This window comes from Rhizophagus irregularis, chromosome 31 (genome assembly GCF_026210795.1).
Source record: "Rhizophagus irregularis chromosome 31, complete sequence".
NCBI lineage: Eukaryota > Fungi > Glomeromycota > Glomeromycetes > Glomerales > Glomeraceae > Rhizophagus > Rhizophagus irregularis.
Window position 1 is genome coordinate 1,865,949 of NC_089459.1, and position 267,908 is coordinate 2,133,856.

The window sequence follows — 267,908 nt, forward strand, 5'->3', positions numbered from 1 at the left end:
AAATTTACTTGTAATTCAATGTAATACACATAATTATAAAAAATTAATAACTTCACAAATTAAGGTTGCAGGCGAAACTCCATAGTAAACGCAAAACTTGACAAAACTATATTAAAATATTAATAAAAATTTGGCGAAACTTGACTATAAAAATCATATGAAATGACAAAACTATAATAAATTCTTATAAAAAAATTGACGAAACTGAAGTTTAGACGTTTTGCCAAATTCAAAAACCAGTTTAACCTGCAACCTTACCACAAATATTAACTGTGCCTTCATTAAAATAAATATTCAAGTAGATTTTAAGCTGCTGAACAATTTTCAATTAATAAAAAAAGTCGATTTACTTTGGCTAAAGTGCTCAAAATACGCTCTGAAGTAATAAAATTGAAAAAATAAAATTCGTAAATATGTACTATTGTGAAAATTGTGAATAACTCATCAAGTGTTAACTATACCTTCGTAAAAATTAATATTTAAGTAGATTTTGACATGCTAAACAACTTTCAATTAATATAAGAAGTTGGTTTACTTTGGATAAAGTGCTCAAAATACGCTCTGAAGTGACAAAATGAAAAAAATAAAATTCGTGAATGAGTACTGTTATGAAAATTGTGAATAACTCATCAAGTATTAACTGTACCTTCGTGAAAATTAATATTCAAGTAGATTTTAATCTGCCAAACAACTTACAATTAATATAAGAAGTTGATTTACTTTGGCTAAAGATCTTAAAATATGCTCTGAAGGTAAAAAAATTTGTAACTTAATACTACTGTATTATATAAAAAATGTAAATAATTCCAAAAATATTAACTGTACTTTTATGATCTTAACAGTTTTAAACTTACTGAACTACTTTTAATTAAAAGAATAAGATTTACTTCAGCCAAAATGCTCAAACCATACTTTGAAATATATGTAAAAAAAATATAATATTTGTTTATATTTTAAATTATGAGTTATTTAATTTAAATGTATTTATATTTAAGAAAAAAAATATTTTAATTCTATTTTATAAAGTATTTATTGCCATTTTTAAAATGGTTGAAATTTGATAATTTATATGAGGTGATGATAAAAACACACAAAAAAACTACACAAAAAATTATATCAAAAAACACACTCAAAAAAACACATGTAATGTGTATTATGTAATACGAGATCACAAAATCTTGAGTTTTTTTTTGCGCTAAAAGCCTTTAAAAGGTTGGAATTGACAGGCCGTATTGATATTAGCTCTATTACTCGCTCTATCTCAGCTCAAATATCAATCGGATCTGAGAAATTCTCAACATGGATATTTGGATTTAACTGATCTATAGCTTCTTTGATAATTTTATAACACCCTTCCAGCTTAAGATTTTTTAAATTAATTGACATTTATTTTTTATTTATTTTTATATAAAATTTAAAAACTATGCATAAAATGAATAATCCAAGTTAATAAAGAATTTGAATATGTTGTTTAGATTAAATTTTAATTATATTTACCCACACTAACTATAGTTTATTATACCAAATTTCACTTATTAAATAACGTTTAAGATAAAAAAGATTAATCAATTAAATAAATTTTATTAAAACAAAATCCCATAATATGACATAACAATAAATAATAAACAAACTTTGTAGCAACTTATTAAAAATATTTCTCCCTTTTCTTTCTATTCCAAAGCTATAAATATAAGATTTTAATTATTAATTAGTTAATAAGTTTTTAAGTAAAAAAATTATATAGATAGAGTATTTCCACATAAATATGTAAAGTAGTGCCATAAAATACCATTTTACTGCTTTCCAAAAGGACTGAGAATACTTTGGTTAATTTAGTTGTAGTGTGATTCTAGTGTAGTGTCTTTTTTATTCACTGTGATCTAAGTGTGATTCTAGTGTGATTCAAGTGTGATTCAAGTAAGATCTTGAAGTTAAAGAGTAAAAATACCAGTCTATTTTTGACTAAACCTTACAAACTCATAGTATACACACGTGTTTATTGAAATATTTAAAAAAAATATAGTAGAACTATAAAAAATTTAAACTTTAAATATAAAGAACGAAAATTTTTTTTCGTATATAAAATTTTTTTGTGTTACATGATCGACATCGATTTCAACCATTTTGAAAACCGCAATAAAAAGTATTTTAGTAAAGTTTTTGAGGCAAAAAATAATTATAACTGAAATAAAAAAAAAATCTAAGTTAATAAATAAATGTTAAACCATGATACATAATCATATGTTATATATTAAAATCAGAAATTTTATATTAAAATCGAAAAATCCTATTACAAATAACCAAAAATCGGCAATTTCATGTTAAAAATCAGAAATATTATATTAAAATCAGAAATATTTATTAAAATCAGAAATATTATATTAAAATTGCCAAAAAATCAGACAGCCATATTAAAAAGGGCAAAAATCCGACTTTTATTTATTTGACCTGTGTATATCTGTAGAAAATACATTATAAACGTATGAATTTTAATATACTTTAGAATAATATGTATACCATATCCTTCATTTACAATATTTTTGCGAACTGTATACAAAATACTGATATACAGTAGAAATGATATACGTTATAGACATATGAATTTAATATACTGTATCACACAGTATGTTTATCGTATACTTTATTGTATTTTTTACTAAACACATTTTGTGAACAGTATACATTATACTGATATGCCATATGTAAAAATGCGAACTGTATCAAAAATACGTATATATAGTGTAAAAACCGTATACATATTTTTTATAGGGCTTGAGTGAATAACCATCTAATACTCTCTTTTATAATCATTTATTAGCTATACATCACCATTATAGTTATTAGCATCCCTAGTGGTTTTTGAATTTAAGGAGTGAGTAACTACTAACCACCAGGATAAGAAGAACTAAGGAATATGCAAGGTTACCAGTTGAAATTTAACCTACCTGCTACCTTTCAAATTACCAACCAGCATCTTAGACAAACTGGGAATTGAACCCAGATACCTTACACCCAAACATCAGCTATATATTACCCATTAACAACTTCGATCTAACCATGTTCTTGTGGAATGGTAACTACTGAGGTCTTAGGGACTATCATCTATAGGAGAACTTTTTAGTATCATGCAATTCCCAAGAGAATATCCATCTCATTTTAAATAATCCCTACAGCCAAGGTATATGATGGTACTATATTGACCCTAAGAGTGATCTTAGCTACAGATTTGCATGGTTTTACCCAGCTAAGCCTACCAATCCTTCAGGCTTCTTCAGGTATAGCTACCAACTTATAATAAAGCTTTTTAGCAAATTTAACAAATTTTCAAATTATTATAAAACCATTTTTTTTTGTTTAATTGGCAAATTAAATATAATTTTAATTAGTATAAGTTATATTTTTAAAATTTTGTAAATTGAATATATTCTTATAATATTTTTGGCAAATTGGTACTTTTTTTATAAAATTTTTCTTGCTATTCATCTTTGAAACATCATCAGTGGTAACATCATTACCAAAATTAGGATTGAGTTCCGGGCAGAATTAAAAGTGTGATGAAATTCTGTTCCCGATCAGTGATGTGCATTGGAAGCTTCCAATAACTTTTTATTGGAATTGGAAGTCTTGGAATTGGAAGAATTGAGAGATTCCGATATTCCAATAATTTTCAACACTATATACGTATATTGGCATTGGAAGACTCGGAATTGGAAGAATTGGAAGAATTGGAATATTCCAATATTCCAATAATTTTCAACACATATTAGTTTTTATACATACTAGAATTAGAAGAATTAGAATATTCCAGTAGCTTCCAATCTTCCAATGCACATCACTGCTGGTGATGATCACACTATTCACTTACGAGTGAGATTCTACCATTTTAAATTTAAAAAGTGAATGAACATTCACAGAATTACAACCATTGTTTTTTTATGAAGTTTGGTTTTTTTTGGTATCTGATAATTGAAATCTTTATGGTTTACCGTTGGCCACTGCATATAGTACCCAGGGTCTTATTCAAGAACTCGATATTTTAAATTGAATAGTACCCGCGGGTACTTCGTTAGGAGCCGGGTACTATATTTGGAATTTTGGATATAAATTATATGAAAAGTAATAAATTATTAGAGGTTATACCTAGAGGTGCAGCCTTAATGACGTGACGTAACTCTTAGTTAAGCACGTCATAGACGTATGTTGGACGTAACTCTAAAAAATAAAAATTTTATATGAAAAAAAGTGATGTGGCGTAATATTGGTTAAGTCATGTCATAGACGTATATAGGACGTAACCCTAGGGAGAGCATAAGGCTGCACTCTTAGTTATACCCCGGGTATTATTCAAGAACTAGGTAGCATGAGTGGTGAATAATACCCGGGTCTTTAATCATGGGGGGTAGATACTATTTTTGAGGTTACCGGACTGGGATGCTAAGAGAGGGTAAGTTTCGTAACGAAATACTATATGCAGTGGCCAATGGTATTAGTCCAATTTAGAGAGTTTAAAGTTAGATTAATCTACATTATTTTTTGTTAAACTAAGCTGCAATTATTCTGTAATTAGAATTTTTATAAAAATTGAAGGTATTAATTATTTCATTTTGATTAGTTAATTAGTTGCCAATCCAAGAATAATACGGTCATTATAAATGAAATTTATTAATTTAACATTTTTACACGTAATTACACAAACAATAAGATTGTGAAATTTCTTACTAAATACAATATCATTATACTAAATATACGGGTGTCAGATTGCATTATTTATTAAATTACGAAAACCAATTGATATGTTTTAAAAATGATTTCATATATGCAGGAATTATTTTGAAAAAAAGAAAGGATTATATTGATTATATTGGTACGATTAATCAAGATTTTACAGTATTTGACGTTCTTACCTACAATAAAATGTAAAGTATGCTATAAACCTCATCATTATTATTTTTATCAAAAAGTAATAAAAATTTGATTAGTGTATTAATATACTAGTGACGTGAAATAATACTCAAATAAATATGATTCGTTTAAAATTCTAAGCAGTCAACTTGTGACACGATAAAAAAAACCGTTTTTTCTTTGAAAGTCAAATCATTAATCCTTAACTTTGTTACAACAATTAAACTTTTAATACTCGGCACATCTTGACGCCATGAACAACAAACAATACTTTTAGTTTGTGTTAATCCATAATACTTTGCACATCTTAGTACTTTGCACATCTTAATACTTGGCACATCTTAATACTTGGCGCATCTTAATACTTTGCACATCTTTGACGCCATGAACAACAAACAATAGTTTAACTTACCTTTTATATGAATTGACGTATTATCTTTTATAGGCCAATACCAATCAAAGGTTATCAGCTGGGATTAAAAAAAGATTTTCTGTAATATGCAATAAATTTCATGGTTCGCAAATACCAAATTTTGATTTGCCGTAGATCACTAATTGTTTTTTTTTTTTCAGTGTTATGATATAATTATGTGTGTAATTTAATTATTTATTTTTTAAAAAAACGTATGTGCCTTTTAATAATAAAGTTGATCCGATCCGTAAACAATTTATCATTGGTGATCACAGTCACACCTATCCCAAGTTCCCGAGTTTTGATGCTGAGTAACACTTAATAACGTGACTCAAATACTTAAAAGTTTTTTCTTTCTAAACTGCAAAGATAATATTATTTGTTTTTTTTTTTATGTAACTTGATATTCTTTTAATTTACGAACCAGTATTTTCAAGAATATTTTAATAAGCAAATTAATTTAACGCGTCTCTTAATATTTAAATTCAATGAATTTAATAATGAACCAATCATTTTTATGGTTAGATAAGTGACACAATAAAATCTGGAAACCATTTGTAGATCATTTATAATTGATAAGATGTCAAGTTTAAATGAATGAATGAATGAATGAATGACCTGGGGTACCCAAATATTTTTTTTTTTTTTCGGACGTAAATAAAATTATAATTATATTTTAATTAAGGGAGCACAAAAAAATATATATGTATAATATAATATATTTAATCAATCAATAATAACTGATTATAATTTAAAAAAAAAATTAATATTATTTTATGTACACACTTATTCTGGAAATATTGTTAATGTATAAATTCGTGTTTAAATAATTGAAAAAATGTCATTTTCTTTGACAGATCACACATGGCACAAATTTTGGTTGATATCATTATAATTCATTAATACATTGCACGACATTTGTTTAATCCTATTAAATAATATTTTTTTTAGAAAAGCGCCAATTAATTGTTTATGTATGGTTGGTTCCCCCAAATGTTGATATTAAACAAATAAGGTGGTAAATATAAGGGGAAAAAGTTTAAATGTATCAAAATCAAAATAAAATCAAAATAAATAAAAGAAAATTTTTTTTTTTCTTTTTAAAAAGAAAAAATAATGCGATTAGTAAGGACTTTGTGCAGATCGAATTCTCTTTTTAAAAAATTTACAGTATTAAATATACAACAAATTATTATTAGTGTAATAAATAAATAAATTCGGATATTTACAGAAATTCAACAAACCGAAAGTTTTAGGTATATACTATAATGCTATAATGTGGGATGATGATGATGTAATCCAAATGTGGGGATTTTTGATGTATGCAATCCGTAAGCAAACTATCATCATAACGCATAATATTTTTTTAAGATTCAGAAGACTTAGAATTGTGACAAGAAAGAAATATTATTGTACTTCTATACTAAAATTTAATGGGTTCATATTGGATTTTCATATTACCGTATCTTGCGCAATATCTAAACACGTTTATTTTATCTTTACCGATTTTGTTATGTCCGATTTTTTTATTATGAAATATCAAACAAAAAAAATTTTTTTTTTTTTTTTTTTTTTAAAAAAAATATAGTATAGTGCTTTCCTTAATCGCATATATATAAAGAATGCAACCTATCAAAGTTTTTTTTTTTTTTTAGTATATATTTTCTTAATCGCATATACATAACTTGACAAAGTTTTTTTTTTTTTTTTTTTTTTTTTGAATGGTGAATTTGTAACAATGAAATCTATTGTAATCTATTGTGCGTAAGTAAATGCATTATGACTAAATGCCTATTTTTATACGACTAATGGTAAAATGGTAAAGTTTTTTTTTCCTGTGATTACAAATTTTATTAAAATCTTTTTAAAACCGTGTTTTCTTTTAAGATGATTAAAATGGAAATTTATCTGATATTCAAAATGATTGGTGAAATAACATTATTTTATTAGGCATATGTAATATAAACTTTTTAAAGAATTGTTAAAAGAGGTTGATGAAAAAAAAAAAAAAAAAAATTTTTTCATCCAACCATAAATCTAGGTTAATTAATTTAACTAAAAAAGATATTCTGATCGAACTATTATTACATCATATAACATTTTACCCATTGTTTTTCCGCGTTTAAGATTCCTTCCAATAATAAAAAGTATTTAAAGTTTTTTTTTTCTTTGACACGTGCTTTAAAAAAAAATTTGACGGAGAATCCAATCTTATAATTTTTTTTTTTTTATTATTTATTTATTTATTTATTTATTTTTTTTTATTTTTTTTTTTTTTGCGATTTAAAAAACAATTGTATAAATTCGGAATATTTTATTGCGGGGTAAAGTAATACACGCAAAATTTTATCTGCAAAGTTTGGTTCGTTTAAAAAAAAGAAAAATGAGATTTTGTTAAAACAATTGTCTATTGTTTAAAAAAAAAATTTACGGGATTTATTATTTATGGTATAAATGCGTGTATGTGGCTTTTTTTTTTAATTAGTCAATTAGTCATTAGTCATTATTTATTATTTTATTATTATTTTTTATTAATTTTTTTTTTTTTTGATCTTTCAAAGTTTTACATAAGAAATTAATTTTATAAGGATAAAAACATTTTCAATTACATATTCGGTAAATACTTTCAAAGAAAATGGATTGAAAAAAAAGGGATTAAAAAAAAAAAGTACAAGTAATTAAAAAAAAAAGAATGATAATTTTTTTTTCTTAATTCCGATGATCTTTTTAGCCAACATTATTAATAGGTCAAAATCTCTTAAAAAATTTTTTGTTTAAAAAAACTTAGTTTTCAAATAATAACGCTTTGACCAACAACTTTTTTATATAAGATTAAGATTTTTGTAATCTTTTGTTTGTATGATGAAACATCTATATTTTTTTTTTGTAGAACAAATAATACAAAATAATAATGTGAGAAAAAAAAATAAGAATTTTTTAAAAAAGTTAATCTTTTTTTTTTTTGTGTGTGAAAAATTATCTCCGTTCATCAAAAAAAATCAAAAAAAAAAAAAATTTCAAAAAAAAATGGGTGAGTTACTAATTTTTTTGTCCTTTTTTCAATAATAATCTAGAAACTTAGAAACTTGATAAAGTTACTTGATAAAATTTTTTTTATAAAATTTTTTTTTTTTTTGTAAATAAAAAATCTTTTTTGAGAAAAAAATCTTTGAAAAAATATATAAATATATTAATGTTAAATTATTGACTTAGGCAGCAGCTTGGATATTAGTTATTTGTATTAAAACGGTGGCAACACGTTTTATACGGTTTACATTATTTTTTCCCCAAATTCCCAAATTCGGTGTTAAATCGCGATCTAACGCGTAATTTTTTTTTTTTTTAAACTCTCACTTTTTACACTTAATAAAATTAAATTCACATGTTAACGTACAAAACTTGATTAATTTGACGCACACACAAAAAAAGGTCGATTAAAAATGAATTTTATTAAAATAGTAAAATAAACCGATATAAAAAATAATAATAATAAGAAAGAAAAAGGAAATAAAATAAAATAATAATAAAAAAAGAAAAAAAGAAAAATGAAACATAACATAAATATATAAGAGTTTTTTTCGAAGAAAAAAAAAAATAAGTTCAATATCGATAAAAAAAAATTACGAAGTTAATCTGTTAATAACAAATCTGTTAATAACAGATGAAAAAGTGCAACGAAAACGTAGAAGAAGTAAATTTAAATAAATTAAAAGAAGAATTTAGAGATTTTTTTTTTTTTTTGCTATCTTAATTATATAGTGTATATATCTTTTGTTATAATAAATCTTAGGGGATTTAAAAAAAAAAATTGGTGGCTTTTTTTTGTATATCTTTTTAAAATTAAGTCTTAAAGTACCTTCCAAAGTTCTGATCTTATCCGATCTTAAAAAAAAAATAAGAGAAGAGAAATTTATATTTGCTGCATAAAAAATTAAAAAATCTTAATTTTTTTTTTTAAAAAAAAAAAAGAGAGAAAAAAAAAGAGATAAGAGAAATTAAAATAAAAATAAAAATAAAAAAATAAAAATAATAATGGAAATTAAAATCGAATTATATATATATGTATATATATATATATAAAAAAAAAAAAAAAAGAATGTAATAGTTGGTAAAGGTTCGCAGAAAATGAATTGGCTAATTAAAGTTTTTTGTAAAAAACGTTAATTAAAGTTTTTTGTAAAAAACGTTAATTAAAGTTTTTGTCCAAAACCGGAAAAAACGTTAATCCGAGAGTCATACTTTTCACATTCCTCGATCAGGTAAAGAAGGTCATCTTCCCGTGCATCAATTGATGCAATAAAAGATTTTATTATATCCACCGTAAATTCCCCCACGGTGCTTCCTTTACCCAGGGGTATAGCAACATTTTTTTGGGTTACATTGACAAAACCCTGTTCTGTCAATAATTTTTCTATGTGATCGTTTCCCACGCGGATACCGGTCAATCTTTCTAACAAAGGACTTGAATTATAATCTGAGTCCCAAAATTCTATGTATCCGCCTTTTTTAGTCACTCTAAAGACCTCTGAGAGCAAAAATAAAATTGGGTCCAAGGTTGATAAGGATCGAAGGTGCATCATGTCAAGCCGTACCATATCAAAGAAATTATCTTGATATGGCAGTCCTTTTAAATAATCTCCTTGGCCGAAAAAGCAGTTTCTTGGGTATACCAAGTCTGGCGCACTTGATTCAAGGTCTATACCAAAGAACTGGGTATTTGGAAAATCCCTATAATGTGAAAAAAATGAATAATATTTGTTAAAAAATGTTTGTGCTTTAAAAAAGGAAAAAACCAAAATTTATAAATAATGTACTTACGTTGCCATCTCCATCATCCAATATCCAGATGAATAACTAATAAAATTTTGGAAATGATCGAGCGAAAGAATTAGTAAAATAATAATTTATATATAATTATATATTAATTACATCATTCAATTACTTACGCAATTTCTAAAACTCTTTCCATGGATTTATCAACGGGACAGGAGAAGTTACCGTTTAAAATACTTTTACGTACATAATGCTATAATAAAAAAAAGATGGTTAGGTGATTTAAATCATTATTGTACTAATAAAAAATTTATTACATTTTGAACTAAATACTTACATATAATAAATCTCGATCGACCTAAAATTATTCGAGGAAAAAAAAAATAAATAAAATAAAATGAGCCGAAAATGAAAATAAATTATTTCGAAAACTTTATTATATGTTTATACAAAAAAACAAAAAAAAAAAAAAAGAAAGAAAGAAAGAAATATTTCAAATGACTGTTTATATTTACATACATCATTGGCGGTTGGTAGGTATTCACCACTTTGAGCACGATTGCCTAACCAATCTTGTGATAAAGTTGCTCTAGTCATTATTTTTTTTTTTATTGTGTAAGGAGGGAAAGATAAAAGCGAGAGAATGAAACACTTTTTAGGAATGTTTTTTTTTTAAAAAAAAAAAAACTATTTTCGAAAGGTAAATTTAAAAAGGAGGGAGGATTAAAATGGAAAAGTGATCTCGAAAAGAGTATGTCGAGAAGTCGAGAAGGAGGAGGAAAAAACTTGAATAAAAAAAAAATTAAGGACTGGTTAAAAGTTCAGAATCTCGTCTCGTCATTTATTTATATAAATTTTTTTTTTTTTTTTTTTCGTTATTAGATGTTTATTTATATAAATTGTGTGTATAAATAAATACTCTAAAATAATAATATAAAGTATATAATATAATAATATAATTATTTACTGTACTTATTTTGCTAATTGTTGTGTAACCTTTACCCCCACATACACACATAGAAAAAATTTTTATAATGCATTTATTTACAATAGTAAAAAAAAAAAGTGATATCATGTGTGACACAAGGACAAGCACACATGGAAGGAAGCTTATTGTTTTTTATATATTATTATTATATTTCTAAGATATCGCGGTTTTTAAACCGCGATAATTATATGCCAACATTTGATAGGTTCTTCAAAAGTTGGGAAAAAAAAATTCCCAATGAAAGTAATTTTGTCATTCAATGAACTTTTGGTGAAATAGGTTTACTTTTTTTATTTTTAATTTTTTTTTTTTTTATTTATTTTATTTCTATAGTTTATTATATTTTTATTTTTATTTTTATTTTTTTTTTAAACATTCTAATTATCGGCAAATTATTTATATGTAAGATTGGAGACTTTGAACAATTACTTTAAAGGACTTCATTCAAATCTAATTACAAATAGGACTTAAAAAAAAAAATTTGTTCATATGTTGTGCAACTTTGAAATTGTTGTATAATTATTTATCACGGAAAGTTACTTAAAGGAAAAAAATTTCGTTACGCTTCTGAGAATTATTTTCTGACTTGAGTCATTTCCGAACAGATTGTCAGTTCAATTATGGTGATTGTTTATAATTATAGAGAATCGAATTTGGTAAGGAAAATGTTACAAAATTAGTAAATATTTTTAAGAATGTAAGATGTTTCATTTTATGCCCTGCGTCATTATTTTTCGCTTTAAATGCTTTAAGCGCTTTAAAGCGTGTCAAAGTATTTCAAAAACGTTCATTGTTAGAGCCCCCAATTCATAATATATAAATGATAATATCATTCATGTAATGTAATAACGCATTAACTCCCATTAACTCCCACATAAAAAAATGGGATATGTTATGTGATGCATCCATCATCAACATATATATATATATATATATATTATATATATAACGGGGCTGAAATATGTGAAATGTATCATAATGCGAGATATTTGAAAAAGAAAAAAGTCCGAAGGATTGGATGATGATTTATATTTACATATTTACATAATAATTTTATAACGTGTTATATTGTGTTATATATTTTTTTTTAAAGAGAGAATTCATGGTATGTGATCTATGTTGGTCAAGGCAATTATTTATTATGCTGTTTATCACTAACTGTAAATCAATATTTTCGAGATATATAATATTTAGGTTTTTTTTTTTCTAATATATGTATGCAATTACCTAATTTTTTTTTTAATAATAATAATAATAAATAACATGAACATATTTATTTATTCATTTAGATGACCGGATTAATATCCTGTTTATGTGTACTTATAGTACTTACTTACTATAAGTATATCATCACAATTATCACATTTAAATTATAAATTACTTTTAGATATTCGGTAGTTTTTATAAATGCTAAAGCCCAATTCAAACTTTTTTACTCTTGGCGTTATATATTACTAAAAAAAAAAAATATTTTTGCCAAGAAAGGAATTGTATATCAAACAAAAAGAAAATTTTTAACTCCTATATTTTTTTTTTCCTTCTATTTTAACCCCTTAACTATAATTTTTTTTTTTTTTTTTTTTCGAAATTACTATTATTATTAAGAATGATAATCCATTTCTCTCTAAAGATTCGGCCAACTTCCTTTTTTTTTTTAATCGGCCGGTTAATTATTTTCAGTACTTTATACAAATAAGGGTTTTTTGAAAGTATAATAAACCTATTAATAATAAAACCATTTTTAACTCATAAATAAGCAGTATATCATTCTTTACTAGTTAAATTTTATTTTATTTTTTTCTAAGCCTTTAATGGATTATAAAAAGAACTTTTTTTTTTATTATTAGAATGAAAAAAAATTCAATGAAGGAAGGATAAAAATTGAATTCGAAAAAATATTTCAAAAATTTCCATATTATTTAATAATAAATAATAATAAATAATAATAATAATATAATACGGGTTATTGGTAAGAAATATAAAAAAAAAAAAAAAAAAATTTTTTTTTTTAAAAAAAATTATCATCATTAAAGAAAAAAGAAAAAAGAAAAAGAAATTAAAATCATAAACGCCCCTTTCCCCTTTTTTGTACAAATTTATTAAACGTATTTTTTACGTATTTTTTTTATTTATTTGGTAGTTTCAATAAATTCAGAGAGTTGGAATTTTTTTTTTGTCTTATGTAACACAAATGCAGGGATCATACATTATAACTCCCCCAACCTTAAAATATTTTATTATTAACTAATCCAAGTTTTTTTCTTTATTTTAAAAAAAAAAAATTACCCACATGATCTCAATTTGATTGGTCCTCTTTTTTAAAATGTTATCATACGATAAATATTGGTCACATTTTATTATGTAATTTTTTTTTTATTGTACTTTTGTATTTTAGTATCGAAAAGTATGAAAATACCGAAAAAAAAAGGTGACAAAAAAAAGTATCACATTAATTAAAGTAATATTTGTATTGGTTTATCCATTCTACCTACAAATCGCACATTTATTAAAATTCCGTAAGTTACATGTAGATTAAAAAAGGGAGGTTTATTATTATATATTATTTATTATATTTAACTCAAAGATTTACCGAGAATTATAATAATAAAATTATATAATCAAGATTAAATAATTAAATATTAATGATATGATCTTATAATCTAAAATTAATTAAGAGAAAACCCGAAACCGAAGTACTTACTTCATGAGATGATTAACTTTGAAAGTTAATAATAAAAGATATTTACTACTACAGTTGGTATAATTACTACCACAGTTGGTATTATTACAACTACAGTTGGACTACTATAGTAAATATTATTATAACTTCTATAGTAGGAACTGCTATTACAACTAAAGCAGTATTACTACAACTAAAACAGTATTACTTCAACTAAAACAGTATTACTTCAACTAGAACAGTATTACTACAATTACTACAGTATCTAACAATATTACTACAATTATTACAATTATTACAATTACTATAATTATTACAATTACTACAATTATTACAATTACTATAATTACTACAATTACTATAATTACTATGTACTTACTACTATACTCCGTTATTTACTACAATATTACTATTATTACAATTTACTACTGTTACTACTATTACTACTATTGATTATATAATAAAGAACAATGGAATATTAATGATATCATAGAGGACCAATTTCGGTTTCATATTATATCCTTTAATGAAATTATTTCTTTATATTTTCATATATGGACTTTCATTTTTTCATTTAATGACCGCATGTACTAACTTGAATTGTATACTTTGAAAATTTTATTGGTTTAAAAAAAAATTATAAATTCTTTAAAAGAGAGAACAATGAAAAATTATAATTCAAAACAAATCGTACCAACCATTTTATTCAAATGTAACACAATAATAATTTATTAAAATTATTATAGGGTCACTTGGTATAAACAAATTTTAAACAAATCAAGTTTCAAATGATCAAATGTTTTTATTTGTTAATGATTGGATATAAGTTTTTTCTTTTGGAAGTTTTTATTTTTTGTACTTTTTGTAATTTTGTTTCATTCTAATTACCTGGTAATCTAGTTAAAACTTTGTAAAACCCGTTGTAACAAGTTCAAAATCAATATTGCATAATCTTTTATTACGATTACGATTTTAATAATTAGGTACATATTATTATTATTATTATTATTAATAAATAGTTTTGAAATTTTCCCATAAATATTAAACAATATAATTATGTCAATTTTCAGGGTTGAAATAATTTAGGCGTTCTTGGCTTATTTGGCTAATGTTTGTCATACTTCAATACTTTCATACTTTTTTTTACAAAAAGAAAAAATTTTTTTTTTTTTTCTTTAATGACTCATGAGAGGCTAAAGGGAAGAACATGATACATACATTCAATCAAATCAAAGAATATTCATTAAGTAATAACCTAAAATAATAATATTTTATAAGCAGCTATCGGCAGGGATATTAAAAAGTAAAAAAATGTGATTATTACATAAAAAAAAGAGATAAGATAAAAATAATAGATAATCTATTTGATGACTTGTATATATAATATATATATAATATATTTAATATAATACCGGTATTTACATATATCACCGGCTTACCTTAAAATAAAAAATGTACAATATATCACCGCCCAGTATATAATATTTGTACATTATTATTATTTTTTTCATTATTCATTATTCCTACTAAATAAAGTATTTTTGCGTGAACGGGATTTAAAATTAGTAAACTTACATGTTCGGGATTATATGCGTTTCGGCTTAGATTTAAATTTGTATTAAAAATTTTTTTAAATTAGTAAGATATTTATTAATTTGGTTCGGCCCTAACTTATTATGTTAGAAGGCAGTGTTATACCTGTTAGCCCATAGGAGATCATCCTCCGGTTTAAAAAAGAATACATATTTATGTTCATACATTTAATGGTCAACTTTTTTGTAAAACATTTATTTCAATTAATGTATGACAATTTCGCTTACAAACTGCATGATCCTTGCATATAAATTTTTTTTTTCAAAATACATCATATCATATGTCATTTTTAACACGTTTGCTTTATGTTATTAAGTATTTCTTCGCGTGATTGATCTACTTAAAAGGCCAAGATTTGATTTAACTGATTTCCCCAAACCTGTCAAATGTCAAAAAAATTTTTTTTATACCCTGGGCTTACTAATTGCATGTTAATAATGAAATTTCCCTATGATTTCAACTTTTCTTCTATTTCTATAAAAGATGTTTTATTAAAAAATAAAAATTTTTTTTTTTTGTAATACACGGGGAAATAATTGAGCTGTCAAAAAAAAAATAATTTTTTTTTTTTTTTTTTTTTTTTTGATAATCTAATTTGTAATTCACTATACGTAAGTTGTTGTTTAAGCATGTGTTTGGTTTTAAAGTTTCAATTAGGTAAAGAAACTCGGCTACAATGAATAAACATATTTTTTAAAGTTCTTACCTAAATTTACAATTTTAAATCCGCAGTCAAATCAGATGATTTTTTAAAATAAAGCAATTTTTTTTTCCCATGATATCATTCTTTTTCACATGTTTGTTTGTTTACCACCTTATGATCAAACCAAAAGGAATTTTAAAAATGGATTTTTTTTTTTTTTAATATAAACCAATTAAGATGTCAGTTTCCTATCAAGTAAATATTTCAAATAATTTATTAATTTTCCTGAATTGGAAAAATAACTGAATATGGTGAATATGTTTAAGGAGTGATTAATAATATATATATTTTTTTTACTCAATTAAACCTCCGGTTGTTTTACTTTTATGGTCAGAGTCCTGGTCCAGGTCCTTGTCTGGTATTTATTATCCCATCGGTTTTATTGTATACACTGATGGATTTTTTAGTAAATTATTCCATCGGTATAAAAAAATGTATAAAAGAAGTATATAATCCATCGGTGTATACAGTACGTCATACAACTGTTATTCTAATAAATACACTCCCTCCAAAGCATCGGTGAATATTTCAGATACCAATGGAATAACAAGTATTTGCTCTTGTTAAATCGCCGGTTGTCTTGGCAAGCAATTTGGTTTTAATTTATGAAACAAGGTGAAAAAAATATTTGTAATTGATTTGTCAGTTACATCAGCTGCATCTCTTATTGAACTATTTCCATTTACAAATTTTAAATGATAACCTCTTATAATGTTAATAATAAAGTTTTGATAGTTACATCTATTTCCCATTTGCAAATTTAAATGGTAACTTCCTAGAAATGTTTAGTAATAACCCAAAAATATGAAATTTAGAGTTCAGGGTTTTTGTTGGATTTGTCAGCAATTCAACAACCTTTCACATGATGTCCTTAAATATTTTTTAAATATTTTGAAAATATTTTAGATAAGTCACATGACTCGCATCTTTACAAATTGTATACTTTTTTTTGCCAAGACTTCAAAAATAGCAAGGACAAACCAAACATAGGTTTGTAGATCGAACTGTTAGGGTAACATTTATTAATTTATTGACCCAGACTTCTTTGAATCAATTTGGTGCGACGTAATGACAATAAATGTTTTGCTTGGTGAAAACTAACCGGTTTACGATATTACTTGCGGAATCACGCAACTTTTGCCGTATCGCAGCTACCGTAAACTCAAGGCTGGAAGTTCCGAAGAAAGCAAAAATGTAGTAATATACATTTCATCAAATTTATCTGATAGTTTCTTTCAAGTTATTTAAGTTATTAAGGTTTATACTCATATTATTGAAAAAGGTCTGGACCAAATTCTTCCAAATATTATCATGCACAATGTGCAAGATAAGATTTCTCCTGAGTCCACGCAACGTTTATCGTATCGCAGCTACCGTAACTCAACTTCTTCAACTTAGTAATATACATTTTATCAAATTTATCTTAAAACCGATGATAGTTTCTTTCAATGTTATTTAAGTTATTAAGGTTTATACTCATATTATTGAAAAAGTTCTGGACCAAATTCTTCCAAATATTATTATGCACAAATGTGCAAGATAAGATTTCTCCTGAGTCCACGCAACGTTTGTCGTATCGCAGCTACCGTAACTCAACTTCTTCAACTTAGTAATATATATTTATCAAATTTATCTTAAAACCGATGATAGTTTCTTATAAGTTTGTTCAGAATACGATCTAAGTGCATTTATATTTCCATTTTCTGCTGCTTTTTGATAATTTTGGATCAAGTATAGATGCAAGAAAGAAAGGAGTATTCCCATGAAGAGAAGCACTAAAAGTTAGCAGGAGACAACAAACCCACTTTAATCACACTTTATAATTATACTTGCCGCCCAAACCTAAATTTTCAAAATGCAAACCCCCAAAGTCAAAAACTGGAAAAAACTCCGGCCATAATCTCAAACTCTGGACAAACATGTCAACATGTCAACATGTCAAACCTGGACAAATCTGGGCAAATCCCAAACCAACTTTTAAATTTTTATAATTTTAATAAAATTTATAGTAAAATTATCATATAAACAATTATTTAAGCAATTACAGATAACAATCCTACTTCGGCAAACTAATCCGGAGGTTATCTAATAAATTCCTGATGACTATTACTACAAGTTATACATAATTAGTCAAATCACAACCAACAAATTCCTGATGAGGTACGTTATTACAAGTTGTTCATAATTGTCAAAGTCACAACCCGGAGGTTATCTATAAATTCTTGATGGTGCACATTATTACAATTTGTCAAAGTCACGAAGTCACAACTCGGAGGTTATCTACAAATTCCCTGATGATGCACATTATTACAAGTTATCCATAATTAGTCAAAGTCACAACCCGGAGGTTCCGGAGGTTATCTACAAATTCCTGATGGTGCACGTTATTATAAGTCGTCCATAATTGTCAAAGTCACAACTCTGAGGTTATCTCAAAGTCACAACTCCTCGTATTAACCATTATCGTACAGCACTGCACACAATATCCTCCTGCAAAAGTATCCCCTTAGGTAGACAATTTGATATTTGGATTTTGATCAAAATTACTACCCGAGAGAACGTTACTCCTTATAAAAAATTTTTTAGAAATTGATCACATGTCTGAGTTTTTCTGGGGTAAAATTAGAAAATGATCATTCATCCAGAAAATTTTTTATAGGGACTTCTTACTAAATCCAATATATTTCTTTGTATTTGTAGTACACTTCAAAAAGCTGTATAACATCATAAGTGGTTTAATCTGCTTCTGTTGTTTTTATCAGTTTTATCAGTTTTATCAGTTACTGTGATGCTAGGACTCACTACACCCGACCCGGCGAATCTACAGTTCTCCTTTTATTGACAGTTTACTGATTCATATACATCACAATCAATTTATTTGTGCCAAATTACTAAATTATTGATCCCTAAAAATATATACAACTTCAGCAATACTTTATTGATGGTACAATGGAACATTACATTGGATTCTACAAAAAGATTCAATATTTGTGAATCTACGAAACGAAACACCAACATTACTGTATGTTCTAAATTATCAATTCTTGTAAAGATAATTTTTGTCAAATTTTTAGGTTATCGATGTATGAGTCAGTATATACATGTTGGCGAAATAATTTTTTAATTTCGGACCAATTTCGGCTTTGTAACTCCAAAGTGTACGAGTGTACGAGAGTGGCCAACTGAAACTTGGCAGAAATTTTTGCCAGAACCCAGAGAATATAGAGAAATTCTCAGATAATTTCGGTCTTATTGGCAACAATTTAATTTACCTTCGTCTCTTATAGATAATGGTAATACAAAATAATTCAGGGGTGTGTCCGAAATATACACAAACCTGTTGCCAATAAGATCGAAATTAATTTCAGATGATTACGTTTACACACTGTGGGGTTATGCAAATTGGTCCGAAATTAAAAAAATTATTTCGGCAACATGTACAACATGTATATATGTATCTTTTAAAAAACATTGTTCATTTGTTCATCAAACCTTGGTTTCATATATATAATGTTTATTTTATTTGATTTATTAGATTAATTATTGCAGGTATCAGGAAAAAGTTGTATCTGGGTAATTAAATCTTCTTTATATAAGCCATGAATAAGTCTTAGTCGTATTGATTACGTAAAGTAAATAAGCCATTAATTAAGAATTTTAACTTGCTAAATTATACTTTTAAACCGTAAAATGCAAAACATAATATTAGAAAATTTACATTTTCAATTGGGCTAATAAAATTGCATCAACTATTAATGTAAAATCTAAATAATGAAATTTATATGGTTACTCATCATAATAAAAAAGTAGTTTTGGTAGTACATCATAATCAAATTAATTAAAAAAAAAAAGTCACCCCTATACATACTTTGGTTAAGTTCAGATAATTCATTATGAAAATTTTCAAGTCCATTATAAATTTCTTGAAGACCAAGTTGAATATCTTGAATTTCAGTCTGAATATCTTGAAAAAAATCATTATGTTGAGGATTAAAAACTTGATCAATCCTTTGAATAGTTTGTTGAATATTTTGTTGAATAGTTCTAATATCATTTTGAATACTTTGAATACCATCTTGAATATCATTTTGAATAGCATGATAATCAACTTGAATATTTGGATTAAATGAAATATTATGAATGGTTTCTTGAATAGGTTGAAGATTAGATTTGGCAGTTAAAATCTTTTCCTTAATAGTTATGAGTATCTCTCGAAGTTCCGTAACTTCTCGTGCAACAAAGTTGGTAAGTCGTACCTATAGAAATAAAAAAAAGTCTTGAAATGTTTATTTTTACTTATTGAAATATTTATTTAATATTTTATTTTTAATTGTTATATTTTACCATTTTAGTTAATTTTTGAAATGAGAGAGAAAAAAAAAATAATTTTTTTGTTTATGAAAAAAAATTACGTCAAAAATTTAAGTAAGCTACGTCAACATCATTTAATATATTAAAATGATCGAGTTAAAAAAAAAAAAGTATATTGCGCCACTTTTTTAATGAAACCGCAGGTCCGCAGTACAAGTGACATTTTTGAAGAATAAGTATGATATGAACCTCTGTTGTATATATTATATGGGACTAAACATTATTAAATTATAGTTAATATGGTATTAAAATTTTATACATGTAGTTGATAATTCATATCATTGCTGGAAATCACTGCTGGAAATCACTGCTGGAAGTCGCTGCTGGAAGTCGTTTCTGGAAGGTGTTAATCAACTATCAAGTAAAAATTTTAAGTTCAAAAATTGGAAAATTTTTCATCACGTGATAATTGGATTGGTGAGACTGTCAGACTGTGAAGAGGTACAGTTAATAACCTATACCCGAAAGTATATCCCACCAAATATTTTACAAACTTAATATAAAATATAAAATATAATACAATATTCTTTTATAAAATGTTTCAATTATCATTGAACAATCTAATTAATTTCTATAATTCATTATTGTTTATAGGATGCCAAGAAAGATATTCGTAGCATTATTTAGAAATCCCTTGCATGTAAATAAAGTAAGTACTTTGAAAATCTGTGAATCAAATCTTTAGGTGATTATTATATTTTTTTTTTTTGTGTGATTTGTACGTATTGTCATACACTCATACTACTCTACTTCATTTAAATCATATATTTACCAGCACGTCTTACAGAATTTTGACATTTTTCTGACACCCTTTTTTAGTGACAGCGCCTCCTTCATTACACGAATAATTATTAATAGCGCGTTCAATAAATGTGAGTACGAAACCATGTATCCAAATATTTATTTCTCATTCACATGAGTACGGAAAGCTATTCCGTCCGTTCTTCCAATTTTCTCTTCTATACAGCATTAACAGATGCAGGCAAATTTCACGAGCCTTTATGCTATGCACCGTCACAAATATAGATGTCACATGATGGAATATAACAATAAAAAAAAGGTCCAGGCACCAAATTTTCATGAGGATATGCGTTTTAATAAGATCATGTGTTTGCACAACAGCTTGATCATTGTTTTTTAACGATCCAAAAATGTTAATATATATGTTATTTAACAAAAGAAAATGGTTTTTTTTAGTATGTAAATATTTATAAAATAACGCATGACTTATTAAAGGAACCCAATAATGGTAAGTATTGACACTGTGTCAAAAAAAAAAATCCACCAATTAAAATAAGAATCATTATTTAACTAACGAAAAATGAAACACGAGAGAATGGTATGACCCATTTGTTTATTCTCGTCTATTGAAACGAATGAAACGAATACTTAGTTTAACTAAAATAATACTAAGAGATTTAAATGCTGTAACACGGTAAGAAGGTTCTTTTTTAAAGACGGAAGGGCCATAAAAGGAAACATTGCTAATAAACTTTGAAATTTTAAAGGGTAAGTTACATGAAGAATAACGCGTATAAGTTTAATGTATACGTATAATGTATAATATATACGTATATAATATATACGTATAATATATAATATACGTATAAATATACGTATAATACTGTATAATGTATTTTAGAATGTGTTCTTATGACCTTTCTTGTAAACCTGTACAATTTTCCATAAATTGATATAAAAGAATCCAATAAGGAGAATCATTTAAAAACTTGAAAAAAAAACTTATATAAAAAGCATAAAACCTGAAAAAAAAAGTATTTTTTTTTTAAAAAAAATCGGTAAAATCGGTACGTAGCGCAGTAAGTAAAAATGCACGTCGAATTCGTCGAAACTATTATGGTTACGTAATCATTTTTTTTTTTACGCAACGAATGCAACGAATAATTGGATGTGATGATTAATTTTATTAATATGTTTCACGTTCTATATATTTTTATTTGTTTATATGATTGCTTGCATTAATTAATTATCTGTTATTCATTCAATTAATTCAATTAATTCATTTTAATTAAACCCTTCATTTATTATGACAAGCGAGAAGAATAGTAAAATCTTTCATTTTGTTCAAATAAAAAAAAAAAGAATTATGCATTTAATATGACTCGTTAAAATACTTTCATTGTAACATAATATTTACCAGGGATCGCCGTTACAACCCGTATATCCGTATTTCTAAATTAATAGAGATTTACCTTCCACAAACGGGGGATTTAGGAATCTTTGGATACATAACTACCCCAACATTAAAACCGGATTATTGAATTCCATGATTTCATTTTTTAATATCAGCAAAAACGACAATTAAATGATGGGCTAAAAATATAAATATTTTTTTCGGGAAACTTTTATTCTAATTAGTAAATTTTTTAATTTTTTTAATGTCAATCAGAAAGATTCTTATTGTCTAAAATTCTTTTTATGGAGTAATTAAAGTTAATTAATATTAATATTATGACTTCCATCTCATTTACATATATCTAAATTTAGGTTTCATTTGGAAATTTTTGTAAACAAACTTACAGCCCCTTAATTTTTCGTAACATCAAATATTGATCGTCCAAAATCTGATTGCGTAGATTACGTAGAATAACTGTATAAAAATGACTTTTGTATTTTTTTAAAATGAATTATTATGCTACATTATAAAAAGAACATCAGGCCTCGGAATATTTGAACGAATTTTTTTTTTAATTTTATTTCTTGTTAAAAGAGTAGTTTTCTCTCTCTCTCTCTCTCAATTTTTTATTTTCTTCTAGTATAATAAACATTTTTTTTTAATAAATTTAATAAATTTTATGAAATTTTGAAAAAAAAATTCATTAGAACAAATATTAAATAATTATTTATAATAAAAAAAAATGAATCTTAACTACTTAAATATATCTATTTTTTTTTATAATATAACTTTTTACTCTTATTTTCTCGATTTACTTTGATTTACTTTGATTTACATTGCAACCAAAAAAAAGTCACATGTAAGTAGTTTTACATTTTTTTGTCTTGTAAATGGTCTAAAGGTAGACGAAGGGTTTAATTATGGGTGTCACGGATTACATAATATGCTCGAATATATATTCGTCATGGACGCGTCAGAATTCACTCAACGGTATGCGATTCATGCAATTCAAAAAGTTTAAAAATTTCCCACACGTATTATCAGGAAAAAAAAATAGAAAGAAAGAAAAAATAATAATAATAATAATATGTTGACTGCCGAACTCCGCGCCTGCTATCCCGCTATCGGAAATATTAGAACAAAAAAAAAATGCGATTACACAAACATTTAATTAGAAAGATCATTTAAAAAATTTTTGATAATACAAAAAAGGGATGTTTTTGAAAGTAATATTGTACGATAAAAAAAAGTTATTCTTTATTCGGTAATTTTAATGGGTTCTTTTTTCTTTTTTTTTTGTAATAGTAATATAGTAGTCGCATATACGGTGTTATCTCATCCAATTAATAAAACCAAATTATATCCATTTTTAAAGAACAAAAATAAAAATTCTTGTTTGAATACTGGTTTAATATTATGATTATGTGATGTTTATTTACGTGACCTTTTTCTTTGTTTAAAATTTTTATTTATTTATTATTATTACTACGTATTTTATTTTATTATTTTTATCTTATTTTATTATTATATTATATTATATTATTTTATTTTATTTTATTTTATTTATTTATTTATTTATTTTATTTTATTTTTTATTTTCGCAGCAAATGTGACCTATTTGACCTATTCCGAAAGTGTTATGACATGAAAAATTATGCGAGGTCTCGCGCCACGAGGCTTATATACCGAATAGATTGTAAGTAGATCCTTTTTATTTTTTGATTCCCCATTAAAATTACTTTTTAACCATTATTTTAAAATAATTAGTAACCATTCCGTTAAATCAAAAAAAAAAAAAAAAAAGATTAGTTCCAAAAATGAATGGGCACGTGCCACGATTTTCAAGTATAAAATATGGGCAGTTAATGCTATCCTAGGTCTTCTACTTTCACTATTCTCTTTAACACACAATATTGATATATAAACATATTTTAAAAAATCAATTAAAAAACAAAAAGAAAATGCCGAAAAGAATTAATAATCAAGAAAACAAAAATCATAAATTTTTGCCGTACTTAGTTAAAGACTTCAATTGTGACGGTCAATATATTATTATCACTTTTTATTTATCTGAGGGAAGTTTCGTCGTACTTTCTGATTTCGTGTTTCCAACCGTGGAGCAAGTACTAAAACAATGCAAAAAAAGTGCAAAGCGTGCACCAAACTCGTTCATAATTTTCCGGATGTTTTTTAATCAGTCCGTTAAATACGTTCCTCCTTCCAATGTGGGCAGAGTTAGTCAGATTGCCAAGTCAGTTTGGGCAGTAGTATCAGAAGATTTAAAAAAAGCTTTCATTTTATTAGAAGGAAAAGTTAAAGATTGTTTAAGAAAAACTCGAGCTCCCTCATTTATAATGCATCATGGCAATGATCGTAATCGTAAAATTAGACGATTTTCTACTTCTTCTTTTTCATCACATGAATTAAATGAACCATTGAATAAGAATACTCCTTCATTGGATTTTAATGATATTACCCCAACTTCAGAACTTCCAGAAAGCTACACCTATAACTATGAGCCTCCAACATTTCCTCCTTTCATGCCTTTCATGGAGAATTTTCAAGAATTTGAGGTTCCTGCTGAAAGTAGTAAAGATCCAAATTCTTTACAATTTACATTACCTGAACAATATTTACTTGGATTTACCACATCTAACTGGAACCCTCCGGGAATATACTTTGAAAATTTAGAATTATTGAATCTATTTGTAAATGATACGAATACTACAATTAATTATGACGATTCCACAATGACGAATGAACCTTTTTTATATGAAAGAGAAACGACAGATACAGGAACATTTATGAGAAATGATCAAATTGATCAAATTGGTCAAATTGGTCAAACTCATGTAGAAATTTCGTCGGATGATACATTTGATTTTACTGAGTTTTGTTCGTTACTTGATTATGAAGAAATATGTAATTTGGATTTTGGTTATTGTAACCGCCAATTCTAACTAACATTTGAAAAAACCATCTTTTTTTTATTATTTACATATTTTTACATATTTAATATTTCGAAATTTTTAATCTATTTAATCTATTTATCTATTTTAAATATGCTTATACAAATGTATATTCATTTAATATATAGTCTTACATTTCTAGAATCTCAATTTTAGAGAATTTTAGAAAGAATTTGATAATTTTTTTTTTTTTTGAGAAATTTTACTATTTTTATTTTTTTTATTTTTTATTTTTTATTTTTTTATTTTATTTTTTTGTTTTTTTGTTTTTTTTTTGTTTTTTTATTTTTTTTTTTATTTTTTTATTTTATTTTTTATTTTTTTATTGTTCTTAATATTCCTTATGTTTTCTAGATATTCGATTATTTAATGTGTGAAACCCATCGAAATATTTATTGGTTGGAAATTTTGCACGGAAATTTAATTTTAAATTGTCCTTATTGTCCTTTCGGAAATTTTTTTTTTTTTTCAATGTAAACGCGACTTTTTTTGCGTGCTGATTTTTTTTAAAAAACATTCAATAAAGAATAAATGAATAATTTTTTACCAAAAAAAAGGAGAATAATTAGAATAATTTATTACAAATCAAAATAATTACACATACACAAATTTATTATTATTAAGAAAAGGAACAACGAAAAAAATTATTATTTTTTTTGTGAAATCCGTTCTTTGAATAAATTCCAGAAAGAAAATTCTTAAAATTCTTTTTTTTTTTCAAAAAAAAAAAAATTTCTATAGAATTCTTTTTATACAACAATAATAAAAAAAAAACTTAAAAAAAAAAAAAAGAATCATCTTAAGTAAGACAATAGATAATAATTATTTACTATAATGATTATTTATGATTATTACTTTCCTTTTTCTTTTTTTTTATTTTATTTTTATTTTTTCCTAATTGTTTCAGATATTATTTAAAATCTTATTCGTTCTAACAAATTTCTATTAAGAGTAATACATTTTTTTTTAAAGTTTTCGATTATGCTTGATTTTCAAAAAGAAAAATAAAGATCTTTTTTTACATAAGGTAATTAACTATATTTGATTGTTAACGTCAACTGAAAGGAATTTAAATTCCGTATTATTTGAAAATTTTTTTTTTTAAGGAAAAATAGAATAATAAAATAGAATAATAAATATATATGACATACTACATAACTAAGCATTATGCATCACCTGACTAATTGTCGCATATAATAGATATATTTTAAGTATTTTTTTGTGACAATTAATCTTTCTTCATAAAAAATTTTATTATTTTTTGAGACAAAGAAAAAAAAAAATTTTTTTTTATATTAAGGTAAACCATAAATTCCTTAAACAAAAAATTCCACAAAGGAAAGAATTTGAAAGAAAAAAATCACGAGAACCGAAAAGTCAGTCATGGTTATGATGAAAATGTTTAAGTGCATGTTACACAAACCAACAATAACAAATAGATGTTTTTCCGTAAAAAAATTTTACCAAGGTATTAAGAGGGTTCACATGCTAATCATACCCTCTTGATTTTTATTCATGTAAAAAAATTTTGTACTTGTGATCCATTTGTTTATTCAGTTGACCAAATCGTTCAATAATGCGCTTAGCTTAAATCTAGATATTTCACACGAATGATACACGCATGTCAAGTGACAAAAAAGACGTTGAATGAATGAACCAAAAAAATTAATAGATAACGTAACGTATATTATTATTTTCTCAACATACCATGCAGCCATGCAGCCATTTCTCTTACTATTCTCAGTTTATCCGAGCATATCAAATTGATAAGCGTATATAAAATTTGACTCATATATGAATATATAAAATATAATAGATTCATTATTCATATATACTGTATATTCATTTAACCATATTATTGAAACCCATGACCTTTTCATTTCAGCCTTAACAAAAATTTTCATCCAATAAAAATCGATTAATCACTGATATTTGAACTAATAAAGGTATGTACCCGATTACTCATGTGTCAGCTTATTAAGAATTATTATCTAAAGATTCCATGCGTTTAACGAAAAAAGTGTTAGGTATCATTTTTATAGAACTAAAAAAGGAAATCATTAAAGGGTAATTTAAGTCATTTTTGTTTCTTCTATCAACCCCCAAATTCAGCATTTTGCATCGTTTCACAAACTCAAGTGTGAAAACCTAAATAACCGATCATTGAAACCTTTCTTTAATAAATTTTCATTATCACACACAAGTATTTTGATGTGATATTAAAATGATATCTCTTTTACTTTCAAATCATAAATATATTAAATTAACAAATATGGATTATGTATGAAAACGCGGGAAAAAGATCAAATCTATCAAATTCCTTGTTTTAATGAAAATGAAAGTCATTCCGGGGTTTCAAAAATTATATAAATATAGTAAAAAACACAATGTGAATAAAAAAAATCTGTTTAATTAAAATGTTATATATATTAGATATTAGTTAACATTTGTTAAATTTCAAATATTAAGAATTTTCATTAAATTTCAAGCACAAGTATAAAAAAATTTTAAGGGGGCAAAAATGCCGTCTTACGTAATATTAGTCATCAAATATTATTCTTAGATGATGTTCAGGTGGTAAAACGAAAAAAAAACAATCATACCATGATATAATTTCATAAATGAAAATTAATCAACAAAAGTTTTGAAAATCCAAATCGTACAGTAACTTTAAAAAAAAAAAAATTTTTTTTAAAAAAATTGATTGACTGTACATTTAATTAATTTCTCGTAAATCTAGTTAAACCCCAAAACTTTGTCTTATTCAATTAAAAATTTTGCGCCGACATATTTGTTTTTTGTCCCTGCATAACACCAAAATCAGCTGATTTCATATAAACATTGAAATAAAGAATAAAATTTCCACGTATCTGCGCACGTTTATTTTTAAAGTTGCTTCTTTCAAAAAAAAGAAAAAAGTAAGAATAAAAAAAAAAACAAATAAATAAATAAAATTAAATGAAAATGAAATGAATTATAAATAAATAAATAAAAACTTAAAATCTTTATAAAAAAAAGTATAAAATATATATACTGTATATATATATATATATGTTCCTCCCTGCTTCATCTACGGAGCCTCGAATTTAGCTGAAAAAAGTAATATGTCAATGAGGGCCACTAAAAATTTAATTCCAGATGTATAACATGTATAACATATGGCTTATTACAGTTATTGTTCTCCCATTGTAGGCCCTTTGGCTTTATTCCGAGTATTTATCTATTCGTTTCACAATTTTTTATTACAAAGACGCGATTAGTAAATAATTACAATGAAATTGAATACAATAACACAATAAGATACTCGAATTCCAAGTTTCATTTAATTGGTCTGAAAAATATTCCCCAAATTCTGAGATGGTTGAGTCATCATTATTGAGATAAGATTTGGTACAATATATTCGGAAATTGATTATAATTAGTCCCCATCCTTATATTAATATTATTTGTAACATCCCGGATTTAACAATTCCGATTAAAAATTTAACTTTTCTGGAACTTATAATAAAAAATAAAAAAAAAAAAAAAGGCTTACAATTTATATAACGATTGGTAAAAATGAAAATTAAATGAAAATTCCGTTAAATAACCAAATTTTTTTCAATATTTCATTTCTTTATATTGGGAAGAATAAGGATGAGAGTGAGAAAAAAAAATAGATGATGTAAATCATATCTTATCCATATTAAGAAGTTCAAATAAACATCTTGGATTGTTATTACAATGATTTTGATTCTGGAGATCACAAATATTCATTTACTAATAAATTGGGACCAATTTTTTACAAGTATTAAAAATGACTCCGTCGTTTTATTAAAAGATAATGATTTAAGTGGGATAAAATTTTCATTGTGAAGCTTTCCCTATTTAGTCGTTCGTCAAAGAAAAATGTACTAATAATAATGGTTATTTATTCCTTAAAAAAGTATTTAAGATTAAGTTAAATAGCACTTAATAACAAAGAGCGCAGTCCGAAAGAATTATACGAAAAAAAAAATTTCGTGTAAAAAAATTTTCAATGATGATCAGCAAATCTTTAATTTAATTGGCTCAATCTTCGACGCCAGTTTTATTCTTTCATCTTGAATGACACAGAAAAAAATTCTTACCAAAAAAAAAAAAAGAAAAAAGTTCTTGAATGAATTTTTTTCTCGTGCAAATAAAATTTTGTCATTTGCGTAACTTAAATATTACGCGATGAAATTGTATGGGCTTTACCTTTTTTAAATGACAAAACCACTTTGTACTTAACCTTTTTAAATCATAAAGACTGTACACTTTTCCCTTTTTAAATAATAAAGACATCGTTCATTTCCTTTTTACTTTCTTTTGAATATCACAATAGTGTTAGTACAAATCAAACGCGTAGTTTCTCACCTGAAATAATTGATTATCTACGATTTTTTGAGTAAATAAAGTAAAATGATAAAAATTTCATTAACGTATTTTACTTTCACATACGCTTCATTTTTTTTTAAAAAAAATTAAGTCATAAAATTATATAATTGCATAAAAGTACAAATTATGTGTGTAAGATCAAAATACGATTTAATTATAATATACTATTTATACTATTGGTTTGCTTTTTTTTTTCAAATTATAATACGCCAAATGACTCTTTACATTCTTTCATATTCCTCGTTTATTAAAAATGTCGCAATTAGAACTCCGATTAAAATATTTTTACGAAAATCAAATTTATGTTACAATTATAGTTGTCTTATAAAGAATGAACTCGTTTATTATATGAGTTCAATTAATTATAAAAAGAAGTAAAAATCTCTCGAGTTTTTGCACATCGAGAAATATAATTAAAATGACTAGTAAACCATATTCTAGATCAAATAATGGTGTAAGACTTCCACTTGCTTATTTATATCTCCAAAACGATGTTTATTATTTTTATCTTGAGGGCCATCCAAATCATGTTACTTTCATTATCCCGACGAAATTTCAAGTCCTAGAGTCATGTAAACCAACTTCAAAAAAACCTCCGACTATTTATATCATTTTTCGTAATCCTGTTCAAAAATGTTTGAGGCAATTAAGCCTCAAATTTGAACGAAAAGACGTATCTAAAATTTCATCAGATCTCTGGCGAAGAATTGATTCCAATTTAAGAACAAGATTTGAAAACCTTTATCATCAAACTATCGAAGAATGGCGTAAAGGAAGACTCATATTTGAGTTTTTCAATCCTTTGATTGCTGAAGCTGAATCATGTATGTACCAATTTATCAAACATTAATAGTCTTTTTCTAATTATCTAATTATTATTTTTATAATAATAGCCGCAGAACACGAACAAAACAATTCTGATTCCCCAGACCCCAATTCCCCGGATTCAGTTTCAAGCTCTGTCGAATTTGAAAACAAATTATCATATCGTGAGAATCAAGTCGTTATCGGTGAATTGTTTGGATGGGGTTACGTCCCTCTTATCTCGGGTTATAATAAATATTTGGAAAGTCCTTAATGTCATTTGCAAACATACAAAACAAACACACTCCTTTTTTATTTCCTAATTTTCTTTTCTGTAAAAAATGCATATACACACATTTATTATTTGATTTATTTATTTTATTTTATTTTATTTTTTTTTTAAAAAAAAAAATTCGTTGAGATAGCTGCTATTATCGGTTTTTATTTATCACGCAAAAATATTATTATTTCGAAGGTACCATTTTTCTTTTTTTATTTTCGTAGTAATTTGTTTTTTTAAAAACAATCGAACCCCGTTTTTTATTTAAAAAATATTTATTTATCGAGTAAAACTATACAGTATATGTAAAAACTTAAGATTTTTTAACATAAGGCATAAGAATAATTAAGTATGGAATGAAATTAAATAATAAAGAATAAACTTTTTCGAATAATTATAAATAAATGTTATTGGGTAAAGGGTTAAATTATCGGTCGAAGGTCGATATCCAATGTGTAATATAAATTGGTCACTGCGGTGACCTATAATAGGAATTAATGCTGCTAAAATGCCAACATTATTAATTCGCATATTCCTAATCGCCATTTCTTTTCGAGAATCTGTGGTACTAGTACGATCACGTTCAGAACTTGCGAGGATTGATGATTCACCCCTAGTAAAAATTGCAGTTAGTTAGTTAATAAATATTTCTGCAATTTTAATCTTTTACTAAATTAATAAAAAATTACATTATTTATAATAAATTGAAAAGGAATTTTCATAAAAGAGTGTAAGTGGATAATAAAATATTTTGTTTAGTAAAACATTCGTTTTTTAATAATGTTTTTCTTATATTATCATAATTGAAAAATATTTTTAACTTATGGCTTAAACTTTTTAAATTGTTAAATTTAATCATATCTTATGTGCTTAAAATATTTTTTTTTAAAGCTGAAAACTTTATGTTCTTTTATATTTGAATTTCATGTTAATCTCTTTGATTGATGCTATTACTACGTTCTTAAAGTATCTAAAAATAATTTTAAAAGATAGAAAACAATTTCTGTGAAAAAAAATAAAAAACAAATTCACAAAAATTATTATCGCGGAATAACTTTTTAATTATACGTATTATATCCGTATTTTAATCGTAAGAAATGTTACATAATAAACAATGCCAAGCAATATATATATATATTTCCAAGAATTTTAAATTTCGAAAATTAATAAAATGGTGATTCATTTTGTCAATAAATTTTCTAATAATTTGTTCTCAATCGATTTTAAGATTTTAATTACCTGATTAATTTATACGAGATCCGGTTTTTTTTTTGACCATATTTGAGTTATCTGATGAAAATTGAAAAATTTAAGTATTCATTTTATTAATCTTTACTTATTTGTTTATAAATAATTACTAAACGTTACATTGAAATTTCACTTATAGATAGATAAATATTAATAAATCACCTCACCATATGCAAATAAACCTTTCTTTTTTATCCATTCCGTATGGCTAATACATAAAACCGTATACTGTATGTACCGTATGAATGCTATATACGAAAATACTGTATGCGTGAATTCGAAGTTTTCCCATCATTAAATATTTATTGTATGCTTTCAAAATAAAAAATACTTTTTGTGCGATGCAGCATCATTCTCCATTATTTACAAGAGACATTCCGTCTTGTTGAATTTTTTCGTAATTGATACATAATAATTTTTCATTAAACTATCTGGACCAATCAAAATTGTTCACAACTGACTGTATGTACAGTAAATCAGGCCACTTAATCCGGCATGAATGTATCAGGTTATCAGCATCAGTTATTAGATATAGGAATGTTTTTTAATCTTTTAACAATATTTAACATGGAATTATTTCGAACCCAATTTTTCATTAGTAATTTTTTTTATTAAACAATTAAATTATTAAATTTTATACTTCGTTGTCTTAATTAATTTCTATCAAAATTTTTATTGGACAGCTATTTTTAACCTTTTGCATTACTATTATTTCTATTTTGATAAAATTAATATATATATATATATATATAATGTACAAAAAAGAAATCTACTTATTTTTAATGATCAAATAAATCGAATTTTCTAAAGAACTTATTATAGTATTATAAAAAAACTTCTTTGTTTTAATTACTGTATTTGTTTTAATTATTTCGGAGTTTTCCTCTTTGATTTTTTCTTTTTTTTCGTATTACACCGACAGTACATAAATATTTACATTTAAATTTTTTATGATTGTAATGGTTTTTTTTTTCTTTCATGCTTATAATAATTAATAGGCGTTCTTTTTTTTTGTGCTATGCACACAATTATATTATAGGTCACTCGTTTATCGTTGATGGTTACAAAATTAAACACCGCATAAAATAAAATAATACCATTTTTTTTTCGATTGTACTTTTTACAACAACGAAAGTTTGTTGTTAGCTTGTAAACAAAAGTAAATACTTATTTATCCTGATTCAAAAAAGAAAGGTGATTTAAATTATCACGTGATGCTGATTTCCCAAAATTACTGGCACGTGATCAAAAAAAATTTACAGATCATTTCCAAAAATAGATGATAAAAATTTCATATTCTTTTTTTCAAATGAAACAGTAAAAAGTTTTTAAAATCCTATACGCATTTTTTGCTTTTTCTGCAAGTTTACTTAGAGAAAAAAATGAAGATTTTGAATACCAATTTCTTAATAAAGTTAATAAAGTCAACTTTTACAAAATTCAATATAGAAGTTAAAAATGGAATTCATAACCTCCTCTTTTAACCATAATCAAACTTGAAAAGAAGGAAAAAATCATTCCCTATATAACTGATAAGCAATAATTTAATAGTTATTGTCATGTAAAAAAAACCAAATTTTCGATAAATTTCTCTAGCCATTTTTAGTTATTATCGGCAAAAAGATCACGTGCCAATAATTTTTTGGTGGTTACGCTGGAGAAGTTATGCGCCAATAAAAATTTATTTAAATTTCCGGATTGTATAATTCAGGCCCTTATATAAGTGTCTGCTCATCGGGCCATTTCTAGTGTCTAATAAATAATGGTTTATTTAGTACTAATATGATAATAAGACCTGAATTATTATCAGTGCTACGTGATAGAAACGGGCTTATACAGATGGAAATCTTGTTATGAAGAACCACTAAGTTCAATGGATTTACAGTACAGCAGTATATCGCGAAGGATGTTAACTATAAAGGTGCGATATAAAATTATTATGTTCGTTATATTACCTCTACTGGAAAGATTATCAAACGAATTTTAAGTGGTTCATATTATAACTCTAACCCCGCAAATATACCAAATATACCAAGTATATAAAGTAATTTAAATTGTTTTGATAATAGTATAATATAATTCTCTCAGAGTGTCCGCTGATCAGCTCAGCTGATAAATCGACATAATATGAGAAAAAGAAATCTGTTATGGTCTTATTAATTAGTTTAATTTGCGTAAAGGATTTACGGATTTACGTATACAGTACATAGTCTTTTAAATTATGTTCATCTCAAATCTTCATTTGGACTATTAAAAGAAAATATTTATTAAATTCATATTAATTTTATTTATTATTTATGTGCTTAATTATCATCACAATCAAAATTTTTTTTTTGTGATAAAAAAAAATGATTTAATTAACAAAATCAGTTTTTTACAATAAAATAATTAAAATATCATATTGTGATTTACTATATTTGTTTGGTCATTTTGAAGATGGCAACGTGGTGAAGTGCATAAATCCTATAATTTCGATATATTTGACAAAACCAATGTTTTAATTATATCGATAATACAATTTTTTTTATCAAAAATCAAAAAATTATATTTAGATTGTAAAATTACTAATAAATAAATCTATCGAAATTCATAAGATGATCTTCTGCGCACTTGGTGCTGGCCGAGACTAATTTAATGCTGGCCAACGTTAGGATGATATTGGCTTATTTGCGAATAAATAAATATGGCTGATTTTATAAAAATCCGACTTCGTTATTGTAAAATCGCGAAATTTATAACAAAATTGATATATTGTAATAAAATTAATTATAAGTTGATTGCATTTAAGAAAAATTCGGTATGAACCAAAATCGGTTTATCCGAATCGTTATATCAAGTTCTGGTTGTATTTTAAATTACCATATCCTAAAAATAAAAAAGGTGCAACTTTTTATCCTATTAGTAGGTTTTTCAGCGGGGTTGATATGACGTGACTGACGTGTGCTCTAATTTATTAGAGAGTCGATTATGTAGTAGTGTCTCAAACATAGGTAGATTTATATAGGAACTAGATAGTTTATTAGACACTAGACAGAAACATTATTGTATAACTTAATGCAGTGTTGGCATTTGGCCGGCCAAACTGGCCAAAAAATTCTTGCCCGCGGTCAAATGCCAACATTGACTGTCTTAATGTATTGTTATTTACGTAAATATTTGTTTTTAAATAAAGTTTGCAATATTAACTGCAAAAAATATTTAGAACCAACAATTATATTTGATTAATATGAATGCATTCAATTGTCATAACGGAAAACAATGAGAGTATTGCTAATTATCCCATCGGTATTATGTATACACCGATGGATTTTTTTGTAAATTATTCCACCGGTATAAAAAAAGTATAAAAAGTATAAAATTCATCGGTGTATACGCCATACACAATGAGATAAACCTGTTATTCCATGGGTATCTAATAAATACTCCATATACACCGATGCTTCCCTCCCTTCGAGGGAGTTCCAAGGCATCGGTGAATATTTCAGTTATTCATTGATACCCATGGAATAACAAGTATATATCACCGCTGGTGGTTGTCACCTTACCAGATTTAGGGTAGAATTTTGGGCAGAATTAAAAGTGTCATGAAACTCTGCCCGTTAATATTTTCTAATGCTGGTGCGGTGAGAATCACTTACGGTGAGATTTAGCAATGCCCAAACAATAATAGACAATAATATGTAATAATATCTCTAAAAACATATTTAATTAACCTATTTTTGAACAATAAATATTTATACGTTTCAGATAAAATATAATTGGTGAGAACTTATATAAACAGTTCTTTTTTCCCTCATCGATCACATCAATAAAATAAAAAAATAATCTACGTATTCAATAAATATTATCATATAAAATGAAACTCTTAAACATCCTCCTTATCTTTTCACTCTATTTATTTGCATTATTCTATAATACTCAATCATCTCCAACTTATCTTGGTATTAGTAAGATTTCGAAACGTACTAACGCTAATGTTGTCAACGATCTTGGTATTAATCCTGATCCTAAAAATGGTGGCATCTCTAAAATTTTCGATTCAAAAACATTAATTGATCCTAATAAAGTTCACGAACTTTCCGTGAAACCTTGAAGTATTTTTTAGAAGTTAAAGAAATTTCGTTAGTGAAAAAAAAAGGAATGTTTATAAATGTTTATAAATTTTTGTAACCATTTTTTTAAAAAAATAAATTAAACCAAATTTATTTCAAAATTTGTTCCATAAACATGACTTTAACCCATGATAATCCTTTAAGCTGATTTGTTAATATTCGTTATTGTAAACTGTAAAGAATGTATAAAATTTCATTTAGTTATATGTGGAGATACAGGTTCACATTGTAAGATTTAGCGTAAAGAATAAAACAAGTATTCATACGATATATTTTTCCGTATTTATTGATTCCACTTGATCAAATATTTTCGTTTTAATTACATAAATCATAAAACGTAACTAATTAGAAATATTTAGAATATTCGTGATTTTTCAAATTAATCGAAGAAAGCAGAAAGCTTAATTAAATCGCCACACCCGCTTTAAGGTAAAAGATTAAACTATTTGTGGGTAAAATCAATTTATAGCCTTATTTTCTTTATAAAGACGACAAAGAATATAATTCTTAAAATGGTTGTTATTTTTTAAATTATTGTAAATATAAGACGTGAAAGAAGTTTAATAAATTACGTGTCTAAAATTATAATTAAATTAACATCGAAGTTATCCAATAAAAAAAAAAGGACAAATATGACTTAATTTGACACTCCTCCAGTCCTCATACATTTAAACTAACCAAATATTATATACAATCTCGGATATCAAATAGCCATTGCTAATCTAACCTAAGTAAGGTAATGAGGATCCGGCATTACTAAAGCCGAGTTATCCGACATTAATTTTTCTAGCCCTATTCGTAATCAACATACGTATACAGTATACGAATTTAAATTTAATAATCGTCTTGAATTTCTAAAAAAAAATAATTGCATTTAGTCGTAATTTTTATTACGAGTATCATTGCATTGTGTACGTCATATCATTATTCAAAATTTTCCGTAAAATTCGTAAAATTGTAATTTGTAATAATTCGTAAGCAATTAAACAATTGATAACGTACTCTACGATTTATTATAGTGAAAAAAAAGTATATATAGAGAACGAAATTATTTTCTCAAAAAAATCAAAAAAAAAAATACAAAAAACTTTTCTTTAAAAAATAATTCTTTTATAAATATCTCTTGTGATTCATACCTTTTAAAAACCTTTTTTAACAAAATGACAAGCATTAAAGTAGCTTACCAATCAACAGTTCGTCGTTTTCCCATTCCTAATAACATAACTTGGTTAGATCTTGAATCCAAAATTCAAGAATTATTTTCTTTACCATCTACTTCAAAATTTTCTCTTTCTTATACCGATGATGAAGGGGATGTTATCATTTTATCTACTGATTTAGAACTTCAAGAATTATTATCATCCAATTCTATGTTGAAATTTGTTCTTGTTCCTGATGAACAACAACCTCTTGTAGCTAATACTTTCTCAAGTAATACTTCAGAAAATGAGTTTATTACTGTTGAAAAAGAAAAACCTATTCCTGACAACGTTTCAGAAAAAATGGATATAAATGATGCGGCTGACGAACCTTCTTTTAAACCTACAATTCCTTCAATTTCAAAAGGAAAACAGAAAGAAGAATCACCTGCTGAATCCTCAACGAGTAAACATCAACAGGAAGAAAATCAACCTTCTTCAGATAATAATAATAATGAACAACGAGCTCCATTTATTGAATTAGCCGAACAATTTCAAGAATTAATTGATCAATTTAAAGATGTTTTCTCAAAAAATCCTCAATTAACTGACCAAGCTAATAATGTTATGGATCAAATTTTACGAAATGTTCCAGTAGATATTAATCAATGGGCTCAATGGTTAAACACTTTCCGACCTGAAGGGGATGATCAAACAACAAATGCTCAAAGAGATGAATCTAATAATTCTCAACATCAACATAATAATCAACAAGGTGGATTCCCTTCATTCTTTCCACCTCCTCATTCTTTATTATCAAATCCTTATATTCAAAGAATTTTTCAAGATATTAATGCTAACTATCCAGGAGGATTCGGTAATTTTGAAAATTTTGCAAGACCTACAGGATTTAACGGACCATGGAATTTCAATGGTGGCTGTCCATATCGACAACAACAGCGAGAAGAATTGAGTCAAGAAGAATTAAAAGAAAAGATTAATTTACTTCATTCAATGGGATTTTGGGAGGATGATGTAAAAAATGAAGAATTATTAAAGAGATATAATGGTAATATTGAAAGAGTAATTGAAATTTTAATTAGAGAACAAACTGAAAGAGTAAATAATAATTTTTATAATTCCATGGAAAATGTTGTTGTTAGTCAATAACAAAGTTACATTTATTACATTTTTATTTTTATTTTATTTATCATTTATTTATTTTTTGCATGTAAGAGTTTATTTTATATATATATATGAATAAATTTAATAAAATTTCGCATTTTAAATTTAAAATGAGAACGGGAAAACTTTAAATTTTATTATATTAAAACATATTAATTATAGTATTAAAAAAAATTCATTAGGTCGTTACTATTCTTAAATTAAATTATCTTTTGAAAATTACAAGAAATCAATCCTTGTATCATCAAATAAAAAATTATTAAAAAGCGGATAAATAAACATTAAAAATGAACAAAATTCATCAAGATTTAAAAAATTCATTTAGGAATTTTACCATCCTCAAAATTAATACCACATTTTACAGCAACAAACGTTCTAAGCTGATCCAATTTAGCTTGATCAATACCGAATGATGCCAAAATTTGTCGAGCAAGATCACTTTCTTTCGCAGTTATAAAATTAAGGAAAGTGTTGACTATAGCCTTGTTACATTTGGTACAAACTGCGGAGGGATCAGAAACTGCAACTGCATCGAGAAGTTTATCACCAGTAACTTTAATTGGCGATGGTGGTAATTTTATGACCGTAAGTATGCTTTCATCCCAGCAGAAAGCTTTATCAAATTGGAAGCACATGATATCATGAATTGGAGAATAAAATACGGCAGCATCAAATACCATTACAATAAATTGATTCTTTTTATCTAAATCTTCTTTGCATCCATCTTGAATAATTTTAATAGCACCCGCAACATCTGGATCACTACACTTAGGAACGGGACAAAATGCTGTTGAAAAAGCTTGTAACGGTGTCTCAAGAGGAGGAAAATTCTTAACTGGATCGGCTATAAAATTTTTTATAATGGAGGGATCGGTTACAAGTGGTAAAAGAGGTACTAATGATGCTATCGGTATACACTTAAGAAATTTTGGATCAGTGACAAGACCAAGTAGAGCAGATTGACATTTTTGCGAGAGATCTCCTAAAACGCCACCAGGAACATCAGCAAGAATTTGTTCAATTTGAGGTAAACCTTTTGAAGTCGAATGTGCAGTCACATTAGATGGTGTAGGAGGACTTTGTGGAAGAGCCAATCCTAAGCTCGCTGCAGCAAGGAAGGTTGTAATAAAGAGTGTTACTTTCATTTTATGAAAACGGAAAAGGGAATGTTAAATTTTTTTTCTTTTATCAAAAAAAAAATATCTGCTATCAAACGAGCTGTAGGAAAATTATTATTTTTTTTTTGATGTTTTTTGTTCACAGGAAGTTTTAATTTTCAAGAAACTTTTCGTGACGCTTATTTATAAAGTTTCGTGTTATTGACGTTGATCCATAGCTCTAAGAATTCATTCACATGAAACAATTTTAGAAAGAACGTGAAAATCTGTCACTTACTTCATATGATTAAATCGCGCTGATTTATTGGATGTGTTGTTGATCTGATTGTCTATATTATACTGAAAATGGGTTCTAATTAAAAAATTAAGGAACTTATCTTCCTGTGATTTTGATTTTTTTTTTCGCCTCATATTTCCGATAATGAAATTTCACAAGGGAGAGGATTTTTTTTAATTATAAGCCAAAGAGTAAAATTTGAATACATCTGAGTGTCGTCATGATTATGATTAATTAATATAAACAATAAAAAAATTTTGGAATGCCCATCCTCATAGCGAAATTACAAGTTTAACTCTTAAACAGATAATACTGATAGATTGTTTGTCTATACGTAAATCGTTCCGATGATAGATTTAAATTTCTGGTATAACGGAGTGTTTATTTAGAATTATGTTAAGGTTAAAATGATTCATTTCTTTTATAACACAATTAAATTTTGTCCGAGTATAAAAATAAAAAACACATAATGTACATTTTAATTTATTTCGTAGATGAATTACTTCTACGTTTCATGTTTCAAAACACCATATGGTTACCATATATTAAAGAATGTATAATACCCCATGTTAATCTCCAAAATTAAGTTAAATCAGCACTGCGGTAAGGAAAAAACAACCGTGTATTCCTATTTATAGTAATTTACCTATAAGGTATTCCGGGGTACTTTGAACGTGGTATACGGTATATATTGAAATTTGATAAACCAGATCCAAAATAATAAAATCACATGAAGAATTAATAATATTTTCATACTAAAAGTAACCTAAGTGAAAGAAATAGATTAGAACTTAACGGTATATCGAACTTTCTCTGCGTACATCAATCCTTACATAATGCTACTTTTATTTTCATACTAATTTATCCGGTTGGCCGGTTTATCAAATCTTTTTTCTTTTTCCACTATTAAAAAATTTTTTATTCAAAAAAAAAAAATGAATAATTAATAATATTTTTTAATGACGTAGGACAAGACAAATTTGATTAGTAATTTTAAAGTGCTTATATTCGATAAAATAGCATAGAAATAAAATTAATTAATAATTACCAGGGAAGACAGTATTTTAAAATTGAAAATCTGTTGAACATATTCATTCTAGTGGTATGTTATTTTGTTCCTAGCATCGTAAAAAAATCTTTGTTCCGTATAAAATATAAAATTCTTTTGTTAGATAGATAATCATGATGTTCAAATAATGATCCATTCGTTAGAATATGCGTTTGAAAACCGCCTATTCTGAAATATAGCATGGCAATCAGTTATTATGCATATGTCAAATGATTCAAACCAAATAATACGATATCATGATATTAAAGTGATCCGTTGCCACGGGGAATTAATTTAGTGAAGTACAATACACTAAATTCTCCTAATAATAAATAGGCAAAAAGCGAATTAATTAATTATAAGGGGTAAAACTCAATTTCCCGAATGACATTTTCCCGAATGCATTATTTCCCGAAGTCATTTTTTCGATTACCCATTTTCCCGAACTGGATATACATTCCCCTAACATTAATACCCCGACTGAACATTTTATTGGATTTAATAAATGATGTGTAGATATAATCCATTTCATTTTGGCTTGGTATTTCCATTTTGGCTTGGTCATGTGGTGCATAAAAATGATTGACTACCAAGAGATCATTTAATTACAAATATTTAATTACAAATTTAAAATAAAATAATATCAACTAACAAAAGTTTTAAATAAATAAATATAAAAATACGAGAACCATAAAAAAATCACATGATCTACTAAGCAAATGAAATTTCTCGATCACGTTGATTTGGCCAGCATTACGACGCTATGCACTAGAGGGACGTGACGCCCAGGAAGAATTAAATCGTGATCACGTGATCGAGAAAATTGAAAATGGCATTAAAAAAAAAGGTAGACAACTAGCTAGTGTTAGTGCATACAGCAAATATTGTACATAACTTGACAAATATCAATAAAATTCTTGACGTAATAATTCATTAATCCTTGTTATTATTTATTGCCATGTATATTATGTAAATCAAAAAAAAATATAATTTAGATATGCATTCAGGAAATGAGCATTTAGTAGAAAAATGATTTCAGAAATGGTACATTGGGAAAATGGCATTCGGGAAAAAGTCCGACAAGGAATACGAAGTTAACAACTCATACAAAATCATCTATTTGATGACTTTATTTATTAATTTTTTTGAACTATAAAAACACTTTTTTTCAAAAGTATTTTCATTACATTTAGATTTATTTTATATATACATATATAAATTACAATCAATCATAATCAGTTTTATAAACTATATAATTTACACGTAAAGTAATCTTGAGCATTTAGCTTAAGCCAAGAGAAGTGAAAATATTGACGTAATAATCAAAATTATTTAATAATTGAAATTAGACACGTTAAATTCCATTTGAAAGAATAAAAATTCCTCAAATTCAATTCCACATTTTATAGCAATACTCGATTTAATCTTGTTTAATATATCATCATTAATTTCTAAACTTTTCAAAATTTGTAGTGCAAGATCATTGTTATTTATGAAAGTAAAAAAAGTGGTAACTATGTCCTTGTTACATCTAGTACAAATTTTATTTGGGTCTGCAACAGCAATTGAATCGATTAATAGATTACCAGTAATAGTAATTGGCGATGAAGGTAAATCAAAAACAGTTGTCATGGTTTCGTTCCAGCAGAATACTTTTTCATTCTTGTAGCATATCATATCTCTAATCGCAGGATAAAGGGCGATAGCGTCAAATATAAATTGTAATAATTGATTTCTAGAGAGGTCGGATTCACATCCAACCTTTATAGCTTCAACCATGTTTTCAATTCCTTTATCACTACACCTTGGAGAAGAACAAAGTCTTTCGGAAAAATTTACAAGTGGTTCTTCAAGAATAGGTTTATAATTATTATGTGGATCGGATAAAACTTTTCCTATAATTTTGGGGTCGGTTAAAACTGATACATGAGATAATAAACGTTGGAATGGTATACATTTAAGGAATTCTGGACCAGTTGCAATGTCAAATAAAGTTTTTTGACATTGTGGAACGATTGACCCTATTACAGGGTTAAGTTCTTGAATTGTTTTTTGAGATGAAAGAGCAAACCCTAAGCTTGCTGATGCAATAAGAAGAAGTGTAACAAAGTTAATTTTCTTCATTTTCGTTATTTCGTTAAGGTTCTTAAAAATGAAATTTGTCTTTTTTTTTTTGTTTGTAGAGTATGTAGAGTATATAATCTAATGTTGATCCTAAGAATTTTATTATTGGATTAGAAAGAAACTGCTGAAAAATATATATATATTTTAATATTGATTTTATTAATTTGGACTTATTTTTAATAGAAATTCACCTGATTCATCAACTCAGATTAACATGAAGCCCCTCACTGAATAGTATATTAGTATTAAAATAATCATGATTAATATGCAGCCGATTATTTCTCCGTTCTCCGTATTCAGGGGCCCCTGTATAATAAAGACTTTCTAAACATAACGAATCAGTCTTCAATTGGAACGTTTCTGACTAAAGATCATAAGAGTATCTTACTTAAAAAATTCAAAGTGAATTTATAACCATCTCCATTGAAAAAAACATATTGTATTATTTTAATTAATTTTATTTGGAATTTTGGTGATCTGAAGCTAAATTTTTAAGTAATAAAAATTTTTTCATATGATATTGTATATAAATCTTTTTTTTAAAAAAAAATTTTAGGATATGTTTTAAGGTTTGGATATCTTAATTTTCAAGGTCACCTTATTTTCTTTTTTTTTTTGCGAAGTGACATTATTTTTTTTAATATTGACTAATATATAAAATTTTCTAATACAAATTTATACATAAACCCGTTCATATTATAATTTCGGTCAATGGGATATAATTAGAAAGTTCAGATTTCGAATAGATTTATTTTTCAGAGGTTCCTTAACGTACGCACTGGCCCAAGATTGGGAGTTATGCACTTACACGTGATAACGTTAAACTTAACTTCCCGGCCAGTGCGTACGTTAATATCGTGTAAGTTAAGGATGCTCTATTTTTCAATCTTCCGAAAGATTAATTCCAAATTATTCCAAATTATTCCAAATTAAAAAAATTACATTTCAGAATTATAGGCCAAAGAAAAAGAAATTATTCTAGAAATAGAAAAATATTAAATCAAGTTAGAAAATTAAAATATATTATTAATTAAAAAGTCGAGGGATTAATTATAGCGAGAGAGGTTCAAGCGGTATTCTATACTGTGTAACGTAAATTCGTAAACGCTTTGAGATCGTTCCTAAAATTTGACCAAAATTAGGATGCGAGATGATTTTGCAAAAATTGAGGTGATAAAGAAAATTTAAACAATCAATCTGAAGATTGTATAATGAATTGGAATTCGTATCCGCTATTTGTCGAATACTTAATTCTGATGCTGTGGAATGTAAATGGTCGATAAGTGATCGATAACACTTATTAGTAATAAAATTTACGAAAGCCTGATTATGCAAATGAAAACATAGCTGAGAAAATTATGATAATAATAGTTGAATAACAGATTAATAAAAGTAAGGTTTGTAATAATTAAAAGAAAATTTATACAGTATAAAAATTACTTTTAGCAAAATTTTTAAACGATGGAATAGCCGGTAAAGTAAATGATTGGTCAGAGGTTCAGAATTAAAGGCGGCACTTCAATTACTGTAAGTGTGATTGGTGGAATAACAGTACGAGTACTTTGAATTTTTCTTTTTATAAAAATTTTGCTTATTGAATTTAAATTTAGTAAATTTAGTAAAAATTTTACAATGTATAAGACTAATTTTAACCCAGGGTGATTTAACCTGGGTGAATTTTATATAATTATATAATTTTGCCCAAATTTTCAAAAAAAAATGTAAATTATGATTACAATAAAAAATGAGAGACATTGTCAAAAATATAAGAAAAATTGGTCATTATACTCTATAATATCCAAATAAATAAAATCTATATAAAGTAAAATGAATAATAACATAAATAATTTTCTTTTAAAAAAAAATATTGATGTAAAATATAAATTTTAGGGGTGGGGTGGTTTAACCCAGGTAATTTAACCAAGGGGGCAAGTTATCAAAACTCTTTGTTAAATATCTATTTAATATTGCAATTTGCAAAGTATATAATTTAGAAATAAATTACGTTAGATAATACCTATCAAATTCTGATAATTATATTATTGTTTGGGGCTCAGTTTATTTCACCAACAATTATTTCACTGACAGTCAACTTACCTACAGCGAGTTTCATTCCACCAAAAATCAATTTCACCTGAAATCATTTCATTTTTTTAAAGATCAAAGATAATAATCACAAGATTTTTTTTATTTAATATTCTTTATAACTAATTTTATTAATAAGAGTTAATAGAGTCCTTTATCCATATTATAATTATGTTACATACATTAAGTATTTTTATTTAGTTAACTTATGAAATTTCTATGATATAAAATACATTTTAAAGTACTTACTAGTATTTATAATAATTATTTGTTATTATATTATTACGTTATACAGTATTATTTAAATCATCATTTCACCGAAAAAAGTTGATAAAAAGATTCCAAAATAACGGTTCTAAGATTACGTTCTCGACTTCTCGTTCGATATGTATGAAAATTAATTGTATTGAGTTTAGGAAAATATCAGTTAAATTTCTTTGATTTTTTTTCTCGTTTATATTACTGTTATTTTATGATTTGTAAAAAAAAAAACTTAACTGCTGAAAAATATATGGTTATATTTCTTATTTAACCTATAAAAACGGTAAAATTATAAAGAAAATGTATTTTCCCATAGTAAAACTAAAAAATAATAACACAGGGTGTAAATCATCAATTTATTTATATAAAAATGCTAAGTATATTATATATATTGAAATTCTAAGTAAAAATATATTTAATAAGTATGATAACTGTAAATATAATAAATATAATATATGTGATATATTACTGTATATGATTTATATATATATTTATTTACAAAATTTAATTTTACCGACCTTTCAACTTTCCAAATACCATTTATCCAAAATGTGGTATTGTTTTTTTGACTTAAACATACCAGGTAAGTTTCGAATTTTACAATAATGAAAAATAAACAAGTTGATTCCTGGTATTGCTGGTAATCATATAACTTGTCGCACGCATAAAATTGTACTACGTTGCTACAATACATTCGGTTAGAGATTATAATACGAATTTGTATCTCTGGCTAAACCTTGATAAATTTTCTTAACATCGGGTGCTTCAGAATCCCAGTTTACTGAAGTTATACTACGAAAATAATCATGAGAAATCGGTAATATATTATTATTAATCTGCATATGAAAGATTGTTGTTGTTCTATATATATTAAATGCGTTAAATTTTCTACGTGGTCTACGTTGTCTATTAATCGTTAATAATCTAACGATATCCTGAATCGTTATAAGAGGCGGAAAAGGCGGACGAATAGCTGCCCGAATTTGAACTCCGTAGTTCATTATGAAGATATGCGAATAGATATAATATTAAAAACGTAATCTTTTTTTCTTTAAAAAAAAAAAGAAAAAGAATTGTATTGATTTGTTTAACTACGAACACGTATATTTATACTCATTTAATTAGATCTAACTTAAATAAAAACTGAACAAATGCGTCAAATGCGTCCAATTGTCACACAATCGTCGGGGAATGATAATGAAACAAACCATTGTTATTTCTTTTTTTAATATGTAAATTAATGTAAATTATAAACAATAATTACTTAATCATGTTAAAATATTTCGTAATTAAGTGTAAAAAAAAACACGCATTTACTGAAAAAATTATTATTAATTTTCTCAATTGACACGCTCATCATCTCTTTTGAATTTTGTATTTCCATAACAATAATTAAATTGATCACGGTAATCAAACACTCTTTTCCTTTTTCTTAAGCACTTTACCAAATATTACTTTTAGGTACGGGTTTACTTAATTTCCAATCGATTTTCTGACCACGTGTTTATTCTAGAGATTTCTAATCTAATAGAACTTGTTCTATCTAACGAAAGTTTTTCCGAGATACAACGGTCATCATCCACATTAATAATCACGGAAATCTTCTATCTTTATATCTACTATTACAAAATTTAACATTCATTTGCGGGTAAATTCGGAGAAAATTTACGACTGGAAAATTTTTTGTTATCGTACAGAGACACACTTATCTTTACACGTAATAGTTTCTTTTAAAACATGTGTTTATCTTTCACACATAGATACTAAATAGATCCACTTAAAAGGCTGTGGGGATACAGTATTATTAAGAAATAACATACGATATGAATGTTCTTTCAAAGGGTGTAGGAATTAAAATGTTTGTTGTACAGTCACCGAGTACAGTGCATTTTCATGAAGATCTAAACATAATTAGTGTGACAATGAAATTCCTATTTTTACCCGGAATTAGATTTCCGTCAATTTCCGGGTCCTTATCATAATATTCATAAGAATTAAATGTTCATTTAAGTAAATTATCAATAAAATCAAATTTTTAATAGTAAACATTTAATATACACGGAAAAGTGTTATCAAATTAAGTTGATTATTAGAAGATGAGGTAAAATGATCCTTTATCGATAAAGAATAAGAATTTTGGATTTCTACCGGAGTTAGAATTCCGTGCATTTAACTTTACTATTTCAATTTAAGAAATTCTGACTAAGATGTGTTTATTTTGGTTAAATTACAAAGTAGCCTTGCATTTATGTAACATCACGAGGACTGATAATGATTCATTGGAACTATAACTTAAATAGTTTCGGAATAAGTGAATAAGTGGTCCGTGTTTGTATTACGCTGCAATCTTTCACTTTTTGTAACATCAAATATCTTTATACGATTTTTCCCGATTTACAATAGAAATTTTCACTTACGATAGTAAATTCATATGAATATCCCATCTGCTATTATAAAAATGTCAAATTTTCAAAATCACTACTTTTTTTTTCTTTTATTACATTTTTTTTAAATTTTTTTTTTTTTTTTTTTTACAGATGGAGAGAATATGTTTTAAAAAGAAAGAAAATAAAAAATACAAGAATAAATAAAATAAATAAAAAAAAATTATAAACATAGAAAATCTAGAAATCAATTTTTTTTTTAAAAAAAAAATTATATATAATAATTACAGCGAAGTGTTATCTAGAAAGTTCAAAAACTAACTTGATAAAATTATTAACATTAAAAGAAAGAAGGATAATAAAAAAAGAAAAGAAAAGGAAATTTGAAATATATATTGTTATGTAAATGAGAATTATAAAAAAAAAAAATCAATGTATTTACCGGCGACGATAACCCAAAAATGCTTATACACTATTTAAATAAAATTAAAAAAAAAAATATTATATAACAATTGTTCATTATCTGTTACCAAAAATCAACACTCCCATTGCTTTAATTAGTTCCTGGGTGCGTCTATTTTTTTCTTCTAATTCTTTGTACCGTTCCAAAAGATAATAATTATTATTAAATTGTGAAAAGGTGGTGTTATCAGCAAGACAATTAGGATATCCATTAGCAGGAGAATTTAAAGGCATAAATATATCATCAAAATAATTTTCAGGGTTATTGAAATTATACTCTTGAGGAATTGGTTGAATTCCTTGAATTCCTCTAGTAAGGTCAAAATCATAATGAGGATTATCTCTAACACCAATAAAAGAGCTGGAGGTAACAATTTCTAATTCCTTCAATTTCTCGCGAATAGCATAGAAATTGGCATTTATGATTGATCTAAGATTTACACGAAATTTTTCAATGTCTTCAGGATTGGTCAAATTAAATGTTTTATAATTATTTATCATATCTATAAGCGAATTAAAAGAGTCAATAATTGTTTCTTTAAGGCTACAATTTTGATGAAAATTTAGGTTATTTGGAATAGGTGAGGTATCGAAAGAAGAATACAAGTCGTAGGGACTAAATAGTGGTAAATTTAATTGTTGTTGCTGTTGAGTTTGTTGAGTTTGTTGAGTTTGTTGAATTTGTTGGTTTTGTTGAGTTAAGGAATTAAATGAAGTAATTTCAAATGGAGTTGAAACGGGTGAGTTTTCCGTTGCTATCTCATTGTTCGTTGTTGATGAAGTGGTACCAACTTCAGTTTCAGTGTTATCACATTTATTATGATAAATGAATATACGTGATTTATTGATTTCTCTATATCTCTGTTTAGCTTGAGTGGATAATCGTTTATAAAACTCTCTTACTTCCGGTTTTTCGTTCTTCCATTTGTTTGAAACAAATCCAGAAACTTCAGCTAAATTTAATTTAGTACACTCTGTTTTAAGGTATTCAACCCATAAGATTCTATAGATAAGAAAACAATTTGGAATTTTCCCGGGTTTTGAAGGATTATTCTTTCGTAGTTTTTCCAGCAAACCATCTACACTCAAATCTGGTGGGTATTTTAGCTTCAAATCACTTTTTAAAGAATTTTTTACTTTAGGCATAATTCCTGATTTATTAATATGAGTGAGGATATACTGTAATTAGAAAAAAAAAACAAAATGAATTGAAAAACTGCGCAATAAATTGTACAGGGTATGTTATGTTATGTTACTCGAAACAACCGAGAGGAACAAAAATTTACTAAGACGTCTATATATATATGTTTTCTGACCAAATTTGCAATTTAATCAGAATTTATTATTTTTTACCATTCATATCACAAGATCAAACATAACTTACTTTTGCATAAGATCTTTGGTAGCACGATTTTACCTTTATAGATGATTAAGTAAACTTTTTTCGTGTTCCCACCAATCTCCGATTTATTCCGGGTTGTACAGTACATGAAAAAAAAAAAAGTTCGCATCCCAAATTCACTTTCCTTTCAAAAAGATTATTTAGGTCAATTCTTTGGTTTCTTATTTTTTTAAAATAGAGAATTACGAAATAATAAAAAAATATATATACTATATGTAATATATAACATAATATAATAATATATCCATTAATATTATTAAAATTTTTAAATTTTTTTCGATCATTAACAATATAAAATGATTAACCTAATATAGCATTATATAATAGAAAAAATTTTGTGGTCGGAAAATTTTCTGATTTCACCAATAATTTTATCAGAAAAAAAATTTTTTTTTACTTTATTTGAAAAGAGCCGTCCCTTGCCAGCAAAAAATCTTATAACTGCTATATCACGGGTTCGGAAATTGGTTCGGTTCCAAAAAAAAACTTTTCGGTTTTTTTTTGTCATATGATCAAAAAATTCAAGTCTTGGCGTCCAAATAAGGTTTAAACATGACATTTTTTGCACGTTATAAAAATTCAAAAAGTTTAAAGTATGACAAAACGTTTTCTTTGTTTAAAGAATCTATAGATTATATAACAAAGAACTCATAAATTCTTCAGTATCGTCGGATCTAATCATATTAGAGATTCTTAATTTATAATTTCATTTACAATTTTGATTTTTTTATTGCATTATTTATACGTCAAATGTTTACGTGAATGAAAATTTTTATATATTGTACCACATAAAAAATCAGGTTCAAAAAAAAAAATTTTTTTTAAAATAAATAAATAGCGGAAAATAAATTACAATGGTCCGAAGTCATGAAAATCATTACAATTATTTATAATTGATAAAATTAGTCACGTTCCAAATATTTGTTTTTTTTAAAAAAAAATATTGAAATTTTGCAATACAATAATAATACAAACCAATATAACCCATACCATTATGAAGTATATATAAAGAGTAAATTTTTTATGTTTAATAAAAATATTTAAAAAAGATCGGAATTTTTTGATCCGATAAGATAAACAAAAATGGTAACATCACAACTATCTTTACAAAATCTTTCGGACCGAAAAATAAATTTTTTTTGAATTTCCCAGACTTTTTTTTAAAAAAACTGTTGTTGTTATACAAGGATACGAATAACCCTATCATTCCCCGTATAAATTAAAAAGTTCAGGTGATGATCGTCAAAATTTTGGTCCCAAGATCAATTTGTTTTTAAAAACATAATAATTTGAAAAATTTAAAATATGGTTGGTACTCACTAATTATGGCAAGTTAAGTCTATTAATTGCTATTTTACTCATTAAAAAATGTGCAAATGTGCTATCTGAGTGTTATCTAAGTTTTATCTGAGTTTTATCTGAGTTTTATCCGAGTGTTATCTGAGTGTTATCCGTTATAATAATAGATAACCCTTTAAAATATACATTAGATTATTTAATAAAAAAAAATTTTTTTTTTTTTCTTTCGGAATTTCTTTTGCTTTCAAATTCGTTCTCTTTTTTCTTTCTTATGCACGAATAAAATCATGGGATGCATTATTTTTGTTTACTATTGTACCTTATGACTATTACAAACCTTCATGTGATCCCTATATAGCTTTTTCGGGGGGCCCCAGCACTAGCGTTTTCTAGAAAAGTCTATCAGGCCTTTTTTAGAAACATGCGATTTCGAATCATTACTCGCCACACTTACGTATTAAAACTAGTTAGCCAAAATAGGAAATTCCATGATTTTAATATAACCGCGCAGTAACACGCCATACATACGCCACATATCATCATAATGTATGATTTATAATCTTTCATGAATATATAAGAAACGATTTCAAATCGTTTGATTATTTCGGGGAATAAGAATTTATAATAATAATTAGCAAAAGGATTAGCTCGTAATTTTTAGCGGTATATCTTTTTACCCGGCAGCACACCCTAAAGTTTAAAAAAAGTACAAAAACTCCCTGTTTCGCCTCTTCATAATTCATTCAATTAATTTAATGAATTTAATCATGGAACCAGAAATAGATCGAAAAAGAGAACATATTTTCTTAGATTCTAGTGATCCATCAATGCCAAATCAAGTATTCTTGGATGATCCCATTTCTCCATCAATTGTAAAACTTCCATTTCCACCACATATTGATCCATACAAATTAATAACTGATAGAAAACAAGATGGTGGAATGAGTCGAATACCTGCAAGAACTCCTAATGCATTTATCCTTTATCGTAAAATATTTATTGAAAGTGCTCGTAAAGAAGGTTATCATTTACCAATGACTGTTATCTCTTCTATGGCTTCAAAATCTTGGAAACATGAACCTGATAATGTTAAAGAAGAATATAAAAAAATTTCTAAACAAGCTTTTGAAATAAGAAAACAATTGATTCCTAAAACTAGTAGAAAAAAGAAAAGAGAGAAATGGAATTTTGTTTCTTTCTCAAATAAGTCAAATTTAAACGACAGTTCAAATAAAATAGAAATGAAAACTTTTGTGGATAATCAAAGTAAAGATATTCAACAACAAAAAGATTTAAGTGAAAATATGGATTCTTTTAAGCCTAATTTGGAAACAGCAAATCCACTCCCATATGCTGATTCATTGCCAAATAATGTTAATGAAGAAAACGGTTCATATACAAAGGAGCAATTGAATTATCAAATTGATAACCAAAAACCGATAAATTCGATAAATTACACAAACTGGGCCCATAATTCATATAATAATAACAAGGACATTGGATTCGAATCATTATCTCATGGTAATAATGTTACCAACGTATATGATATAAATCAGTACCAGTTATATAATGATGATGGTACAAATTCTCATTCTGCGGACAATTCATTACATTATAATTTTCAACCTTATTATAATAATATGTATAATATGTAAAAAAAAAAGGAAAAAAAAATTTTAAACGTATATAAACATTATTATTATAGATTATTAATTTTATCTCTATAAATTATATATTATTTAACAAGTCTAGCTAGTATTTTATTTACTTCGTACATATAAAAAAAAAGCAACGTTACAGTATAGTGAAATAAAGAAACGTGGCGCAGATGCTTACACGTGATGAAGCTTACCGTTTATTCATTTGTGCTTGTGTATGAATAGGCGATATATTTTGATGGTAAGCATGCGTCATTACTAAATAATTGCAAAGTAAATCAATCAAAAAATAGATTCATTAAAATTTAATCTTCCTATATCGTACAGAAATTATCTTACCGGTATACTGCATATTCTTCATAATTTAGAACAGCTCCGCCATGAGGACATTTTCCTAAGGTTATGTAATAATAGTGAGATGAAGTAAAATTTAACATAACATCAACGATTCATGTGATTAATACTTTACCTACACGTCCCCATGTAGAATCGTGCCCAGCCGGTGGAGAACGACAATTTTGTGAGACTCGATCCGGTTGCCATGTATTACCAAGTACAACCTAAAAAAAAAATAAATAAAATATTCGCTCGATATATATTATTAAAAAATTAAATTATTTGTATGTCACAACTCGCAAGTTAATTTTATACCTTTGTCATGAACATCATTCTGCAAGTGCGTCCAGCTTCCGTAGGTAATGGTTTGGCCTTTAACAAAGCAAATTATTAAAAATCAAGTTATAAAACAACACGAGTTAAAAATTATGTACTCACACCACCGTGTCCATAAAAATGCGCTTTCGAGGAGTATGGTGTAAAATAAATTCCCTGGCCAAGGCGTTGAAAAGATCGTCCTTGTTTATTTATTCCCACCTTAATAATCGAAAAAAAGTTATTGAAAAAAAAAAATGTTTTAAAAGAAAATGTCAAATTTGTGATTTTGCTGATAGACATTTACCTTGTCAAGTTTGAAAGAGTTCATGAGAATTCCACACCCAGCACAATTTGAGGATTTGCAAAGTTCTCTTAATGCATCATAAATTACAGCGCAGTTGTGATCTGTGCCATGATATAAAATTCGCTCGTCTCCTTCTTTTAGACCTTGCGACTTAAACTTTCCACGAGATTCAACAGTGGATCGATATGACTTATAGTTATTAACGATTGATTTCGGTAAAATTATACTAAAAATCGCTTCCACTCTCAATCCTATCGTATTTTTAATAAGGAAATCGATATAAAAGTACAATTAACAACATAATATCATTATTAATATACTTTTATTCTTCAGATCAGATTACCCTGCGTGTTTGGCTTTACCCAATCGCCCAAAAATTTATTTTCAATATCACTAAACTCGGTACTTTTTCTTGGAATTTCTATAAGATGAGTTGTATCCTCTGATGATTTGATTTGAATTGTACTTGAAAGATTACCGGCTGTAATAAAAATCATTTATTTTAAATAAAAGTTCGTAGAAAATAAAAAAAATAACGTAAATTTTATTCCTTACAACTTAATTCTTTCAAATGAATAACACATAAATTAAAATCTTCACATTCAATTTTATTATTACATGTAATTAAACAACATTGAGCCATTTTTTTTTGTTTCTTGAAATAAAGATACTTTTTTTTTTGTAGGAATTTTTTTCAATTTCATAAGACGAGGGAGAAATTTAATTAATTAACCTTTATATTTCAAAGAAAAAAAAATTGTAAAAATTTCGCATATTTTACATCACTTTATTGGATCAAACATGTGAAAAGAAAAGAAAATTCCGATTGATAGATACAAAAAAATATTGTTTTTTTCATGTAAATAATAACAATAATACTTAGTAATAATAACATTAAAAAATTCAATTTATGCTCTTAAAAGGTAAATTCTTCTATTATATAACATTTTTTTGATTATAATTGGTTAGCTTTTTTTCTATGGACAATCAATTACATCTATTATATTACATTGAAGGTTAATATTTGTTTATTTTTATTTATTATTTTTTATTTTATATAATTATTTGTAATGTTATTCCTTGAAAGAGAATAGACTCAATAGATTCCTTTATTCATTTTATGAGATTTTTTATGAGATTTTGTGATCGTACCTTTTCGATTACAGAATCAAAGATTAGTAATAAAAAAAAGTATCATAGACTAAGAACCAGTCGATCCCCCTGTTGCGTCATTTATTCATCATATTTTATTTGAAGAACAATTGTTTTTTTTTTTAAATACAAGTTTTTTTTTAAAATCTTCCAAAAAAATGCATGAAAAGATGGAGAATAAAAGGAAGTTTGAAATATTTCTTGGAGAAACTTATAATCATCCGAGAAAATCAATGAGACTTAAAAGTAAACCCTTTTCTCGTCTTTCACAAGATGACTATTTACAAAAAGAAATCGATAAAAATAAATGCGAAGAAACGTATGTTTCGACTAATAATTATGATAGCAATAATAACAACAAAGATGTAGCGCAGCAGTCAATTAATAATGAAGCATCAAGTACTGAGAATAAAAATGAACAAGGGCCTGTTTTTTCGAGGTATCGCAGGGATAAAAGCCGACCTAAAAAGTCTAAATCTAGAAAATCTAACACAATCATAGATCAAGTAGAATATTCAAACTCATGCGATTGTCAATTGCTTGTTTCTTCACTTCCATGCGATTGCTCAAAATCAACAAAGAATCAAAATGAAAAGTTCGATTATGAAATGATTATTAAAGAAGATATCCCTGACAAAAATCCACCAATAAAAGCGAAAAAACAAGGCATAATAAAAAAAGTTAAGAAAGTCACAAAAGCTATTTATAATTATTGTAGCTACGTGATTTATGGCTATGAAAGTGACGAGCAAAGTGATGATGATTTGTCCAATCTAACAAATTCAGCTTCATCATGTTGGGAAAATGCATTTAATAAGTTTCCTTTTTTAAAACAATTCGATCCACTAGCACCTAAAAATCCGATACCTTCAGTAATTTATCCTTATTCAAGCACACTCACCAACGAACCCTCAAATTCAACAGAAGCTCTTTGTACAAAATGTGGATTGCATTATGTTTCAAGTAATATTTTGAACGGTACAAATTCGCACAATAACAATATTCGGGAAGGTAATAATAATCGACATGATTTCTTACCCGTGGAAAGTGTTTCTCGACACATGGCACCACAATCTTCCCCAAAATCATTACATCTGCTCGTAATGTTTATAGCGTTTGATTGTAATATTGGGCCACCGAATTTCGACAATTGTCATTCATTACGCTATCATCCTATCTTGCGTCGTTTTGGAAAACCTATAATAGACGAATTTAATGCATTAAATTTTGTTCATGATTCGATAATGAATTGCTGGGCAAATTCATGGAAGGTTGCACTGGTTGTTTTGGGCGAAGTTAAAGAATTGAATCGCTTTTTTATGGAAATTCGTAAAATATTCAAGAGTGAAATTTTAGATATTATTTTCATTCAACCTTCAGAATCTTCATATTCGCTTTCTTTCCCTAAATATTTTAATCAATTGGATATTAGCGTAGCTAAAAATTCTTATACAACAAGTTGGATGGAAAAATATGGCAAGATAATGGATAATGTAATTCAAAAGGTAATTTTTTCTTTCGAAAGTTGAATTTCTTTTAATACAATTTACATTTCTTATTTCATTGTCCTAAATACTAATTAGGCATATCGTGATGAAGACAAGATATACTTTTACAATAAAGATGAACCGTATTACGAGTTTACTAATTTTTATAGAGCCCCGATCCGGAAAGATTTCGAAGAATGGCCGACGACTGAACATTATTGTAAGTAAATATGTAGAGATATTTTCGTAATTCGTGATTTGGCAATAATTTCATTCTGATATCTATGTATATTTAGTCCAAGCCGCGAAGTTCAAAGATAGATATATTCGCAATAACATTCGTTTCGCTTATACAGCTCGTGAAGCTTTCACTATCGCACGGAAAAATGATTTTCGGAAGCGTGAAGACTGGGAATCGCCTATACCACCAGATAATGTGATTTTTAAGGAAGGCATAATGAAAGAAGCACTATGGCTAAAATTTACGCAACATGAAAATTTGAAATATAAATTACTTTCAACAGGCAAAGTTAAAATTTTCGAGCATACAGAAAACGATCGATATTGGGGTGACGGAGGAAAGAATCAAAATGGTCGTAATAGGTTAGGAATTATGTTACAAGAACTCAGGGAAATGTTAATGGAACATGAAAAAGCTAAATTGATAAAAAAATATAATTCTGATCAATATCAAAAGTGGTTTTTATCCGAATTGAAGGAACTGAAACAATTTGATGATTTAATTGCATTTGATGATTCTGACTGAATATTTAAAATAAAAACTTTCCAAAAATCAAATTTATAAATTTCAAAAAATTTTCTTCTTGTGAACAATGTACATAATGATGGAGTGTTTTCGATGATTGTAATTCAGCCCGGCACTATAAAAAATTATCATTCAAATGCAAATTTCCAATTTGGATATCTCATAGACTTCATACAGTTGCATCAGAGTACTGACTGGCATTATTAGCATGAAAGCACATGATAAAACATCTAGCGAGGATGATATCAAAAAAGGATACATTTCTAGTAATCAATTACAATCTATACGATATAATCGATATTTAGGGGATGGCAATTTGTTTAATTAGTAATATAACTAAAGCTGAAACGGGTATTTGACTAGAATAGAATTTTGATTCGAATTTTTGTCTGAATAAATCACGACAAATTTGGTTATATATTAAGCTGAAGTATATAGATTAAATCATCGCGATATTTATTTACTCTATATATATTGTTTCAAGTACTTATTTGTAACTTCCTAAATTACAAATTTAACGATACTAAATTCTATTAATAAAATAAAAATGAATATCTTTTCATATAATTCACGATATAATGTAGGTCTAACGATTCGTTACAAAATCTCCTTTATTTATTAGGTTATCTGAACTCTGAAATCCGATTTAAATAGAATTGTTAGATTTATGATCGTTAATGATGGTAATGATATTAAACAATTGTTAGGAGAAATACATGCAAAAAAATTGTATGTTATTGTATCGAGGAAGAAGAATCAAATAAATTATTAGTATCGTGTGGCATCATTCTATTGGATATAGAAGTTGTGCTTTAGATATTTTATCCATCATTTAATGAATTTTATTAAGCAAAAAATAATTTTATAAAGAATCTTCTAACGAATTATAATCTAAAATTACAATCTACGAAATCATTTTATAAACGATAGAAAAAATATATTATAACAAGCTCTCATCCTTGTCTTTAATCAAAGCAGCATTTAAAGAATTCATCCTACCAAATTTCAATTAAAAAGAATTATTAAAAATTATTGAATAGACCTTTCGATATATTCTATCACAGCTGAAGAATTAAAAAGTCCACTTAGACAAAGTAAACACCATAAAACTACAATTATTTCAATTATTTCATTATTTGCTTATCATCATTTAATACTCGCTAGTAATCAAGGTAATAATATGTCACCATCTGATACCATTAGATTAGATACTTGCATTAATACAAGACCATATTCCACGCCAGAATTACCTTGGACTGAGAAAGGAGCTTTATGTGTCTGAAAGTTATTTAAATAGTAATACCCGATAATTATCCGGAATTAGATTTTGGAAGATGAGCAAAGAATTTAGGGAACAACTAATAAACTCTAATATTTCTGATCCTATTAAAAAATTAGGAATGATAAAATTGTTTCTTAGCGATCGAAAAGTTTTATGAAGAAAAAAATCAATGATGGATTATGAGTATAGGTAATATCGGCGAATTTCAAAATATCATCAGGAAATTATTCCGATAATGAATGGAAAATCATTTACACTTGTAAGCGGTTCTGTAAGTCATGTACAGGTGGTAGAATTTGGCGAGAGAACACTGAGGGAACATTAAAATCTGTTGTAGAACTAAGTTAAATGGCGATAAATTTGAAATAATTTTAGATTATTTAAATTTATCTTATATTTGAATTTATTACATAGATTTAGTTGATTCCGGAATTACATCATTCCAGTTGACATTATAAATTAAATGATGCATTTGATATACTTGTATCAAATTTATTATAATAAAATATCGGATAAAAAAACAAATGTTTGTTCTAAGCTAAAATAAACATGACTACTATTTTCTTTTTGATTTATTCTTTCTCTTTTTTTTCTTCCCTTTATTACCTTTAGTACCCATTTTCAGGTTGATTACTTCCATTGGTACCTCTTCTCCTCATTCTTCCTCATCTTCAAATTCAGGTTCATCAGAAATCGTATAATCATAAAGTATATTATCAGGATAAAAGAGAAAATTTTCGATACCAGTTATTAAATCAGGTCCCAAATATTGCATATCTTTTTCCATTTCATTCTATATAAGTACACAACCATGTTCATCTACCATAATACCAACATAACCAGAATCATCTATAAGTACTGGATGAGGATTTGTGATCTTGAATGCTTAAGAAGTTCTGCATTCTATACATACTTTAATGAAATTTCACTTGTAATTTTATGAATTCCATGTCTCAATAAGTCAAGTAATTGATTTGAAATTTCTGGCAATTTTGACAAGGATCCGTTACTGTTCCATGTAAAATGTTGATCGTACGGGTTCTGGTTGTGATCTCGGGTTTCATTTTTGCTAGAGGAGACCAAGTGTTTGTCTCGGAGCAATTCCCAAACTGAAATTTGTTGAACTTTGAAAGGAAAAGGCGGTGATCTATCTCTTGCCGATATGTGGCTATCTGCTTCCTCTCTCTTCGATTTGGAGATGTTTTCTTTCGAAGGGGCCTTGAAAGAAATTATCTATCTCGGAGTTAAAGGTTCCTTCGTTTACCCCAACAGACCCAACTACGGTGCCCGAAATTGTAAACGAGGGTCCACCAGCTGAAATTTTCTCCTCTTTACGTTCCTTCCATTTTCGTGCCGCATTATGATCGGGCCGTTTATCCTAACAAATGAAAAATTAGTAATATTCTCAAGAGATACTTTTACGATCCCCGTCTAATATTTTTATCCCATTGGTTGCCTCGAAGGATTGAACATCAGATGAACCCGAAGTTACCCAATGTCCCAGAGGGAATAGTGTTGGTCACCCCGAAGGCTTTAAACACCAGATGAACCCGAAGTTACCTGGTGCTCCAACACTAGCTTTGTGGCTCAACCCGAAGTCTTGAATTATAAGGATTCCCTAAGAACCTTACAACGCCACTTATTTCTGCTTGCGCTTCCAACAAAAAAAAAAAAAATACTTGCCTCCCTATAATTATTTAACAAGTGCAGTACTGAGACTCCGAAAAGCACCTTTAATTTAATAAAAATATAAAATTGTAGGAATAATTAAAAAATACAACTATATTTGAATAAAAATATTCAAATGAATATAAGAAAACATTTAATTTCACCTTGATTTTTTCTGACTAGTTATCAATTTCCACGACACGTTTAATGTTGTTGGTATCATGTCTCGATTGGTTCCAAGATCAATATCCGGGCTATCTGTTTCAAATGCCCAATTAATATTCCTCGTAATCGAATGACTTCTTGGGGATCATTTTTTTCAATTTTACTTTCTCCGAGTTCATTCATTACGCATAGGGCGTCCCATGAATTTGCAATTACATAATATGGTCCATTCATTCGTATTGTCATCGGTGTCAGTTGGCCATTGATTCTTCAAACGGATATTTTGGGTTCTAATGTAAAATATTAAAAGATAGAATTTAAGATGTCTATAATCTATACAAAGAAACAAAATTCTGATACATACCTATATGGTAGAATAAATTTGTCGTAAATTTCCTGAGCCTTCTCGCCATTATTTCGATACGCTTTCAAATCTAAGGTGAAGAATAAATATATTTAAGAAATTTTTATATAAAACAGAAAAATAAACTAAAATTTACCTTTTCTTGCGTCCATGATTCGCTTAGACGGGGAAGATTGCATTAGGATTATCAGAGATAAAGCTTTCACTTTGCTTTAAAGAAGGTTGATGATTTTATAGGATATTGAATGTAATGATGTAATGTCGTTATGAGATCATGTAATGGGTGTAATAGGTATTAATATGCTGACGATCATTTAAGAAGGAACCGCGATTATACAAAAAAGAAAATTTTTTTACGCGACTTCACAAAAAAATAAAATTTTTTAAGTTTCAAAAAATCCTTTGGTAACAGATACAACACATACACTACCAGTCAAAGGATTATGTTGTATTATGATCATGTAAAAGAGACGAAAATCTGCGAACAAAGAACCAGTAATATTACTTCAACAGGTAACACAACATTGCATAAAAGGATAAAAATTGATCCGAATATTGATATGCATTAACGATCATGTGAATGTATCGAACTTTTATATTTATTTTTATAGTGAAAAAAATTTTAATATTAATATTTATGAATATTTACTTTGGTATCTATATAACATGTAAATTTTTGGGGGATTTCGTTAAACATAATTATTAATTGGAGTGGCCTTACTATTATTATAAAGTTTTTTGTTTGAAATTCAACAAATTTGTTAAAATTGAAATTCATATCTTTTTAACTTTATATTGTTTGGCACGTTTAATTCTTGTTAATCGGTTAATGATATCAATTCTAAATCCTCCTCACCGTAGATCAGGCCTCCAGGAAAGATGAAAATTTCCAAATTATGAATTTTATAAGCCAACGAGAATTTATGAACTTATTACGATAACGCAAAATTTAAAAGATTAACTTTGTGCTAATATATCGAAAAAGAAGATTGATACTTTGGTGTAAATTTTTATTAATTCATCTTAATTGACAGTTTTTATATAATCAATTAATTTTAAGTTTTAATAACGCATTAAATTACAAATTGTTATTTTATTTTATTTTTTACGGGAAGTTTTGAAATTTCATATAATTTAAGAAAATGTATTTGCATTAGGCACATTCTTTTTCGAATTTCAGAATAATAAATATTAGATTCTGATAATCAAAGAATTTTATGCAATAACCTTTTAATATAGAATAAACTTACAAAATATTTTTTATTATACAATGGCATATAAAATTTGTCATTATAAAATTATATCTGAATCGTAATAAATATTGTATATGAGAATTTCGTAAATAAAAACTTATTTATCATCTAAAGTTAACAAATTAAAAAGTTAATATAATATTTAAACTATGTTAATAATATTTATTTTCATTTTCGTGACTTAAATAATTAGACTTATGGTAATTTAAAGTTAATCTATAGTATCGATTGCTATCGAATTAATGCATTAATGCTTGGACTTTATTTTCATGCCTCATTCTAAGGTGTAGGCAATTCTCACGTAACAGGCTAGAACATTTAGTGCTTAATATTATATAAACGGAAACGGTTAAAATTATTGTAGTACTGCTGTAATTACGATATGTTTAAATATAAATATACTTCTATTTGGAAAACTTCTGAGCTCTGATAAAGATATTTTACTTGCTTTTAGTGAAATTTTAGAAAAATTACTTCGAATTTCAAGAGATTAAACAATAAAAATTTTATAAACGCACTACGATTTTTATTAGTAATATATATTCTTATACAGTATATATATTAAGTATCGAGAATAACAATCTCGAAATTCCATAAATAAAATACATTGATATAAAAAATTCTTCAATAAATCTGAAGAAGATTTAGGTAAAGAACATTCTTAAATATTGACTTAAGACTATAATGATGATGTATCGAAGAAAATTAGATAATATAAATAAATCTGAAAATTTGACAAAAATAATATAATCTATAAATTAATATCCTAATCAAAAGAGAAATGTTTCTCCAAAAGAGAATGTTCCTCAGTAGATAAAATAAATCAATAAGAGAGAAAATGAATGATTTTGTTTTGACTAAACAAAAGAATAAATCGAAAAAAAGGAATATGTCTTGTGTTATAATCTTAAGTGAGGTAAAAAATAAATTGCTAAAGATGGTTGGTAATAAACATTGAATCGAATGAATATTAAAATCGAAAAAAAAATTTTCTTCGAGTCGTGAGAAAGAAAAAAAGGATAATAAATGTTAAGTTCATTAATTCGTTTTTTTTTCTTTTTTTTCTTTTTTTTCTTTTTTTTTTTTTTGAGGTAGTCCAATTACAGACTGATTCATGCTACATAATACTCTATAACCAGTGTTGAACTACGATTTTAATAAAGGCTAGAACAAGAGGGTAATTAAGAAAATTAAGCTTGTGTAAATAAAGGGTTGTTATTTTTTTTTTTAATAGTCCAATTACAAACTAATTATTTATAATCAGTGTTGAACTATAATTTTTTAAAGATAATAAATAAAAACTGCATATAAATATTTTATTCTTGATAGAGTGCTCAGTGCTCGTTTATAAGTTCAAAGACATTCATATAAATATATAATATAATATATATTTATATCAATCAACATCTTTTTGTTCGGTATATTGAAAGATTTGGATTATATATTTATATCAATCAACATCTTTTTGTTCGGTATATTGAAAGATTTGGATTATATCTTCTGCGATTTCTACGATTGATCCGACTGCAATAATTTTTTTTTCGAAATGCTAATTTTTTCCGAATGCCGTTATGAAAAACATTTTTAAACAACGAATAAGTATGGAATCGAAGAACATTTAGTATCTGCTTGGCATCTAAAATGTCATCCTGAGAATGATTCAGTCTTTTAATTAATTTAAGTGTTTCAGTTTCTACTTTATCATAGCAATGCCCAAGTTTAAATTGAATTCGCTTTTGCGATATAGGATAATCTTTAGCTAGAGTTTCTCTAAAAATATTAGAGCCAAGATTTATAGTTTCATAATCTTGCCCATCTAATGCATAAATTTCCATGGTTTTTTTAATCAGTCCAAATGCTTTGATATCCTTTTTTTCGGTTCCATTATTATAACAATATCCAGGCCTATTTGTTGCATCAATATCTCCTTTTTCTTTTGGTTCATGTTTATAAATTTGCTTTTGGAGTGGGAATTGAACGTCGTAGACGTGATTATTATAGTCACAAATAGCTTCATTAATTGTATTATTAACCTCATTCATTGAATTAACTTCGCCGCTTGCTTTCGGTTCATATTCATAAGTTTGCTTTTGGACGTCGTGGGCGTGATTATTGCAGTCATTATTAATATTCGGTTCACGTTCATAAATTTGTTTTTGAGATGGAAATTGAAGAAATTGAACGTCGTGGACGTGATTATTATAGTCACTAGCTTCATCGATTGCAGCATCAATCTTCGGTTCATGTTCATAAATCTGTTTTTGGTGTGGAAATTGAACGTCGTGGGCGTAATTACTAATAGCTTCATTAATTGAATTATTAATAGCATTCATTGAATCAACTTCACGTTCATGTTCATAAATTTGCTTTTGGAGTGGAAATTTGGAGTCATGGACGTGATTATTATAGTCACAAATAGCTTCATCGATTGCAGCATCGATCTTCGGTTCGTGTTCATAAATCTGTTTTTGGTGTGGAAATTGAACGTCGTGGGCGTAATTACTAATAGCTTCATTAATTGAATTATTAATAGCATTCATTGAATCAACTTCACGTTCATGTTCATAAATTTGCTTTTGGAGTGGAAATTTGGAGTCATGGACGTGATTATTATAGTCACAAATAGCTTCATCGATTGCAGCATCGATCTTCGGTTCGTGTTCATAAATCTGTTTTTGGTGTGGAAATTGAACGTCGTGGGCGTGATTATTGTAGTCACAAATAGCCTCATTAATTGTATTATTAAGATTAAAAGTCTGATTGACTTTTTTTTCTTTCGGTTCATGCTGTTGAAATTCATGTTCATAAATTTGCTTTTGGTGTGGAGATTGAACGTCGTGGGCGTGATTATTGTAGTCACAAATAGCTTCATTAATTGAATTATTAATCTCATTCATTGAATCAACTTCACGTTCAGGGGATTGAACGTCGTGGGCGTAATTATTGTAGCCACAAATAGCTTCATTAATTGTATTATCAAGATTAAAAGTCTGATTAACTATTTTTTCTTTCGGTTCATGTTGCATGTGGGGTTGAAAATCACGTTCATAAATTTGCTTTTGGTATGGAAATTCGTGTACCATAACTTGATCGCCATTAATGTCATTCATTGAATGATTATAGCTAATCTTATTCATTGAATCAACTTCGCCGCTTTCTTTCGGTTCATGTTCATAGATTTGCTTTTTGTGAAACTCGTGTTTTTGATGAGCGTCGCGGACGTAGTCAGAAATATAATTTTGTTCACACATAAAACGATTCTTGCATTGGCGACAAGTTTGTTGATTAGCTTCCTGTGCGTTTGAAGTATCTTTGACCAATCTATCATTATGGGCATATACTTTTTTATGAAATTCTTGAGGACAATCGGTGCCTTCGTACAAGTTTTGCCACACTTCTGACCCCATTTTGGCAGTATTATTCGCGTTTACTTGTTCAAATCTCTGATTATTAAATATTTGATCTTCTTCATCTGCACTTTCTCTTTCCCTAACTAAGCGCTGCGTTTTTATTTGAAATCTGCGTTTCCTTTTGGCATCCACAGTCATAATTTGTGTATATTTTGTACCACAATTTTCACAATATCCTTCTTGAAGAATCGCAATTAATTTAAAAAAGAAATTAAATTGAATTTTATAGGATGGATTAATTAGATAAAGATCTTTTAAAAAAACATTTTATCACCTTGGTTACATTTTGCAACTTTAGTTTTCTCTAATTCTTCAATTCCCCGTTTTATAGTTCCAAATATATCTTTATCAAGTTGTTGAAATAGATTCAAAGAATAAGCTACGGGTGATCTCTCTAATTTTAACAAAAAAAGAAAGAAAAAATATGAAAAAATGCAAACAACAAGTGCAAATAAGAACAAGTAAAAATTAATTTTACCTGAAAGCCGCAACACTTTAGTTTTAGCACGTTAAAAAAAAATTAAAAACACGTAATTAATTAAATAATTAAAAATTTAAACATTATATAAAAAATAAATAAATTTAATTTTACCTTTCATAACTTTTCTGAGCTCTTTTAAAATTAAAAAGTAAAACATTTGACAAAATCATAAATATTTTTATTTAAATAATTTTTTTTAAAAAAAGAAATTCAAATAAAAACTCAATCTTACCGCTTTTTAATACTATAAAATATTAAAATTAAAAAAGTTAAATTTTTTAAACCACTTTTATTTAAAAACTGCAAATAAAATTAAAAATGACCTTTTTTACGTTCTGTTACGATGTTAAAATTAATATTAAATAAGTACTAAGTAATTTTTTTTTTTAAAAAAAAAAAAAGAATCTGAAATAAATGAATTTTACCTTTCTCACATTCTATTAAAATATTAAAATTTGAAGAAAAAGTTGGCAAGGAATTAATTAAATTAATAAAAATTTTTTTAAAATAAAAAAAACTCTGCAAACAAAGTGAAAATTAATTTTACCTTGAAGTAATGCTTTTAGATTTTAAAAATAATTAAAATAAAATAGTTAAATAAATAAAAATTTAAATCATCGCAAGCAAAAATTAATTTTACCTTTTTTAATTGCTCTGAATTCTATATTAAAATTAAAATATTTTTTATTTAAATAAATAATTTTTTTTTAAAAAAAAGGAATTCAAATAAAAATTAATTTTACCTCTTTTTAATACTATAAAATAAATTAAAATTTTTATTTAATTTTTTTTTAAAAAAAAACTGCAAATAAATTAAATCTTACCTTTTTTACGTTCTATCAAATTAATAAAAATTTAAATTAAATAAGTAAAAAATTTTAACTATTTTTACTTAATTAAATATATAATTTTTTTTTAAAAAAAAAAGCTGCAAATAAAATTAAATTTACCTTTTCTACATTCTGTTAAAATATTAAAATTTTTTAAAAAAAGTTGACAAAAGAAATTAATTAAATTAATAAACTTAAAAATTAAAAATTAATTTTACCTGAAAGTTGTAATACTATAGATTTAGCATATTAAAAAAAAAAAAATTAGAAACAAGTAATTAATTAAACAATTAATTAAATAAATAAAAAACAATTTTACCTCTTCTAATTGGTATGAATTCTGTGTTAAAAATCTTATTCCACTTTAATGCTATTAAATTATAATTATTTAATAAAATTTATAATTTTGGTTTAAAAAAAAATGCTAATAAAATTAATCTTACCTTCACGTTTACTTTTTTCACGTTTAACAAGAGCTGGCAAAAAATTAATTAGATTAGTAAAATCGTTTAACCATTTATTAAAATACATATTTTTTTTAAAAAACAAAATTAAATTACATTTTTCACGTTCTAGGATCCTTTCTAATTCTGAGATTATTATCAAAAAAATAAGTTGGAATTAGTAAAATCTTTATTAAAATATACTTTTTATTAAAAAAAAAAAATTGCAAATAAGAACAAGTAAAAATTAATTTTACCTTTCCGAAATGCATTTCTATAAAGTAAAAAAGAATTCTCTTTTATAAAATATTAAATTAATTATTTGACCATTTTTGTTAAAATAAAAAATATTGGTAAAAATTAATTTTACCTGTTCTTTTCGGAGGTCCTATTAAAATATTAAATTAAAAAAAAAATAAGTTGTTAATTAGATTGGTCGAAATTTCAACCCATTTTATTAAAAAAAAAAACTGCTAAAAAAAATTAATCTTACTTTGGGATCCTAAAATTCAAAAAAAAATTTTGTAAAAGAAAAAAGTAAAATTTTTAGAACGTTTCTGCCTAGTTAAATATGTTTTTTAAAAAAAAGTCTTCAAATAAAAACAAAATTAATTTTACCTCGTGGTATTGGTGATACTGGTCCTGGTCATTAATGTGCCATTATAAATTAATTAGTAAAATTATTTAACCATTTTGTTAAAATACATATTTTTTTTTTAAAAAAAACAACTGCGAAAAAAAAATTAATCTTACCTCGTAGTAAATCGAAATTTACTAAAATCAAAAAAAAAAAATTTGTCAAAAGAAAAAAGTAAAATATTTAGAACGTTTCTGCCTAATTAAATATGTTTTTTTCAAAAAAAAAAAGTCTTCAAATAAGAACAAAATTTATTTTACTCAATATAAATGGACGTGGTCTAGGACGGAATGCTAAAATTAAAAAAAAATTTGGCAAAAGAAAAAAGTAAAATTTTTAGAACGTTTCTGCCTAATTAAATATGTTTTTTTAAAAAAAGTCTTCAAATAAAAACAAAATTAATTTTACCAGTTGATCGTGGTATTGGTGATACTGGTCATTAATGTGCCATTATAAATTAATTAGTAAAATTATTTAACCATTTTGTTAAAATACATATTTTTCTTAAAAAAAATGTTAATGAAAATTAATCTTACGTTCTGTTAAGATATTAAAATTAAAAAATAGGTTGGCAAAAGTAATTAATAAACTATTTTATTAAAATACATATTTTTTTTTTAAAAAAAAATGGTAATAAAAATTAATCTTACCCCATTCAAGGGATACTAAAATTAAAAAAAAAATTCGGCATTAATTAGATTGGTAAAAATTTTAAACCATTTTATTAAAAAAAAACTGCGAAAAAAAAAATTAATCTTACATTTAGTGCTAGGGGATACTAAATTAATCTTACAGTCCTGAGCCACCACTTCAGGAGTTACTTCAGGAAGTTCTGAGTGTGCTGGAGATTCTGTGTGAAAAAAAAATTTTGGCAAAAGAAATTAATTAAATTAAGAAAACTTTCTAGCAAAAAAACTCACTATTCTTACCTAGATCACGGAGATTCATGTTAAGCTGGTTGTATTTCTCTTTAATATTTTCTTCTGCGCAGTTCCAAATAGCAATAGTTGTTTTAATGATCTCCACTTCCCTGGTATCCGTAATAAAATTATGTGATTCACGAATAGCAGAAGCACAATTCAATTTAAAGATGGTATAAGATTTAACAGGTAGTTTAATATTTTCTGATTTGATTAAGTCCGCAGTAGCTTGGGGAGAAGGTAATTCCCACTTTAAATATTTATTTCTTTCAGGTTGTAAAACGATGATATATGATTTACTGGAAATTTCGTCTTCAGACAAAAAACATTTAAACCTCATTTTACAATTTCATGAAAAGGCAAAATTTTAAGACGATGGAAACATTAAATACAATTCTCTAATCAGGTGCGCACATAAATTGACAGGCAAATTTGTTTCACAATTTTTTGTTCATTTCCAAATAAGTAAATCGTAAGGAAAAATTATTTATATTATTCATACGATAATTAATCAATGCTTAGACATGCCTTTTAAGGTAATCGTAAGGAAATTTATTTATGTAATTAAAAATGGAGTACATTTAACTTTTTCGAGTTAGACCGATTTCATAATACGCAGTAAAACCACGAAGAAAAAGATTTAAAAAATGAAATTTTGACGAACAGTAAAATAATGGAAAGCCATCCAGTTTATTTAGTTGCATTTAGATACAGTTTGAAAAAAAAATGAATGAAAAAATATCATAAACGCACAAAAGATGAATTGAAATAACATTTAAATAAACAAAAAAAAAGATAAAAAACTAAAGAAAATTGTTTGCGTAGTTTGAATAATCAAAATAATCAACAGTATTCTCATAATTTTTCAATCTAAAATATTCCGCATATTGATCATATATAGCCGTATTCTCCATAAAAAAATCGGTTTCCGTAGATTGAAACTGGGAAGGCAAAGGAATCACGTCCGGAAGAGGATTTGAAGGAATCACAGGATAGCTTACGTCTGGAATAAGACTAGTATTTTTCATAAGATCCATCAATTGAAGAGGAGGCGATACAGAACTTTCGTCCGGTGGCAGCATAAAAACTCCAGATAATTCAAGCGGAGGAACTACGGAACTTATGACTGGCGGAGGCTTCGCTTCAGGATTCATTAAAGAAAAATTCTTATCAACACTTAATTTATCTAAATTTTTTTTTTCTTTATTTATCTTATCATTACGTTGACGAATATAGTTTTCCTTCGGTCTTCTTTTATATTTTTTTTTTTGGCCCGGATCGTAGGATACAATTGTAAGGCCGGAAGGTTTATTTAACTTTTCGAGTTCTCCAGAGAGAACTTTATACTTGCTTTTTATTGTTTCTGGAGTTTTATCCCAAATAATAGGGATATTGTTTATGAATTCAACAAATTGATTTGATGAACTCTTTGATTTTTTAATTGCTTTTTTTAGATCGTTTTGAAAAAGAAAAAAAGCGTTCAGGTTCTTCTTGTAACTTCTGTTTAAAATTTCTTCTGATTTTGGGAAAGTAAATGTAATATAGTTATTATTAGGTCCGAGTATTGTAATTGTTTCTTCTATAGAGAGAACATCGAATGTCAGCATATTATTTTTGAGAGCAAACCAAATTTAATGCGTTCTGACTTCTCAAATTTATATCAAATAATGCTATGCTACATGTTACGTTACATGTTACACAAATATTCCTTTAAAGTGAATTGTAAGGAAATGTATTACAAACTGACTTAGCTAAATAAAATACATATTGTGTAATAAATGTTTCAAAAAATGTTACGTTTAAGATAGAATGAGATTGTGAAAGTCGTGACAATTTTACTGTATAATAAGTTAAATAGTTCATATGTATTATACGGCAACGAAATAAATACCATATAGCAGATAGTTCCGAAGTTAAGCAACAAACTAAATAAATACCAGATAGTTCTTAAATTAAGCACCACCTAAATAAGCAGAATTATGAGGATTATGGCCTGCATTAAACTAGTTCCGGCCGGAATTATAGGATGCGTAATAAAGCGCATGAATTTTCAATTTTTTTTTTTGGTAATTATTAATTTGACAATTTTTAAAACGAGATATCGTGTCATGCGAATTGTTCTAACTTCAAATTTATTTTATGAACGTAAATTGATATACTGTATACACTGTAAATTATTACGAAGAGACTACATTAAATAATTCAATTTCCTCCAGAATAAAATTGATATTCATACTTGAATTTATAACATTATCATCATAATAACCTGAATATCATGATTACGATGTTCATGTATAGCATAATTATAATTTGTAACACGACTTATTTTAATATCTTGATTATTTTATAAAACTATCCGTTGTATAATTCCAACGATTACTATTATTTTTATTATTTCTAAAACCTATTGGACTATGACCACCATATATTTTGTTGAAGCTTGATCTTTTACTAAAACTAAACTTGGTATTTGATTAGAACAATAAATATTAAATGTATTACTATTAATACCATCACGACTACCTTGATATAAAAGGTTAAAATTATATAATGAATCATTTTTATTACGAATAAATTTATTGATTAGATATTATATTAATAAGTCTTGATTTAATAATTTTTGAATCAATATGATAATTTGTGTAGTTTTTGGTAAGTATTTTTCAAATAAAATTCTCATAAATATATTGAGGAATAATTTGTTTATAAGGGCGTACTTGATCATAAAAATCAGCGGAATCAATTTCTGAAAATCTAATAAGAGGAATAAATTGATTTAAAGTTTTCTTTAATGATTCATAATTGTTATTATTCCAATTAATTTTATTATTATTATTAATTCCTAAATCAGGAGTTTGATCAATACCCCATTTAATTAAATAATCCCAAGCAACAATTTCTTCAATATGTAATCATCCCTTTCAAGAAATTTGTAAAGAATATCTTTATCAAGTGATGGAAAATCTTTTGAAGTGATAAATGGTTGTGGATCTGCGCAAATGGATTCAATTTGTAATTTTTTACAGCTAGTAAGTTTAAATATTGTATGCAAAATTATGTTGAATCCAAATTGATTGTTTTTCGATTAAATAATCTTGTACATATTTAAATAATTCTTCTAGAAGCAATTCATCGGATGCAACCAAAAGTCCAAGAATATCCGTACCTATTTGCTTGGTTAAATCAATTTCTCCTGTGTAAATATTTCTTTTTTATAATAATCGAACAAGTGAAATTGGATCAATATCAATTTTCTTTAACAAAAGTGTTTTTAAAAATTAAAAAATAAATTAATATTATCTGAGAATTATTTCAAAAACGGTGGGATTAATATTTGGGTTTTCAAATTCGATCATATTATTATTCGTTTTAGCGATCCATTTATTCGAAAATGCACTTTTAAAATAAGGAGAACGAGCTCTCAAAACATTTGAATGCGCATGAAATTCTTTTATATTCTCATTTTCTCCAACTTGAATATTAACATTATAATCATCAGCGTCACTTAACATTAATGAAATCTTGCGAAAGACTGTCATGAAATTTTGATGCCATGTTTTATGAATTTTTTTTAGACGCGTTTCATAGATTTACTGAAATATATACGAATTTTTTTTTCCGATTATAAATCAAATTAATTATATAAAATTACGTTAAAAAAACTACCATGTATTACATACAAATACATTACATAATCTTTTATTATTTATTAAATTGATAATTTCACATAATTTATTTCCAAAGGAAGCTTAACTGATATTTTAGGAAAAAGAATCAAGCTTAAAGAATTAATATTCTATTTTGAGTATAGACGCGAAATTGCGTCAAAAAGTAAGTCAGATTATCAATCAGTTTAATCTTGTTTAATTATGTAAGAATCTTTCGAATCTTTCTCAAGGAACAAATAAACCGCACAGATTCCACGTGTTATATAAATATAATGCTGTTTTGTTAATACGATAAATATAATAATTATTTTCTCATGATGCGAAATATTTACAAACAATGTAAAGAAATATATATTGTTAAAAAACAAGTTAAATCTTACTTTTAATTAATTATAGAACATGAAAAATATTTCGATCTTTTAATCGATTGATTCTAATTATTGTTTGTTTATAACAATTTCATTTTTAAAGATTAAAAACAATGTTCGCATGTGATACTTTACCTGCAAATCATGTGCTTATTTAATACTCGTGCAACTTATATTATTGGCTATTCAATTAAATTAGTACGGTTAGAAAAGTAAAAGCGTTCCTTATTACTGTATATCCTTAATAATAATCTTCTTAATAAAAAAAAAAGTACAGAGAGCGATCGAAAATAAATCTTGTACAATGCCATCATTATACTTTTAATAAATAAATAATTTGTTGAATCGCAAAGGGATACTACGCCACAAAAGTGCTAACTGAAAAAGAGCAATAATTCTCTGAGGTGGCTGAATTTCGATAAAAAACTAATAAAGTATAATGTACATTTACTACTGTAGTTAACGAAAGTATGTGTATTAACTATTAGTAATGTTACAGCCGATATAAAAAATCACGCACAATGTAATTTCAGATCTAACTCGCCTAAAAATTTGTGATGCTGATAGTTATTATCGTCACAATTCTTGATTGAAGACCCTATCACAAAAAAAATATATGTATATTTAAAAATTCTATTAAATTAATATACATTAAAATCTTCATGTTTGTTCTTTATATAATTGTTATTATAATTTTTTTTTATTATTATTTACGTAAACGAAAATATTTAACCATTTAATTATATATATTTATTTTTTAGTAAACTTATATATTTATTATATATTTATTATATCAATAATACATAAATGAAAATAATTGTATTAATTTAATAAATTGGTAAAAGAAATTGGTGCTCATGATATTCACGAGCGATCCGTTATACTGTAAACAAATAATTCAAATAATACAGAACTAATACTTTTTTTTCGAATAATGATTATGAACATATCAACAGCTTGAATATAATTAGCAATTTAAAAAACAATTGATTTATGTTATCGGCTTTTAAAGGGCGTAATAAAAAATCAGGAGTACGGAGATAATTATTAATTATTAAGGCGAAAGAATTTATCCATCTAGAACATTATATTTAATAATTACACCAAATATTCTTCTGAACTAAAATTTTTCAACAATTTCTTAGAAATTTGTATTGTATAAACGAAAAAAACACGTTGTTCTTAATATGGTTATAATAAATTAATAATCGTTTTCAATTGCACGTACAAAATTCAAAAAATTAGTAATAATTAACAGTGGTCAATTTTTATGATTTTATTGGGCCTCTGCGTTTATGAATCCGCAGCAACTAATTTATTTTGTTAAAAAATTTTATGTAAGAAAAAAAAAATATGAAAAAACTGATTTCAAAAATAACTGAATATAAAAAAAAAGCAAAATAAGAACTAAAATATATAAAAAAAAAGAATTATATAGTAAAGGAAAAATTTTACATAACAAGAATTCTTAAAATTCAATTCTAACGAACTTATCAGTATCTAACGAACTTATTTGTAATCTTAATAAAATCACTTACGATTCTTAAATTTTTACATAATTTTTCAATTTAAAAAAATATAAATCTACTTAATAATTTCAAAAATGATTCCAATTGATCCAATCATTAAAAGCCTCATTCTGACGGCGATAATGACATCCCTGTTGCGTCATCATAGTCAAATCCAATCCATTAGTCGTCAAAGAATTCTTTTGTGCTACGTTAAAAGCGGCAGGATTCGTCGGTTGATTTTCAATGATATCATTTGAAGTATTTGACGCTACTGTTGAGTTAATATGTCCCATATTAACAGGCAAAGTTGTAACTGAAGTTAATGTGGTGATTAAAACTGGATCAATTTGACTTCGTTGTTGTTGAGATATGAATTGATGACGAGCAAAATGATTATTGATATCATGATATCCTTGACTCTGATTTGGTACCGGAGTAAGAGTTCTAATTAAACGCGTAGGAACGAATTGTCGTTGTTGAGAAAAGACTTGTGGAATTTTTGGCGTATTATTATTAGCAAATATCTGATGAAATTCCGGTAATTCCTGATTTCGATTATTATTATGTTCAGGTGTAAATATATTACCGTTAAAAGAGAAAGAAGAATTGGGTCTGTTTAATGAAGGAATATTTATTTGATTATGTTTAATAAAAGATAACTGCGCTAATCTCGAAGTAATGAATTTCGTAGATGTAGATGGCTCAGAAATTGAAGGAGACAAAGAAGTTGTAGTTGAAGTCAAACTTTCAGAAGAATTTTTATCCGAAGAATGAATAGGAGGATTAGGAGTAGGGAAATTTTTTCTAGGTCTATATACGTATCCAGGATGCATTTCTAAATGTAAAACTTTAGCAATTTCTTGTAATTTTGTATAATGATTTTTGATTTCTTCACTAGCAGTACCCCATAATTCACCTGCTGCCATACTAATTTGAGGTACTTTTAAATTACGAGTCGCTAAATGAGAATTTAATGCATTACGAAATAAGAAAAATGCATTAGGAGGTCTTGGAGGATCATTTTTCTTTGATTTTGCTCTACGAGAATTTTCTAATATACGTTTAATATATTGAGTATCAGGTAAAGGAATATGTTCTGCTTTAAGTCCTAATAATAATTCTGAAGTTGTTTTAATCCCATTTGAAGAATTTTTGTCTGTATTATTACGACGATTTACGCGAGTAATTTGTAAATTTGTGTTAACTTTTGGCATTCTTCTTTATTTGAAAAAATTTTATGAATTTAGATCTAAAAGTTTCGAATTTGAGAAATTGTACGCTCGTTTATAAAACTTCTTGATGATAATCAAAAAAATGTACCAATAATAAATAATACGTTTGCGATATTCGATAAAACAGATTTGATTTTATCCAAACAAAGTCATGAATAATAACATCAAATTTCTTTGGGTTAGAGTAAAACATGAAAAACAATCAATTTCATGATGTTAAAGCATGTGAGATTGTACTATTTAATTTTTAGTTTACAATAAAATATCGAACTCCTTAAAATTTAATTAATTTGACCTTTTTAATAAAAAAAATAATTAACAGAAGGTTATGTTAATAGCAAGAACTCGATATACATATTTAAACATGCGTATTGTTATAAAAAAAGATCGAATGATTTAAAATTTTCTTTATAAACCATAATAACCATAATGACGTTATTTCACATGCCGTTTAAACATTCAAAATTTATAGGTTTTTTTTATATATACACACACACAATATTTACTAAAATATGACACTTAAAAATTTATATTTACTGTAATCAAGACGTATTTTACACGAAAGGTGCTAAAAAGAGGGGATGTTATACCATGCAGTATTATCTTTTAAAAATTGTTTTACCCTTTTTTTATTGATTCTAAAATTATTAATTAATTCCAGGAAAATAGCCAGTACAGTTAAAGGGTTAATAAATATATCTATATAAAACCATAAATTCAATTATTTCCTTTAAAATAACGATTATTAAATAGGCCATTGCTATTTTACCCTCAATTTTGTTATTCGTACCCCATGGCCAGAATTAAGGAAAATTTGGCCAAGCGATATCATCGCATAATGCTGGCCAGAGGGGGGTACAAATAACAAAAATGGGGAACTATCGCCATTAAATATTTAAATTTCTTTTTTGGTGAAAGTATGATCCTATAATTTAATTGAAAGTTAAAATTATTAAAACTATAAATTAAGTAGGTGAAAAAAAAGTCTTCATATAAAGTAGTTAGCGTAAAAAAAAAAAAAAACTATTTTCTTAAAGGAATGATTATGTATAAATTTACGATTCAAAAAAGAAAAAGAAGGGTATCTTTAAATTTGTTAGGCTGCTATATTTAATAGAGCTTAAACAATTTTGACCATAAGCATATTTAAAGAAAAGCATAAAACTTAAGAATTAGTGTTGAAATTTAGCATAGAGCGGAAAGGGCCGTTTATAGTTATCAAAATGATTGATAAAAAGTTGGGAGTCCTTCCGCATTATCATTCTCAGTGTTTGATAGGGAGTTTAAATACATTTCGATTTCAATTTCGCTGTTAAGATCATGCAAATTATATTGCATTTCTGATGTATAAAGTTCCGATGGTTGAACTGGCACACAATTATTATATGAATCTAATGAATTTTAATCCAGACAATCAATAAAAGATTATAAATTCTTACAACTATAGGAAAAAGCATACCTAAATCTGAAACGACTTCAGTTTTTTCACCCGTAGGAGGTAAATTATTATAATTAGCTGAAGTAAAATGTTGATATTCCTCGGGTCGAAAAACCGAAGCCTCGGAGTAGTTAATAAATTCTTCAAAATCTTCTCTTTTATTTACATTTTTGGGGGGAGAATATTGAATAAACTTTGGGAATCCTCTCATATTATCACTCCCCGTATTAATTTCGCTGTTAAGATCATGCGAATTATATTGCATTTCTGATGTATAAAGTTCCGATGATTGAACTGGCGCATATAATATGTTTTAATTAGATAACAAAAAATTATATAAAATTTTGCAACTAAGGAAAAGCATACCTAAACCTGAAACTACTTCATTTTTTTCAACTGATTTGGTTATAAGAGGCAAATTATCGCGATTAGCAGAAGTAAAATGTTGATGTTCTTCAGATCGAAAAACCAAGGTTTCGGAATTATTAACAAACTTTTCGATATTTTCTGCTCCCGTTTCAACGATATTTTCATCCATATTTTCTTCATTTTCTCCTTGAGGAGCATAAGGAACAAATTCTTCAAATTTTGGAATTAATTCCTTATAATTAGTGTAAATTTGTTCATAAATTTCAACGACGTTTTTTGGCAAATTATTCCAAATTAATGAAATATTCTTAAACGATTCAGGGTATTTGCGAAATTTTTTAGTTTCTTTTGCCAAATTCCATGTATCGGTAATATCATTCCTAAATAGCATATATAGGTTCCTCAAGGGACTCTTATAATTACGTTCGTTACCGCGTTCGATATGTTCTATAGCAGAAGATATCTTAACGCTCATATATCGTGGAGTTTCACTATCAAGAACTACAAAGTGGAATCTTTCTGAAGGATCATTATCTAGAAGGACTTTTATTTTGGAAAGAGGTTCTGACATTCTTAATGAAAGAAAGAGAATTGTTCAACCCTCTGTTATAAAAAAAAGAGGTTTATTTTATTAAAAAATTCGTGGAACGCAATATGGTTGAAAGCAGTAAGAATATCGATAATGTTAGGACAATATTTTTATAAGATGTTGGCATATCTAAATTAGGCATTTTGTACTATCTTTGCATGGATCTACATCAAATATAAAATCAAAGGCAGAATTGTTTATCTTTATCATTAATCATAGGAATTTAAATTTCTATTCTTTTAAGTGATGGATGATAGAAACTTGAAGCAAAGGTAAAAATTTTTAATGAAAAAAAATGGCTTGAATTTCTTATTTAGTAATTTTGTCGATTTGATTTATTTGTTATTTATAAATAAATTTTAGATATTTTTTACCGCAATTACCGCAAAGAAATGTTATTCAAGTTGATGAATTAAGCTATGTTTTACGATGTGAATCAGCCCTTAAGAGGAGAACCAGAGCTTTATTAGACAAAAACGAAGTTTTAATTTTAAGATCAAATGAAAAATTTTTGACTTGGAAAATTCCCTCAGCGGAAAATCTGGAACAACAACATAGAAATTTGAATGCCTTCCAGCTTTTTAGACTGCATTATTTCAAAACTTTGTTTAACAACTCTAAACATCGTTCTATTAAAGCTTCAAAATTGAATAAAATCCATGCTGAAATTAATGAAGCTTGGAATGATTCCGAAATTATTCAAGAAAATTATCAACTATTGAGACAAAACACAAACGATCCATTTACAAATCAATTTTTTAATGGGTCCAGCTTCCGTTAAAGTTTCATCAACAAACTTTTATTAAATTAATTCGTTAATATTTCGTTAATATCGTTAATAAGCTTTTTTTTTATTTCGTACTTTTTTTTTAATACTCAAGTAGTATACACTATATATACTCTTTTATTGCCAGTAAGCTTTTTTTTTATTATTTCGTGCTTTTTTTTCGCTTCGTCAACAAACTTTCTTAATACTTCTAATACTCAAGTAGTAAGCTTTTACCTTTTTCATGTTTTATATTTCACCTTTTTACCTTTTTTTTGCGAAAAAAGTTTTTTTTTGTTTTTTGAAAGGACGAAAAAAATTTAAAAGAATTAGGGACTTTTTCGAGGTAATTAATCCAGAAGCAGAAGAATTTCTTCTTTCCTTTTTTTATGTTTATATACATTATAAAATTTTTGCACTATACATGCTCTTTTTTATTTCGTCAGTAAGCTTTTTTTTATATCGTAAGCATCGAAAGCATGCTACAATTTTTTAATACTTCGCTATCATGGATGACTCTACTCTATTATTATTAATATAAAAAAAAATTTAAATTTTGGACACTCCAACTCTGTAGAAAAAAAAAGCCTTTTTTCAATATTCTCAATTAATAAGCTTTTTTCATGTTTTATATTTCACCTTTTATAGTTTTTTTTCGCGAAAAACAATATCGATAATTTTTTTCAATAGATCAATATAACTCAGAATTGAACTCTGAATGAAGGAATTTCTTTCTTTTTTTTATGTTTAACGGTCACTCTAAAGTGATCTTTTAAGATTTTAACTCCGTTAGATCTGTGCGAATTCTATTAAAAGAATTCAATGTTTTCAGATTTAACAATTTTTAGTTTTAATTTTTATTGGATTGAATCGTTATTTTCGAATAAATAATTTTTCAATAAATTAGTAGTATATTCTTTTTTTTGGCTCCATATAAATGTTAATTCAGTTTAATGAGGATATTGTACGGTATTGTGTTTGTATTGATTAACGTTTTAGAGTTTTTTTTATTAATAACATCTATTTCATGAATAGTAAAAACATGATATCTTTCATCGATCAATAATTAAACAGTATTCTTCATTAGATATTATAGATCATTTACAATGCTCTGTTTTTTTGGTGTATTATAAGAGAAATAGACTTTTCCCTTTTTGATAATTCCAGCCCTGAAAAGGTAAATCTTCCTGACCCAGTTCAGGGCAATAATTTGAGTTTTGCAAGAAAATATCATTTAATAAACATTCTGTACTTTCAATACAATAAAGCCGTACTTTGTATTTCAATTAACAATAAATTTATTCATTATCGAGAAGATTTTAATTTTTTGCATAGTTCAGTGGAAAATGACTTCTTACATAAGTTTTATTTGATCCTATGTTAATAATTATTTCAACAGCGAAATTCCAGTAATCATTGATTACTGATAGAATTAAGATATCAAAAGTCAAATTGGAAAGCAATTTAGATTGAATTGAAAAGTTGATTTCAGTACAATTTTTTAAGCTGAGCTTGAGCCAGACTCTTGCTGGTTAAATTGATGTGCGAATACATTTTATACATTTATAGTTTTATTAAAAGTAAACGTGAACAGAAGAAATGTTAGGCGTTTGAACTTAACCATATTATAAATCTGATGTAATGAAAATATGAAATAATGATGTCAAAATTTGGTCATTGACTTATTATCACATGATTTTAAATAACTGATTGCTATTAGTATATTAGTATAAAATTCATCACACGCTTCACATTTAAAACTTAATTGTATTAATGCCAACGGTTTAATTTAAGAATGATTTTTACTAACCAAAAAAAAAAATATCCTCAAATACTTACTCCTCGTACATTCATTTCTAGAAATGCGTTTATATAATTTCTGATTTATAATTTATAATTTCTTTTATTTAAAAAATTTCAAAAAGTCTACATTATTACATGAATTCATATAAATTTAAACTATGTAAGAAAAATCCGCCGCGAGAATTTTTCTCAATACCGCCTATTTAGTGTTATATAATCATCATTTTATTCTTTTATTACCATAGATTTAATAATTTTTGTTTTTATTATACAATCATTTTTTTTTTTAAAAAAAAATAGAAACTAATAATTTAAATAAACATTATCTGTTATATTAATATGTTTGTCATAATGAAATAATAAAAATTGAATTGAATAACGCGACGGACTTAATCACCATTTTCCTATTAATATCAAAACCTTACCACCTTAACAACAAAATTTACAGATTTTGCAGTGACCAAAAAATATGATACAATAAATTATATAATAAAGTATTTGTTAAAATCAAAAATCCAATTTCATTTTGCCGTGATTTCGGCAAAACGAAATTGAATCTCATGACATTTCGGTCAAGTGACTTTCAGTAATACGGATTCGCAGATTTCGGTGAAATTTACCGTAACCCTTCAAAAACTTTTTTTATATTTTAAATGACATCCTTTATAAATTAGGCGAAAACCAAGCGGCCTTTAGATTACTACAGTGGTTCAAATTTCAACAAAACACATTGTCTGTTTAAGAAACTTCAATGCAAAAAATTTAACGTTTATCTTTAAATCAATGTGTAACCCAAGATCCAATGTCACAAACGTCAATAAATAAATAAATAAGTATGCCCCACTTTTTGTGGTTTTCAATGCTAAAAAATTATTTCTTTGCTAAAAAAAGGCTTAGTGATTGATGTATATAACATTAACAATGGACACGATCAACCTCATGGTATCTAAATTCTAAACATGAAAATTTTATTATTATACATAATTATACATAGTCGGATGTTCGTATAACATACAATATCACTAACTAGTTTATTCAGATTTTGGGTATTCGAGTTAAATGTGAAATTCAGATTTTAGGAAAATACGAATAGAAGAGATTGTAGGAAAAAGTGTAACGAATAGGGAATTCGAATGTTGACTAACTTAACTAACGATTAACATAACTTAACCAATTTTAATTTTTTCAGCCGGTAAACCGTAGACGAAATTTCGTTCCATCTTTCTCTTGTTGACAGTCATAATTGTCAACAGTATTTTCAACAATTAATTCTCGTTGCTTGATCTGCAGTATTTTCTTGTGATTCATTCGCATTATTTTGAGGATGAAATTCAAAAAAATTTTGGCTTATCGGTTTTAATTTCCTATAGCTTGCAAGAACTTGTTCATATACGTCTTTGACTTCTTGTGGAGATATTTTCCAAAGTGACGGAAAATCCTTAAAACATTCAGAGTTTTGACGAAATTTCTTTTCTGATTTTGCATCTTTGAATGCCTCGCTACAATCAGTCATAAAAATCATATATGCGTTTTTTAAAGGGCTTTTATAATTACGTTTGATGCTTCGTTCTATGATTTCTTCGGGAGACGATACTTTAATTTTAAAGAAGGTATGAGTTGTAAGTGCAAGTGCGAGGATGTACATTCTGTTTGATGGGTCTTTTGTATGCAAGAGAACTTGTATATGTTCTGCCATCTTATTACTGTTCTTAAAGTCCATGTTCATGGGTTTTTATAACAAATTAACAAATTAACAGCTAACTAAGCACGAAAATTCACAATCCTTTCATCGTAAGTCGATGATCTAAATTTTTGTTGCAATTTCTATTTTAGTTGATACCAAAGTCATATTGAGTTTCTTTCATTACCATATCGGGAAATATCAGATAAAATTGCAATAAGAAAACCATATGTTGTTGAGTATACCCTATATAGTAATTCAATAAAACCCCGCATTTACTTTATACAGATAGCCGAATATATTGTACTACTGTCTCCGAATATCCGATTATATTGCCCCTTAATCAAGTTCTTTAAATGAGTGATAGTCATTACATAATGTTATCCCTTTTTCCCAATACATTAAAAAACAGCCGATTATATTTTTAAACCAAATTGTATCTCCTGATAGACATCCTTAGGTATTAAATAAGTTTCACAATAACTAGGGCGCAGATATAAAAATAAAGACTATTGTTATAAATAGTCAAATTTCAGTTTTAGTGCATCTGTTATAGGGTTTTGCCAGTGAAGTGGCCATTTGTACTGTGAAGTGTCATATCACGTGATTGTTGCGGGTCCCTGCCAATCTGATCAAAACTGTACGGGCATGTCTGGGATAGTTTGTAAGATAATTGCTTACATGGGTTTGGGAAGTGAATTGGCTGCTTTCCTACCCTATTTGTTTGCAAAGGAAGGCCTAGAAGGTGCCCGATGGATGACTGGAAGGACATCTCTACCGCAGTCAGTCATGTGAGAAGACTCCGTTTCATCCCCCGTTACATCCCAGAATATTCCCGGGATATACTCATAATGTACAATGGAAGACGTCAGAGTCATGTGACTTCGTGAATTCCGAGATGAACAGTCCGGAGAATTCCACCATTTTATCGTTATCTTGCCAGAGACCGAATTTGAATTCCAAGTGATATTCGGCTACATTGGTTTCATATTTGTATTCCAGCCTGCCGACGTAGAATTTGAAAATCCAAGTGTTTCCCGCTTGGTGACCCGAAGTCTTGTTTATTAAAATTGGTTCAAAGTGTATTTTGAGACGTTAAATGAACTAGGACGAACTAGGACGTAATTGGGCGAAATATGGAGTAGTAAAAAATGCATATTAATATATTGCTTGAAATTCCGCAGGAGCAAGCGAGGTATTGGTTCTGGACGTGAAACGTCTACACGTACAAAATTATGTGCGAGACATTATATGGCGATTCATTGTGTTAATCCCCCTTGCAAATCACCTGGCGGTAGAGTTCCAATCCGTCATCCGACGGATGATCAATCTCTTCTCATTTATTTTTGGAAAGAGACATTTATGTTTCATAATTTATAATTTAGGAACTGCATTCGATGTAAGGTGATCAGACTATGCATTATTTAATTAATTGAACATAAAATAAATGGGGTGAAATCTTAGTCGGATTGAAATTTTCATCCGTCGGATGATATTTTAATCCGTTCCTAATTTCTCCTCACTTTCATTTTTGAAAAAAAAGTTTATTTATTAAATTATATACTGTATTATGCTCTTAGGATATCCTTAAAAAAAAATGCTCTTTTATATTAATTAAATGAGCGTACAACTGTCAAAATGTGATTATCCGTCGGATGACGGATTGGAACTCTACCTGGCGGTGTCGATAAGCTTATACATTCCCAAAATCTTCACGGATAATAGTTTTTTTTAGAGGATGGGACAATCGCGGAGTAAAAAATGCGAAATCCAATCTTACATTGCATAGTCCCTATTTTCGGTAAGTCCGATATCGTACTGCGCCTTTCATATGAGCTGTGCCCAGATTATGATTGTACCGAGATACCTTCTGATCGAGCCAAATCTTCTGCCTTCGGAGGAACTTTACTACCCCAGAAATCCTCCTCTGTGATTCCCGCTAGGGAAGCTCATCCAAATTAAAGACATGAGTTAAAGGAATAGGTGCGGTTGATACTTTATACGCTTACCTCATCTGGTTGGTATCTAAATTGAAAGAATTATCCTCGTTTTGCTCTTCGGGATCACCAAATTGGGCTTTACGGTGAAGTGATCCATAATCGTTTGAATCTGAGAACTAGTAAATTTTGAAATAGTATCCGCACTATATGTTTTGATGTATTGAATTTTGTCCATTCATATTTTTTTCGAATAAATTGACAATTCTTAAAGCTCTCTGTGTCTGCTTTACATAAAGTTTTGCGCTTGGTGTCGATGAGCTATTTGATGATGAAATAATATACCTGACCTTCGCTCTCTTCTCCCCTACTTTATTGCTGGCCATAAAATGCTCTAGCATAGAAACACCAACGCAATGTTTCTTCTCTATTAGCTTCAATTGCCTTTTCTTCCGCATCACACGCGATTTTATATAGACTCATAATATTTCCATTTCTCACTGGAATAGATTGTTATCGAAGTCTCATTATTTGGGCGACTCAAGGTTGCTGAAATTTCAGTCACATGATTTTCTTCCTTGAATGAAATCATTTCTCGAATCAAGCCCTGCTCGGCCGATTCAAGCATTTGTTTCTTTTCCCGCTTACTCTGCTTCTCACCACTAATGTTTTCTTTTGCCTTTCGGAAGCTTCGCATGTCTTGGTATTAGACTATTAGCATTTTTAGGTTGGGCCTGCGCTTGCTCTACTATTCATCCGACGCTTCCTTAATCTTCTGTGGCTGCTCATTCATTATCGGAGAACCTGTTCCACTTTCGCGAGTCTACTCTCAAGCTCTGTATCTTTTCGTTTTAGACCCTCGATTGTAAACTTGTGTTTCTGCATGAGCTTCGCAACCTTGATTTTAAAATCGAAATTCTCGACCTCGAGATTAGCACTTCGAGCTTTAAGCTCGTCAATCTTTTCTAATTCAGAGTAGCGCGTTGCCTCCAAGCTTCAAGTTCATCATTCTTAGTCTTAAGCTCGGACTCCAGCTCAGAGATATGCTGTCTCCAAACTATGACATGATTGTTATTTTTTTATTTGCACCAGGAAATATTCAATGTTAAGTGGTAAATGTAAAGAAGCTTTATTAATACTTAAGCGGAGTGCGAAGCAAAATAAATACATATCGGGGACAATACATGCAAAAATTAATATACACGATTGTTCCTTTTCGAAATACCCCTGGACCCGTTGTTTTTTCAATGCCGGCTACTTCTCAACATCCACCCTGTCCTCCAATAAACCAACAATAACCTCCATCACCCGCTTCACGTTTTTTCGTAATTCGGCTTCGTTTTCTTCTTTAGCGATGGGCTAACGTGGCACTCGTACATGAAATTCCTTCCGTGGTGTAGAGGAGGAAGTACCATTCCGTGGCCGTGGTGATGATTCCATAAAGATAGTCGTAATCCTCTCCGAAAGCAGTATCCGCCTTTTGTTTTCTTGTTGGTTTGGTAGGCGCTCTCACATTGCACACCATACTGTACTGTTAACGAAAAAATTAGTGGAACGGACCTTCCTAGTCTCTGGAATAAAATAGGCTTACTAACCTGAGCAAACCCAATGGAAATTTGATGTTGCTTCCCCTCCGGATGCAAATTAGTTCCTCGAGCGCCTTGATTGCGTAATCCACACGTCCCGCATTTCCTCCCCAACACTTCGAGTTGAAGGTTATCGTGATCTCTTTACCAGTGAGATTTTGACGCGCGTGGAGGATAGACGAAATATTCAGTGGATAGCTTCGTTACTCAACGACTGTCCCCATATTACCTAGCCTGAGCCTTATTTCTTAATACAGTGTTGCAAAACTTCGTCGTTATCATTAATGGGGTGGTTTCTTCACGAGAGAGAGAGCAACCACGTTAGTAAAACATATTATCAAGATAACAAGCGGAGGGAAACTTACTTGGGACAAATTGCGATGTCATTCGATTCCATACTTCGCTAGCACCTCTCTCAAGTCTTTCTAGGTCTTGTACGAGTAGAACGAGCGTAACCTTTTCTCCTTACATTCCTTGGCGAAGTCCGCAAGCCTCGAAGCGGGTCCCAAATACTGCAAAATCTTTGCTCGTCTTGAGAAAGTCACGGCCATTAACTTCTTCCCTTTCCAAAATTCGAAAACCTTCTCGCTGAGTTCCTCCTCCTTACGCAAGAAGTCGATAAGCTCTTTCGTTTTATATTTTTTGATTTCGTCCGCTAACGTGAGCGAGTCATTTCCAGTAGTAGTGGCGGTAGAAGTAGACAGTAGCGGATAAAAAATGTGGAGAAAAATAGTTTAATTGGGGTTTATGTCGCACAGACATTGCAGCGTGCTCATTGCACGTGACATTTTATCGAGTATCAAGGCTTATTTAATAAATCTGCGTTCTCGCTGATCCTACAAATACTTTAATCAAGTTCTTCGTACACTCAAAAAATTACGAACCTGCCAACTTCAACCAAGTCAAACATCACATTTTCCCTATCAAACCTTTAATAACACTTAGGACACTCGCTTTTAACATTTTTAAATATAACATTGTTACCCTTTCGTTCCTCAACTTTCACTTATCCCACAAATAGTTCTAACTTAGAACAGACTAACCTTCCTTACAATAATAATTTTAATATATCCTTTTTATATCCCTAAATTGTTTATAGGAAACGAAGATAGTTCGAAATATTTATTAACATTAGCGCAACAATTTAGAATTCAAACATTCTACACAGATGGTTCATTCACCAAAAAGAATTCGGCTCAAACCACCACTCAAATGGGTTTCGCATGGGTCGAGTCGTCGAACGTTAACGCTACAACTCAAGATCCTATTGCTTTTCAAGGAGCTATAGCCTTCAACCCTTCAAGTACTAAAGCTGAAATATACGCTTTTTATCGGCCCTTCTCGTCTGTATTAATTCCTCAACAGTCGATATATATACCGATTCACAAAATGTCATTGATATTTTTCACAAGATCTCCAATAAGTTGATTTCTATTCGACGCTTCTTAAAGATCAGTAACTATTCAGCGTGGAAGCTTATCAACCATGTAATCGTGACCAAAAACCTCAACGTTAAATTTCACAAAGTCAAGAGCCATAGTGGCGATACCTTCAACGACCTTAGCGATGATTTAGCTAACATGGCACGTTCACTCCCACCTTTAGAAATTAACCCAACTCGAGTTTGTGACTCCCTCAGACTCCCACATGGGATTCAATAGGCCCTACTGACCGGGACCTCAGGAAGTTCGCGCGCAATATTACTGAATGCCGCGTCTTCGACGAATTCTTAAACAACTCCTCACTTCAACAGCTATTCCCACAATTTCACTTCGATTCGATACATTGACCACTAACCAAAGATTGGATTCATTACAACCACACAATGGACGTTTGTAGTGACCAAAAATCAGCTTACCAATCATTCAAAATAAAGAGTCTTAACCATATACTGCCGTGTGGTGATATTCTCTTCAAACACAGAAATCTTTACCCGGCAACTGGTATTCCTTGTCCGATATGCTCACAACAACCGGATACGAACAACCACTCGGGTTTTTGCGACTCATATCCCCGACCCGGGTTTAATTAAATTTTTTCCTGACAACATTGGTCGCTTATCGCTATTTAACGATATTTTGGATCAATCGCACGATATATACCTGGTTATTCACCAATTGGTCCCTCAATGCCTTTATGATATGATTCAATCGTACACCCACAAACACAACTTAACTCGAAAAATTACTTTCGAATTTCTCTCTTCTTTTTTAACTAGTATTTCTTCAAAGAAATTTGGATCACATAATGATAAACTTCACATTTGGGAACGTTCTAATAAAATATCAAGGAAAGATAAAACTAAACGGACTCGCAAACGAAGGTCAAAGGTTACTACCCGGTCAACTGAAACCCGAAGAACTTCGAGCCAAACTGTTATCAATCACGACTCCCGCGTTTCGCCTAACGAACTACATCATCGACAACATCCTTTCTTTATCATTCCTAGCGAATATAACGATAACGTACTAGGCTCTCCTATTCCTTTGTGGTTGGTCTTAATTACCTCGAATTATTTACACTCCGGGGGGTGGACCTCTTTTCTTCATTATAATTCTTATATAGACTTTATAGATGATAATTCTTCTTCTTTTCATGTACATACTTTTTTTCTTCTTTTATAACAGGCAAGGCGATTTCTTCCTAGGAGGAGGTTGGATGCATACGGTACGGTGGTGTTAGTAGCTAGTTTTCCTTCGTTAAAGGGCTCGACCCACAAACCGTATGATCCCCGTCTTTGTCAATAAAATAAAAATAAAATAAAATTATTTAATAAATCAATGGGAATACACCTTTAACCAAGGGCGTAGCGAGTGCTACTAGTTATAATAATGATATTTGTCCTCCTCAATAATAACATGATAAGCTTCCGCAGTGGGTCTCTCACTGAAATAATTAGAAATCAGTGCACCTTGTCGCATAGCAACGTATTTTGCAGACCCAGGAAAGAATGGAACATTTTTAAATGCGGATGGTACCGTTCATTAATTTGAGCGTGAAGTTTTTCAACTAGTGTTCCAATCCGAGGATATCCATCATCTGTTTATCCGCCGGATTCCGGATATCCGAATGATAATCGGATCGGATAAAAACAAATTTATGAGATATTATTGATTATTGATGGACAACGTCGTTATTGTCCATTATTCAATTATCCGAGAAATCCAATCCGGTATTATCCGTTATCCGAAAAATCCGAATTTTTTGGCGGATATCCGTAATCCGACGGATAACGGTTTAATGGATTGGAACACTATTTTCAACCATTTCTCCATTGGAGATTGTAACGATGGAATTGCGTGGAAATCCAATAAAGCCATCGATGGGAATGTAATATCAGCCATCTTGATTTCCTAAATTCAAGGCCCACCATAGGTGGTGAGAATTTATGAAATCACCGTATGTAACTTCCGACATATACACACCTTAATTTTTCGCGAGAAGGTTGACCGAACTTCTACCGGTTCCCTCACGCTGTATATCTTGTTTCTGGGGGCTCACGGAATAAAAACCCGAGGGCTGAAGGCGATTAACATTGTCGTATGATACCAAGAAGCCTTTGATACAGAATTTTGATTACTTTTAGTTTAGCGATCTTCCTCGCAAGACTCAAAGTGGTTTTACGCCTGGCGATCTTGAAAATTGCGAAGTCCTCGGCCTTTCATAACATATGCTTTTGACGTTATATTAATTTATGTGATAGGCCCTGTGCCCAACAAAGCATTTTCATATTCCTCTCGTGTTTGTTCAGGGGAAAAAGAAAAGAGGTGGCAGTTTGCGTATTTATTTCTTTCGATTTTTTTCTGTCACACAAGCACAGCAGCGGTCTCGGATGGCGATCACTAAGAATTCCGACTTGCTGAAATCAGTAGCTATTATTTCAGTTTTTATTTTCCGCGGTCTCCGTCTCAGAGTCGTAATCGGAATCAGGATCTGGGTCAGAGTCTTCCGAGTCCGTTTCGCCTATTTCTCGCATCTAATCTGTCCGATTCTTGCCTCAATGCAATTCTTGTAAGAAGGCTAAGATATTGTGTGGTTGCACGATCCTGGAAGCATGCTTAGTTCCTATGTCCTTAGATCTTTCGGAAGAGTCTTATGGGTCTTAGAAAGGTGCTAAATGGCTTTGTACTACGCTTCCCACTTTCACTAAAGACAGGATCACGCAACTAATGGCATCTTGTATCCAGGTAAGCAAGTCCCTTGCGCGTTTCAGATTCTTCTCCATTGAAGGAATGGTCTGGGCTCAGGATTTTCCTTCCTTTCTCCTCTATTCTTGATACTGTATATCCTGTGCAATACCAAGAATACCCTTCTTTATACCATTCTGGTGGATTTGGGATTCGGGTTCATAATGGAAAATCCGAAGAGTCATGACTTCTGCGGTCCTTACACTCAGCATTATCATTACATCTGCATAGAGGGAAGTTTTAGTAGTGTCGATGTTCTCAATCCTTTTAAGCTCCTTCTTCATGGAGAAATGTGATTGAATTTTCGCCGGTTTAATCAATCGTTTCTCAATCCGCTTTTCTGGATTTGTTCTTTGGCATAGGTGTTGATAACTTCAGGCTCACCCCAGCTTCTGCTAATTTTATGCGAAAGTGATTGGCGGGAGCCCCCAGCGACTATTTCATTTTCATCGTTACTTTTTGGGCCCAAATCGAGTGTATGGAGGTGGATGACATATTTATCGCCAGTTTCAACGTAATATTTCGCCCTTTCCTAGTGAGCTTCTCTTTCCCTTCGTCCGGTACGAAAGCTTTTACCTGCTCCTTTCTGAATGAGCGTCTTCTAAGGGCGTTGTCTTTAATGCACTTGCGGGCTTTCCAATCGGGAAGAAAAGTTCCAAGTTCCTTACTCCTTAGCATGTTCGCTTAATTGCTCCGGGGTGGAGTCGACCGACAAATTGTACTTCTCTAAAACCATCCCTAAAGCGGAGACGAAGTCGTTGGTCTTTGGCTTTCGGGATCTTTGAACAGTTATTTTAGTAGCCAGAGTTATTACTCGGTTGGATATATTAGCCTAGTTATTTTTCAATTCGGAAACCGGAAAATCGAAAATTATAATGGGAGGCCTCTTCTATTTGCCTTTACCATACACTCCTCATCGGTATCGAACCAGGGTGATATTACTCCTTTATCTTCATGAGGATCTTCTCCCTCTTTTGCATAATCACACATTCGTGCATCCTTTTCCATTCTGTCGCGGCAAGTAGTAGGCTCAGGATTGGGCTTGACCACAGGTTCCAGTTTCGCAACTGTACAGTATGTTCGATAGTTTAAGGAGGTTCAACTTCGGCTTTAGTTTCGGACTTCACAACTGCAGATTTAGCAGGCTCATCCACGACAGAATCGGAAGTATTGTCGCCTGGGCATGTTTTCTTGATTTCATCAGTGCTAGATGCGTCCGATGCTGGTTTAAGCGTTGATTCTGAAACTTTGAAAATGGGGAGCCCTGCGGACTTGTTATCGGGTAAGTTAGCTTAGGCGTTTCAGAGAATTCTTCGAAATCGCCCAGGCCAGATTCACTATAATTTGAAGCGGTCAAGAATTATAATGCCACTCTCTCTTCCCACTTCCTGTTTACCTACGCTCAATATTTTTCTCCAATATTTTCTTACCGAAAATGTTACTGGAAAATGTTTTTTTACCGCTACTACACACCATTCGAGGTACTTTTGATATAATTCATTACAACTTGGATTGTCTACTTTATCCTCAGCTCAAGGAGTAACATAGTCAATTATAAATCGAATCGTTTCTACTTTCATTTTAGTTACAGGACTTTTTCTTGGACTCCATTTTGATAATCACGGCTAAGAAGGTATGACATGTCAAAATATGTATTATCTCTACAATGTGCGGATACGTCAAAACAACTGTTCGCATATCTTTCTATTTTCAGTGGAGCATCATGATTACTCGTAACCATAAACGCAGAGAAATCATTTATTTGTATGGTTTCAAGGCCTTTTCGTTCTATAGCCACCCTCCCATTTGTTATGAGGTCTTTAAGATGGTCATTAAATCTATGCCATTCTCACTAGACTTAAATACCCATGTTGTTATATCTCCTTTCTGAATACAGGCAACTGTAGCCTGGTTTGCTTCATAAACTTCAACACGAGAATATTTTTTACATGAATTATACATATCTAATAAGTCGCCCCATACAAAATGGTCATTTGGGTCTGAAATTCTGAGTCGGTTTAATTTAACAGGAATTAATGAATCTGTTTCTCTGGAGGCAAGCTTTAATGAGGGTTTTCTCCCTCCCAACTCATTTTTTGCATTCTTGCTGGTATGTTTCCGATCAGTGTGATGGGGAGATACGCGATAATAGAAATATGTCAGGAGTGCCATCAGATGGATATGAGAGATTATATCCTTTGATCTTCTTTTCTTTAAGCAGTTTCTCTACAATTCAAACTCATGGTTTTGCCATTTTCATCATATAGGATGGCTTGATTTGTATTTTTTATTTCAGGAACAACTTGGAGAGGACTCTCTATGGTTGGCTGACTCTATACATTATAATGATGCCAGCCTGAATTAAAGTTGTTTGTCGAGATTAGTAAATTTTATCATGTCGAAATTGTCAAAATTATTTTTACCATTTTTGCAATAACCTTTTTATTTTTGGCAAGCAACTTTAACTTGAATTATCATAATCTGGATTGATTGTAATTTTTTTTTAAAAAAAAATTTATCAATATATAACTTTATAAAATAGTAACTATATTTTTATTGCTTAAAGTCATACTTTCTTATATTTTATATTGTTTATAATAAAAAATTTTCAAAAACCGCATTTTATCAGTTAGTACTTTATACAAGAATTCCAGTTTTTTATTGGTTGAATTTCAGATCATATAATATAGAATCAGAAAATTGAAACAAAATCATATAATTATTAAGTATAGATTTTTAGCGCTATAGATTATAGAAATCTTTTTTAGATTGATTGGAAGGAAAAGCTTCAGGAATTTGATCATCAAGTTGGTGTTTATTACTACTAAATAATTTTTCGAGTCATAAGCTAGAAAATCTAACTCTTTTATACTGTATGTTGATGTTTATTTTTTACCTACTAACACAACATCAAAACTTCAATCAATGGATGCTGAAATAATTATGGCTTTTAAAAAACATTATTGGCATTATCATATTAGGTTATTATAAATTTTTAAATTTATTATTTTATTATTTTCATAAATCAATTACTGAACTTTTTTATTTTAGGTGGATGTTAGAGCAAGTTGAAGCGGGCCAGCTTGTACAAGATTTAAAATGAATGTTTTACAAGCTGTTACGCGAATTTTTGCGCATGTGATTTCCGATATTATATGATGATCCGATGAAATTCGGTACATTTGTGTACATGTCGATTGGTGATATTATGTGCCGATTTATATCGATATACAACTGTTGGTTTGTGTACACCAGATTAACCTAATAGAAGATATTGATTTTATTTATTTTATTTTATTATTTTTATATAAGTAGTATTATTATATTGTCCATATCATTATTGTTTATATTATTTATTTTCTTTATTTGTATTGTTTATATATATATAAGATTTTATTAGAAGTTATTGTAGGGAAATTAGCTCAATAGTAATTAACCGTCTAAAATTGTCATTTGTACTTAATTAAAAGTGGCTTACAATTGTATTGATATATATCACGATGAAACTTTGACAATAGAAAATCAATAACCATCAATAGACGTCTATAGATTAGATTTCGCCCTGATAACAGAAAAAAAAAGAGATGACAGTTAGATATAAATAGACCTTATTTTAACTCTTTGATAAAGCAGTTACCATATAGCTATTTTTTGTAATTATTTATCGTTAAATATCTTTAAGATATATTTTCTATTCTTTTCTGTCACTTTTTATCACCTGGTTGTAAAGATCCGAATTTACACCTGTTTAATAAAATCGTTATATTTGGTCAATATCACACGTTGTTCCTAACAGTCATATAATAGTTGTTGTTATAACTATTGCGTAATTCCAGTTATCGTATTTTATAGTGTTTACCTTGACGATTCTTAACGAACAATACCGGAAGTACCTTGGATAGGTAGTATTGAGTAAGAATTTTGTTGGTATTCGTGTAGTTATACGATATAAGTCATCCGCCATTCGTCCCTTAATTACCACCATTATTCGGTAACAAAGCAATCCAATACATTATTCGGCCAATACTATTCAAAATTATTGGAATCATACTGAAATTCTTCCCAATACTTTTCCTCCGGATGACATTTATGAAGATGATATTGATGATGAGCTTGGTAAAGCAATTGAAGCTCTAACAGAATGCAAGTAAAGGAATTTTTAACTATTCCTGATGAAGACATAGTTTATTTGATTCCAGAATCAAATTATTTCAGATTATTTAAAAGTGGGTCAGATGCAGATCATCTAGATGAAGTAGACGATAGTACCGAAGTAGAAACTATTTGCATTAACGAAGCATTAAAAGCTTAAAAACTGTACATACATTTTTAATTCAACAAGAGAATGCAAGTGGTTATATGAAATTAATGGATAATTTATTAAAAGGGAACAAATTAATTCAATGCTATAGATAAATATTTTAGATAGGATTAATTTTCGGATTTCTTAATAATAATAAATAAATATAGTAATCGTTAAAATCATTATATAAATAAATCACGTGTCAATTTTATAAATGCACACTTGTACCAATCCCAAGGGGGGTGCATTTATGGACTGTAATTAATTGTTAATTTAATATTAGTCTTATAAAATTTAAAAAATCGGACTGGTGAAATCATCGGTGGTGACAATCACCACTGGTGACATTTTGACATTCTCAAATTTTAATATTAAAAAGAGTGTATTATGAACTTCTTATAAATAAAATTTCAGCTTCTTAACATTTATAGTTATTGAGATATTCAGATTTTTATCCGCGTAAATTTTTTCTTATATTGCGTAATTTCATCATTATTTTTTTTTTAAAAAAAAATAGTTCTAACCTAATAAATAAACGCAATCAAATACTCGACGAGCATTTCAAATGATGCATGTTCAATTAATATATTACGTATAACGGTAGCCCAAAGGATCTGGTCAACAGGATTACGGGAGTCGTAAAGGTGGATTAATTCATGGAAACTTCATATGGACAATTCATTGTTTGAAACTGGTTTGACTAGAGGAAGGAAAAATAGTATGGTTCAAATCATGAATAAATTCCTTTCGCCGATTAAATGACGGGATTTGTTTATAGGAATGATAATCACCTATCAAACGTACTTAATTTTTATAATCATGTATTAAAATTTCCTAATTTTTAGGAATTTTACTGAATTAGGAATTTTTTTTTAGGAAAAATATATGATTATATTTAGAATTCCTAAAAATTAGGAAATTTTTTTAGGAAAAATACATGATTATTTAATTTTTATCGTAGTTTTGGTTAATTATTTAAATATTTAGTATTGAAATATGTAACATGATATAAGGCCATTTCTCTTGTCCGAAATGAAGATATTCGTCAGTGCACTGAACAACTAGTGTTTTTATTATACAGTATATCGTTATTTTGTGACCTGTTATTTTGTTTGTATGAACAGTTGATATTATTTATTATGCTATGTACAACATAAAAAAACGAGCTTGTTTTGGGATTGAAATATCTGGAGAGAACTTTATGAATAAGATGGAAATGATGCATCTTTATGTTTATACACTATAAATAGTTATTGCATTTTAAATTTCCCAATGGTTAAAATGTTATAAATTTGGAAAATATTAAAGAAATATAAGTATATACAGGAAATTGTTTATTTGACGTATACACTTATTTAGCATTTAAATTTAAAATTTAAAAACATTTTTTTTTTCCCATTATGTAAATTATGTAAAATAAAAATTAAATATGATATATTATATTTTATTTATTAAAATTTTATTGCAAATTAAATGTTTGGAGGAAAAAAAAATAATAATTTATATTTATTTAAATATAATATTGTATGTTTTCGGTTAAATGGTGATTTGGGTAAAGGCGAAATGGAAGCTGCTAAACGGAGTCTATTAATTTCATGTATATATATATACTGTATATTATATACATACATATATATATATATACTCGGTCTGCTAATAATCTAACTAAGGCCAGACCAATTGGATTTTCTGTTTAACAAGAGATTTTATTGAAAAAAGAGAGGGAGGGGAGGGGCCAAAAATAATTTACAAAATTTTTTAAATTATTTTACTATTAAAATTTTGAAAATAAGAGAGGAAAAGTAATAAAAAAAAAATCTAAAAATTAGATTTCCATGGGGGGATTATATAAAAAAATTTTTTTTTTTAATATCTATATGAAACCAAAATTTTTGAGGAGGGGTGGGAGGGGATTTAAAAAAAACTGATAAAATTTTGCTTTTTTTTGGTGTCTATTTAAATTTTTTTGGGTGAGGTTTTGTTAAACAGAAAATCAAATTGGTCCGGCCTAATTGTGTGAAATATAAAATTTCCTAATAAATATTGCTAGAATTTAAGATCACATTTCACATTTTCCGTTCGGTGATGGGTATATCGATAAATTCATCGAACAAACGTTTATATTCTTCATCAAGGTTATTTGTATTATCAGATGGTTGATTTGATGAACCTTCATCAGCTTGTCGAAATGCAATAACATTTGGTCTTAGTCTCTTATAATCCTCAAAAATTTTTGTATATTCATCTTTAACTTTTTCCGAGGCGATTTTCCAAAGTGATGAAAAATAATTTTCACGACTTTCTTTCCTTCTTTTTTTTTTAACTTTGAATGCTTCGCTACAATCAATCATAAAAATCATATACGAATTTTTTAAAGGACGTTTATATTTTCGTTTGATACTTCGATCAATTATCTCTTGAGCAGTTGATACTTTAATCTTGTGAAATTTATCAGGTTCTGTAAGAACAATGACGCAAGAAATTTCGGGAATAAGATACACTTCGTTTGTTTTGAGCATTTTGGGAGAGAAAATTTTTTGTGGATGGTGGAAAAAAAGTTACGTGTTTATATACAAAAGATCGGCAACTTATCAAAAATGATCTGAAACCTATTAACCAAATTAATATATTTCAAGACAATTAATAAAATCAAATTTTTTTATAATACCTTGAGATTTAGTACGACTACTTCCAGTAACACAAATGATTTTGCGTAATTTCTCATGAAAAAAGATTCTTTTTTAAACCATCAAAACAAATTTATAAGCTGTTCGTATATTGTATGTATTTTTGTCCTCTCTATAAACTTTTCCTAGATCACTAAGAAGATTATGAATTTCGTTTTTGGAATCATTAAATTAAAAATTATGCATGTTCACGTGAAGAGTGATGTTTATGTAAAGCACAATAATACACCTTCATAACAGGTAAATGATATTAATCTTAAACCACGTAGTATTTTCGGAGTATAAAGAAGAAATGCAAGAAACACGTACTTTGCATCCTTTAAAAGGCCGCGAAAAAAAGTGTTTTCGTAATAAACAGATCGACAAAAACTTATCCAAAATTTGAGCTCAAGACATTAGTAAAATTAATCATTTTCATAATACCTTGAGATTCCTAGTACGACTACCCCCAGTAACACCAAATAACTTCTGATAAAAAAAACTTCCGTTATAAACTTGTTAGAATATTAAAAGACAGTAAATTCACCGCATTAATTATCACAATAAGTACTATATTATAACTATTTATATTATACATTCGGTGTGACAGTTAAATCTAGTGAATCAAAAAATTCTCACTCTCATGTGATATTACGCAATTTCTGCCGCAGTGTCAATTTGCAAATAAATACGCTTCGTTTTTTTTCAGTTCCTTTTTACATTCCTTTCTGCATCTTATCAGACTGAAAATATTTTTTTTTCTTTTTTTTCTTTTTTTTCTTTTTTTCTTTTTTATAATTTAACGTGATAAAAATGCAGTGTTTTTATAACTTTAAAAAGGACACGTCTGAAAAACAAATCATAGTTTTAAAACCAAATTATGAGTTTTTAATGTGGAAACTCCAAATTAACACCCCAAAAAATATGAACAATATTATGAACCCACTCTCTCTCTTTTACGATCATTATGCAGAAGCAACGAAGAATTACTCACAAAAAAAATCTATTGAAAAATTTAAGTCAGAAATTATCAAGGCTTGGAATAATGCAGATAGAGAAGTTCGTATAAAATACAATGAACTTGCTTCACTGCTTTTTAATGCAATGCAAATTAATAATTTAGGTATTTATGGAGAAATTTTCTTTTTTTACTTTTTTTTATTTTATTTTTTTTTTTAAAAAAAATTAATTAGATGCTTATTTGATAGGGATGAATTTTGCTATGAAAGTCTATTTCAAACCTGAAATTGAAATCTTTTTTGATAAAAGAATAAATACATCAAAGACTCTTTTGAATTTGCCGAAAAAGCAAAAAGTTTATTTAATTTTGTGTGAAGTAATTTCGGATACAAAATCAGTATTTATAAAATTATTAATTCAATAGATTAATTAATATGTTTAAATTTTTATTTATGTACTTTATATATTTTTATTTATGTTTTTTATTTGTTTTATTTATGGTTTAATTTATGTTTTATTCTTCTCTGTGTGTTTTTTTTTATTTTGTATGTTCCTTACTTATGCTTATGCTATAGATCAGTAGATATATGTTATACACAAGATTTTTCTTGTCTTATTTTTTTTATTATAGAATTTTTTTTATTTTTTAAAGGAAAAAAAAATTAATTTTCGCGTTTTTATTTAGAAAAAAACTAACTTTATTTAAATGGATTAAGTAAAAATTTTGTTCGAATATACGGTAAAACTAATGTTTAACCAATTACATTTTAATAATTGTATTTGCTAAAACATACTGTATATAAATTTAACCGATCAGAATACAGAATTGGATAATATTATTAACCGTAAGTGCTATAAGATATTATCATGTGATTTCATGATGTTTGAAATAATAGTCTATTAATAGAAAGAATATATAAAATGAAAGATATATTTATATTATTATTACAAACAATATCAAAAAAAAAAAAAATATCAAATACAATATCAAAATACAACATTAAAAAATCAAGATTGTCATGTCAATATCATATGGGGGTCAATTTATTATGGTGTTAATAAACAAAAAAAAAGATTTTCATAGAATATTATACCTACTAATATTCTTAAATAATAGTTTTCGTAGATCAAAGCGCTGTAAAAGTTCGATATTAAAACTAAAATAAATCACAATAATATTCAAACGGGCATTTTGAAAAAAATTTAATTGATCAATGATTTATTAACATTATACCTTTGCATTATTACATACAAAATGCTTATACACGTGAGAAACACTTGCGTCACCAAGCAGGTTGTCACACATTATTCAAACTAATAAAAATTAGTAGTGATTTAAAAAAACGTGATACCGGAAATAATATATAAATACCCTTATTTCTCAAAATACGTTGCGTTCATTGTCCGTTTTAACTGATGATCAACCATGCTATCTAAAGTAAAAATTCTTTTAGATAGGACCGAACCTTCAAATAGGTTACACGTTCTTGCTCTTGATCTGGAAACTCAAAGTTATTTGAGTATTAAAATTTCCTCCCCCGAAGAAATTATTGAACGTGATATTAAACGTAATTATAAAGACATTCTTAATGCATACATGCTATTTATGATTGATTTTCAAACTGCATTCAAAGCAGCAAAAAAATCAAATAAGCAATTTCGTAGTAATTCAAAGTCATTTAAGAAACCTTTATTATTTTGGGGATCTTCACCAAGCGAAGTCACAGATGAATATAAGAGGATTTTTCAAAATTATAAAAAATTAAAACCAAAAGTTCGTGATTTCATTCCCTTCCGCCCTAAGGAAAATGCAAATAAAAATAACGATCAACCGGAACTTGAAAAAGGTCAAGATAAATCGCTAAACGATATAAATAGTTTAACCCCTCAACCAGAAGCTTTTCAATCCGACAATCTCAAAATTGACCAAAATAATTCGCCTAATGATTTTCTTCAACATGAATTTATCCGAAACCCTTCTTTTGACTATTTTGATTCTGTATATAATGATGAAAATTTAGGTGTGTGTTAAATAATCTATAATAATATTTTTAGAATAATTCATCTTACACAATTTTCAATTTGAAAAATTCTGATATTAGATCAAGATAATTCGTTCAATAGCGCAAATGGTCAACCAGAAACTATTCATTTTGAATCTTTCGAAAATTCATCAGGTCAAAATAGTTACATAGATTACGTTAATCTTCAATTAGAAACTATTCCTGAAAATGCATATTTAACAATTAATATAGGAGAGAATGAGAATTTGTTTTATTTGGGTAAATCAATTTAAATAATATTTCATATGCATCATTTTGTCAATGTCTTAATCTGCCTAACATGCAAATAATAATTTCAATTTGAAAATTTCGATTCTAGATCAAGACGATTCTTCTGACAACACACATAATTTGATTCTTCAGCCACAGTTTAAAAATTTCGAAGCTACATTTCAAAACGACAATTATACGAATAATCTTCTCTTTCCATCGGAAACTATTCACTATCCTTTTGCTGATTTCGAAATTGACTATTAGCGTTACACAACTTCGTATAGATTTCTTACACAATATAGTAAAGTAAGCAATATATGAATGATTCAACATGCAATATGTTTTAATATTATAGCACAATTTGAATATCTAATATATGAATAATACGTATATGAATGATTAAGGTTAGTTAATAATGTTAATAATCCAATAATGAATTCGTAACATCGTAATTCGTAACATCGTAATATTAGAAAAAAAAAATAATTCACGATATGGATAAATATTTAAGTTAATTCTTTTTAAGATATAGAACCATTGTATTTTTTATTGATAAGAAATTTATTTTCGTTTATTATGAATCACTATAAATTAGTATAATTATATATCGATACATTACATAAAATTATGTTACGCTTGCGAATGCGAGACAGAATTATTTCAAATTTCAGTTTACTACTACTCGTGCAAATCTTAATCGTAAGTTTGATTAGTATATTGGTTTTGGAACCTCGCATCACTCGGTTTAACTCTTTTCGTCATATTTCATACACATATGCATAAAAACCATATGAAATATGCATCAAAATTATTTAAATTTAGCAATTAGTTAATTATTTATTTACTTATTATATTGTTATTTTTATTTTTGTTTTTATGTGTGGAACAACGGGGTACGCTTGACAAGTTAATTTGACCAAGTATTGATTTGCAGCACGATAATTTGATTTTCCTTTTATTTGCGTATCATTTTAACAATAAATGTATTATATAGTAATGATATGTAATAAAATTTATTTTATACGATATTTAATTTTTCATTTTCTAGATAAGAAGCTGAAATTTACTTTAAAATCCTGGAAGCCAAAAAAGAAGGAATTTTAATTTAAATCAATCTTTTCCTAAAGAATAAGAAAAAAAGAAATCGCCTTCCTTCTAAATAATGGAAAAAAAGAAAAACTCAAAAAAATGTTTGAATGAGACTTTACAAGCGTGTTACTATGCGTGATAGCTGGATTTATATTCTTAAAATTTCTTTCTTTAAAATAAAGGAAAACTAAGTCATACTTAACGAAATATTTAATGCTTTGTATACAATTTTTATAAAAGCTCAACGTTCATGACTCCTGTCGACATAAAGGTAAATAGGTGTCATGTTCAGAGCATACAATGTTTTGACGTGATTAGTTAATCGCACAGCGAAAGAAATAGTATGCAATAAGTTAGTACTGCAGGAATTGAATAATAAAGATGGATAGCTCAGATTGTTCTATTTTACTGATATAATTAGTATTAACTGCATAATTGGTTAGTATTAAACAGTTGTGCGTTTTCAGAATCATAATTTAATGCAGTTAAAAGTTTCAACAATAATTGTTATTCTATTGGCTTGCAGCTTGCTGTATGTAAGTGGGCGGTAACGAGGAATTTGTTGATTTGTTATTATAATTAAAAAACGATTGGCTTTTGTTCTAGATTCTAGAACCACAATAATATTTATTACGAAGAAAATAAAATAAGCATTCAATAAATATTGGTTCTACAGTATATGTTATATCATAGCGCCCATATTTAAAAGCGTTTCAGCATGTATATTACTAATAAATACAAAAGTGCCGAGAAGATAATATTATATATCCCGGATTATTTGTAGATGGTTTATGATAACATTATATGTTTATATTAAATTTATAAGTTCATTGTAATTTAGACAACTTATGGCTGCATTATTCAAAGCTTTGACAAGTTTCCGATTCAAAATTTTCAACTTTATCTTTACAATTTTCGTGAAGGGTTCATTGTTCCGTATAATGAGCTTAATTCGATTGGAAGTTCCAAATTAATGATATTTGTTTCAATGTAATGAAAATTATAAAAGAATAAAATTCTTTGAGTCTGTTTAAACCTTCATTTATATATATTAAAGGTTGGATAAATTTGGAAATTTTAAAAATATAACAAATGGAATGTTTTTTATATTACCTTGAATATTCTCAATTAGTAGAAATTCAGAATGATATAGGATCTTTAATTTTCATTAATGTCTTGATTTCAACTAATTTGGTAATATAATTTGCAGATCTTTAATTAGCGTAACCTGAAAAAATGTCAGCATTACGCAAATTAAAAGTATGTCACATGTGACAGATAAAGCGTGACGAATAGGATTTTGATACAATAAAATGGAAAAACGAAGGGGAATGACAGAGATGATGAAAAAGTCACGTGGATTTCGTGTTTTTTTTCAAGCTGGATAGAGAATCTTTAATTCTCATTAATTACTTGATTTCAACTAATTTGGTAGTATTATTTGCAGATCTTTGATCGAATATATAAGCTTCCCAATATTAAAAATTAATTTTCTTCATCACGAAAATAATATATGAAATTTTAAAAATGTCAAAAATACAAATTTTCTTGAATACTGAAGACTCTTCAGAACGATTATACGTCGTCGCTCTTGCACTTAAGACTCATACATTCTTTAACATTAAAATATCATCTCCAAAAGAAATAATAGGAAAATATAAAGATTCCTTAAAGAATGGATATATGATTTTTATGGTTGATTGTAACGAAGCATTTAAAATTGCAAAATCAGAAATAAATTTTCGTAAAAATTCTGAATGTTTTAAAGATTTTTCATCACTTTGGGCTAAAGCACCAAAAAAAGTTAAAAATGAATATAAACAGGTCTTTATTAATTATAGGAAATTAATCCCAATAAATCAAAATTTTATTGCATTTCAATATCAAGAAAATGCGAGTAAAAATATCAATGAAAAACTCATTTTAAAAAATTCCAAGGTTCAAGATGATTCGTCCAACAACAGCTTTAATTCTCAACCAGAAACTACTCAATTTGAAAATTTCGAAAATATATTGAACCAAAATAATTCATCTAATCACTTTTTTCAATCTACTGGCAATGTTGATTTTGCAAACAATATTTTAGAAGGGAATGAAAATTTGTTTCATTTAGGTATGTGCTTATGTATGTTAATTATTTTTTTAATCTTTTAATTCTCCTAACATTAATGATAACTTTGTTTCTCAGTTCGATTTGAAAATTCTGACGACTCTATTATTATAAATAACGTGAATTATCAACCAGAAGCTGCTCAATTTGAAGCAGCGTTAGTTCAAGATAGTTATAATGACATTATTCCCGACAAAACTGGTATTGCAGAGGAGAATGGGAATTTGTTTTACTTAGGTATGTTGTTAAACAAAATTATTTACATTATTTGATGAATTCAACCAACACCTCACTAAATTTGAAAATTTCGATGTTATATTAATTTAGACTCAAATAACTTGGTTTCTCAACCGGAAGCTATTCAATTTGAAAACTTTGAAGCTACGTTAGGTCAAAATAATTCACTTAATAAGACAAATAATTTCATTCAACCAGAATTTATTCAATATAATAATATTTATTTAGGTAAGCCGACATTACTTTATTTTTGTTACAAAGATTCGTGTTAATCGATATGAATCTATTAAAGATTATGGAATATTCAATCTTTCGGTTCCGCAACTTTTATATGATTAAGAATTAATTAATTATTTTATGATTTTTACTCATTTATATAATATATAGATATAAAGATATGTGTATCTAGTAATATTTCTTAAATTCATTTTTTACGCTTTATAAATTCAATATATTAATTAACAGATAAATTTTTAGTAAATTTAATATATCGAAATTTATCATAATATATACACATTATTTTTGTAATTAAACGACAGATTTTGTTAATTAATGGGAACAAAAGCGATACAAGATTTCATGAGAACTGAGAAGCGAGAGTACGTTAAACTAACAAACCTATTATCAAATTTCAGAATTATAGAAAGTAGTATTCTCAACAAATCGCTTTGATGACAATTTTATACATTGACTAAATAACTTAACAAAAATATTTTTCATTGTTGTTCATGAAAGTTATAACCTTCGTCCGTAATGCGAGTAAATATGCTTGCAAACTTTTTGTAAATTATTACAAATGTAACCAGAATCAACAAAATATTGTATTAGGAATCTCTTCATCTATATTTAAATTTTTGTATAATAAAATTTTTAATTTTGTGGTTAATATGAGATTAGTAACTAGCTTGCTATCTTAGAACTCTTAATTTTTACATGTAATCGAAAAAAAGATTTGGTTATAAAATAAATTGGGAAGTTAAGAAACATAAAGAAATAAACCAAAATTTATGAAATAAACTAAGTTATAAATATATGGATAATACTAGATAACGGAATAAACTAAGTTATAGATAATAACTACGCTATACTGACATAACGTTTAAACTACGCTATCAATTAAATGTTATCAAAAAAATAAACTACGAAATTTCAAATAATTTACATATGATTTTCTTACATATGTCGACGTTTTAAACTACGATTCGATTAAAATGTCATCAAAAAAGTTACATACCGTTTAAACTACGCTATCAATTAAATGTTATCATAAAATTTACATATGATTTTTTTACAAAAATGCCATCAAAAAAGTTACGTATGTTTTTTTAAATATTCCGAACGTTCGAAGTTTAAACTACGATAATAATTAAATGTCATAATGCCATCAAAAAATCTTAGTGGAAGTTATGCTTATCTATAATATAAATCCATAGGTGAAATCATAGTGTATATAAGTAATTCTTATCTTATTGTAGTCGCATTCGCCTCAGTAACGGTTGATGATGATTTGAATAATAAATCTAAAAACCTTTGAGACTTTACGATTATCTTTTTGAGAGTAGTTATTTTTGGTTATTCTTGGAATAAAAGTGATATCGATGTTATACATCAGATACGTCGAGATTGGAAATTCGTTCATAACTAATTTATTTGTGTAAAAATTTTAAATTAATATTATAAAAACTTTTGATGCTATAAGTTTGTATATTTAAATAGTTACCGAATTTTAACTGAAAAGCTAATTTTTCGTATACATCATGAATTTGTTTTCCAGCACAATTCCAAGTTTTCCGAATTTCCACGCTTTGTTCAACTCCGTTTCTAATAGGTCTTTGCATATATTTTTTTTGAGCTGCTAAATAGTGACGGTAAAAAAGTAGGAATCCGTTTATGTTCTTTACCCGTCTGTTATTTCTCTTAGTACGTCTTACATATCTACTGTTAGCAATAATTGAAGGAAATTCCCACATCAAAAATTCGCAATTTGGCTTAAGAACCAGAATGTTTCTACAATGATGCTTATCGAATTTTATTAATGTTCGAGTAGAGTAGTTAGAGATCATTATTCCTACTCATACATTAAATATTTTCGTTTATTTCAAAGGATAGGAATTCGTGGTTTATTTAAATAATAGATTTGTTATTCGTTTATAGAAAGATCATCTAAAATGTTTAAAAAGGATTACTAAATTTATTCTCATTAACCCTGAGACAACTAAATTAGGCGCATTGTCAGTAACAACAAAATATATAATTCCCTGGCTTCAACTTTTTTGTAAATGTGTACCATTATGCAGCTTTGTGCAAGTTATACGATATGCAATTGCATATTCTAATCATGTATATAAATAATTAGTTTCTCAAAATATTTTATGATAATAAGAAATGGTCGAGCCACTACCAACAATTTTTCTTGATGAGAATGGGTCTTCTAAAAACATTCTTGTCCTTGACCATAAGTATAATAAGTTCTTAAGTATTAAAATTTCGACCGCAAGAGAAATTTACGACCGTAACTATATAGACATACTAAATTCCTACATGATATTTAGTATTGATTGCTGCTCTGGATTTAATTTGGCGAAATCGAATAAAAACTATAAACAATTCTCATATTCTCCTAAAGATATACCTCTTTTTTGGGAAAACTCCCCAAAAGACGTAAAAGACGAATATGAGAAAATTTATATAGGTTTCAGAAAATTTAAACCTAAAGTTAAAAAATTTGTTATGTGCGATCCTTTAGAAAAAAACGAGAAGAATTTCAGTAAAACGGCCAAAACCAAAAATTCGGGTGGTCAACTCAATATCGATACTACTATACCTTCTGACTTAATGGAATCAATATTTAACTATGTAGAGGAAAATGGGATCATCCCAAATTCAGGTACGTTTATTACGAAATAATTCTTTTTTTTTATATTTTGTACAAGTTATTCGTATTGACCTTTTTTTTTATTTAAATTTGAAAGATCCTTGTCATTCGGAGTATTACTCACTATACAATAATTCTTCTAAAAAAATGCAATGAATTTTATTTCGCAAATCACAAATTCTAAATTCGTAACCGAAGTTTTTTTCGCAAATTTTAAATTCGTGAGGGATGTTTTCGCATGTGTTATTCTTGTTATTCTTATGGTACAAAAAAAATAAGCTTCGCAAATTTTAAGGGTGTTTTGTTTATCACGTGTTTTATTTCGCAAATTTTAATTCGGGACGTGTTTTATGATTTCTATGGACGCAAAAAAGTATATATCATCATTTTAAGGTTTGTGGCGCAGCAATTCGTGTCACGTTAATAAGTCTTACAAAATGTTAATTAAACTCCTTATATCAATTTAAAGCGGGTTTTATTGTTTTATTTTCAAGAACCATAAATAAGAAATTTCTAGATTTAAGACAACGCTTTGAATTCTTATGATTACTAATCAAAAAAAAAAAAAAAATAATAAAAAAAAATAAAAAATTAAATAAATAAATAAATAAATAAAAATAAAAATTTAAGCTGAAAACATCAATATTATAAAACTTGTTTATAAATTAATAATGGAATTTTTAGCTTGTCTAATCTAAACCTTCTTAAAAGCGCGGTGAAAAGTTTGGATAATGTTTTTTCAATTTGAACCGGTGATAATCATACTGCACATAATGCATTTCCCCCACAATATTAATTTTTTTATTTTATAAAATAAAATGTAGGAATATAAAATTTTACTGATCTATTCATGCTGCCGTAATGTTAATTTCACAAACCTCAAATATATTAGATAATTGAATGAATAAAAATAAAAAAAAAGAAGAAACCTCTGTTTAATATTTAATTAAACATACACTTGATTCAATCAAGGACTATGTAATGAAAAATCAACAGGTATTCGCAAAATAAATATCCTTTTGGATAATAATAAAGATGGGTTGGTTAATTAACTTCAGTCGTTCATAACAGGTCATACTTCTGGAAGAATCGAAATATTCAAAGCCTTACAAAAATTCAAAAAAAGAAAAGATAATATTTATGTAAATAATAGTTTCGAAATATCATTTAACTCGCAAAAACTCATACCAAAATTATAAGCCATATTATAAGCAGCATTATCGGATGAAAGATATTGTAGTTGAGGAATATTATAGTCTATGTTAGTAACTTCAGAACTATCAAACTGATTAGTCTCTGAGATCATATTAATATTATTAATATTAAATTGATCAAGTGTAGTTTCAAAATTATCAAATTCTGGCCCTTGAGGAATTAAGTAATTTGATTCACCCGATAAACTATATAAATTATCCGATACCTCAGTATTTCCAAATTGAATTGTTGAATTCAAATCATTTGTGTTACTATTATCAATATTTAATATAGTTTCGGAATTATCGAGTTCTGGTTCGTCGTATTGAGATTGAGAAGTCGAGCAATTTATATTATCGGATAAATAATCCTGATCCTGCATAATATCAGGATTTTCGGTTTCTGATAGAAAAATATTGTTACGCAGATTAACTTGGTCGTAGGTAACTTCGGAATTTCCGAAGTCTAGTTCTCTACTTTTACTTTCTTGCGGATAGCAAGTAATGAAACTGAGTTTTTTTGGTTTCAATTTTTTAAATTCTGTAAAAACTTGTTCGTATACGTCTGTAACATCCTTTGGTGAAATTTTCCAAAGAAATGAAGTGTCTTTAAAAGATCCCAAATTTTTTCGAAATTTCTCATTTGATTTTGCTTCACTGAATGCATCGCAAAAATCAATTCTAAATATCATAAACGCATTAAGTATATCTTTATAATTCCGATTGACTAATTCCACAGCTAAAGATATCTTAACATTCAAGTAACAATGAGTATCACTGTCAAGAGCAAGGACATGTAGCCTTTTCGACGGTTCAGTTTTATCCAAAATAATTTTTATTCTTGCCATATTATTAATAAGGAAGGTATTTATTATTTTGTCATCAAGAAAGAAATGGACGGTTTATATAAATCTCAATGACATCACATGACTGTTTTGTAATTAATTTTGTACAATTCCCTAATATAGAAATTTTAAGGATATTATTAAAATATCAGTTTATTATTTCGGTTGACTTTTCCATTTGTAATCCTGTGCTACTTTATTGAGTAACGTTATACTAACGTTAAATTTCCTATATATATTTAGATAGGTCTTACTCGAAAAACTACTTTACTGGAAAAATGAGGTGTTTATATAATTTTGACAAAGATACATCCGAAAAAAATATAATAGTTCTGTTACCAAATTATGAATATTTAACGTGGAATTTACCTTCTATAATCATTGGTAACTCAGAGCCTTTTCAGCTCTTCAAACAACATTATTTAGAGGCAAGGGGGGATCGTATTTTACATGATTCCGAAGAAGTTGAAAAAATTATTGAAGCTTGGAATTCTGACATCCATGTTCGTGAAGAATATGAGAAGCTTTGTTCTTCATTTCAAGGTTTGTATGATATTCCTCACATTGATTGCGCAAAAATTAGAACTACTACCAGAAATAATTCAAAGAAACAATTATTTAGATTATATAGTTTCTGCGCCACAATCAGAAACTAAGCGAGGAGACTTTTCAATTAAGGTATTGGCCATGACTTTTTATATGATTATTTGTAAATTCTATTTTAATAACAATAATTCCTTAATTTTATTTATTCATAGCGGATGTCACGTACAGAATCTTCAGAAGACAGGTTATGGACAGATGATAAAATACTTATAAAATGTTCATTTAGTTATGAAGATAATGTTTCATTTTCAAATTATGATCATGGAACACATGGAACAAGTGAATATAATAACAACAATTGTTTCTCTCTGTTATATCGATATAATAATCAAATGCTACGCAGCTTAATTTTTCAAAACACTATATCTCCTGATCTGTTTGAAAAATTCATTCGAATTATTAAAACCAAAAAGCGCAATATCAATAATTGTAACAAGGATAAGAAAACAGCTGATAAATGCTTAATTAAAAATTTGGAATATGCAGGTTATACTTATATAAAAGCATTATTTGCTTCCTATAACTTATTTAATAATGAACCAAATAAAATTAAGATGGCTTTGCATATTGCATTTGGCCTACAACCCAGGGTAATCTAATAATCTATTTTGTTTTAATTCTTATTTTTTAATTTTTATAATTAATTTTTGTTTTATTTGTAGCAAACTTTAAGTGATGATATTGATTATATTATTAATAATATACCATCAAACCCAGAAATGATCATTACATTATTTCATATAATTTGGAATTGTATCAAGCGGCAAAACAATCAAAGACGATCCGATTTAAGATTTTCAATCATGGATGATGAGAAATAAAAAACATGGTTTGCTTCTTTCATTGAATCAATTTTTATCGCTCGGATTTCTATGTTCAGTCCTTTGAAAAAAATTTTCTTTACTTCGCCGTACGTTCAAGGGTTTGTAGGTATTTCATATGTCAAGGGTAACTACTTTCTTACGTCATATGAATTTTTGAGTAACTACTTTACCCCTCCCATTAAGATTATATTTGACTACATGATTTTTATTGATTTTTGCTAACCCTCCCCCTAAAAAATTACGTAATGAATGTCATTGCTCTGGCTCATGTTATAATGTCTGCAACCCGCTTTTAATTCTTTTTATTAGTATTTTAATTTTTTATTTTTATATTAGTATAATTTATTATGCAAAATATCATCTGAACTGCTTCAATATTTTATATTTTATGTTATTCATATTTTATGTAAAATACATCTTTTAGCAAGGAAGTTAAGAAATTTTAGGTAGAAATATAAATTTAAATAATTTGTAGTTCTACTAATTAAGAGAAAATTTTTAACGGAGGGAATCCCAATAAGTGGTGTGACAAGCGCAGTATATGTCTAGAATCGCGTCTACCTCCACACTTTTAGGTAAGATATTTTTGATCCGTGCAACCAATCTTTATAAATGTGTAACCTAAGATTTTGCATACAGGAGCCAATATATACTTCACTGCCCAACGCTCACAAATATGGAGATATTGGGAATCTTCCAGTTAAATGTAGTTATTTTCATTTAGAATATTAATTATGTATATTATTTCCTTATGTACATATAAAAAAAATCGGATTGTACTTTTGTAGCTATTTTCAACTTTTTACGAATTAAACTTGTACATATTTTTTAACACTGTCAATTGAAAAAACACTCGATCTTAATCACGTGATCTAAATAACTATAAGTTTTCATCAGGTGACTTGCATTTACCACTTTGTGTCATTACTGGGGGACAACTATATTATACAAACGAAATGTAAAATCAATTTTTGACATCGAGGATTCTCATTGTATAATAATGAACCAGCTTTTGGATTCGCCAGAACGGGATGTGATACTCATATCTCTAGTATCGGCGAATAAAAAGTTATTTGTATTTAAACCTTTTAAAGGTATCTCGTTATCTAGAAGCACGAAACTATCTCAATTCGACGCGTTTTATTCCTACGAATTCAACGAGCTGTGTTTAATCTTTCTAAAACCATCGGATGCTGAGTTAATGTGCTTTAACGACCTGAAAAGTTCTGTCCGCATTAAACGCAGAATTTATAAATCATATCAGATATAGATTTGAATTCCCATTCGTACGTGGATTGTCAATTAATGCTTTTGTAAAGTTCTAAAAACATCACGAAATAAAAAATTGAGCAATAAATTTTTAGGTATACTGTAGTTTAAACTTTAATTATTAACCTGATCACCATTTTATGAACGTTACACAATATCGAGAAATAAGCATATGCATCTCCGTGAATGCAAAAAAAAAGGGTTGAACTTGTAATAAAATCGGTAACCTTTAAACTCAAACTTTACTTCGTTTTGTTTACAATGTCTTACGGAGATTTACTTGATGAAGTGTTAATTCATTTAACACTTGTAATAGATTATATCTCATATGCATATAATACTCTTATCTCGTTCATTTTATTTAAATTTCTTAATCAACCACCGTTACATGTTCATATTCCAACACAGACTTATCATCCAGCAGTTTTAGTTACAGGAACCTCTGTTGGAATTGGACGAAATGTTGCATTAAATTTAGCCAAAAGAGGTTATACAGTCTTTGCAACAGTTCGTAAAGAAGAGGATGCGGAGGATTTAAAGAACACTTTTCAAGAAACTGACAATGTTATGAATGGTTCTTTAGAAAGTTTAATAATGGATGTAACTAATAAAGACGATATTAAAAAATCTTACGATATTATTCGTAATAAGATTGGTAGAGAAATTCCTTTTGTTGGATTAATTAATAATGCTGGATTAGTTTTATATATTCCTTTAGAAATTGCAACAGAAAAATCTTTTGAAGATAGTTTTAATACGAATTATTTTAGTATTATTAATTTAACGAAAAAATTTTTACCTTTATTAAGAGAAAGTAGAGGTAGAGTCATTAACATTGGTAGTATGGCTTCTTGGAGTCCTGCTCCTTCTATGGGAATTTATTCTTCAACTAAAGCTGCTATTAGATCTATTACACAAGTATGGAGAATGGAAACTAGATCTATGGGTATACATTTCTCTCTCATCGAACCTGGTAAGTTTTATGCTATTTACTTGTTATTACATTGGATTAAACATTTTGTGAAATACAATTTTTAGCATAAATTTATTCGTATATTTACTTTAGGTATTGTTGCAACCCGATTGACCCAGAACCAATTGAATACATATCGTACTTTTACATCATTCCCAACCGATTCAAAATATCATGACATTCCACAAAGTAAAGGTATTACATCAAACGTAATTGATGCTTATGAAAATTTATTTAAAATGATCGCAAAAAGGAGTTCATTGGTTGCATCAAAAGCTATTCCACCTGCTATTGTAACTGATGCTATAGTACATGCTTTAACCGCTCCTTATCCTAAAAATACTTATTATGTTGGTTTGGATGCTAGACTTATTGCTATGGTAAGTTGGTTGTTTGGTGATAGAATTATTGAAGCTATTCAAGCAAAAGCTTTGTATGTTCCTAATGATATGATTGCTGTTATATGAGATTTTGGAATTTAAATAGCTAGAGATTATTGTTTATTTATTTAATCTTAAACTATTTTCTCCTTAACATTTTTAATAAAAAATATATATATATCTTGTTACAAGATATTTTAATTAATTTTAATTTTATACTTGATTTTTTTAATTGACTAATCTTGATATTTTTAATTCCGCTGAAAAAATCTCATAATATAAAAAATATAATTATTTAATAATGATGTATTTTAATAAATTAAAATTAAAACCGTTGAAATTAACAATTAATATTTTATAATATTATTTTTAATCTATTTTAATTTAATAATTTGTAAAAAAAAAATAATTATAAATATATAATTAATATAAAATTTTATGTAACATTTTTATATAATAATATATTTCTAAAGAACCCTTTGATATGAAGTATATTTCCAATTTTTTTGAGGAATTGGCATTAGTATGAAAAACAAATACAAATACCGAGTATTTTGATATTTTACTACTAAATCACTAGTAAATTTTTGTACAATACAATATTTTTAAGTTATATTATTTATTTAATTTAAATTAACAGTTTTAAATAAACTAATTAATTGATAAACTGTAAAATTATAATTATATATTTTAAATTTAAAATTTTATTAATATATAAATGTAAAGAATTATTTTTTTTTGAATATTCACAAAAAGCTTATATTCTTTAATAATTTAATCTAAAAATACAATATAAATAACTACACTAATTTTACTTTAAAATTAAATAAATAATATTAAAATTATTGATTTTTTTATAATATTTAATTACATTTGTAAATCTTATATGTAATTAAATAAAAGAGATGTTTAATAGTTTTTTTAATTACTTTATAACAAATTATAAAATGATTAAAAATTTACCTATTTATATTAAAGCCATAATGCTTGTTTAACTTTAAATCCAACTTTAGTCATAATTCCAGTGTTTTTATTTGCTTCTTCCAAACTAAAAAAAAAATTTAAATAAGTTTACTAAAATTGTAACCAGTGGTAATAATTAGCACAAATTCAATCCAATACCTTATAATAGGTCTTTCAACAACAAATCCAACATCTTCAGCATTACCAATATCCCAACAAGCTTTAACAATTTCTTCAACTACTTCATCAACAATTTGTTGACTACTTTTTTGTTCTTTTTGTTCATTATTTTTTTCTTCACTACCACCACCTCCATCAAATTTAGTTGCTTCACCTACCAAGTTACTTCTAAATGCTTTGAATGCCATAAATTTTTTTACTTCCGTATTATTATTTTCATTTGCCTTATAATTATTATTGTTTCTCATGCTACCCGAATTTACTCTACTTGATTCTCCTGATGCTCTATAATATACTATAAATCCATAATTATCTTTAACTGATACACATGATGGATATAATGTTGATAGTATATATTCTCCTATAAATTTAATAAAGAATAAATAAGTACCATATAAACTTTTATTTAATGGTTATTATTTAATAATAAAAAAGATTAACCTTTTTCAACTGAAGTTATTTCACCTAATCCGATTCGTTTAAACTGCATTACTTTTTCCAGGCGATAATGAAATGTACAAACATAGAGAGCCTTTTTAGTCAAAAGTAATACCTTTTCTTCATAAGATTTACCTCGTCTAGATTAAGAAAAATCTTGTTAAATCATCAAAACACAAGTTTTTTTTTAATTGAAACGATTTTTCATACAGTGTATTTGGTTCAGTAGGTGATAAAAATGTCCAACCATTAATCTTTTCTTCATTATCAATAATGACAATTGAACTACTAATTTCAACTATAAAATAATCAATATTAGAAAAAAATTTTCAACTTCAAAAAAAAACTGTGTAAAATAATTAGTAAATATAACTTACTTGCAGTAGCTCTAACTTTTGCCCATCTCTCTGAATCTCCAGGTTGTGATGCTTCAAATTTCTGTTGAAGTTCTTGAAATACTTCAATTGAACGATTGCCTAATACATAATCAATTGTGGCCTATCATACGCATAAAATATTTTTCATTATAAGGATTAAGTCAGATTAAAAAGTAAAAAAAATTATTTTATTACTTGTCTAAAGAAATCTTTAAATGTATTTTGGAACATTCGAGCTAATGAATTAGATGCATCATTGACAACTCCTTGTAAATTTCTTTTTCCTAATAAATAAGGTAATTAATAACAGTACAACAATAGTAATAAACAAAAATAAATATACGAACCAGTCCTATAATAGTAAAAAAAATTGACAAACTTAAGATAAATAACGTGTATTTAATTATAAAAATTATTAAATAACAATCTAACCTTGTAAAATCTCCTTTCAGTGCACTAGTTCCGGCGTATTCTCTACTTATAGAATCTCCGTTGTTTGCCCATACTAGTAATGAGTGAGCATGAATTTCAAATGTAGCCTATTGTTAAATTTTCTTAAAAATAAGTTCTACACTTACCATCATTGAAAATATTTTCAAAATGTTCATAATGAGAAATTCCGCCATCAATATGTTCTGATATTCCTAATCTAAGCATTTGAAGATTTAAAACTTCTCTAGCAAGAGCACTCTATAAATGAAATTGACGAATAATTAGAATTAAGTAATTGAAAAAATAAATATTTGCCATGATATATACCTGTACAACATTTGTCCTATCCAAACAGTCCATACAATTCTAGATAAATAATAATAAATGATTAACAAGAATTCAACAAAAAAAAAAAATATTATATATCTCTTAAATTAGACGTGATATCAAACCGTACGAAAGATTCCTGTTTGTTGGCAATGAACTTCTTTTTCACCCGTTACTTTATTAGCTTGCCAATAATAACTTGAAAAAAAAGTAAAGATTAGTAAAAATTTTTAAAGATAAAAATACCATTAAGCACGTTAATTTACCTCATTTTATTAAAATTAGTTTTGAGCATCTCAACAAGTTTTAGAATATTTTCATATTTCATTCCTTTACATTGTTGATGAAAATCAAATCCAATATATCTAAATTTCGTGAAAAGAAAAATAGTTTAAATCAAAATTAATTTGGTTTTAAATACACCCAAATAAAAGTTGTACATACTCAATATTTTTTTCATCTCCTAAACGTTCAACTGCTTCTCGATAAGCTGATCCAACTATGGCTTCTCGATTAGTTAGTTCAGTTAAATTAATACAACTAATATGTCCATACAGTTCAATTAAATTGTCAAAATGTTTTTTAAAGGCTAGGGCATTTTCATTAACAGAACGTTCTAATACAGGTTTTGGCTTTAAGCCATAAGGAGATTGAGACCAAAACAACGGAACTATTTAAAGAGAAAGTTATAAATTAAATCGATGAATTTTTTTTTTAAAGAAAAGGAAATAGGTTTTTAACTTACTGGAACCACGAATTTGCAAAAATGATACATCATGATTAATTCCTTCAATCTAATAAGAAATAAGAAAATGTAAAAATCCGAGCTGAAAAATATCGTAAAATGAGTAAATATTTCATAGGTTCAGACCTCAATTGAAAGAATTTGTTCTGTTTCAACAAAATTCGCTACTGCACCATCTTCATTGATTCCTCTACGCTGATATCGTAAACCTACAAATTCGTAACATAATATGTTTAAAAGCAATTTAAAAAAAAAATATTGTATACGTACCCGCTCTTTCACGACTTCTTCTAGAAATCAATATAAAATCAAAATCATGTTCATCAATTTGACACGGTTCACATTGAACATAACCTTGCATTATAGGCAATATCCAGGCATGAAGCTTTTTTTTATAAAAAATATATACATACATATTTTTTAATATAAAATCCAAATTTTTAGCTATCACCCAAATATACTGTGTGTATTATTTACCTCGAGTTCAATAAATCCTTTAAGCATATGTTCATTCCACCAAAACCTCTTATCTGCCTGTGTGAAAAATATTTAATCCAATTAATGAAATTATAGATTTTTAAATACAGCACACAAATTTCATAAATTTTAACCTGTTTCCAAAGAGGTAATTCTTTCTTAGGAAATCCTTTTGCATTTTTTTCTTGTAAAGATGTCGTGATATCTAATTGAAAAGAAAAGTAAATAAATTAACAGAAAATTTAATAAAACAACAGAATAATTCAAATAGACATGTTGGTACCAAGTTCATATGAAAAAAAGAATGCATCAGAACGAAACAATAATGCAATTTCTTTAGCAATTCTTAAATCCATCACCTACAAATAATGATCAATAATTTAATTATAAATAAATAAACATAATATTTAAATAAATTAATTTTGACCAACATTTTTTTCTATAGGATCCTTTATGTTAATAACTTTTGGAGCTCCAAAATCACTAGCGAAACCATCCAAAACTTCAGTAACTCTTTTTGCAGCAGTGGAGAAAGGTGACAATTTATCAGATGGACTTTTTAGCATATCACTATTATTGCTACTTAAATTACCACTACCTGTAGCCACACTTTCATTTAAAATTGTGTTTACAGATGTAAATTCCCCTTCTCTATCTTCATAATCAGAATCTGATCCATTTGAAGATGGCGATGGTGATCTTTTTTTATTTAAATCAGAAAATGCCAATTTCATTTTCGATAATAAAGCTGTAACTTGTTGTTTTTTGTTTATAAAAGATAGTGGATCTGGTGACGATGATGGAGGTGTAACCGAAACTGATACAGATGTCGATGAAGCTGAAACTGTTGTTTGTATCTGCGGAAACTCTTTTTCTGCTTCTGCTACATCTGTCTCTATTATTTCATTTGAAATATATCTTTTATGTGATCTTTCCTCTTCCTCTAAATTAGCATCTTCATGAAGAGTATCAGCATCCTCTTGATCATCATCATCAACAGGCCAAGGCTGTTCAAAAAAATTTATTAAAAACTTTTAATATAATAAAAAAATTTCAAGATCAACTTACATGATTTTCAAGTATTTTGAGAGCCCTTTCATAATCCAAAGGTAAAATTGCTACTCTTTTAATCATATAAACATTCTTATCTTGAACATGACCAAGATTCTTTCTATCTGTAATAACTATGATATATCGTCCTACATTAACCGATCAAAATAATTTGAGTTGTCAATATATGTTACTTAGTAATGCAATTAAAAATACACAAACACAAACCTGTTAGCAATTCTAAAAATCCTACTACTCCGAAAATATCATAAGGTTTAGCATCCTGCGAAGGTTCATATAGTTCTAAAGAATTATTTCATGTAATTAAATAAAATATACCAAAGCTTTCTTAATATATACTTCTTTAAAAACCGGATTAATGTAAAATACCTTTCTTTACAATTTTTCCAGTCTCCAATTCAATTTCCAAAAAATCACTTCCAGCAATTAAAATAAAAACCTTTCTATCAATCACTAAACTAATTCTTTTATGTAATGGTGGTGGTGGTGGTTGCATAACAGGCGTAGGTACAATAGGAGTTGGAGCTTTTCTTTTAAGTAAAAACATAATAAATAGTTAAAATTGGATATTGATTGTTTTAAAATTTAGGAAGCTGATATTTTATCTGTTTGCTTCAACTTTATTAAATATAGCTAAATTAGGAATATAATATAGTCACATGATCATGCAATGATGCAAGGAACTTAACATGCAGATCTTTGATGATCTCTTTTATTTACATCATGAAATTTTGTAATGTTTGTGTAAACACTTAATTTTATTATGGATTGTCATTACTACTTTAATGTTAAGCAAAATATTCCCTTAAATTAACGTGAAAAAATTTATTTCATTAATTAATAACTAATATTTCAATTTAGTCTTTGTAATATATGATTTATACACTTATGGAATTGATCGGATTATCAGTATACATTGTTTATATCCATATCAGTTAAAAAGCAAAATGATTGTTAAGTTCAACATATTCATTACGTTCACAATATAATTATTTTTATGACTATTATTTTTTAAATATTCATGCCAAAGTATTGACTATATGAATCATACTTACTAGAAGAATATGAAAGCCATGTGATACTATATTGTATTACAAAAAAAATTGTCTAATTCAATTTTATTTATTGTCACGACTTTGACAAAATAATATATTTGAACTTAAAATCAAAAAATTAACTTAAATGAATAATGAGAAACTAATAATGAAATATATACATATTCACATGAAAAAAAATTTAGGTAATTCAAACATTCTATAATATAATTTTTTATATTTTTTTTAAAAAAAATTGAACAAGTTCATTTCTAAAGATGTACATTCATTTATAAAACATTAAAATATTCATCATGCCGGTACGTCCTCCAGTAAATCAAATAATTTGTTCTAAAATAAACAAATAAATAATTAATTTAAATAATTAAATAATTTAACGTATCTAAATGATAAATTCAAGTCAACCCTACCTTGCATAGGATTTCAATATCTCCGTATGGTTGTTTTTGTTGTACATGTATTACATCTTTGGTATTTAAAACTAATAATTCAAAAAATAATTTCACTGCGTCTTGTCGTTTAGCCTATTAACATAAAAACTAATTAAGTTGTTTGTTTTTTATTATAAATGAAATTGTGTTAAAATAAAAGAATAATAATCGTACCGTTTCCACAACACTTTCATAACTCACTACAGTTTGTCTTGGTTTTGTGGAGCTTTCTGCAACTTGTTCACTTATTTCTTCACGACATTTATCTCTCAAAAGTTTCATTGCTTTGATTGTATTTTTACTATACGCGTTACCGGTATTTTGTTGATCCTGTGTTTCATCTTGATCAAAAATGGTTACGCCCGGAATATTTGGCAAGTCTATTTAAAAAGTTAAAATTAATATAAATGGAAAAGTTATAAATAAACAATACAAGGTATGGAATTCCTGCTAACCTCCATCTTCCATCGGACTTGGCGGAAGCTCAGGTACATTATCATTTCCGAACTATAATAATATTAAATAAATTAACAAAAAAAAACATAATAGAACATACGGTTACGCTAAAAACTGTCTAATCCTATTACATTATCAATTTGATCATCGAATTCGTCATGTTCTGAGGGTGGAGCTGATGTTATGGCTTTATCTTGCGTGGATTCTTTTTCTTTTTCTTTATTCGCTTGTGTTTGTTCTGTGATATCAACATCCTGTGTTGTATCTAAAATTAGGGAAAAAAAGCACCAAATTTAAATTATTGATCTTTCGTAAATCTTAACAATACGATGCAAATAAAACACAAAACCTTGGTTATAATCAGGAGAATTTGGGATTTCTGTTATTTCCGGGAGCTATCAAATTAAATTAAAATCATATACTTTTATTTATTATAAAATAGGACATGAATATACTTACCACAAATTCATCATTATTTTTGTTGTCGAATGTATCAGTATCTAATTCTGTTGTACCCGACGGGCCTGGTAGTGCCTCGTTGTCGTCTTCTTGCACTTTAGATGGTGAAGATACTCTTTGACGCTTTCGAGCAAAAAGGTAACGTAATTCGGGCAAAATATTATGTGGAGCGGTTAGATCGAGAAAATACCAAGCTCCCATTTGGCGGATTTCCGCTAACCGTAATAATTTTCTTGAAACAGGAAGATATGATGGCTATAAGGCAAACAATGCTTTAGTTAATAATTCATGTCATCTAACTTATATTAAAGAGAAATTATTAACCTCAATGCAAATATCTGATGTGTCGTCTATTTGACTTTTAATATGCCTGTTAGGTAGCTCTGTTATTTCATCAACGATCAACCTTCGCTTCCTACGAACTGGCCCATGTTGTCGAACTTCCTCTTGTTCTTGAAATTCTTGCGTATCATGTGGTTCTTGAAGCTCTTGAAACTCCTGAGATTCTTGAGGCTCTTGAGGTTCTTGTTCCTGAGGACCTTGAGGCTCTTGAAGTTGATCGTCTATAAATAATTAGTTAATATTGTGAATCAATAAGTAGATTAAATACAAAAAAAACGATATTTTTCTTAGTTCTACCTTGTCTCTCTACGCTTCTTTGGGATGTTGGTGAAAAAATTGGACCTTCTGGGTTAATGTTGCTAATAAATGATAATCGTTGTTACAAATCTATTATTAACCGCATAAAAAAAAGGTCAAAATATCTAATAATAATAAATTTACTTGGTTTCGTCCAAATCGAAATTAATTGGAATGTCTATGTCCATTCCATCAGGATTTTCTATATTCATAGTATCATCCTTATTTGTATCCAGGTTTGATAATATATTAGTGTCCTTAGTTATATCGGTGTTAGGGTTTAAGACATCAGTATTCTCATCAAGATTTATGTTATCGTTCAAGTCAAAGTCCAATTGTAATTCGGGACCATCATCCATCATCATTAATGGGTCATCTTCCATGCTTTTACCAATAACATCTTCCGCGGTTAACGGAATTTCGTTTTGAGCATCTCTCGCAATTTCGATTTCCGAAGAAGTTTCATCCTCATGACTATGAGACCCTATGTCATCTTTGCCAATTGCTTTTTGATCAGGATCATCATCTAAATTTAAATCAAAATCTCGATCATCATCAGCATCCCCCAGCAAATCATCACCGATGTTCAAATCTAATGATAAATCAAAATTATCTCTTATAGTAATATCTTGAGGTCGAGAGATATTTGAACTTGAAGCGACCGGAGCGACATCACTCCATTGCCTACGGTGTAAATAAATTAATAAATTTGAGTCAAAAAATTATAAATTAAATAAATTAAAATAGTCAAAATTCTTATTTACTTGAGATGCAAACCGGGATCTGGTAAAAGAATGTCGAATTCTGTTATATTATCCGGTAACGTAATTGATTCGAAATTGGCAATTCTTTGATCTTCGGGAATGTCAACTTCACCGGGTCTAAATGCCTTTAAAAAAATAAATATAAATATTACAATAAATAGCGTGGATCAATATGAATAAAAATTCAGCACATTATTTACCAATTTAATTTTTAATAGAGCCTCATTACAGTCTTCTAATAGATATTTCGCTTTACGTGAATATATGCGTACGACTCCGAGCAACAATTGTCCAGATAATCGTAGAGCCATTGGGGGCTGGTCACCTCCAAGGATTGCGCCTAATTCGAACGGAAGGTTTTATATCAGTAAGTTAACGTAATAACACAAAGCTAAAACTAAGTTTAGAAATCTTTAAAAACGATTATTATAATACATACCTACAGAAGTCTGTATATTCGTTTGCAAAAATTGTGTTTTACTAAGTTTTCTTTCCCAATGCGCGGCGAGCCATACTTTCGCGAGAGGGCCCTTTTTTGAATTTAATAATTGTGAATAAATGTCGCATCGTCTATTAAAAAACGTTCAAACATATTACCTTCTTTGACAATATGGCCTCCGAGTAAAACATTTTTGAGAGCTTAGTTTCCGCAGCGAATAAAGATACTAAAATTAATCAAAGTAGAGTCGGTGGGAAAATCGCGAAACGTAATATAAATTTGAACAGAAATCGGTTCCACGCTTTCTTAGTACACATTAGGAAAATTGCGATATATATATATTAGAAAATTTTTGCACCCCGTGATACATTTTTGTGATACAATAACTCGTACGTCAAGTTGTCAGAGGATGAGGAATTTGCTCATTACCCACGTGATTTTGCTGTCGGTATCAATATCACACCCCTAGTCAATATTTACTACAACTACGCGTTGATGAGTTGGGAATGTAATGTGTGACAGTTTACGGCTTTACGCCGATTATACTACGTAATTAATGTGCCGTCGATCATTTCCAAAAAAAGTATCTTAAAGTATAATCTAATCGGCAAATGACGTGTAACTATAAGTTCACGTGATTAAATTGGATTCGTAGTTAAAAGTAATTTTTTTTTTGGTAGTTTTATTATTAGACTTTGTGGTTCGTTAAATACGATGTTAGATCTAAAAGATGGATTTCGGAGTTTTCAATAGTTCCAATTGAGGAAGAATGTATTGGAAAAGAAAAAAGAACACGCTGTTTCATCCCAAACCATAGCGTTTTAGTTGAACGCATGAGAGTTGGTTTATTGCATTAATTGAAGTTGTTTCGTTAATTGTATTAATTGCCAATCCGTCTAAAATCGGCACTGCGTTACTAATAAAATTCGGGGATATTAACGATAATAAAAAAACCCGTTTTTTACATCTTACGCGCGGGATAAACTTTCACCCATTTCACCCATTTCACAAATAAAAGTGCCCTTCAATTTTTTACTAGTTCTATAAAGAAAATATTTTAAAAAAAGTCTTTAAAAAAAGCTTAGAAAGCCAAAAAATGTATGTTTGTAATGTAAATAACATAATATAGTAAAATAAAATATTGAAATTTCTTACATTTTAAGGTGTAAATCTGACGCGCGTACATAGTAAACTCATTATTTTGCATATGAACGTATAATTTTTTTTTGCAAATTCTTTTTTTTCAAGTATTTTTTCAGTATATCATATGACCTTTATTTATAGTTAATATATCGTCTATGAAAATATCTTTTTCTGAAGATTGTGTTCTAGCACAAAATCGGCAAATTTAACCCCGAATTTTATTAGTAACGCAGTGCCGTTTTTAGACGAATCGGCAATTAATGTAATCGATTCATGTTAAAGTTTCTTTAGTACGCGGTTTCTGCGTGTTTTACGGGTAACCAGATAAAGCGATCCGTACTTTTTTTAAGTCGAATCAACTTTACTTCGCGGAAAGAATTCATGCCATATTAAAAGGAAAAACGGAAAAAATTTATTTTTGTGTTTTTAAAGTAAAGCCTATTTACCAATTTGGAATGTCGTCGGGCTGGATGTATGGTCGCTACGCGCCTATGCCTCGGCTGGAAGGCCTACCTCCTCTAAAGCATGGTCACGTGAGGGTGAAAAGTGATGGATTGTCAAATTTGTGATTATCGCACTTTTTTTCCTGTTATTATCCTAAATTATTTTAAATGAGTTCGATTTTTCGATTTTTTGGACAAAGATTGCCTCGTTTCAAATATAACGCATTTATCAGACATCATTATGATAATTCCTCTATTACAAATTTCCCTACAAAAAGCCCGATAAAAGAAGAGTATTTTGATAATTTGACCAAGTACGTGATAATTTTTATTTTCTTGTCCTTGCCAGTTATTTATTTTTTTTTTAATGTTTGTGTCTAAAAATCTTTTAGAGATAAAGCTTTCAGGCAAGTTTTGGACGATATAAATAAAGTTTTGTCTTCTGCTTCCATAAACGATTCTTTACGCAAAATAGAAGAGTACGAAGAAGATAATCCATATGTGCGCAAATCACCTGCAGCAATCTTTGGTACTAAAAGAATCGGCTGGGTAATATTACCTGATTGGTTAAATGAAGCAGTCCTAGAAATTGTCAAAGGTAAGCAAAAGGTAAATTTTAAACGAAAAATGTTCGATATGTGTAATTAATTTTTTTTTATAGAACATGATAAAGAAATGATTAAACATGATGCAAACCGAATCTATCAATCTTTGCGGTCCACCACTGGCTATGATCCTAAGTTTGATGTAGATTTTAAGGGTAAACATTAATCGATTTTTATATTAATGAAGTATTAATAAAGCGATGTAATTTATTAATTCCTTTATTCTTTCAAGATCCTATCATGGGTCCATGCAAAAGCGCACGAAATGCATTCAAACGCTTTGTTCTGGAAAATGAGGTCAAACCTCACGTTCTTGAATATGGTACTCGTGAAGCAATGGCTTATATTGCTGGGTATTTACCAATTTCCTATGGTCCAATTTTCAACGTTCTCACTGAATTAAAGAGTAGAATTCCGGATTTCTCGCCACAGAGTGTTATGGACTTTGGAACTGGACCTGGAACTGCAATATGGTAAGTTAAGTGTAGAGGATTACGAAAATATTATATTGTATATTAATTGATTTTGTGTATAATTTTTTTTTAGGGTATCACATAACATTTGGGATAAACATGTTCCAAATTTTTTAGGGATTGATATATCTGAATCAATGTTGAGGACAGCAGAGAAACTGTTGTCATGTATGTATTAATATCATAAATTTATTTGACAATTGAATTAATAACATAATTATTTATAATATTTTTAAGTTCAACCTAAAGAGGATCGAATAAAAAATATCGAATTTAAGCGTTACCTATCCTATGAACCACACGTAAAATACGATTTATTTTTTTTTAACTAATTGTATTAATTTCACTTTAAAGGTTAAACTTTTTAATTTTCTTACTTTAGCAATTGAAACATGATCTCGTGATTAGTGCATTTACTTTGAATGAGTTGCCGAATGATAATATCAGAGAAACCGTTTTGGAATCACTATGGAATAGGACGAACGATTTATTGGTTAATAATATGAACTTCTTTTCTCTTATGTTATTCCGATCTAACCTTAAACTTTTTTTAGGTTTTGATTGAAAATGGTACTCCAGCGGGTTTTAAAATAATAGCGGAAGCACGCAAAAGAATTTTAAATATAAATAAACAAAATAATGAAGTAGAGTCAACTATTGACAATTTGGAAGATGAAACTAAAAGTATAACAAAACATGGAGCTCATGTAGTTGCACCGGTTAGTTAGTTATATGAAAGCTATTATTAATGTTATTAATTGACATTGTAATAATGGACATTATGATTAGTGTCCACATGATGGTATTTGTCCATTGGTAAAATCAAGAAATTGGTGTCATTTTTCACAACGTATAAACAGGCCGTTATATCTCGTATGTATTATAGAAATTAAGAGATTATATGTGTAAATATGTTGTTATGCATAGCATAATATTAAAAAATTTTATCATTTTAGATGCAAACAAAAAATGTGAAAAACCACAACTTTGAAGATTCGAAATATTGCTATGTCATCCTTAGAAAGGGACAAAGGCCAAAGCTGTTAACAGAATTCACTTCAACAAACGCAGATAAACCGTCTGACAACAAGCGCGGTGAGATACTTGTACTTTGTTATAAATGACTTGTTTTTCAAGAATTAATTTAATCCTTTTCAATTCCAAACTTTTTAATAGATTTGACAGTCGAGGCCTATCACTGGTCACGTTTAGTTATGCCACCTATGAAACGTAGCGCACATGTTGTTTTGGATTACTGTTCAAAGACAGGCAAATGAAATAGCTATGAATAATATGTTTTACGTTTATTAAATTAAGTAAAATGACTCTTTTTCTATAGGTTATATTGAAAGAGGTATTATCCCAAAGTCTCAAGGAAAAGTTCCATATCGGGATGCGCGTAAATCCATATGGGGTGATTTGTTCCCACACGAACCAAAGAAACCTGCTGTACGTAGGCACGCCCCACAGTATATCGAACAAGTAGATGTAAAGAGTAAAGAAAAAGATAAAGTGAGAATTCCAAGTGGACAACGAAGTAGTAAAAAGATAAATAATAAGAAGAGAGAAGCATGAAGGTAATGTAGGATTATCAATAGCTCAAGATTCTCATTCCTTAAACGATAGACTTTTCCATATAATAAAATTCTTTATTATCTATCATTATAAAAAAAATTATTAACAGATAATTATATAACTAAGGTATCATAAATTTTATTATGTAATTTATAAATTATACAAATAATTTAAATATAAATAAATATACAGGTTCATTAGAATAATTATGATAAACAATTCATTATTTTTGTTTGAATAATTCTGCAAATATTGGTTTTACTCTAGCATAAACTTCCTCTACGCTATCTTCACAAGGTACCTGCAGATATTAAAATTAGTTAAAATTAAATTTTATATTAAATAATAAGTAAATTGTTCAAATACGTACTGTATGCACTTTGCCTGATTTCCTGAAATGTTCGACGACGGGATAACTAAGTTCAAGAAAAGTCTTGAATCGTTTCAAAATTGTTTCTTTATTATCATCAATACGACCACTTGTTTCACCACGTTTCAAAAGACGCTTAAGCATTACTTCTTCAGAGCATTCCAAATAAATGATAAGGGTAGATTCAACTACCTATAATCCCAAATTGAGAATAATTCTGAAATTTTAATTTTTTTCAATAGACTTATATAAAAAAAGAACCACTCACTTCTTTTTCAAAAGCCAAAGCTTGATCAAGTTGTCTTGGAAATCCATCGATTAAAAATCGATTGGAATCACTTTCAATAATTTTTTTTTCAAGTAATGTTATAGTAACTTCACTAGGGACGATTTTACCTTCCTTTATACAATTTTGAATCAGTTCTCCATATTCAGAGCCTGGTCTTTGTTGCTCTTCGCGTAACAAATCTCCAGCTGTATTTAATTCAGATTTAATTAATATATTTTAACATTTACATAATGAGAAATGAAGAGACTATTAAATCAATTCACCAGACATGTGGACGAAACCAAAATCTTGAACTAATTTCGCGCATTGGGTGCCTTTTCCTGAGCCAGGACCACCTAAGAAAATTTATAATCCATTAAAACAAATACTATATGACTCGCATCAGAAAAATCAGAAAAAAAATCATGATAATGACTTACCCAATATGAAACAAACGGTCATATCATCTTTTGAAAGTTTTGCTTCGGAAGTCATATTTTAGCTCTTATTTTTCTGATAAATAAAGAATAAATCAATAAATAATAAATTTGGTGCATAATTTAATAAAAATCTTACCTCTATGTTTAACTAATGAAACGTATGCTGAAACTCCAATACTTAACACTGCTAAAATAGCAATTGGGTGAGGTCCTTTCGTATTTGGGTTTTGAGAAGACTTTATTGCCTCTTTTTTAATTTTACGGTTATTTTTAGAACTAACAGAAAAGTTCCGCAATATTTTAAAAGAAGCAAGAGTTTTTTGCATAATATGCTTTAAAAAAAATTTTTTTCACCCTGAGAAAACTAAACCTTATTTCAGTACCACATCAGATAAAACAAGATTACTTTAAATACATATCTGTGTAACGATAAATCATCAAGTAATTTATATATAGGTGTTCACTGTATTCCTATTCTAAAAAAAAAAAAATTTTGACCAAAAAAAAAAATATATATACAATAAAGTATGTCGGCTCTTCAAATCAAAGTACAACCTCACATCAAGAGATTAACTCTAGAAAGAGCAAGATTATGGTACATACTTCAAATTATTATTATTCATTCATCCGTTCATTTATTAATATCATTAAATTAAAATTAAAATAAAGGGCACCATCTGTCATAGGATTTGCTGGAACTCTTGGTACAGCAGCTTTACTCTTCACTGAAACAGTCCCAAGAGTTCGTCGAGACATTTTAAGCAATATTCCTATTCTTGGCAATTATTGGCCTCAAGCAGAAAAAAAATGAGTCTAGATTATTTAGATTCAAGCAATTGTCTTTTTTTTTTTAAAAAAAAATTTCTTAGTAAATAAAATTACAACTATTTAGTAGTTAATTTACAATATACTAAATTGATTCTCGGAAAATAATTATTTAAATTTAATAAAGAACGAAAGTTGACTTGATAGTTTTTATTTTTAATAGGAAATATGCTAAATTATACTGACTTAGTAATATAATATAATTAACTTTTTTGAGTATCTTATTTGGAACCTAAATAAAAATACTTTACTGTCCTGAACTAAAATGAGTGTTAGTTCTCTCTCTTTTTTCATTTTATATGATCGTGTCTTTATTAATACATTATTAAACATTATGTGCATAATAATTTATTTAGAACAATTTATTATTTTAAATAGAATAATTTAGTTACCAGTAATGCTATATAATAAATATTATGTTTTCTTGAAACTTTAATTTGTAATCAATTATCAATATTAAACATTAGCTTCCAAAACTGGGAGTGGCTTGTCGTAAGCAGGCGGTTTGTTGCATTTATGTTTTTTCCTAGATTTCTCATAACCAATTTCTGAAGGAATATTCCGCGGCGTCAATGTTTGTTGATTTTGATTTTGCTCATTTGTATTTGTGGATTGAATTGAGTTAGACGTTAATTGTTGCTGGTCTACTCCTTGCGCTTCTTGTTCAGGCTGAAATTCTATTAAATTGAACTGGTGTAATAAATCTTGGCTAGATTGAATTTCTGATGTCGAAACAAACGATGAAGATTGCGATGGTGAAAGTTGAATAGGTTGTAGACCCTGAATTTGTTTCTTAAAAGTTGGATGTCAGATTTAAGTTTTGCTATCTCATAAGTTTCAGTTTGGAAATCAAACAAAATGATTTTTGAATAAAATTATTATTTACCTGGTTGATATTTTTTTCCTGTGGTTGCATAAATATTTGTGGATACGAATTAAACAACATTTCTTGTAAAGTTTGCGTTGATAAAGAATTCTTTGCAAAGTCGGTATGTTCCTGTATCTGAGATGAGCACAATTGAGAAGCTAGAATTTGTTGCTGATTTGAATCAAATTTCATCTTCGAATATTCTTGTGAAATTAATGATTGATTATTAGTTCGAAAATTTTGAGGAACAAATTGAATGTGTGATTGTGATCGAGAATAACAGAATTTTTCCTGCATTTGAAATTGTTTATTTAAAGGATATAAGTTCATTTGAGATTGTAATATCGGTTGTGGTTGAGTTTGTAATAGAAAAGAAGGATTTAGCTCATTTGAATTGCATTGAGAAAAAGGTCCAACGTTCGATGGAAAAGGCTGACAAGGTTCCTCCTGCATATTTATTGTTTCTTGTGATGATGAAAACTGTTGTGATTGAAATTGAACCTGCGACTGGTTCTGTAATAAACTATGAGACTGATTGTGTTTTTGTATTGACCCAATTTCTGATTGGCTCTGTAGAACTGTCAGCAATTCGGTCTGACTTTGCGAAGCCAATTCAGACGGTTGTGGCGTTATCAAATCATTTTGGCTTTTATTCGGATGATCTCGCACTTCTAGTAACTGCTGTTGAGATCTTAGATGTATGTTTTTCTTGGAAGGTCGTCCTTTTTGTGCAGGAATATTTTTAACTGTTATACTGCCAGCAGGATAATTACATACAATATCGGCGGTTGATGAGGATGGAAGTGTTATTGTTGTCATATTATCTTGAGATGAACTCATCACAGAAGTAGAATCTATATTTGCAGATTCGCAAATATCATCAAATGCTTGCTGTAAAACTGCTTTAACTTTATTTGTATATTCATAGCTTGAGCATGCTAATGAAGCTACACGTGCTGCCAGAACTATGGTTTCAATCACTCTTTTTTCAGTCTCTCGAATCTTGATTTTCTTCCTATTTGTATGAAAATGTAGTTCGAATTGGCAAATATAATACATTTTATAATAAAATTTTTCATTTTTAATTATAATACATTCAATTAGAATACTAGATATTATATAATCCAATTTAAAGCATATTACAAACCTACCTCTCTTCTGCTAAACGATTATAAAATCTCCTTTCATCCCAAGATAAATTTGGGAATTCTTGTTGCATCAATTGTCTTATATCTCCTGTTAAAAATCCAGAATTGGCATATTCTGCTATCCTTTGAAGGACGTTAGGAGGCCAAGGAGCCGGAATATTTTCAGGAATTAAATCATGATTATGCTGTGCATGCTGCGGATTATTTGATTTCCTGAATTCCCATTGGTTGTTGTCATCTTTAAATAAGACAATTCTCCATTTACAGTCACATTTGATTGAGGAACGTTTTCGTTTAGTTTGTTTACTGGAATCAGCGACCCCTTCGCGTGAACAATAGATATAGATATTCTAAAATTGCAAGATAACAGAATTAAGAACTGAGTTTATTAATATAAATAGATCAAAGTTATCAATTTTATAAAGTCCTTTTAACTGATCTATCGATTAAAATTCAAATTAAAGCAAGTGTATTAATGATGACAGGATTAGCTACGAATTGGTTGTGTAATTGATTCAGTGTGCAATTTATATAATTTTATGCTTCTACTGTAGTATATCTCAGCCGCAGCAAATTCTATTATCGCAAATGTTGAAATATCAAACCAAGAAAGCGTAAAGGTACTGACCTTATTTGAACTGGTTTCCTGTTTCATTGTGAAACCATATTCTTTTGCTAACTGTCGACAATACGATAAGGCCTCTTTAGCACTCTGAAATTTCAAAGGTATAATTCGTGCATAAAAATTATCCATCTGTACACAAATAAGTCGGTTTCTTGTTTTAGTTATTTATCATGAATTTTTAATTCGATAAAATCAACTATCAATGAAAAAATTACCATAGTTGAAGGTGACATTTGTGTATTTATTTCATAAAAATGTAATGCATATAGGCTTGCAATCGCGTCACTTTGACTAGGAACGTAAGACATTATGATACTATAAATATACAACTTAAAAAAAGGTTAAAGGAAAGTTTAAAAAGACAGCAACGATGATAAGAAATAAGATAAATAAGGTAATATTAATGTTATTTATACTGTAATCTTATACTATATGATTACACATGCAAGTCGTCAACTAGCAAATTCGGAGATATAGATAAAAATGGATTTTACTATAATAAATATATATACTGCTGTCAAACACAAATAAATTGGAATTTGACACTGACATTTATTGACATTTATTAAGGGGCATCATGTCAGATTTGTTATTGCATATATTGCATAGCACTACCCAAACTGTATTTTCATATAAACAAATAATAACAAGGATCGAAAGTGTTTTTCCAAAAGAAGCCAACCGCAGTTTATTACATCAGATCATCAGACCTTTATTTGTAATATAATACAATAACATATTTTAATGATCTATCTAAGGAAGGTTAAAGTTCAGAGATACTGTATATCAATTGTACCAAGTAAAATTTTATGACTAATCTTTAATACAACATTGAATCAATTCAAACTATTAGAGAATCAAAGTTCTTCATTTCTGATGGGTTATTACAATTTATTATAGACCCTTTTAAATGGTTTTTTGATCTATCTGCCTTTCAAAGCATCCAAGAAAAACTCTTTCTGTTTCTTAATAAAAACGCATATTACCTTAGGTCCTTAGGTAATAATAAAGATTGTAAAATGAGGCTTATCTTTTTAGCGGATAAGTTCTATTTCTGCGATTGTGGAAATCACATCTTCCGAATATGGATAGATAAAATCTTTTGCTCTTTGATACATTAAACAAATTATATAATGCAAGTTCTTCCTAAAAAGGAAAATATTACATCAAAATTCACGTCATCCTCATTTTTGTGACCCCATGTACATGAGGAATAAATCATGTTTGACCGTATATTTTAAATATTTGTATTTTTATTTATCAACAAGATTATTTTAACTCTAAAGATTTTCCGACACCGTATATTTAATATGATTCGTACGAAAGATGACCTTCTTTTCTTCTAATCTTGCTCTCAGTTTGCAACTCTTTCTTTCTTTCATTTAATCTCTTTAACCTATCGACTTCAGTTGAAACTTTTTTGTCCAGGTCATCCTTAGACATTTCCTGTGATTTCATCATTTTTTCTACATTTTTATCAAATTTTTTTTGTCCTTTAATATGATTCAATGATTTTTTAAAATCTCGTTTCTCCATTTTTGGAGCTTGTCCATCTTCAATTATTGTAGGGGATACTCTAAGAGATGGCTCAAGCTCTATTCTTGCTAATCGTTTTATGAGCATAGAATATTTTAGATCTTCTGGTGTATCCACATATTCTAAAACTGCCATTGGTGCATTATCACCATCACGATATCCTAGTTTATGGATGCGTGTGTAACCTCCTTCACGAGTTCGATAACGATCTGCCATCTCATTAAAGAGTTTGGGAATTGTCAAACGATGTTCCTATATATATAAAAAAAGGTTCAAACAAACTATGACTTATAAAGCTGCAATGCTCAAAAAACAAAATGATAAATAAATAAATTTATTCGAAGAGTTCTTAAACAAAGTTTAATACTTACCCGAAGAAACCTCATTGCTTGAGTTTTGGCATGTTCGTCCCCCCTCTTTCCCCATGTTACCATCTGTAGTTGTTATATCCATAAAAATATAATGAATGCAGAATTCTTGTAAGGATAAAAATAGTGTTAATATTGTTCACTTTTTAAATTATTCACCTTCTCAGCTAGTCTACTTGCCGCTTTAGCTTTCGGTAAAGTGGTTCTTATTCTATTGTGTACAATTAAAGAGGAAACCATGTTTCGTAACATTGCCATTCGGTGACTAAAGTTACGGCCTATCTTTTTGTGATGTTTTCCGTGTTTCATTTTTGATGTTTGACGTATTATTATTAATTTAGTTATTAATAAGTCATTAAATAATGAGGGCAAGACGAAATTCAAATTAAAGTACGAAAAAATACATCTTTTATATGGTGATCTAATGATATGCAATGAAAAAAAATTGTGATCTGGTGTGACATTTGATAATTTTTCGAAAAAAAATCTTTAGTAATAAATTTATTAAAATATCAGTGTAGCATTCATATACTGAGAAAGGAACGAAAGGAACGAAAGGAACGAAAGGAACGAAAGGAACTACGATATGCAAGTATTAGAGAGTACTAGCTTGTAAATTTGACTCATCAGGGTTTCTTTACGAACAGAAATTATTGAAATGCAAACCAATTTTGAGAACAAAGTTACCGAAACCTACGAACGAGCGTTTAGACGCGGAGAGCTATATTTTGTAGAAAGCACTATTGCTAATATAACAGAGAATGATATTGAGGTATTTCTAATAAGCTTATAGTGAAATTATAAATTAATTTCTAGTTACTCAAAGGTTACAGTTTGAAATACGTTTTGCTCCTAGTTTAGCAAAAAAACCTACAGCTGAGCAAACGGAAGAAAGCCCATTAAAACATAAGGCTGATCCATTCGCACCATATAATCAAGAACTCTTTGTACAGGAATTTGAGAACCACGTTATTTTATTGAATAAATTTTGCGTAGTTCCTAATCATGTCTTGGTTGTTACCAAAGGTATTTACAAATTTCTAGATTTTCAGATTCTCATGAAATAATTATTATTATATTATAATCATGAATGGGAATTTTGACTAGAATATGAAGAACAATCGAATCTTCTTAATCAAGAAGATCTTGCTACTATGTGGTATTGCATGATGCAAACCAAGAGTCAAAGTACGATTGCTTTCTATAATTGTGGTAGCCTTTCTGGTTCAAGGTATTGATATAGAAGAAAGAAGTCTTCAATTTTTTGTTTATTAAGTGCTCAAAATTAACGAATTTTTACAAATCATGATATAAGTCAGCCACATAAACATATGCAAGTTATTCCCTTACCGAGTAATGTCCGTTTTAGTCCTCCAATTAACGCTATTATTTACAAATATCAGAATAAAGTGCCAGGTAAAAATATTATTCAAAATTTAATAATATTAAGGTTATGATTTATTAACTAAATTTGTATTTTAATTACGTAGGTGAAATTTTTAATTTTTCAGAATTGCCTTACGTTCATTATGTGACTCTACTAGATCCTCAACAATTGAGCGGACATCATGGCCATAATTATAAAGAGACTGTTAGTCAATATTTGACTGAAAATTATCTTTCATTGGTAAACACTATGGCCGAGGGATTTCGCGCTTCATCATTGACTGATCCTTTTTCATACAATTTTTTGATGACTCACACTTGGATGATGATAGTGCCAAGACGTGGCGAGAAATATGGGCAAATTTCTGTTAATTCCCTTGGATTTGCGGGGATGCTTTTGGTAAAGAGTGAGGAAGAATTAGAATTTGTTAAAAATGTTGGGTTACTACGTGTTTTAGAAGGCGTAGCTGTCTCAAAGGATAAAGACCAATTAATCGATAATATCCATATTTCAGTATGATTAGAGACTGCATAATGTGCATTTTATTATTATTGTAAGTTGTCTCTTCGCCAATTATTGGTTTGGCTGATATCTAACCCAAATTGTATTTATTATAATTATTAAAAAATTACATTATCGCCATATTAATAAAACAAACGTAATAATTAAAATATGTTTTTGCTACTTAGCCAGTCTGAGATGCATATCTTAGCAGATATTTGATTTTCTTTCTGGTAAAAAAATTTTTTACCAGGAAACAATAATCATTATAAGGATTCAACCATTAAAAAGACTGCATAAGAAATTAAATTACTATCCGCATCGTACTTATCTTTTATTAGGCTTATTGATTTTATAACGCTATAAAAGGGTTTATACGAATATCAGAGAACCTGGATACCTTTTTGGGTAAATTTAATGTAAACGAGTTTGTAGAAATGTCTTACAAACGTTATTTTAAAGTATTTTACTTGTTAGCCATATTTGTATATTATTTGTTATTCTACCAGAAATAAGGTTACAGATCACCAAAGAACAAACTTTTTGTGACACCAGTGGATCGGGTTTTTTGTATTCCTAATTAAATTTGTATTGATGCAAGGAATAGGCGAACCGTCTTCAGCCCGGGTTTTGCTCTTGTTGTAGAACAAATTTGGCGTGCGAAAAAAAAACAACGTTATCCCCATCAGTAAAAAAAAAATGATAAAATTTCAATATATAAAGCGTCGCGAAATTCCTCGTTTTTTGAAGCAAAAAATACAATTTTTTTTACATTTAATTAAGAAAAAACGAAAAAACTAAAAAATTTTTTTTACATTTTAATTAAGAAAAAAACTAAAAATGAAAAGTCTCTTCAATAAAGCCATGAAACGCTTTAGCGGTGACGGTGACACAATAGCATCGTCTTATACTTCCACTACCACTACTACAACACGTTATGAAAATGGTACGGAATTATTTAATTAATTAATTTATCAATTTTTTTTTTTAAAAAAAAATAAATTATCTCATAATTCTTATTAACTTTATTAATTGGTAATAGGTGTACCTGTTGAAGTAATTACTAAAACTACTACAAACGATGAACCCGCTGAAGTAATTACCAAACCTCTTACAAACGACGAACCCGTTGAAGTACTCGAATATGAAGTGCACGAGCATGAAGAAACAACGCCCGTAGAATGCGATGTTGAAAAACCAGTAGAAAAACCAATAGCAAAATTAATAACAAAACCAGTCGAAAAACTCGCAAAGAAACCCAATAAAAAAACCGAAGAACGTGATCCCGATGAACCGGAAATGGGTCATGAAAGTATTGTAGGTTACCAGGGCGAAAGAAGTGATCCTGCTAGGTTTGTATTTGTTTATTTGTTGTTATTTAATTTGTAATTTTTTTATATATTAAATATTCTTTACTGTTTTGATAGTCGATGTTGTCCTATTGTAGTTGCTGATGAATTCGAAAAGCATCTTGATCTAACTGGTAAGTTTCCTATGAAATCACGTGTAATTTCGATTCAAAAATTTAAATTATTTTTTTTTTTTATCAGATCACGATTTTTCTAAAGTCGATAAGTACGCCAGAGAAACTCCAGCGAAGGAAGCTGAAAATACTGACCGATTATCTAAATACCTTACTAAACCTTGGAATGAAGAATTAGATAAATTACGTTGCATTTTTACTTGGATTACTGAAAACATACGTTACGATACCGATGCATTTTTTGGAGGCAACATTAAACATTGTGGTCCAGAAGATGTTTTGAAAACTCGTAAAGCAGTATGTGATGGATATGCTGGATTATTTGATAAATTGACCAGTGATGCTGGTTTAAAAGTTTGGAGAATAAGTGGAAAATCTAAAGGTAAATAAATCTTTAAAATATACGTTTAAACATATCGTATTATTTATAACACGTGACTATTTAATTATTTTCAAAGGTGCTGGCTTTAAACCTGGTTGTAACATTGATAGTCGACAATTTGATCATGCTTGGAATGGTGTACTTTACAAAGGAGAATTTCTCTTGGTTGATAGCACATGGGGAGCTGGATATCTTAATGGAATGGACTTTGAAAGACGTTTTGAACCATTTTATTTTCTTTGTTCTCCAACTCAATTCATTTATAGTCATTATCCAGAAAAACCAGATCATCAATATGTTGAACCAAAACTTACTAAAGAAGAATTTCTTGATATGCCATATGTTAAACCACAATTTTTTACTTCTGGATTAAACTTTGTTAAACATATCGGTACCGGAATTGAAATATCAGATGATAAAGTTGAATTTGAAATTGAAAGAGTTCATCCGGATGAGAGCAAACCTTTACATGCTACTCTTGAATGGGAAGGTCATAACGAAGATATACCAGTAATGATTCAAAGGCTTATTACACCTGGACCAAGAGGTGGCAGAAAATTCAAATTATCATGTACTTGTCCAAGCAAGGGTGAGGGAGAATTTAACATTTTTGTTATGTTGGAGGGTAATAGTGTAAGTATTATTTTAAAATCTTTTAATCTAACAATAATAAAATAATAATAATAATAATATTTATTTTTTATTTTTTTTTTTTTAGGGACCAATGGTATCTAGTTTTAAACTTAAAAATACAGGATCTGGAAAAAATTATGCACCATTTGTAGATACTTATAGTGTACCATTTAGTTTTACAATCCATAATCCTATTCATGCAAAATTAAATTATAATGATAATGTTAAATTTGAGGTTACAATATTTGATTTGCCCGAATCAGAATTACCTTCATTGGCATTATTCTTACCAGAAAAGTCTGCAAGAGATCTTCAAAAAGTTTCAATTCAAAAAGTTACAAATGAAAAAGATAGTTATACTTATGCAATTGAAACTTGTATTGATCAAAAGGGCAAATGGGGTTTAACTTATCACACTAGCCCGACCCAATTTAGTTTTATTGCTCAATATACTGTTGAGTAAATTAATTTATTCACTTATGATAAATTATTTGGATGAAAATATATAATTATTTATTGATTTATTTATTAATTTTTATATTAGTGTAAAAAAGAAATATTATGTATCATTATAAATTAAATAAATTAATAGTATTTTTTGGTTTAAAATATATTGATAAAATAATAACATAAATTAAATCCTTCTATATAACGCCATTACACTATTAGGATATATATTTATTAGTTTAAAAGCATGTAATAACAATTAAACAAACATATTCATATTTAGTGTGTAACATTCTAACATTAATTTTTTTACTGCTTTTTTAAATAATACTAAATTAAATAATCAATAGTCTATTTAATAGTAGCATTAATAACAGTTGGTACAGTACATATACCCTTTTCAGTTCTAAGTAAGTGTACACTTTTATCCTCATTATTAACCCATGATGCTTCTTTCTTATTAGTAGTTATTAATCCAGGTTGTAAAGTTTCCCATATCTTCTTCTTTGGATTTAATACGGGTTCAGGAGTCCCTTCTATAATAGAAATGTTAATTAATAAGCGATAAAATAATTAAATAAAAAGTCATAAATATTACCCACCTTCATATCCCTCAAAATATGCTCTGTCACCTGGTTTAGATCCTGGCGGAGGATCAACAAGTTCTACTTTACCTTCGGCTGACGTTGCTGCAAGGACCATAGCATATGACTTAATTCCACGCATTCTAAATTTTTTAAAGAAAATTAAGAGGAAGTTAATAATAAAGAAAAATAAGTATTTTATAAAAATATTTTAACAATAAATTACTCACGACGCTGGTTTCAAATTACAAACTAATACAACGTCTCGATTCTTACAAAAAAAAATTACTCAATAATTCGCTCAAAAAATTAAAACGTTCAGAAAAGTAAATAAACTAACCTGCATTTGATCCAACGGAATATGATTAACTAGACCACTAACCACAGTCCTCGGTTCAGCTTCACCAACATCGATTTGTTCAACATATAATGAATCTGCATCAGGATGCTTATCAACTTTGACAATATGTCCAACGCGAAGATCCAGTAGAGAAGGTGAAATAATTGATGATGTTGCTGTTGATGTCTCCTTCTCTTTCTTATCAGCTTTTTTAGCAGCTTTCTTGTCTGCCTTTTTACCTTCAGTTACTTCATTCCCTTTTGATTGATCCTTTGTTGTCTTATCTACCTTGGATTTTTTAGGTTCAACTTTCTTTTCAACCTATATCAAGAAGATAATATTAATAAATTGTTATTTACATTTAAATTAAAATTTCATAAATTAAAAATATTATACTTTTGGTGCTTCCAAATCAATCTTCACAGTATTCAAACCACTTTTAGGGCCTGATTTGGAAGCTGCAGTGTTTTGAATAAAATCAAACCAACGCGTTAAATTTGGTAATTCAAATCGTTCATTTGAAGATAATTTTTCCTATAAAATAGAAATGTTTAATATTTTATAAATTAACGTTATTGTTGTTTAAAATACTTACTACAGAATTATAAATTCTAGCAAATGCAACTAAATCTGCCACAGTTAAATAATTTTCAACAATATAAGTGCGAGTGGTTAGATGTTCATTTAATTCCTAAAAATACAATAAAGTAATAAATTAATCAGATTAAATCAAAATAAATAAAGAACATTCAAAATTACCTTTGCCACTTTAGATGGATTTTTATCGGCTTCTTCAGTTAATTTCAACCACTTTTGAACCTATTTATTATCATATATAAATCACTTCGATTCACTTTATAAACTGTCATATAAATATCTTACCTCAGCCGCGTTAGTTTCATTTTTTGCTGCTAAACCAGTAATAAAAGTTTCGGTCAAACCATTAACTACGGAAGTAGTTCCTGTAAGTATTTTACCGTCTTCGAGAGTTAAGGTTGAATTCTGAATTAAAAAATATTTGTTAATAATTTTAAAAAGGATTTGGTGAATACGAGAAAACAATACCTCAGCGCTAGACTCTTGAAGTGATACATTAATTGAGTCTAAATAATTATAAACTAATTTAGTGGTTATGTCGTTTGGTGAAAGAGCTAAAGTCGCTACCATTTTTAATTCTGTTGGGCAAAAAGATAAGAATCAAGATTACAATATACAAAAAGTTATCTGATAATCTCATAATCAATAGCCAATAGGACGATTGTATATTTTGTATATCCTCATATGGTAAAATTTTGATCAGGTATAAATTATAAAAATTTCATTTCTTTAAAACGAATGTCTCAAGCCATTGGAAATGTACCACATTTTTATTAATTATATATATTGTTCAAATATATAATATCTTAGTTTAATTAACCTGGATATAACTCGTTTTTACAGACAGCATTAGCTTATGCTAGAGTATGGCATTTAGTTGATGCAAGACAAAGAATATTAGGTCGTATGGCCACGCGTATTGCAACCACTTTAATGGGAAAACATAAACCCATTTACGATCCTGCATGTAATTATTATAATTCTTTATATTATAAGACGTGATAAATTTTTTTTTTTTAATTAAAATTTTGTTTTTTAAATAGCTGATTGTGGAGACTATGTTGTTGTTATTAATGCAAAAGAAGTAATAGTAACTGGCAAAAAAGCTGAACAAAAACTATATAGACATCATACCGGATATCCTGGAGGTTTAAAAGAAATTGTATATAAAGATTTACAAGAAAAGAAACCTGATGAGGTATACTCTACACTTTTAATCTATTAAAAGTAAATTTCCTATTTCTTTACTTAGTTTAAAAATATTATTTTATCTAGATTATCAGAAAAGCAGTTTCAGGAATGTTACCAAAAAATAAATTAAGAGAAAATCGATTAAGTAGATTATATGTTTTTCCTGATGAAGAAAATCCTTATGAACAAAATATTACTAAAATTTATGATAAAACACTTGTTGATCAATTTGGATTGCCCAAACTAACAAAAAGTGAGAAGAGAAAGAAATTTAAAGATATAAAAGCCATCACTTCTGAAGTAGTTTTTAAAAATAAAAAAGAAAATAAAGAAAATATAGAAAACATGAACAAATAAAAGAATATTATTTTAATTATTTTAATGATATATCCCTCAATCTATACATTTTCCTGGTTGACTAGATAATACTTTTCAAAGTAAATTTATCCAAAATAACTTAGTTACATCTACAAGTATCATCATATCCTCTCATAATCATAATAGACAATTTCTAATATTATTTTATAATGTATCGATTCATAGATATTTAACAGAATATTCAAGGTATTTTATATCTTGTGTAGAATTTCAAATCCTTAATACTTAAATCACAAGCCAGTAAATTTTTTCACTTTATCCAATATTATTAATTAATTTGATTTCTTCGCTAGCAATTGGTTGATTCAATTGTATTATCTAAGGGATATCTATAATCAAATTTTTGTGCATCTCTTAATCCATCAATAATATAAGCTTCAACCATATATCCATTATACTCAAAAGAATCTACAAAAGAATCGTTTGTTCAATCAATTGTTTAAATTGTTGAAATTTAATTTAAATTTCCTCAAAAAAATATCTTGCATCACTATTTCTATAAGGTGAGTCTAAAAAGACGATTTTTAATTAAATTAAATTCATCATCAAAGAACTTCGATATTTGAGTAGAATGTGACTTAAATGCTGAACTTCTTTCCTCCATATTAGCATCATGATGATGTGACACTCTATATTTGATCCAAATCTATAGTTTAGTAATAATCTTTAATTATTTATGTATACCTGGAATTTCATCAACAAAGCTAAATTATTTGATTATATTTTAAATATCTATCCGTAATATTCATAATTCAAAAAAGAAGTAAACGGTTTATTAGAATTAAGCAAAATTAAATAGAATAAATACAAAGACTTACATACAAAAAAGAATAAGTAAGACAAGACTTAAAGAAAATATCGTTAATCAGTTTAATTCGTCGGGAAATCTCGTAATTTTTTATTTATCATAGTATAATTGGAGCGATTATTTTTCATTTGATCATTTTCGAATTCATGAGTTTTTCGTTCTTTTTAATTGATAAATTTAGACCATATATAGTTATTATCCAAAGACTTCAAAGTCGTGAACAGAAAAAATATAAATAAACAATTCGAGATTATCTATCCGATTATCATAATTTTTATATAATCTTAAATATGATTTTGGCTAATTTGTATATGGTCATTCTTATAATAAGTAACAGAAGCGATTATGAATCTTACGTATATTTGTTTATAAAGTAGCAACGCCAATTATTGTTAAGCAGTTCGTTATGCCAGTAGTTTTCTTATATAATTATATAATTAAGATGCGTTAAACTGCATACGATTCGTTTGAGAATACTCGTGAGAATCAAAATTTTGATGAGAAATTATATATGCTTCCCGTATGATCCGTATTTAGCATGAATTTGGCAGTTTTAAAAAGAATCAATCATCCTGAAAAAAAATTGTTTCTACGATCGAATCAGTTTTAAATTTTTTTTTGCTCATCAACCGTTCATAATAAAAAAAAATCATGGCTGAATTTGACGGAGAGGTTTGTATAGACTTTTGTTAGTAAAGTTGTAAATATATCAACGCGCAGAGATAATAATAAGTAACTTTTTAAACATTAATGTACTTTTCAACAGATTGATCAAAATCATCCAACATCTTTAAATGATAGTTCCTGTTAAAATTGATATTTTTTATCGGCTTAAACGTCATCTTTCTCAACAACCCGTTGAACGTGTTGTAATTGGGATAATGTGTACGTTTGTTTTGATTGCAGCAATTTTCTATGCGGTAAGTTTATAAGTATGTTTTTACGTTTAATTAATTTAAAAATCTAATGAATCTTTTTATAAAAATAGATTCCTAGTAAACCTTCCTCTTTTTTCCAAAATTTTGCTGATACGACAAATGATATTTTTAAAAAAATTGATAATGTTGATCTTCCAGGTAAAAAAAAAATTATTCAAATAAAAAGATTTTTTTCGTGAATATATAGTTATACATAATTTCGCTTAATGTGATATAGCCGCAAGTTCAATAATGAAACATACTGTTGCATGTCGTAGAGCAGCAAACATGATTCAAGGAAGTCCAGCATTTAAGTCTCATGGTTCTCAAATTGCAAAAGGATTACGTAAATTTGGAGAAAAAATAATGGAAGCGGGTCATTTATTACAAAAAATGTATAGTAAAGGTTCATCAGTATATAAATCTTTTGATATGGAAATCGAAGCGATGATGAATCGATTAAATTCAAATTACATACGACGAGGTGAAGCAAGTTATTTTAAAGAAAGAATAAATGTATTAATAACAAAAATTAAAGAATTTAGAAAATTAGTTCAACAAACTCATACCTCTATACATAACGCAGAAAATATTAGACACGATACTGAGGGTTATATTTTTGATGGATTGAGAGAAGCTGAAAATTTTATTGCTAATAACAATCATTGTCGTTCGGTTGATATTTCTAAAGCCAAAAAAGAACTTTGGACTGTTAATAATATTTTAAATCACTTACACAAAACTGCTGTTCATTTAGATATGATGGATTATGAAGATAAATTAATGGATATTTCTGCCGAACTTGATAAAGTTGGTGGAACTTATGATTTCTTTGAAGTTACGAAATCAGATCTCAGATATTTAAAATATGCTGTTGAAAATTCAAAATCCAGTCTATATAAATTTCATAAGAAAGCTTTAGTTTCTAATTAACAAATTTAAATTTCTTAAATATGTTGTATATTTTTTTCTGATCATATGTTAATGAAATTATTTATAGATCAATGATGATTATGATTATTGTTACTGGTTTTTTACCATGGAATTTCATAATGTTGTAAACTTTATAATTTAATGCGGTCACAAATTTTCGAAATTCTACGTAATATTCGGAACAAAATAAGTTAGTTCATTAATTTCTGATTTAACAACATATATAATGAATATTTTAAAGTTTATATAGAATTGATGGTCCGTGAGAGTAATTGTCCGGAAAAACTTGGGTCTTTTTTTCTTTTTGATTCCATATTTGGTTAGATTGTGAGTTGTGACATAACAACTAGTCAATCTGAAAAAAGTTTAAAATGAACTCTGCGGATTTTGCGATTCTAAAATAAAATTTTTGAATTTTGAATTTCTTTTTTACGTTTTATTTTTTTTTTTCAAAAATAATAATTATAAATGACTGAATCTCAACAAGATTTTGATGAAAATGTTAACGAAAAGAAGGTTTTAAAAAAGCTTTTAGTTCCAAAATAATTGACAAATCAAGAAAATATTAAATTTAATTTCTTTCTTATTTAGAATCAAGAAATAAAAACTGAATCCACTATACCAGTTAGTGATAAAGAACACGATAATGTTTCTACACCTAATAAATTAGATATTAATTTGGTAAATATAGATTTTAAAAGAATAAGTTTTGATATTAAAATTACAATTTTTTTTTTTCTTACGAATATTTAATTTATACAGGAAAACGAGGAAATAACAAGTAACGTGGATAATCAAACAAAACCTCCCAATGCTTTGAATGAATTAATTGACAACGAACAAAATTCTTCAAACTTTTCGGCTATTTCTAATGACGATAAACAAACCAGTTCTCCAAACATTTCGATCATTTCGAATGAAGATAGACAATTCAACCCTTCAACAACATTAAATAACAGTTCTCCAGAAATCTTGACCAGTTCAAATGAACCAAATAACGATAAGCAAAACAGCTCTTCAAACACTTTGAATGATTCATCTGACGATAAACAAAATTCTTCAGTCATTTCGAATGATGATAATGATAAACAAAGCAATGATGACAAACAAAGCAGTTCACCAAATATTTTTAATGATGATAAACGAACCATTTCTTCAAATATTTCGAATGACGATAATGATAAACAAAGCAGTTCTCCAAATATCTTCAATGAAGATAAAAAAAGCAGTTCACCAAATATTTCGAATGACGATAATGATAAACAAAGCAGTTCTCCAAATATTTTCATTGAAGACAAACAAAGCAGTTCTTCAAATATTTTCAATGAAGATAAACAAAGCAGCTCACCAAATATTTTTAATGATGACAAACAAACCAGTTCTACAAATATTTCAAATGATGTAAAACAAATCTCTCAACCCATTTCACCCATTTCGAACGACGACAAAAAAACCAATTCTCCAACCATTTCACCCATTTCGATTGACGATAAAAAAACCAACTCTCAAACTATTTCACCCATTTCGAATGACGATAAAAATAATTCTCCAACCGCTTCATCCATTTCAAATGACAATGAAAAAATCAATTCTCCAACCGCTTCACCCATTTCGAATAAATTATATGATAATAAGCAAAATCAAACCACTTCGAATGAATATTTAAATGATAGCTTGGTAAGTATTTAAAGTATAGTGTGGCATTAAATATCACTTTGAAATCACACAAGAACAAAACTTACAATTCTAAATATTAATGTTTTAGGAAGAATCCATTCAGCCCTCAGACACTAATAAAGATTCTTCTAACAGCGAAGATGATATTAGTTCGGTAAATATTTTTAATATCTGTCATAACATTTATTAATTCCAATATTAAAATTTTTGACGACTATTAGAATGCAATCATGAGTGAATCAGAAATCCAAGATGAGGTTTGTTAAAACATCACTTCAAAATTAAAGATTTACGATTCTAATTATTTATTTATATTATGTATGACATGACTATTGATTCTTTTGACTGTTGAAAATTTGGAAAAACAAAACTCTTAGGAATATGAAATGGTTAAGGTTTGTTAAAGAGTAGCAATATCAAGAATTAAATTTACAATTCTAATTATTATGCTGAACCCAACAGCCCGCTGATTCTATTGAAGATCTTTCTAAGCATGAAACCAACGATGTTAACGATGTTGAATATAGTTTTATAAAAGAACATGATGTATGTTGCAACAATTAATCAATTCTTATTACTAAAACAAAGATATTTGAATGAATCTGAATCTCAATTAGAGAATAACAAATATAACTTCGAAATTCAGCTTAAGAACAGTTCTATTTTTTAATTTCTTAGAATTTCTCAGAGTCTATTATAGAAGATCCATCTAAACATAAGCCTAACGATGATGATATTAATATGGTAAAAAATTTAGTGCATGCTATATCATTTATTAATTCCTTTGATTTACAATAACGTTAAAAATTTGGTTCAAAAACAGAATAATGAAAATAAATCTTCAGTTAAGAAGGTTTGTTGATGAGTATTAAAGAATTACTTCGATGTTGAACAAGAATTAAACTTAATAATCTAAATTTTTTCTAGTTTAATAATAATGAAATTGTTGAAAGCCCTTCCGATGATGAATATTATGATGATGATGATGATGATTCGGTAAATATTTAGTATATTGCGCAATTTTATTAATTCTTTTTATTTATAATAAGATAAAATTTTTAACCAATAGCATAATGAATCCGAATATACCGAGAGGAAGGTTTGTTAATAAATGTTTAAATGTCGTTTCGGAATTGAACAACGACAGAACTTATAGTTCGAATATCGCAAACTTTTAGGAAGATCATAAAACGATAGAAGAAGAAATTCAGCTCCCCATCACCGATGTTAATGAATCTAAATCATTTAATGTGTCTGATTATAATCTGGTACGTACGCAAATATTTGTTAAGTTCATTTGATTTTAACAACATTAAAAAATTAATTTTGAATCCAAAATAAAAATTTTTTGTATATTGAACCTAAAAAGGTTTGTTAACTATAAAAATTTGCAAAATTTTGCTCATAATAATGAATTCGATATCAATAACTTTATTTTTTATTAAAATTTTTTTAGAATGAAGTTCAATTTGTCGATCAACAAATTCGCGAAAGACGACGACCCAACCAACATCAACAAGAATTATCATCACCTTCCGAAAATAATATCTCATTAAAAAATTCCAACGTTAGAACCGACACTCCATCCATTTCTTTTCTTGAAATTTTTAAATATATTTTTTATTTATTTGTGGTTTTCGCTTTACTTTACTTTGTTTACGACGTTAACGTGAGTTACAAGTTATTAAACCTTTTGTTTATATATGGTATCTTGAACAGTGTCTTACAATAATAATTCTTTTTTTTTTATAAATAGAGACTTAGTAATAAGCCCTCTTCTCTTCGAAATATTGCTGATATAACCAATAATATTTTTGAGGAAATTAATAGTGTTGAACTTCCAGGTAATTTTAAAAAAATTAATTTCTCGTTTAATATTTATTTCATAATTATTAATCTATCTTAATGGTATAGACATAAATACAATATCGGACTATACAGTAGAATGCCGTAAAGCAGCAATTATGGCTGAAAGAAGTGCATCGTTTAAGTCTTATGGTAGCCAAATAGCAAAAGGATTATTCCAGATAGGGGATTCAATATATAAATCACGTCAATTATTACAATATATGTATAGTAAAGGTTCAACATTACGATCATCATTTGAATCAGAAATTGATGCGATATTGCAAAGACTGAATTCAAATCATATACGACAAGATGATGCAAAATATATTCGCGATAGATTAGATAAACTAACGAAAAAAATTAAAGACGTTAGGTTATTGGTTGAAAAAAGTCATAATTCTATACTTGATGTAAGGAAAATTAGAAACAAGATGGATGATGATATAACAAATGGATTAAAAGATGCTGAAAAATATAATAAGAATGAAAAATATTCATCTGATATCAGTAAAGTTAAGAAAGAACTTGAGAATGTTGATAATACTTTATCTAAATTATATATTAATGTTGGTCATTTAGAAAAGTTGAGAGAAATTTTAAATGATCATGAAGGTAAATTAATGGGTGTTTCAGATGAACTAGATGAACTTGAAGGCAAAACTAGAATTCTTAAACCTGATATCAAACATTTAATACTTGCTGTTGAGAATACAAAAGTTCGCAATCATATCTTTAATAGGCTTGCTAATACTGATTAAGTATTCATTTATACTGATATTGTGATATTAAATATATATATTTCTTAAATAAATATGCTTATTTTGAATAACAAAATTACTCGAATTTTTTTAATAATGTATTTGTGTACTATAGAATTAAGAATACTATTCTGAATTGGTATTGTTCGAAAGAATTCTTCCCATAAGAGATGTTTGTATATTACTATAAAATTAAGCTCTAGTTTTAATACAATTGTATATGTGATTCAGTGATGCATGGCATTTGTAATTAGAATTTAACATAAACAAAGTACATAATTGATGAGGAAAAAAACGATAGTCTTTTTAATAAGTAAATTCAAAGGCTAAAGCATGGAATTAAAATGTCGTTATTGAATGTTGCACCTTTTTCTAATCGACAGAAAGATCTTTGATTTACATCGGCCCTTTGCAGATTGCCTATTTAGTGTGCATTAATTGAGAAACCCTTAACTAGTTAGAGGTTATTCAATCTGCTAATCATAACAAAATTTTCTTTTTTATGCACGCACGCTAGCGCACAGAAAAATCCTTTTAATGTACGTCTTTGTATTTTTACATTTCAATCAGAGTATGCAATGATACTTTATAATTGTAAAATAAATCTTACTATAATAAACCGGTAAAAGTAAACCGCCTTGGGTTATCAAGTACAACACAGAATGATAGAATAATAGTAGCCAAAACTTTAGAAAAATAATTCAACATTTCTTAGTTTATAATCTGAGAGACTACATAAATTAATTAAATATTTTTTATTGTTAACAATCTCGATATTTTTAAAAGAATAAATAATATTTCAATCAATGAAATAACCTGCCGAAATAAATGGAATAATGAGCATGTAACAATCACTTTGAAAACAAGCATTTAGAAAAGATAATCATCGAAGAATTTTGGAAATCTAATTGACCCATTCTGATTCTTATCTGAATATAATAAAGTAACAATCATCTTAGCAATTTAAATTCAAAGTTCACAATTAATAATAATTCTGAAAGAGTTTCTTACCTTTATTTTCACACCAATGATGTTAGAATCATAATAATACAAATATAGTAAAAATAAAAATTGAATATATGCGAAAGTTTTAAAGTTATTTACATCGCTACAAAATTTATTTCTTGTTTTTTTCTAAATTTATCTCTAATACGTTTCTATCCCTCTCTCTACTGTATCATCCATCTCATTATCAATATCATCTTCAACTAATGAATTATCATCATCACAAATATCATGTGTAAGTTGAGATATTATAAGTCATAAAAATTGAGTGTTCATGATATAGAAAAACTAACATCGTATATACGAAGTAAGTATATGATATTTTACAATTGATAAATTCTCCAGATGGTTCTATTATAAAAACAGTTGCTCTCTTTTAGAAATCACTAGAAAATGGCCTCATCAATTGCTCCTATCATATGGAAATCCAAATGAATGGCTATTAAAATTTAAAAGAATGATTAGCATTTTTAATTATTAACAATAAAATAAGCAAGCGAATGCCTGGCCTTCTGGAAAGATCTTCAGACTTGACATATTCAACGCGTGAAAGTGTGTATGCACAAAATTAAAAGAAGAAATTGTATGCTGCCAAAATTAAATTTTGAAATTTTCAATTTAATTATCGATTTTTCGAAGTTAATTACAAATAATTAATTAACCAGTCAGGAAACGTTACCTTTAGCTTCGTAAGTTAATATCAAGTTATTTCCAAATGCGCTCATTAATAGCACTTAAAATCTGTACTTTCCTAATATTACGTCAGTATGTTAATATAAATATCCTAGTTCTTTAAATTTCCCACAGACGCGTAAGTGAGTTTTAGATTATCACACAAAATTTGATTTGAGATATCACAATCCGGAAAAAAACTCGTATAACAAATGTCATTGATTTCTGGATTTAGTTAGACTTGTGAATGTTTATAACATTTGCAGATGAAAGTTATTATTCCTTCATTCTCCCAAAAATTTTTTTTTAAAAAAAATTAAAATGATTAATAGAAAGGTTAGTTTATTAAAAAATATCTGATAAAAAATTATTATTATCGTCATTTATTATTTTAACATTATTATAAAAATATTATTTAGCTTACCGAATACGCTGAGGACGAAGGTCGTAGAAAACCTACTTATCGTTATATTCATGCAACTAAAGAGGAACAAGAAATTCGTGAAAGAAAAAATATACCTCGTCAAGAGTCAACGGATCAAACTTCTTCATCTTCAAACAATAATGATTCCAATATTATAAATAATTTAATATATTATTTAAATTTAATAAGAGATAAATGTCCTCAATTATCTCGCAAAACTAAAATTGGGGTAACCTTCACCGTTTTAACGATGTTATTATACTACTTTGTAAGTTTATTATAAATTTTGAGTTTTTCTTTTATATTATGGGTATATTTTTTTAAGGTACATATAATATGTATATAATTGAAATAGTTAATTCCTGAACAACCGCCTTCTGCTTTTATTCGAGATTTTGTTGATACGACAACAACTACTTTTGAGGAGATTAATAGCGTCGATCTTCCAGGTATTTTTACATACCTTAAATCTGGCAACCATTTTGTATTTTTTCAAGGTGAAAACATATTGATTGCATTCATTGATTCACATATACTCATTTTACAGCTTCAAGTATGTTAACACAACATACAGTAACAAGTCGAAATGCTGCAAATATGGTTCAAAATTCTCCAGCTTTTAAAGATCATGGAAATCAAATTGCGACAGGTCTTCGTAATTTTGGAGAAAAAATAAATTTAGCAGGAAGACATTTACAAAACATGTATAATAAAGGTTCAACAGTATACAAAACATTTGATACAGATATTGAAGCGATGATAAATCGATTAAAACAAACCCCAAAGAAAGGTGACGCCAAATATTTTAGAAATAAATTAAGTAAGTTAATAAACAAAATTAAAGATTTTAGACAACATGTTGAAATGACTCAGAGTTCGATAGTAAATGCGGAAGAAACTAGACATGATACCGAAGGATATATTATTGATGGATTAAGGGAAGCAGAAAAATATATTAGCAATAACAATGAAGATTCACAGAAAACTGCTGAACTTAGTAGAGCTAAAAAAGAACTTCAATTTATTACAGATCTTTTAGGTCATTTGGATAGTACTGCAGTTCATCTAGATAAAATAAGAAAAATCTTAAGTAGTTATGAAGATAAATTGTTAAATGTTGAAGCTGAACTTGGTACTTTTGGTAAAGATGAAGAAGAAGGTATATTTGAAGTTAACAAAGAAGATATTAAGCATTTAAAGATTGCCGTCGAAACTTTAAAAGCTAGTCATTTAAAATTTAATCATCTTTCTAATTAATCATTTGTAATTGAATTTATCTTTCTTTTTTTTCTTCTTTTTGGTTTTTTTTTATTTTGGTGAATGGGGGTTGAGGAAATATCGAGGTTGAGAGGGTTATGTTTATATTTCTTTTAACTGTAAAGTTTTTTTTTGAATAAATCGTCTTTTTTCATATAAACACTTACCGTGTTATATGACACGAATACATTCGATTTGCGCCACAGTGTGAAAATTCATTAATTGTTCTTTTTGGTTAGTACGGATTTACTTAAAGATAAATTAACTAAATACGTGTAACACTAAACAATTATTTATATATAATACAATCACGTAAATGAACTGTAAACATATGTATTTTTTTTAAGATGCAACTAAACGAAATAATCGAAATAATTTGTCAAATTAAAAATAATTTACCTCGAAAATTTCAGAATCGTGGTATTAAATTATGGATCGCAATATCAATATTTATTTTAATTTTCTCGATGACTTTAATGAATTGGACCGTAAGTAAAAAAAAAAATAGTATGTTTTAATGACATTAATTAAATAATTATTATAATTCTATTTCTATTTCTTTTTCAAAAAAAAAAAAAATAGATTTCTCCTAATAATAATGTAAAATCAAAACCAAAAACTGCACCTATTAAAAAACTTTCGGATACAACAATTGATATGTTTGATGATGTTAAAAAGTTAACAGCAAATACAACAGTAGGAGGATCAAATGGATTAGATTGTCGTAAAATAGCAAGTATGATTCAAAGGAGTCCAGCATTTGAATTTCATGGATGTCAAATAGCAACAGGATTACGTAAATTTAAAGAAGAAATATTAGTAGCAAATCTTTTAATACAAAAAATGTATAGTAAAGGATCAAGAGTATATGAAACATTTGATGAAAAAATTGAAGAAATGATAAAACGGTTTAAATATCAAAAAAAGGGTAAAACGGAATATTTTAAAGAAAAAATTAATTTTATAATAATAAAAATTAAAGAATTTAAACAATCAATAGAAGAAGCTCAAAATTTTATACAAGAAGTGGAAAAAACTAGAGATATTACTGCAGGTTATATTCATGATGGAATGAGAGAAGCAGAAAATTTTATTACTACTGAATTAGATTATTTAGGACATACAATTGATAAAGATTTTGCTATTAAAGAAATTATTATTATTAATAATTTTTTAGATCGTTTAAATAATATTGCGGATAAATTAGATAAAATGAGGAAACTTTTAATGGCTTACGAAGATAATTTATCAGATATGTCTAAGGAACTTGATAATAATAATAGAGAAGATGATGATGAAGATGGTATATTTGAAGTTAAGAATGAAGATCTTGTCCATTTACAAAATGCTATTGTTAGGGTGAAGGACAGTCATCGTAAATTTATCCAAAAATCTCTAATTACTTGTTAATAGCTTAATAAAGCTTATAATAGCTTAAATAGTTTAAATAGCTTTGCTGTATAGTGACGTAATTAAACTGCGGTTAAAAGCTATACTGCAGACTTCTGATTCATAAATCAATTTTTCTTTTTTTACTTTGTACCTAAAAATTTCTTTTTTTTTTAAAAAAAAATAAAATAAATTTTTTACAATATTAAATATGAAAGGATTAACGTTAACAAGTGCATTTGTTTTATTTTTCTCAATAATAATTTGGTTTGTAAGTAATAGAATATAAAATATTTACAAAAGTTTTTTTTTAAGTCCTTTAATAAAAAAGTCCTTTAAAAAAAATTAGGTATTTCTACGTGCAAGACCACCAACTTTTTTTTTAATGCAATTTTCTCATGTAACGAACGATATTTTCGAAGAAATTAACAATATTGAACTTCCAAGTAAAAAAAAAAATAAAATTCATTCATTCAATTAAATTCATTTTCGTGTTATAATATTAATCAAATTATCATTATAGCTAAATATACGGCCATGATAGAACATACAGTAACATGTCGTATAATGGCAAATAAGATTCAGAGAAATCCAATATTTAAATCTCATGGAGCTCAAATGGAAAAAAGATTACGTGAATTTGGAGAACGTATCAGGGAATCAGGTCATTTAATACAAAAAATGTATAGTAAAGGTTCAACAGTATATAAATCATTTGATATTGAAATCAAAGCGATGATTTATCGATTAAATCCAAATAATATACGAAAAGGTGATGCTAGATATTTTAAAGAAAGATTAAATGTGTTAATAAAAAAAATCAAAGAATTTAGAATATTAGTTCGACAAACTTATAATTCTATACAAAGAGCAGAAAATGATGGAAATGATACAGTAAATTATATTTCTGATGAGTTAAAAAAAGTCATTACTTTTAATATAGATGATGATGAAGATATTGTAGGAATTAAAAAAGAACTTGGCGGTATTAATAATATTTTAAATCATTTACGTGAAAATTATAGTAATTTAGATAAGATGGAAAAAATTTTAAAGGATTATGAAAATAAATTAACAGATATTTATGATGAACTTGATGATAGATATGATGGTATAGTTGAATTTACTAAAGAAGGTCTTGAATCTTTAAAATTTATTGATAATAATTTAAAGGATAGATTTGTAGACGTTGTACATGTATAATGTAGTGACGTCATTAAATTACTGATATATGTATATAATAAAGCTATAATTAGTTAAATAAAAAGTTGTGCGACAGTTCGTCCTTTTCTCTTTTTGTTTTTAAATCGTGGATTTTTTGATTATTTAATGAGATTTTTATGTTGATTTTTTAAAGTTGTGCAACAGTTCACAGTTCCTCTTCTTTTTCTCTTTATCTTTAAATCGGACAGATTTTTTGATGAAATTTCTTTTGATTTTTTAAAATTGTACAACAGTTCACGGTTCCTCTTCTTTTTCTCTTTTTAGTTTTAAATAAAGCAGATTTTTGAGGAAATAATATTTTAAACTTTTTTTCATTTTTACAATCGATATGAAAGGAGTAATAACCAGCGTAATAGTTTTGATTGTCTCTGTAATATTTTATTTTGTAAGTTTATAAAGAATTTATTTTTCTAAAAAAAATACATGAATAACATATATATTTTTTCTTTTAGGTATATGTAAAAAATAATGTATCTTTATTTCAAAAATTTTCTACTACAACAAATGATGCTTTTGAAGAAATTAATAAATTATCACTTCCAGGTAAGCTTTCATGTGAAAATATATATATATATATATATATATTTATTTATTTATTTATTATAATTAATTTTATTTTTGTTTTAGCCGCAAATACAATTATGGAACATTCTATTGCATTTCGTAAAGTAGCGAATATGATTCAAAGAAGTCCAGCATTTGAACTTCATGGATGTCAAATATCAATAGAATTACGTAAAATTGAAAATACAATAACCATAGCTGGTAATTCATTCATAGAATTTTATAGCGAAGGATCTAAAATATATGAAACACTTGATGAAGAGATTGGAAATATTTTAAATCGGGTAGATTCGAAAATTTTGATTTATTTACAAAATGAGAATAATTCAAAATATTTTGATGAAAGATTAAATATAATGATAAAAAAGATCAAAGAATTTAAAAAATTAGTGGATAATGGACGAAATTCTATATTTGATATAGTAGATAATATAAATAATAATGAAAGTAATTTTGAAGATGGAATAAAAGGAGCCGAAGAATTTATTAAAAATGGAGAATGTGATTCAAAATATTTAGTTGATATAATTAAAGCCAAAAGGGAACTTGAGATCGTTAATCACATATTAAATCATTTTAATAATACTAATGGTAATTTAGATAAAATGAGTCAAATTTTAAATAGTTATCAAGGTGATTTGTTGAATGTTTCCGATGAAATTAAAAACGTTAGTAAATTTGAAGTTACTAGAGAAGATCTTAAACATTTAAGATTAGCTTTGGATATTTTGAAAGAGAGTCATTACAAATTTATCCGAAAATCACTTAATTGTACTCTATGAATTGTACTTTTCATAAATTTGATTGAATAATTTTTTTGTTTATTTGTTTCTTGTAAAGTAAATATATCACATGATTTATCTCATATTGATTGATCCCCATTATTTCTTTTTTTACTATAGCCTCCCCATATAAGGCTTAAAAAAGTAAATAAATAAAAAATAATAACTATTTTAAAAAATTGTACGAATTATAATTAACTAATTATCAATGTGGCACCTAACTATTGTCAATAAATATATTGTCCTTAGAAAAGAAACAATGATTTTCGTATTAAAAAAATAGATTGTCATAGAATTGTTCGTCATTTGTAATCGGTTCTTCCATTTCTAGTATTGTATTATTTTTATATACACATACATTTCCCCTTTTCCCTTTTTTAATAAAGCAATAATGAATTAACAACGATTTAATGCATTTTTCGATCATTTTGATTGGTTCATCAAACCTTTATAACTTTTACGTTATTTTTTCATATAAAAAATCATCAAAATCACCAAATTTACATTATATTTCCTTTGATTCCTTTTCCTGATAATTTTATTTTTATTTTTTTTTGGCCTGGAGCTATTATATAATCTGCATTATTTTGTGGTTATACTTACATTATTACATTATTTTCGCTAATAGTTTTAAAACATCATGCCATCCTCCAACAAATCACCTTCTTTATTATCACTGAATTTCTTTACAATTCCTAACGCTTCTTTACTTACAAATTCTTTCTTATTTTCATCAACATTACTATTAACTAGTTTTATTTTTTTTACAAAAAATAAAAATAAACAACAAAAAGCTTGGTTTTTAACATTTTTAACATCAATAGTAATGACATTAGGTTCAATACCATTCTTATATCAATTGATTTTTAATGCTAATTGGAATGTTAATAATCTTCCAAGTGAATCAAATTTATCTATAATATTGGTTGGATTTTTTATGACTTATTGTATAATTGATTTATTATTGAGTAAATTCTTTTATGAAAATGAAATTAGTAATATAACCAATATGAAAGGTTATTTACATCATTTGGTTTATCTTGTATTATCGAGTTTTGTTATTTATAATCAAAGAACAGAAATATTTTGTTTAATGTCTATTTTTGAGGTAAATTTATGCTGCATCTTTTAGTAATTTTCAATTTTTTTAAATTTTTTATGAAATTAATGAAATTAATTACCATTTTTTTTTATAGGCTTCAACACTTGTTCTAGCAACTGGAAAAATCAATAACAAATCTCCTAAACAAGATCTTTTATATGCAACAACATTCGTTTCAACAAGATTATTATTTCATGCTATAATGATATACCTTTATTTTAATTATCATCAATCAAAATCAATTTGGTTGATATTATCCTTTCTTTATCCCTTTCATTGTTATTGGTTTTATGGTTTTATTAGACAAAAAGTCTATGCAAGAAATCGACAAAGAAAATTATCTCAATATAATAAAATGTTTTATAGTAAAAAAGAATTAGAAGAAGCTTTAAACAGTATTCAACCTAAACCTATACATTATTTCTTAGAAAAAGAAGATAATGATTCGGAAGTTGAAGAAAGAAGATCAAATACATTATTCACTTTAATATATTAAGTGACGAATACTCAATGATTGATTAGTAAATTAACAATGTAGATTTTGGGAATAATGGGGAAATTTATGTATATATTTATATTATTATTATTATTTATTGTATTCATTAACTTGGACTTTTGTACAAACATTTTTTAAATTAAAATATATTTATATATTTATTTATTTTAAAATATATTCTAATATGCTACATACATAAATAATTTTTATTTGTCATTTAAAACGCGTAAATTAACATGATAAAAATAAAAATATGATAAAATATGATAAAATTAATTATAAAACAAGTGACATGCAATCTAATGCAAACTACTGTCGACCTGATACTAAGACAACAGAAATTGATCGGCAATTCGCGTTACATATATAATTGAATCAAGTCCTATTATTATTTATGATTATTGTATGACATTTCCTGTCAACTGTTTTGTTTCTTACCGATAGTTAAAAAATGCAAAGCTACTCTTCATTTGATTCCACGGTTTTAGTAACACCGGGAAGTAGTTTTATGTTATCACAATCTCAACCACAAACACCAGTAACAGCAACAGGAAGTTCCTCTGAAATAGATCGTTTTCCAAGAGAAGAATTTTCATTCCTACCACATATTTTACAAATTCTTGATAAAGTAGAAACAGGTAAAAATGAACAAGAAATAAAAGCAATGGTACAGTAAATTTTATGTTATTTACCGAATTATTTTATCAGAAATCAGAATTAACATTTTTCTTTTTTTGTTTTTAGATGAGAAAATTAAAAGATAAAGTTAATCGATGTCAAAAAATATTAGATGATTTACCTGGAGCTGATTTATCAAGAGAACGACAAGAAAGATTAAAAAATGAAGACAAAGAAATATTAGAAAATAAAAAGTTTGTAGTTTTAAAATTAATGGTTTTAAATGACGTGAAAGAAGTTTATTTAAATTTTTTTTATTAATGTTCAATTTAGGAAAAGGCGTCAAAGATATTTAGGATTACAAATTTTTCAAACTGCAGCTGCAATATGTTATAATAATCAAAATATTCAAAATATTCAAAGTAATCCACCTAATCCAGATAATCCAATTAATCCACTCGATCAATCTAATCCGATTAATCCACTTGACTCACTTAATTCACTTGATTCACTTGGTTCAATTGATCCAATTGACTCACTTAATTCACTTGATTCACTTAATTCAATTTCAATTCTTCCACTTGATTCACTTAATACACTTGATCCATTAAATCTAATTGATCCACCTAATTCATCAAATCAAATTAGTCTACTTGATTCACTTGATACATTTGATGCAATTAATTCACTTGAACTTGAATCAATTAATCAAATTAATCCTGATACTACTACTACTACTACTACTACTACTGTAAATACTGTTCCAACAGAAGATAATAATCAGATGGACACTACTGAAGGTTAAAATAAAGGTTGTACTTTTTAAGATGATGTTTTTCTTAATGAAAATTAATAATAGATTTATAATTATTAAATAATTAATTTAATTTAACTAATGCATTAGTTATAAAGTCTTTTTCTTTATTGAATTAGATATACTAATTTTATAATAAGTAGATCCTTAACAATGCTATTATCATAAATATTTTATTAATAAATATAAAAAAAAATAATAATATATTTTTTTTTTACATTTTTTAATTAATATAAAATCATTGAATTATATTTTTTTTATTATAGTTTAAAAATAGTTAACAATTAATTAATGGTTTTATCTAATTTATTATAAAGTTTTTAAAAGTTAAATTTCTAAAATTTTTTTTTTTAATAATGGAATTTGCATTTTATAAAATTTTGGTTATAAATTTTTTTTAATATATAATTAACTATTAAAAATTGAATTATTATACAAAATTAGAAAATTTTATTAATAATTATCTTGTATTATACTTTTTTGTTAATGTTTTTTCTTATTAATAGTTAAAAAATATAAAGTTATCTTTTATTTAAATTATAATTTTAGCTATAAATATAAATAATAATAATAAAAACTAAAAAGTACTTTTAAAATAGATTATTTTTTAAAAGAAGAATTTTTATTTTTATTATATATTTTACAAATTTTTAATAAAGTAAAAATAGATAAAAATAAACAAAAAACAAAAACAATAATATAGTAAAATTTATATTATTAATTTACTTAAAGTTGATTTATTAAGAAATTAATAAAAAAGATTAATAAAAATAAAATAAAATTATATTAAAAAAATAAAAAGGTTGTAATTTTAAAATTAATAATTTTTAAATAATATAAAAAAAAGCTAATTTAATTTTTTTATTAACAGTTAATATTTAGTTTAAAAACAAAATATCAAAAAATACAAATTTTTTAAATTGCAATTGCAATATATATTATAATAATCAAAATAATTAAAGTAACTTACAAATTATTCAAATAAATTATTTAAATTATTAAATTACTTTATTTTTTTCTCAATTACTATAATAAATGAAATATATAAAAAAAATCTATATATATTATTTACTAATCATTTATCTTATTAATTACAACTAATTTGTTAATAAAAATTTACATTATTTACCATTTAGTTAAAATAATGACTTTTTATAAATTGATTAGTTTATTCAGTTTAGTTTATTGAATTTAATTAATTTAATTAATTTAATTAATTTATTTGATTTATTTAATTCAATGAATTCAATTAATTTATTTAATTTATTTAATTCGATTTTTTTAATTAATTTATTTAATTTATTTAATTCAATTCTTTTAATTAATTTATTTAATTTACTTGATTTATTATTAAATTTAAATATAAATTTAGTTTAACTAATTAAATTAATTTTAATAAAAAATAAAAAAAAAGTAAAATTTTCCATTGTAAATATAATATATTCCATTTTTCCTTTTTAATAATTTATATATTAATTATAAAATAAATTATGTTAGATTTTTTTAAAAAAAGTACTGTATATTGATAAATAAATTATTTTTTTAAAAAAAAATAGTTTTTATTTTATAAATACTATTATAAATTACTTTAATTTTTATATATTAGTTAATAAAATAATTTTATTATAAATAATATTAAAATTTTAAGATTAGTAGTCATTATTTATTTATATATTTTAAGATAAAATAATAATTCCAAATTTTTAAAAATTTTTAATTCTAATTTTTTTTATTAATATTAATATATAAAATCTTTTCTATAAATTTTTACAAATTAAATTGCCAAATATATTATATTACCTAAAGTAAAAAATAATTATGAGTTAGTTGAAAAAATCAGAATTCTTAAGGATTATATATTTATAGATAGAAAAAATCTTCAAGAAAAGATCTTAATTTCTAAAACATTACTAATAAGAATAATACTTCTAATTTCTTTGGAAATTAATTATAAATGAATTTTTTATAATTTATAAAACTATCTTTATTTGATTATAGATTATTACTTTAAATAATTATATGAATTGGTTAAATTATAATTAATTTTAAATGATCTTAAAAGTGAGTAAAATATTATTCTATTAGTTACATCTAACTAATCTAACTAGCTGGATAAATTACACTATAATATAATATTATTTTTATTATACAAAAATAATTTGTTAATAAATAATTATAATACAACTTCTTAAAAAAAATTTGTGTTTATGTCATTATCCTTCATTTATAGGTCTTAAAAGGCATAATTGCCTACTAATTTTCAGTTCTCATTTCTTTTATTATGATTTACAATAATGAATCAACTTTGAATTATTTTATTTTTATTTTTATTAATAAAGTAAAAATAGTATTAGCAATGATTATATAGAAACTTGATACAAGAACCAAATCGCCTAAAGACCACTTCACTTAGATGGAGATGGAAAAATTACCCCAAAGTTTGATTTATTTCAAAATACATGATCACACATGATCACATGATGCTATTGTTTATTTAAATGATCGACTTGAAGTACTACTATGACATAATTTTATCATCGGCGAAGTTGCTCCGCACGGGGCACATATAGCGAACAAAGATTCGGTATAATTATGTAGTATATATTAAGAGAATGCCGTCCGACTTTATGACCTCCCTTGGACTTTTATCTAATCATTTTTATTATGCCCGAATTTGGTAACCATATGTTTTACAGTCCGACAATTGCCGAAATGATGTTCATTTAATTTCAATAATTATTTGAAATCAAGTGATATAAATGTTTACATTCATTTATTCATTGGGTATTACTAAATGTTTATCAAATAATTAAAAATTTCTTTATAAATTAATTAACAAGTCTCTCAAGTAATAGCAAATTGAAAAATTGAAATTTACGTAAATCCAAAATCCTACGAAATTATCCTAAACTATACATCTGTAAAAATTAAAATTAACTAATTAGTCTTAATTTGAACTTAGCATTTATTCATCATATCAGTCAAATTCTTCACCTCCGAATTTGTCAATAATTTTCGAAAGCTTAAATACTAGTCAGCTATTTGTTTTGAGATCATATAATCACATAACATTCAATAAGTCCATCAGTAGCTCACCAACCCTTCCTAACAAATGAGTTACAATACCTCTTCTCGTCCTCCACCATATCATGCTACAATATGTGCCCGGGTTGGATGTCAGAATTCCTGTCTTGTGAATACCAATAATAAAACTTATCTCTTCTGTAGTGTCAACTGTGCTAAACTTTATCAAAGAGACATGACTCTAACAAGGTGCAATACTTGTCAGAATCAATTCTACGGCACGATGTGCCCTTATTGTTCGCATTCTTCTTGCATACGAGGTTCTCGACAGCCACGACGAAATATTAGGCTTGAAAGTGCACATTATTCAATTTCTGTCCAGGAAAATACTGTAAGTATTAATATGTTAGATATATTTTTGATATGTCTTCCATGAAAATTATATTCTAAATAATTTATTATTTGGTGTAAACAGCCATTGTTGCAATCTCAATCGTAAGTATTTTGTATTACTGTAGTTCGTTCGTGTATTTGAAACTAATAGATTTGATTATTTTTTACTCAATAGTTACGATAACAATGATGATGAGTGCGGAGAATTTATCGGTGGATGTTGCGGATGTTGTTGCATAATCATTATTTTAATTATTGTGTTTCTCTCCGGGGTTTGGTCAGCAAATCATATACATATTCATGATTTGTTATTCCCTTAAATAATTTGCCATTTAAAAGTATTCCGATTTCAGATATATAAATATATATTATAAACCATATTGTCGATATTTCATAATATTTAAATGTCTTAATTTCATCTTTTTCAGCTTTTTTTCCAACCTAGCTAATGAATGAATACGACAGTATATTAAAATTGTATATAATTAGAAAACTACATTTATTCCCGTAAAGTCGCGTTAATTATTACCGAAATTATTAAATTATTTTTTAAAGTCTATGTTCTTTAAATATCTATCTAAATAATTGATTCTTTCCTTAAACTGTCAAGTTGTATCATTTATTCAGTTTATTAATTATATAAAATAGAAAATTAATAATACAAAACCTCATCTCCATTTAATTCTGTGCCATATGCTCGGGCCGCATTATAATTCCTGTCTTTATCCCATCGGTATTATGTATGCCCCGATGTTAATTACTCCACACTGTAAATAAAATTCATCAGTGTATACGTCATACACAATGATATCTAGGAAAAACTCCATACACACCTCGTGAATATTTTAGTTATTCACCGATATCCGTATGTATGTTAATAGAGTCATCTTGTAGGTATTATTTTAGAGCTATTTTGGTTGATTAGTACTGTATATTGATTCCAATATCAATTCTGAGTCTAGAAAATTCTGTAAGTAATGGATTTGGCTTATCATAATAAATTTAAATTATCATTTATTTTATAGAACAATTGCTATACTGCTATAAATACTCCTCGCAACAGTATATTCATTCGTTCTTTATTAAAAGAAATTTATAATTCAAGTTTATATCAAGTTTTAAGCTTAAGTTTTCGTGACATAATCAAAAATATTTAAAGCAAATTTCTATCATACATATGATAGCTTCCATTGCAGTTGTATTGAAATAACCTCAGAAATATTACTGAGGCTCGCAAATATAATCTTTTGTTATGTATTGTCTCGATGATTTATTTCTTATCGCGACAAAGTTTGTATTTTTATAATTTACTAGTAATCCTATAATGTAAATACTAAATTTTGGAACTGGTAATAACAGTTAAATATCTTTTTATGGAACAAATATTTATGGTTTCAGTTATTTCATAATCATTCCTTATCTGTATTTATGATACTAATTAAAAAACTATCTAATGGATACCACCTGGGCCATACTTATGATGGCTAATAACGCCTGTATGATGTGTGTAAAGTGGTTGAAAATCTACATTTTTTACTAATTGATAATTATCAACGTCTGTATCATAAACATGAAGTTCATCTTGATCTAATGGGCACCCAACTGGATCCATCGATATGCAATATCCTTCCAAGACCAAGGCTCACCAATACTTGGTAAAATTTCTCCATTTTTCATAGGTCCACGACTAATTGCAATATCAGCAAATGCGGAGCCCATTTTATTAGCAGGTGCCATCATTCTAGTAATAAAGGGACTATTTTCAGGTTGATTTGGTATAACCATTCGGTGTTCATTCTTGTCACAAATTAATGCTTTCATTATCCAAATTGGATCATCTTGATCGAACCACCTAAAAATTATTGTTATAACGTCGGTAAGATACTCCTTCCGCTTCTTAGAATGTATAAGATTAATGTTATTCTAAACATACCAATGAATGTCTTTTGTTATAATACTATCAGGATCTTCAGGATTAGGTCCAGTTAATATGTGGCTGTTTTGAAAGAATTATTAGTACTAATTATAAAATACTGTTTATAATTATTCACATAAATGTTAGGTATCCTACCTATGTCCCAGAGTGGCATATTGATTATTTTTCAATGTTGTAATAAGACGTCTCATTTCGGTAACGATATTAAGAGACAATATTGGATCTGACGGTTTATTATTAGGATCAAGAGAACGGATCCATTCATTCCACAAATTAAGCTCTTCTTCAGTAAATACCTTGTACATGGGCCCATCCCAGGTTGTTAAACGAGACAATATTGGAGAATTTTTTGGATCTCCTTTCACAACATATGAACTCTCGACTAAAGCATCCAAAAAGCCTTCTGGGTTATTGAACAATTCATTTATAAATTTATCTCCAAATTTTCGATCATTATGATTACGACTCGCATAAGGAGCTTTGTGAGCAATCATTTTAATCATTCTTTGACGTAGATCTGGTTTGCCTAATTGTGATTTACCGATGTTAACAATATTATGAGATAATGCATGGTCATAAATCATTGTGTGCGATGGAAATTCATATCTACCGATTCTTTTTTGATAAAGCATTTCTTCGAAATCCCTCGCAAGTGTTCCAGCACTCCATAACTATGTGCAATATTGTTTAACAAAAAAAAGAGATTTCAAGCGTATAAAGCGTATAATGAAGATTAACGCTCACTGAAGCAAATCCAATCCAAATACGTCTCCAATGCTCTTGGACGGCATCATCCCCACCATTTTGTCTCACATGATCTAGATAGAGTTCGATGGAACGTTTTGCATTGGCACCTTAAGTAAATAATAAGTATACAATGTTAGTAAAATTTTCGTATTAAAAGTATTTATAACTTTTATGACAAACCTTACCATGACCTGAAGAAGCATTATCAATTGCAACATGCATTTCGTAAAAATGAGGGTTCAACCCGTAATATTTGAATAATTTGATATTTGGTGCTACTTCTAATACAGTCCATTCGATTAAAAGGGTAAAACCAAGGATTTCAGGAAAGAACAGATCGGAGAATTGAGAGATACATAAAGACAAAGCTGGTACTATCGATTCAAATAAAGCGAAGGATTATTGTATACTCTAAAAATATACATAACAAAAAAAGTTTTAAATTACTTACTTGAGAAAGCCGAGTCAAGAAATCTTGGATCTTCTGCATAGGCTCTCTGATATACTTCAGGTAGATGTATACCACAACTTGCGAGCAGAGTAGTATATAATGTTGAATGATTATGCTCGGCTTTACCATTACCAAGCTCATCTTGCAAGATTTCAGAAAGAAGCGATGTGATCTCATCGGTTGGACCTTACAATAAAGATTAAATAATTACCAAAATATAGTGAAACTAATGATAAAACAGCGCAATTTACCTAATTTAACTGCATAACGTAACCAAGCACCATCTGTCTGATTGAAAGGTGCCCATTGGCGGATACTTTCTATTACATCCTTACGAGAATTATAGATAGGATCGTTTGCTGGTTCATACTTATCCACTTCTTCTTTTACGTAAACGTAAATATGTTGCAAACGTTTGTTAAATGCATCTTGAGTAAATTCAAAGTGTTTAAGCAATTTCCCATAACGTCCTAATTCAGATGGAGGGTTCTCGATTAAAGATTTCGCCTGTAAGTAGAGAATAAATTTTCATCGTTTCTATGATAAGAAAATTTTTTACTCTCAAAAATAAAATTATAGTATCGCATAACTGACTTTGTCAAGATAGTCGTATGCCATTTTTTTAGCTGTCGGCAAAAATTCGGGGAATGATTCATTGTTTAACAACTATAATGTAAGAAAATCTCTTGTAAAATTTCTATGCTTTAAAATTCACAGTAATTTAGAAATTACCTTATAGAAAGCTTCTCGTTCAGGTGGAAGTCCTTTTTTCTTGCCGGTTTCCATCCATTTTTTGAATTTGTCGATTTTTTCTTGATTCCATTTACCACCAGCACCTGATGGTGGCATTTGACCGGAGGTTAGCCTTTTGTAAATTTCATCTGCTTTATCACAAACGGCTTCATAGTCATAAAGGTCGAAGCTAAAATACATGCAGTTACGATCTTTCTCTCTAAACAAAGGTTTAATATCTTGATAAAAAGTTATTTCTTTATCCATTTTGATTTGTTTTACTTAAAAAGCTGTGCTTTTACAGGATATATGCTATATGGACTTTATATTCATTCCCATGAAATACCTTTTAACTGAGTATGTGGGTGCGTTTATATTTTCGTTACACGTTTTGATGAAATTCATTCACATGAAGGGCGAAAAAAAGGATAATATTAATTGATCATTGGTAGAACTTTGTTCTTCCTAAAGAAGTTAATAAATGGAAATTTCAAGAGATACCGCAATTAATATAAACAAACTTTAATTAGAAAATTCTTATGATTATTTATTTATGCGCCTTTTCATAAGATTTTAATTTAATAACGAATTAATCGGTTAAATGATATATTTAACCGATTTTATGTAACAACGCTTGCCAATTTATGGTTAAAATATTATTACTTCATTTTAACAATACGAAATTTCAATCTTAGCTCGGCGTTCTACCATATAATCTATTCAATAATTAATTATTTTCATTGATAAGTGTGTCAAAAAAAGTCTGGATGTCACTTTATTAGTTGTCATTCACACACAAAGTTATACGGGTAATTTATGAAAAATGTAACAATCAATAAACACGATTTTGAACCTCTAGTACTTTGTTCAACTATTTATGGATATGGAACCGAGTTGTTTAAGTAAAAGAATCTTTGTAAGTTAGCAGACATAATAGAAAGAAATTCTATTGTAATCGTATATTTTTTTAATAATTAAGATCCTTCTTATTTTTATGAATTTAGTTTCCACTATCGAATTCCTAAAAATAATAATTAATAAAAAAAAATTTCATTCTTTTTATTAATAATATTAAATTCTCGTTCAAAATTTTTTTGGTCTAATGTAAACTTTAAATAAATAATAAATTTACATACTGTACTGTATATATTTGCTTCCCTAAAAAGAAATATTTCTTAATTCCATTTTGATCTACGCAATAAAGTAGCTATTTAAAATCCTTGATTCTTCTCTATATCGATACGATGAAATAATTTATTATAAACGGAAAAAGCCTTAATGTTTAGTGAAACATGGCATTGCAAATAGATTAATTAATTTATCGTAAATTTCTTTACTACATTTTGATGAAAGTTTTATGGAATATCTTTGTCCGTTCAGCTGGATTAAATCTCAATCTCAGGGTAAATGTTTTTCTATTTACCTTCATAATTTGTCCTTGCACATACAAATATTCCCATTGTATCATTCATAACAAATTTGATTATATTTTCTTCATGAATATTCCTACTTTTAAAAATACTGGTTGTATAATTTTGTATATATAAATATTAGTTATAACATTAGTTTTAAAGAATTTCAATAGTACAATTATAAGCTAAAATCAAAAAATAGCCTGTTAGTATTTCAACCTGCCTGCCATATATACCAATAAATTCTCAGGGAAAATCGATAAGTAAAGAAAAAGAATCTTCAAAGTTCACTATGATCAAATAAATAACGGACATTATCATTATAGGACAAACGTGGTTTATCAAAACAAATAGGCCTATTATATTTACAAGAGGATTTAGCGTAAACTTTCTTTTTAATCGTCTCTGCTTTGGCCATATGTGTGGATAATTTATCTGTTAAAGCAAGATAATAAGAGCTACATCCTTCACAGCAAGCCGATACTTAATATTCGTCCCATATATTTGAAAGGAGGCATAAGTGTAATGTCAGACATACATTAGGAACAGTGATATTGTTAAAGGATAAGGATGCATATTGAATATACATAGGACGAGGCGCATACAGCCTGTTTATGTAATAAATTATGTACATTAGATAGATTATAATTATATTATTGTTTTTTTACTGCCTCATAAAATTTCTGTGATCATACCCACTAGGTGTATAATAAAATTCTCTAAGGATAATATCCTGTTCTATTTTAGGAACATGAGAATTTGAATCCATTTGTTATAATCAACAAACTTAAATTTAACCTAGAATAAAATGAGAAATATCTTCAATACTTTTGGTAGGTTGGTATAGATAGACTTGCAGAAGGAAAATCTCCTGTTTAAAAAATAAGAGTCAATGGGCGTAGAGACAGCATACCTTGAATTATTAGGCAATAAATTGCGGAAAAATTAGTACCAATAAAGAAAAATCTGAAACTTGTAAATGATCTAGAATGCTGCGAGCGGTATCTCATATCTTGAAAAAAATCTTGTTTCACGTGCAGGATGAGATAGAAAGATTAAAGGCAAAATGCTAGTCAGCCCACCTTGTATGAGTTAGAAAATGTTGCTAAGGGAAGAAGCATTGGTTGCTAAGGATAATCGGATCATTCATTTAGAAGACATGGATGTCAAAAATCGCATTCTAGAACGATATGATGGTATTACACCGCAAACTATAGCTAATAGCTTAACAGAGGATCAGTTCTAGTAGTTGCGCAATTATAGATAATTTATTTAATGCAGCAACCCAAGATTAAAAAAATGAAATTATTCGGCATGCCAATATATTGCAAACCATTGGCCAAGATCAAAGATGATGCACATTGACATGAGCAAACCCTTAGGAAAGAGCTAAATACTTCACTTGCGGATGTACTGAGAGCAAGACGAATGTTAGAAGATGCATAAATGATGAAAGTGACGAAAGAAATGCTCGCAAATATTGGCATGATACTACTCAACAAAATCAGGGACGAATTAATGGTTTATTAATACAAAATTTGCATTTCAATTAATTAATCAAAGAAAAAATCATCAAATTACAGAATATAGAAGAAATAATCGCAGATGGACAGTGAGATATAATAATGATACAGAAAGATGGAGAAGAATGAGTAATGGTTGTATTCGTCAGGCGCAACACTTGAAGGGACAATTCCGAGCTTCACAAATCCATATTAATAATTTACAACAAATTTTTGTCTTACAAAATCCAAATATGGCTACAATACAAGATATCACAATAACATTAGCCCCACATCTTGCTGCTATGTAGGGACAGAATCGCCTGATGAATATTATAACAAGCTTAGAGATATAAATGAATTGGCACGACCATTGGCAGCTGCGGAAATTTCCATCCGGTTCCTGCGAATAGTCCATTTAATGGAAATGCTATTCTGGTTATCCGGATGATCACCCAAGAAAATCAAACAGAATTTGGAAAATGAGTATCAAAGATATATCGTGATAGAAAGGGACTTCGCACGAAGATTTCTAGAACAATGAATTATCCAAATTTTCAGAGTTACCAGGTGTAGTGCTAATTATCTCAGGGCTCCCTCCTGATAGTAGTTTTGGATGTCTCATGAGTCTCATCCCCATCAATTTTGATAAATATAACAAATTTTCGTGCACCGTATGCCAAATTACTAATATTATATTTGCTACACAATAACACGGAAAATTACATATATACGACCGAATGAGATGACCCAGTATTCTCTGATTAACTTTTCTGATAAAATGGATAAAAGGATAGTCTGATAAATTTGAGCAGGACAGAAAACTTGCGTTTGCAGATTGGATTGCTGACGGTTGCCCATTCGAAGAGGACGAAGAAGTTTAGGTAATTGGAAATAAATTCATTATACTATCCATCCACTCTATTTTTTATAGTATATGTGTATCAATCATTTTCTCATCTTCAGATAATCCATAAAGAATTCACCTGGCAATTTTAGAACTTGAATACTGATGTTTTATTATATATTGTATTGTAAAGTTTTATTATGATTATTTTCACCGTTCAATTCCATACTTCCTAATTTTATAATAAGAATGACATTCCATCTGACCATCTTGGTTTTATCAATTGAGTTTGAAGTATTTAATTTGTATAATTCACGAGAATAATGATTTAATAATGGGTGGTAATTACTTAGTACGTGTTGCGATTAGAGAAAGGTCAGGGAAGAGCAATATTGGTCCTATGCAGTTCATAATAAATCACAATAGTCACAAAATTTTGTGATAAATAATTTTGCAAATTTTGATTCTTTTATAAAATATCCACACAATTTCCATATGATTTCCATATAATTCTGGGCTGCGGCATTTACTATTTAGTAACGGGAGAAGTTACTGTAAAATTTATAGTTTATTCTGATAAAGTTATATGAAATCATCGCATAATATCACAAAATTTTATGAAAGTGTTACAAAAATCTCAAAATTCACGGAAAATAAGTTCATTTACATAAAAAATCATTCGCCTGATGGACCAGAGATAAGTTGGACGAACGTGATATTATGTATGATAAAAAAAATTTACATAGTAAACAAAAACATCAATGTGAAAACTTTATTATAAATTGATAATCCTTCAAATATCAATCATATCTCTCTTTCCTTTTATTTTTCGTATTAGTTTTGTGGTATATTGGAAAGTTTACTAACTCTTAATCACACAGGTTATTTTTACATGATGAATAATAGCTCACTCAATGATTCACAAGTATGATATTGTGATATTGTAGTTCATGAAAAAGGAGATCTGCAGCTATAATCACGGTCATTAACGATGCGATTTTTGTAAGGTGGTTAATGTCTTTGAAAACATTGGATATACTGTATTGCGTTTGTAAAAAAGTTGATGGTACATTTACCATAGCGTTCTATAGTTTCTATAGCATTGAGTTTTTGTATAGTAAAAGTTATGTAAATAAATTCTCATATTATGCAAGTATTGAATCTGGAAGAAAGTTAATACTGTTAAAAATATCCCGTGAAAGAGAAATTGTATCACATACAATGCAATTATATTGCAGAAATAAAGTAATATATTATTTTCGTTAATGGATTCAAAAAAAATTCTCTGATAGTTTCTACTTCAAAAGGATCTTTGAATCTGAAAGGTTCATCATGTAAGAAAATTCCTCAGTTCGTGCATCAAACAATCATTGAAGGTTATGCAATTTTTGGTTCAGTTTTAAGATTTTAGTTTTCTGCCAATTCCTTGAATTTGCTCTAGTGTATCAACCTTTCCAAAGAGTCCTTCTAAATATAGGCTTAATTCATCTTGTATAATTGTTACTCTCTGAAGACTCAAACTAATTATTGACGTTATTAATTCAGCTGGATTGGCCAATTATGGCGAGAGGCAGTACGTAGTGCAATAAGAATATCATAATTGCCACGAAGAAATAGACAAAGAAGATATTTGGATTAAACCAGATGGTTGTTTGACTGTTGGGTCACAATACAAAGAATAGAAGGTACATTAGGGTATAATAGGTTTTTGAGTTGCATTATAAAATTCTAATCACACTGCTAGGTTGAAAAACAGGAAAGAGTCTCTTTAACCTATCACCTATCATCAACTACTGGAGCATACACAATAATCAATTACCTCATTGAAATATGCTTCCATAGTTCCATTTCAACTCAGAATATACCTTTGAAGCATTATTGATTCGCAAATTAAAAATTGTAGACCGTAAGCATGATACTTAATCGATCTTCAATTTTTTTGCAAATAACATTTGAGCATCACCTGTTAAATTATAAGGTGCTGGAGTGACTTTTTTGGCAAGAGAATACTTTTAAAAATGACAGGAATAAACCGTCAAATAATTTTTTTTTAATTATATCTTGTTTAAAGCATTTTTTTCGTAAAACATTTTGGGAAATTTTCTTAATTGTTGATTTTACATTGCGCATAATTAATTAAACAATTCATTAGACTCAATAAGGACTTGATGCATATTGATGTTCTTCCCGATAATACATTCACCTATATGCCCTACTAGATATTAAGAAAAATTTTCTAAATAATATTCTGTTATTACCCTTTTCTTAAAATTTCATCATTATTCACTAACAATTTCGTCTAGTGTATTTCCATTTCACACTCCAATTTAAAAGAACTAATATAGTATATCTTTTAAATGATTTCAATCCTCCAAATCATAAACTCACCCAAAAACCAAAGATCATCCAAAGATCTTTTCATTTACCTTAAATATCAGATATGTCACAATCAATTATTACTGTCCAAACTTTATATTCATCTCTAAGTCCTTTAAATCCTCCTACTTTTCTAAAACAAATACACGTTAAAAGGGAGAAATGGAACAATGGAGAGGTTGCTAAAAAGGAGTTTATGGGTCTACTTAGCCCTAAATTACTAACATGCATTCTGACTTTGATCGATGTCCTAACAGTACCAAGAAAATTACCCAATAAATTATTACAGGGGACTTTAAGTTGCAAGCTTGTAATGTTCCGATATTTCTGCATTGGATCAGATGGAACATGTTCATATCAATTTTGAGTCCCTCCAAATAGTGTGTATACTTGCAAATGATCCAAATCCCATGCTGCTAGATCACTACTATGATAGATATTTTGCGTATATGTCTATAGGCTCAAATTAACATATTTGTTAATTTAAATACTAGTAAAATAAAATCCGATTTATGGTGTCCAATTATGATTGTGATAATTGCCAAGATTTTCTCGTCCAAATGGATTATTTATATGGCCATTATGACAAAAATTGTTATAATACTTTCCGTATTGATACAAAATTTAATTCTTTGAAGATATAACGCACGAGCAGCAAGTGTGCTTCGATATACCAAAGGAGTGATAACAAGTCGGTCCACAAATTTTTGATACGGGTTGCTCTCGACTTTTACTTCAACCCTCTTTTTGTTTTAATGATGATATATTGTTATTGTGAAAAAATCTTGCTTAATATCTTTTCTTTTTGCTGTTAGAAAGTTGTAATTGCTGTCTTGACTACCTATTTCAGTTTCATCATTTTGTACAATGAAATTTTTTAGAAAGACGAGAAAACTTTTGGGCAGTATGTACTTCAATTCTAGCTCTGAAATAAGAGATATATCATTATATAATCTTCTTGATATAATTCCACTCGACATCTCCTTTTCTCAACATAGACTTTAATTTTTTGACCTTCGTAAACGCTGGCAAAACAAAATACCATACTAAAGACTAGGTGATGTATCGAAAAATGAAGGATAATTAAATAAGTCGAAAATTTTATGAAATAACGCGTTTTAAGCCACGTATAAAATATTTTTCCAAATTTTCCGCCATATTTAAGGTCATTTATGTAGCTAGCTAACTGTTGTTCCTGAAGTATGTCTCAACCACAGAAGCTAGTGCCCATAAAATGCTCACCACCCCTTAACAGTCTTTGCAAAGAAGTTGAATACCATTGTGTAGAAATTACATGAACATCGTGTTACATTATAACTCCAGTTTAGGAATCCAGTCAGGTGCTTTGCAAAATAGACGTGTCAACTGATGTGTTTAGTCAAGGAATTAGAAAAATCTCTTTTTTTAAATATATTGCTATCCTATTTGACCTGATCTAATTTAATCTATCATAATTTTATTTATTTAATAATCCTCTAATAAATTGAGACCGATTATAATTTTAATTTAAAAAAAAAGTTCATTTGACAACAAAATTAAATCCTTTCAGCATTTCATATCATGTCGCGGGAATTGTATAACAAATTAATATTTTTTTCATTTGGCGAAATGGACGATTCGGTGAAATGGATTCGACAAAATGCACTTTCGGCGAAACGTCCCTTCGGTGAAATATCCCTTCGGTGAAATGGCTTCGGCGAAATGTACCGTAACCCATATTTAGAAATAAATGACCAAGACAAAGAAATAGCAGGATTTTTAAACACAAATGAAGTTTTTGGAGGCTTTATTAGAGGAATTATATTGGTTTGTTTGGGAATACAAAAAAACCAGATAATCGAAGAAAGGGACAAAAAGAAAGCGTTATTGGAATTAAAATATACAGAACAAGAACAAATAATATGACAAGAAGCTATCACACAGTAACAAAACGAATTGGTAAGATACAAGACTGAAATGGAGTTTAAAGATAAAGAGTACTATAGCAAAATAAACCCAAAAAAATACTCGGAAAAAAAATATTGTGAATATATATGCGATTCACATGCCACACAGCCCATATTTAGGTTTTATTTTAGCATAGATATTTTGTATATTCTGAAATCAATAGGGTTTGGTCAAAAAAAAAACATAATATTTGGGATGGAAAATTAACGTAAATGGTTATTAGTTACCCGTTTGAGGTTTGGATAACGCTGATCTAATTAATTAGTCCGAAGCAAAAATGCGTTGTTCCGTGACAATAAAACTTGTGTAACATCTAAACGGCACCTCAGTTATAGATTGAAACATTTCGCGTCAATAATTCGTCAGGTTTCTTTTAATTTCAAAAAGTTGGTTTTTTAAATTAAAATTTTTTTTTTCCCTTAAGGCCTAATCTTTCCAAATTGTTAGCCAGTTATAATTTGAGTATAATTAGCAAGATTTAATCCAACCCAACAACACAGTTAAATTTCTACAAAAAAAAATATGTGTTGTAATGACCCGCCACCATATAATGCCGCGACATGTGCACGGACTGGTTGTCAGAATCCCTGTCTTTACGATAACAGAGCAACTTACCTTTTCTGTAGCGTTGCTTGTGCTACGCTTTATCAAAGGGACATGGCGCTAACAAGGTGCAGAAATCCCGCTTGCCTAAGACAATTCTGCAATGACTTGGCTAATACGTGTCCCTATTGCGCTAATCCTGTATCTATTCCGGTACCGGAAGATTCTGTAAGTTAAATGATACATTTACTTATTTCGCAATTTTGGCTTACCTTAACAAATTATTAATACGCTATAAATATTTACCCTGTTTTTAGCCTTTGTTGCCACCTCAATCGTAAGTATTTTTTAAATGAAAAGTATTAAAATCTTTTTATTTGAAATCAGTTTTTTTTTTGATAATTACTTTTCTTTTATTATTATTAGTAATAATGAAAGTAGTCCCCGTAAATGTATTTTAATACTATTAATTATTTTATTGTTCATATGTTATTCCACCTATAAATTCTATTTTTAATGACGAAGTTATCATTAATTTTTCTTTTAATCATATTTGAAAAATATAATCACAAGATTGTATTTAGAACTAGATATAATTAATTAATTCATTTAATTCCTTTTGCCAAACTTCTGACTTAATAACTAGATTTGAAAAAAAGGTCACGTCTATAATAAATTTACATAGTAATATAATTATATATAATCTTCAATTCCACTAAATGTTGCGGGCTTCTTCTCTGTAACCAGTGACAAAAACGCGTTTAAAAATTATATTTGGTAAATTATGTTGTACAGTACAATTTGGTATAATATAATATATTTTATTATATAATAAAAGTGAATGATGATTTGTCAGTTAATCATATCCCAAACACATTTATAATATCAGGTGCATTTTTAAAAGTGCGTCTAGGATAACTCCAATGAAACGGACCAGAAAAGTCATCATTAATTATCACAGGTTGAGACAAGTAAGATGACGCGTCAAAATTGTGTAGCCTTTCGGCAAAGCTGCAGAGTCATTGGGCGATTAATTAAATGTGCATTGCGAACAAGTCCGCCGAGAATCTTTATACCCGATAATTTTTCGGCTGGATTCCAATTAGAGACGGGTTGATGTTGTCGTGCTAACTTATTATCTTATTTGGAGGGTCGCGTGATTGTTAAACCAACAGGTTGTATCTTTAATCCAGAACTATTCGTTTAATTCCACACCAAATATTATCTCTTCTATGAAGCTAATTCCTTTAAAGATAATCCATGTCTTCTCCACTTTTACTACCCAATTTTTTAAGCTACTTCTAATGTTTTTGTTCAGCTAAGGCTAGTGAAACATTATGTGATATTCCTTCACAGACGCGCGTCTTCATTACTAATGAATCCATCGTATACTATATATGTAACGTAATCATACCGTGCAACATTGCTCCAATTAAATCAACAAAATCACTTTCATCATAATCTTATGCACTGCGATTTACATTAACACCTAAAGGATGATAAAAAAAAGAAACTGAGTTCAATAAAATATTAAAAAATTTTAAATTTTAAACACACTAACCAAGCAAACCTCTATCGGTCCTTTTTTGAGATAATTCCACTTATAACCTTTTCCCAACATAAACTTTTACATTTATATTTTTTCGTAAATGTATCATATTAAATAACCAAGTACTGTGACAAAAAATGAAGGATACTTAAATAAATCAGGAAAATTGATGAAATAACGCGTTAAAATTTGAAAAATTTCAAGTCGCGCATCACCAAGTTTTTTTGCAAGGAAGTTGAAGTTCGACCGTTTTTATATGAATAACAATTGTGTTACATTGTAACTCCAGTTTAGGAATCCAGTCAGGTGCTTCGCAAAAATGGTGTTTAGCCGTGTTAGCCGTGTCAACTGATTGTAATGTATGAACATCGGATATACAAAAATAATCAATGAGAGTCAAAAAAGGTGGGGGGGTTAAACAAACTTCTTTTAATGGTCCTAGAATTAGGTAAAATTTAGTAACTTATTTGATCTCTAATCTAATCTAAATCAAAATATTCGTAATAATATTTACGAATATTTATTACACGTAAAAATAATATTTTATCTTTCATTATTAGTAATTAGCTTTCTTATCAAATTGTAAACTTTTAATTATACAAGTATTACCGGTTACAAAAAAGTTCATTTTAATTTAAAACAACAAAAATTAAATCAATAATATGTTGTATAACAAATTACCTAAAATATTTTTTTTTTATATTTTAGGTTTTATTTATTATATAGTTCGTTTTGAAATTGTTCTTTGAAGATGGATGAAATATTAACATAGTTAGTTAAATTTTTTTAGTTATTTATTCTTTGAAATTCTAAAATTTCATCATTCATGAAATTTTCCCTTTTTTAATCTTATAATATTAAAATTTAATATCATCAAATTAACAGTTTGAAATTTGGAACGTTTAGCCTATTTATTGTGCTAACTACTTTTTGCCTACCATTTGATTTAATCTAATCTAAATCTAAAATGTCGTAATTCTATTTATAAATAGAAGCAGTATGGAAGTATTACACGTCAATAATCCGTCAGGTTTCTTTTAGTTCCAAAAATTCGGTGTTCTTTTATTTTATTTGATTTTTTTTTCTCTTAAGGCTTAGACTACCAAATTGTTAGCCAACTATAAAATTAAAATATAATTATCATTAAATAAAAAAGACGAGTTTTAAATAAATAAAAATGAGTTATAATGATGCTTCTATTTACCCACCACCATATAATGCCGCGGCATGTGCACGACCTGGTTGTCAAAATCCCTGTTTTTATGATGACAGAGCAAATTACGTTTTCTGTAGTATTGCTTGTGCTACACTTTACCAAAGGGACATGGCATTAACAAGGTGCAGAAATCCCGCTTGCTTAAGACAATACTGTAATGACTTGGTTAATACGTGTCCTTATTGCACTACAAGTATATCAATTCCTGTATCAATTCCGGTACAGGAAGATTCTGTAAGTTAATTAATGATATAATTTATATTATTTCGCAATTTTAAGGCTTATCATAATAAATTATTAATATGGTACTTTTTTTTTTAGCCTTTATTGACACCTCACTCGTAAGTACTTTTTTTAAATTAAAAGTATTAAAATCTTATTTGAAAATTAGTAATCATTACTTACTTTTCTTTTTCTTTTATTATTATTAGTAACAATGAAGGTGATCCTTGTAAATGTTTTTTAATGATAATTATGTTATTGTTCATATATTTCATCTATAGATTCATTTTAGTTGATGAAGATAGTGACCAGAATATTATCGTTGATACCATTTAATTAAAAATAACAAGAAATACAAGATTTTATTTTCACAACTTTTTTTTAAAAAATATATTTACAATATTATAGTTTAGATCTAGATATAATTAATTCATTTAATTCCTTTTCACTAAATTTCAGACTTAATAACTAGATTTGACTATTAACCGATATAGATCACGAACAATTCGTATTATTATTGCTGTTTATTTTATGTGATTAAATAATAATAAAAAAAAAGGTCACGTCTACGACCAGTTCGGGGAAAATTTTCATAGTAATATATTTAATATATATGTAATCTGGAATAATACATTCTTATAATATAAGACTAATAACTTACCATGAAAGTTAATAAAAAAAAAATGTTAAAAAATATAAATAAACTAAACCTTCAATTTCAGTACGAATCCAGTTATGGGATACAGACCTATTTTCATTATATGTAACTAGTGACAAAAAACGCGTTTCCTATTATACTATTTATACTATATAGCATATAGTACCCTATAACATAATATACTAATAAAAGTAAGTGATGCATCAATTTTTCAAATAATCACATCCCAAACATATTATAATATCAGGAGTATTTCTAAAAGTGCATTTAGGACAATCCCAATGAAATGGGTCAGAAATTAAATCGTCAACATCAGGTTCAGGCAAGTAAGATGACGTGTCATTATCGGGTGGTCTTTCAGTAAGACAGACATCACATTGCGAAGCCATTGGACGATTTATAAATGTGCATTGTGAACAAGTCCACTGAGAGCCTTTCATACCTGGTAATTTTTCGGTTGGTATTCCGATTGGAGATGATTTTGATGTTGTTGCTTTAACATTTGGTCGCGTGGTTGTTGAACCAACAGTTGGTTTCTTTATCACGGGTTCAGGCAAGTAAGATGACGTGCCATTATCGAGTGGTCTTTCAGTAAGACAGACATCACATTGCGAAGCCATTGGACGATTTATAAATGTGCATTGTGAACAAGTCCACTGAGAGCCTTTCATACCTGGTAATTTTTCGGTTGGTATTCCGATTGGGGATGATTTTGATGTTGTTTCTTTAACATTTGGTCGCGTGGTTGTTGAACCAACAGTTGGTTTCTTTATCACGGGTTCAGGCAAGTAAGATGACGTGCCATTATCGAGTGGTCTTTCAGCAAGACAGACATCACATTGCGAAGCCATTGGACGATTTATAAATGTGCATTGTGAACAAGTCCACTGAGAGCCTATTGGAGATGATTTTGATGTTGTTGCTTTAACATCTGGTCGCGTTGTTGTTGAACCAACAGTTGGTTTCTTTATCCCAGAACGATTTTGTTCACTTCCACACCAAAAATTATCTCTTGTTCTTCTTTCAGCTGCCATAGCAGCTAATTCCCTTGTAGGTAATCCATATCCTCCACTACTACCACCCAATCTTCTTCCACCATTTGTCATTATTCGTTCAGTCTTTCGTCTTTTTTCAGCTGCTTCTAATGCTTTTTGTCTAGCCAAGGCTGGTGAAACATTATGTGATATTCCTTCACCAACACGTTTTCCATCGCTAAAGAACCCTCCACCAGTAAATCCTTGAGTTAATAAAACGTCATATTCATCATTTAATTCATCAAGAAGGTTATAAAATGATGAATCATGTGGACCGAATTTAATATGTGTTAATCTAAAAAAAAAAGGTGAATTTTTTTAATAAAATGGGACAAATAACGTAAACACTATTTGTACTATAAATATGTACTCGTGCAACATTGTTTCGATTAAATGATCAAAATCATAAAATCGGCTTTGGTTATAATGCGGACGTAATCTTATACATATTTTTTGACCATGATTTACGTTAATACCTAAAGTACGAGTAAAAGAAAAGAAACGAGTTTTAATGAAAATTATAATAATAAGAAATTTTCAAAAAAAAAATACTAACCGAGTAAATTTGCTTGATCGGGTAAAAATTCTTCCAAAGAACCTACGCGCCAATTTCGATTGTTCATTATAGGTATTACCTAATAAGGTAAAATAGCAAAAATAACTTCATATTCATAAGTCGAATTAAAGAAAAAAAAAACGCCAATTAAGAAGAAATAATTGTAGACTTTGTTTTTTTCTTCTTTTTTTTTTAATAAAAACCAATTTTTTTTTTTTAAATAATAATAAAAACCAATTTTTTTTTTTAAAAAAAATAAATTTTATTGCAAGTTACATGAGAAGCTAGTTTTTTCAATAAATTTAAGGCTTCTTCATGGTTTGAAAATTGAGTAAGTGAACGAAAATTTCTAATTCGATCTTCTCCTATACTCATATTTTTGAGAGGATAAGTATTTCGGAGTGAAAACAAAGAAATAAAGTACGATTACATAAACTGAAAACAATGGTTTTTATATGTACCGATCTAACATGTGATCGGTGACTCGAAAATCATAATATAAATATCAGATCATTCCAAACTTTCATTATCATTCTTCTTTTTTTTTTCCCTCTTATCTATTATATTAATGTCTTTTGATATATTTTGGGATAAACTTGATAAACAAGTAGCACAAAAAGTTCAAGATATAATAAACGAACAATTTCGAACTTCAAATAATAAACCTTCTTTTATAGGTGATATAGAAATATCAGAATTTGATTTTGGTACGGTACCGCCGTCAATTGAAATTATTGATGTTACAGATCCTTTTCCAGAATTTTATTTGCCTGATAATACAGTTGTAGATGTTGATGCTAAATCTGACTTGTCAGAATCAGGTGGAAATGTGAATGGAGTTGGAAGTGGTGTAAGAAATGGAAATGGTGGTATAGGAGGTGGAATTGGAGTTGAAAGAGTAAGAACGAGAGAAAGTGTAGTTAATAGTGAACAACGAACGTTTCACCATAATAATTCATCGTCATCTTTTACTCGATCAAATCCGCTTAACAATAATAATAACAATAATAATAGGTCATCCCCATTTACACCACCGATAACACCTATTAATAGGTCATCATCATTTACAACTACACCAATAACACCTATTAATAGATCATCACCGTTTACAACTGCACCTATAACGCCTGTTAATAGGTCATCACCGTTTACAACTACACCTATACCGCCTATTAATAGGTCATCATCATTTACAACTACACCTATACCGCCTATTAATAGGTCATCATCATTTACAACTACACCTATAACACCTATTACGCCCATCATTTCACCATCAATTGTTACAGATTCATCAGTAGATTATTTAAATTATCAAAGGCAACAACAAAGATTACGAGAACAAGCAAGAAATGATGAGATTCCATTACATTTAAGAGAAGATTATAAAGATTACAATATTCAAATAGATGATCAAACACAATATGAACCTTCAAATTCGGAAGGAGAAGAAGTACCATTAAAACAAGATACTGATGCACAAATTCATATAGAAGTATCATATAAAGGAAATATGAAAATGGTTATTTGTACAGAATTATATATGAATTATCCTAGTTTAATGTTTATGAGTTTACCCGTTAGGTTGACTATAACTGGATTTGAATTTTCTGGTGATTATTATTTTTTAAATTGTTTGTAATTTTGTAATTTTTTTAAAGGAAGAATGATGATGGACATTGGTTTTTTCATTTTCCTTGTGAATTATAATTGGGATCTTTGGAATTATCCATTGAAATTATCTCTGTGAATTATCCATTGAAATTATTTCTGTGAAATTAACCTTGGAAATTATTTATTCTTGGAAATTATTCTTGGAAATCATTGAAATTATTGATAATTATTAGCTACAGCAGTTGTCGCGTATCTACGAAATCGAGTTAATTTTTGTTTTTTGGAACCAAAGAATCCCGAAGAAAGGTATCTATAAAGTGTGTATGTGTTTTTAAATTTAAAATGTATTAAAAAAAAAAAAAATATTTTTTAAAAGTCATTTAAAAGAAGTTTATATCGAATCTGAAATAGGGGATAAAGAAAAACAAGGTTTATACAATAATAATGATCAATGAATTGTTTAGTTAACACATATATTATATATATTATATTAACTATATTAACTTTTTTTTTTATTAATACTTTTCTTTTAGTTTTGAAGAATGTTGGAAAATTAGAAAAATTTATTATTGATCAATTAAGAAAAATAATTGATGAAGATTTTGTATTTCCAAGTTATCATTCCATTGAACTATGATGATGATGTAAATTATGTATTATCAAAAAATTATTAAAGTAAGTTATTGTATTATAATTAATAATTAAATTAAATTAAATTAAATTAGATTAAATAAATTAAATTGATTAATACTAATTACTTATTTTCCGATCTCTTTTTTTTCAATTAAGGATTTATCTTGTGCAATACACCTATTTACAAAAAAAAGAAAAAATAATTAATTAAATATGATATATATTTAAGATGTATTAAAAAATTTGAAAGATACATTACTATCCAATATAAATGCAGTTAATCCCCAAATTTCAAATCCATTTGGTGCTTCAAATATCTAAAAAATAAATAAATAAATAAATAAAAAATATAGAATATTTTCAAACTTTTTCTTTTAAACAAAATATCTTCCATTCCCTTTTTTTAAATAATAAAATAAATACGTACGGGATATTTAAGTTTTGAATTACTAAACCTTCCCCATTTACTTTTATCATGATTTAATAATTCCTTTAAAGTAACGCTAAATACACCATATACTTCATCATGATTAAAATTAATTTTATTGATATCAATTGGATATTTAATAAATCCAACAAACGGATATATTTTCATTGTTCTGTCTTTATTTGGCATTGTTGAATCTCGTCCCAGTATATCAATTTGAGAAGGGGGGATACCTATCTCTTCATAAGTTTCCCTTAATGCTGTTGATTCCAATGAAGGATCTGTTAAATCTCTTTTTCCTCCGGGAAAACTATATAACAGGATTTGAATAGATTAATAAGATTGGGAAGAATAATAAGATTGGGAAACAAGCATTTAAATTTGAATAGTGAGATTAAGATGGGGAAACAAGTATTTGAATTTGAATAATGAGATTAATAAGATTTGGAAGAATAATAAGATTGGGAAAAAGCATTTGAATTTGAATAGTGAGATTAAGATGGGGGAAACAAGTATTTGAATTTGAATAATGAGATTAATAAGATTGGGAAGAATAATAAGATTGGGAAAAAGCATTTGAATTTGAATAGTGAGATTAAGATGGGGAAACAAGTATTTGAATTTGAATAATGAGATTAATAAGATTGGGAAAAGCATTAATGACGACCATAAGAAGAGATCGGATGAATTAATAAAATGATTTTCGATTTGATTTAATTTTCGATTTGATTTAATTTTCGATTTGATTTGATTTTTAGAGTAATAAAATTTTTATACGATACCTTACTTCACCCGTATGAGTTTTTAAATGCATACTTCTTATCGTAAACAATACACTTGGTTTACCATTCACAACGCAAAGAGGCTACATAATTTATTAATAATTCACAAAAGATCAATATATAATTTACGAAAAGATCAATATATGATTTGCAAAAAGATCAATATATGATTTACATATATGAGATCAATATAATGAGATCAATATATGAGATCAATATATGATTTACGAAAAGATCAATATATGAGAATCAATATATGATTTACGAAAAGATCAATATATGAATCAATATATGAAATCAATATATGAAATCAATATATGAAATCAATATATAATTTAATATATAATTTACGAAAAGGTTAAAAGATCAATTGTATCTTACCATCAAAACGGCAGCTTCTCTAACTTTGTTTGTAGTATCATAATTAAATTTATAATTAAATTTATTACAAGAATTTAATCTATAACGTATAAGTTCAATTGTTTCAGATGAAAAATCCCTTACATCAATCATACTATTATTATTTTTATTATTATTTTTATTATATAAAGTTAAGGTTGTATTACTGGCATAAGAACGACATTGTAAATTTTTTATTAAAGTTGTAGATTTTGTTGAATTGTTTTTCAAGTAAAATGGATTGAAAGGTTTAATAAGCATTTTTAAAATTTATATTAGATCAATGAATGTGTTGAAGTGGGTATTATATAGATGTTGTAGCCCTGATCTTACGTATTTCTTTAGTAAGGGAATTATTTAGTTTGACTTTATGTAGTCTATAGTAATTGACAAGATTGAAATTTGAAAATTGAAACAAAAAAAAAAAAAAAACCTTACGACAAAAAGTATTCTATATATATATATAGCCAGTAATTCGCCAAGGGTTGCCACGTGGCTTTAATAGGAATAGCACATGCAATGTCAAATTGTTAAATTTTGTTAGATTAATATAATAATATTCAATCGCATCAATTAGAAACGATTTAAGTTAATGATCAACGGAGAGAACAAGTTTTTAATTATAATAACGTTTCAAAAAAAAAAAATCAAAATTTTTAATTTTTTAATTTTTTTAAACAAACAAGGAAAAAAATTTCTTTTCTGTTTTTTAATAGGAAAAACTTATGTACATAAAAGGTTTTTATTTTTCGTTATTTATAAAATAAAACAAATATAATATTATTATTAAAAAAACACTGTCGCGAAAAAAAAAAAAAATTACAAAAAAAAATAATATAAAGTAAATATATATATGTAATATAGTGTATAAAAAAAAAATGTGAAAAAAAACGAAATTTACAAGGTTAATGAAATAAAAATGAAAATATTCAATGATATTTTCTGGTTGTCCGGATTAATAAAAAAAAAAATAATAATAACAAAAAAGAAAAAATATGTATAATAAAAAAAAAGAAAATTCATTACAAAAATTCATTATATATATAAAAAATTTTAAAAATTTCATTCGCCTGCAAAAGATTTTTTTTTTTTTTTTCTTTCACGACAGAGTTTTTTTTTTTGGTATCGTTTTAGTTGATGACGTGAATATAAAAAGTTAAAAAAAGTCCGAAATGATTTTTTAAAATAAAGAAAAAAAAATATTTACTAAAGAAAAAATTGAAAAAATTGTCCAAAAAAAATGTCTAAAAATGTCAAAAAATGGGATTAAAATGGAAATATTTTTAAATATGGAATATTTTTTTTAAAATGGGAATATTTTTTAAATGGGAATATTTTTTTAAAATGGAATATTTTTTTTAAATATGGAAATATTTTTGATTTTTAAAATATTAAACGATTTAAAAGTTTTTAAATATCGATAGTTGTTGAAATTAGGCGAATTAAATTGCAGTATAGCCCATACGCGAATAAAGTAAAATAAAGGCCGGTTGGATAGATTGTGGTATAAAATAAAAAGTTATACCCACAGAAAAAAAAAAACGGGGAATATAAAAATAATAAAAAAGAAGCGATTCATTAATTTCCATCCTGAAAAAGCAATCCCACCATCTCGCAAGGATTATTAAAAATTTTAATTGTTTTTTGTTGTAACGCGTTGATGAAAAAAAATTTTTTTCGAAAATAAATGTTATTAACCCTTTAAGGGTACTCTATTATATAGAGTCGGTATAATAACCCCTACCAACCACAGTCGCAAAATATTGATGGATTGGTTTAAAAAGATGCCAGTAAATTTCGAATCAAATAAAAAAAATAATTATACGAAATCGAAACACGGTATAAATTAGGTATTCGAAATTAAATCGTCATTTTTGTCGAGAAAAAAAAATTCGAAATTCCTGACACAGAATGGTCCATCTCACATGCACGTTCATGAATCATCCAGTAAGACATTTAGATAAGACGTCTTAAGTTATATAATAATAAAAATGTGTCCGTCTCACAATATAAAGAGGTCTCAAAGTCTCGAGATTCGTGAATATTTGCACTCGGTGAACGACGGGTTTTTAGTGGTAGAGGTTACTTTATACCGAAAGAAAAAAAAAATAATCTAAATTAATCTTTTGATTGTGCTCTCACAAGTTATATCCGATTCGGTTGTTTTTGATATCGTGACGGAATTAATTCATGTTTCGGAGGACTTGTATACGTGGTTGAACACAGAATTAATATATATCGAACAGAAAATAATTCAACTAAAAAGAAATCTCCCATCCCCAAATTTGTTCAAACATTGTTGATTCTGAAAATAATCGGAGAAATTTCGTGGTGGTGGAGGAAGAGAATCTTTTTTTTTTAGAGAATTCACTTTTTTTCCGTTTCGTTTTTTTTTTCGAATTAATTTAATATATAGTTGCCTTAATTAATAATAATAAATAATTAATTTTAATACAAAAACATAAAAAAAAAATATTACAAATTATTACAAATTATTTATAAAAAATAATTAATTAATTTTACTTACAAAATTAGAAAGCAACTGTTTCGTTAATAATTATAGTGGGATATGCTAGACGGATGGATGGAATTATTTTTTTTTTTTTTTGGTTTTTGTTTTTTGACATTTTTGACGGGGAGGGGGAAGGGAAAATTAATATACTAATTGTTAGCTCCTTCAAAGACGAAAAATAATTTACTTTCAAAGTGCTAACTAGAACCCATTATATAGGGATAATATTTACACGGTTATTATTTTTTTTTTTATAATGGGCGAACAGCCGCCGAATTTTTATCGGATGAAAAAGGAGGGGGTTTATATAACTTTAGGAAAAAAAAACTTCAGGGTGACTTCTTTACCATCTAAGGAATGATCAAAGTGATAAACAAACACCCCCAAGAATAATCTTTTTTTTCATGATTGTGTTATGATGCAAATATGCAATTGGTTTATTTATGCCGGCGAATTCCTTTGCCCCAGGAACCGCCTGAACCGCCTGGAAACAATCAAGTTGAAAATCAATAAAAAAAAAAAAACGTTTAACAAACACACCAAATAACGTCATTGATGTTGGTGGTATACAATTGAGAAAGTTTTCATGTTTATGCTATTATTTATACTAAACTATTATAATTTAATTTATATAAGGGAAAAAAAAAAATTTTTTTTTTAACGCCTAAATTTACGCCTCTTCATTCTTTAATTCATAATATAATAATCCATTATTTTCCATTGAACCTTAATATTGAGAACCTTTTACAGCTCAAATTAAAAAAAAAAATAAAATAAAAAAAAAATAAAAAATAAAAAATAAAAATAATAATAATAAAAAAAAAAGCCTGTATTTAAAATTCGTCGGATAGAAAAATTAAAATCCAAATCAAGTAAAGATCATCTGCGCCACCTCGCGTTTACAAAAAATTATTTACGCGAAATATACAATACAATATACAATATACCAAATAAAATTTATACAATCACATTTTTTTCCCTCAAACACTGCCAACACTGCCACTGTATTTCTTTTCCCATGGGGATGGTATAAGCTTAGATTATCAATTGTTAGTTTCACAAAAAAAAAAATAAATAAATAAATAAAAAATAAATTTTTTTTATTTTAAGAATATTCCGTTAATACATTCATAATTCATCCCCTGAATAATAAATAATATCCATGAAACAAAAAAACCTGTTCCAAGGTATTTGAGAAGAAAAGAAGAGAAAAACTTGTTAGTACCTTATGATGAACTCGTGGAAAAACATTTATGTGAATTGAATGCAAAAAATATTTTTTTTTTTCCCCTCAATAATTTTTTTGGGGGAAGAAAGGGGATAAAAAAAAAGCTTATCAAACATTTAATTAAAATTTATTTGTATATAAGCGCGGGAAAAGGGGGAGGGACAATATTAATAGCATGGAATCTAGGGAACGGGAACCAAATGTTGTAGCATGTAAGTAATATGCAGGGACAAATATTAGAGTTAGGTTACTTCCATTATTTTTAATCTAGTACTTATTTCCATTATATCTTTTTATAGTAAGGGAAAAAAAAAATTTTTTTTTCTTCTTAAAATAATATTTCTTTTTTACAATGGACCCCATTACAGCTAATTGGATGCGTATAAAAATAATTAAATTTCAAAGATTGATTGTTTTTATTCTTTGGATTAATTAACATGTGAAGGCGTAAAAACAAGTCCTTTTATGGAGTCTTTATAAAATAATCTTTTTGTTTCAAATGTAAGTTTAAGAATGTATATTCTAGGTTTCTTTTTCAGGATTCTTTAAAGTAAAAAAACTTCTTTTATAAATCATAGAAGCTATTGCATAAGTATTTACAAATTATATAATCATGATGAATTAATTTGAGTTTTTACGTTCCACCTTTTCACTTATTAGCGAGCACAAAAGATATAAAATCATGTGCATTCGCACATTCTTTAAATTTTTTCTAGGAATCGAATCTTTTAATAATCACCTGATTTTTTATTATGCGGGGAAAACCGTTAAAAAATTGAATTATTTTTTTTTTATATATTGCACAGGAATTACAAGAATTGAACTTTATTCCTTAAACTCTAATTAAACTTTAGTCACCAAAACTTTAAGTAAACTCTAAAATGAAAACATCAAGATAAAAAGAAAAAATATATTTTGTAATTGATCAACTTTTTAATTAATTCCATTTATATTTTTACCATTGTACTTCTTTACCAAAATCAAAACTTTAAAGATGCAAGTAAAAGAAAAAAAAAACTGCAAGTTATTACATACATTGTGAAACAACTTTATGAATTAATGTAATGTAGTAAAATTAAGAAGGAAAAAAAAAAAATTTCTCTAGTTTTTAATTTACCAGGTTTAGAGAATTTTTATGTACATTAAATTTATTTACATTTTGTACTCATAGTAATTAAATGACTGTGCACCTTTTATGAAATATTGTGCCTTAATAGAATAATAACAGACACATGCAGGATTAAAAAAGAGTCTTATTTTTTTTATTTTTTTTTCATTTAATTGGATGAATAATCATTTTTATTTTTTATCGTATGCCTTTTTCTAGTTACTTTGTTTATGTTACTTAATCAAACTTTCCCTAATTTAGTAAGCAATGACTTAACCGTATTTAGGAATATTCGAAAAATTCGGGAATTTTTTTGTCACATATTTGAAAAAGAAAAAAAAAAAAAGAAAGAGATTATGGCTTAGTGAAATTTAGATCGTGGCTTTTTTTTTTTTTTTTGCTTAGATCGCGGCTTTTTTTGATTTGGTAAAAAGATAGTAGCAAATCAACTTTTTTTTCTTAAAATTCCCCGATCTAAAAAAAAAATTTTTTTTTTTTTTGCATGTTATACAGATAAGAAAACGTATTTTCAGTATAAGGAAGGTATTATGGTACTTTTTGATTGACACAATGAAAACCTTATATCGTATTAACATTTTAAAAAAAAAATAAAAAATTTTTAATTTTTTTCTCTCTCTTAAAATATAAATTATATTTATTATAACTATCTTTTTTTTTTTACTTAAAATATAATTTAAAAAGGGACTTTTGTTAAAATTTCCCTTAAAAAATGGCACGAAAGTTGGCGTTAAAAAGATTAAAGATTATTGTACATACAATATAGTACCTTTTTAGTTATTATCTTTTATACATTTTATACGTGTTTAAAATGAACACGACATTATTTATACCTAGTATCCTTAGTATTACGCTTAAGTATCCTTAGTATTACACTTAGTATACTAAATATTAAAATTTTATACACTTGGTTGGTATTAAAAAATTACATTCAAGTATTAAAAAATTATATGTAAAATACAACAATTGTTAATTTCTTAAAATTTATCTAGAATCTTTAGATGATGATATCCTTAAACTCTTAATTTTATAATTTTTAATTCCAATAATGAGTTTACTGCGCCATTCTCATTACCTGATGTCTATCGGAGAATCGCCGAATCTATATATTTTATATTACTTTGTATTAGAAATTTTTTTTTTTTTTTTTTAAAAAAAAAATCAATACATTCTATTACATATATTTTTATGTATTATTGAACTTGATTTACTTATTTATATTACTTATATTTATATTCGGTCATTTGCCACAAGATGAACTCCGTCAAACACAAAATATAATGGGTTAAAATTAAAAGTACGTTATTTTTAAAAGATGATTGTCGGATATTAAAATTATCAATTTTTCCGTTTTTACTTTATATAGTTTCTTTGATTATTTTTTAAAAAAAAATCTAACATTTTAATTGGTTGATCTAAGAAATACAGAAATTAGAAGTAATTGTGCAAAAAGTAGAGTGATGTATTGTAAGTTTTGATATTCTTAAAATTAGTATGATTCAAATTTATTTCTTTTTTATGTTATGACTTTTTGATCATGAATCAAAGAAGTGTTAATAAATGTTGAATTCAATCTTTATTCACTTACAACCCGTTTAATAATAGGATTTACTGTTTATACAGTTTACTTTGAGAACGCGTAGATTCGCAACATTCATACCTAAAGAATCAGATCGTTTTCGAAATACTTAGTTTCTTTGAAATTATCTCTTCAAATTCATCCAATGCCAGTCGATTAGGACTATGGAGTTTTAGTAGACAATGAATATTAGATCATTATTAGATGCGGTCATTATTCACCTATTTAGAACTACTTAACTGGATGATTGGATGAGCAGGTATCCAATATTTTTTATTCTTTCACCCAATAATGTTGAGGCGCAGTAAATTCAACTAGAGTTAGATCAGTTAGATCAAAGGGTTTTCTTTCATAGAGAGATTTATTATTATAGTCGATTCAATTTTAGCAATTATTCTATTTAGAAGATAAGCCATTAATTTCATGTATTTCATGTGAAAAAAAAAAAATAAATAAACTTGTCACGATTACTAAATCATTTTTTTTATAACAAGAACGAAAAAAATTTCACATATTGGGAATATTTTCTAAGTTATGTAATGTTTCTTTTATCAATAATGTTTCATAATATTTCATCAATAATAATAATAATAATGTTTCATCAATAATAATAATATTTTTTTAATATTATCAAAAACAGTATAACAATCTTTCTTTTTGCTTATATAAAATATTATCACAATAATATGTTTATAAAGATTATTAACGTTTTGGGGGGGTTTTTTTTTCAAAAGAATTTTTTTCTCTCATCATCTTTTTGCTTTTTTTTTCTGAAATCTTTTAATAATGATGGCAGGATTTGATGAATTTATGACTAAAAATGTAAATAATCGTTTCATTTTAAAAATTTGCTAAAAAATTTACTTTGTTATATTTTATTAACATCACAAATTATTAATTTTAATTTTAATAGGCTAATAATACTGAAACTGATCTTAAAGAACGTAAGAGAGTATATCATTATCATTATTCTAAAGAATTTAATGAAGAAGAAACTAAACAAGATAATAATAATTCATCCGATATTGGAATTAAAGCGGATGATGATATTTTCGTAATAATGTCTTGTTTGTTAAATCGTTTAAAAAAAAATTCTATTCTTTATTGGAATAAATTTTCTCAATATCCTCCTCAAATCAAATTATTATCATTTACTATTATCATAATTTTGTTATCCATTTATTTTGTAAGTTTTTGATATGTTTTCTTTTTTTTGTTGTCAAAGATGTTCAAGATGTTCAAGATGGTTAAAATTGTTGTTATAATGTTATAAATAAATATAGATGATTCCAACCTCTCAACCATCTTATTTTATAAAAAAATTCGCTGATTCCACAAATGATATCTTTAGTGAAATCAATACAATTGATCTTCCAGGTATGTATATTGTATTGCAAACCAATTTTTTTTTTCTTTTCGTTCCCTTTAACACTTTAATCTTTTTAATTCCTTCAATAATCTTTATCTCTCTAATATTAAATCTCTTCAATCTCTTCAATCTCTATTCTCTTTAATCCCTTAATCTCTTTAATCTTTTTAAATCTCTTAAATTCCTTTAATCTCTTCAATCTCTTTAATCTCTAATCTTTTTAAATCTCTTAAATTCCTTTAATCTCTTTAAATCTCTTTAAATCCCTTTAAATCCCTTTAATTTCTATTCTCTTTAATCCCTTAATCTCTTCAAATCCCTTTAATTTCTATTCTCTTTAATCTCTTTAAATCTCTTTAAATCCCTTTAATTTCTATTCTCTTTAATCCCTTAATCTCTTCAAATCCCTTTAATTTCTATTCTCTTTAAATCCCTTTAATTTCTATTCTCTTTAAATCCCTTAATTTCTATTCTCTTTAAATCCCTTTAAATCCCTTTAATCTCTTAGCTTCGGATGCGATTATGGCACATACAGTATCATGCCGACGTGCTGCAAACATGATAGAAAGAAGTCCAGCTTTTAAAAATAATGGAAAAATGATTGCTTCAAATTTAAGATTATTTGGAGAAAAAGTTATGATAGCAGGTCAAGATTTACGTAAAATGTATCGTAAAGGTTCTTTTGTTTTTACAGCTTTTGATATAGAAATTGATGCTATGATGAAAAAATTGGAAAAATTAGAATATGGTGATATAAAATATTTTAGTAATAGATTAAATAAATTAGCTGATATAATTAAAGAATTTCGTATTATGGTAGCAGATACAATTAAAAGTGTAACAGATGCTGAAAATACTAGAGATGGTACTGAAAAATATATTATTGAAGGTATAAGAGAAGCTGAAAATTTTATTGTTGATTTTAAATCAAATTCAGTTGAAATAACTAAATCAAAAGTTGACCTTCAAATTACAAATGATATTATGAAACATTTACATAATGCTGCTTTACATTTAGATAAAGTTAATAAGATTTTAATAGATTATGAAGATAAATTATATGATTTAAGTACTGAAATGAGTCAAATTACAACAGGAGGTTATGATGATATTCTTAACCTATCTAAAACTGATCTTAAATATTTAAAAAATTCCGTAGATATTTTGAAAAAGACTCATGATAAATTTGTTCGAAAAGAGAATTTAATAGAAGGTTGAATGAGGAAGAGATGAGGGGAGTGAGAAGGAAAAGAGCGAGGACTAAGAGGAGAATATTATATGAATATTATATGAATATTACATTAATTATGAGTATTCAATGCGCGTTTTATATATGTAATACTTTTATTTTTTATTTTACGTTAAATTTATTTTTTTAATTAAATGATACTTTTTTTCCTAAATGAATTAAATGAATCAATCTCTTTCATTTTCGTCATCGCTTTCGCTTTCACTTTCACTCTCGTTTTCACTACCATCACATCTTTTTTTCCAATCCCAAAATTTTTTCAAAATTTCTTGTTCTTTTTTATTCATCTTATATTTTTCAAAATAAATAAATAAATAAATAAAAATTTTTTTAAATTTTTTATAAAATATTTTATTTTTACATTTACATTTACCATTTCATATCCTTCGTCATCCTCATGATCATATCCAATTAAATGGCAAATTCCATGTGTATATAAAACGGGTAATCTCTTTTTAACATTTTCATCATGTTCTTTACACCATTTTATAATATATGGTAAAGATATTATCATATCTCCAAGATTTTTATGTTCAGATGTTAATGGAGTTGGTAATTTACCTGGTTTAATCGCCTATTATTAAAATAAAAAAAAAAATATATATATATATATTTTTAAAAAAAAAGTATTTTTTTTTCTTTTTTTTTTACCTGATGAAATGGAAAACTTAATATATCAGTTACTTTATTAATATTTCTATAACGTAAATTTAATTCTTTAATTTCATCTCCTACAAAAAATACTCCTAAATCCCATCTTGAATATTCCGTGTAATTTAATATTTGTTTAATTTCTTTACGAATTATCCTTCTATTGGTTATTTCTTTTAATAATTGTTGTACTGTTGATTTAATTATTATTGTCATTTTTTTTGAAAAATCAGAATCCCTTCTTTTTTTTTTACAGAAAATTATCATTTTAAATAATTATAATTTCTCACGTGATATAATTAGAGCTAAAAAATTGTAGATTTTAATACATTTTTAATTGTACATATATAATTTCTCTTTACATTTAATATATCAAAATAATTATTATAATAAACCAAACGAAAAAAAAATTGTCCGATTTATACTTCTTATCTTTATTATCTTAAGATTCTTCCCTCCTCCAAAAAAATACCCATTATAATTATTCAATTTTTATTAAATCAATTAAATTTTCTTTTGGTTGTTTCATTTCATCGGGGAAAAATTCTAATAATTTTTCAAATAATTCAGTTCGTTCTTGAAAGGTGTCATGAGCTTCATCTAATAAAATATTAATAGGTAAATTAATTACATTTTATTTCTCTTTATCAGTGTGTAATTTAACTTACCTTTGTTTTTATTGAACAAACTTGCTGATAATCCACGAAACTCTAAACTTTCATCTTTATTTGAATGATCAACCACTTGAGAAAGTTGAATTTGAAGATATTTAAGTGCTTTAATTGAATCACTTTCGAAGCATATTTCTCGAAATCTTAAATAAAAGAACAATTTTTTATGAGAAAAAAAAACTGAATTATTGAATTATTTGAATTATTTCAAAATTTGTAAATTGGTTTACTTACTTTTGTTTTCTTATTAGGAATTTAATTCTTCTTAACAAATCCTCAGATTTCGGCCTGTTAAATCCAAATTTAATAAACCATATAAATCATAAATATTTATAAAATTTTAACCGAAAAAAAAAAAAATATTATTAATTACCTGATTAAATGTAATTCCCAAAAATCATCCAATCTTTGTTGTCTGGAAGTTTCTATTTCGACAGTTCTTCCTCCAAATAAATATTGAACTTTATTTACGTAGTCATAAACCATTTGATGTGCATGTCTTGGACGTGGTTCTGTTGTTTCATTACTTGCCCAATAACATTGATCAAAATTTTCACTTTGATATAATTTTGTCCATTTTCCCATACGTAGATCATAGGCCCAAAATGCATTCTTAACTGATGATGCCTTTTTCTCTTTTTTATCTTTAAGACCAGCAAGAATGAAAAATTCTTTTGTATCGATATCAAAAGTTGTTCTTTGAGTAAAAACTACTAGATCCTGATCATCTTGGGCTGCGTAATCAGCAGGTAATTCATATATCGAATCCGCGTTAATATCGTAAATATAAAAGTCACTATTGTGTATACATGTGTACAAAAAAAAAAAATTAATAGGATAAAATATCAAAAACAAATTCGATAAATCCTAGTTATTGCCTACCCTAAAGTCAATCATGAGGCAAACCTTAAAAATTTATTATCTCTATCTCCTCCTATTATATATAATAATCTTTCAGTTTGATCCAATAACATCGAATGGCCAATACGTGATTTGAAATAAATCGGATCTTTTTCGTCAGACCTATTATTAAAAAAAAAAAAATTATTATTGTTCTTATAATTGTTAAGTTATTAAATTCATAAATATTATATTTTACCTGATTAATTTCCATTTCTTTGACATAATATCATAACTATATAATCCGCTGTAATAAAACTGGTCTACATCTGGATGAACTGTTCTACCACCAAAAACATACATAATTTGTTTATCAGAGTCTATACACATTTGATGGTCATATATCAACCCTGGTCCACCTTCCAACTAAAATAATTAAAAAAAAAATTAATCTAAATTATCATTAAAAAAAATCCCAAGCGTTAATTCTTACCAATGTATTCTCTGAAAGTTGTTCCCACTCGTTATGTATTATATCGTACTGATAAAAATCGGAATTATAATTCGCATTTGCACGCATATCACGCCCAATGAATCGTCCCAGAACATAAATTCGCTTTGCACTAGGATCTAAACAAATTCTATGGTTTGACCTTGGATTTGGACCACCTTGCCTAAACATAATTCCCTCAATTAGAATTATTGTCAATCATGTAATAATATGTTACCTCTTAACTTACTCTCTGGTATCACAGCTAATTAGGTTCCAGATTCTTGCATTCACATCATAAACCCAAAAATCGGATAAATTTTTCGTCCCATTCCATCCTCCAAGTAAATATATATGTCCTGCCTATTTAAAGCATCATAAGTTATTTAAATTATTCGATGCTCAAAAATTATATTAGACAGTACACATACCTCAACATCAATACACATTTGATGCCCTCCTCTTATACAAGGTGAATCACCGTCTTTCATTCCACAATAAATAATCAACATGATAAACAAAAGTTATCGATATGTTGCGCTATGAAATAAAAAAAAAATGAAACGTACCGGCATTTGTCGCTTCAATTTTTGTCCACTGAAGTTTATATTCAAAACTCCGAATATATTCCTCAAATAACCCTTTTTCCGCAGCATCAGTCATACTATCTTCAGCCATCTGAAAGTCACCATTCACAACAAGCTGTGTATATAGCTCCGTTAAAAAAGGGTCTTCAATGAGTAAATTGGTTTTTGATTGAAGCAAATTAAAAACATCCAAATAATTTCGCTGACGAAAATGCTTTAGACAAAGACGTATTGCCTCATTTTCTCGATACTAAAATTCAAGTTTCGTGAATAAGTTACTTATACAAATTTACGTGATAAGTAAATGTGACAACTTACAGTGATATGATCATAGTAAGCTTTTTGAACAATTTCTTGATCTCGTATTCCCTTCAATTCAACGTACCATATGCTAAAATTGAAATTTGGTCCGTATGCAACAAGTGGAACAATCTTGATATATTGACATGGTAATAGCTATATGTAATAAATGAGATAAATCAATTGCCAAATAATTTAATTGGAAGATAAAAATAGTTTAAGGTCATACAAACCACATTATTTGCTCGGTATTTGAGTCGAAAGGTTTCAGGAAACTCATCATTCCGTAATCCTATAAACAAAAAAAATATATATATACATTTCAAACTATTTTGTTTTTTTCTAGAGTTTTAATATGACAAGTTACAATTTATTTTTAAGAATTGAAAAAATATGAAAATTCTCCAACTACCGCTATTAAGTAATTCATCCATTTTGTTCGGTGTTAACCCTCCGTAAACCTTGAACTTTTTGAGGTTACATATGTGTTCTGTGTAACAAATAACACGCAAAAAGATAGTAAGCTTTTTAAATGAATATATGCGATTGAATCAAGTATGAACTCACCTTTATAAAATTTTCCAAACGTTATGCTATCTGACATTTACATAATTGGGTGAATTTTGGTTATGGGTAAATAATTGAATTTATAATCTTATTAATTCCTAATGAACAAAAAAAAGGATACGAACAATGCTCATTGTTTCGAGTTTAATGATAATATATTGCATCTCATTATTGCAATTACTTGACCACCTGGAAGACTGTTCCAAAGGTTTGTCTTCCAGAATATTGCGAGGATAATATGCAGAAGTATACGAAGAATAAGAATGAATCTCATATGACAATTTTTCTAAAGAAAGATCAAGCTCTAATAATTGATTTCGTTTCTTGGCGGAAAGCATATTTTTTATTCAATAAATTGGGTTTTCAAAAATCTTGTCACAAAAAATAGAATATGATATGAAGGATCGTCAGATAGCAACCTATTTATATAAAAATTTGTTGTCTATCACATTTTCCGAATTATTCCGTCTATTTCTATCTGATACCTTGCATGCAATGTTAGTTTAAACAAGGAACAAACAATACGTAAAAACCACAATCAAAAACTTCATATTTATTTATTAAGTACTTTAACACTCTAAACGCGTCCACATTGGGATAATGATCGACTGACAATTTTTATTAATTAACAAATATTTGTAATACAGATTCTAGTAAATAAAAAGATGGGACCCCGTTTATATCCCTTCAAACAACTTGCAAGTGATTTTATGTTCTAATTGTTATTAAATTAACTTTTCCCACATAATGTCCAACGATCATCATTAGTATTAAATCAACATTTTGTTTGACAACACTCGAGTAAGTACTGGAGGTTAACATAGACATATAATTAAGACCTCGAAATAATGTTAATTTCCCTAACTATCATGCATTCATGTTCTCATACACCATCAACTATTTATATCTTATTTTATTTCCAAAGATCAGTCAAATACTATGAAATTTATTTAATATCACGTTCCTTCATACCGTGTTAATAATATTATTCTTAACGATGTTGAGTTACCAATCTAATCATTATTCAACAGAAAAAACAATTCTGTAACATTTTATAAAGGTATAATTGGTCGACTAATATTATAAGCGAGTAAGGGCTTTGAGAATTCAAAAAATGCCTACATGATGCAAATATAACATTGCACTTCTGTTAAATACTCAATAAATAATATTCTAAAGGATTTGCAATGGATACCTTTTGATCAATATATTTATGCTGCAATGTAAAATTTCTTTTGAACATAATACTTTTGATTTGAGCATATAACTTTTGATTGCAATCATTTTAATCCCACTGTGCAGCATGGGAAAAATCGTAGCCGGTTGGCGGAGGTGGCCTTAAGGAAGGTGGTAAATTTTTAGGCAATCCCGGTGGTAATTTATATTTGACATTTTGAACAGAAGGTTGACTCGGTCGATTCCAGACTTGTTGTATATTAAATCTATTAGTTTGTCGTTGAAGGAGATGCGGGTTATGCGCCAAGTAATCTATAACGAAAAAAATTATCAGAACAAAATTTCAAAATTTCAAAAAGTATTAAATGAATCTATTATTTACAGTGTGGATCAACGAATGTGAAATCGATTCCTTTTGGAACATGGGAGTATTTACAACTTAATCCGTATGGGCAATATCCATCATCTTTAAATTTTCTACAAGTAGGATTCTTACTATTTTCAATTAATAATTCAACAGGATCTATGAAAAAATGTTTTAGCTTTTTTTAATTCACAAAAAAAAGCATGATAAACTACTAATGAATTAATGAATCAAAAATATATTTACCTTTATATGAATCATAGTGAAGTTTTACATTATTTTGGTGTTGAACACCTTCGAGATGTTTTCTTCTGTTTTCAGCATTATCAGTCAAGGAACGATCGCAATAATCGCAATAATCTTTATAAAGATAATTAATTAGAAACTTCAAATTACAAAAAAAAAAATCTTTACCACTTACACTTCTTCACCATTAATAATTAATGGTTTTAAGAAATCTCGCGCAACTATACAAAATTTATAATCGACGTAGTAGGTGACGTTTATATGCGAAGTCACGTGCGTTGAAGATTAACTAAAAAGTTTCGAGTAAACAGGATCCCATCATTTATTACAAATACAAAAAAAAAATAATTTATCATCATCAAGCCATCCAGAATAAAAAGCGTATTCTTTCCGTCTTATTCTAAAATTTCATAAATTTTATAAACAACAGGCCGTTTTTTCTTTTATTTAACAGCATTGTTGTTAACCAACCGCTTCATGTTTTGTTCATCAATTGAAAACAGACATCAAAAGCAGCGTCAACACATTTTTAGAAAGCGTTTACAGAAAAATAAACGTAAGAAATTAATAATTCCAAAACAAAGATTTTCTCAAAATTACTAGGGTAGCATACTATATTATAACAATTAAATCGCTATTTTTTTTTGTACTCTCAACTAGCGTTATAAAATTAAAGTTTGCAATCATGGATACCCTTAATATCGGAGGAAATGAGAGGGATCGATTTTATCGATATAAAATGCCCAAACTTATTTCAAAGGTAAAGTAATTGGGTCTATTGCTTTATGTTAAGTTTCTATTAAATAATTTACTGGCTTTTTGATTGTTATATTTTTATACAAGACTGATAAATCGATCCTAATTTCTAATAATTTGTAGTAATTACAATTATTATTAATCAAATATATATATATATTTTTTTTTTTGATCTATAGATTGAAGGCAAAGGTAATGGAATCAAAACTGTTGTCCCTAATATGTCTGATATCGCTCGTTCCTTGAGTCGCCCTCCGACCTGTAAGTATTTATTAGCAACTAATTAATATTATTTTAATATTAACCTTGAATGTTTATTGTTTGTATAGATCCAACTAAATTTTTTGGGTGTGAACTTGGGGCTCAGGTTAAAACTGATGAAAAAACTGATCGTTACATCGTAAATGGTGCACACGATGCACCCAAACTCCAAGAATTGCTTGATGTCTTCATAAAAAAGTTTGTTCTTTGCGGTGGTTGTAGTAATCCCGAGACTGATTTGGTATGTTAATAATACCTTATTGTAATGTTTAATATAACTATTTGACCTATTTGACCTATTTGACTTAATATTCAATGTTAATAGATCATTACCGGTAAAAATGCACATCAGAAAATCATCCTTGATTGCAAAGCTTGCGGTCAAAGAACCGAAGTTGATATGCGTCACAAACTTGTTACCTATATTTTGAAACATCCACCCACCCCAATCAAAGGTAAAGGTAAGAAGGAAAAGAAAAGTAAAAAAAATGGAGATGAAGAAGCGGAATCTCCCACATCCCCAACTAGAGGTGATTCAGCAGAAGGATCTGAAGACGAGTTTACCAAACATATTGTTGCTGAAGCTTCCAAACTCCCTACTGCGGATCAAGTTGCAGACGACGATAATTGGGCCGTTGACACTTCTGAAGAAGCTGTCGCTGAACGCTTGAAAGACTTGTCTATCGACATGGAAGATGATCTTGAACCTCATGAATCACTTGACGTATGGATAAAAGAAAACCCAGGGGCTAAAAACAACGATGTTTACAAGAAAATTAAAGAACTTGGGATTTCGAAAGATACTGATCTAGTTCTGAAATATCTTATTATTAATCTCTTCCCTGAGGATCTTCAAAAAGTTGATATTGAAAAGCAAATTAACAAGAGAGTAAAGTTATTCCAAAAGGTAAATGTAATTTGATTTTATGAATAAAATTTTGTATTTAAACTGTATAACTCACTTTATATTCATGATTTAGTTTGTTACAAGTGCGGATGACCAGCTTGCTTTATTAGGAGCTACCGAAGAACTTCTTGCTCAACGTAAAGAGTTATTGGAAAGCAAGATTCTTGGTGCTATTTTAATGAATTACTATCAGAATGATTTACTTGAAGAGGAAGTCTTTCAAGCTTGGATTGGAGGCGCCGCCAATTCCTCCAAATATAAAGGTCTCTTTAAAAGAAATGTCTCCATGGCTAACGTCGATAAAGTAATTAATCAAGAAATTCGTGAAAAGGCTAAACCTTTCGCGAAATGGCTAGAAGAGGCAGAAGAAGATGACGAATGAAGGTCTCTTCAATAGACAACTACATTTAACAAAAATTCCCATTTCCATATTTTTTTTGAATTTCTCGTGATTTATTATTATGTTATTTTTTAAATATATTATTATTATTATCATTATTGTTACTTAATAAACTCATTTATTATATATAAGTGTCATGTGATGGACAAATTGTTTACGGTAGTATGTAAAATGTATTGTGGCGTATTGTGGCGATTAAAAATTTGCTGTGAATTATACAAAACTAAATTCGGTAAATAAGTAAGTGCACACATATGAAGATTTGTTTGTTAAAGGGGGTGTGAAAGAAATATTTAAGGTTTACGGTCAGATGAAGTAGTGAGTAACTAAATATAATAATGCATAAACATTTCATATATGCAATAAATTAATTTATTTTACTTGAGAGTTTGAAAACTTCAAGCTACGCGCCCAGATAATTCAATAATCACGCGAAAAAATAAGTTGATATGTAATATGTAATTGTACAGGTTAAATCACCTGAAATACGTTTGATTCAAAAAAAGAAAATTTATTTAATTATGATATTGAAAATCATGTGTCTTTCACAAGGAGATCAACTCGGTATTCAAATGACGGCATATGTGTAAACTCTCAACTCTCTCTCAAAAAATTTATTATAAATAATTCTAATTTTTTCATCTCTTTTTTTTTCTTTTTTTTTAAAAAAAAAACCTATTGATTTAATTAATTTCCGGTTCGAATTACTTCACAAATACTAGCTCACCCCTTTTTTTTAAAAAAAAATGTCTACAACAACTAAACCGACTAAAGCTAATGAAGATATGGGTATGTTAGGTGATAATGTTAAATGGATGGATTTAATTTTATGACCAACTAATCTATCTTTCTTTTTCAGAAACAATTAAATCTATCGGGAACCCATTTGAAAATCGAAAGAAAATGGAAGACAAAATTGTTGGCATGTTAGTTCCAAATAGGTCTTCAGAAGATCAATATAAGAATTCAGGACCTGGCAAAGGTTTAATACATTATTTGACGCATCCAAAAGAATTACGAGATGAACACCCTGTATGGCATTATTTCTACTTATGTGCCTTAATATTTGCAGCATTCGTTTCATTATTTATTGGACCTGTTATTTTTGGAATGTTGGCAGCAATTGGAGGTTTTGGAACTCCGTTTATTTTATCAATGATGGGAAGCGGAATTGGTTTATTATTGGGGTTGGTATTTGGCGTTATTTTCGCCGTAGTCTGTATTGTTGCTTTGGTTAGAGCTGTTGGTTTAGCTGCTGAGTGGGTTTTAGACACTCTTTGGTATGGTGGAAATGATTTATTGGAATTGACGAAAGAAAGAGTCTTGGCATTGATTAATGATTCAAATTGAAATTCTAAACAATATAGATATATATAGTCGTTATTTAAAAAAGTACTTATTTCATATGTATCTTTTATATTTTTTTACCACATTTGTGGCTGGATGAATTTTTTTATTGATATTTGTTAAAACGCATATGATTTATAATTTCTTTTTCTACATAAATAAAAAAAAAAAGGTTTTATCAATTGGAAATATTCTAAATATTCTGAGCTAAAGTTAATATTATTATCATGTGGTTTGTTCTACAAATGTTCAAATTAAATAAAATATATTAAATATATCGTAGATTTTAAGTTCTTATTAAAATCTAGATTAAATAATTACAATCTTATTAGTAAAATATATATACTCAGACCTGATATTCGATATATATTAAAAACTCAAAATAACGACATATTAGAGTTTGACTTTACTAATAGGAATTTTCAATAAGATTAATACACGAAATTAACTCTTTACTACTTGCTATCTTATTTGTTATAATTTTTTTTTTATTATAAATGCAACGTATTATCTGTATTATTTAATTATATTATTTAGTGGTTATATGTATATTAAATTTCTTTGCCCATAATTACTTCTGTACAAAATTATGTAATGCTGCCAAGAATTAATGCATATGACATTTAAAGAGGGTGAAAAATAGATTTTTTACAACAAAATAATTTTAAGTTCCTAGAATACATATGAAAAATGAAAAAGGAAGGATGTAACATGAATAATAAAAGAACAGTAGTAATATCTTGTGTGATAAATAATTATTTTTATATTAAAATATGCAATTAACAATATGAAAAAACTATTTAACTATAATTAAAAATTCTTAGATTATAAATAGATTAAATTTAAATTGCAATCCAGTTTATTAGATTGTAATTTATTAAATCTTTTTAAAAAAACAAAATTAACAATATTTGGATAGAATTTCATATTATGGAGTTGTATTAAAATTGATACTTTTTGCTTTTTAGTCTTTCAAATATTTATATATAAGTATATTACAAGTTTTTAAACCTTTTATTATAATAAAAAATTCATATATAATATTAACTGACTTCTTAAAATTTGCAAAATATTTAGAATATATAACCTGTTATACTTTTAAAGAAATCCAATTTAATAATTTTGATTATAGTATTTTTTTTTAAAAAAAATCAATTATAAAAAACAGTAAAAGTAATAAAATAAAATTAATATATATTATAAATTTTAAAGATTATATAATAAATTAAGATCTTAAATAATATTAAAAGAACTTAGATTTAATTTTATTTAAATCTTATAATTAATTTTGATTTCAAATATATAGAATTATATTAATTTTTTGGCTTTAAATTTTATTAATTTAAGAATCAATAATTTGATTTATAATTTTTAAAAACATTATATTAGATTTATCAGAATTTAAATATTGCAAAATAAGTCAAATATTTTAAATAAAGAAAAGTAAAAAAATATTCTTTTTACAATATTTTAGTCAATGTCAATACTAAAAACCTAAATTTACTATTATTGGATTTCTTTTATTAAAAGAATCTAATAATATATATTTTATTTTAAAATTTTTATTATATAAAATTTAAGTTATTTTAGTATTATTTGAAGTTCTAATAAGCATTATAATTAGAAAGAAAAAAACTATATCTAGTACTATTATAATTTTCCACATCTAAAGATTGTTAGAAAAAAAACAAGAATTTTATATAATAAAATTTAAAAATTAATAGAAGAATATTTAAAAAGAAAATTTTATAATGAAAATAAGAAATCAAATAAATATTAAAGGATAAATAAAAATATTTAATATAATATTTATATAAAAATTAAAAAGTTTGAAGAATTAATATAATTTAGTAATAGATAAATATTTTTATTCAAATTTTAAAATTAGTTGTATAGAAAGTTGTTGGACCTTTTGTTATTTTATTTTAATTTACATATATATATATATATATTTTATTTTATTTTAGATTTTATTTTTCTTTTTTGTATTTGTATTTCTTTTTTCAAGTATATTCTTTAGTATTTTTGTTTAAATGTAATCTTTATCAAATGTATTTGGCTACTACTACAGGATTCTGAATATCTAATATAGGTTATAAGGTCAAAATCACTTATTTTTTACTAAAACTCAAAAAATCATTTTTTTGCAAATATCTTGGCATCCAGTAGTCCAATTTTAATAAACTTTTTTAAAATTGTAAAGTTCAATAAAAGTTATAATACAAAAAAAAATTCATTAAAATTGGATCACTAAATGCTGAAAAAAATCCCAATTTTAAAAGATTAGAAGTACTTCAATAATAAGATTGGAAATTCAAAATTAATTTTAATCCTTACTGTTTAAGTAATAAATGCATTTTTGTCTATAAATATAAAATATTGAAAATTTTATTAAAATTTTATGAGAATTTGTTCATAGTATATAGGTTTTGATTTGTTAATTGGTCTTAGTGAAATCAAGTTTATGGTCGGTCTAAAATGATCTGATTTATCTTTAAGAAATACTTCGAAAAACATAATTACAATGAAATGAAATCTATTTACAAGAATTAATTTAAAAATGTAATTCTATTGTACAAAATATCTATGTATTAATTATTAAAATAACCTAGTAAGGGTGATATTGAAGTTATGATAATAAAATCAAGCAACATTTAAAATTGAACCCAATTTATAGATTTGTCATAAAAACATTCATTCTTGCACAACAGCAAGGGAAACCAGTCCCATATTAAGCAAATATTAGAAAAGAGGAACAAAATTTTGGCAAACTTATGTGGTCATATATTTACGCAAAGAAATAAAGATTACTAAAGAAGCAAGAAATAAAAAAAAACGAGATATAAATTAAAGAGTTTCGAAAACTCGAAAAGGAAACTTTTTACTTTATAACATTAGAGATCTCAAGTTTGGTGCTCTTCAGGTAAAATCGAAGATTCAAAATTCCATGTTGACTGCGCTTCCGTCAAAGCAACTTCAGATTCAGTAGCTGCTTCATTTGATGGTATATTAATAACTGTTAATCTTTCTTCGGGAAATTGTAATGAATGTGAACTGAATCCATTTCCAAGAAAATTTGGATCGAAACCACTGAAAATTTGTGAAGGAGTTAAAGAAGATAATGGATTTTGTTCCAAACTATCTGAAAACATTGAAGTCATTTCTTCCAAAGATAATGATTGTGGGAGTGTCAATGAAGGCATATTCATTTGTGAAGCATCAAATGGAATGTACAATGGTGTTGCAAGAGGTGTATACATAGATGGGTATACACTAGGTGCTAAGATAAGATCGGAAAATATTGGAGTAGCAATCATTGGAGGAGGAGTAGTAATCATTGGAGGAGAAGGGTAATAAGCTTGGCCTCTTGATGATGCCGATGCATAAGGTGAACTTGATTCTTTCTTAGAAGGAGATTTGTTTTTTTTCGGTTTTTTAGGATTGTGGCTTGAATAAGGAACAAATCTCTTATATCTAAAACTTTCTTTTAATTTTGTTTCTAGTTCGCCACATGCATCTACAACTTCTGGAGCTGCAAAAGACCATGCATCACTAGCAATTTTGGAGACTTCGCCCAAGACTAAATAATCTTGTTTTTGTTTTGATTTTTGCAAATAAGTGCGAAAAATCATAAAACTATTAATCCATTTCTTTTTTGAGGGTTCGCTATAATAAGAATAGTCTTTGGAAATTTCCTCTTTTGTTGGAAGAGGGAAACGGTGTTGACCATGGTCAGGGTGATCTATAAAGACAAATTTCCTATCGCTTTCTAGCTCAAGAATTGAAAAGTAATGCGGTCGAAATGGTGGATCCATTATCATCTATTACTACAGAGGAGGAATTTTTTTTTTAATCTCACTATATATAGATAAATGTGGATATTAGGCTTAATTTTTTTTAAAATGCAAAAAAAGTAAAATTTGATTGGACGAGACTTTTTTTCAGATCAAAAAAAGGTTTTGCAATTACTAATTCTCACGTTTTTTTTTGAATTTAGGTTGGGTATTCTCTGATTAAAAAATTTGAATATTTTTTAATTTTCTTATGCCCATATTTTAAGATACCAATTTATCGTATCGTTCTTTTTTATTATAAATTTAAGGATCGCAACGAAACAAATACTCAAGGAACGGAAAATTTCGTTTTTTCAAAATGAATGAAACAAATAAGAAAGTACTAATCAGCCAAATCAATATCTTTCGTTTATATTTATACATAAACTAAAAATTCATTGTTACACATTGAGTAACTTCATTAGAATGTCTAAACTTGGGTAAACTTGCGCCGATATTCCTTTATACAAAATTTCATTTCAATCCTGTTAAAGAAATGAGTCAAAGATGTCAAAGATAAATAGAATTCTAATGTAACAATAAAAAAAACAAACGTTATTTGGATATCGTAATATTACATCAAAGAATTATTAATGGCCCAATGAATATCTTTTACTTTTTGGTAGATTGCTTCCGACTTTCGTTGCGAAATTTGTACACTTTTTAAATTTTTTCTTGCACGAATGGCAACACTCAGACTCCAAAGAGTGATATAATAAGAGTCATACGAAAATTCTTTTAAAAACTTATGCTATGGAATATTTATTCCGAATTAACACCAATAAAATTAAAAAATTGCGTGATAATAATTTTTATAAACAAACTTGAAAGTAATCTTTTAAGTAAATTTGAAATAAAAGTTTCGGGAGAGGAAAATATTTTTTAAAAAAATGCAAAAGTTCATATATATATATGTTGAAATGAATTAATAATTCATTTGTTTACTGGTAACGGGTGCACCATAATTTATATTTCTCCTCTCAGGTGTCTCAGTTTGATACTCGTGCGCAAAGTATTATAATTCTTTGAAAGCCAAATTGGATATATAGAGATATCATTTACATTTCTTGCATGTGTGATACGATAATCGAATTAATCGATGTCATTATAAAAGTTTAAAACATTGTGCAAAGTAATTCATAATTCACGAGTTTATATCACGTGGCAATTGCATCACATTGTATCGTAGTTATGTACTACGTACAATAAGCCAAATGATTGTTTATCGGAAATAACGGAAATAACGAAAACTTTCTTTTCACGTTATACTTTTTCTTTAACGTTTTCTTTTTTTTCTTTTTATGTTAAATAAAAGCTATTTTAATATAAATAAATATGTCGGGCTTAGATAAATTACAAAACTGTTTGCAGGAACTCGGGAATTGTCGCCAAAATATAGTGCAGAAGTCTAGTTTTGGCGAGGCCGTTGGTGAGGCTCTTAGATATAGCCAAGATATTGATCATATAGTTTCTAATGAAATTGAGAATCAAGAGCTCGGTACTTTTTTAAATTTGATCTTTTTTTAATTGGTATTTTTAATTAAAGTGTATAATTAACTGCGCCAAATATTAAATCATGTGACCTTTATAATTAAAAAAGGTCTTGCAACACAATTGTTATTTGATCCTCAAATTGGAATCATTAAATTTTTAAATGATACTTCACGAGTTACTGATCCAGTATTAGCGAAGGCAAAAATTGCGCTTTTAGAATTTCTTTTTCTTTATATCCGAAAGATCAAATCTGATATTGAACCATATGCAGAGAGCATCAAGGTTTATATTTTATATGTGATTGTTAAAATTTTGATATATAACTGATTGTTATATTCAATTGGTAGAATGTTCACTTTGGAATTCTTAACGTTGATGACGAGGCCTTCGTGAAAGCTGCATCTTTTAAGCCAATGATGGCGATGCTTGATTCAAGCAAAAGATTTATTGATCCCGAGAAATTGAATGTTAAAGATATCATTTCACGGTAACTTTAATCGTTGTTACATTTATTTATTAAGTACGATAGTATGATTTATTTGAATATGATTATACCTATGCAGATATCTTGAGATTTTCTTCGTGAGAACAAAGGGTACATCTGGAGTAAAAGGTGTTATATTTCAATATTTTAATAATGTTTCAAGATTCATATATATGTTTTTTTAACTTTGAGATATTTTATTATCAGCCAAAGCGGGAGCTTTAGATATGTTGGGAATACTTGCTCATCGATTTCCAGAATATGTCGATTTTGAAAAAAATAAAATTCTTCGCGTTTTTTTAGCCAACCTTAAAGAAAAATCCTTAACAGATGCAGCATTCACAGGATTGTACTCATTTTTATTTGCTTACCCGGATTCGATTAAAAAAGACAATCAGTATGTTTTTAAATGTATCATGAACAGTATTACAATGGTAGAAAACGGTAGGATGTATAGTATAGTTAAAAGTTAGTATCGTTCAGATTTCGTGGGTTTATCATTTGTATTTTCTCAATTCATTCGATTAATCATAATTATCTTATTATTGCATCAGCTGGACTCCAGTACATAATAGATCATTCAAATATATTTGGTGAATTTTATTTACTTGAGTATAAAGAAATATGGCAATGTCTTTGGAAATTACGCGTCCATCAAAATTCAGAAGTTAAGAACGCGGCATTTAAGGCTATTTGGGCTTTTTTGAAACAGGTTACGTTATTGTAAAAGTTTAATCATAACATTTGATAACAATTTAACAATTTATTCAAACAATAACGCGTTAATTTCTTTATTAGATTGCAAAAGTATTAAATTCTGCCACAGAATTCAAAGAATTCAATTGTGTTGATGTAGGTTTAATTTCATAAAATTTTCTTTTGTTCTTTTTTTAAAACAAAAAAACTTAAATCATTTTGATTATTTTTCTCAGTATTTTATGTTAACATTTGATAATATTGCGGGGGAAGTCAAAAAAACATCAGATCAGCGACTAAGTAAAGAGGAACAAGACCAAAAAACAAAAGATTTATCAATTGCAGTACGTGGTGTTGGTTATTTTGCCGCTTCCGTTAAAAAGTTGGATAAGGAAGAAAGATACAAGCCAATATTTCAAAATCTTCTTAACCCAAGTGATTGGGCTATCTCAAAGTATGCATTGTGTACTGATATTGCAAGTTTTTCATACAAACATTTATTTTATTAATATATTTTTTAGTTTAAATGAAGTTGAAATCACACACGCGCTATCGCAAATCCCATTGTTTATTGAAGCCTATTGTTTTATTGGACGAGAGTATGATGAAATCTTTCATCAATTAAGGGAGACAATTGAACATGAAGTGGGACTAATGATGATTTATTTCCCACGCATGGTTTATGACTTGAGGCTCCGTTGTGTTAACGCATTTGAACATTTATTGTGGGTGTTCTATCTAAAGGGCAGGGGGACTATACAAAAATTTGTTTCTAAATCATGTAACGAAAACTTAAATTTATATTTCTATTTCAAGCATGGAATCTTTTGTCTTATTATTATTTTTATCTAATAATGTGTTTATTTTTATTGCTTAGTTTATCAAATTTTAATTCTTACGTGTTCAGATGCTATCCAGCTTCAAAGTCGTTCTGACTTGCAAAATGCAAGTTCAGTTGGTATGATTGATGTTGTGGCGGAACATACATATCAGGAAATGTTCTTTTTCTGGGAGAATATATTTAAAGATTCAACTTTGTCGTGGATTATTGATCAAAGTGGCTTTCCGATTGAGAAAAATCAATTACACACCATTCAGTTGGAATTCTTTTCGATACTTTATGATGAATTTATGTCGTCAGTATTTCAATTGTTACGGACTTTAAATTTAACAGTTACGGAAGCTAGAGATGCTCAGCTTGGAACATCCATAATGAAGAATAATGATCATGAAATTGACGCCAATCTCATAGCTATAGCGGGTTCCGGTGATTTAGAAACTCTTCAACCGATAGTTTCTAAGGATTTCGTTCTTTTTCAAAACCTTGTGGATTTCTGGCAATTGTTTTTACCTCAAATAAAAAGTGATTTGTTTTCAAGATGGGTCTATCTTGCTAGTGACACGCTAATAACATTTTCCACCCAATATCCATATATTAGTGGATTCTACAAAATGTTAGGTTCGTGTTTGACAGTATGCGAATCTATCAAATTTTTTGACGGTATAAAGAATGTTGATAATGAGGTATTTGCAATTAAAAATTATTTCTAATTTGATTTGAACTATTAACTTAGATCATTAATAAAAACTAGAATATCACGATGCAAGGTTCTCGGGATCAATTATCAACGACCGCGTCACCAGATCAACGAGCGAGCTATTTTCTTTTCATTAAATTCTTTGAAGAAGTTTCTGCTAGACTTTCTCAATATAAGGATGATTTATTGGCATCATGTTTACGTCTTGTACTTTCCATTCCACGAGAACTTATTAATATACAAAACCTTATAACTCCAATATGTATTTCATTAAAAATGGGGCTAAGTTATCAAACTCTTGCAACTATTGGTATAAATGCAATTGAGAAACTAGTGGATTTGCAGGGACCTCAGGATATTAGTAAATGGCTTGAACAGATATTGCCTCTCTTTAATGAATATTTATTGGTTAAGGCTGATTCAGATGACAATCCTATTAAAGAATTCGCACATATTCGAAATTCGCAACGTAATAGGCGTGGAAACTTCAAATCACTTGATCAGACAAGGAAAGAGAGGGTCAAATCTAAAGGACAAAAAAAATCTTACAAAACTGTCGTTGGAGTATATATCAGTTTATAATATGTGTGTTAGGCTCGCCGTGATTTAATTATTGATTGATTTTTATTATTATACTATTATTAAGATTGGACAATTAGAAAAAAATGTAGGATTACACGATTTGCAAGTGCGCGTCCTTCGTTTGCTAGGAAGACTTGGCGGAGTTAGCAAGTTTGTGTTTGAAGACATTGTAAACAATGATATGGTATATCGGTCAAGTCCTGCAATGAATCCGGCAGGATCCAAGATATCAAATAATAAATTACTTGCTTGGGATCCTGAAAGACGCTTATCATTCAATATTCCATTTCCTGACACTAAAGTTGAAATTCTATTTGGTAAAATATTTTAAATTGAAAAAATATATATATACATACATATATTATATTAAATTGTTTCAATTTTTAGACGAATTCTTACCACGTATAGTGGAACTTGCAGAGTCTGCACCAGATCGTAAAACAAAAATCGTTGCTTGTGAATTATTGCATTCAATCGTTATAGTTATGATCGGAAAAAGTGCATTTCAATTATCGGGACATCAGCAGGTATCATCTAATTGTTGGAAAGAGAAGAGATATAAGTTAGATACTCATATTTATGAACGATTTTTTAGAGCCCATTTGTTCGCATATATCGTAAAATATTTCCTGCCCTTCTGCGGTTAGCAATTGATACTGATCCTGTACCACGAAAAATCTTTCGCCGACTTGTTGCTCAATTAATTCATTGGTATACAAATAATGCACAATATGAGAACCCAGAAACAATTGCGTTATTACAATGTTGTATTGACGCGATATGTAATCCTTGGGGTTCGCTGAGAGATTACGGTGCAGAATGTCTGAGTGAATTTTTAATATGGTCGATTAAACGATCGTCAGCGGTATTATAACATTTCTATCGAATTTCTGATATCGTTATATTAGATTTAAACTAATTTTTATTTTAAATAAAGCAGGTAGAAGCAAGTTCAATGAATATGAAATCGTTACTAAAGCGATTGTATAGTTTGTGTGCTCATCCTGATTATATAAAGCGTCTTGGAGCTTCTCTTGCTATTAATAAAATTTATCGAATATTTCGTGAAGAAGAATATCTAGTTGACCAGTTTACATTTGAACTTCTGTATTGGATGCTAGTCAATCTAAGACTTTCCGATAATGATCAGTCTGCGACGGGTAAGATTCTATTAAATTTTATTAAGTGATGTATAAAATAAATATAAATTTACATTAATTCTTTAGGGACGCGTCAACAGGCAATCTCAGCAATTCGCCATCTAAAAAAAATAATTATTGTAAAATCAAATTTATTTTTAAGTGAGACCTCCATGAGAAGGAAATTTACTAATCTTGACAGACCTAACTTATCATCTTTGGTTGAGTGGTTATTTATTGAGACAGGCAGAAAAGAACAAGATTACTCAAGTATTTGTCGCGAATTATTCGGTGAACTTGTGAAATTACTTCCAGGTAATATTTTAAAATATAATATGTTTATATGTTTATTTATTAATTATTTATTCTAACGGTATTTTACTTCTTATTTAAGACTTTAAGACAGGCTTTAGATGGGTTAAAGCTAGACTTGATAGAAATTCAACGTTTTTAGAAAATCTTTATAAAACTTCAGAACTTGATCCTTCGAATTTGTTACATAAAAGCTTAGCTGCCCAACAGACAAAAGATTGGTGTTCGCAACTTTTATCCGTTTTAGCTAATTATAAATGGCTTACGAAAGAGAAGTTCGTGTTACCTTTGGATTTAATCACAAGCTCTGATACTATGTTAAGTAAAGCAATCATCTATTTCTTGGAAAATTTAGTACAAAATGACGTTGAGCGCTTTGTTCCTGATGCTATGGATATTGATGAAGAGGAACACCTTATGGGATCTGAAAATGTTTTAACTCCCGCAGAGAGATTGCAATGGTTAACACGAAAAATTCAAATTATCGAACACTTAATAGGATTTATTATTGTACTATTCAAAGAGACAGATCCAAACAATCTAGCACCTTTGTGGAATTCCAATATTATTGGAAAGAGATTTTACAAATTATTAGGAAATTGTTTGCTGCATCCTAATGTTATCGGATTGGACCAATTTCCAGATAACATAATCAAACAAAAGTTGATTAAACACGTGGAAACCTTATTTACTTTGTTTAAGGAGTTGTCTATTAATAATGAAACTCAATTGAAACAATTAGCGCAAGAGCTCGCAGAGATTGCATTTTCTGATGAAGTCGATTTATTAAATATTGAATTAGATAAATCAGGTACTTAACATGTTGTGTCTAATTATTTATTTCTCAAGAATTTAACGTTACAATAATTCATTGTAGATCCTACATATTATATCCAAATTACTCATGGATATTTGGTTCTCAGCTCGTCTGGGCTTTTTCCAGATTTATTAGAGCACGAAATGACTTCATATATGAATACTAGTTCAAAATTATATGATTATATTTTAGCCATCTGGAAGAAATTTAATAACCTTCGTGACGTTTTAGATCCACTATGGGTTGAACTTATTAGACAGTTATTATCATTTGCTCTTTCGCTTAGTAAATATAATGGTGCAATTAACCAATGGCTTCTTAGTGATATAGTCGTACGTAATATACCTGTCTTTGTTGTTTATGCTATATACTTAACGTTCACAATTCTTTTTATATTATTGAAACTGTTGTTTTAGGGCTTCCCCGGCAATAACTCGAATTTCTATCATCAAAATGGAACTATTTATTACCAGAAATTTTCTTCAGTCGTATGTCATCATTATTTCATTTATTTTGTAATTCATCTTATCTTAAAACTAATCAAAAGTTATTAATTATTAGATCAATGAACATATTTCACGTAACTTTAGAGAATTTGCTAAGATTTTCTACGAGAATATAAGTGATTTCACTAGGGATCAAATGAATATTGATATAGTTAGGGATATAATATTAAATCTAATTGATTATTTGACCTCTAAGAAAGACACCCAACAGAGCTTGGTATTTTTGGATCATGTGAGTGCAAAAATGTCCTTAAAGAATTTTTTATTTTTATTTTAATGGTTAACTATTTATACCCTTAATTAATTATAGTTGATTTCGGAGTTCTATTTCCTTAAAAGTTTGTAAGTATATATTGCAAAGTCATTTTTTTAATATTTATAATCAATTTAACTCTCTTATTACATTTAGCGTGAAAATGTGTACTTATGATCAACATTATTTATTGAAATTATGGAATGGATTATTTATGCTGGAGCCGAACTTACTAAGACGATTTTCGTTGAGAGAATTCCAAAATCTATTTCGTGAAGATTATGAAGCATTCCTTGATAGACATGTAGAACTTGAGTTCAAGAATGAAGCTTTGGATCTTCTACCTTTTTACTTCAAATCAGATCTGCCAAAAGAAAAGGTGAAATCATAAGGTTAAAATAATTTCTTGTAATCTAAGAATAAATTATAATTTGTTATTGATTTTTTTAGATTGAAAGTTTTATTGAATTCATTCTTTATCAACAATTACCTACTGATTCTAAGGATTATTCGAAATTTGGAACTAAAAAGTATTTTATCGTATTTATTACAAATTTTTATTTAACATTTACATTTACTTATGGCTATTGCTAATTTATATATAGACTAAATGAATATTTATCAGTTCTTGATAAAATGCTTAAAGCGATGGTGAGATCCAGAAATGTGAGCTTATTTAAAATCTTGATTCCCACTTTCTGTCGCGAGAGTGACCACGTATACGGAGAGGAATTTCAGCGACAAGCTAGCGAATTTATATCAAAACTTTCTCGTTCTAAATATGTCGATACAATGGATATTGCTTACGGGTAATTGTATTTTTTATAATTTTTTAACCTTTTTTTTTGGATTTAAATCAGTTCTTAATTTGTTATTAATTTATTTTATACATACAGATATTTTACAAATCCAACATACATTAGCTTTCAACGAAACATTATTGAAATGATTTTGTCACCACCTTTGCTGCAAGGTCCGAAGATATTTGTATTAGATTTTTTCAAAAAGCATATTAATGAAATTATTGACCTTCTTGAACGTGACAAATACTCGAGAAATGTTGATGAAAAAATTTATTGTCTTAACGAAAAGGCAGGATCACTGACTCTTTTGCAAATATCCTTTTTTTAATTATTAATGGTTTTAGGCATGTTATTAGCTTTAAATCTTTAAATCTTTAACAAAATTTACATTCTTTATCTTCGTGCTTCCGTGGAAGACGTATATTCCGAAAAAGGCGAAATTGTTAAAGCTTATTGTCAAACAAGACCATTGAAAGCAAAGGAATTGACACGAAAAGTGATGGAAAAAGCACATAAGATTAAATCACGTGCTGATAAAGTATGAATTTAACATAAGTAAAATTCTAAAATTTTTAAATTTAAAAAAATTAATGATCTTAATTTATTAGGACGACAATGGTAATAAATTATTGTCTGAAGCTAATTTACATTACCGTTGCGAGGCATATAATGCTTTGGCAGCTGTAATTTTGTGTACCCAAGACAATCCAGTGTTCTATAAAGCATTTTTATTTGCCGAAAATATTTCAAAAGGCGAATTATTATGGGAAAACATTATTGATTTAGAGGTATTTTAAAATTTCTCGTATCTTATTACATACTTAAAACTAACTTATAATAAATATTTAGACGACTTATAAAATAAAAGTTGAATTGAATCAGCCGTTTTTTAGATCAAAAGTCGATGATCTTAAATCAAGATCTGGAAGAACCTTCAAGGAAGCAAAACTGTGCGATATCTAAAATAATCGAATTATATTTGTTTTTAAATATTCTCATACTCATTGAACCTAATTTACTATATAGATCAAGTAGTTTGAAATATATTGCGTCGCAGTATTTGGCAGATTCAAGTGTAACCCAAGTTGAGTTCGTATATGAGTGCTTTTTGAACCCTTTTATAATAGATAACTGATCAAATGAAAAATCTTCGTTAAATAGGGAGGTGCTCTCTTTAAAGAATTCCCTGATGAATCTGAAGATAATGTTAGTGAATCCGACTCGGATCCAATCCCAATGGAGATTGACGAACAAGTTGAAAATAAATTAGAGTAAATTCTAATTATTAATTATTAATTTTTGTCTCTTGAGTTACTTATCTTTATCTTTCAATTTTTATTAGGCTTGAATTGGAGATTGACGAGTTTAATCGCCATCCTTGTATGAAAATTCTTATTAAAGTTATAGATCGACTCCATAATCAATTAACAATACCGGCAGATCCGGTTGAGTCAATGCCTGGCTGGATGAATGATATGTATAAAAAATTTACAAATACAGGAAATGAAAATAAAGGTAAATTATTATTGGTTAAATAATTTCAAGTTTGAACTCTGCTAAATTGTTTTTTATTCATGTAGAAAATGATACGCATATCAATATACGGTTATTTATCGCTAAAATTATAATTAATATTCCAGAAGCATTTGAAAAATATGCTTCTTCATGGATTCGTCCTGTTATAAAATTGATAACTGAAGGAATCTCATATGGCGAAGGAATTAACTATTTTATTCAGGTAATTGCGATTTGAGCTTAAATTTTTATAATTGTTATTTATCCTATTTTATTATTTGTATTTAGGACCTTTGCGCGATTGTTACTGTCTGGGGTTCTTTCGTTAAGTTAGAATCTCATCAAGATAAAGTTCTATTATACGAATTGATGGTATTAATCTTAGTTTACTTTTAAACCATTTTTTTTCCATTGTAATTTTAAAATTTTACCTTATAAAATTTCCAGGAGTTTTTGATGAAAAATTCTTATAATGAATCACGCGTTGTCATTAGGAATAATATTATAATCATTAAAGCAATATTCGAAATTTGGAGTGAATTGATTGTTGTACCTACGGTAAAATTTCTAGCATATTTAATATTCCAATAATATTAATGATCGTTTTTAACGTTAAAAAATATTGTCAATTTCAGCGCGTCATTCATGAATTAATTAGCGATTCCACAGGGAATGTTGACAAAGTTTATACGGGATTACAATTACTAGGAATAGTCTTAGCTCATGACAAGCCCTTGTTTCAAGACGAAGTTGGACTTGATTTGGGCGGTTTAACGTCTGATAAATTCTATATGGATTTAACAAATAATTTATTGAACCATGTTAATTCAAATGTTCGGGCGTTAGCTGCTGAGGTTTGGAAAAAAAATTAATTTTTCATATCATAAAGAATTTTGTTCTCTTGTTTTATTTAACTTATCATTATGTAGGTTTGTGGTTTGGCCGTAAAACATTTAAGGAAATATCATTGTTCAGAAGGCTTATCGTCTTTATTAAATCCGATGTTGCAAAAAGTAATTTTATTTCAATAATTTCTAATATTTTTAAGTTTTTTAATTATAAATTAATAGTTTGATTTATGAATAGATATCCGGAATGTATAAACAATCATTATCTAATGAATCTGACATGAAAAACTTCCTTACTGTTATTCATCATATCTCAATGCACGATGTTGACGTAGCTATTAGATTTCTAAAATATGTCTTCGGCATTCTACCAAGATTACTAAACAATAAGATATTAGCTTTAGAAATAATTTCATTTTGCGCAGGACATGATCCAGATTTGCTTACGAATTTGCAAAGGGATCGACTTCTTGGCTTTTTAAAACACAGGTAATTGTACTTTCCCATATTAATTCATATTAGCTGAGCTTAATTTTTTAAACTTTTACAAATTATTCCAAAAGAGATGAAAACGAACAGTTGCTTGCCTTAAGAATATTAGCTGGTGTACTTCAGGAGATTGATGCATCGACATTTGAATATTATTTGGAAAGTTTGGTCGAAAGCTTTCAAGATCATCCTAATAATGATTGCAGAGTATCCTTGATGTTTATTAAAAGGATTATGAATTTATTTAATAATTTCTAACGGATCCTTAACTTGCGAAAATGTGCATTTAGAAATCTTATTACACGATTTTGGTCAAAATGTATAATAAGATTAATGAAAATGATGAAATAAAACACAAATTGAAAATAAATCTTTTACGAGGGTTAATGGATACAGATGAATCGATTCAGCAAGCATTAATTGAATTTTGGCACGCACAGGAAGAACTTTCATATGATACATTTACAAAGCTAAGAGAGCTTATTGGGTTTGTATTATACGCTCTTGTAAAATTTTTTTTTAAAAAAAAAGGAAAGAAAAGAAAAAACGTTTACTCCTAATGCTAATATAATCTTTAATGAAACTAGAAATCTTTATTATACCGAGGCTGAGAATTTATTTCTTAATTATGCCTGTTACCTATTACTTGAAGGATCCAAGAAAAGTATTGATTATAATAAGCATATATTTGATCAACCATTGCCGCAATCTAGATTTGATGAGAATTATGATGACATTGACACTTCATGGAGAGTAAATAATACTATGACTCCTTTATTCGTGAATACACAAACAAGCAAACCAAAGGTAAAAGGAAAAAAAAAAGTGATTGTTTTTTTCAATAATTTAACAAAATTATTTGCTCATTATTTACAGGGAAATTTTAAAAGGCAGGAGGGTTTAGTTCGAGCAACGAATAAAGATTTGGCGTTTAGTTTGACCCTTGATCCAGGCAAGAATCATTTGCATGGTTTCTTAATAATCTTTTTTATATAGGATATATTATTCATTTAACTAAACAGGAAATACAGGACTCGGTTCTCAAGTTGCTGGCTATTCTTTGACACAGTCAAATTTGTTATTTTCACAACCGTTTACCCAAAGTTCTAAAAGTGATCAAACAGATCAAGACGGTACACAAAGGTAATTATTCGTTCTGAACTATTAAGTATAATTCACGGTCAAAATTACCTAAATTTTTTCTATATAGATCAGCACGAAGTTCAGAATATCAAAGATTTGGTCGACGATCCCTCAAAACGTATTCTCAACTTGATTTTAAACAAATTATGGCATCGCAAAAAAAGCAAGATGAAATATACAGAACTAGTCAAAACATATATCCGGAAAATATTTCAATGTTACGTCAATATCGAGTTGGTAAGTCAAGCCGGGATAAATTTTATTTGAAAACTCACTTTTCATTATTTATCCCATTATTATTTGTTGTGATTAATACCAAATTTTAATAGGAGAACTCCCTGATATTGAAATTAATCATGGAGATCTAATTAATCCATTGCAAACATTGGCACAACGAGATTTAGACATATCTCGAATTTTATTCACATCCTTGTTTGTTTCAATATATAATCAACTTGACAATAAAATACAGGTAAAATATCAGCTGGCTACTCAATTGAATGTTTACTATTTTTTGAATATATTACAAAATAATATGTATTTATTGTAGTCAGAAGAGATAAATGAATACAAAAAAGCTATGGGTCAGCATATTCAGAACATATTTAGCAAAACCACAATGAATTTCCCTCCATTTATTGGAAGTTGTTTAAGAATATGCTATGAAATCAATGATATTGAAATTGATCCCAATATGATTCGTAAAGCATGTAATTTAAGTTCAACGGAATCATTGGGAATTATTTTGATAGAACGGCAATTATTACACACTTCTTCAGAAAGAGGTAAATTAGTTTTTTTTTTGTTTCCTTTCATTAGAATAATAATAGACGACAAAAAATTTATTTCTATTTCTGATTTAGAATCAAAAAGGCTACGTACTACAAATTCCAGCCTTGTCGCTTCAAGCAAAAAGCCTTGGATTGAATTGAGTCATTTATATAAATCTATTGATGGTCATGATGTTTACAAAAGTATTTATGAAAGCAAAATAGTTGTCAGTGAACTTACAAAAGGTAAGTAATCATAGTAGAATTGTTAATATAGCATGCGATAATATAATAAATTTGGTTTGATTTATAGATGCCCTTAATGCTGAGCTTTTAGGAGATTATGCATTAGCATGCAAATATTATTTGGAAGCGTTAAAAAGTGAAACTGATGTTGATGATATTGAGGTTTGTTTATTGTAATATTATAAATATTATTTTAATAGAATTTTAATATTTAATAACCTAAATTTATAGGTTGCTTTGTGGGAAGAAAGACGGTTTGATTGCTTTGAAAAGTTATGTCAATGGGATGACTTAGCAGAGACTGTTCTTGTTGATATTGAAGGTCAATTAAGTAACTTATGGGAAGATGAATTACAGGTTTGGAGAAATTCTTATATTTAATATTGAATATTATATTTATTATTTAATTAATTAAAAATTGATGTAAAATTTTCAGGATATATATTTACAACATTTCATCCATAGCTTCTTTAAATTATCACTCAGTGATGACAATAGTGAACATCGTCAGCTCTTTTTTGATTTTATTAATAGTGCTATAAGTAATCAATATCAAAAATCTTTGTTGACTACGCAATATCCAATCGGTATGTAATAATGTTCGTCGAAAATAATAACTTGTGACACAAATCTCAAAATATAATTTTGTTTTAGAACTTGCATTGAGTTCAGTAACGAAGAAGGATTTAGAACAAGCCCGATTATATGTTCGAAAAGCACTTGATAATTTCTTATTCACATGGTCCACTTTACATCCATTGGCAATTGGTACTCGATTGGGTAAACTAAGTTCTTTGCAGCAGGTAAATTTTGCTATAATTTGTATGATTATTTGATTATTAATGATTTCTAGAAATAGTATTATCCTAATTTTTTTAGATAGTAGAAATAGAGGAATTTCTGAATCTTATCCAGTCTTCTGAAAAGGATCAAATTTGGAACAAATTAATCTCACGTTGGGAAAGGAGGTAAAATAATAATTTTAACATTAAATTTTACTTGCTAGTTTTTTCATGATTTTTCGATTTTAGATTTCCTTCAAAAACTCTTGATTCTTCCAATACATGGGATGATATTGTGATAACTCGTCAATCTATCCTTAATGAAATGTCCGAAAGAATAAAAGTAAATCATGTAAGTTACAAATTGTTATTTTAATTGTTTTATCTCTTATATCAATGGTTATTTATAATTTTTTTTTATTAGTTTAATAGAAGGAAAGTTTCATTGGAAAGTCAAAGTTTGTTGAAAATGTCATCAGCTGCACGAATACAAAGAAATTTTGAAGTTGCTCGAGTTTGTTTAAGTAAAATAAGAAATTTGAAACTCATCGATGATAAGAGATTGTCTTATTATCAATTTAAACTGAATCTTCGTGAAGCTCAAAACACAATTGATACTGAAAGGAAGGCAGAAATATTACTAGCATTATCAGAAGAATTTAAAAAAATAAAGGTATAGATATAACATTTGATTTTATATACTTATTAGATAATTAAAATACTATTTTTTTCAAGTCTCCTGATCTTAGGGATGATATAAAGATGAGAATAGTAGAAAGTGAAACATATGGACTCCTAATTTCTGAATTAGATAAGAGGGTACCTAATAGAAGCTTGTCCAAAATCAAAAATAACAAAAATTATTTTATTGAGCAAGGATATAATCTTTTTAATAATGCATCGAAGGAAACAACTTTACAGTTAAAGGTAAAAACACAATAACTTTAATACTATTAAATTTTTTCATATTTCTAATACATTCAATACCTTTTTATGTTAAATAGCCAACAATGCATGCTAAAGTCCTTGTCAAGTTTGCTAAATTCTGCGATTATTTTTTACGTAAACTTGATTCTACAGAGGAACAAATGGTAATTATAATGAAATATTATTTTCAACTATGTTAAAGATGTTTTTACACAGATTCTTCGCCATCTAAAAATTATTTTCATCTGTTCTATAGCAAATTGTATTTGATCCTGCGCAGTATGCTTCTAATGTAGTAGAGAGCATATTGCAAGCAATGGAAAATGGTTCGAAAGAAGCAACTGAATTATTTCCAAGATTGCTTCAAATTATTGAAAAATATCATAATACACAATCAATATTTAAAGAGAAGGTAAATTTCCTTATATCTTATCTTATCTTATTTATTATAGTATTCATAAAATTCTCTTAGGTGGAATCTGTTGAGTCTGTATGGAAATTTATTCGATGGATTCCTCAAATTGTTGCGACCTTAGATCAATCTATAGCTCATTGTGTTTTCCCAATATTATTTAAGGTATTTGTAAATAAGTATATTTTAAGATTGCTCCGATTTTAATTTATTTACTATAATTTAAACAATAGCTTGCAGAAGAATTTCCTAGGAGCTTGTATTATCCGCTTACTATTAGTAGCGAATATTATAAATTCGATGAAAGTACTCTTTTAGTCCGAGAAAATAAATCAAAAGTTCAGGAACTAAAACAAATGATCAAATGTGATGTTACTGATATATTTGTAACTGAGCTCCGTAGACTTACAGATTCTGAGATACATTTTTGTAATTGGGCCAATTCGGTTTATGTATGTATAAGTTATATGAATTGTATAAATATTGATTTTGACCAATTCTTCGAATATCTAGATGTTGATTAAGGCGAACAGTACAGGTGACAAAGCAGAAGAAATAAAGACCTCTTTTCAAAAAATGAGCTCATTTTTGCTAAAACCTAATCCTCATCATGGAATTTTTGATATCCTTTAATTATTTTGTTATTGTTACGACTATTATTATACCATATATTAATTCCTTAACATATCTTACCTAAAGAATTTGCTAATCGGCATTCTGAATATTTGTTTAATATTTGCGGTAAGATCTAATTTTAAATTCTTAAACAAGTGTATATAGGTAATTGATATGTTATAAATTTTATAGGAAGTGAAGGTTCAATATTAGCAAGAATGTCGCCAAGTGATTTTAAATCAAAAATATGGGATTATTATATAAAAAATATTAAACGTCAAGACAGAAGGGCACAAGAGGGTGCTAATTTATTGAAATCTTATTCTTCTTGGCTTGCTGAGTATTCTTTCTCAAATGTTGGAAAGGTATTAATATCGCAGAATTTTTATAACTTTATGTTTTCTAGTAATTGATTGCGCACAATTTTAAATGTCTATATATATTTTTACAGGAAATTGAAATTCCGGGACAATATGATGGATTATCATGTATTCCTGACCCAAGTAAACACGTCAAGATCTCGAGTTTTGATCCCAAGATTTTGGTTCTACGTTCATTACGCAAACCAAAACGAATTAGTATATTGGGTACAGATGGCAACGAATATCCATTCCTTGTGAAAGTAAGCTTATATTTATAATCACCGTTTTCTCGTTTTTTCTCTTATTATAGTTTTGATATTTAAAAAAATGAATTTTATTTAACATGATTTTTTTTTAAAAAAAAGGGGGGTGAAGATTTGAGATTAGATCAAAGAGTCCAACAATTATTTTCACTTATGAACGAAATAATGAAAAAGGATTCTTTCTGTTCCCAGCGTAATATAGCACAAAGAACTTACAAGGTTACGAGTTAACGTTACATATTTGTATTTATTTATTAAATGTTAAAAGGTCCCCTTATTTACTTATAGGTTGTTCCAATAACGGGTAGTCTTGGAATAATAGAATGGATCAATAATACAAAGCCCATGCGCTATTTTATTGAAAGGGAACTTGATGATTCTAGAGTATTTGATGATGCACAGTCAATGCATTCGCGTTGGGTTCAACAATACCAAAGTATGAAATTCATATTTAAGTGTATTGTGAATTTTATATTCAATAATACTTTAACTTTCAAAATTTCCCACTTTTTTATTTGAAATAGACTATCATAATATGTTTATGAAAGTAGACCGTGATGCTGTGGTTCGACATTTTAAAGACCTGCAGAGAGACATTAATAATGATTTGTTAAAAAGGGCACTATATAAGCTTGCTGCTTCCCCTGAAGCACATTTATCGATTCGATCCGAGTTTGTAAAGTGTCATGCAGCAATCAACATATGTGGATATCTTATTGGTATTGGAGATCGGCATTTAGAGAATTTCTTAATTGATATGACGAAGTAAGATTTCAATGATTCTTATATTATTACTACTCAAATAATTTAAATAACTTGATTTGATTCTATTTTTAGGGGATCATTGATATCTATTGATTTTGGTCATGCGTTTGGGTCAGCGACAGAAACATTAGAAGTTCCAGAATTAATACCCTTCAGACTCACCAGGCAGATAGAAACATTAATGGAACCTCTTGGGTCTAGAGGGCTTTTAGAGTACCCGATGATTAAAATATTGCAGAGTGGGTAATCCTAAAATGGAAATTTTTGTATAAACTTTGAATTTTCTAATAATGTTTATATAATGAAATTTTTCATTTACAGTAATGCAAGCAAACAAAGATATCTTATTAAATGCAATGGACATCTTTGTCAAAGAACCATTGTTGGATTGGCTAACTCGTGCAAACAATCAAAGTAGGTTATTTAAATAAATCATTTAATCATATTGATACTAAACTTTTCTTAAATTAGAAAATCGGAATAGTAATGAGATTGGTGAAGAGAATTTGCAAACCGTGGAATGGTATCCACGACAGAAATTAGATATTGCCCGACGCAAGCTTGAGCTCGAAAATCCAGCCTGTATCCTTTATATATATAATTTTTATACAATTAGTCTTTATTTCATCATATCCCATCCTTAACATTTTAATTTCCTATAGATATCACTTGTGACGAATTGAAAGCTGGCCATTCAAATAAACCTTGGTTTGTTCCGATTATTAATATTGCTAAAGGGGACCCAAATCATAATATCAGAACTAGGACATGCCAAAAGTGTTTTAGTGTTAAAGAGCAAGTTGAATGCTTGATTGATTTAGCTACAGATCCATATGTGTTAGGTTCTATGTGGGTTGGCTGGCAAAGTTGGGTATAAATACTTTATGTAGATAATTATAACCTATTAAAGCAAAATATTATTATGTGCACATATATATATATAGTAAATGAAAGATCGGTGTTCTTTGTTTGGGACAGTCTTCTCAATTGACTAATGTTCATAATATATTAGGTAAATAAATAAATAAATATATATATATATATATATAAGTCGAAACGTAAAAACAAAGTGATTCAGAATTTTCTATGGTATTTATAAGCAGAGTTAACTTAACATACAAAATGCTTTAAATAGAAATCTTAAGAAAATCGCAGTAAATCGCATTCCATAATTCCGGTTTTCGGAACGCTTTTTCTTTTATTACGTAGCATTATAGTAATAATTAGTCATGCGATTATTCGTTCCCACTCGTGATTCATTTTTTTATCTTCTAATTCTAAAAACAATAGATTAATATGCATTATGATATTAATATAAATATTTTTCCAAGAAATGTCAATGACGAAACCTCGGTTTTCTATGAAATAATGAATTTACATCTTGAATTTAAATTTCCATATTTATTTATTGAATGAAGCAAAAACTATAAATACAAGCCTTTTTTCAATTCTTTTTTTTTTATCGTTAATTAATTAATTTGAACTCAACATACATTCCTTCCGTTTATTAATAATAGCAATACCAAAATTTTCAAATGATATTTCATTTCTAAACAACTCTAAGTAAATAATTTTTCTTTGAAAATCTCATTCAAAATAATTTTGAATTGTGCATAACTTTAACAAGATGCATAATTTGTACTTTAATCTATCCTTAATATGTCCCTCGTTTATAAAATATGAACGTCAAGATGAATACGATTTTAGAGTATCTTAAACCATTAATAAACAATCACTTCAAATATCCTCCATCAACTTACGATAATAAAGATCATAAAGCTGATCTAATATTTTCAAATGGAATAATAATCACCATTAACATCCCGTCATTAAACAAAATGCAATCCTTATTAAATAGATACTCTATAAATGATGAGAAACCAAAGAAAATTGAAGGGGCATTTAATTTATACTTTGAGTTGATAAAAGATGAAGTTCTTAACCATTATCCCGAATTAGATATTGATTTGGCTTGTACTGCCGCTAAGACTTGGAGAGACGCTGATGTTCATTTTCGTGAAGAATTCGAAAAATTAGATTTTCAATTAGAATTAATATAGTATAAAAATAATCTAAAAAAAATGCTGCGCTGGTAATAACAAGAAAAAATTCACAGCAGAATTATGACGTTCATTATATAAAAACCTTTTCTTTATTGTATATATTATTACTATTATTTAAGAGAATTTTTAATTAGAATTTTAACAATAATGTTAATTGATATATTTATAGAAATTCATTATTCATTCATCGGCATTGAGCCATAGATATATATAGATATATAGAATATAATTCGTGTCACATTTAATTTCTTTAATTTCCAAATAAAGTGTATAATAATTAAAATTGCAGTTTTTTTGCCTAATAAAACATATAAAACATCACGTTATTCATTTATTTTCATGCAACAAGGAATTGTATGTATATATATATATATTCTGGTATGACAGAATTCCGTGAAAGAACCCTGAATGTAAAACACGGATCTACAGATGAAAAACAATTCCTTTCAGGAGTTTGCATTCTATAAAAGTTTTTATATTAATAATAACCGAGCATAAAATCTATCCTAAATTTTCCGAAAGATTTATTGTAAAACCGGAAAAGTTTTTGATTCCGGTTATTTAAAATATATCATAATCAAATGATTACATGAAGTATATAAAATTATATAAATTATATTCAAGAATAAAAATAGAATTTGAACTACTTTGATTATTTAATAAATTTCTTGCGAATTTATATTATTATTAAAAATTAAAAAATTTGGGTTAAAATAAAGCCAAAAATATATTGCCCTAGATTTTATTACATATATTACAAAATTTGTAATTTAATTCATTTAAGCCTAATTCATTTACCAAAATTTCTAATAAACTCTAAATCCATAAATTCACTTACTAATATACATACCCATAATAATTATTCTCTTTATTACAATTTACTAATATAAAATTTATAGTAGTAGTTTTTTTTATTTATTAATAATAATATTTACTATAATATTTTATTTAATATAAATACATTAAGATTACAAAAATAATAAAACAAACAATTAAAGAATCTATACCTAATAAAAACAATAATATATAAAATTTTTTTATTTAATAAAATTGATTTGGTAACCAATTTATTATTTTATATTACTTTAATTTAAAATATTAGTATTTTATTCTATACTAATTATTTAATATTGCACAGAATTAAATTTAACAAAAAAACAGAAAAAAATAGAATTTGTTAAATAGCTTTAAATAAATTTGTAAACAACATTTTTTATTTCAATTTAAAGAAAAATAAATAAAAATATATAAATTATATTATATATTTATTTACAAAATTTTTTTTTGTAAAATATCCAATATAAATTAAAAAAATTTCTATTAATAAATAAAGTATAATTTTAAAAATTTTCTTTACTTTTATTGCAAATTCTATTAGATATTAGTCTTAAAAAGAAAAAATCATAGTAATATAATATATTTTTTTTTTATATATATAACTATTAATTTATATAAAGTAAAATTTTTAAAATATTTTACATATAAAATTTATTTTACATTTATTATAACTTTTATTAAAAATAAGTAAAATCCTTTATTAATTTAAAATTAGGCCTGACCAATTAGATTCTACATTTTATATAATCTCTCCCCCCATTTTTTCGTGATTAATACCTAATATTATACAATATATATGACCAATAATATTGCAAAATTTAATAGTTACATGATTCTTAATTTGCATGTAAAAAAAAAAATTATTTGCAGATTATCAGTTATTAAGTTGTCATATTTTGCTTTTTTTCACGTAAAGTATTCTTATAATAGAACTATTTCTTATTATTCTTAAATTTATATCTTGAAAAAACATGGCAAAATATTTCATAGCTGTATTTAGAAACTTTATAGCAAATAAACATATATTGTACAGTGTGTAAAATCTGAACCAAAAGTCATGTGCATAAGTTGATAGATTTATTATTAAATTAAGAAATCATACCTTTTTTATATATAATTTATCTATTTTTAGTAATAATTTGTGCATATTTTTTGTTGTGTAACTGTGCACATATGTATCTTATGCACATTGATTTTACACACTAATGTTATATTTTGTAGTAATAATTACTAAAGGTATTAAATGTATGTTACTTGAGCAAATAATCATAATCATAAAAGACGACCAGTTTTCAAAATTATATAAAATATTTACTTGTGAATAATTTAATAATCAAAGTGTTAAAGTTTATGTTTGCCAAAATAAGGTTAACAAATAAGTAGAAGTAAGTGACAGGTTAAATGGTAACTAAGGTTGCTTGTCTAAACCTCTTCAAAATTCTATGATTAGTTTCGTCAAAATTTTACTATAGATTTATTATAGTTTCGGCAGAATTTCAGCAGTTTTGGCATTTATAATAAGTTTCGGCAGTTTCGCCTTTCTCCAAAGTTTCACCAGTTTTTTAATATAACTTTAATATAGTTTCGGCAGAATTTCACTTTTTGGCGAAACGCCATCTTGCCTAAACCCCTAGGTTTCAGCAATCAACCTTAATGGTAACCTTAAAATTATAGAAGTTTTAGAATATAATCACATAAAATTTTTACCTATAAAATCGCTAAGAAATATAAAAATACCTAGTTTTTCTGATGCATTTGACATTATAATAAGAAATGCATGATAACCAAAACTTTCACAACTTCATACTGAACATACTCAACATGATTTATTATATAATGAAATTATTGAACTTCTTCAAAATAAAAAAGCTAGTTGGAGAAGAAGTATTCATCAAACTTTAGGGAAAGAATTTGTAAAGCATGTTGCAAATACTCTTTGGTATATTGATCTACATTTAAAATTATTACAATCTCGTTCATGCCACATACCTGTGCTTTTTAAAGAATTGGCAATATATGCAAGTGATAATACAAATAGAAATACATACAACATTGCATATCATACTAGTCATTACAAAAAAGAATCTATTTCGCATCAAAATCTGGATCTTTTAATCAAATCATTAGAACTTTCAATAGGACAACTTTGGGTGAATGACAGTAAATGAGATAATATTATTTCTGATATAATTGTCTTAGTAGATATAATGCAAAAATATAGTAAACATCTTGTAAAATGATAATTCAGCACACAATCCAGCAAATAATTCCCATATGTTTCATGTTTTTAGTTGTAAAGAAGATGATCTTAATAATCAATATCAAGAGTTAAATGATGTTATTTTACAGCATGGTTTCTATCAATATATAGATATTTATTCTTATTTTCCTATAGATATTATGAAACGTTATCAATTTCTTAAAAATCTTCAATTAACTTGTTCAATTGGAATTTATAGGTAATGTAAACTATAATTATTAATAAATGCTTGTTTATTAATTAATGCTAAGAGAAAGTAATTTTTTTTTAGATATGCACAAGGAAACTACCTTGGTATAATAACTTATATATAAAAAATACCAGAATCTGAAATAATTGATGAATTCCAAAATGAGACGTAAAAAGTTTGTATGTTGGCTAAAATTCATGAAGGATTGCCTAAGTACTTCACATGGCAGATGAAAAAGAATGTTCTTAGTAAGGTATTATTAAATTATCTTAATATTTATTTATATTCAGAATATTTTTATTGTTTAAACATTAATTTTATTTGCATAGTATTTTTTGATAAAAAATGTTACTCCTGCTGTGTTGCAAATGCTATATTTTAATCTTACTGGCAATGCAGCTGTTACATCAAATACTATTAGCCATGAAATTGAAGAAAAGTTACACTTAATATTAGTACTTGAAGATCTATCAATAATATTTGACTTGCAAAATAATAATGGATTCAAAAAAAATAAATTCGATATATTTTGAAATGAATTAGACATATATTTTAATGAAATATATAATTTTTTGGATTGATAATAATATATTGTAAAAGTGAAATTATAAACTTCAATTATTTATATAGAAAACTCCAGCTGTAAATGACCAACTCCATGATACAACTATGCATATGCCTTTAGCAATTTCAATACATAATTTTTGTAATATAATTTTGGCAAAACTGCATATTAAAAATGGTGAACCATTGCCAGCAGAAATTTATATACCATCATGTGAATAGATTCAATTACAGTTTTGGCCAACAAATTCTACAACAATAAAAGCTATACAATATACAGAAAGATATCAAGTTAAATTTAAAGTGCAAGGTAGATTTCTTCGTAAGAAAAGTGTGAATTCTCATTACTGTGCAGCACGTTTTCACTATTTATGCGAATTTTTGATTTAATATTGGCAGTAGACTTGTTTTATATCAGGTACAAAGTCCCCATTGGCGAAAGTGTACTTGTTTTTACTGGAGTGCGTAACCATCAATCATTAGCTACTCAAAATAATGATTTGAATGTATTTGATTATAACTTTACCAAACTTTCTCTTACACCCTCAGTTATTTTTTTTGTTTTTATTCCAAATGATATATCAGATGAATTTTATAATGGACAAGTCTTTGTATCCTTTAAAGATACTGTTTTTAAACCAAATAGTGCTATTCAGCATATAACTGAATTTTAAGATGCTATTCACACAATGTACACACCTCAAGCTTCACCACCAATTTTATGCCTTTATACTAATAGTGGACCAGATAGTGTTCTGAAAAAAACTGATCTGATTTGTATCCACAGATTTGATCTGTAACAGATCGGATCAGATCATATATTTTATGATCCATAATCTGATTTGAATCAAAAAATTTGATCCATTTCAGATTAAATCAGATTGAATCAATAATTCATTAAAATCAGATCAGATCAGATTGATTTGAATAGATCTAGATCAGATCTGGTTCAAAACTATTATGAAATGGTAAATAAAAAACGGTTTACAACGTTTTTTATTAAAATCGTTAAAAAAACATTGCAAAATGTTTTTTTCTTCAATAAATTAATAATAAAAAATGTTTCACAATGTTTTTTATTAAAATAGGACCCTGGACATCACATATATAACTCATAACTGATCTGCATGAATTTAAGTACTTTTTGCTCCTGCTAAAATAGACCTAATTTGCTAAAAATCAAATTATCACATTTCAAATCTATACTAATTTGCTAAAACTCAAAATATGAGTTAATAATCTTTTTTTTATTATCAATAAAAAAATAAATGATTAATATAAATTAAACTGCCAATTTTTATAATTAAAATATGTAGATTATAGATAAAATAATAATTAATAAAAATAATAAATTAAATAAATAATTATTAAAAAATAAAATGTTGCGAAACTAAACGGACGGTTTTTGGCCCGCATTATGCTTAATTTTGGCCGGCATTATGCTTAATTTTGGCCAAAATATGACCGGACCCTGAAACTAATATTTTTAAAAATATTATTTATAAAGTTAAAAACAAAGGATAAGTTAAATTTAAAAAAAAGTACCAATTTGCTCAAATATAAAATATGACTTTGTAAAATCAATACAATTTGCTAAAACTCATAATTATGACTATTAATTAATTTTCAATCAATTTGCTCTTTCTAAAATTATAAGTTTAACCTAATTTTGATTGAATTTGCTAAAACTCAAATGTGAGTTATATATGTGATGTCCGGGGTTCTATTAAAATCATTAAAAAAATGTTGCAAAACGTTTCTTTCTTCAATAAATTAATAATAAAAAATGTTTCGCAACATTTTTATTAAAATAGTTAAAAAAACTATTTCATTTCAGATCACATATATAGGATACTAACTTCAGCTAAAGTTTAAACTTAAGTTAAGATGAGTCAACTTGAGTAAAATAAGTCAAAATTTTTTTTTGATTTAAAGAATATTCAAGTGAATCAAAATTGAAGTGTAGGTTAAAAAACTATTTATAATTTTACCCAAACTAAAATAAGCATAATACTAGCAGAAATAATTACAAATAGGATTCAGTTGATACAGAATCCCGCCTACTATTAAGATATGTTACCGGTAGAAATTTCACTTTCATATGAAATCTTACCTTAGGATTTGCTTAAATTCTATTGGTTAATTGACTAAAAAGGAAAAAAATCATAATAATGTAACATAAAATTTCCTTTTATAGTAGTCTTCAAAGAGTTTTATATGTAAACCTTACCTTAGGCCACAGGGTGATCTATTTTAATAGTAAGCAGGGTCCTATTGATATTATCAATTATATTATTACTGACATCTGCTACCTATCAGCAAAAAAAATTAAACAAATTAAACATTAAAATAATTCATTATACTTGGTTTTTCTTAATAACTTTAATTTATAACTTCAAACTAGGATAATTTTCCATATTTAATTTTTTTATTTATTATTAATTATTAATCATTTTTTATAGTAAAACTACAATGATAACTTTTTATTAATAATTAAATAATTTATTTTATTATATTTATTGATAAATTTCTAATATTTTTTCTTAATTAAAGCTTTAGAACTTAAATCCAAAACCCATCCTTTTTATATATTTTGATATTTCACTAAATATTCTATAATTTTTCAATTCCTAAATTCTTAATTATATTATAATTACTAATGTAATTCTTTTATCTATTTTCATTTATTTCTATGATATAACTTACTATCATAATTATAACTTTTTGATATAATCATTCATTAATACAATGATTTTATTGATACAATGGTAAATTATTTATAATTAAGTTAATAATAACTAATTTAAATATAAATAAACTATAAATACATATAACTGTAAATAATGTAGAGTTTATATCCGTCCATCCGGATATCCGATTTTTGTGTTATCCGTTTATCTGGATATCCAGCTGATTTATTCAGATATAATCCGGATAATCTGGATATTACCCAGATATCCTAAATTATCCAGATATCCAATTATTTTTGCAGACTAATTCAGGCCAAATTTATAATTCTGACCAGGATTACGCCTTGGTAAGATGATCATTTCCATTTTTGGCAATAACCATTCCACAAAAAATTATTTTTCTAAAATTCAAAAATTTCCTTTTTAAGAGGTTGTGTAATATAAATGTCTAAAAAAGGAAAGATTTTGTCATAATTCTGGCCGGCATTATAAAATTTGTCCAAGTTACTCTCAACGGATAATATTCGGTGTGGCACGCCGCCCATAGGATATTAAAATAAAATATCGTATGTTGCCACCGACGTGCTGAGTTCGTATAATATCTATGCTTGGTTTAAAATAAAAAAAAAATTAGTTGCAAAAATTACAAGACATTTTTTTTTTTTACCAAATATTATTTTAAATTCTCAAACTTAATAATATAATATTAATTAATTCTCAAGCGTACAATGAGCATATTCATATTTGAATAACTTTTTAATAATTAATATTTTAATATTATTTTATTTGAGCCAAAAATTGACTGCGGAATTTCCTATCGAAATCCACTTGTATTTATACATTTTTAAGAAAAATATTTCTCATATTTTCTATTTTTTTTCTAATAAAATTCGAAGATCTATTATCATACGACTATCTTGTTACACTAAACTAAACTATAAATATAATTTTATTGGCTAATTATTTACCCATCGGCTAATTATTTATCCTTATTCTATTTTATTGTATTTTTCGGTTATTACATTTATCCTCCTCTTGAAAAATTTATGTCCCATAAATTAAGAATCGAATTCGGGTCTCAAACATATTATATTATTATATATGGTTCAAATATTTTCCTATCAAAATATTCCTTTAATAATTCTCCATTTACTGGTCTTCTTAAAATTCTTCCATTTAATTCTTTAATTTTATATGATCCATTTATTATTACTTCATGTATATAATATGGTCCCTTCCATTTTTCTTCTAGTTTTCCTGTATGTGTTTTGTATCTTGCCGCATCAAAGTATAATACTTTATCTCCTATTTGAAAATTTTGTTTTCATTTTCCAATTTTGTCATGATATTTCTTTTGTTGTTCTTGTGCTTTTTCAATATTCTTCTTTGCTTCATGTCTTTTTATTGGTAATTCTTCTATTATATGTTCTATTCTTTTAATCATTGTAATTCCTTTAACTTCTTCATCATTTGGTAATATTACTCTTCTTCCATAAGTCAAATAAAATGGTGTCATTTTACTTGATTTCTGTATTTTACTTCTATATGCAAACAATATTGGTGCTATTCTTTGATCCCAATTTTTATCTTCATATTCTCTATTTCTATATATCGTTAATTTTTCTTTTACTAATTTCGCCAATGATTCTATTAATGTTTTATTAAATCGTTCTACCAATCCATTTGTTTTAGGGTGATAAGGAGTTGAGAATTTATGTTGAACATTGAATTTTTCTGTAAGATTTTTAGTTAATTGATTATTAAATTCTGATCCATTATCTGTAAGTATTTTCTTTAGACATCCATGTCGACAAATTATTTCTTCATAAATAAATTTTGATATTTCTTTTGCATTCGCTTCCTTTATTGCTTTTGCTTCTAGCCATTTCGTAAAGAAATCTATTGCTACTACTATATATTTATTTCCTTCTTCTGTTCTTGGTAGTGGTCCTATTACATCTATTCCAATCATATAAAAAGGTTCTTTTACTTCTATTGGGTGTAATTCATGTAACCCTTGTGGATTATTTCTTCTTTGACAATTATCACAACTTTTTACATATTTTTCTACATCTCGTTTCATATTCTTCTACCAATATTTTTCTTTTACTTTTTCATATGTAGCTTGAATCCCAAAATGTGCTGATAATTCATGATCATGCATCATATACATTATTCCTTCTAATTCAAATCTTCTTATTACTCTAAACTTATTTTCATTTTTAATTTTATATAAAACTCCATTTTCTTGTACATATTTTTCTTCTTTTTCTATATTCTTTAAAATTTTATCATATTCTTTTTCATCCATTTGTTAATAAATTTTCTATTTCGTTTTAAAATGGTAAAATAAATTTTATTTCTTTATCTTCAAATAATATGCAATGATAATTTATATTTGTATGAATTATAAATACATATATTTCTAATCCTATTCTTTCAACCATTTTTAAATTTTTTTTTTTATCTCGTTATTCATTACTATTTATTATTTTTAATTTTTTATCTTTCTCATATTAACCTTGACATCGCATCAGCATTCTTATTTTCTTTTCCTGGTCTATGTATTATTTCAAAATCATATTGTTGTAATTTCATCATCCATCTTCCTCTTCTTCCTTTTGGAACTTTTGATGTACTTATAAATCCTTTTAATGCTGCATGATCTGTTATTACTTTAAATTTTCTTCCAAATAAATATTTATGAAAATACTTTATTCCCCAAAATACTGCTAAACATTCTAATTCTGTTATCGGATATCTTTTTTCTGCATTTACTAAACTTCTACTCGCATAACTAATAACTATTTCTCTCTTATTTTCATCTAATTGTTCTAATATAGCTCCTAATCCTTCTCCTGATGCATCCGTTATTAATATAAATTCTTTTTCAAAATTTGGATGTTGTAATATCGGATAATTTATTAATTTTTCTTTTAATTCTTCTAATGCTTCTTGTTGTTTATCTGTCCACATAAAAGGAACATTCTTTCTCGTTAATTCCATTATTGGTTTTACTATTTTTGAATATCCTTTCACAAATTTTCTATAATATGAACATAATCCATTTATTTCTCTTATTTGTTTGATATTCTTTGGCGGTTTTAAATTTTTAATCTTTTCTATTTTCTTATTATCTGGTTTTAATCCATCTGTTCCTACTATATGTCCCAAATACTCTACATTCTTTTTCGCCCATTCACATTTCTTTAACTTTAACATCATATTCGCTTTTCTTAATTCTTCTAATACTATTTTTATATGTTGTAAATGTTCATTCCAATTTTTCGAATATATTATAATATCATCTATATATACGTTCATAAATTTATCTAAGTATTCTTTAAATATTTTATTCATTGTTCTTTGAAACATTGCCGGTGCATTTTTTAATCCAAATGGCATAACATTAAATTCATATAATCCTTGACTACAAATAAATGCTGTCTTTTCTTTATCTTCTTCTTTCATCTCTATTTGCCAATATCCACTTGCTAAATCAATTGTTGTAAACCATTTTGCTACTCTAAATTTTTCTAATAAATCATCTATTCTTGGCAAAGGATATGCGTCTGTTATCGTTATTTGATTTATTTTTCTAAAATCTATACAAAATCTTTTATCTTCTGTCTTCTTATTTACTATTACTACTGGTGACGACCATGGACTACATGATTCTTGTATTATTTCTTCTTTTAACATTTTGTCTATTTCTCTTTTTATTATTTCTCTATTTTCTGTACTTTCTCTATATGCTTTTTGATTTATTGGCGTTTCATCTTTTAATCTTATATTGCATTTTACTATATTTGTTTTACTTATTTTCTTATCTCCATATATACAAATATCTTCATATTCTTTAACTAAATCTTTTAATTCTTTTTCTTGTAATTTCTCTAAATCTTTATATTTTATTTCGTCTGTCCAGCCTTTGTGCATCTTTAATGTCTCTCCATCATTATGGCTAAGACCTAATAGTTTTCCTCTATAATATGTCCTTTTTCTTCATTATTTATTAAATATATTTCTCGTTCACTTGTTTCTTCATATTCATTTTCACTATCTTCATCTTCACTATCATCACTATCATTATCATCATTAATATTTTCGTCATTATTTTCATATTCTATTGGTATTTCAATATCTTTTCCATCTTCTCTTAATATTAATGTCTTTTCATTATAATTTATTATTCCTTCTTTTTCTCTTAATACATCATTTCCCAATATTAATTCTTTTTTCCACTGATTCAATTACGTCCATAATTATTTTCATTTCTGTATTTTCATTTATTTCTATTGTTATTTCTATTTTTTCTTTTGATGCAACTCTTGTTCCATTAGCCATTATAAATCTAATATCACTCTTTTCTATTATTGGAATATTTAATTCTTTTCTTAATTTATCTGATATTAAACTGACTGATGCTCCTGAATCTATTATTATTGATACTAATTTTCCTTTTATTATAACTTTACTTCTCATTGCTCTAGTTTCACTTTTATTATCTGCACTTTTTATTTGTTAGTCTGAGTGTAATCATGCATTATTATCTTCATCATAATTTCTAGCTATTCTTCTAAATTTTGGATTTTCATTATAAATTTGTCCATATGTTATATTCGCTTTTTCATTATACATATCCATTACATATTTTTCTGGTGGTACATTAACTCGTACTCTAATATTTTTATTTCCTCTTTTCATTCCCGGATTTGAACATTCTCTTATAAAATGACCTCTTAATCCACATCTTTCACATTGATTTTGTCTTCTTCTTGATTGGTATGCTTTATCTCTATCTTCTTTATTAGAAAATCTTCCTTTTCTTTCACCATCAATATCCATTTTCATATCATATTCTCTTTTTGGTGGTATTGGAACATCTTCAATTTCCATTTCATTATAATCATTATCTAAATCTCCTCCATATTTTCTACCACTTCTTAAAGTTGGAAATATTTCTTTTTCATACTTATATGTTTCATAATTATTATAATACTCGTTATTATTATATCTATTATTATCATAATATCTTTCGTGATCCATTAAATTTATATTTCTATTATTATCATTATTTTTTCTTTCATTATTATTCTTATTAAAATTATTTTGTGTTCTATAATTATTCCTTCGTCTTAATTGTGGACATTCTGGTCTTATATGACCTTCTTTATTGCATTCATAGCATCTCATAATTCTTGTATTTCTTGTATTTGTATTTCTATTTATATTTCTTCTTTGTTGATTTTTTATTTCATTTAACATTTCTCCCATAGCTATTTTTTCTGCTCTAAATTGTTCTAACGCTTTACTTAATTCATCAATATCTTTTTCATTAACTGGCTTTTGCATTTTTTTATATATTTCATTTTCTTCTTTTTTATTCGTTTCTTCTTTTAAAATTTCTTCTATATTCTTTTCTTGTCTTATTTGTTCTATATTTATGCCCGTTGTTTTCATTATCAATTCATTCTTAGCTTCTTCTTTTCTTCTTGCTATGTTAATTGCATCATTTAAATTTGTTGGACTACTTCTTCTAACTTGGTACCCCAATGTAGGTTCTAACCCTTGGATATAATAATTTACTTGATACATATTGTGTAATGCTTGACCTCTAGTTGCAATTCTTAATATTGACCTAAACTTTCTAGTATACTCTTCAATACTTTCATTTTTTTCTTGTTTAATCCTTGTTAATTCTATCATTTTTCTTCTTTTAACATCTTCTCTAGTGAATCTATCAATTAATTTATTTTTCAAATTTCTATCATCATCATGATCACACCAGTTTACTAAATTAGCTGCTACTCTTTCTTTTTCCTCATTATACCATTGTAATGCGGTTCCTCTTAAACATGTTATTGCTACATTTGCTTTATTTTGACTACATACACCTCCTCCAACATTTCCTTCTGTTCTTCCACTTACTGTAAATGCTACTTCAAATTGTCTAATCCAATCGTTAACATCTTCATCTTCTTTTCCACTAAAAGTTGGCATACCTACTATTCCTCCCATTCCTGCAGTTTGAATTCTGTCTATTAAAGTTTGTCCTGCTCCTAATGCATTATCTAATGCATTAGGTGCAAGTTCTATAGCATTTTTTACTATTCTTCTTATTTGTGCTTCTGTCGCCATATTTAATAATGTATTTTCTTGAAATAAATCTTGTAAATTATAATCAGATATTTCACTTTCGTTATCAGAATTTTCAATATTTAATGAATTATTCGAATCTGAATTTTGACTTAAACCAAAACCTTCTGTATTTATAACATTTTCATTTTCGCTCTCAAATTCATTCTCATTAAAACTTCCAGTATTTTCTTCCCAAATCTCATGTTCTTCTGGATCTAATATTTCTCCAATCTTTTCTGAATCATCTGTATCATCATTTTCTTCTTCAACTTCTTCTTCACTTTCTTCAATTTCAAAATTTCTTTAAATATTCATCTAATATTTTCTTTATTTCTTTTTCTGATTCATTTTTATATTCTTGAAATTTTCTTATAAAGTCTGCACTTAATATATCAACATCTCTATATTCCATACTTATTAATCTTAATAATTCTTCATCAGAAACTTTAATTTCTAAAACTTTGATTAAATTTTTTAACCGTTCTAATCTTTTCTCTATTTCTGTTTCATCATCTAATTTATTCTCATCTTCTAAATTTTCTGGTCCTTTTTCATAACAACTTTTACATATCTTTTCTATAAATTCTTTATTGTATTCTACTGCTTCTATTGCTTCTTTCTTCAATATTATTTTATTACACGTTAGACATTCTATTGTATACATATAATGCCATATTCTTAATTCTTCTTCTATTCCTTTATCATCTAATTCTTCAATAGTTTTGTAAAAACTCATAAATTCTTTAGTTTTTATTATTTCATATTCTACTCCAAAATTTATTATTCGTCTTATTTCTTCAATATCAATTTCATAACCATTCTCTAACCAATAATTTCTGTATATTCTTTCTATATGTTCGTCTCCTTCATTTGAACTTGATTCTCCCACGTCATCTGAACTTTCTAGTTCTCTTATGTCACTTTATTCTTCAACAAAACCTTTTGTTTCTACAATTTTCTCTATTATCCTATCTGTTAAATCATCGTTCATCCATGGTTTTGGATATTTATTTCTATCCCACCATTGATATGTTATACTTTTCTGAAACTTCTTGATTTTTTCTCTATTTTCTTCTTCTGCAATATTTTCTTCTAAATGTAATATTTCTTTAAAAGTTCTCATAGTATTATATCCTTTATTCTTAATAGTTATTAATTCTATTTCTTCTAACCATTCTTCAAATTTTACAAATCTTATATCTAATTCATCATCTTCTATAATATATCTATACGTCAACAATTCTTTATTCCCTAACAAATTCTTTTCTGTTTGATCATCTAATATGAACTCGTTATCTTCACTGAGTATATAATGTTCACATATTACTTTTATTACTGATATAATTCCTATTTTTCTATAATCTGATTTATTTCTATACCTAATTGACCTTACGACTATATCTAACAGTCTTTCTCCTTCTTTTCTCATTTTTTCAAATTCTTTATTTCTTTTCTTTTTACTAGATGGATAACTTTCTTCTCCATCCTTTCTTGTCAATACTATATATTCCATTAATTTTGTATACGTGTTTCTATTATAACTCATTGCTTCCAGTATTACTTTTTGAAAAAATTTCCAAAATCTTTTAAACTAATCTCCTATTTCTATTTCATCAGTTCTATAACATTTTAAGCATGAAGGATCTACTTGATATTCCTCTTTTGATTCATTATGTTTCTCTATTTCATGTCTTCTTTTAATCTCTTCTAATTCATCGTATATATCAGACATTTTTTTATTATTATTATTTTTTTTTTTAAACATTTCATAATTTCACTTTTATTTATATTTTATAAAATTTTATTATTAATTTAATCATCATTACTATTTTATCTTTTACTTCTTTAAAATACAATTAAAATTCTAGTATTTTCAAAGTTCCAGCTTTGATTCTATAATTTCTCTATACATTCTATAATATAATCCATAATCGCGATTTTATAAAATTTCTATATCTTGCGCAAATAAGCTGTGATCAAAGCTAGGGATTATTTATAACTGGGGCCGCCCAGTGTCAGACTAATATGATCATCAACAAAGGCTTATTTATACTGGGGTTCTCCCAGTTCTATATACCAAATTAAACTTTTTAATAACTTTTAATCTTTTTCTTATATTAACTTCCAAAATATTTATTTCAAATCTATTTCATATTATTTTATTTCTCGCATTTCGTTTTATAATTCATTAATATTTTCTTATTATAATTGGATAGCCACGGATTTTTAAGCGATCAATGTACTAAAATTTCTGTTGACAAACACCCCTGGTGACACAACTATTTCTTTACTATTCTCTTATTTATTTATTATTTTTATTAATCAGTCGCCCCTGCCCAAGGGGCAGCTATATATTTCTTTTACTGCGCCTTATCACATGACTTATACTTTCTCTTATTTCTTTTATTTACTGCGCTTCATCACGTGACTTATACTTTCTCTTATTTTTTTTATTTACTGCGCTTCATCACGTGATTTACATTACTCACGTTATTTGTACTACATTTTATTTTTATATTACATCATCATTTATTTCATATAATTCATTATTATCTTTTATAATCTTTCATATTATTCTTTTATTGTAATAAAATTATTTTTCATATATCAAATAATAACATTTCGATATTTCTTATATTTACAATATCATTTAATTTTCTTTTTCATTTAGTAACCTATACCAGGCTTGCCTTTACCTTCTTCATAGAAGTATAGTAGTTTACGGGTTTGTTACTACTAACTTTTCTTTTCTTATAATACTTTTAAATTTTTCAATCATTTATTAACTTTTATTATTCACAAAATTCATTCTCCTTATAAATTTTTATTTTCATTCAATTTTTTAAATCTTTTCATTATTATCTTGAATATTTCATTCATCCTTTCGATATATACTTTTTCAATATATCGTATATTTCATTTCTCATATATTCCGTAATATTCCTTTTTTATAATATTACTTTTACTATATCCTTTTTCATATATAGTAACATTTTTCTCATATTTCAGATAAGTCTTCCTTATCTTATCATTTCTTTGATGATTTCTCATATCATCCTTCCTTTCTTATATTTCTTTGATGATTTCTCATATCATCTTTCCTTTCTCATATTTCTTTGATGATTTCTCATATCATCCTTCCTTTCTCATATTTCTTTGATGATTTCTCATATCATCCCTTTCTTATTAATTTTATAAATTTTTTCTTTCATTTTCTCATATACTTTTCTTTTATTTCTCATTTAGATTTTATATAAAGACAACAATCTTTTATTTTCTCGCGAACATGCACCAAAAATGTGGCACGCCGCCCATAGGATATTAAAATAAAATATCGTATGTTGCTACCGACGTGCTGAGTTCGTATAATATCTATGCTTGATTTAAAAAAAAAAAATTAGTTGCAAAAATTACAAGACATTTTTTTTTTACCAAATATTATTTTAAATTCTCGAACTTAATAATATAATATTAATTAATTCTCAAGCGTACAATGAGCATATTCATATTTGAATAACTTTTTAATAATTAATATTTTAATATTATTTTATTTGAGCCAAAAATTGACTGCAGAATTTCCTATCGAAATCCACTTGTATTTATACATTTTTAAGAAAAATATTTCTCATATTTTCTATTTTTTTCTAATAAAATTCAAAGATCTATTATCATACGACTATCTCGTTACACTAAACTAAACTATAAATATAATTTTATTGGCTAATTATTTACCCATCGGCTAATTATTTATCCTTATTCTATTTTATTGTATTTTTCGGTTATTACATCGGATATCCGTCAGATTATCCAGATATCCTAAATTCTGTATCTGTCCAATCCGGATATTCGAATATCTGCGGATATCCATTTTTTAACGGATAACGGATATAAACTCTAAAATAATGTAATCCTAATTCTAACTTACAGTAAGTTAAAAAATTTCTGACTTGAATGCAAGTTCAACTTAAATCAATTCAAATTACATGAATGTGAGTTTAAGTTCTAATTTCAATTACACCTTAGTTTTATAATAATTAGAATTACTTTAATAAGTCTATAAATAGTTATTTTCAATAGTAATCCAGAACTCCAGACATCATATATATAACTCACATTTGAGTTTTAGCAAATTCAATCAAAATTAGGTTAAACTCATAATTTTAGATAGAGCAAATTGATTAAAAATTAAATAATAATCATAATTATAAGTTTTAGCAAATTGTGTTTTTACAAAGTCATATTTTATATTTGAGCAAATTTAAATTTAACTTATCCTTTTTTTTTAACTTTTATAGATAATATTTTTAAAAATATTAATTTTGGGTCTGGATTATATTTTGGCCAAAATTAAGTATAATGCAGGCCAAACCCCGTTCGATTAGTTTCGCAACATTTTATTTTTTAATAATTATTTATATTTAATTTATTATTTTTATTAATTATTATTTTATATCAGGAAATTATTTTATATCAGGAAATTTAAAGATCGATAAAATTATATAAATTTATAACTTTTATATAAAGTTAAATAATTTTTTATATAAAATTTATATATTTATAAAAATATATAAATAATAATATTTTTTAATAAGGGGTTGAACACCCTTGGCTCATTGGTTAGTCTGTGAGTCCCCTCGTGAAGCCTGAGTATGGTGAAGTCGCAGGTTCGATTCTGCTGATCACGGAAATTAAAAGAATTTTACTGCGGACATTACTACCAATAGTGTGAAGGTACAGGGATTAGTGTAGGCTGGACTGCATCATGGTGAATTAGTATGTACCAGTCGGCGACATATTTCAACAAAGGGTCATGGTGTTTTCCTAGCGTTCCCTATGAGGCCATTGGGAAGCCTATTGTCTTGTCTGGATGGTCACTGCTTGCATACCATCTGGGTGAGCTCTTGTCTTGGTGGTCACTCTGCGATACCACTAAGGGTGTGGTAAACTTTACTGCGAAGGTTTACTTAATGCTAGATGGTCTTCATACATGGTAAAGTCTCAAGTGCAATGTCTTAGCAGTAGTTTACCTTCTAATAGATTTAGGCTGATTGGAGACGTTCGTAGGCTCACAGGTATATAAGGTTCTAAGGTGAGGTTCGATTCCTCAGTGAATTTGACGTACTGGTGGGTGATCCTTGGGTAACTGGGTTGGTTACTTATAATAAAAGGGGTGATCCCAATACCCTTAGCAGCTTACTGTCCTGGTAGTCAGCTACTATTACTACTGGGGGATTTACAACTATGGTGGGCTAGTATGGTAATCGCGGCCTGTAGTGGGCTTTGAGTGAGGCCATATTAGTAGTCTTAATATTGCAGTACCTCTAAGCCTAACCATCATGGAAGGACTTCTAGATTGTCTGCTCCGTTATATCTGCCGTACGTGGGTGGTTCGCTCACTTCTGACAGGTGCTAGGGAAGGGGGGGGTATAACTGCGTCAGAAAACCTGCTACACTACGATCCTTGTGTGGGTATAAACTTGGGTTGTCTTCTCAGTATGGTATATAGGGGGTAGGGGGGATGAACATCCGGTTACTTCTAAATAATTAGAGTAGGTTGCTTAGTTATCTGTTGCTCAACGGTAGGAGTATATTACTGCAACTGGTGTTGTAATGCTCCCTTCACGTAGCTTTGGTGAGCCGGCTATGCTGATGTCTCCTAAAACATAAAAAAAAAAAAAAAAAAAAAATATTTTTTAATATAAAAGTTACTTATTTTTTTTACGTAAAATTGCATATTTATAAATCTATATATAGATTATAATAATTCATAATTTTATTTTAAAGAATAAGTAGAAAATTACATAATTTTACATAAAAATGTATGTATAAAATTTCGTAAAAATGAGTATAATTTTTAAAATTTTTACACAATATTTTGCATATTTTTAGCTACTAGTTATTAATTTATAAAATTATGAACAATATGTACAGTTCTATCAATACTTCAATTGGTACAATATAAAATTCATTTACAAAAAGTCAGGAAATTTTTTTTCTATCATATTTACAGGAAAAATTACTCAATTGTATGGATCATCAGTTCCCATTTCAAAGATCTGCTCCTTCATAATCGTATTACCAAAACATGTTTTAAATTCTCATACAAAAAATACAGATTTTTTTTAGCCTTTATGTTCCATATGAATATAGACATACAAACAATACTCTTTGTAGTCTCCCTAGATCCATCATTATATTCCGCAATAATGTGGATCAATCTAGAAAAGGTTACAAAAATACAGTACGTTAAACACCATTCCAACGATTCATCATCTGAATATAAACCAATCAAACCTCACTGACCAAAAAATGCAGTTATCAACATATACAAAAAATGGAGTAATAACGAAATTAAACAGGTTTACAGCCACCAACAGGATATTACTTACACAACTTCTTATCATCATTATCAGTTTCTAAAATCACATCGATCGGTATCAAGCAACATACTTATGTTAAGGTTTTCAGCTCTTGGTCTATCAATAAAGCACTACGAAAACTTTATGTAATAAATCACTGATGTTTACACGTTCAATTCTTACCTACACAATCAACCAATTCAAAAGATCTTTGACATTTTTCTTTAAAAACCCAACAATTCAACCGAAGACGTCACAAGTAAGCGGAAAACCAAACTTCACTCATACTGCATCAAAAGTGCCAATCACATTTTACCATGTGGCAACTGGCAACATCACTCTTAATAAGATCCGTTCAAATAGACGGGTAAAATCCTAAATGGTAATTAGTGTTATTTATGTCATGACATTTCAGACACGAAACATGTGGTAAATTATATAGTTCAGGTAGTATTTAACATTATCTCTGAACACAAACCTATACTCAAACAGCTGATCTTGGAATACACAGAATACTATGACATATTTCTTAGATGATAATTTAGCAATGCTTTTTCTCTTCGTACCTAACATTATTAATGAGAAACACAAATTTGTTTGCTCATATACCAATTTATTCCCAGTGCTTACTAATCTACTCTATTGATATCTATACAAACATGCACTGGTGCAGCATGTCATTTTATTATTCCCATACAACATTATGCCCGCCTTGAACACTTTAATATGAAAAGATCACATTGATAAATTCAAGCAATGGGAACGGCAATGTGGTATTACACTTGTTGCAAGAAGCTCTATTGCAAAAAATAATGTCATTATAAATATAATACTAATTGACACGAGGATCGTAACCGTCCTTGATTTTCTGATAACACTGCAATGCCGGAACTTACCTAGTTAATTATTAAGTGTAGAGCGCAGTATTATATTTAGTTTAAATACTTAGAAATTTTTATTTTTTTATTTTGTTTACTGCGTCCGCAATGACGTTAACCCATGTCATTGAAATTTATTAAGATATTTTAATTGTTTAATTGTTTATTCGTTTATTTGCAGTCACCCATTTTTTCGCACTGGGATCAATGAGTTTGTTTAAATAGAAAAATTTAGTATCATAATGTAATACTAAGTAAATTATAGATGGTTTTTGTTTATAATTAGGAATTTAATATGGTAATAATTAGTTAACAAAAAATAATAAAATAATACGTATTATAATAATAGAATGATATAAATTATTAATGAATTGACATTTGAGTGTAGAATGAAATTCGGATTAATTAAGGAATTGTGAAAAAAAAATTATTAATTAATTTTTTTAGAAGTACTTTCGAAAAAACTTTAATATTATGAAAATACAAATATTTTTATAAATAATTATTTTATTACGTCAATCTTAAACTTATAACCAACTTAGGAAAAATATTTGAACAATTAAATGTATTAGAAATATTTAGAATCTGTTCATTTCATTTATTATTACTCTTTTGATACTCATTTTACTCGATAAATTATTAATTTAACTAAACCATTGAATTAAAATCTTTATTCAAAAATCTGGCAGATATGGATTTGATTATAATAACCTATTATTAAATCAATTAATTAATTATAAAATATTGTAAAAATATCAATTTTTTTTGATTTTTATGAATTTGAAAATCAAACAATTATCCAGCGTTCAATTTAATTGAAATAATCTTAATCATCTCTCTATCAACGTCGGTCAATTTTCCTACATGTTATATTGATTTTTTAAAAAAATAATAAATATATTTAATATAATATTTTATTTCTTTATTTAATAATAAAAAAAAAATTGAAAGAAAAAGAAAAAAAATTTGGGGGAAGAAAAAGGATAAAAAAAGAAATCGGTTTAAAAAAAAGGAAATTTCTGAAAAACAGGAATCCGAAAAAAAAATTAAGTACCGAAAAAAATTCTGAAAAAAAGGACAATGATTCAGTCCAAAAAGAGTGAAAAAAAAAAATTTTTTTTAAAATAACAATACGGTCTAAAAAAAAATTCTGATTACATTAGATTAGTTGATTGGAATGCATACGGATCAAATAGTTTTTGATCATAAATAGATCAGGCGGAGGTATGTCACGGGTTTTAATTATATGGCATAGTTTACTATTATTAAAATCCTCTTATCAAAATGAATCCAATGATATAAATTTTATTAAAATTGAATTACTGTTTGTATTAAAAATAGGGATATGTAGAATAACAAAATTTTGAAAATACTCCTGTAATATACAACTTTTGAAAATTTTTAATATAAACTCTAAGCAAACTTAAATGTAAGCTGTATTAGTATTGTTTAAAATCCTATTATTTTCATATATATTCTACAGAAAAGGATTTAAAGAGTATTTACCAAATGTAAAGACCTAAATAATACATCTTAGCAATCATAAATATAATTAAAAAATAGAAGTGTCAAAGTTTTCTATAATTATAAGTGCATATAATCAAATCTATACTGAATATTTTAGGATTTAAAATGTTTAACCAAAATCTAATTTAAAAAAAGAAAATAAACCTAATTTATTCAGAAATATAAGCTGTATGATTATTGCTACATAATTATTTATATGAACAGTTTATTTAATTATAAAATTATAAGATATATTTATATTAAAAATCTGATATACTAGAAAATTTTGTAGTAAAGCTCCGAACGGTTCGGGCTAAACCGGGGAACCGATCCGAAACTGGCTCAAAAATCGGTTCGGTTCAGTTCGGGTATTAGAACCGAAAAACTGGCAGTTCGGTTCGGTTTAATCCGATTTTTTATAAAAATGCGAAAAATCGAATAGCCGGCCATCTAGTGATCGTACAAAGTCGAGCCATATATCATTGGATTCCTCTCGACGAGACGCGTCGAATGGTGGTAAGATCATGTCTCTAGCATCGATAGATCACACGTTAACCCACGCTAAATGATTTATCAATAATTGGAATTAGTAAGCTATCTATCGGTGCTAGAGACATGATCTTAGCACCATTCGACGCGTCTCAGTGAGATGAATCCAATGAATATAAATTCGTTCGTGTACGACCACTAGATGGCGAATAATATCAAGTTTCGCATTTTTTTAAAATTTTCGAGCGTTAAAAATTAAAAATTCCGATACATGAATTTATTCGTCGTCCAATGGTCGTACAAATATGAATTAGGACTCATTGGATTCGTCTCGATGAGACGAGTCGAATGGTGGTGAGATCATGTCTCTAGCATCAATAGATCGTAAGTTAATTCACGCTAAATAATTTATAAAAAATTGGCATTAGCAAGCTATCTATCGATGCTAGAGACGTGATCTTACCACCATTCGACTCGTCTCATCGAGACGAATCCAATGAGCCCTAATTCATATTTGTACGACCATTGGACGACGAATAAATTCATGTATCGGAATTTTTAATTTTTAACGCTCGAAAATTTTAAAAAAATGCGAAACTTGATATTATTCGCCATCTAGTGGTCGTAGACGAACGAATTTATATTCATTGGATTCGTCTCACTGAGATGCGTCGAATGGTGCTAAGATCATGTCTCTAGCACCGATAGATAGCTTGCTAATTCCAATTATTGATAAATCATTTAGCGTAGGTTAACGTGTGATCTATCGATGCTAGAGACATGATCTTACCACAATTCGACGCGTCTCGTCGAGACGAATCCAATGATATATGGCTCGACTTTATACGATCACTAGATGGACGGCTATTCGATTTTTCGCATTTTTATAAAAATCGGATTAAACTGAACCGAACCGCCGGCTTTTCGGTTCGGTTCTTACGGATTTCGGCTCTAATCCGAACCGTCTATAATCCGGACCAAACCGACCCGTTCAGAGCTTTATTTTGTAGGCTAATTTATTTTTAAAATTGAATTGTTTGGTCAATATTAGTCTAATCACTATAAAATTACTACAGTGCATACAACTTAGTCCCAGCAATTAAATTTGATGAAATTTAAATCACTACTATTCATTCAAAAAAAAAGATAAACATAAAGTATAAATGTACAATGATAAATCAGATTAAGCTTAATTAAACTATGTTTTTAAATTTTCTATAAAGTATTTTTTAATAAAGTAGTAGCAATTCAAAGTTGAAATATTTTACTATTAAATTAAATATTTGGCCATTTTATTCTGATCAGAATTACATATAATTCTGGCCAAATTACTTTCATTTAATTATTAACTATGTAAATTTGGCTAAAATTATGTATAATTCTGGCTAGAATTAAGAATTATAACTTAAATTAAATAAATCTGACCAATAAAATTACAGGATTAAGTATTACATAATATAAAAAATTTGGCCACTTAAAATTTTTTTGTTGGGACTAGGTTGTATGCACTGTATCATTTAATTCCTTTCAATAAGATAAATCCAATAAACTAAAGAACATTAAATTCTGATCATTAAATTCTGGAATAATTATATTTTAATAAATATTTTTTATAATTACATATGTATATAATTTTTAAAAACAGATATAATAGTATTATAAGTAGTTTATAACTATAAATGATTTCCTTCAGGAGGGGCAGTATATTGATAATGTTTAAAACTTATTTAGAATACTTTATTTTATTTTAATTTTGTAAATATATTGTATTACTTTAACATAATTATCAATAAACATGATCGCGCCTTTACATAGAAAAAAAAAAAAAAAATAACTATAAATGATAGATTTTATATATGAAAATTTGATTCAACTAAGGTGACTATATAAAGTAATATGACTATAATGGAGGTGATTATATCCTATCTAATTTTTCATTTCTTTAAATTTAATATATAAAAAATGATATATTATTTCCAAAAAAAAAAATAATGTAATTTTTGATAAAAAAAGTTTTTTTTTAAAACAAAATTTAATATACAAGCTTTATATAATTTTCAAAATTATAATTTATAATTTTACTTATTTTACAAATTTACTTAATACTTTAAAAAAGGCTATAAATAGCATTTTTAATATTTTAACAATTTATAATTTAGGGATAAAAAATATTGAATTGGCACGCAGTAAATTTTACAATCTTTTAAACTGCTAATTAAGCATTTAAGTAGATATGAAAAATGGAAATTTGATATCATTATATCATTAACATTTAAAGAATTCATTTACGATAATATAAGAAATAAGGTAACCGATGTTTGGGTCATGAGGCCCATACATCATACCACGGTAGGTCAGGTGGCATAATCAAAGTCTGAAAATATGTAAATCACATGACTTGTGCGATATCATATGACCCAATTCTAACTTATTTAGTTTTTAGTTCTAGTAAAGTATTTGATGGAAATCATTAAAGTATTTTCATTTCCTATTTATCGAATTAATAGTTCATATTTTACAAAAAAAAGTTATAAATTGAACGGTTTTACCCTTTCCCTTTTACCAAAAATTTTCTTTTCACACCTTCCTGTGGATTTAGAAGTTTGAAAAATTTTTTAATTCGTTATTTATAATTTGTATATCTTTTTAAGTAACATTTATTCATCACATATAAATGACATTTAATATTTAAATTTTATTTTATCTTGATTATTTCATCTTATTTATTTTATTATTTTGTATTTATTCGATTATGTATTTATTCGATTATTTAATTTTTTAATAATGTTGTTCTTACATCATATATTTAGTTCGGAGAACAACGATTCGAAATATTTTATGATTGTCTTCAACAAAAAAAATCAATAATATTGTATATATTTATTATTTTTCAGCTCCCCAACATATTTGATTAGCGGTAAGATTATTTTTTTATATTTATTTATTTTTAAACCTGCAACACTAATATTTATTGTTCTATTTCATAACGTAAATTTTGTTAACCTAAAATAGTTCATTTTTATTAACACGTTTGAACGAGTTAATTTAATAATTTATGCATTATACTTTTTTATATTATTTTTTTAGTTAAGATCTGATTTTAACAAAGTTTGTGAACCGTTAAGGTCCTCCTTCCTTCTCAGTGATTCCTCTCAGGTTTATCAAAATTTTTTATTTCGTATAGATATAAAAAGGATGAAAAATCTCTTGATTTCATTACTTATAAAAAATTTTTTATTTTCTTTTTAAAAAAAATAAAAAAATTGGAAAAATTGGCCAAAATACCCCCCTCCCCCCCCCGAAAATTCCAAAAAATCAAAAAATCAAAAAAATTCGAATCAATTTCTGCACATAAAAACAACATTAGGCCTCCATACCCCAGTTATAACGGCTCAAGATCTCATTCTAACAGACATTTCATCTAATAAAGTAGAATTGGTGAGAATTCCTAATGCTTTTATAGCTTATAAGATGGCATTGGTTAGACAATTAAAATCACAAAAAGTAGCATGTCACCAATCGAACGTTTCATTGTATTTATGGGCCGAAGAACCTGAAGATGTTAAAAATACTTATCAAAAGTTATCCTACAGCCAAATAGGATCATGCTTTTTTCATCGTGCTGATATTTTTTTATTAAGTTATAAATAAACTACAATAGCATAATTATTATTGATATTTTTTCAAATACTAAATACCATGTACTAAATATCATACTAAATATCATAAATATCATAGTAATATCATGTACTAAATATCATGTACTAAATATTATACCGCAAATATAGATACTATTTTAATTTATAATAAATTTGCTATGATAAATTAACCTTTCCTTTAAGCTTGGAAATTAAACCACAATTAATAACTCTTTAAATTGATCAATATTCATTGAAATTTCTAATTGTTGATTTATGTCAGTTAAATCTAATGGCTTTTTAGAGAATTTTTGTTGATTTTCGTAAAATACTAAAAAAATAAATTAGACAAATTAATAAGTTACAAAATAAAACATATTAATAAATAAAATATTACCTTCTTCTGCAGTTTTAATATTATTATTTTCTTTTCCAATTACTTGTTCATTATATGAATCTTGACCATTTAATATATCTGGTACTTTCGCCTTATCTAATAAATAAAAATCAGATATTTAGTATATTTAGTTAAAATATAATTACGATTTCATAATTTCGGATTTCGGATTTGCCAATTGAATTTTGGAAACAACTATAATTATCATAACTATTGTTCAGAACTTTTCTTAGATTTTCCTATATTTTTTATTGTCTTTATAAGTGCTTTAGTATTTTCCTTATTTTCCTCCATTATTGTGACAAGATTGTCATTTAGATTGGAAATTGTTTTTAGTATAAGCAGATGTTCTGTTAATCGTAGCCTTTTTTATTCCAATTTTGTACAATCCTTTAGTAAATAATTTGATTCAGATAATCTTTAACATTAATTTCAATAAATATTATTATCTATCAATTTTTCTTACATTCCATTCCAAGTATCTGAAGTAAAATACTAATGAACATGCACATGGCACTTTTATACATATTTATTTTATGTTTGACCAGTTTTTCACACTCCATAATTAATTGCTATAGAATGAAAGTTTAAATTCTGTCATTTATTTAACAAATCTTCCCAAGATGTTTCTTGTCATACCAAAGTTTTGTTAGTATAATATCCACAGTTATTTGAATTTTGAATCAGTAATAACTCTTAAAAGGATTCTCTTTATAGCATCATAACATATTTTTCATTGCTTAGATCATCCACAATAAGTTTTGTAACAAAATAGAAATCGCAAGTAAACTTTCTTCCATCTCTAGTTACCATGTTTCTTTTACAATAAATTTTAAGATGATCTTCTCAATCTAAAAAATCAAGATTAAACTGGTGAAATAAGAATATTGGTAGAACAAATAGTTTTTCTACATTTGTACTCATCCAAATTCTAGTAATATTTACAGTTACCAAAATCACAAATAACAAATGCTTTATCTTTTTCTGCTTCTAAAAAGTTAACTATCAGACAAAATAATTGCTTTAGTTTTGGACTTAAACAATTCAAAAGAATTTAGAAGCCCAAGCAAGATTAGACTACCAATTAAATTCCTTTAACTATAATAAAATATGAAATAGATTGGGCGCAGGAATATTATACTTTTAATATTACAGGGTATTATTTAAGCATAACAATTTTTTAATTATATAGATTTATCACACTCTCTGTAAACTCAATTCCCTATAAAAAAAAATTTTACTTAAAATATATTTAAAATATATTTAATTTTCTTTAAAATATACTTAATTTTCTTATTTTATACTTAAAATATACTGAAAATTGAATTTTCGCAAAATTTGAATTAAATTGTATTTAATATATACTTAAAATATATTTAATTTACATTTAAAATTTGCCCATTTCAGTATATTTTAAGGATATTTAAAATAAGAATATTTTAAATATATTATTATATACTTAAATTATACTTAAATGATATTTAATTTTTGCCTATTTCAATATATTTTAAGTATAAAATAAAATTTTAAGTTTATTTTAAGTATATTTTAGCAAAAATATTTTTTATAGAGATTGTAAAAATAGATATTCAAAAAAATAATTTTTATCATGAACCTATATAACCTGGTCTTCATAGTAAAATACAGTTCCTTTAAATCTTCTGGGCTCTTTATACTCTACATTATACTGTTTGAAGGTTTAAGAAAGTTTGAGAGTTTTTGAGAGAGTTTAAGGTATAAACTCTTGATTAATAGCTTATTATCATAATAAAATAGAAAAAATCAATAAAAGAAATATGCAGAAAAAATGATAGGTAAATTAATGTTACGTTTTTGTGAAAGCTCAGTAATGCTAAACTCACATATACAACTTTTTTTTTTACTCTAACTAAACTGACTACCTAGGTCATTATTGTATTATTTTCTCTGAGTAAACTCGTTTAAAAGAAACTGACATATTGCAGTTTGACAGGAGAAAAATTACACAAATAATATATAAATGATATGAATGAAAATTTTTTTCAGTTATGGCTATGCATTTGCAAGGAAATGACTTAGGGTATATAAAGCTAATATATATTTTTTTTTATTCAGAAATTTGAAGACCTTATTAGACGAAGAAACCTCTTTTTCTAAAATATTAAATAATCAAATTACTCTTTTTGCTTATCTTTCTCATTGATAATTCATGCTTCCTATTTTCTCTTCTTTTATTAACTATACTATTATCATAAACTTTCAGTGAATTTTACTAAAGTTAATATTATTAATTTATTTTTAACTTTGCATACGGCCTTTGAATATGATGATTGAAACCTTGTTGTGATATCTATTATGTTTACTAGTATCAAAATAGCCAAAATGTATATGGTTATACTTCTGTTACTTAGAGAAATTATTTTCAAAATGTATGAAATAGTTATTTTAATGTGATATGAAATATTGTATTAGTATATAGATACTAAACTTCTGGTAAAGAAGTGAACAATATTTTCAAAATAATGATATCTAATGTTAATGATGATCAAGTTTCTTCTTTTGCAAATGAAATCAGAAACTGATATCTAGATAATTTTTAAGATATAGATTTGAACGTGGCTTTATATAGGGTTGAGTTAATAGGTGATAATGTTGTAACCTAAACTTTAAGAAACAATAATATATTTGAAGTAAATGGTGCAATAAAAATGGAATTACAAGATACAATTTTTAGTCATTTTTCCAGACAACCCTAATGTATCTATTCTGGTAAAAAAGGAATTAATATTATTGTATATAATGTAACAGTAATATATCACAAATTTATTGTTGTATTAGTTGTTGCTCTGGTAACGATTTATTTTTTTAATAAAATATATATTATGTTCTTGTTATAAATCTTGATAAATGCCACATGTAATGTGTAATAAATATTCTTTAAAACATAATTTCAATAAAAATAAATATAGGAATTTAAAGTCCTTTATTATACAAATATTTTTAAAATTAAAATTGATTATTGTATCTTACTAATAAAATTTCAAATATTATTAGAAAATAAAAACAATTTAAATTTGCAATTTTATTAAATAATTATCATATAGTAAATAGAAAAATTCATATAATTAATTTTTTTTTTATAATGCATAAATACCATATTTTTCCAAAATTAGTTACCTCTTTTTTACAAGAATTTTGATTAAAAAACTTGGAAAGGTGCTTAATTTTGAAGGTTTTTTTACTAGTATTTTATATAAAAATCTTTTTATCAAAGTTTGAAAAGTTGGTAGAGAATGCTTAATTTTAGGGGGGTAATTAATTTTAGAAAAATACAGTATATAACTATATATATTATTCTTTATTTTACTTTAGATAATAAAAAGCTAAAGACAACTAAAAAAATTTTATTGTTAACTGTATATACACTCCTCTACAAAAAGTATCCGACCATCCTAAAAATTAAAAAATCATAAAAAATTCAGTGAATCCAACAATAAATTTATATTTATTTTAAAAGTTCAAGATATGAGACACTTTTTAAAAGTGTTTTTTTAGCTTAATTATTAATAAAATTGGCGGAAATTTTTAATTTTAAAAATGGCAAAATTCTTAACTTTTAAACTAGAACAGTTACGGCTAAATGAATGCCAGAAATCAATTCTTTGACTAAAAAATAGCTTATGTTAAAAAATCAGAAAGGTTGGACTGGTAGTTGTCAAAAAATCCATTACTGTAGATTACTAAAATTTGGCAAAAATGTTGATTTTACTGTTTTTACAGGATCCCGGACATCACATATATAACTCACATTTGAGTTTTAGCAAATTCAATCAAAATTAGGTTAAACTCATAATTTTAGATAGAGCAAATTGATTGAAAATTAATTAATAGTCATAATTATGAGTTTTAGCAAATTGTATTGATTTTACAAAGTCATATTTTATATTTGAGCAAATTGGTACTTTTTTTAAATTTAACTTATTCTTTTTTTTTAACTTTATAAATAATATTTTTAAAAATATTAGTTTCGGGATCCAGGTTATATTTTGGCCAAAATTAAGTATAATGTGGGCCAAAAACCATCTGTTTAGTTTCACACCATTTTATTTTTTAATAATTATTTATTTAATTTATTATTTTTATTAATTATTATTTTATCTATAATCTACATATTTTATTTATAAAAATTGGCAGTTTAATTTATATTAATCATTTATTTTTTTATTGATAATAAAAGAAAAGATTATTAACTCATATTTTGAGTTTTAGCAAATTAGTATAGATTTGAAATGTGATAATTTGATTTTTAGCAAATTAGGTCTATTTTAGCAGAAGCAAAAAGTACTTAAATTCATGCAGATCAGTTATGAGTTATATATGTGATGTCCAGAGTCCTGTTTTTACATATAAAAATTATGATCTTCAGTAGTAGATTTTTTGACAACTACCAGTCCAACCTTTCTGATTTTTTAAACATAAGCTATTTTTTAGTTAAAGAATTGATTTCTGGCATTCATTTGGCCATAACTGTTCTAGTTAAAAAGTTAAGAATTTTGCCATTTTTAAAATTAAAAATTTCCGCCAATTTTTATTAATAATTAAGCTAAAAAAACACTTTTAAAAAGTGTCTCATATCTTGAACTTTTAAAATAAATATAAATTTATTGTTGGGCCCACTGAATTTTTTATGATTTTTTAATTTTTAGGGTGGTTGGATACTTTTTATAGGGGAGTGTATTTTTTAAAAGCAAAATTATAATAATTTTGGTCAATATTTAAAACAAAAAGTAATAGTTTTCCATTATGTATTACTTATAAAAGAAAAGATTTTTATGCATTTTTTTTTGTTTCATTATTATATATAAATTCAAATCTGATTTTTTTATATATATATTTTAAAATTCTATTTTAGTATTATTAAAATAATATTTTAGCTTTAAAATGAAAAAAAAAATGAATTTGAAAAATTTGGTTCTAATAATTAATAAAAAAAAAGTTTTTTTTGAATTTTTTTTTTATTTAAAATTACAAATTATTTTAAAAAATTTTTTATTTAAAAATTATTATAATAAAGTAATTGTTAAAAACTTATATAAATAAAGTATTATTTATAGTAATCATTTTTTATATTTTTTAAATATTCCAATAATACTAATAATACTATCATATTAATTAATGAATTAATAATAGTTACAATATATAATAATAAACATTTTCAGAAATAAAGCTAAATTAACTAAAGCAGTATCTGTATTTATCAAATATGCAAGTATTTAACAGTCATTTAACCAATAAAATACAGTAAACATCCTTCATTATAATGAATTAACCGATTAAATTCTTCACTATCATCTTGGAGGTGAAATCTATAGGGTTAGAATTTTGCAGCGATGCTGTAAAACCACGTGAATATTATTGATGTGGTCAATTTGTCACGTGCTAATTTTTTTTTAATTTTTTAATGCTGGCCAAACCATACTTGCCGTCGAATTAATTACGGCATATGAAGCTTATACCGTAATATATTAAATCGCCGCAATGGCGTAATTATTTAATGCCAATCCGTAAATCTATAATGCTGATCTTGATGTTTTGTTAGATATTTAAATGGTAAAATCCATATTTCGTAATGCCGTAATTTCAATTCGACGACACTTATAGATTAGTTGTATATTGAATAATCGAATTCAGCCCAATCAGACATAACCAAGCATTAATTAAAGTTGTTAGAAATCCTATATAATAATATACAGTATATACACTTATAATGTAGTACTAAACATATGTAATAATTTCGACAACAAAATATGTATGTTATTCTTAATGTTCTTATTACGAACTTGCGGATACATAATTGAATTTATAGCTCATAATTAAAGAAGCAATCTTCAATATTCGCATTCAACTTCAATTATTAATAAGTTTACTGAATTGCAAGATAAATAGACTAAATTAATTTTTGTCACTGATTATAAATGAATTGCAGATGAAATGTCTCATTTTTGGTTCAGAGATGTACAGTATGTTGAGAAAGTTTTTTCTTTTGAATATCGAAAGTGTCAAGTTAACAAAGAGTAATAACGATGTATCATGACCCCCTATTTATAGTACTATAGTATCCCCTCAAAAAAAATTTTCCGGAAATTTTCGGGTTTAAATTTTAAAAATTTGTAAAATACTCGGGTATAATAAGTTTGTACTTGATCTATTTCGTCAAGTTACGGAAGATAATCCAAACATAAAGTATACGCATAAGCAAAAGTACGACAGAAAATAAAAACGTGAAAGATCATATGATCATAGAAATTCGATAACTAGTCTGATACGAAATTCTATAAAAGAAAATTTTTAATGAAAGATATAAATTCATCACATGACACACTACATATCTTGGCAGTTGGCACCTTGCTTTTTCACGTGTTACGAGCAGAGAATTTCATAATCAGTTTAATCGAGTTATTAGATTAACAGATAAAGTATGAGTATGTTTATGCACCGGTTGTACAAAAAGGTCATTTGACCTTCCTAACCCATTAGAGGTTTAGTAGTAGTGGGTCATATGGTCATTTGACCAAGTAGAAGATTATTTTCATTCCCTATTTATCAAGGTAATAGTTTATATTTAACAAAAAAACTATAAATTAAACCGTTTTTTCCTTTCCTTTCTCCAAAACTTTCCTTTACACCTTCCTGCGAACTTGGAAGTTTGAATTTTTTTTTTTTTTTTTCCTCGATTCCAAAAAACTGATGTTTATGATAAGAGTGATTTTGTAATATCTTTTAAATATCTATATCATATCGATAACATTTATTTTTATCTTTTATTTGTTTTAATTTTATATAATTTATATTCATTTATAGTAACCATTTTATAGTAAAGCATTTTATAGTAAACCATTTTATTATATTCTATTTTATTCAATTTCAATTTTAATATTTTATTTTATTTAATATATTTTTATTTTTTTTATTTATTCAATTTATTTAATTTATATTTCATTTTAAAATTTTTTATTTATTCGATTATTTTAGTTCACTAAATAACGTCCCTTTTACATCATTTTTTTTTTATGTTCGGAGAGAAAAAATATTTTTTTTATCCATACGTGGGAATTTCATTTGTTTATTCTAAATTTCCAATTATTTGACAATTCTTTTTTTATGATTGTCCCAAATTGTACATATTTATCCCCAACATTTGGTTGATTGACGATAAATTTAACTAAATTATTTTACCTAATCTTACATACATTTTTAGATTGCTTTGATAAAAAACTTTTTTAAATTTTATTTATTTTTATTTATTTATTTCTCTTATCAAAGCAAAAAATCAGTAAAAAAAAAAAAAGTATTTTCAAAAAATACAATTCTCATACATAATTATTATTACAAGTATAGATATATTTTTGGTTATCATCAACATTTATTGGTTAACGCCATTATTTTATGACCATTTTATGTTACCAAATTAATACCAATCGGACCGAGCAATTTATTTTAACCGAAATAAACCCTTGATGTTACAATTACGTTAAATTCGATACGTGACGAGTAATAAATGAGAGTGATGAGTAATAATCATAACGAGAAGTGAAACCTAAATTGTTTAAGTAATCTCATTGGATAATCCAAATTTTAAGATTTTCCCAATCGGTTAAAACATCTTAAGTATTAAAATTTTAAAGTTGATCTTCAAATACTTTATGCTATAAACGCAGTAATATTTTATTACAAAATATAGAAAATATAGTAAGATTATGAAATTCAAATTCATGAAATTTTTATTATCTAATCTAATCTATCTGAATTCGTGAACCAGTCATTTTATAAGGTAAAATAATTGTAATTAATGGATTGATCTACATATAAGAAATTCTAAATAAATTAACGGTGTAAATTTAACAATTAAAGCTCGAAATGGTAGTTATCGAATTCAAGATTACGTGATACAAGATAGGAGGAATTCCGTTATAAATTCAGCCAATGAAAAAGTTTTAGAGAGCAAAAAGAAACTAAAGATGACGTTTTAAAAATCAGCTGAAAATGCGTTACATATGGCTTAGATTCTTCGAAGATCCCGAACTTCAAAAAAAAAAAAATGGTGATTATTCTATTTACTTTACAAAAACACTTTAGCTTCATCTATTTGAATTAATCTACTTATACGTTTTACGTTTTTTAGACTTCCTTCGAATCATTTTCTTTTTTTTTTTCACGTGTTACCTGTCGCGAAAAAAAAGTTGGCACGCAGTAAATTTACAATCTTTTAAACCGCGTTGAGGATTAATCTCACAGTTAATTAAGCATTTAAATAGATATGAAAAATAGAAATTGATATCATTATATCATTAACATTTAGAGAAATCATTTACGATAAATATAAGAAATAAGGTAACCGATGTTTGGGTCATGAGGCCCATACATCGTACCACGGTAGGTCAGGTGGCATAATCAAAGTCCGAAAATTTTTTCTACATCTAAAGAACTCGTAATGCATCATAGATTTTTGTTTTGGTTGATTTTAGATTAGACTATCATAAGAAAATATTTATATATATAGGCGAGCCAAAAGTTTTGGTTGAAGTTTTTTTTTTAAAAAAAAAAAAAAAAAAAATTTCTCGAGATTAATTATAACTTACCATATTTGTACGGACTAAAACAGTAAGTGTGTAAATCGGCACATGACCTTTTGTGCGACATAAAAATTGCTCATATGACCCAATTCTAACTTATTTAGTTTTTAGTTCTAGTAAAAGTAAAGAAAAAAGTATTTTCATTCCCTATTTATCGAATTAATAGTTCATATTTTACAAAAAAAGTTATAAATTGAACGGTTTTTTTACCTTTTCCCTTCTACTAAAAATTTTCTTTTCACACCTTCCTGCGGATTTAGAAGTTTGAAAATTTTTTAATTCGTTATGTATATCTTTTATTCATCACATATAAATGACATTTAATATTTTAAATTTTATTTTATCTTGATTATTTTATCTTATTACTTTATTTTTTTTTATTTGTTATTCTTATTTATTTTATTTTATTTATTTTTTAATTTATATTTATTTAAAAAAAATTATTTTATTATTTTATTATTTTATTATTTTATTATTTTGTATTTATTCGATTATTTAATACGTTTTTCTTACATCATATATTTAGTTCGGAGAAGAAAACATTTTTTTTATACCCATTCGTGGGAATCCCCATTTGTTATTCTATCTATCTCTTCAACGATTCGATATATTTTATGATTGTCTTCAACAAAAAAAAATAATTAATAATATTGTATATATTTATTATTTTTCAGCCCCAACATGTAAAATATATTTGGTTGATTGGCGGTAAGATTAAAAATTTTATTTTTATTTTTATTTTTATTTTTATTTTTATTTTAATATATTTTATTTATTTTCATTTTTTTTTCAATAGAGGGGGTAGATTTAAAGTTTGATAATTTTTTTATTCTATAAAAAAAAAATTTTTTTTACAACAAAAAATTTATTTCAATTAACACTTATTTGGATATAAATATAAATCTACAACGCCAATATTTATTTTGCTGGAATATTCTATTCATAACGTAAATTATGTTAACCTAAGATAGAAGTTCATTTTTATCAACACGTTTGAACGAGTTAATTTTAAAAATTTTTATGTGAATTCGTCATTATACTTTTTTTATATTATTTTTTTAGTTAAAAGATTTGATAAATAACAAAGTTTGTGACCTTTAAGGTACTCCTTCTTTCAGTGAGTATCAAAATTTTTTATTTCGTATAGATATAAAAGGGAGGAAAAATCTCTTGATTTCATTACTTAAAAAAAAAAATTTTTATTTTCTTTTTTTTTAAAAAAAAATATCAAATTGGCAAAAATACCAAAAAACCCCCCGAAAATTCCAAAAAATCAAAAAATCAAAAAAATCAAAAAAATTCATAAAATGACTGAATCAATTTCTGCACATAAAAATAATATTAGACCCCCATTCCCTCCAGTCATAACGGCTCAAGATCTCATTCCAACAGATATTTCATCTAATAAAGTAGAATCGGTGAGAATTCCTAATGCTTTTATAGCTTATAGGATGGCGTTAGTCAGACAATTAAAATCACAAAAAGTAGCATGTCACCGATCGAACGTTTCATCGCTCGCGAGTCGTTTATGGGCCGAAGAACCTGAAGATGTTAAAAATACTTATCGAAAGATGGCTACAGACGCGCAAATGCTACATAATCAAGCTCGTGGCTTAACATTTCTCTCTTACGAACAATCAACTTCAAGTGATAATGTTATGCAAGATGAGACCAATTCAGAGAATATAAACAATAATACGACTCAAGACATTGAAGCCGAACTTCTCGCGTTATTAAATTTACAAAGTTTACAAATTCAACCATCTTTACCACAAGGCAATCCAATGATAACATCACCAATGTATTACGACAATAATCCTCCCACGACAACTTCGGTCACGGGTCCGTTCGATCACTACAATCTTGGAAATAATTATAATGGGAATTTTATAGGTAAAGGAGTTTATGAGAGAAGCCTTGAACAAAGGATCCAAATTTTAGAGCAACAGATGGCATTGTTTTACCAATTGTATTATGGTGTAGTGTAATGTGATTTATTTTATTTATTTATTTTTATAAAAATATTCAAAATGGACAATTTTAACAACAACAAAAAAAAGGACATTTTGAGAAAGATTGAAAAAAAAAATTCTTTTTTTTTTTTGATAGAAAATTACTGTATTTCTCCTTGTTTCAAAAATCATAAAAAAAATTTTAGCAATTAGCAATATTATATTTTATTATTATTCAATTTCAATTATCATATTTTTTTATTTATTAACAATTGGTTCATTTTCCCACCGATCTTTTGCATAAATATATATATTTATTTATATACACACAAAAAAAAAAAAAAAAAAAAAAAGTAAATAAAGAAATAATAAAAAAAATAAAGTAAATTAAAAAAAAAGAAAAAAGTAATTTAAAAAAGTAATTTAAAAAATTTTTTTTATTGATCATTTTTTTTTTTTTAGCCACAAAAAAAATAATAAAAAAAGTCTTGTATCTTGTAATAAAAGTAATTTTTTAACAAAAAAAAAATAAAGTAATCCCCAAAAAAAAAAAAATTTTTTTTTTAAAAATCTATCTAAAATTGGTTAATTCAAATTATAAAATTATTTATTGTGTAAAATAAATAGAAGATCAATGATTTTTGTTACGTATTTTTTTTTTTTTTTTTGAAATACGCAATTTTTTTTTACTCTTTTTTGAGTCTCTTTTTGGTAATAAATCAATGATGACGCATTCAACGCATTTTATTTTAAATTTTTCCACGATGGAAAATAATAAATACTTTCATAGTAAAGATTCTTTTATCGTGTGAATCAATAAAAATTAAAACAAGTTTTTAAAATTTAATTTCCCCCAACATTTTATTACATAATGACAACAATATCTTTTTCCTTTGGATGAACAAATTGTATTTAAAACTGAATTAATTTTAATTAAAAATTATTGAAATATTTATAAGAAATAATATTATTATAAATTTCATTCGTTCATCTCTTTTCTTTGTGTTCCTTTCTTAAAATGGAGAGTTGGAACCAAATCAGGAACATACAAAGAGGAAATAAGTTTTAAAATTTTTTTTTTATTCTTATTATTATAAAAAAAAAAAGAAAGGATTTTAAAGATAAAGATTATTTTATCTGCATAAAAAAAAATGCAAAACAAATTATGTAATAAACATGTAACAGATGAATCATGCCACATATTCATTGTCTATAATTAAGAAATTATAATCATTTCTGTTCTTGATCGTCAAAAATCACACGACAATATCCGAAGTTGATAGATAATTATTTTAAATAATGTTACTTATAAGCACTTATAAGCAATGTATAAAAGAATCAAAGAATTTGTATTGTTATATATATATTTATACAAAGACTTGATTTTTTTTCAATTGATGATTTGATGATTTGATAAAGATACAATTAAAAATATAATAAAGATATAATATCCAAAATATAAAAATATACAAGATATTCAAAATATACAGTATATTCAAAATATATATTCAAATATATAAAATATAGTATATTGTAATAGACTAATAGTAATATACTCTGTGACGCAGTAATTTCTATTTTGCGTATATATCGTATATATTGTATATTATTGCGAATATATTGTGAAACCTTTGAAATCTTTCTTCAAACTCTATTTCTTAAAATAACCCATCCAAAAAAAAATAAAAAATTTATTTTTTCACTCATCTAATATAAAAGGAAATAATATTTTCTCACATTAAATATTTTTATTGTCCAATTGTATTTTTTTGTGCGATGCGACCCGATTGCTTTAGATTTGTTTTCGAGAAAAAAAAAAAGATTTTTAAGATTTTTTAAAAAACAACAGTCATGTGCCGCCATACATTCCAAATTATCGTTAAAAAGTTAATTTTACATTGTTTTCTAATATATTCTTGTTTGTTTTTAAACTACATGCATGGCAATAACCATGAAGTATTTTCGTTGCAAATCATTGTTCTCATGACCAATTTGTTCACATGATAATTCCATAAAAAGTATAAATTGCGCTTCTAAGTAGTTTTTTTTTACGAATTTGGGTTTTTTCAATATTCTTAAAAACTTTTTTTTCTTTTTTTTTCTTTTTTTTTTAAAAAAAAAAATCTTTTTTGATTACTTTTATTTAAAAAAATCAAAAAAGAAATACTTTTCTTTCGCAGATCTTATCGAAAAGATCGACATCAAAAAGGAAATGGTTCAATTTAATTTAACAAACGTAACAAGTGCATTAAAATCAGTATTAAAACCACCACATTGTCGAACCTTTTTTAATGTATTATCATCAAAAAAGACTTATGATGGGCATAAGGTGATTGGGTTTGTATTATATAACGTAATATTTATATATATATATGAATGTATCATATCTTTCTTTATTTATAATATTCTTTTTCTTTTTTTAAAAATAGATATACGCAGAAACAGCTTTATGATGTTGTATCAAATATTGATGAATATAAAAATTTCATTCCTTATTGTACAAATTCAGAAGTATTAAAAATACAGGAAATTAGTAATAGAGAAAAAAAACTTACGGCTGTATTAGGGGTGGGATTTAATGGAATCTCGGAGACTTACATATCTGATGTAACATGTGAGAAACCAGGATTAGTGAGAGTATGTATTAAAAAAAAAAAATATTTATCAAGAAAGAAAAAATCTAATATTGAAATATTGAAATTTACATTTTTAGGCAGATGTATCAGATGACTTGTTTAAAAATTTATCAGCTGAATGGAAAATAACTCCACATAGTGATTCTTCATCATCACATTGTGATTTGAATTTTCATTTAGAATATGAATTTTATTCAGTTGTGTATTCACAACTTGCAAGTGTATTCTTTGATGATATGAATATGATGATAATTGATGCTTTTGAAAGAAGATGTAATACACTTTATGGTCCACCTGCTTCTACTATTTAGAATTAAATAAACCCCCCTAATTAGGTAAATTCGTAATTCGTGATTCGTGATTCGACATAATTTGAAGTGATTGATTTTAATCTATATCTCTCTCTTTTTTTGTAATTGTGTAGATTTCCTTTTTAAAAGACATTTTGAATAATTTTTTTTTTCTTTTTGGAGTACAAATAATAATATAAATATTTGTACTTCAAAAAAAAAATCGAATATTTTTATTATAATAATAATAATCTCTATAAATAAATCCAAAGATAATATTTAAGTAGTACTAAATATATAGTTGTGAAACAACAGATAAGTTTTTTCTGATTATGAATACCTATAATGAAATAGATGTTATTTAGATATACGATAATGTAATATGAATATTCCGAATATTCCGAATTTCTCAGAATGAATGGTCTGTTCATATCTGAGAACGATAATCCGGAATACAAAGTAAACAATCAATGTGTAAACAAAAACATTAAAAATTATTTTTTTTAAAAAGATCTAAATAAATGAAACTTAAAATGAATGATATCTAATATGGTCTTTTTTTGACTATCAAAAAGACCCTAAATTAAAAATATATTATTTTATTATGTTTATTTTTTTCCGAATAAGGAACCAACCATCGTTTACAGTCCATTCATTCTAAAAGAAAAAAAATCTTTTGTTTATTTTTTTTTTCACCCTTACATTTCCCTACATTCACTTACATTTTCCCTTAACATTTCTTACGTCTTTTTTAGGGAGAAAATAAACTTTATCTTGAAATTATTGAAAATTATTGGTCAATTTAAAATAGTAACCATTCCGATTGGTTGTACTACCTATTTTATTGTAATAATAAGGGGAAAAGGGGATTGGGGGAAGGGGAAATATTGAGTAATCATCCGAAAAAAAAAGAGGGCCGTAGAATTATGATTTAGTTTATGATAACAGATAATGTAATCATCTTTAATTACTTGTATTACCAGGAAAAAAAAATGCAAACCCAATTTTTTCCAATTTTTTTTTTAATTGTAATTATTAAAAAAAAAAGGTTGTAATTATTTTTTAAAAAAAGTTTGTAATTATTAAAAAAAAAAGTTTGTGTAATTATTAAAAAAAAAAAGATTGTAACTATTAAAAAAAAAAGATTGTAATTATTAAAAAAAAGGTTGTAATTATTAAAAAAAAAAGATTCATTATAATTAAAAAAAGGTTGTAATTATTAAAAAAAAAATTGTAATTATTAAAAAAAAAAAAAGATTCATTGTAATTATTAAAAAAAAAAGGTTGTAATTATTAAAAAAAAAATTGTAATTATAAAAAAAAAGGTTGTAATTATTAAAAAAAAAGATTGTAATTATTAAAAAAAAAAGGTTGTAAAAAGAAATTGTAATTATTAAAAAAATTATAATTATAAAATTGTAATTGTTAAAATTGCAATTAGAAATTGTAATTATTAAGAAATTGTAATTACTAAAAAAATTATAATCATTAAAAATTGTAATTATTAATTATTAAAGGAATTTCAATTATTAAAGAAATTATAAATTTATAATCATCAAAAAAAATTATAATCATTAAAAATTGTAATTATTAATTATTAAAAAAATTATAGCTATTAAAAAATTGTAAAATTGTAATCATTAAGAAATTGTAATTACTAAAAAAATTGTAATCATTAAAAATTGTAATTATTAATTATTAAAGGAATTTCAATTATTAAAGAAATTATAAATTTATAATCATCAAAAAAAATTATAATCATTAAAAATTGTAATTATTAATTATTAAAAAAATTATAATCATTAAAAAAATTATAGCTATTAAAAAATTGTAAAATTGTAATCATTAAGAAATTGTAATTACTAAAAAAATTGTAATCATTAAAAATTGTAATTATTAATCATTTATATTTACACAAAATATATAATAATGAATTAAAAAAATTGTAATTATTTAAAGAAATTGTAATTATTAAAGAAATTGTAATTATTAAAGAAATTGTAAATTATTTAAAAAAATTGTAATTATTAAAAAATTGTAATCAGAAATTGTAATCATTAATTATTAAAGAAATTGTAATTATAAAAAAATTATAATTAATAAAAAAATTGTAATTATTAAAGAAATTGTAATTATTATTATTATTTTTTTTTTCTGCAATGCATTTTATACATGCTGCCCAAATTATTTTGGGATGCCATAATTATAATTTGGGATGCCATAATTCATTCGGTTTATATATAATTTACTATGTAAAGTGCCAAAATAATTTGGGATGCCATAATTGAATTTGGGATTTTACTTATAATTACGGCAGTCCAAAATAATTTGGGTGGCATGTATAATACATTTGATAGTTTATTAAATAGAGACAAGACTCAGAGAATACAATTATGACAAAAACTAAATCTAAACTATCTAATATTATTAACTACCAAACCACTCGTCATGCATGAAAGCACCCCACGTGTGCACTGTCGAGTGAATTTTTGCTCAGAGGGTATGATTCATTTTGAAACGGATATTCTTGCTATAAATGCCTTTTCTTCGCAAGGCGGATCTTTCGTGCTCTTTTATCGTTCTGTTCGAATGGACGCTTTACTGCTAACAGTTCTCTTTGCCTCTTTTCGATTGGGCTGGTATACACTTTTGCCTTTCACAAATTAAAGGTTTTGCTTCGCATAAGAATGGTCGTCCTGAATTTTGGATCTTCCGTATTAAACTCCTTTTGGATATACTGCCTACCTTAACTACTTTTCAACAACGCAAACCTTATTTATACTCTTCAGATTGGCTTTGTCCACAATGCAACTCTGCTCCTGAAGATTTGAACCATCTTTGGACTTGTCCATATATTCTCCCTGATCTCAATCCATGCTTAACATATCGTTCTGAAGTGATTAAATTCAGAGATTCCTGCTTATCTGCATTTCTATCCCTGAAATCATTGGATGTTGCTTTCCAGACTGGATTCTCTGCTTTAGATCTATTGGAACTACAATACTCCTTCGTCATGCTGCCTCACTATGATTGCTACCTCGCGCATTTAACGACGTTCAAAACAATACTTTCTTTCCTCTCTGTTATATACAAGACTATTTCTCCTCTTCTTAACGATTTCCAGGTCGAACTTTATGGTGAAATTTGGTTATGTCAGAATGTTCTTTTCCATACTTGGGAAGAGTCACAGGGTATCTCGGCTGCTTCCAAATTACATGGCCTCTCCTTAAATTCTCCTACTATTATTACTTCTTCACAATTACACGATTCTTCTTTGGCGACAGTTTCTCAGGATTCCTGGATTTCTTGGATATCTTCTTCTATAATTCGGGGTGGATCATGGATCTCACACTTGGATTTTCTGCGCCGCTTAACAGTTCAACCTCTTAGGATTTCTTTTCGGTAATGGACTGGATTTTTGGATGTTGGATAGTTGACTCATACTGGCCTTCGGGTAAAGTTGGGGTATGCGATTCTGTAATAGTTTAGTTCTTCTTTGCTTTAATTTATTTTAGTCTAGATTTCTTTACTTGTATGAGTCGTGAAGCTACTCTTTTTATTTTTATTTGTTTATTTTCTTATTTTTGTAATACTGTTCGATCTTATTTTCAAAGTTAAAATATAAATAAAAGATAAAGTCAAAAGACTGTTTGCACAGGAAAAGGA

At 27.0% G+C, this 267,908-nt stretch overlaps 73 protein-coding genes across 80 annotated transcripts; 36 read left to right on the forward strand and 37 right to left on the reverse strand.

The window, feature by feature from the left end:
• Positions 1 to 9,504: 9,504 nt before the first annotated feature.
• OCT59_022518 (uncharacterized protein) lies at positions 9,505 to 10,684 on the reverse strand (the record flags this gene model as incomplete). The annotated part of the gene is made up of 5 exons (XM_066144831.1): positions 9,505 to 10,042; positions 10,133 to 10,168; positions 10,261 to 10,340; positions 10,425 to 10,445; positions 10,607 to 10,684. The coding sequence occupies 5 exons, from the start codon at positions 10,682 to 10,684 to the stop codon at positions 9,505 to 9,507; spliced, it is 753 nt and encodes a 250-aa protein (XP_066006254.1).
• A 9,081-nt stretch (positions 10,685 to 19,765) lies between these two features.
• Positions 19,766 to 20,398, reverse strand: OCT59_022519 (uncharacterized protein; the record flags this gene model as incomplete). The annotated part of the gene is made up of 3 exons (XM_025316158.2): positions 19,766 to 19,815; positions 19,920 to 20,307; positions 20,396 to 20,398. The coding sequence occupies 3 exons, from the start codon at positions 20,396 to 20,398 to the stop codon at positions 19,766 to 19,768; spliced, it is 441 nt and encodes a 146-aa protein (XP_025181293.2).
• Positions 20,399 to 24,520: 4,122 nt separating this feature from the next.
• On the forward strand, positions 24,521 to 25,519 carry OCT59_022520 (uncharacterized protein; the record flags this gene model as incomplete). The annotated part of the gene is made up of 1 exon (XM_025325423.1): positions 24,521 to 25,519. The coding sequence occupies one exon, from the start codon at positions 24,521 to 24,523 to the stop codon at positions 25,517 to 25,519; it is 999 nt and encodes a 332-aa protein (XP_025181292.1).
• A 4,825-nt stretch (positions 25,520 to 30,344) lies between these two features.
• OCT59_022521 (uncharacterized protein) lies at positions 30,345 to 31,004 on the forward strand (the record flags this gene model as incomplete). Its single annotated transcript, XM_025325422.1, has 2 exons — positions 30,345 to 30,750; positions 30,820 to 31,004. 2 exons carry the CDS (start codon positions 30,345 to 30,347, stop codon positions 31,002 to 31,004), a joined length of 591 nt encoding a protein of 196 aa, XP_025181291.1.
• A 5,110-nt stretch (positions 31,005 to 36,114) lies between these two features.
• OCT59_022522 (uncharacterized protein) lies at positions 36,115 to 36,351 on the forward strand (the record flags this gene model as incomplete). Its single annotated transcript, XM_066144832.1, has 1 exon — positions 36,115 to 36,351. The coding sequence occupies one exon, from the start codon at positions 36,115 to 36,117 to the stop codon at positions 36,349 to 36,351; it is 237 nt and encodes a 78-aa protein (XP_066006255.1).
• Positions 36,352 to 37,438: 1,087 nt separating this feature from the next.
• Positions 37,439 to 38,803, forward strand: OCT59_022523 (uncharacterized protein). The gene has a single exon (XM_025316157.2). It carries the CDS (start codon positions 37,531 to 37,533, stop codon positions 38,677 to 38,679), a length of 1,149 nt encoding a protein of 382 aa, XP_025181290.1. The 5' UTR covers positions 37,439 to 37,530; the 3' UTR covers positions 38,680 to 38,803.
• A 208-nt stretch (positions 38,804 to 39,011) lies between these two features.
• Positions 39,012 to 39,839, reverse strand: OCT59_022524 (uncharacterized protein; the record flags this gene model as incomplete). Its single annotated transcript, XM_025316156.2, has 1 exon — positions 39,012 to 39,839. One exon carries the CDS (start codon positions 39,837 to 39,839, stop codon positions 39,012 to 39,014), a length of 828 nt encoding a protein of 275 aa, XP_025181289.1.
• A 2,630-nt stretch (positions 39,840 to 42,469) lies between these two features.
• Positions 42,470 to 43,261, reverse strand: OCT59_022525 (uncharacterized protein; the record flags this gene model as incomplete). The annotated part of the gene is made up of 1 exon (XM_025325421.1): positions 42,470 to 43,261. The coding sequence occupies one exon, from the start codon at positions 43,259 to 43,261 to the stop codon at positions 42,470 to 42,472; it is 792 nt and encodes a 263-aa protein (XP_025181288.1).
• Positions 43,262 to 46,305: 3,044 nt separating this feature from the next.
• OCT59_022526 (uncharacterized protein) lies at positions 46,306 to 46,608 on the reverse strand (the record flags this gene model as incomplete). The annotated part of the gene is made up of 1 exon (XM_025325420.1): positions 46,306 to 46,608. One exon carries the CDS (start codon positions 46,606 to 46,608, stop codon positions 46,306 to 46,308), a length of 303 nt encoding a protein of 100 aa, XP_025181287.1.
• A 1,902-nt stretch (positions 46,609 to 48,510) lies between these two features.
• Positions 48,511 to 49,599, reverse strand: OCT59_022527 (uncharacterized protein; the record flags this gene model as incomplete). The annotated part of the gene is made up of 1 exon (XM_066144833.1): positions 48,511 to 49,599. The coding sequence occupies one exon, from the start codon at positions 49,597 to 49,599 to the stop codon at positions 48,511 to 48,513; it is 1,089 nt and encodes a 362-aa protein (XP_066006256.1).
• A 2,296-nt stretch (positions 49,600 to 51,895) lies between these two features.
• OCT59_022528 (uncharacterized protein) lies at positions 51,896 to 53,374 on the forward strand. Its single transcript, XM_025330257.2, has 2 exons — positions 51,896 to 53,053; positions 53,181 to 53,374. The coding sequence occupies exon 1, from the start codon at positions 51,910 to 51,912 to the stop codon at positions 52,807 to 52,809; it is 900 nt and encodes a 299-aa protein (XP_025181285.1). The 5' UTR covers positions 51,896 to 51,909; the 3' UTR covers positions 52,810 to 53,053; positions 53,181 to 53,374.
• Positions 52,831 to 54,514, reverse strand: OCT59_022529 (uncharacterized protein). Its single transcript, XM_025316154.2, has 8 exons — positions 54,326 to 54,514; positions 54,114 to 54,251; positions 53,771 to 54,021; positions 53,587 to 53,685; positions 53,464 to 53,520; positions 53,282 to 53,372; positions 53,152 to 53,206; positions 52,831 to 53,070 (listed from the first exon to the last, which is right to left on the reverse strand). Exons 1-8 carry the CDS (start codon positions 54,411 to 54,413, stop codon positions 53,010 to 53,012), a joined length of 840 nt encoding a protein of 279 aa, XP_025181284.1. The 5' UTR covers positions 54,414 to 54,514; the 3' UTR covers positions 52,831 to 53,009.
• A 566-nt stretch (positions 54,515 to 55,080) lies between these two features.
• OCT59_022530 (uncharacterized protein) lies at positions 55,081 to 57,749 on the forward strand (the record flags this gene model as incomplete). 2 transcript variants are annotated; one of them, XM_066144834.1, is made up of 3 exons in its annotated part: positions 55,081 to 56,427; positions 56,506 to 56,629; positions 56,706 to 57,749. In XM_066144834.1, 3 exons carry the CDS (start codon positions 55,081 to 55,083, stop codon positions 57,173 to 57,175), a joined length of 1,941 nt encoding a protein of 646 aa, XP_066006257.1. In that variant the 3' UTR covers positions 57,176 to 57,749. The 2 variants fall into 2 exon arrangements, with proteins under 2 accessions (XP_066006257.1, XP_066006258.1); XM_066144835.1 differs by having other exon boundaries at positions 55,081 to 56,629.
• Positions 57,750 to 59,272: 1,523 nt separating this feature from the next.
• On the reverse strand, positions 59,273 to 60,833 carry OCT59_022531 (uncharacterized protein; the record flags this gene model as incomplete). The annotated part of the gene is made up of 8 exons (XM_066144836.1): positions 59,273 to 59,276; positions 59,371 to 59,642; positions 59,722 to 59,835; positions 60,141 to 60,188; positions 60,328 to 60,383; positions 60,507 to 60,580; positions 60,655 to 60,724; positions 60,791 to 60,833. The coding sequence occupies 8 exons, from the start codon at positions 60,831 to 60,833 to the stop codon at positions 59,273 to 59,275; spliced, it is 681 nt and encodes a 226-aa protein (XP_066006259.1).
• Positions 60,834 to 62,991: 2,158 nt separating this feature from the next.
• On the reverse strand, positions 62,992 to 68,968 carry OCT59_022532 (uncharacterized protein; the record flags this gene model as incomplete). Its single annotated transcript, XM_066144837.1, has 21 exons — positions 62,992 to 65,496; positions 65,592 to 65,711; positions 65,796 to 65,810; positions 65,910 to 65,930; positions 66,031 to 66,042; positions 66,346 to 66,357; positions 66,439 to 66,459; positions 66,542 to 66,553; positions 66,623 to 66,634; positions 66,749 to 66,760; positions 66,948 to 66,998; positions 67,072 to 67,104; positions 67,189 to 67,218; positions 67,329 to 67,367; positions 67,442 to 67,459; positions 67,565 to 67,573; positions 67,690 to 67,713; positions 67,825 to 67,845; positions 68,359 to 68,373; positions 68,469 to 68,558; positions 68,638 to 68,968. 21 exons carry the CDS (start codon positions 68,966 to 68,968, stop codon positions 63,362 to 63,364), a joined length of 3,033 nt encoding a protein of 1,010 aa, XP_066006260.1. The 3' UTR covers positions 62,992 to 63,361.
• Positions 68,969 to 69,431: 463 nt separating this feature from the next.
• OCT59_022533 (uncharacterized protein) lies at positions 69,432 to 70,235 on the reverse strand (the record flags this gene model as incomplete). The annotated part of the gene is made up of 1 exon (XM_025331850.2): positions 69,432 to 70,235. The coding sequence occupies one exon, from the start codon at positions 70,233 to 70,235 to the stop codon at positions 69,432 to 69,434; it is 804 nt and encodes a 267-aa protein (XP_025181276.1).
• Positions 70,236 to 74,261: 4,026 nt separating this feature from the next.
• Positions 74,262 to 75,389, reverse strand: OCT59_022534 (uncharacterized protein; the record flags this gene model as incomplete). Of its 2 annotated transcripts, XM_066144839.1 has the most annotated exons (2): positions 74,821 to 74,839; positions 74,896 to 75,389. In XM_066144839.1, 2 exons carry the CDS (start codon positions 75,387 to 75,389, stop codon positions 74,821 to 74,823), a joined length of 513 nt encoding a protein of 170 aa, XP_066006262.1. The 2 variants fall into 2 exon arrangements, with proteins under 2 accessions (XP_066006261.1, XP_066006262.1); XM_066144838.1 differs by having other exon boundaries at positions 74,262 to 75,389.
• A 1,236-nt stretch (positions 75,390 to 76,625) lies between these two features.
• OCT59_022535 (uncharacterized protein) lies at positions 76,626 to 77,785 on the reverse strand (the record flags this gene model as incomplete). Its single annotated transcript, XM_025310555.1, has 3 exons — positions 76,626 to 76,798; positions 76,867 to 77,139; positions 77,212 to 77,785. 3 exons carry the CDS (start codon positions 77,783 to 77,785, stop codon positions 76,626 to 76,628), a joined length of 1,020 nt encoding a protein of 339 aa, XP_025181273.1.
• A 264-nt stretch (positions 77,786 to 78,049) lies between these two features.
• On the forward strand, positions 78,050 to 78,584 carry OCT59_022536 (uncharacterized protein; the record flags this gene model as incomplete). Its single annotated transcript, XM_066144840.1, has 2 exons — positions 78,050 to 78,075; positions 78,167 to 78,584. The coding sequence occupies 2 exons, from the start codon at positions 78,050 to 78,052 to the stop codon at positions 78,582 to 78,584; spliced, it is 444 nt and encodes a 147-aa protein (XP_066006263.1).
• A 2,729-nt stretch (positions 78,585 to 81,313) lies between these two features.
• On the reverse strand, positions 81,314 to 82,170 carry OCT59_022537 (uncharacterized protein). Its single transcript, XM_025316150.2, has one exon. The coding sequence runs from the start codon at positions 82,096 to 82,098 to the stop codon at positions 81,631 to 81,633; it is 468 nt and encodes a 155-aa protein (XP_025181272.1). The 5' UTR covers positions 82,099 to 82,170; the 3' UTR covers positions 81,314 to 81,630.
• A 1,391-nt stretch (positions 82,171 to 83,561) lies between these two features.
• Positions 83,562 to 84,391, reverse strand: OCT59_022538 (uncharacterized protein; the record flags this gene model as incomplete). The annotated part of the gene is made up of 6 exons (XM_066144841.1): positions 83,562 to 83,575; positions 83,729 to 83,763; positions 83,834 to 83,845; positions 83,966 to 83,992; positions 84,063 to 84,169; positions 84,284 to 84,391. 6 exons carry the CDS (start codon positions 84,389 to 84,391, stop codon positions 83,562 to 83,564), a joined length of 303 nt encoding a protein of 100 aa, XP_066006264.1.
• A 68-nt stretch (positions 84,392 to 84,459) lies between these two features.
• Positions 84,460 to 84,687, reverse strand: OCT59_022539 (uncharacterized protein; the record flags this gene model as incomplete). Its single annotated transcript, XM_066144842.1, has 1 exon — positions 84,460 to 84,687. One exon carries the CDS (start codon positions 84,685 to 84,687, stop codon positions 84,460 to 84,462), a length of 228 nt encoding a protein of 75 aa, XP_066006265.1.
• Positions 84,688 to 85,097: 410 nt separating this feature from the next.
• On the reverse strand, positions 85,098 to 85,963 carry OCT59_022540 (uncharacterized protein; the record flags this gene model as incomplete). Its single annotated transcript, XM_066144843.1, has 4 exons — positions 85,098 to 85,521; positions 85,586 to 85,718; positions 85,806 to 85,872; positions 85,942 to 85,963. 4 exons carry the CDS (start codon positions 85,961 to 85,963, stop codon positions 85,339 to 85,341), a joined length of 405 nt encoding a protein of 134 aa, XP_066006266.1. The 3' UTR covers positions 85,098 to 85,338.
• A 4,464-nt stretch (positions 85,964 to 90,427) lies between these two features.
• Positions 90,428 to 90,771, reverse strand: OCT59_022541 (uncharacterized protein; the record flags this gene model as incomplete). The annotated part of the gene is made up of 2 exons (XM_066144844.1): positions 90,428 to 90,595; positions 90,667 to 90,771. The coding sequence occupies 2 exons, from the start codon at positions 90,769 to 90,771 to the stop codon at positions 90,428 to 90,430; spliced, it is 273 nt and encodes a 90-aa protein (XP_066006267.1).
• Positions 90,772 to 90,851: 80 nt separating this feature from the next.
• OCT59_022542 (uncharacterized protein) lies at positions 90,852 to 91,239 on the reverse strand (the record flags this gene model as incomplete). The annotated part of the gene is made up of 2 exons (XM_066144845.1): positions 90,852 to 91,009; positions 91,164 to 91,239. The coding sequence occupies 2 exons, from the start codon at positions 91,237 to 91,239 to the stop codon at positions 90,852 to 90,854; spliced, it is 234 nt and encodes a 77-aa protein (XP_066006268.1).
• A 333-nt stretch (positions 91,240 to 91,572) lies between these two features.
• OCT59_022543 (uncharacterized protein) lies at positions 91,573 to 91,935 on the reverse strand (the record flags this gene model as incomplete). The annotated part of the gene is made up of 1 exon (XM_066144846.1): positions 91,573 to 91,935. One exon carries the CDS (start codon positions 91,933 to 91,935, stop codon positions 91,573 to 91,575), a length of 363 nt encoding a protein of 120 aa, XP_066006269.1.
• A 4,197-nt stretch (positions 91,936 to 96,132) lies between these two features.
• On the reverse strand, positions 96,133 to 96,585 carry OCT59_022544 (uncharacterized protein; the record flags this gene model as incomplete). The annotated part of the gene is made up of 1 exon (XM_025310553.1): positions 96,133 to 96,585. One exon carries the CDS (start codon positions 96,583 to 96,585, stop codon positions 96,133 to 96,135), a length of 453 nt encoding a protein of 150 aa, XP_025181270.1.
• A 2,502-nt stretch (positions 96,586 to 99,087) lies between these two features.
• OCT59_022545 (uncharacterized protein) lies at positions 99,088 to 100,609 on the forward strand. The gene is made up of 3 exons (XM_025316149.2): positions 99,088 to 99,713; positions 99,795 to 99,974; positions 100,075 to 100,609. The coding sequence occupies exons 1-3, from the start codon at positions 99,119 to 99,121 to the stop codon at positions 100,230 to 100,232; spliced, it is 933 nt and encodes a 310-aa protein (XP_025181268.1). The 5' UTR covers positions 99,088 to 99,118; the 3' UTR covers positions 100,233 to 100,609.
• Positions 100,610 to 102,584: 1,975 nt separating this feature from the next.
• On the forward strand, positions 102,585 to 103,743 carry OCT59_022546 (uncharacterized protein; the record flags this gene model as incomplete). The annotated part of the gene is made up of 4 exons (XM_066144847.1): positions 102,585 to 103,170; positions 103,246 to 103,404; positions 103,495 to 103,632; positions 103,697 to 103,743. The coding sequence occupies 4 exons, from the start codon at positions 102,585 to 102,587 to the stop codon at positions 103,741 to 103,743; spliced, it is 930 nt and encodes a 309-aa protein (XP_066006270.1).
• Positions 103,744 to 104,251: 508 nt separating this feature from the next.
• OCT59_022547 (uncharacterized protein) lies at positions 104,252 to 105,499 on the reverse strand. The gene is made up of 2 exons (XM_025316148.2): positions 105,125 to 105,499; positions 104,252 to 105,045 (listed from the first exon to the last, which is right to left on the reverse strand). The coding sequence occupies exons 1-2, from the start codon at positions 105,465 to 105,467 to the stop codon at positions 104,891 to 104,893; spliced, it is 498 nt and encodes a 165-aa protein (XP_025181266.1). The 5' UTR covers positions 105,468 to 105,499; the 3' UTR covers positions 104,252 to 104,890.
• Positions 105,500 to 105,789: 290 nt separating this feature from the next.
• Positions 105,790 to 106,435, forward strand: OCT59_022548 (uncharacterized protein; the record flags this gene model as incomplete). Its single annotated transcript, XM_025308347.2, has 2 exons — positions 105,790 to 106,291; positions 106,377 to 106,435. 2 exons carry the CDS (start codon positions 105,790 to 105,792, stop codon positions 106,433 to 106,435), a joined length of 561 nt encoding a protein of 186 aa, XP_025181265.1.
• Positions 106,436 to 107,268: 833 nt separating this feature from the next.
• Positions 107,269 to 108,320, reverse strand: OCT59_022549 (uncharacterized protein; the record flags this gene model as incomplete). The annotated part of the gene is made up of 2 exons (XM_025316147.2): positions 107,269 to 107,384; positions 107,468 to 108,320. 2 exons carry the CDS (start codon positions 108,318 to 108,320, stop codon positions 107,269 to 107,271), a joined length of 969 nt encoding a protein of 322 aa, XP_025181264.1.
• A 275-nt stretch (positions 108,321 to 108,595) lies between these two features.
• On the forward strand, positions 108,596 to 109,744 carry OCT59_022550 (uncharacterized protein; the record flags this gene model as incomplete). The annotated part of the gene is made up of 4 exons (XM_025325417.1): positions 108,596 to 108,860; positions 108,940 to 108,995; positions 109,076 to 109,513; positions 109,586 to 109,744. The coding sequence occupies 4 exons, from the start codon at positions 108,596 to 108,598 to the stop codon at positions 109,742 to 109,744; spliced, it is 918 nt and encodes a 305-aa protein (XP_025181263.1).
• Positions 109,745 to 111,215: 1,471 nt separating this feature from the next.
• OCT59_022551 (uncharacterized protein) lies at positions 111,216 to 112,582 on the forward strand. The gene is made up of 2 exons (XM_025316146.2): positions 111,216 to 111,989; positions 112,083 to 112,582. Exons 1-2 carry the CDS (start codon positions 111,278 to 111,280, stop codon positions 112,454 to 112,456), a joined length of 1,086 nt encoding a protein of 361 aa, XP_025181262.1. The 5' UTR covers positions 111,216 to 111,277; the 3' UTR covers positions 112,457 to 112,582.
• Positions 112,583 to 113,105: 523 nt separating this feature from the next.
• OCT59_022552 (uncharacterized protein) lies at positions 113,106 to 117,926 on the reverse strand (the record flags this gene model as incomplete). The annotated part of the gene is made up of 22 exons (XM_066144848.1): positions 113,106 to 113,417; positions 113,492 to 113,873; positions 113,954 to 114,090; positions 114,161 to 114,248; positions 114,328 to 114,448; positions 114,523 to 114,604; positions 114,760 to 114,832; positions 114,906 to 115,017; positions 115,087 to 115,125; positions 115,212 to 115,284; positions 115,353 to 115,451; positions 115,531 to 115,756; positions 115,832 to 115,880; positions 115,958 to 116,040; positions 116,102 to 116,216; positions 116,309 to 116,365; positions 116,443 to 116,513; positions 116,592 to 116,667; positions 116,740 to 117,315; positions 117,377 to 117,507; positions 117,587 to 117,661; positions 117,749 to 117,926. The coding sequence occupies 22 exons, from the start codon at positions 117,924 to 117,926 to the stop codon at positions 113,342 to 113,344; spliced, it is 2,919 nt and encodes a 972-aa protein (XP_066006271.1). The 3' UTR covers positions 113,106 to 113,341.
• A 691-nt stretch (positions 117,927 to 118,617) lies between these two features.
• OCT59_022553 (uncharacterized protein) lies at positions 118,618 to 121,900 on the reverse strand. The gene is made up of 14 exons (XM_066144849.1): positions 121,781 to 121,900; positions 121,623 to 121,713; positions 121,384 to 121,523; positions 121,184 to 121,308; positions 120,564 to 121,103; positions 120,420 to 120,481; positions 120,105 to 120,343; positions 119,781 to 120,035; positions 119,671 to 119,716; positions 119,453 to 119,586; positions 119,321 to 119,372; positions 119,040 to 119,245; positions 118,845 to 118,958; positions 118,618 to 118,764 (listed from the first exon to the last, which is right to left on the reverse strand). The coding sequence occupies exons 1-14, from the start codon at positions 121,811 to 121,813 to the stop codon at positions 118,726 to 118,728; spliced, it is 2,076 nt and encodes a 691-aa protein (XP_066006272.1). The 5' UTR covers positions 121,814 to 121,900; the 3' UTR covers positions 118,618 to 118,725.
• A 1,476-nt stretch (positions 121,901 to 123,376) lies between these two features.
• On the forward strand, positions 123,377 to 126,072 carry OCT59_022554 (uncharacterized protein; the record flags this gene model as incomplete). Its single annotated transcript, XM_025316144.2, has 13 exons — positions 123,377 to 123,522; positions 123,601 to 123,806; positions 123,870 to 123,968; positions 124,046 to 124,286; positions 124,360 to 124,454; positions 124,524 to 124,588; positions 124,669 to 124,779; positions 124,841 to 125,005; positions 125,076 to 125,159; positions 125,243 to 125,381; positions 125,463 to 125,555; positions 125,626 to 125,863; positions 125,971 to 126,072. 12 exons carry the CDS (start codon positions 123,377 to 123,379, stop codon positions 125,859 to 125,861), a joined length of 1,680 nt encoding a protein of 559 aa, XP_025181259.1. The 3' UTR covers positions 125,862 to 125,863; positions 125,971 to 126,072.
• OCT59_022555 (uncharacterized protein) lies at positions 125,966 to 127,317 on the reverse strand. The gene is made up of 6 exons (XM_025316143.2): positions 127,076 to 127,317; positions 126,940 to 127,012; positions 126,784 to 126,855; positions 126,500 to 126,705; positions 126,232 to 126,423; positions 125,966 to 126,162 (listed from the first exon to the last, which is right to left on the reverse strand). The coding sequence occupies exons 2-6, from the start codon at positions 126,992 to 126,994 to the stop codon at positions 126,085 to 126,087; spliced, it is 603 nt and encodes a 200-aa protein (XP_025181258.1). The 5' UTR covers positions 126,995 to 127,012; positions 127,076 to 127,317; the 3' UTR covers positions 125,966 to 126,084.
• Positions 127,318 to 127,417: 100 nt separating this feature from the next.
• Positions 127,418 to 127,937, forward strand: OCT59_022556 (uncharacterized protein). Its single transcript, XM_025325416.2, has 2 exons — positions 127,418 to 127,534; positions 127,609 to 127,937. The coding sequence occupies exons 1-2, from the start codon at positions 127,467 to 127,469 to the stop codon at positions 127,748 to 127,750; spliced, it is 210 nt and encodes a 69-aa protein (XP_025181257.1). The 5' UTR covers positions 127,418 to 127,466; the 3' UTR covers positions 127,751 to 127,937.
• Positions 127,938 to 131,626: 3,689 nt separating this feature from the next.
• On the reverse strand, positions 131,627 to 132,701 carry OCT59_022557 (uncharacterized protein). Its single transcript, XM_066144850.1, has 3 exons — positions 132,469 to 132,701; positions 132,313 to 132,375; positions 131,627 to 132,193 (listed from the first exon to the last, which is right to left on the reverse strand). The coding sequence occupies exons 1-3, from the start codon at positions 132,616 to 132,618 to the stop codon at positions 131,711 to 131,713; spliced, it is 696 nt and encodes a 231-aa protein (XP_066006273.1). The 5' UTR covers positions 132,619 to 132,701; the 3' UTR covers positions 131,627 to 131,710.
• A 47-nt stretch (positions 132,702 to 132,748) lies between these two features.
• Positions 132,749 to 134,889, forward strand: OCT59_022558 (uncharacterized protein). 2 transcript variants are annotated; one of them, XM_066144851.1, is made up of 6 exons: positions 132,749 to 133,081; positions 133,166 to 133,335; positions 133,417 to 133,540; positions 133,625 to 133,725; positions 133,854 to 134,605; positions 134,707 to 134,889. In XM_066144851.1, the coding sequence occupies exons 1-5, from the start codon at positions 133,071 to 133,073 to the stop codon at positions 134,213 to 134,215; spliced, it is 768 nt and encodes a 255-aa protein (XP_066006274.1). In that variant the 5' UTR covers positions 132,749 to 133,070; the 3' UTR covers positions 134,216 to 134,605; positions 134,707 to 134,889. The 2 variants fall into 2 exon arrangements, with proteins under 2 accessions (XP_066006274.1, XP_025181254.1); XM_025316141.2 differs by lacking the exon at positions 134,707 to 134,889 and having other exon boundaries at positions 133,143 to 133,335; positions 133,800 to 134,384.
• A 54-nt stretch (positions 134,890 to 134,943) lies between these two features.
• Positions 134,944 to 137,320, forward strand: OCT59_022559 (uncharacterized protein). Its single transcript, XM_025308343.2, has 6 exons — positions 134,944 to 135,143; positions 135,240 to 135,549; positions 135,625 to 135,680; positions 135,748 to 136,062; positions 136,139 to 136,695; positions 136,781 to 137,320. The coding sequence occupies exons 1-6, from the start codon at positions 135,038 to 135,040 to the stop codon at positions 137,156 to 137,158; spliced, it is 1,722 nt and encodes a 573-aa protein (XP_025181253.1). The 5' UTR covers positions 134,944 to 135,037; the 3' UTR covers positions 137,159 to 137,320.
• Positions 137,296 to 139,265, reverse strand: OCT59_022560 (uncharacterized protein). Its single transcript, XM_025316140.2, has 9 exons — positions 139,132 to 139,265; positions 138,949 to 139,068; positions 138,826 to 138,885; positions 138,662 to 138,757; positions 138,463 to 138,600; positions 138,067 to 138,387; positions 137,957 to 137,997; positions 137,745 to 137,869; positions 137,296 to 137,678 (listed from the first exon to the last, which is right to left on the reverse strand). Exons 1-9 carry the CDS (start codon positions 139,231 to 139,233, stop codon positions 137,494 to 137,496), a joined length of 1,188 nt encoding a protein of 395 aa, XP_025181252.1. The 5' UTR covers positions 139,234 to 139,265; the 3' UTR covers positions 137,296 to 137,493.
• Positions 139,266 to 139,370: 105 nt separating this feature from the next.
• OCT59_022561 lies at positions 139,371 to 140,240 on the forward strand. 2 transcript variants are annotated; one of them, XM_025325415.2, is made up of 4 exons: positions 139,371 to 139,422; positions 139,507 to 139,630; positions 139,707 to 139,861; positions 139,939 to 140,240. In XM_025325415.2, exons 1-4 carry the CDS (start codon positions 139,402 to 139,404, stop codon positions 140,209 to 140,211), a joined length of 573 nt encoding a protein of 190 aa, XP_025181251.1. In that variant the 5' UTR covers positions 139,371 to 139,401; the 3' UTR covers positions 140,212 to 140,240. The 2 variants fall into 2 exon arrangements, with proteins under 2 accessions (XP_025181251.1, XP_066006275.1); XM_066144852.1 differs by lacking the exon at positions 139,371 to 139,422 and having other exon boundaries at positions 139,434 to 139,630.
• A 1,393-nt stretch (positions 140,241 to 141,633) lies between these two features.
• On the forward strand, positions 141,634 to 143,131 carry OCT59_022562 (uncharacterized protein). Its single transcript, XM_066144853.1, has 4 exons — positions 141,634 to 141,712; positions 141,807 to 141,960; positions 142,029 to 142,116; positions 142,196 to 143,131. The coding sequence occupies exons 2-4, from the start codon at positions 141,835 to 141,837 to the stop codon at positions 142,888 to 142,890; spliced, it is 909 nt and encodes a 302-aa protein (XP_066006276.1). The 5' UTR covers positions 141,634 to 141,712; positions 141,807 to 141,834; the 3' UTR covers positions 142,891 to 143,131.
• Positions 143,132 to 143,264: 133 nt separating this feature from the next.
• On the forward strand, positions 143,265 to 147,240 carry OCT59_022563 (uncharacterized protein). The gene is made up of 15 exons (XM_066144854.1): positions 143,265 to 143,406; positions 143,482 to 143,571; positions 143,653 to 144,567; positions 144,656 to 144,721; positions 144,789 to 144,824; positions 144,945 to 144,962; positions 145,030 to 145,113; positions 145,246 to 145,311; positions 145,391 to 145,420; positions 145,495 to 145,563; positions 145,637 to 145,666; positions 145,746 to 145,835; positions 146,024 to 146,236; positions 146,324 to 146,411; positions 146,482 to 147,240. Exons 1-15 carry the CDS (start codon positions 143,359 to 143,361, stop codon positions 147,171 to 147,173), a joined length of 2,535 nt encoding a protein of 844 aa, XP_066006277.1. The 5' UTR covers positions 143,265 to 143,358; the 3' UTR covers positions 147,174 to 147,240.
• Positions 147,241 to 147,909: 669 nt separating this feature from the next.
• OCT59_022564 (uncharacterized protein) lies at positions 147,910 to 148,715 on the reverse strand (the record flags this gene model as incomplete). Its single annotated transcript, XM_066144855.1, has 4 exons — positions 147,910 to 148,102; positions 148,185 to 148,281; positions 148,566 to 148,617; positions 148,688 to 148,715. 4 exons carry the CDS (start codon positions 148,713 to 148,715, stop codon positions 148,025 to 148,027), a joined length of 255 nt encoding a protein of 84 aa, XP_066006278.1. The 3' UTR covers positions 147,910 to 148,024.
• Positions 148,716 to 149,136: 421 nt separating this feature from the next.
• OCT59_022565 (uncharacterized protein) lies at positions 149,137 to 150,714 on the forward strand. Its single transcript, XM_025310551.2, has 4 exons — positions 149,137 to 149,186; positions 149,270 to 149,542; positions 149,630 to 149,723; positions 149,822 to 150,714. The coding sequence occupies exons 1-4, from the start codon at positions 149,172 to 149,174 to the stop codon at positions 150,529 to 150,531; spliced, it is 1,092 nt and encodes a 363-aa protein (XP_025181248.1). The 5' UTR covers positions 149,137 to 149,171; the 3' UTR covers positions 150,532 to 150,714.
• A 140-nt stretch (positions 150,715 to 150,854) lies between these two features.
• Positions 150,855 to 152,129, forward strand: OCT59_022566 (uncharacterized protein). Its single transcript, XM_025316138.2, has 2 exons — positions 150,855 to 151,019; positions 151,114 to 152,129. The coding sequence occupies exons 1-2, from the start codon at positions 150,879 to 150,881 to the stop codon at positions 151,939 to 151,941; spliced, it is 969 nt and encodes a 322-aa protein (XP_025181247.1). The 5' UTR covers positions 150,855 to 150,878; the 3' UTR covers positions 151,942 to 152,129.
• Positions 152,071 to 153,178, forward strand: OCT59_022567 (uncharacterized protein). The gene is made up of 3 exons (XM_025316137.2): positions 152,071 to 152,191; positions 152,270 to 152,366; positions 152,444 to 153,178. The coding sequence occupies exons 1-3, from the start codon at positions 152,132 to 152,134 to the stop codon at positions 153,121 to 153,123; spliced, it is 837 nt and encodes a 278-aa protein (XP_025181246.2). The 5' UTR covers positions 152,071 to 152,131; the 3' UTR covers positions 153,124 to 153,178.
• Positions 153,179 to 153,279: 101 nt separating this feature from the next.
• OCT59_022568 (uncharacterized protein) lies at positions 153,280 to 154,628 on the forward strand. The gene is made up of 3 exons (XM_025316136.2): positions 153,280 to 153,529; positions 153,597 to 153,687; positions 153,772 to 154,628. Exons 1-3 carry the CDS (start codon positions 153,473 to 153,475, stop codon positions 154,488 to 154,490), a joined length of 867 nt encoding a protein of 288 aa, XP_025181245.2. The 5' UTR covers positions 153,280 to 153,472; the 3' UTR covers positions 154,491 to 154,628.
• Positions 154,629 to 154,997: 369 nt separating this feature from the next.
• OCT59_022569 (uncharacterized protein) lies at positions 154,998 to 156,263 on the forward strand. Its single transcript, XM_025316135.2, has 2 exons — positions 154,998 to 155,598; positions 155,687 to 156,263. The coding sequence occupies exons 1-2, from the start codon at positions 155,131 to 155,133 to the stop codon at positions 156,086 to 156,088; spliced, it is 870 nt and encodes a 289-aa protein (XP_025181244.2). The 5' UTR covers positions 154,998 to 155,130; the 3' UTR covers positions 156,089 to 156,263.
• A 228-nt stretch (positions 156,264 to 156,491) lies between these two features.
• On the forward strand, positions 156,492 to 157,745 carry OCT59_022570 (uncharacterized protein). 2 transcript variants are annotated; one of them, XM_025325414.2, is made up of 3 exons: positions 156,492 to 156,755; positions 156,833 to 156,960; positions 157,040 to 157,745. In XM_025325414.2, the coding sequence occupies exons 1-3, from the start codon at positions 156,540 to 156,542 to the stop codon at positions 157,509 to 157,511; spliced, it is 816 nt and encodes a 271-aa protein (XP_025181243.1). In that variant the 5' UTR covers positions 156,492 to 156,539; the 3' UTR covers positions 157,512 to 157,745. The 2 variants fall into 2 exon arrangements, with proteins under 2 accessions (XP_025181243.1, XP_066006279.1); XM_066144856.1 differs by having other exon boundaries at positions 156,492 to 156,726.
• Positions 157,746 to 160,632: 2,887 nt separating this feature from the next.
• Positions 160,633 to 161,257, forward strand: OCT59_022571 (uncharacterized protein; the record flags this gene model as incomplete). Its single annotated transcript, XM_025316134.2, has 3 exons — positions 160,633 to 160,935; positions 161,020 to 161,039; positions 161,113 to 161,257. 3 exons carry the CDS (start codon positions 160,633 to 160,635, stop codon positions 161,255 to 161,257), a joined length of 468 nt encoding a protein of 155 aa, XP_025181242.1.
• Positions 161,258 to 162,524: 1,267 nt separating this feature from the next.
• On the reverse strand, positions 162,525 to 165,070 carry OCT59_022572 (uncharacterized protein; the record flags this gene model as incomplete). The annotated part of the gene is made up of 9 exons (XM_066144857.1): positions 162,525 to 162,789; positions 162,871 to 162,933; positions 163,009 to 163,544; positions 163,618 to 163,727; positions 163,806 to 163,994; positions 164,072 to 164,257; positions 164,323 to 164,578; positions 164,666 to 164,737; positions 164,804 to 165,070. 9 exons carry the CDS (start codon positions 165,068 to 165,070, stop codon positions 162,525 to 162,527), a joined length of 1,944 nt encoding a protein of 647 aa, XP_066006280.1.
• An 8,339-nt stretch (positions 165,071 to 173,409) lies between these two features.
• OCT59_022573 (uncharacterized protein) lies at positions 173,410 to 173,947 on the forward strand (the record flags this gene model as incomplete). The annotated part of the gene is made up of 3 exons (XM_066144858.1): positions 173,410 to 173,658; positions 173,748 to 173,767; positions 173,857 to 173,947. 3 exons carry the CDS (start codon positions 173,410 to 173,412, stop codon positions 173,945 to 173,947), a joined length of 360 nt encoding a protein of 119 aa, XP_066006281.1.
• A 2,109-nt stretch (positions 173,948 to 176,056) lies between these two features.
• OCT59_022574 (uncharacterized protein) lies at positions 176,057 to 177,000 on the forward strand. The gene is made up of 3 exons (XM_066144860.1): positions 176,057 to 176,429; positions 176,517 to 176,536; positions 176,627 to 177,000. Exons 1-3 carry the CDS (start codon positions 176,157 to 176,159, stop codon positions 176,751 to 176,753), a joined length of 420 nt encoding a protein of 139 aa, XP_066006282.1. The 5' UTR covers positions 176,057 to 176,156; the 3' UTR covers positions 176,754 to 177,000.
• On the reverse strand, positions 176,936 to 179,085 carry OCT59_022575 (uncharacterized protein). Its single transcript, XM_025309204.2, has 4 exons — positions 178,942 to 179,085; positions 178,666 to 178,744; positions 178,480 to 178,585; positions 176,936 to 178,404 (listed from the first exon to the last, which is right to left on the reverse strand). Exons 1-4 carry the CDS (start codon positions 179,038 to 179,040, stop codon positions 177,279 to 177,281), a joined length of 1,410 nt encoding a protein of 469 aa, XP_025181240.2. The 5' UTR covers positions 179,041 to 179,085; the 3' UTR covers positions 176,936 to 177,278.
• A 112-nt stretch (positions 179,086 to 179,197) lies between these two features.
• OCT59_022576 (uncharacterized protein) lies at positions 179,198 to 181,356 on the forward strand. The gene is made up of 5 exons (XM_025316131.2): positions 179,198 to 180,278; positions 180,513 to 180,585; positions 180,656 to 180,708; positions 180,813 to 180,954; positions 181,069 to 181,356. Exons 1-4 carry the CDS (start codon positions 179,234 to 179,236, stop codon positions 180,914 to 180,916), a joined length of 1,275 nt encoding a protein of 424 aa, XP_025181238.2. The 5' UTR covers positions 179,198 to 179,233; the 3' UTR covers positions 180,917 to 180,954; positions 181,069 to 181,356.
• OCT59_022577 (uncharacterized protein) lies at positions 180,742 to 182,936 on the reverse strand. Of its 2 annotated transcripts, XM_066144862.1 has the most exons (6): positions 182,503 to 182,935; positions 182,122 to 182,204; positions 181,340 to 181,649; positions 181,172 to 181,229; positions 181,031 to 181,089; positions 180,742 to 180,910 (listed from the first exon to the last, which is right to left on the reverse strand). In XM_066144862.1, exons 1-5 carry the CDS (start codon positions 182,779 to 182,781, stop codon positions 181,064 to 181,066), a joined length of 756 nt encoding a protein of 251 aa, XP_066006284.1. In that variant the 5' UTR covers positions 182,782 to 182,935; the 3' UTR covers positions 180,742 to 180,910; positions 181,031 to 181,063. The 2 variants fall into 2 exon arrangements, with proteins under 2 accessions (XP_066006284.1, XP_066006283.1); XM_066144861.1 differs by having other exon boundaries at positions 180,742 to 181,229; positions 182,503 to 182,936.
• Positions 182,937 to 189,694: 6,758 nt separating this feature from the next.
• Positions 189,695 to 191,926, forward strand: OCT59_022578 (uncharacterized protein). Its single transcript, XM_025316128.2, has 4 exons — positions 189,695 to 189,787; positions 189,879 to 190,151; positions 190,249 to 190,342; positions 190,843 to 191,926. The coding sequence occupies exons 1-4, from the start codon at positions 189,752 to 189,754 to the stop codon at positions 191,550 to 191,552; spliced, it is 1,113 nt and encodes a 370-aa protein (XP_025181235.1). The 5' UTR covers positions 189,695 to 189,751; the 3' UTR covers positions 191,553 to 191,926.
• Positions 191,667 to 192,476, reverse strand: OCT59_022579 (uncharacterized protein). The gene is made up of 3 exons (XM_025325413.2): positions 192,235 to 192,476; positions 191,957 to 192,157; positions 191,667 to 191,870 (listed from the first exon to the last, which is right to left on the reverse strand). Exons 1-3 carry the CDS (start codon positions 192,448 to 192,450, stop codon positions 191,751 to 191,753), a joined length of 537 nt encoding a protein of 178 aa, XP_025181234.1. The 5' UTR covers positions 192,451 to 192,476; the 3' UTR covers positions 191,667 to 191,750.
• A 239-nt stretch (positions 192,477 to 192,715) lies between these two features.
• On the reverse strand, positions 192,716 to 196,027 carry OCT59_022580 (uncharacterized protein; the record flags this gene model as incomplete). Its single annotated transcript, XM_025316127.2, has 15 exons — positions 192,716 to 192,834; positions 192,903 to 193,048; positions 193,140 to 193,193; positions 193,279 to 193,701; positions 193,812 to 193,928; positions 194,005 to 194,171; positions 194,239 to 194,419; positions 194,486 to 194,598; positions 194,667 to 194,719; positions 194,805 to 195,072; positions 195,141 to 195,278; positions 195,356 to 195,414; positions 195,535 to 195,612; positions 195,690 to 195,719; positions 195,811 to 196,027. 15 exons carry the CDS (start codon positions 196,025 to 196,027, stop codon positions 192,716 to 192,718), a joined length of 2,163 nt encoding a protein of 720 aa, XP_025181233.1.
• Positions 196,028 to 197,796: 1,769 nt separating this feature from the next.
• OCT59_022581 (uncharacterized protein) lies at positions 197,797 to 199,946 on the forward strand. Its single transcript, XM_025316125.2, has 6 exons — positions 197,797 to 198,031; positions 198,136 to 198,235; positions 198,411 to 198,492; positions 198,561 to 198,733; positions 198,818 to 199,399; positions 199,473 to 199,946. Exons 2-6 carry the CDS (start codon positions 198,161 to 198,163, stop codon positions 199,779 to 199,781), a joined length of 1,221 nt encoding a protein of 406 aa, XP_025181231.1. The 5' UTR covers positions 197,797 to 198,031; positions 198,136 to 198,160; the 3' UTR covers positions 199,782 to 199,946.
• Positions 199,947 to 200,362: 416 nt separating this feature from the next.
• Positions 200,363 to 201,343, forward strand: OCT59_022582 (uncharacterized protein). The gene is made up of 2 exons (XM_025316124.2): positions 200,363 to 200,588; positions 200,659 to 201,343. The coding sequence occupies exons 1-2, from the start codon at positions 200,546 to 200,548 to the stop codon at positions 201,147 to 201,149; spliced, it is 534 nt and encodes a 177-aa protein (XP_025181230.1). The 5' UTR covers positions 200,363 to 200,545; the 3' UTR covers positions 201,150 to 201,343.
• A 2,359-nt stretch (positions 201,344 to 203,702) lies between these two features.
• On the reverse strand, positions 203,703 to 204,961 carry OCT59_022583 (uncharacterized protein; the record flags this gene model as incomplete). Of its 2 annotated transcripts, none has more annotated exons than XM_025316123.2 (1): positions 203,703 to 204,961. In XM_025316123.2, one exon carries the CDS (start codon positions 204,959 to 204,961, stop codon positions 204,050 to 204,052), a length of 912 nt encoding a protein of 303 aa, XP_025181229.2. In that variant the 3' UTR covers positions 203,703 to 204,049. The 2 variants fall into 2 exon arrangements, with proteins under 2 accessions (XP_025181229.2, XP_066006285.1); XM_066144864.1 differs by having other exon boundaries at positions 203,703 to 204,904.
• A 1,353-nt stretch (positions 204,962 to 206,314) lies between these two features.
• OCT59_022584 (uncharacterized protein) lies at positions 206,315 to 223,780 on the forward strand (the record flags this gene model as incomplete). Its single annotated transcript, XM_066144865.1, has 69 exons — positions 206,315 to 206,477; positions 206,580 to 206,755; positions 206,821 to 206,960; positions 207,037 to 207,086; positions 207,165 to 207,425; positions 207,512 to 207,669; positions 207,756 to 207,809; positions 207,890 to 208,107; positions 208,175 to 208,434; positions 208,531 to 209,177; positions 209,246 to 209,755; positions 209,838 to 210,090; positions 210,161 to 210,300; positions 210,369 to 210,638; positions 210,711 to 210,933; positions 211,000 to 211,227; positions 211,307 to 212,035; positions 212,102 to 212,373; positions 212,458 to 212,529; positions 212,603 to 212,779; positions 212,858 to 212,889; positions 212,957 to 213,179; positions 213,251 to 213,330; positions 213,406 to 213,609; positions 213,697 to 213,916; positions 213,992 to 214,141; positions 214,212 to 214,391; positions 214,453 to 214,553; positions 214,630 to 214,687; positions 214,765 to 214,874; positions 214,946 to 215,118; positions 215,184 to 215,341; positions 215,407 to 215,490; positions 215,566 to 215,676; positions 215,754 to 215,972; positions 216,048 to 216,131; positions 216,205 to 216,455; positions 216,530 to 216,662; positions 216,746 to 216,942; positions 217,043 to 217,262; positions 217,332 to 217,407; positions 217,478 to 217,598; positions 217,666 to 217,835; positions 217,928 to 218,070; positions 218,149 to 218,383; positions 218,462 to 218,614; positions 218,682 to 218,776; positions 218,846 to 218,971; positions 219,051 to 219,201; positions 219,269 to 219,417; positions 219,494 to 219,582; positions 219,646 to 219,748; positions 219,821 to 220,069; positions 220,132 to 220,323; positions 220,401 to 220,487; positions 220,580 to 220,735; positions 220,796 to 220,900; positions 220,969 to 221,187; positions 221,249 to 221,357; positions 221,429 to 221,476; positions 221,543 to 221,715; positions 221,802 to 221,972; positions 222,078 to 222,194; positions 222,264 to 222,411; positions 222,500 to 222,740; positions 222,813 to 222,979; positions 223,062 to 223,154; positions 223,212 to 223,322; positions 223,403 to 223,780. 69 exons carry the CDS (start codon positions 206,315 to 206,317, stop codon positions 223,615 to 223,617), a joined length of 12,201 nt encoding a protein of 4,066 aa, XP_066006286.1. The 3' UTR covers positions 223,618 to 223,780.
• Positions 223,781 to 224,419: 639 nt separating this feature from the next.
• On the forward strand, positions 224,420 to 224,800 carry OCT59_022585 (uncharacterized protein; the record flags this gene model as incomplete). The annotated part of the gene is made up of 1 exon (XM_066144866.1): positions 224,420 to 224,800. The coding sequence occupies one exon, from the start codon at positions 224,420 to 224,422 to the stop codon at positions 224,798 to 224,800; it is 381 nt and encodes a 126-aa protein (XP_066006287.1).
• A 10,515-nt stretch (positions 224,801 to 235,315) lies between these two features.
• Positions 235,316 to 235,829, reverse strand: OCT59_022586 (uncharacterized protein; the record flags this gene model as incomplete). Its single annotated transcript, XM_066144867.1, has 2 exons — positions 235,316 to 235,516; positions 235,602 to 235,829. 2 exons carry the CDS (start codon positions 235,827 to 235,829, stop codon positions 235,316 to 235,318), a joined length of 429 nt encoding a protein of 142 aa, XP_066006288.1.
• A 54-nt stretch (positions 235,830 to 235,883) lies between these two features.
• OCT59_022587 (uncharacterized protein) lies at positions 235,884 to 237,485 on the reverse strand (the record flags this gene model as incomplete). Its single annotated transcript, XM_066144868.1, has 1 exon — positions 235,884 to 237,485. The coding sequence occupies one exon, from the start codon at positions 237,483 to 237,485 to the stop codon at positions 235,884 to 235,886; it is 1,602 nt and encodes a 533-aa protein (XP_066006289.1).
• Positions 237,486 to 250,567: 13,082 nt separating this feature from the next.
• OCT59_022588 (uncharacterized protein) lies at positions 250,568 to 251,279 on the reverse strand (the record flags this gene model as incomplete). Its single annotated transcript, XM_025310550.2, has 3 exons — positions 250,568 to 250,686; positions 250,753 to 250,848; positions 251,219 to 251,279. 3 exons carry the CDS (start codon positions 251,277 to 251,279, stop codon positions 250,568 to 250,570), a joined length of 276 nt encoding a protein of 91 aa, XP_025181227.2.
• Positions 251,280 to 259,978: 8,699 nt separating this feature from the next.
• Positions 259,979 to 261,622, forward strand: OCT59_022589 (uncharacterized protein; the record flags this gene model as incomplete). Its single annotated transcript, XM_025310549.2, has 5 exons — positions 259,979 to 259,984; positions 260,039 to 260,072; positions 260,161 to 260,176; positions 260,467 to 260,481; positions 260,710 to 261,622. The coding sequence occupies 5 exons, from the start codon at positions 259,979 to 259,981 to the stop codon at positions 261,350 to 261,352; spliced, it is 714 nt and encodes a 237-aa protein (XP_025181226.2). The 3' UTR covers positions 261,353 to 261,622.
• A 1,906-nt stretch (positions 261,623 to 263,528) lies between these two features.
• Positions 263,529 to 264,263, forward strand: OCT59_022590 (uncharacterized protein; the record flags this gene model as incomplete). Its single annotated transcript, XM_025316122.2, has 3 exons — positions 263,529 to 263,653; positions 263,746 to 263,953; positions 264,030 to 264,263. 3 exons carry the CDS (start codon positions 263,529 to 263,531, stop codon positions 264,261 to 264,263), a joined length of 567 nt encoding a protein of 188 aa, XP_025181225.1.
• Between the last annotated feature and the right edge of the window lie 3,645 nt (positions 264,264 to 267,908).

Coding starts and splice junctions, on each gene's coding strand:
- OCT59_022556 (XM_025325416.2), top strand. CDS start 127,467: ATGTCGGCTCTTCAAATCAAAGTACAACCTCACATCAAGAGATTAACT. Junction 127,535..127,608: donor CTAGAAAGAGCAAGATTATG/GTACATACTTCA, acceptor ATTAAAATAAAG/GGCACCATCTGTCATAGGAT.
- OCT59_022565 (XM_025310551.2), top strand. Junction 149,543..149,629: donor CGATGTTATTATACTACTTT/GTAAGTTTATTA, acceptor TAATTGAAATAG/TTAATTCCTGAACAACCGCC. Junction 149,724..149,821: donor TAATAGCGTCGATCTTCCAG/GTATTTTTACAT, acceptor CTCATTTTACAG/CTTCAAGTATGTTAACACAA.
- OCT59_022537 (XM_025316150.2), bottom strand. CDS start 82,098: ATGAACATGGACTTTAAGAACAGTAATAAGATGGCAGAACATATACAA.
- OCT59_022568 (XM_025316136.2), top strand. CDS start 153,473: ATGAAAGGAGTAATAACCAGCGTAATAGTTTTGATTGTCTCTGTAATA. Junction 153,530..153,596: donor TCTCTGTAATATTTTATTTT/GTAAGTTTATAA, acceptor TTTTTCTTTTAG/GTATATGTAAAAAATAATGT. Junction 153,688..153,771: donor TAATAAATTATCACTTCCAG/GTAAGCTTTCAT, acceptor TTTTTGTTTTAG/CCGCAAATACAATTATGGAA.
- OCT59_022547 (XM_025316148.2), bottom strand. CDS start 105,467: ATGATCTCTAACTACTCTACTCGAACATTAATAAAATTCGATAAGCAT. Junction 105,046..105,124: donor AGCTTTTCAGTTAAAATTCG/GTAACTATTTAA, acceptor CAAATAAATTAG/TTATGAACGAATTTCCAATC.
- OCT59_022576 (XM_025316131.2), top strand. CDS start 179,234: ATGTCTTTTGATATATTTTGGGATAAACTTGATAAACAAGTAGCACAA. Junction 180,279..180,512: donor AACTGGATTTGAATTTTCTG/GTGATTATTATT, acceptor GATAATTATTAG/CTACAGCAGTTGTCGCGTAT. Junction 180,709..180,812: donor AGGGGATAAAGAAAAACAAG/GTTTATACAATA, acceptor CTTTTCTTTTAG/TTTTGAAGAATGTTGGAAAA.
- OCT59_022578 (XM_025316128.2), top strand. CDS start 189,752: ATGATGGCAGGATTTGATGAATTTATGACTAAAAAT. Junction 189,788..189,878: donor ATGAATTTATGACTAAAAAT/GTAAATAATCGT, acceptor TAATTTTAATAG/GCTAATAATACTGAAACTGA. Junction 190,343..190,842: donor CAATACAATTGATCTTCCAG/GTATGTATATTG, acceptor TTAATCTCTTAG/CTTCGGATGCGATTATGGCA.
- OCT59_022559 (XM_025308343.2), top strand. CDS start 135,038: ATGAAAAGTCTCTTCAATAAAGCCATGAAACGCTTTAGCGGTGACGGT. Junction 135,144..135,239: donor TACAACACGTTATGAAAATG/GTACGGAATTAT, acceptor AATTGGTAATAG/GTGTACCTGTTGAAGTAATT. Junction 136,063..136,138: donor AATAAGTGGAAAATCTAAAG/GTAAATAAATCT, acceptor TTATTTTCAAAG/GTGCTGGCTTTAAACCTGGT.
- OCT59_022566 (XM_025316138.2), top strand. CDS start 150,879: ATGCAACTAAACGAAATAATCGAAATAATTTGTCAAATTAAAAATAAT. Junction 151,020..151,113: donor TGACTTTAATGAATTGGACC/GTAAGTAAAAAA, acceptor AAAAAAAAATAG/ATTTCTCCTAATAATAATGT.
- OCT59_022579 (XM_025325413.2), bottom strand. CDS start 192,450: ATGACAATAATAATTAAATCAACAGTACAACAATTATTAAAAGAAATA. Junction 192,158..192,234: donor TAAGTTTTCCATTTCATCAG/GTAAAAAAAAAA, acceptor TTTTAATAATAG/GCGATTAAACCAGGTAAATT. Junction 191,871..191,956: donor ATGACGAAGGATATGAAATG/GTAAATGTAAAT, acceptor GAAAAATATAAG/ATGAATAAAAAAGAACAAGA.
- OCT59_022523 (XM_025316157.2), top strand. CDS start 37,531: ATGACAAGCATTAAAGTAGCTTACCAATCAACAGTTCGTCGTTTTCCC.
- OCT59_022558 (XM_025316141.2), top strand. CDS start 132,968: ATGCAAACCAATTTTGAGAACAAAGTTACCGAAACCTACGAACGAGCG. Junction 133,082..133,142: donor TAACAGAGAATGATATTGAG/GTATTTCTAATA, acceptor CAAAGGTTACAG/TTTGAAATACGTTTTGCTCC. Junction 133,336..133,416: donor TGTCTTGGTTGTTACCAAAG/GTATTTACAAAT, acceptor AATTTTGACTAG/AATATGAAGAACAATCGAAT.
- OCT59_022563 (XM_066144854.1), top strand. CDS start 143,359: ATGACTGAATCTCAACAAGATTTTGATGAAAATGTTAACGAAAAGAAG. Junction 145,564..145,636: donor ATGATGATGATGATGATTCG/GTAAATATTTAG, acceptor TTTAACCAATAG/CATAATGAATCCGAATATAC. Junction 145,667..145,745: donor CCGAATATACCGAGAGGAAG/GTTTGTTAATAA, acceptor GCAAACTTTTAG/GAAGATCATAAAACGATAGA.
- OCT59_022561 (XM_025325415.2), top strand. CDS start 139,402: ATGTCTCAAGCCATTGGAAAT. Junction 139,631..139,706: donor ACCCATTTACGATCCTGCAT/GTAATTATTATA, acceptor TTTTTTAAATAG/CTGATTGTGGAGACTATGTT. Junction 139,862..139,938: donor AAGAAAAGAAACCTGATGAG/GTATACTCTACA, acceptor TATTTTATCTAG/ATTATCAGAAAAGCAGTTTC.
- OCT59_022553 (XM_066144849.1), bottom strand. CDS start 121,813: ATGTTTTACTCGGAGGCCATATTGTCAAAGAAG. Junction 119,373..119,452: donor TCGATGATCAAATTGATAAT/GTAATAGGATTA, acceptor ATATTATTATAG/TTCGGAAATGATAATGTACC. Junction 119,246..119,320: donor AAGTCCGATGGAAGATGGAG/GTTAGCAGGAAT, acceptor CTTTTTAAATAG/ACTTGCCAAATATTCCGGGC.
- OCT59_022562 (XM_066144853.1), top strand. CDS start 141,835: ATGATAGTTCCTGTTAAAATTGATATTTTTTATCGGCTTAAACGTCAT. Junction 141,961..142,028: donor TTGCAGCAATTTTCTATGCG/GTAAGTTTATAA, acceptor TTATAAAAATAG/ATTCCTAGTAAACCTTCCTC. Junction 142,117..142,195: donor TGATAATGTTGATCTTCCAG/GTAAAAAAAAAA, acceptor AATGTGATATAG/CCGCAAGTTCAATAATGAAA.
- OCT59_022567 (XM_025316137.2), top strand. CDS start 152,132: ATGAAAGGATTAACGTTAACAAGTGCATTTGTTTTATTTTTCTCAATA. Junction 152,192..152,269: donor TCTCAATAATAATTTGGTTT/GTAAGTAATAGA, acceptor AAAAAAAATTAG/GTATTTCTACGTGCAAGACC. Junction 152,367..152,443: donor TAACAATATTGAACTTCCAA/GTAAAAAAAAAA, acceptor TTATCATTATAG/CTAAATATACGGCCATGATA.
- OCT59_022569 (XM_025316135.2), top strand. CDS start 155,131: ATGCCATCCTCCAACAAATCACCTTCTTTATTATCACTGAATTTCTTT. Junction 155,599..155,686: donor GTTTAATGTCTATTTTTGAG/GTAAATTTATGC, acceptor TTTTTTTTATAG/GCTTCAACACTTGTTCTAGC.
- OCT59_022577 (XM_066144861.1), bottom strand. CDS start 182,781: ATGCTTATTAAACCTTTCAATCCATTTTACTTGAAAAACAATTCAACA. Junction 182,205..182,502: donor GAGAAGCTGCCGTTTTGATG/GTAAGATACAAT, acceptor TAAATTATGTAG/CCTCTTTGCGTTGTGAATGG. Junction 181,230..181,339: donor ATTCAAAACTTAAATATCCC/GTACGTATTTAT, acceptor TTTATTTTTTAG/ATATTTGAAGCACCAAATGG.
- OCT59_022581 (XM_025316125.2), top strand. CDS start 198,161: ATGGATACCCTTAATATCGGAGGAAATGAGAGGGATCGATTTTATCGA. Junction 198,236..198,410: donor TGCCCAAACTTATTTCAAAG/GTAAAGTAATTG, acceptor TTTGATCTATAG/ATTGAAGGCAAAGGTAATGG. Junction 199,400..199,472: donor GAGTAAAGTTATTCCAAAAG/GTAAATGTAATT, acceptor TTCATGATTTAG/TTTGTTACAAGTGCGGATGA.
- OCT59_022528 (XM_025330257.2), top strand. CDS start 51,910: ATGAATTTAATCATGGAACCAGAAATAGATCGAAAAAGAGAACATATT.
- OCT59_022557 (XM_066144850.1), bottom strand. CDS start 132,618: ATGAAACACGGAAAACATCACAAAAAGATAGGCCGTAACTTTAGTCAC. Junction 132,376..132,468: donor CAAGTAGACTAGCTGAGAAG/GTGAATAATTTA, acceptor TAACAACTACAG/ATGGTAACATGGGGAAAGAG. Junction 132,194..132,312: donor AAGCAATGAGGTTTCTTCGG/GTAAGTATTAAA, acceptor TTATATATATAG/GAACATCGTTTGACAATTCC.
- OCT59_022570 (XM_025325414.2), top strand. CDS start 156,540: ATGCAAAGCTACTCTTCATTTGATTCCACGGTTTTAGTAACACCGGGA. Junction 156,756..156,832: donor AACAAGAAATAAAAGCAATG/GTACAGTAAATT, acceptor TTTTGTTTTTAG/ATGAGAAAATTAAAAGATAA. Junction 156,961..157,039: donor GAAATATTAGAAAATAAAAA/GTTTGTAGTTTT, acceptor TGTTCAATTTAG/GAAAAGGCGTCAAAGATATT.
- OCT59_022574 (XM_066144860.1), top strand. CDS start 176,157: ATGAGTTATAATGATGCTTCTATTTACCCACCACCATATAATGCCGCG. Junction 176,430..176,516: donor TTCCGGTACAGGAAGATTCT/GTAAGTTAATTA, acceptor TTTTTTTTTTAG/CCTTTATTGACACCTCACTC. Junction 176,537..176,626: donor CCTTTATTGACACCTCACTC/GTAAGTACTTTT, acceptor TATTATTATTAG/TAACAATGAAGGTGATCCTT.
- OCT59_022555 (XM_025316143.2), bottom strand. CDS start 126,994: ATGACTTCCGAAGCAAAACTTTCAAAAGATGATATGACCGTTTGTTTC. Junction 126,706..126,783: donor TGGTTTCGTCCACATGTCTG/GTGAATTGATTT, acceptor AATTAAATACAG/CTGGAGATTTGTTACGCGAA. Junction 126,424..126,499: donor CTTTGGCTTTTGAAAAAGAA/GTGAGTGGTTCT, acceptor TTGGGATTATAG/GTAGTTGAATCTACCCTTAT.
- OCT59_022582 (XM_025316124.2), top strand. CDS start 200,546: ATGTCTACAACAACTAAACCGACTAAAGCTAATGAAGATATGG. Junction 200,589..200,658: donor TAAAGCTAATGAAGATATGG/GTATGTTAGGTG, acceptor TTTCTTTTTCAG/AAACAATTAAATCTATCGGG.
- OCT59_022575 (XM_025309204.2), bottom strand. CDS start 179,040: ATGAGTATAGGAGAAGATCGAATTAGAAATTTTCGTTCACTTACTCAA. Junction 178,586..178,665: donor CGATCAAGCAAATTTACTCG/GTTAGTATTTTT, acceptor CTCGTACTTTAG/GTATTAACGTAAATCATGGT. Junction 178,405..178,479: donor ATCGAAACAATGTTGCACGA/GTACATATTTAT, acceptor TTTTTTTTTTAG/ATTAACACATATTAAATTCG.
- OCT59_022551 (XM_025316146.2), top strand. CDS start 111,278: ATGTCTTACGGAGATTTACTTGATGAAGTGTTAATTCATTTAACACTT. Junction 111,990..112,082: donor TTTCTCTCTCATCGAACCTG/GTAAGTTTTATG, acceptor TATTTACTTTAG/GTATTGTTGCAACCCGATTG.
- OCT59_022560 (XM_025316140.2), bottom strand. CDS start 139,233: ATGGTAGCGACTTTAGCTCTTTCACCAAACGACATAACCACTAAATTA. Junction 138,758..138,825: donor ATCCATCTAAAGTGGCAAAG/GTAATTTTGAAT, acceptor TTGTATTTTTAG/GAATTAAATGAACATCTAAC. Junction 138,601..138,661: donor CTAGAATTTATAATTCTGTA/GTAAGTATTTTA, acceptor TCTATTTTATAG/GAAAAATTATCTTCAAATGA.
- OCT59_022529 (XM_025316154.2), bottom strand. CDS start 54,413: ATGGCTCAATGTTGTTTAATTACATGTAATAATAAAATTGAATGTGAA. Junction 54,022..54,113: donor GGTAAAGCCAAACACGCAGG/GTAATCTGATCT, acceptor AAAATACGATAG/GATTGAGAGTGGAAGCGATT. Junction 53,521..53,586: donor ATTTTTATGGACACGGTGGT/GTGAGTACATAA, acceptor GCTTTGTTAAAG/GCCAAACCATTACCTACGGA.
- OCT59_022545 (XM_025316149.2), top strand. CDS start 99,119: ATGCTATCTAAAGTAAAAATTCTTTTAGATAGGACCGAACCTTCAAAT. Junction 99,714..99,794: donor ATATAATGATGAAAATTTAG/GTGTGTGTTAAA, acceptor TTCTGATATTAG/ATCAAGATAATTCGTTCAAT. Junction 99,975..100,074: donor TGAGAATTTGTTTTATTTGG/GTAAATCAATTT, acceptor TTTCGATTCTAG/ATCAAGACGATTCTTCTGAC.